This window comes from Phyllostomus hastatus, unplaced genomic scaffold (genome assembly GCF_019186645.2).
Source record: "Phyllostomus hastatus isolate PE091 unplaced genomic scaffold, TTU_PhHast_1.1 phas_contig_137, whole genome shotgun sequence".
NCBI lineage: Eukaryota > Metazoa > Chordata > Mammalia > Chiroptera > Phyllostomidae > Phyllostomus > Phyllostomus hastatus.
The window spans coordinates 1,575,726-1,821,667 of NW_025333583.1; the positions used below are offsets into that span (position 1 = coordinate 1,575,726).

General features: G+C 40.7%; 1 protein-coding gene across 1 annotated transcript; it reads left to right on the plus strand.

The window, feature by feature from the left end:
- The first annotated feature begins 107,369 nt into the window (after window positions 1-107,369).
- Window positions 107,370-226,453, plus strand: LOC123829834 (SPHK1 interactor, AKAP domain containing). Its single transcript, XM_045855783.1, is given in 14 exon segments — window positions 107,370-107,592; window positions 124,761-124,839; window positions 136,221-136,323; window positions 152,357-152,470; window positions 191,890-191,949; window positions 193,537-193,671; window positions 197,595-197,850; window positions 199,616-203,334; window positions 203,336-203,385; window positions 212,345-212,530; window positions 214,362-214,448; window positions 216,506-216,558; window positions 216,649-216,833; window positions 224,530-226,453. Coding segments are annotated over 14 exon segments (5,199 nt in total). The 5' UTR covers window positions 107,370-107,564; the 3' UTR covers window positions 224,674-226,453.
- Window positions 226,454-245,942: the final 19,489 nt, after the last annotated feature.

Sequence of the window (245,942 nt, forward strand, 5' to 3'; positions counted from 1 at the left end):
TTTTCTTTTATTTCATTCAATTTTTGTTGCGGTTTCAGGACGTGTTTTGGTTTGAACTCGCTGAAATTTTATAAAATGTGTTTGTGGTTTCGTACCCTGATAAAGTGAGAAACAGAACTGAACAGGTTGATAAAGGGTGACATTGTGTATGAGTTTAAGCCCTTAATGAAGAGTAAAATTTGTATAGACCAGTATATGTTAAACACACGTGAGGAGTAATAAAAATATGTGAAGGAAAATATGTCGACTCCAGAGCCGATGTTTGTCAGTATCCCCAGTTGTTAAGTTGTGCCTGCAAACTGACTTTAAGGTTAACTAGTATGAAATGACCAATGGCTTCCTTGAGTGCCTGCAGCTATGCTTAAAACAGAAACGCTTCAGTGACTGCTTGCTGTATCGTTAATGAGCGAATAAATAAACGAACTAATTGCACAGAAACTGGGTCTGTGTCTGGTCCCGTGTTTAGATACCAGTGCCAGAGGGTAGCTGCTGTACGTCTCACAGGCGTTCCAGCAATCCTGCTCAGCACAGTCACCGTGGAATGCAGGGCATTTTCCCAGAAAACATCGCTGAGACACATACCACTGGGGGAGTTTCTTTCTTGTATTTTCCAGGTGGAACGGAATGTTAAACAACAGTACCTCCGTTACACTCAGGCTAACATAACCAAATATCTCTGGGAACTTTCCAAGCTCTTCCCATCAGAATATCTAGGCGTCTACTTGCAGGCTTGCTTTAAACCATTCTCCTGAGGGTCCCTCTCATATCACGCAATCCTGTGTTCCATTTTGTGGGACGGTTATGTGCCACAGTAAGAATCATATAGACAAATAGGCTTATTTTTTTTTGCCAATCTACTTGGCTTGCATCTTCGCTGCTATGATAATTTCATCATCAATAACTGTGTTGATGTTCACGGCTGATCTACCGCAGCTGGTCCTGAAGAGGTTTTTCAGCGCTGGCGTGGAAAACACTGGATTGGATGATGTGAATGCAAACTGAAGAATAATGTGTTTTTTTTTGTGAACCCAGATTACTTTTACCAACTGTCCACAACTGAATTTTTCATCTATCTTGTGCTCTCTCATTAAGCCTGATTCTAGTAATTTGAGCAATAGGACATATTTCTTGATTTTATTTTAGTGAGCAATCATTAAGTCAGAAGTCAACTAGAAAGAAATTGAAAATGTATCTTCATGCATCATACTTAGCGTGTTTTCCCATTTAGGTAGTGATTACTTGAATGTAAACCAGGAAAGTTTTCACATTAATCTTTCTTTAAGGTATCTTTAATCATTTATCTATTAAATTTGGGTTTTGCTTTAAAAATAGTTTAGGAAAGGAATAATCTGCAACTGAGTTCTAATAGCATCATATTTTTCTGTTTTGCTGAATATTTTTTTGTTTTGTTGTTTACGCAACTTTATTAAAGATAAATAAATTGGTTACTAGGAGAGCTATTAGTTGAAGCAGGAGACCACTGTGTTCTTAGAAAATTGAGACAAATGTTGCCATTACTGTTCATGTTAGGAGATCGATTCTTATTGTAAATGTAAACTTAGGTGGCTTGAAGGGACAGTCCATGTGAAAACGACTTGTCAAAAAGAATGCATCGCTTTGATATTGGCTGCGACCAGGTCCCATAATTGTGTATTTCCAATGAAACATATTCCCGCCTGGACCCGCAGAACATTGTGCTGGAGGCTCATGGGCCAAACCACAGTTACTTACTAATGTCCTTCAGCGCCATGGTTAGTGCTTTGCGTCTGGCCCCTCCCTGCTCCCGTGTGTGCTCAAAGGACTGGCCAAAACTCTCGATTATCCCAGCTGCAGGGAAGGGGTGTCTCTCCTCTCCGTCTCAGACAGCTCTGCCAATCTGATGGTGTGTTTCCCACATCCAGGGCCGAGTGTCTGTGCTACCCCCTTCTCCTTCTTTTCGGAACAGCACCTTCTTACTAGACAGATTGGAGGTTGGACTAGGAGGGCAGGGGTCAGAGGCGGGTCATGGGCTCTGCTGAATGTTTCATATTGCCCCTTAAAAACATAACATTTTGAGGATAGTATTTTGAAGGGATCTGTTGCTCAGACCAGCACTGAAAGTTTTCCTGATGCTATTAGTCCTTGTAGAATTTCATCTAAAGAAAGAAATTCACAAAATCATCGGGTTTTCCCACCCTGTTTTGATCTTAGACCTTCTATCTCAAGTATCACAACCATCAGATATTTCTTCTTTGGACGGGCTCCAGGGGGTGGCGGAGGGGTCAAGCTATGCCCGGCTATGGGCTGTGTGAAAGTGGCTGGCGTTCTAGTATCTCATGAATTGGCCTATGTCCAGAATATGTCCTGCCACAGGATGTCTCTGACTTGGTCCAAAATGAAAGCTATGCCCAGACATCCCTGTGCAAGAACAGGTAATTATAAAAGATGTAAAGAACAACCATGCTTGCTCCTCAGTATACCCATTGAATTCACAAAATACATGCAAAAGCTTGTCCTTACCAGCATGCTAAAGGTAAGGCCCCAAGGTGGGCTTGATGATTTGGAAGCAAGAGGGAGGTGAAGTCTGAGCTCATTTCCTTCGGAACCTTTTACATGAATTGCATTTTTCTTACCACCCAGAATGTGTCTATAAACATAGTAATTTTTAAACTGTGCCTACAGTGTGTGATTAAGTCAGATATTATCTCAGCTCCACTTTTTCCCCTCTGTATGTTGAACTAGTTTTGTGGGGGAGATTTATCACCTTCGTGCTTGGGAATTAATGATGTGTGAAGGACTTAACAGCCAAACAGCATTCGATCCTCTGGAGGATCCTATGTTGAAATAAAAGCTGTTTTATTTTGGAAATCTGTTGCACCATGTGAGATAACTATGCCTAGGGTGGTTTTTTCTGTCACTTTAATCCATCACATAAATTAGTTTTTCAGACACCTTAAGTTAGCACAAAAATAGAGCCATCTCGTCATGAAGGAGGGTTGACCTTTAGATGACCCCGGGATGCAGGAGTGCCATGAGTCCATGAGCAGCAACTCCAGGAGAGTCACAGTTGGACTGGTATTTCACAAACTCAGTAGAAAGGACACGAGAAGGTGCAAAATAGAAATAACGATGATAAGCACGTGTGATATTTCTGCAAGAGAATGTGACACATTTTCACAAAGCAGAAATGTGTCACCAGTTGGATAACACGCTTCTCCCTTCCTTCTGGTTGAAGAAGGCATCTGTTAGGATCAGGGGCTCCGTTCTTCCTGAGTTCCCACGGAAACAAAAAATCAAGACCCCCCTCCCCCAACACTCAGAAGTAGGATTGAGAGTTAATCAGTTACCAAAGTCTGCAGGAAATTTCCAGTAGTCACAAAAACCTGTGTTCTGGCAAGTGGCAATATACTGAGGCAGGTAGTAGGTGACTCAGGTGTAATGAGCTTCCAGACAAGGTGCAGAGCTTTCGCCTAGAAAGGAGGAAGAAATCTCGTGCTCTACCCAAAGATTTAGAATATATCCCCTCTGCTATTTGGGCTTTCCTATTCGAGAAATGTGAAGCTGGCCCCACTTTTAGTTTATAACCATCATCCACAACAAAGGCTCTGACTGATGCCTCATCATCCAACTCCATTTCCCTGGATACTTATGCTCCCACTATCTCAGACAACTACTCCCCATACCCTCTTCTCAATCCCCAGTATTCCCTCCTCTCCTCACTCTCACATGTCCCTTATTTCACAGAGAAAATGGGAAGAGTGAGAAGAAAACTTCCACGTACTTCCACCACAAAATGGACTAGTCTACCTATCTAAGGTCTGTCCAGAAAAGTCCAACCATTGTTGATATAATGAGAACTTTTTATGCAACAATAATGCAACCTGGCAGCTGAGGAGAGTGGACTGGAATGTGTATGCATGGACAATGGCGACTTCACTGTACTGGTCAGTGGGGACCATAGACGCCATTGAGTGAGCATGTGTACTGTATGGCCATTGAATTCAAAATGACTGAGCGAGTAGAGCAACAAATCTGCATCAAATTTTGCAGTAAGCTTGAACATTCTTCCACAGAAACTATTTGGATGATTCAGAAGGCCACAGCTATGAGCAACTGGTGACTGGCAGCTTCAACATGACAACGTGCCCACTCCTGCATCACATCTCATACAGAGTGTTTTGGCAAAACATCAAATCACTAGGTGACTCAAGCCCCCTAAAGCCCAGATTTGGCACCCTGTGACTTTGGTCTTTTCCCAAAACTAAAATCACCTTTGAAAAGGAAGACATTTCAGATTGTAGATGAGATTCAGGAAAATATGATGGGGCAGCTGATGGTGGTTGGGAGAACTAGGTGAGGTCCCAAGGTGCCTGCTTTGAAGGGGACTGGGGCATCATTGTCCTGTGTACAACATTTCTTGTATCTTCAATAACTGTCTCTATTTTCCTAGTATATGGCTGGATACTTTCTGAAAAGACCTCATACATGTGCTCATTTTCTCTTCTTCCCCTTGTGTTACACTGGGTGAACTACTCATCTCTGTTTTCTGGGTTCCAGACTTTCCCAAGGACCTATGTTCGCAATTAGCTCTCCCCTCTCCTTCATTGTCAAGTTTCTTTCTGCCTAAAATTCTCATCTGCTTTAAAAACACACTGTAAGAACTTCTTTAAATACCCACTGCACAGAAAACCTCCCTTGATCTCACCTCTCCTTCCCAGCCATCATCGCATATCTGTGCCCCTTGTTAAAGAAAAAATCTTTGAGTAAAGAAAAAATCTTTGAGTTTATAACCTCTCTCTCTGTGCTTCCTTTCATTCTCTCTTGACTGCATTTCAATTAGCCTCTAGTTCTTACCACTTGAAAAAAACTCATTATTTTGAGGTCAGTTCTCTATTGCTGAAACCAATAATTAACTCTCACTACTTTCATGACTCCAATCTTAATTATTATGCACAAGATAAAAAAGCCACAAAATATGTTAAAATGTACAAATATATGAATATATAAAAACTGACAAAACTAAAAGGAGAAATAGAAATACTTATAATTATACTGGGAGAATTTACCACATCTATCTCAGTAATTCATAGGTTAATAAAAAGGGGAAAAATTTAAAAAAGATATTTGAAAAAGGTATTTCAACAGTTCCATTCATAAATGTGCCCAAATTAAAATTGTATAACATGGAATATAAGTTATTTCCAAATACACAAATTAACATTTACCAAAATCATCCATATGAAGCTCAATAAAGAAAACCTTAATAAATCTGAAAGAATTGCAATTCAGAGTATGTTTTCATGCCACAGAAATCACTAATAAAGAAATATTTTTAAAAATCAAATGTTTGAACACTAAGAAATACACATCTAAACAATTGTGGATTGCAAGATGCAGTTAAATGGAAGTTAGAAAATACTTAACATACATAATTATGAAAAAATGAGTATTAAATGTATAAGATGCAATTAACAATGCTAAATGGGAAATGCCTTAGGTGCATTATTAAAATAGCATAAAGCTGAAAAAAATCAGTGATCTATGTATTCATTTCAAGAATTTATAAAAAGAACAAAAAGTTAAAAAATGTAGATAGAAGAAACTAATACAGATAAGGTATGAGTATATGTACTATAAAATACACGAGTAGAATATGAATAATCATATGTCAATAAATTTTATAATTTAGATAGATGTTTAAATTCTCAAAAAATATAATGGTAATACAGACCTAAAATAATATATAAACAAACTTTTATATATAACAGCAATTAATTCTGAAATTCAAGTCATTGCACAAGAACTGAGTAAAAGGAACATAGAAATATTTAGAAAAAATAACCCATAATGACAAAGTGGAGTTTATTCATCAAATGCAGAGCTGTCTTAACATTTTAAAATTTAGTGTTATTCTTCATATTAACCCAATAGAAAAGCCTTGCAATCATCTGAAAAAGTTCAGAAAAGGTATTTACATTCACTAGCAAAGCTCCTAACACAACGAGAAAAAAGATAATTCTTAATCTCATAAAGAATATCTAGGAAATTCTATACAAAAATCATACTTAATTATGGTGAAGCATTTAAAGCCTTCTCATGGTACTGAAAATGTTACATTACCACCACTTTCATTTGACATTATGCTAAGGGTCTTTTCAATGGTATAAGGCCAGAAGAAGTAATTAAAATTTATTATTATTGTAAAGAAAGAAAAACAATTTGAAGACTGATAATTGACTAGAAAGTTCAAAGAATAATCTATTAAAACTCACATGTGATTTGAGCAAACCCACTAGATCCCAGATTAATACATAATAATGAATTGTATTCTTATATACCAGCAACAAATAACCAACCAAATACTCAAAACATTATCCTTTAAGTAGCACCAAAAAAATCCATCAAACATCTAGTAATACGTCTAACCAAAGGCAAGAGTTCCCTTTTGTCTAACATATCTGACAGCTGGAAGGTCTGTCTGTCCCAACTAAGCAAAGTCAACGAACTACAAAGTCATAACTGTCCTTGAAGCCACCAGAGAGTTGAAGACGCAGGGTGACGAGGCAGCATGAACTACGCACCAAGGCACAGGCGCACCCAAAAGCAAGGGGACATGTGGGACTGGCTCACCTGTGGCAGATGTGAGAGGAAGAGGTGCAGCCATCACAGAGGAAGCAGGGAAGAAAAACTCAGCTAACCCATTGCTACTGAGAAAAAGTTAGAGAGAAAAAGACATCCTATACATTTGGGTCAAGGACAGGAAAGGGTTGTGGGCCCAGGTGCCCTCTAATATCATCTGTGACTCCTGATGCTGGGGAAGAGACAGGAGATTCTCTCCAGCATGAGAAATTCCACAGATCGGAGTTAGAGTATGACTGATGTAAAGAGGGAGAGAGGAAGGTTTAGGCTGCCTTGCAGCAAAGCCTTGGCACACAGGACCCATCTAAGTTTGAGGGTAAACCAAGGCAACAGAGAAAGGCCCAGCTGCCCACCACCAGCCAGCCCAGCACTGAAAGGCAAGAATGTGGACACAGATCCCCTCAGACATTCGGTCATTCAGTGAGGGTACAACACACATGAAAACCTTCTGGCACCTCGGCCCGCAGCCTGGACACAGGGCAACACCAGACACGTGTGCCTGCTGAACGTCACCAGAGCAACAACAAACCCCGGACTCAGGATGGCCCTGGACTACTCAATACCACTCCCCCTCCCCCCAAATAGCCTGATAGCAGAACAGAAAAGACCCCCTTCTGGGTATAAGCACTATTTACCCCAGTTCTTACCATTGAATGCACTATATCTGGGATTCCATAAAAACTCATAAGATGTAAGGAAACACGAGGAAAAACAACCCATGGTCAAGACACATAGCCATCAATATAACCAGACATGAAGATTAGCCAGATGCTGGAATTATCGGAGAGGGAATTGCAAATAATTATGATTATTCTGCAAATGATCTAGTGGAAAACGTGGATATCATGCAGAGGTTGGTAATTTAGCAGAGTGATAAAAATGATGAGAGTACAAGGAGAAAAATGAAGAATTTCTTTCATGTCTTACCATCAGATTTGACACTGAGGAGGAAACATCAGTGAACTTTAAATATATTAGTAGAAATTACTCAAAACACAAGGCACTGAGAAATGAACATCTAAATGCCATAGAACAATTATAAATGGTCTGATATACGTGCACTGGTGTCCCAGAATCAGAAAAGAGAGAAACTAAGGCAGTAAGGATAGACAATCAGCAGTAAAGAGCAGTGGCCCCTGAGGGAAGGGAAACAAATGGGGTGAGCCCAACTATTGCCCAGTGCTCTGCCTGCTGGAGTTCAAGCTCACAGCACAGAGTGGGCACTCTGACTCGGCCGGAGGTCAGGAGGGCTGAGGTGGCTGCCTGCACAGGACAAAACCCTGGCGAGGGGGCAGCTGCACGGAGCGAAAGCCTAGGAGACCTGCGGAAGGCGCCTGAAGTCTGAGCTCTGATCCACACACCCACACGAGGATGCTCAGCAAGGCTGGAAAAAGACACAGCCCACATTTCCAAGATTTTGTCCAGACGTTCTTACTGTTCTCGAAGCCCCTGAACTCTGCTCTCAAACTCCTCAGCCCAATAAGACGGCTGCTTTACGCCTGGCTCTACTCCTCTCACTCCCTAATGGACTAAGGGGTGCCCTTAAGGGAGAAGACCTTCGAAATGTGTATTTCACCCCTTGGCTTTCCCTTCCTTCGATGTTTGCAACCCCTGAGGTTTTTGTTTACAGTTGGACACTCTGCTGTACCTTCAAATGTTGCTTTTCATATTTTTGGCCAAAGTTTACCACTTTTGCCAGAGGAAGGGTTTGTTTGACAGCAGTTCCTGTGCTATAAATGCTTAAACACCAGTTAGCTGGGTTTCCTTAGCCTGTCCCTGCCAAGTTAGCTGCTGTCACGTGATTTAACCACATGCTTGTCATTCCTTTGTTTTCAGGGGACTTTCAATAAACAGCTGTGGCTAAGTTGAGACCTGCCTCTAATGTAAATGCCTTCAACCAACAGCAGAGGCCTTGTCGAGGCTCCCAGAGTTTTCCAACTGTGTAAACACTGAAGTAAGATATGACTGCACTCATCGTTGGCAAGACCTGAACATTTTATATCCTTGGGGGAACTGTTGGAAGAATTTTCTAATAAATCAATGCTTACAGCAAATGTGCCTCCTGTGCTCTGGAAGGTTGCTATCTAAAAAATAAAAGACAGCTTTTTATCCTGTCCTCTTCCACCTGCATAAAAATTCCCTGATTCATCTCAGTACCCTTTCATGTGCACAAGAATAAGGTATACAATTTGGTGAGCAATTTGTTTACTCTGTAGGCATTAGGCACCTCATCTGCACCAGGAACCACAGTGCATTTTACACTATATTAGTATCTAGGTCCTCTTGATTAAGAATGCCATTTTAGGTATAGAGGATTTCATTATTGTTAATTCTCTGTGCAACTATTGTAAACTGTTAACTAAAAAAAAACTTTTCCATATTTACAAGATTCTTCATGACATCTACAAATACAAACTTGCTGAGAGCTGTGAAAGCCTGGATTTTCACTAAGAATAACAATGCAATAAGAAAATGCAGGCCAGCTTGTGAATACAGCAGAAGGAAAAGTTGAATTATGCACTTTTCCAAATGTCCAACTTCCTTCAATTAGCCTCCATTGTGCAAGAATTCAACTCAGCCACAAAACTGAGCAATAACGTGGACTCTTGGAATCTGCTCTACATTGCAGGCCACTGCAGAAGGCAATAATGCCAAAGTAGAGGGTCAGAAAATGAAAATGTTGAATGCGAGTAATAACCTCTGATGCATTTCCTCTCCATCACATTCTTGCAATCGCTCACTTGAAAGACTGACACTTTGTTCTCAAAATAGCTTTAATGGCTTAAAAAGGATAATTAGTATAATTCAGGAAAGGTAACCCACAGAGATAAATGAGATATGCAAATTCCTAATAAAGATTTTTTTCATTATGGAAGGTCACTAAATTATCTGAGGTTTCTATAGTAACATTTTAAATATTTATGGGTAAATTAAAACAGTAAATTATACCAAATAAAAAATGCTTAAGTAGAGATCCATTCATTATAAAATAGATGAAACAAGTAAATGAAAGAGTCTTGTCTTTACTAAACTCCTGTTAGAGAATGTCTTCTTGAGTGTTATTAGTTACTTTCTAAGACACGTGCTAGGGTACTTGAACTCCCGGTAGACAGAGCGGCCAATGAAGTAGCACCTCTCACCAAGACAGGACTTCACTAAGGCTCACCCGTGTCTCAGCACTTTTCCACAGCAGTGTGGGGCTTCAATCAATCAATGGTCAATAAAGGAACGTTAAAATGTCTTACGGTGTTGCCATGGCAGAGCACACAAAAAGCATTGTCAACATATCTGCTCTGAAACTTTAAACTATTTGTGATTTAATTATATTTAGCTCACAAGCACACATGCAAATTCAGAAAAAAAGCATATTCTATCATAATAGAGACCTCTCTAGTAGAAACACATTTATTTGTTCTTATAACACATTTGTTGAACACCGGTGCACTGACGTTTGTGTTGTGTACTCACAATAACGCTGTGAACCAAACATTGCCCAAAACCTGAGTCTGTGATTTGCATTCCAACTGTTGTATTAATCTGGATTTCAAATTTCAATATGAAGAGCATACACAACAACATGTAATTTAAAAACAAATGTGTTAGAGACAAGAACTGAGAGATGACATCAACGCTAGCACTGAAACTTATATTTAGAGACATTTTGGGTAATGTCAAGATGAACTTGTCATTTAGTCTTGGATTAATTAAACCAATATTTCATCAGCACATAACAGAATACCAAATATAAAAACGAGTTGTCACAAGCCCACCTCTGTAAGGACTCAGGCTAAAAAAGAAAGCTAATAAGCAACATGTTCACTGTGGCCATCAGACAAGGGTTGAAGAGCAAAGGAGAGAAGGAAGTTCACTTTCACAGAAGAAAACTTTGGTAAAGATTTCCCAGAGGGGAGTGGAAACTGAGTTGAGGCTTCACAGTGGAATAAAGTCCAGCCAGTGAGGGAACGGAAGAGAAAGGAGTATGATGGTAACCAGAAACAAAAGCACATGGGACGGGGCAAAGAGGAAAAATTTGCACGTTAGGCTTCCTTGTGTACAGGGTGTTAGCACGACTTTAGTTACAGACAAACCACAAGAAACAGGGACTCCACAGAGAAGTGAAATCCTAAGGTGGATCTGATGTACGAAATAAACTAACAAAATGGAGATAGACTCATGGATACAGAGAACAGACCGACAGCTGTCGGAGGGAAGGAGGGGAGGAGCTGGGTGAGAAGGGCAAAGGGATTGAACACAGAGAAAGAAGACAGACCCGGGGACCCAGACAACAATATGGTGATTAACAGAAGGAAGGGGAATACAGAGAGGTAGTAGAGGGTAAAGAGGAGATAAATGGTGATGGAAGGAGACTTGACTTGGGGTGGTGAACGTATAACACAATATACAGACGATGTATTGTAGAACTGTAAACCTATATAATTTTATTAACCTGTGTCCCCCCAGTAAATTCAATTTTTAAAAAAGAAGAAAAAATTCCATCCAGAGCTATCTGAAGCCACATAGCAGATAGGCAAAACCCCTGTAATTTTGATTAATAGAAAAAATGTGGATATATGTACAGGGCCTTAACACATTGTGGTTTCTGGAGTGTTGGTGGAATAAAAAAAAACCCAGCAAATGTGTGATTAAATACCAAAAATGTTTGATCATTCTAAGCAGTGGACAGAAAAATGGCCTCAAAGAAGACATATCCACATCTGAATTCCTAGAACTTGTAAATATCTTACCTGGCAAAAGAAACTTTTTACAAATGTGATTCAGTTAATAATTTGGGAATGAGGAACTAGCCTGCATTGTCCAGAGGAGTCCATTACGATTACAGAGATCCTTATAAATGAAAGAGGGAGGCAAGAGTGTCGGTCCCAGAGTGAAGCAGCTTAGAAGGCATTGACCAGCCACTGCTGCCTTTGAAGGTGGGAAGGGGCCGGGACCCCGGGCATTCAGAAGGACTAGACAACCTGGAAAAGCCAAGAGAACAGACTGTGCCCTGCAACCTCCAGAAGTAACTCAGTCTGACCAATATTTCCATTAGGGCCAGTGTGACTGTTTTAGACTTCTGACCTCCAGAACCATAAGATAATAAATCTGTGTGGTTGTAAACCACTACATTGGTGTTAATTTGTTACAGCAGCAATAGAAAACTAATACACTCTACTACTAAGCAAGCTGCAGAAAAAAGTCACAATGTAAATAAAGGCAGTGAGGAGTATTGATGGAGTCATCAGATTTTGATTTTTCAGTTGCATTTAAAGAGGTCAAATAGTTCAAATTTCAGGCCAGTTTGATATTGTCTTAGCTATAAATTTATTTCATTTTTTACATTTCTTTAAGATTAAGAGATTGCATTATCTAGAAAAGGGAAGCAAAAGGAACTAGACACTGAGTTTAATAAATTGGGAAGCATAAACCTGTTTGCTTGCTCAGCCAGGAAGCTATAGCTTCACACTCCAGGGGATTACAGCCTTTCTCCAAGGGGATTAACACTCCTCCCTCCCCACTCTGGGATGGGGTGGCCAGGTGGGAGCAGGGGAAGACAGGCCCTTGCACAATAGAAGTCAAAATGGCACTGGGAGAGGTGCTGGACCAAAAAAGCCTGTCAGTCCAGCCTGGGGAAAGAAGGGATTGGTTGGCAGGTGGACCCACTCAACACCTACAGAAGCTTGGGAAATTGATTGGTTCTTTGGAAAGGGTACCTGGTTCATCCTACACCTAAGCTAATATAGTCCTAAGAAGACAAAGAAACCCTCTCCCCCTTGCCTGGGTGATCCACACGCTTGCCTGATGGGTTCACTCATCCTTTCTCTGTGGCTGTGCAGTCTCAGCAGCTACATGCTCCATGTTTGTGCAACTCCACACGTAGGCTCCCGTAGGGATCCCGAGGTGGACAACAGCTGGGAACACACGCTACTCTAGCTGGAAGCTGGACCGGACTGGACTTGAACATGGAGCATAAACTCTGGGCAGTGGCCTTCATCCTGGTCCTACTGAAGACAAGATTGGATTTTTTCCATGGTAAGACAGATGGAGATGGGACATTGGGAAGCCAGGAAGTGAACCCCTTGAATTTTCCATCATCAACAAACCACATACCACAGAACCATATCCTCCCATGCAGGTAGGTCTCCGAAATTGTTTTCCTTTACGTTCTACAAGACCCCTGCTTCCACTGCTAGCAACAGGATCTTACCCTCTGAAAGATAAGATTGCTGATGGAGTGTTGACTTCAATCAAAGAAAAAGAAAAAGAACTCTGACTCTTGGTTGTTTCTGATTTTTTCCATTTTGTTTAGGTGTAGTTTAAGTTTCTCCACAAACACTGGCCCTGTGAAATCACTGTAGCAAGTTTAAATGGAGTATGAAATAACGCAGTAAGTTTGGCCAGCTGGCTCACTCGGGTAGGAAACGCTAGGAAGTGCTTTTTTTCAATGATTCCAAAAAAAAACACTAACATGAAATGCAGCTGTTGTTTCCAGTTGAAATAAGGCAAATCTGAGGTAAGTACATGTTACTAAAAAATAATGTTTGTCATATAAACTCCACCTATTCTAAAGTGGAACTAACAATAGAATATTTAAACCAAATTTTGCCCCGGCTGGCGTAGCTCAGTGGATTGAGTGCGGACTGTGAACCAAAGCATCGCAGGTTTGATTCCCAGTCAGGGCACATGCCTGGGTTGCAGGCCAGGTCCCCAGTGGGGACCACATGAGAAGCAACCACACATTGATGTTACTCTCCCTCTCTTTCTCCCTCCCTTCCCCTCTCTAAAAATAAATAAATAAAATCTTTTTAAAAAGTGACAGATTTTTAAAATAAAGAATATTTAAACCAAGTTTTGATCGACTCATGATGACAGTAGCTGGATTCAAGTAACTTCCTCACCTTTCTCAAGCATCTTAGAAAAGAAGAGGTCAGTTCATTCAGCACAGAAAGCAACATGGAGATGTTTCTCCTGGCGGACCCGCATGCGCCCCTCCCTAACTGGTGTAAATCCAATGCCCGATCTCACCCCATGCCAGTTAAATCAGCATACCAAGCATTGGTATGTTGAAATGTCCCTGAGTGATTTTGCAGCCAAGTCTGAGGATCCTTGCGCTTCACAGCCCTTCTTCACAGGGTGAGAAGTGGTTATAACTCAAAGTGGGAATCTAGCTGCGCATCGCCCTACTGTATAGAACAGTCTCGGCGACCCAAAGACCTTTTTCTTTCTTCCTCTTCGCACAGTGCCTCCCCGATTTCTCCAACATTTGATAGCAAAAGCCTAAATGCCGTGTTATATCCAGGATTGGATTGGATCCTAGTGCAAAGAAAAGGACATGAATGGAAAAAACTGGTAAAATTCAAATAAAGCCTATAGTTTATTTGATATTAATGTGTCAGTAATAGTGCTGTACCACAGTTATGTAAGGTTGGGGAGGCCTGGGTGCAAGTTCTTCATGCTATTCCTTATCACCTTCCTGTAAACCTAAGAACATTCCCAAATAAGACGCGTATTTGAACGCAAGCCTGAACTAACTGCCGCAGAGCGACCTCCAAGACCCAGCTCAGACCTTTCTGACTGCTACGGAACAAAAGCTCTCAGTGGGTCTGGACGTGTCTGCCCCCAGTTGCCCGCCATCTCATCAAAAAATTCCAACTTCTTAAAAAAATTGCTAGTTCTAGATGCTGGGTTAACGAACAACTTAAATTTGCTAATTTAACTAGGAGATGTTCAGACTGATTTAGCAAGGTCACATGATGCTGTTTCAATCAAATCATCTGCTTAGAATCTTTCACAAGAAACCATGCATGCTCACAGCACTTTGAGTTGTAAAACCTCTTCAGTTTCGTGGCAATTGTTCAAGAGCCCAGTAAGCTTACGCGTCTGGTCGATTTTCATCGTCTGCCATCCAGCTACGTTTTTTTTTTTGGTGGGTTATTCTGCTCATTCCCAAAGGAGGCCTGTGGCTGTACTTGATGCTACAGAACAAAAATGAACGAGTGAATGAATGAATAATAAACAAAGAGAAAAGCAGTCTCAACTTAGAAGCCTTGGAAGTACAGTGGGGCGGGCACTGGTCAGATTGCAACAGAAGTACTCAAGCCCTCACCACAGCACCACGTGCAGGAGTTTCCTAAAACTCTCCCTGTGTTACCCCTCCCCCTGCAGGTTTCTTATTGGCAGCATCTGTTGCTCCTCCCTCTGTCCACGTGAGACGCCCACACTCCCTGGAACAGCGTGGTCCCTCCCACTTGCTCCCAGGTGGGAGCTCTCACAGCCGTGACTGACACAGGAGACCCTCACTATTGTGGAAACGAATCCCGAACTCAGCCCCTGTCCCCAGTTTTCCAGGAGCATGAGCCCTTCTAGAATTCTAGAGAATTCTAGAGAATTCTGGCTCCCTCCTTACATTTCCATGGATACGGGTTAGAATTTGGGATCGCCCCACAGCCGCAAGTGTACCACGTGGGAGGTGCTAATCGAAACTGCTCTGATGAGATAGTCCACGGAAAATAAACTTGAATACCCTAAAGGCTCCTTTCAACAGAAACAAGGCTAAGCCCAGTGTAATTAGATTTAGAAAATAACAACATAGGGTAGTCCACCCAGTTAAATTGGAATTACGGACAAAAAAAAAAAAGAAATACTTTTTTTGTTTTTACAATCAGGCCCAAGGAGGACCTTTCTGTGTAACCAGTGCTGAAAGCATCCTTTTCGAGAAGTCAAAAATATATAAATGACCTTCACATTTGATGATGACATCTGTGCCCATGAGTAATGCTTTTTCTTTGCCCCATACTTCCCACAATGCCTTTCCATAGGTGTAATGTAGTTTTGACATATATCAAAGTACTATAGATAGAAATGTTGAAGAAGGATACAATTACTTTTCTTTTTTTTGCTCTTCCCTGCAGCCAGGAAAGACACTCCAGGGGAGAAAGAAGTCTTGAACCTATCGACAAGTGATATCAAAATAGCACAGTCTAACTTTGACTTTAAAACTTGGGCGATGTTATCCTCAAGCCGTCCTGGGTGAGGTCTGTACGCTGTAGAGAAGTGTTGCTTCTGTATGCTGGAACCAAATGAGTCCTTACAAAATGACTTGCCTAAAGTCTGCTGTGATAGAAAATGCCATTTTTGTGACTGTTGTGAAAAATGACCATTGGAAAGTAGGTCACTGAATCCGGCTGCAGCGGATGACTGTTTGCCTTCTTTTGACTTCCAAGCTTCACCGTTTGAGTTTTCTGGCTTTTGGATGAGAATCTGAAATTAGTTCTTCGTAATTGACGTATACATTTAAATTGGAAGTTTAAACAAATACCTTCATTTGACTTTAAATGATTTTTCCTGATACTTTTCTATTAGCTTATAGAGAAATGGACTGTTCTTTGAGTTGATACACTGCATTTTGAAATGTACAAAAATAAAGTCTAGAAAAATATAAATGGAAAATTACCCTAACAACAATCTTCCCTGTACCCACCACATTACCTTTCCAGCTCTATAATAGTTGAAACATTATATCTACATGTATGAATTTCCTGTCTCATTAATTTTTTGGTTGTTTTATTTTTATTTATTTTTTACTTTTTATTGCTGTTCAGTTACAGTTATCCCAATTTTTCCCCCATTGCTATCCCCTGGCCCACCAACCCCCAGCCCCCTCAGTCAGTCCCCACCCTGTTATTCATTACCATGGGTCCTTTATATATCATTTCTTAGGGCTTTGGTAAAATGTATTAAAATAGAAAATTATATTTCTCATCAGCAACCGGATTTAACCATTTTTTTCACTTTTTAAAAAAATATTTATTTATTTATAGAGAGGGGAGAAGCAGGGGAAAAAGAGAGGGAGAGAAACATCAATGTGAGAGCGATACATCAGTCGGTTGCCTCTTGAACATGTCCCAACCGAGAATTGAACTCCCAGCCTAGGTGTGTGCCCTGACCAGGAATTGAACAGGCAACCTTCATCTTTGTGGGACAAGGCCCAACCAACGGAACCACACTAGTTAGGGTCTTTTCCTTTTTTTAAAATGAAGATAGTATTCCACCCAATTTGTAAGGTGTTTAAATTCACTGGGGTAAATTGTCAATCTACCTCCTCAACTTTGACCTTGATGATCCATCTTTGTGTTTATTTTCATAAATAATATACGCATGAAATCTCCACTTAGTTCTAGCTTCCTATTTTCATATGAATCTCCAAGCAATCCCCCTCCCAATGGACTAAATCTGGGCACCCAAGTTTGAAGAATAAACGACAGCATAATGACAAAAGGGACAAATACCATTCTACCAATAATCACAATAACAAAATTCCCTTGGGCCCATAAACATTGACAGTTAGTTCAGGCATTGCCACCCATGACTTCATTAGCTACTCATAACAACCCTATAAAATAAATAGTCAGTAATCATTATTTCATTTAATACTTGAAGACACAGGCTCAGAGTGGTTAATGGCTTGTCCCTGAGGTTATAACATTACTGAGCGACACACAGAGCCAGGACTAGCGCTCATTAATCCTTGAACACCAGCCCACATCCTCTCGGCCGTTTGCAAGGGAAAAAATCTCAGGGGGGAAATCATCATGAGGCTAGGGAGAAACCTGCTGCAATCCACCTGGATAAAAGTGTGGTGAGAAAAGACTCTGTTACACAACCCTTAAAAAACGAAGCCATGATATTTTTAGTAGAGCCTGTCTAAGAATTCGCACTTGAGTCAGCAGCGGGCACTGACAGCGGTGGCCAGAGCCGCCAACATGAAGACACGCTTCATGGGGATACAGGGTGGGGTGTCTGCCTCCAACGCTGATTCCTCTAACCACCCCCGATTCAAACCCACTCTCGCTCTGCCCCAAATCCACAGAACCCAGTGCTCCTCCCAGGCCCCCCTGTTCTCTATGGTAGTGGCTCTTGGCTGGCCTAACTTTTGAACCTTGTCGTGTTCAGCTTTTGAAACAATACACATTTCTGATGTCCACAGTATATCCTCTGAATCAGATTCTCAGAAAAAAAAACACCTATGCGTGCATGTGTTAAAGGTTCTCAGCTAATCCTGAGGCCCCGTGAAGTTTAGAGCTATGCCCTGAATACATAACCTGCGAATTGCATTCAGGCAATGTTTACTGAACACCTACCATAGGTGAGGTACAGGAAAGAGGATCAGAATAAAATACAGAAACTTTCTTCAAAGGGCCCATGGTCGGTTAGGAGACAGAGGCCCGCAAGTAAATGCATCATGAAGGTGACAGTAATGCAGCTACTATAATAATTAGTAGCTATGCAATCGGTCCTGCCTATGAGAACTCCTGTGGTCACATCGGAGGGACAACTGGGCAGAGTCTGTGCCTGCTCTTCTTTATTGCACTCCGCGCTTAAGGAAATGAAATGGTCTGTCACCTTGGGAGCTGGCATGGCCAATGGCTTCAGTGTTCTTAAAATCTGATTTTTATTTTTCTTTTAAGGTTGACTCCATGTTCTTCGGAAAGACTTGTTTTGCATTTTTAAGTAAGAAGCAAAGAAAGAAACAAAGCTCTTTCCCAACTCCTCCCTAATCCTGGTTGCTATTTCTGAAAGGAAACTCGCCACTTCTTTAGAAATCTCATCTGTTGTTTACCTCCCAGTTTCCAAATACCCTGCTCTGGGGTATCTCTTGACTTTGAGATTTAGACATTATCTGTTTGTGTCTGCACACCATAGCCCTCTCCAATCATTCACACGTTCCTCTCCTATCTTTAATATAATAATTTATAATTATCTGTTAAGTCAATATACAATTAGTTGTTAAATTAAAAATTGTTTTGTTAAATCAACTATTAAAACCTAAGCCACCAATTCTAAATTTATGTGAATTTTTCATTGTTTCTTTGACTCAATTACCTTTTTTAGTTAGCTTTATATATATGTATCTTTTTATGACTATATATATTCTTGTACTCGTATGTATATATTTGTGTGTGTATGTATACACACATGTAACTTCATTAAAGTTACCAATTTTCTTTTTTTTTCCATCCCCTCTCTGGAATTTGAATCTTGTTGGTGCCAGGTGTTGCTGGACATCATTGTACTGAGCATTTCATAGAAAATGAATCATTCAAGGTGCTTAAATAGAACCACTGATGTTCATTCCCCTCCGCCCACACCCCAAGATGCTAATATAATTCTTGGAGTGAGCCCTGAGCACCATTGTATATAGTTCTCTAGATCTGTGTTTTTCAAACTTTAATCTGTATGCAAATTACCTAGGATCTGATTAACATACAGTTTGGACTCTGAAGATCTGGGGAGAGGCCTGAGAACTGGCATTTCTTTTTTTAACGATTTATTTATTTATTTTTAGAGAGGGAAGGGAGGGAGAAAGAGAGAAACATCAATGTGTGGTTGCTGGGGGTCATGGCCTGCAACACAGGCATGCGCCCTGGCTGGGAATTGAACCTGCAATACTTTGGTACGCAGCCCGCGCTCAATCCACTGAGCTATGCCAGCCAGGGCAGAACTGGCATTCCTAGCAAGGGTCCCGGTGGCACCAAAGCCAATGAGGCAGATACACTGACTGGAGACACCCTTGGAGTGAGGACTCTGTTCCCTGAGAGCTTGTTGGGAAAAAAGTACCCTGGACGACGAAACTACTTGAATAAGTATCTTTTTTATTCTGATTTCTCTGGTGACTTTTATGTGCATTAACATTTGAGATGCTCGGTTCTAGGAAAACTACCGTGGAAATAAAGAAGGAATGATTCAGAGTAAACTGACTCCTCACATAGTAATGAGGTTTAATTAAACAACAGAACTTAAATGTCACTGAGTTAGGGAGGCTGTGCACGTGGAGGCAGGGAGTATATGAGAAATCTCTGGATGTTCTAATGAATTTTTCTGTGAATTTAGAAAAATTTTTCAAGAGTCTATAAAAAATCCAATTAAGAGTATGGATATGGATTACAAGAAAAAGTACTTTAATTTTTGGATCCTGTTTTATTTTTCTGAGAGTAATGAGAACTACTTTTTCCTGAAAAAAAAAATTCTATACAAAGTTTTGCATAAAACTGGCAACTCTTGAGTCCCCTGAGGACTGTGGTACCTCCAGATTAAAAATTCCTGGATAATAAGCTTATTTGCATTTATTTCACTCCACAAAACTTATTGAGCAGATACGATGTAACAGGAGCACTGTTCTAGGCTCAGGGGATAGACCTGTGAGCAAATAAAGAACTTTATCCTCATGCAACATACATTCTAATGGATGGAGACAGACACAGGAAAAACTATGACAAACACATTAACTGCATGAGGTAGTAAGTGCCATAGAGAAGAGAAGAGACCAGCAGGGGAGGTACGAACTTCCATGGGAGGGGTAAGGGCTTTGATGGACGTGGGGCTCTTTGAAATGTGGGACTGGAACGCCTTGTCAAGAAAGGGCATTTGAGCAAAAATTTATTGGAGGTGAGAAAGTTATGGAGATGTTGGGGAGAATATTTCACTCATTGTTTCTTCTTCTTCTTCTTCTTTTTCCCCACTTCTTCTTTTTATTTTTCTTCTCCATTTCTTTCCCATCCTTTTTTTTTTCCCAAGCAGCTGTGACAATGTATGAAGGGGGAGCATGCTTGGTGAGCTGGAGGGACAGCGAGGAGACAGGAGCAGAGTTAGTGAGTAGGAAGGGAGACGAGGAGAGGTTGAAAAGGTGAGGACTTGTAAGAGGGCTTTAAAATTACTTTGGCTTTTACTCCCATTGAAACAAGGACCTATTAGAGGGGTTTGAAAAACCTGGCTCTTGGAAGAATTAATGAGACAGTTGTGTTGAACAAAAAATGTTGGCAGAAGAAGAGGGAGAGAATGAAAGATCAAGTGAGCGTTATGCTAATGGCCCGGGTACGGGGCTAGCTGTGGGGAAGGCACCCAATGCTAAGCTGTCCTAAAGGCAGAGCCAACAGATTGCTTTATTTTTTGTAAGAACAACTTTTTTGAGATATTATTGACATACCATAATGCTCATCTTTTAAAGTATACCATTCACGGGCATTTAGTATATTCACAAAGTTATTCATCCATGCCCACTGATTCCAAAACAAATTCATGAGTTTGTTCCATTTTCCAGTGCACCTGTGTTGACAGCAACTTAAGTGGAAAAGGTATAATGGCCAAACAGATGGCACAGGAATGATGACCTCAGTGTCAACTCTGCTCAGTTAGTTTATAGTTGTACCCAGAGGCCTGTGTTGGCCATAATTCAGAGGAGACATCCAAAGTGCATGTGATGTGGTCCACGGGACGAGGCAGGGGTGGCATCCTGTCACCACTGGACACTTGTCTGCAGCAGAAAAAGAGTCCCACTTGCTGCTATACATGCTACCCCAAAATAACAATATCATGGTATGTGGCTTTTAATGACATAGGGCGTAAAAAGTGCCACTGCCTCTAATACATGTTAAACTTGGGCAGTTTGCAGTGATCAGTTCATTTAAAAATGGGTCAGCTATGATCCAAGCACTGACTGTGTTATCCTAGACCCTCTATCATCTTTTCCTTATTTTCAGGTCCTCCCCGATCGAATTCCATTCCAAGTTGGATCTTAGCTGATGCCTGGCGTGAGTTTGCAGGAGTCGGGATTCAGCCTTTTGGGCAGAATACCGTGATAATTTCACCCAGCTGGTGTAAGCTTTGCTGCAAATGTAAGTAGCCCTGAGTAAAAAGAGACTGGGCAAAAATATCATTAACTTTTAGAATTCTCAGTATATTTAAGAAAAAAAATGGTGGAGTCTACCTGGACATGTTAGTATGAGAGTTTATTACAAAATCATCAGTATTTGAGGGCCATATTGAAAAAGGCAAAAGGCATATCTGTGGTTACAAGGGACAGAAATATAATAAAGTCCTAGTGAATTAAATCCAAATTTTACCCACAGAAGTATGTATCTGAGAAGAAAGCATTCTTAAAATTACTCATTTATAGAAACTTTCATCCCATCATAAATTGACTGAACATCAAAATTCAATAAATGGCAATTCAGCTCTTTTCTAAGACACGTACTAAAAATGTAACTTAAAAAGAGATCATGTTATTGGGAGAATTTCAGTTACAAAAAGCTAAGAAATGCAGCTGTAGAAGCTTATTTCATCTGAAACCAGTGAATCTTCTATAAGACCTAGATAATATTTATCAAACACTCTGGATGATGATTGAGGCCAAAATTATGTTAAATGAGACAAAGTTCTTAAGATATCCATGACCATAAACATGATTCCATCAGTTCCTAATGACTAAAAATTATAATTTTCTACTTTTGAACAAAATTGTGGTAAAAGTTCTTGTGTCTCAATCCTAGAAGATAGTGGAGAAGAAACTAATTACTTATGGCTAATTTATTAGTAGAAATACTTTATCCTATAGCTATTTTATGAATATTACTTTCAGCTATTGGCTAGAAAGACAAAAAAAAGGATGGGAAAGAAATGGAGAAGAAAAATAAAAGGAAAAAGTGGGAAAAAAAGAGTAAAAAGAAGAAGAAACAATGAGTGAAAAAGAAAATGAGAAAGTCAGAGTTAAGGAAAAGAAATGTGGAAAGCAAACAGATGTAGGGAGATCCCATAATTATCCCCAAGAGTTATTCAGGACCTTTATTGATTACATATTTTATTAAATCTACAGCCTGAAATATAGGTGGATTTCATTGAAATCATATTACATGTACAACACTATAGGATCACAAGAAAACATATCCCAGACTTGAATTAGGTAACTGTGATGAAACTGGGGACAATGGGATAGAAGGGATGACAAATATAGAAGTGACTCACACTCCAGCAATCATGGATAAGGATGTGCCCATGCAGAGAGATAAATGTCTTTGTTTTTTTAATTTTCATTTCCACATTTATTTCTTATCATGATATACCATATTTTCATTACATTGGATCAATAAAGAATAGACAGAAACAATATTAGTAAAAGGAATTCATCTCATTTCATTACTGCTTACTACTTGAGGGTAGGCTTTTGTTTGCATTTCTTTTAAAAGCGTCAGGGGCAATCTAAAATATCTTTGTTTTAATTCTGTCGAAGTAGTAGAAAGATAAGAATAAAAATGGTAACAAAAACTTATCCCTTTTATTTTACTGTGTCTGAAGAAAGATGGTTTTTAGAAAAGGATGACTATCAGCTTAGATTCCTCAAACAGGGAACCCCAAACACATCTCATACAAATTAATCCCTAGAGAGATACTATATGGATGGGTAGCTGGAGTGTTTTGTCCCATTAACACTGCATTTTTTTTGTACAAATTACTAAATTGACTGTAATTTCTGTGGCAGTCAATTATGATATTGATTAGGGAATCTAAATTAGCCTGGATACCTGATAAAATCAAGTTTCCAAAATAACTAATGTAAAGACTTGTCCCATGGCCACAGTGACCACAGCAATATACCACCATTGATGCCGTTCCCTGTAGTGGACCAACCATCCTCCCTGAGGACATAGCATGTCACTCCATTACAACCTCAATGTCTGAATTCCACGCTTCTTTCACAGAAGTTTACCCGAAGTTTCTCCTAAAACCTCCGAAAAAGGCTAGCACATCTGTGAATGATAAAACTGCACATCAATCTGAATTTCCTTACATAATATACATACTCGCAAGAAAGAAGATGTGGAATAGCTTATGATTTGCTCTTATCCAATTATGACAAACTCCGATAAACAGGCCACTGGGAAATATTTTTTCTTTCTCTCCAACCTCCTTTAGTTTATGTGGCTTCGAAGGGGCCCATAAAATCACAATCTCTTTTTCTAAAATGTTCCATCTGTTCCTGCCAGTTATTCTCCCACTTGAAGACTAAATCCTTTTGCTTCCCAATTATCCTCAGTAACCCACTGCGATGATGGCAAAGGGAGTGGAGGAGAGAGGATGCAGAGCTAGGAAATGGTGATAGAATTTGCATCAAATATGTCTACTGAGACATGGAGAGAGGTAGAGATGTCGGAATTAGGCAATATTACTAGGGTTTTATAATTATCCCGAGTTGTACTTGCATATAATGACTTCCAGATGAATTTGTTCCTGCATACAATGTTTCCCTCCCGACTGTGGACATCAACATACATCTACTATGATAAATAACGGGGAAGGGCATCTAAGTTGCTTCCTAAGATACCTACATAAATGTGTGGAGATTGAAGATAAATTATTTAGTACCTCTGGTATAGTGTCAAGTGTCTGAGAGATGCTCAATCACTAACAACAATAGTAATACCATATTGATGATAATAATAATAACAACTAACACTAACCTGATCATTTCATTAAATAACAACAATAACTTGGTCTTACAGGTGAGTTAACTGAGACATAGGACATCAATAATTTTCCCAGTGCCAGACTGCTAATAATTACGCAGTGGAGGTAAAGTTTGAACTGAGTCTCACTAGAGGTTCTATGCTTTTAATACACTATATAATTATTCTTGTCATTATTTCCATGTTTTTATTGTCATAATAATAATAATTATTAGTAATATTATTTAAAGTTTCTTAATTTACAACCCAACATCATAAAGGATAAAAATGAAATTTGATCAATCTATTTGGCTATGCTTGAAGAGTTGATTATTTTAGCATGGTTTCATAAATTGGATTAAAAATTTATAGTGGGCTTACACTAAACAAGGTTATGAATGGATTTTTTTAAAATCTAGAAGGATAATAAATTAATATGCAAATAACTGATTAATGTACTTTTCTCCAAACAGTAATTTCTACCAAATGGGAAGACTCAATATTTGAATGTAATATAATTCCAATAACATTCCTAAAGAATTCTTGTTAAATATTAAAAGTAAATAAAGCAAATTTTGGAGCATAAGCATGCAAGTGTATCCAGGAATATTCCAACAAAGGACTAAGAAGGAGACACAACCTTTCAGATCTCCAAATATATGTACAAGATACATAAAAGAAGATGTGGAGATAAAATAATAGTCTCAAAATTCAGTGAAATTATGTGAAATATCAACAAATAAAATATAGAAAAAATAGTCACTACACACATTAAGAACTAGTTCATCTGACTAGAAATCAAAACAATGGTAAAAAAAAGCTATGTCACTTTGTGCCTTCATGCAATGTGCAATTAGTTAGGCATTAAAAATAACTTTGAATTTCTATGGCCAACCATGATAGGGTAGATTGTGTCTGACAAATGCTTTTGCTGAGAACAATTAGAAAATATAGGTAAAAGATAGATAACAGTTATTTGAAGTCATCAGAGAGCTGATAAAGCAGCCAAGACTTCAGCAGCCAAAACACAGGAGAAAAGGAAACAGAAGAGGGAACTGACATTCTGTAAGCTGCTTTTTCCACCTGTTTTGAAGGTCCTTGGTGTTGGGCAAGACACTGAAAAGCAAAACAGAAGGCTGTGACGCTGGAGTGGGAATGAGAGTGAAGCCTTTGAAAATCCTGAAGGGATGAAGAGGATAACAGCAGTGTCCGGTGTTCCTAAACTCATCTGAATGAGGGACCAAATCTAGAAACAGGGAGACACAGTGAAGGGAGTGCACCATGATAGTTTTTTAGAATTATGACTCTTGCAAAGTTCTTAAGTGGAGCAGGAGGAGACATTACAAATATAAACAAAAAAGGTTAGACATAAAAACAGATTTTTCAGTAATGTGATCTGAAAAAAAACAAAAAAAAATTAAAGATCCACCAAAACGTGCCCTGAGTAAACATCCGAGGTCTCAGCGAGGTGTCCTGGAAAGTTTCCTTCCTAGGAGACAGGGTAAACCAGATGGACACTAAACTTGACTACAAAGCTGCAGCCACCCTCAGCCAGATTGATTGTGATGCATTAAGGTGAGCTGCTGACACTGAGGCTGTCTACCAGAGAATAGGGTAAATTTTCTCTTAAAAAAAAAGATTGATATCCAGAGGCCTATTCAATTTTTTATAAACAATGTCCAGCATATAAATAAAAAAGTCACAAAGCAGCCTGAGAAATTGAACACAAAAATGCTCAATTAGATCATCTCACAACTGACTTATTTGAAATGATCAAATAGTGACTTTAAAATAATGGTGTTTAATATATTCAATATATTAATTAAAGGATGAAGAATATCATTAGAAAACTGGATTTTACTTTTTAAAATAATCAGAAATTCTAAAGATAAGTAACAATTGAAATTAAAACTCTAATAGGTAGGCTTAACACCAACCCAGCTTAACAGAAATAAAGACCAGTAAATGAAAGTAAGATTAATAGAAAATATCCATTAACAGAGAGTATAAAAGAATGAAAAATAGAGAGCAATGAAAGAGTCTAGCAGAAAAGTTCTAACATAAGATTCCCAGAAGACAGAAAGGAGAGAACAGAAAAGAAACAATACTTGAAGAGTTAATGGCTAAACATATTTTTCAACTGGTTAAAACTACTGAAAACAAGATGGATAGAAAATCCTGAAAGCACCTGGAGTTGAGTGTGGGGTAGGGGACTATACTCTCTCTGAGGAGTAAAAGTCAGACTACAGTGACCTCCTCAAAGAAATTATGGAAGCCAAAAGGAAATGGAACATCTCTGAACAGTGATAGGAGGCAGTGTGACTAAGAAAAGAAAGACAGGAAACTTCCAGACTGCTGGCAATGTTCTAGATCTTAGCCTAGGTGATATATATATATGTATATAAACTTTGCAAAAATTCCTCTAGCTGCACATTTAGAAGTTGTATACTTTTCTATCTATGCATTATGTTTCAATAAATAATTCTACCAGAAAAATATGTAAATCAATATTTAGTAACATGGAATGATGCCCACACCAGATTGTCAAGGCATATTTTAAAACAGCATGTAGAGTATGATCTCACTTTTAATTTAAAAAATTATATACATTTATAGATATCATACAAATATAAATGCATGAAGAAATGCTTAAATGTATGTTCACCAAAACACTGAATATTATCTTTGGGTGGTAGATATAGTGATTTTAGTTTCTTCATAATATTTTTTCTGTATTAAATTACAATTTTAAATAAACATGATTTTTGTTTTTATAACAAGACTAGAAGGCTATTTTTACTTTGTGAAATTAAAAAAAAATCCCAAACTTGAAGTTCTCTCTATGTTAAATTTATAAATGGGTAAGTGCCAATTATAAGCAGAAAATTTTCTAGTCTGAATTGAAGCTGCAGAAAACCTAAAAAAATCAGTCTTGCCCACACCTCCACATATTTTTTTTTCTGAGTTTTTCATTACATACTAATAACTTGGGGAGTTTAATGAAGTCTGATTCTTAAGATATTATTTAGAACCAACTTCTGCTGTTTGGTTCTCTTTAAGTATCCTATGGATTATATTTCATGAGAGCTAATAATTTATTGCTGCAATTCATCTCCTGGAGTGAACACTGATGAAGCAGTGTAGTTTATTTAAAACCACATTTAAAATAATTAGCATATATTAAGATTACACATAAAAGTGTTGATTCTTAAATATATACCCCATTTGTTGAACTTTTCATATTTTATTGTAACTTTTAGCCATACATACACTGGGCTTACTAACCTATAAAGTTGTGATGGCAGAAATTATAATCAGCTAAGCTTTGTAAGCCTAATTGTTAACATGATGCCAGGCATACAGAAATGACTCAAGAAAACCTTTGCTTTATTTGAATTGTTTATCATTGTTTGCTGATTTTTGTACCAATCAATATAATATATTAATATGCTTTTACAAAATTAAAATGGAGAGTCTTATAATAAAAGGTAACAGTCCCTGTTCTGCTCCTTATCGGCTCTGCAGACACAAATACTCTCTGGTTTTATTCTTGCAATTACTTCCAAGGTTCCACATAATTTCTTTCAGTAGCTATTTTAAAATTTATCTCTTTGAGGTGTTTCCTAGTGAATGTCTGCATGGTAGATAAAAATGTGAAGCTTGCCTACACCCCTCCACATGAGTGTTCTTAGCTACCCTTTCAGTCCTCTCTGTCACTGCAGCACCCAACTAAAACCTCCATTTTTCCTGTCCATCCATAAATTATCACAGGTGATAAGTCGATTCAGTGTTCTTGCTTCCACCTCCCCTTAACATCCCTCTTACATCCCTCTACACCACCTACAAAATCTTAATACATAGTAATATTTTAATTGTATTAATACATCCATCTTAAGTTATTTTTCTCTAAGTTGATTTTAAATTTAAAAAACAATAAGTGAATGTCAATCTAAAGCTAGTAGAATGTGAGAAATACATTTCTTTGCCTTTGAACTCAAATCCAGGAACTAATATCATAATATTGCTTGAAATGAAGAAGTTGGTTTAAAAATGCCCAATAGTAAATATGCATAAGTTTACAAATTGAATGAATAGTTTGGAGGTCATAATGACAATAATAATAAAATCACTAAGTAATTTGAAAATTAAAAACTTCTCAATGATCAACTACTTACATAATATTTTATTTTTCTATAAATTCAACCCTTCTATGATAATGAAATAATAGGTAACATTGCAATGGAGAAGAAACAAATGAAAACATACACCAACAAGTGAAGGTAGACCATTTCCACTCAGACTTTCCATGAAGGACAAATTCCTTGAGCTCACATATTTTCTTGTAGCATCTAATTCTGCAAAAAACTAAAAATAAAAAAAAATCACCATTCAGGCTGCCAAGACAGAATTTGTCCTTGGGATTTTTACATCATCCTAATAAGTATATGGATATGGGTCCCTACAAATCATTGATTGCAGATTTTGAACTTTCAAAAGAGGAAGTTTAGTGGCTTACGGTTACAGTCTGGATTCGCACCTTGGTTCACACCCTAGCTGTGCCATGTGAACCTTGTCAAGAACCCTACCTTTGCTTGGGTCCGTGTGAACCTCAGCAAGTGATACATCTTGTCTACATCTTGTTTTCCTTGCCAGCAAACTACCAATACTGAATTCAGGAGACTGTGCTTATAATTAAATGACAGTGCACATAAGGAAATAAGCAAGGTGCCAAGTACAAATACCTCTCTCCATGTCAATTAATATTAATATTGTTGTTTTCATAAGACTTGGTTGGGGGAGGGAAAATCCATGCTGATGGCACCAGTGCATCATTTATTATAAGATAATCTTAAGAAGAAAAATACAAAAAAAATTGCTACCAAACTCTGCCTTTGGGAACATTTATTCTGTGTTCTATGATATAATTTAACAATCACTCTCACTTACTGCTCTGCCTGCAGTACAAGGGAAACAAAACGTGTGTCACACTGAAGTTCAGCTTCTTCCCAACACTGCGCTTTGCCAGTGGCACGCCCACAGAGCATATGGCCAATGGAACACTCTTCTGTGCTTAAATCTTCCCTTCAGGGAGGTTCTCCTGCTTCTGGGGCTCGTGCATTTAAAATGCACTGTAGTTTTTCAATTACTGTTTAATCTGGTGGAGAAGGAAGATGCACTCATATCTAGCCTTCCTTTGATTTTGCATTATAAAAGCAGAAATGCAAATCTGTTTGACATGTTTTAGCATACAGTAACTTTCAAAGAGCTGCACTGCAGTTACTGATCTATTTGAAGTCCAGTTTTTAAGTGATCCCATTTAAATAAAAATGAGTGATCAGTAAGAGAATTTTGTGAGGTGACAGCTATCTAGCATGAGAAAAAGTTCATTTATTGCGTCTATAAAACTGGCTTGCCTGATTATGCTCAGCAAACGCAGTTCGTGCATAGATACCAGTTGTACAACCATTGATTGTTTCCCTAACCAGCCTGGAAGACATAGGCAACAGCTACCTTTGCCTATGGAAGCTGGTGCAACAGTTGCAGGGGATTCCTTATTTCTGGACTCTGGACAAGAAGACATCACTAACTGGGATAAACCAGAAGCATGGTGTCTCTTAGAACAATGATTTGTTAACATTAGGGTTGGTAAGACAATGATGAAAAAAGGTTAGAAAAACATAGCTAAATAAACCAGTGAAATATTAGTGGTCAGATCATAAACCTTGTAAGGAATATAATCAACAAGTGACACTTTCATAGGGTGGATTCCTCCCACCAGCTAAAGCCACACCCTCAGCCCCACCTGAGATAGAAATTGTTTTCATTTTGGTTCAGATCTAGGCTTTTCTTATTATAGAAATCATTCTTTTTCTCTCCTTTAAATCACACAAAATCAGTGGATCCACAGAGTAGCCCTTATCTTAATTTTATTTTTAAATTCCAATTTTACATATAGGCGGTGCCACCATTCACTATTCTGCCTGAAACACGCTGCCCAGCTACTCTACAATGCACGGTAAAATTTGCACCTAATGAAAGGGAATGTTTTATGAACGGAGGCTCTCAGGATAAATATTCTGAGTAAAATATATGAACTTCAGGGCACAGAACTTGTGTCATTTATTTTACTTGTTAGAAGTTTTTGTTAAAAAATACTTCCTGGTGTGTCACTTGTGTTCTGGATACGTGAGGTTTCCTGAGGGCTGAGTTCATGGACCCAGTCCCGTGAAGCACGATATTGATGAGAGTCCAAAACCATGGCTTCGTTTCTCAGACACGTGGACTGGCTTCCACATGGGTAAAAGACTCCACCCGTAGTCCCAGATTAGCCTTAAGGTCGATTCACTGCATGTGAAATTAGCTGGTGTTCTTTGTGCAGGGCTTTTTTGTATAATGGTTTATTATGTGGTTTTCCACAACTATGTTACTGGTCTATCCCTCTTAACTGTATATAAGGTTCTTGAGATCGGTAATGATGCCCTATTTACCTCCCTATCCTCAGAAACCAGCATGACTCCTAGGACCTAAAAGATGCTAAAGGAATGTTCGTCCAATTCAACAAGGAGCAAGGTATCTATATAGCAGATGATTTGGGTAATGAGAGCAGGAATGATACAGTATAAACTTCTGGGAAACTCACAATAATATAGCCACATAAAACAGACCATAAACAATCATAAGAATACATCCCATTGCATATGTAATTTACATGTTGAAATTATCATAGATCTTCAGCTAATGGAATCAAATATTATCTTCACTTAATATACAATATTTCAAAAAATGGACAGTACCTTCTCTTTGCTGACACCTTCAAATCTAAATCAGAGTCCTTCCAGAATAACATTTGTTTTATATGCACAAGTGGAGGCAAAAGGAGATAGCATTTGTTGTAGTTTCTCTAACTTTAGAAACAGGATATTTGGCCTGTTGTGTTTCATCCTCTCAATGCTATTCACTGTCATACATATCAAAGGCCTTAATTACAGAGATGAAAGACATGATTCGCAGTTGATAAGAAAGAAAATCTTCAGAGTCTCACAAGCAACCTGCTCCCCCAAGCAATGACACGGTCTGATTGAGGAACATTCTACTGCAATTACAGGACACTTTGAGGCTTGATTGTAACTGCAAAAGATTGGTCCTCTGACCACCATCTGCTTTTCGTTCATGAGATAAATTGTCACTTGTTTATTGACTAACATATCCTGTTGTGCTTTGTCTTGGTTTGCCGTATGATCAAAAACTCAGCCGAATTAAAGCTGTTCCTATTTCACGTAGCAAATGTTGAGAAAGAGTGAATATTACTTTAAGTTATTTTGGAAACTGGTCTCTTTGAGAAGTTTTAAAGACTCTTAACTGCCATTCACGTGGCATGGAGGGAAGAAGCTATCAATTTGAAATGAAATATATTTTAATATATTTCAGTTAACCTATTAGTAATGGCAAGTCAGGGCAAATTAGACTCAAATGATCAGTTTTCCTTTTTAGGGTGATTCTTACTTGAATATCAAAATTGACAGCCAATCACTTATCACCGCACTTTAGAAGCTTTGCACAGGAATTGCCAAGTGCAGACTGTTTATTATAATAAACTTTCCAACTAATCTGCACAAGATTTTTTCCTTCTTTAATGATAAAATGGAACTCCAACTCATACCATAGGAGTTCTTCGGGGAATGGTTTTAAATGTATGACATCCAAGAAGAGTGCTTTTCTCAAAAAAATTTTCCTCCAAAATCTCAAGTCATTTCCTAAATGACACTCAGTTTTTTCATCCCTGTTAATTAATGTTGAAGGCCCTCTCTCTGCACCCACAGTTCTCATGTATAAAATGCTTCCTCAGTGTTGTCAGCAATGAATTATAAGGCAGTTGTTACAATGCAGGAAGTATTTCACTACAGAAAGTATAGGACTGGTAATAATCACCACTTTGTAGTTTTAAACACCTGTCCCACCAACCTGCACCCCACATACACACCAGTGGACACAGACATACCTAGAGACATACATGCATACACATACACAGACACAAAGACTCGCAGACATACACCCACAGACACACCTACATACATACACACTCACATACACACAGACATACACACACACTACACACACCCCTGAATCTGCAGCCCCTCGGAGGTGGAGAGATGTTGAAGTCACTCCTGTTTAGGCTAGCTCTTCTTACTATGGGGATTAGCTTCTGGTATGCTGGCAGACTCAGGTGTATTGCAGAATTTCAATTCTGTGTAACCATACAGGTTATATATGGCCTTTTCCCTACAATTTTCTATTTTCGCTTCCACATTACTTATCTAAAAATTTTCTCCTTTAGCCCTAACCAATGTAGCTCAGTTGTCTTGGCGTTGTCCTGAAAAGTGAAAGGTTCGATTCCCAGTGGGGGCACATAGGTCCAGTTCCTGGGCAGGCACGTGCGAGAGGCAACTGATCATTTCTTTCTCACGTCAATGTTTCTCTCTCTTTCTGCCTCTTTTCCTCTCTCTCTAAAAATAGATAAAACTCTTAAAAATATTAAATTTTTTCTCCTTTAAAAATGAAATGCTGCTTATTAGATATCAGTCCAAAAATTGATCAGTCTCTAATATTTTCCAATATGACTATGGAAAAATTTTATTTTTTCAAATATGAGGAAATGACTTTCTAATTTTACTTTTTTTATTGAGGTATAATTGACATATAATAGTTTCAGGTTTGCAACATAATGATTTGATATCTGTAGACATTGAGAAATTATCACAAGAATAAGTGTAGTTAACATTCATTAACACCTAGGAATTAGCATTGCAATTATTATAGAATGTCTGAAAATTAGTATTTCATATTAAGATTCAAAAAAGTTAGACCTAATATATAATAGTTTTATTTGTTTAAACAATAAATTAGAAATGGAAATTTGTTTATAAAACAGCTTAACAACATCTATGTACATCTCTTTATGAATCAACAAGTCTATTTTATTGGATTTCTTTGTTCTTAATATGAGAATATTTTCATTTTTAACACGAAAACATTTCATTTACATTGTCATTATCACTTTTGTCTTTATTGTAACTTTTTTGCACATTTTTCTCTTTTCTCTCATTTTTTTGGCTACATCTATTAATATTGCTTTGGTATTTTCTACGTTTTGCCCTGTGGGCAGATCAGAATCATTTTATTTTGACCCAGAGTATTTATTGTCATGAGGATAAACATAAAAAACTCTCAAGATTTTCATTTTATTTTCTTATAATTCAGCACAATGAAGTTAGTCTCCTGTTTAAATCTCCCCAAAGGCTTCCAGGGACAAAGAAAGGGAGGGGGGAAGGGAGGGAGGGAGGAAACTGAGTCCCTTCCCTGACCCACACAGCCCTGCAGGGTCTCCCTCACTGACCCCTCACTTCGTCTCCCATCACACTCCCCACTCTCCTGCTCTCTGGATTTTAATCTCACCAAGCAATTTCCTGATGGCCTTTGGGATAGTAACTTCAGAATCTCAGTTTGAATACCAGCCCCGTCAACCAGCACCCCTGACCACCCAACCTAAGGTGGCCTACCACGATGTGTCTCTGCCACCCTACCCTATTGTACTTCTCCATGCTGCCTTCTTTCATTGACACTTTCTGCGTCTTCCTGTCCCTTAATATAATGTAGCGTTAGTCTGTCTAGTAGTAGGTCTTGTCCATCACCATTCACCATTGTTCACCATTTTACCTACTTCTGCTGTCAGTGTAGTCATTTGGAAATGTCTAATGAATGTGTGAATGAATAACTAAGTGCTACTCATAAGGGACATTTCAAGCTGATCGTAATACTTGGTCTCAACTCTCTGAAGTTGCTTCTGGTTTCTAAATAGAACTGGAAAAATAGGCTGTCCTGAAAAGTTTAGGGTTATGGGATTTGCCCAGTTCATTGATGAATGATGAACATACCAAAATGTATTACCTATCTTTCTCTATAGTATTTTGTATTATACAGGAACAAACAAACAAATGAAACCCATAGAAAATTAGTCCTGAAATCTTATCAGGGAATAATACCTCAAGGAAACCCACAGCCCAAATACAGGTAGCAAGCGTACGTGTTTTCCCAGAATAGCTGCTTTATCTCTATTTTAAGTGCAAACATACTGTTGGTTACCCCTAAGAACTAGTGAAATACCCCTGAAACACTAGTATTTTGGATTTCAAACAATAATATGCTCAGATTTGTCAAGTCTGAAAATAGTTCAAACATGACTTGTCAGCCCATGAACCCAGATCTATCTTTTTACCAAATATATTTACCCAAGACAGATAGAAGATAATCTGGGTTTCACTCTGGTTGCAGAAGCCAGATTTAGCAAATAAAAGCAGAGGACAACCAGTTAAATTTGAATTTGAATCTCAGGTAAACAACAAGAGCATTTTAGTGTGTGTTCCGTGAAGCACCTGGGACACACTTATGCCAAATAACTGTTTACTCCTCATCTGAAGATCAGATGTAACTGGAAGTCTTCTATCTCACCTGGCAACCCTGACTAGGGTGCACTGCTGAGTAGTACCTCCTCTGTTCTAAGTGCCAGGTGCACTTAGAACACCTGGCATCCAGTTCTTGCTGCCTTAGACTTCGTGAACATATTGGGTTGGCCAAAAATTCCATTCAGATTTTTTTTTCTGTGAAATAAAAGACATGTTTTTCATTTCCACCAATAACTTTATTAATTTGGATATTTTGAATATGTCAGTTATCTCCCATATGGTATAACATTGCTTGTTCTCAATTAATGTTTCAATTTTATTGCTATCAATTTCAATAGACTATGGAGCATTGTCCAGCAAGAAATCTGTATGATGAAACTATGCAAATCACTTTTGACACGTTCCATCAGTCACAGCACCTTCCCCATACACTGCACAAATCTTTCTTTGGTTTCAGTTGCATTTTTACCTTTCTTGAAGTAATAAAGCATAATATGCCCAAAATGTTGCTTATTTTCTTCCATCTTTAGTATTAAAGTGGCAACACAAAAATTCACCAATTTGGATAAGTTTTTAAAACACACACTGATATGACAGCTGTCACAATACAATCTAACAAAATTGTTTTGAATGATGTTAAAGACAAGTAAGTGTTACTAGAGCCATCTTACGGAAAAAAATCAAATGAACTTTTTAGCCAACCCAATAAAAGAAAAGATTCTCTTGAAAAGAATCCAACTGCCTTGGACTCTGGAAATTAATAGGTACTTTGCCCCTTATTTCAGGAACGAATTGGGCCCAAGATGTGAAGTATGCATTGGTACATTGCACCTCCATGTCTGTTTCCATAAACATCACATTTTCATTTTCTCAAAATCTTCTGAGACTTCATTAACTATCACTTGGTTATGCCAGTCATCAAACAACTGCTGTTAGTCAGTTACTCTGTCAAAACTCCAAAGTGTTTTAAGGGAAAGCACTAGTGGGAAATGTTTTATGTTTCTCAAATAGTATGAAGCATCTCATAAAGTTTGATGGGTCATAAAACATGACATCAGGGAGTTACCTCCTTTATGCGCAGTGTAAGGTGGGCCTTCTCACTTAGCAGGCAGAACTTGTCACACACTGGGAATATGCTTGCTCTTGGCTGTGTTTATATTTAATGATTGCTTGCAATCCTAGTTTGCAGATTCAGTTCTCTTTCTCTGACTGGCTTGTACAGTTAGAAAAGGGGGTATAAAACGAGAACCTTTAGATTTCTGCTAATAAACATATAACTGTATCTTCATGCATACCCATCCCACCCTCATTTTTACTGTTTATTTTTTTTTGTAATTAAATTTGTTGGGTTGAGCCCTGGCTGGGTAGCTCACTCTGTTGGTTAGATCATCATCCCTTTATGCCAAGGTTGTGGGTTCAGTTGCTGGTCAGGGCACATACAAGAATCAGCCGATGAATGCATAAATAAGTGGAACAACAAACAAACGTCTCGATCTCTGTCTCTCTCTCTCAATAAAAATGAATTTATTGTGTTGGCATTGTTTAATAAAATTATATAGGTTTCAAGTGTATCATTCTATGATACAGAGACATAAATGCAGGCTTAACTTTAGCCCCCTACCTGTCCTCTCAGTGCCCTTGGGCTAATGAGTGCCACTTCTCTCCGTTGTGTAGACACCTTCCCTCGATTTGATACTGCACATCAGTTACTGGACACTTTTATGATTTCCCATAAAATAACTCTTCCTAGATCCCAAACCACCCACAGCCACACTCTACTCCTTTTTACTTACAACCAAGTTTGATGAGGTTCTTTAGAGTCACCCCATTTCTTCTCACCTCACTCTGAACCTACGGAACTAACGTTGCTTACCTCCACCTCCAGTGTGTATCAGCCTGCTCTCTCCAGGACCATCACAGCACACATCCTGCATGTAAACCATCAACTTCTGTGGGAGACCATAATGGCCCCTATAGGATATCCACGTTGTAATCCCTGGGGCCTGGGAATGTATTATGTTAGAGAGAGCCCAAGAGATGACAGGACTAACAGGACTTGGCTTGATGTGGCTGGCTTTGAAGGTTGAAGAAGCAACCTTGAGCCAAGGAATGAAAACAACTCTGGAAAATGTGCAAGGCAAGAGAATGTATCCTCTCTGGCACCTCTAGAAAGAAATGCAGCCTTACTGCTGCCTTGATCCTAGCTCAGTAAGATCTGTGGCAGACTTTTCTTACGGACAGAACTGTAGATAATACAGCCACACACCACATAATGTTTCAGTCAGTGATGGACCACATATATGATGGAGGTCCCATACATTATAATGGATCTGAAAGATTCCTATGGCCTAGTTACATTTTAGCCATTGTAATGTAGTAGAACACGTTACAGTTGCCTACGGTATTCAGTGCATTGACTTGCTGTGCAGGTGTATAGCCTAGGAGCAATAGGCTATACCATATAGTTTAGGTGTACAATAGGCTATGCCATCTGGGTTTATTTAAGTGCCCTTTGTGATGTCCACATGATGACCAAATAGCCCAATGACGCATTCCTCAGAAGGTATCCCCATCATTAAGTAATGCATGACTGTAAATTTGGGTTATTCTAAACCACCCATCTAGCTGGTGGTAATTTGCAATAGCAGCAGTAGGAAACAAATGCAAGCTCTTTAATCTAACTGTTCCTTGCATTCCTACTGCCTTTCAGACTGTTCCCACCTCGGCATGCACTTCCTCTTCCCCTTTAAACCCCCGTGCTCAGCGCTGGAGGCAGGTCCTGCTTACCCTGTCCTGTCCCTGTCCTGGGCTCTGATCACCACCTCAGCACAGACGGCTCACACGTTTATGTTTCAAGCCCCTACTTCCTGTTGAGTTCCAGGTCTATAAATACAACTGCTTGCCTGACGATTCTTCTCAGATGAATCACAGTCACTTCAAAATGAGGCCTAAAAGAGAAATCATGACCTTTCTCCCCAAAACTTGATCCTCTTCCAGCATGTCCTATCTCTGTCAATGGAACTGTCACCCACCTGGGTATGTAAGCCAACACTTAGGAGTCATCTTTGACACCTCTCCCTCTTCTCCTGCATGCAATTCCTCTCTATGTTCCACCCATTTTACTTACTAAATATTGCCAACATTCGTCTGCTTCTTTACCTCTCCATTGCCACCATTCTGGCTGTATTGCGTTTCTACTGTCGTGTAGCAAATTAGCACAAACTTAGCAGGTTAAAGCAGCAACCATTTTCTAGGTCACAGCTCTAAAGGTCAGGAGTTCACAGAGCATGGGCTAAGGTCTCTGCTTAGGCTGAAATCAAGATGTCAGCTGGCTGCATTGTCATGTGGGGACAAGGTTCCCCTTATAAGATCAGTCCTGTTACTGGTAGAATTAAGCTTTTTTGCAATTATAGCACTGGAGTCTTCAATTCTTTGATGGCTATCAGCAGGGGACTGCTCTCAGCTTCTGGAGGCCACCCACGTTGTGATCACACTGTGTCCTCCAACTCCAGATTAGCAGTGGTGCAGTGACTCTTTCTTCTACTTTGCATCTCTCTGACTTCTCCTCCTACAGCCAGCTGAAAAAAGCTCTCTCACTTAAAGACTCGTGTGATCAGATAGGGCCACCTGAATAATCTCCCTATCTTAAAATCAACTGTCCACATAACACATAATATAAGCAAGGGTGCAATATCTCACCATATTAACAGAATCTGGGGATTAAGGTAGGGGACCCAAAACACCTTCCTACAGCACTGGCCCTAATTATCATCACTGTCCACATTATGAATTGACCTCCGAATTCATTCACCCAAATCCATTCTCCCCACCATGACAGTCTGTTCACACTGCAGCCAGCGTGATCACTCCAAACACACACCTGAACATGTCACCCACATGCTTCCTAGTGCTTTTGGGCGTAACTGCAGCCTAAAGCAGCGTAGCTTGGTTTGCCATCTGCGGTCCAGTGCCCATGATTGCTCCTGCTCCTGCTCTGCGGGGCGAGCAGCCCAGAACCACAAGGGAGCATCTAGGTCCTTTCACGGCATCTCAGAGTTATCTAATGTCAGACGGAATTACAGGCAAACTTGGGGGCTTGTATTTTTATGTATGTTTCACTTTTTTAATTTTAAATTTCATGTATTTCGTAAGTCATTCTTTGTTTTATTTTATAAAAGTATTAGACCATGAACTATTGACAGAAAAATGTAAAACCTGGTCCTTTACCACTGAAAACTGGAAAAGTTCTGGACCAGCGGGTCCTACACACTCCAGCCTCCACTTCTTTAGCTTATCACAGGCCGTGCAAACTCTGTCTCTAAGCTCTCTCCACGGCGGCACTCTCATAGCTCCCTCTGCATTCCATACGCCTCGTGCCATGCTGAATGCCCTCACGAGGTTACCAGCTCTCCCTCAGATACTCTCCTTGCATCAGGAACCTCCCTATGTACCTATCAGAATCACGATATTAATAAATATGTAAATATCTTGTCAAATGTCTGCTGCCCTCCCAAAATGTTAGCCCAATGGTATCAGAGAGCCTATCTTCCAGCTAATGGGCACATATACACAGTTTGCTTCAAAATACCTGATGTATAGTAGGTGCTCAACAAATCCATATGGAATAAGAGAATAAATCAATAAATAAATCTATATTGTTCAAATTTAAATAGCACCTCAACCAATTATTGTTTGTTTGATCTTAATTTTGATACTTAAATCTCTTAAGCTTTATTTTTATTACAGGTAAATTTGAAATAATATTGCCAGTCTCACAAGATTGATAAGGGGATTAAAGCAGAAACAAATACTTTGATGAAAATTGCAAGATGCTTCTAAGATATAATTGATGAGTTAGTATAAGGTATGTTTCTTATACAACATTGTTAAAAGGGAAAAAAATTATAATTAATCTAAAAACCCTTTGGAAATAAATACCAAAGTCTTTTAGAATCTTTGCCCCTACAGTAGAGGTTCTAAAATTTTATTCTAAAATATAATTGGACAAATATACAGGTATATATGTAGAGGGCTGTTCATTCCAGCATGGTTTCTACTAAAAACATAGGACAGACCCTAAATATGTCCTCCTATATGAAAGGGTTGACAGGATAGGCCATGTGGTTGGCATGACAAATTGTGTAAATCTGTCCTCAGCACACGAAAATACTGCCTTAATGCTGATGGAGGGCTGATTCTGGTGGCCTTAGCCCAGATATATGATGCTGAGATTGGGCTTTGATGACAATGGCAAGAGCATATGACTGTAAGCTAAAGCTGAAGATTTATGATCTCAAGTTAGAGCAACCTTGATTAAACATGAAATTGAGACAGCAGGTTCAGAGCTATGTTAATGCTGGAGGCTGCCGGGGAGAAGACGTATCCCCAGTCACATAAGTTGTATGACTACTTCCATCACTTCCAAAACAACTGGAAAGATGAGACGTGGGTCCTTGCGGTCTTCCCTTTCAGTAGCTGTAATGCCCTCAGCCAGTTCTGAAGCAGGCATCTCAGAGGCCGGTGTAGGTTTGTGATTTCCATGAAAGTGTACCTCTGAGTCCTGAAACAGCTATGCAAATACAAGAGAAACAAGGGCTTCTGTTGATTTAGGAAGCACCCAGAAATCTTGATTAATTCTTGGAGGTCCCAAAATAGAAATATTGGATTGCCTGTTCACCTGGACAGGTAGTGGTTGGAGATGCTGATTTGGATATAAAAGAGATGAAAATTAGTATCTCTCCCAAGTTGGTGCATCAGGCCATTCAATCTATAGATTTATCTACCAATACATTTTCTTATTATATCTAACAGACTATCCATACTTTCTGAAATAAGAAATAAGAAAGTAAGGTATGGTGTTTTCTAATTTCTCTTCCATATCCTTGTGCTAAATTAGGAAAGAGGGACTGAAAAAATACACCGCTGAGGACGATGCATACGTCTGATTCCTGAAGACCCACGTAGAGAACAAAGCTGAAAGGAGAAAGGGGCCATCCAGAGAGCAGCTGCGTGTAACTTTCAGGGAACCCCTCTCACCTGGGAGAACCCAGTGATGGTGGATAAAAGGAGTGCTATGCAGATGTTCTACCACACAGATCTTTGTATTCTTCCATGAAAATCAAATGATTACCATTGGCATTTAGCTAATTATTAATAAAGGGAATGGGGGCAAAGAGAATTAGACATTGAGTTTAATGTCTCTCCCTCAGTTGTGAGGGAGCTACGCACTGCAGGGCATTACAGCATTTCTCTGCCAAGGGGATTAACCCTCCACCCTTTTCCCTTTTGGTACCAGATTGTTGGAGGGCACAGGGGGAGGTGCTTGACCAGAGAGGCCTGTCAGTCTCATCAGGGGATGGACCTATCAAAAACCTGCAAACGCTTGGGAAGTTCATAGGCCAGTTTGAAAAATCATCTGATTTTTCCAAGATCAAGTTAATACAATCCGAGAGGAACAAAAAAGCTCTCTCCTTTCCTCCCCAATGACCTGTACTCACACGGTACAGTAGCCTTCATGTTCTCTTCATGGCCATGTGGCCTTAGTAGCCACATGGCTCAGAATGTGCAGAACCCACTCACCGCCCCAAGAGGGATCCTGAGCACTGCAATCAGCAATGGGCTGAACTGGACGTGCTGAGCTTGCTGGATAGTGGACTTCATTATACTTTAACTTGGAGCAGAAACTCTGGGAAGTGGCCTTTACACTGTCTGTATGAAAACAAGATTGGACTTTGCCCATGGCCAATGAAGGATTTAAGGGTCCAGGGAGAAGTTGTGTGCAGAAAGAATTTGCAAATTGGCTAACAACACCCTGTCTTGCGGGGAGGGGTGTGCGTCACATGGCATAAACACCTTGTTTATGGCAATAGTGGCAGCCTTTTAAAATTTGATATTCATGCCTTCTTTCCCTGGGTTTTTATTAGCTGGAAAGAGCCTATTTATTATTTCTTATGAAGGAAATTTCCAGGGGCTAAGGGAAATAAAGCTGCAATTACCCAATGTTTGAATAATCTATTAAAAATGCCAATGAATAATCTTAACCTTGAAAAAAGCCCTCAAATTAACACTGCCTGCAGTTGATTTCAAATTTAAAAAGGACCACAGTTTTCATAGCCTTTGTACATTAATCCCTTGATGTATTGTTTTTTGTTAGTCTTAAATTGGCGACAATTTTTGCTGTGATTATTTTGTTTGACTTTTTGTGGGGTAAGGCACAATCAATAACTCCTAAAGTGACAAAAAATTGAGGTATTTTTAAATTTTTTCCTGTTCAGTGATTTTATGTGCTTTAGGACTGAAAATACCAATGACTAAATTCTATTTTAGGCCAAGAGAGGAAATGGGCAAATGTTCACTTTTTCAAAATGACAGCATTTTATAAAAGAAATAATGGCTATGAAATTTAACCCAATTGTTACTTAGTTATATTTTCCATCACAGTGAACTGTGTTGACATAAGAGGGATTGGAGAGAAGATTGAATCTATATTGCATTATTATCCTTGTTTCTAGTAAAAATGATTTATCATTTTTCAACGCTAAGGAATTTGTGAAGGCAGTTTGTCACACTTACCGCCATGTTAGTAAAAAATTGTAAACTTTAAGCTATAACACATTAAAAAATTCCAGGAAAACTAGTTTTATAAAGCAACTAATGATATGAATGTAGATAAAGCAATATGCTATGTAGCATTCTAAAATGCAGAATTTGGAACAAAATGTATGAAGTATAACTAGGAAGTGCATTCAATTATGGAATAATATACCTATAATAACTATAATATACATCCACAATCAAGCTATATGTGACAGAAATAAGGCATTTATCCTACTCGGTATGTTTAAACACACAGTTTTGAATCTGAGTTTTCCAACTATATTTAATAATAAAGACTCTATTTCTAACATTTGCAAATTCAAAGTCATACATATTTACGTGTTCAGGTAGCTTTCTCTAAAATGTAATATAAAACATTAAAATGAAATTTTTACTATCTTATAAAAGGATTTGTCTTAATATTTTCCTGTGCCCTTATTTTTAGTTCTTGATAAGCTATTGGTATTCATGTTTTGATTACCAGGATTTCAAAAACACAGGAATTGAAAACTGAATCCATAATTTGCTTAACATGATCCTCACAGGTGCAAAACCTCAATTCGGTGTCTGGACTGCCTGAATTGTCAGTTGGATGTTACACAGACACTCTAGATGAAAAGGGAATATAAAGGCACTTGCAAAAAAAAATCAGTTGGCATGTAGCAAAATGCAAAATAACTTACTGACCATATCATCTATTATATAAAATATCATAATCATGGAAAACTTCATGCTTAGAAATTTCTGTTTACATCACTATCATAGCATTTCTACTCATTTAAGCAATAATCTCTAGCTAGTCATGGATTGACATTACTCAATATTATTAAGATCTCTATCTCCCCAATATAATTTATAGATTTAACACAATCCCAATCAAAACATCAGCCAATTTTTTATATATGGCAACAAGCTGAATCTTAAATATTAAAAAAAATTACAAACTTCTGGCCAAGATGGAGGCATAGGTAGATACACTGTACCTCCTTGCACAACCAAAAGAAGGGCAACAACAAATTTAAAATAACCAGAACTGACAGAAAATCAAACTGTATGGAAGTCCGACAACCAAGGAGTTAAAGAAGAAACATTCATCCAGACCGGTAGGAGTGGCAGAGACTGGCAGCCAAGGTGGAGAGGACTTGCAGCAAGGCAGTGGCTGGCAGAGTGGGCAGTCCCACACTTGCATGTGGATGAACTGGGAGGAACAACTGGGAAGTGAGACAGACCGCACAACCTGAGGTTCCAGCGCTAGGAAATAAAGCCTCAAAACCTCTGACTGGAAACACCTGTGGGGTTGAGGCTTCAGGAGAAACTCCCAGCTTCACAGGAGAATTCGTTGGAGAGACCCGCAGGGTCCTGGAACATACACAAACCCACCCACCCAGGAACCAGCAAAAAAAGGGCCCAATTTGCTTGTGGGTAGCCGGGGAAGTGACTGAAAGCCAGCTGAGAGCTGAGCAATTGGCACTGTTCCCTATTAGACCCCTCCCCCACATACAGCAACGCAACGGAGACATGGGTTACGCTGCCCTGACAAATACCTAAGGCTCCGCCCCTTAATACAAAACAAGTGTGCCTCAACAACAACAACAAAAAAGGCCCAAACAAAAGAATAGATCAAAGCTCCAGAAAAAATACAACTAAGCGATGAAGAGATAGCCAACCTTTTAGATGCAGAATTCAAAACACTGGTAATCAGGATGCTCACAGAATTGGTTGAATTTGGTTGCAAAATTGAGGAAAAAGTGAAGAGTATGAAAAGTGAAATAAGCCCTGGCTGGTATAGCTCAGTGGATTGAGCGTGGGCTGTGAGTCAAAGTGTCTCAGGTTCGATTCCCAGTCAGGGTACATGCCTGGGTTTCAGGCCATGACTCCCAGCAACCACACATTGATGTTTCTCTCTATCTATCTAGCTAGCTAGCTATCTCTATCTCCCTCCCTTCCCTCTCTAAAAATAAATAAATAAAATTTTTTTAAAAAAAGAAAGAAAAGTGAAATAAAGGAAAATGTACTGGGAACCAACAATGATGGGAAGGAAACCAGGACTCAAATCGATGGATTGGGTCAGAAGGAATAAAGAAGCATTCGACCAGAACAGAATGAAGAAATAAGAATTGAAAAAAAAGTGAGGAGAGTCTTAGGAACCTGCAGGACATCTTTAAACATTCCAACATCCAAATTCATAGGGGATGCCAGAAAGAGAACAGAAAGAGCAAGAAACTGAAAACTTATTTGAAAGCGCAATGAAGGAAAACTCCCCCTATTTGGCAAAGGAGATAGATTTCCAGGAAGTCCAAGAGGCTCACAGAGTCCCAAAGAAGTTGGATCCACAGAAGCACACACCAAGGCTTAATTACATAATTACATTACCCAAGATTAAAGATAAGGAGACAATCTTAAAAGCAGCAAGAGAAAAGGAGACAGTTACCTACAAAGGAGTGCCCATAAGACTCAGCTGATTTCTCAAAAAGAAACCTTACAGAGAAGAAGGGGCTGGAAAGAAGTACTCAAAGTCATGAAAGGCAAGGACCTACATCCAAGATTGCTCTATCCAGCAAAGCTATCATTTAGAATGGAAGGGATAAGGTTCTTCCCAGATAATGTCAAGTTAAAGGAGTACATCATCACCAAACCCTTATTATATGAAATGTTAAAGGGACTAACATTTCTTCTAAGGAAAAGAAGATGATCAAAACTATGAGCAGTAAAATGACAACAAACTCACAACTATCAACAACTGAACCTAAAAAAAAAAAAAACAAATGAAGCAAACAAGTAGAACAGGAACAGAAACACAGAAATGGAGACCACATGGAGGGTTATCAGTGGTGAAGGGGAGGGGAGAATGGGGGGAAATGTACAGGGAATAAGTAGCATAAATCGTAGGTAGAAAATAGACAGAGGGAGGTTAAGAACAGTAGGAAATGTAAAAGCCAAAGAATTTATATGTCTGACCCATGGACATGAACTAAGGTGGGGGAATGTGGGTGGGAGGGGGTGTGTGGGGGGGAATAAAGGGAGGAAAATGGGACAACTGTAATAGCATAATCAATAAAATATATTTAAAAATAAAAACAATTACAAAAAAACTAAATTTGGAAAAGTCACACTGATTTTGAAATATTTTATAAAGCTACAATAATCAAAACAGTGTATTATTGGTGAAAAAAATGAAAGAAACATGGCTTATACAAAATAACAGGCTGCGAACCAAAGTGTCGTAGGTTCGATTCCCAGTCAGGGTACATGACTGGGTTGCAGGCCATAACCCCCAGCAACCGCACATTGATGTTTCTCTCTCTCTCTCTATCTCCCTCCCTTCCCTCTCTAAAAATAAACAAATAAAATCTTTAAAAAAAATAACAGATAGCAAAAATACACCATAAAAATAGGACATATTGTTTACTGAAAATAATACAGAGAAAAAATAGATATCATCAATTAAATTTTACAAAGGTACAAGGCAATTTTATGAAAGTAGTATAGTCTTTTCAAAAAATGATGTGGAAAAAATTGGACATGTACTTGAAAAAGATCAATGAAACTGAGTATATATTTCACACTATTCAAAACTAACTGTAACAGATCTTGACATAAATGTAAAATACAAAGGCATCAAATTTTAGAGGAAAACATAACAGAAAATCGATGTGACTTCACACTCGGCATAATGTTTTTACATATGACCCCAAAAGTATGGTGTATAAAAGAAAACGTTAATAAATTGGACTTTATTAAAATTAGCATTATTGTTTAGAGAGTGAAAAACCAAGTTAGAATAAAATGTTTGCAAATCACATATTTGAAAAGAAGTTTTATCAAAGAAGGTGTGCCCATAGAAACGTAGAATATATAAATTAGTAGACAGATAAATAAAGTCCATCATGCAAAATTAAAGGAAACTGAAATTGAGTCTACAATGAGATACTACCACCTAACTATTAAAATAGGGAGGGAAAAATACAACAATACTAGGTTTTGATGAGGATGAGAAACAACTAAAATGCAAAATTATTCAGGCACTCGGAAAACATTTTTATAACTCCTTATAAATGTAAATACGCACATATGTATATGATCAAGAAGTGCTACTCATGTTTTTACCCAAAGAAAATAAAGATTTATGCAGAAAAACCTATATGTGAATGTTTACAGTAGTTTTGTTTACAGTCAATATAAACTAAAAAAACCTTGATGTCCTTCAACTGGTAAATAAATAAATTCTGGCATATTCATACTATGGAATAGTGCTCAGCAATAAAAGGAAAAAAATTATTAACTCCCCAGCATGGATAAATCCTCAATTCATTTTGTCAGCAAGGGTCTAGATCCCAAGGCTGCATATTGTAATTTGTCATTTACATGACATTCTCAGAAGACAGTGTTCCAGAGATGGAAACCAGCTTCTAGTAGTCACAGCTAACATCGCAGGAAAAGGTCAATTGCAAAGGGACAACAAGAACACGTTTTTGAGGCAACAGAACCATAAAGGATGGATTTTCCTGTGTGCAAATTGTTAAAAGTCAGCCAAGTTGTAAAGAGAACCCGAGATGAAGTGCATTGCACTGTGTGGCCAGTGAATCTGCCTGCATTGCAAATGAGCCACGTGACTGAATTTGGAAAGAAAGCAGCTGGCCTCAGGACCTTAGAAACACACTGTTTGACTACACATTGGGATGCTAAAGATTTAGAAAGTACCCACTGGGTTCTAGTTGTTAAATTTGTTTCTAACATAGTAGGTGTAGCAATTCTGAAACGTCTTTACATTTACTCTAGGATTGAGCAGGGAAATGAAAGCTAGTTTGACAAAGAAGTTGAAATAAGCCAAAGTGGAACTTAAGAATAATCTCTCTGGTGCTGGTTTGGAGTTGGAGGTGTCGCCACGGGCTCATTTCTATAACCATACAGTACGCTGGTCTACATTGAACACCACAGAGGGAGCTTAGCATACATGCTGAGTTAAACATCAGAACACAAACACAAAAGAGGAAAATGTAATTTTTAAATGTGAAGTTTATATAGTTTTTAAAGGGTATGTAAGTAAAAATCTAACAAAAGACATACAAGGGCTTTCAAGAAAATAGCAAAGCTTTATTGAATAATAATACAAAGTGCCTATAGTATTTTCTATAGCAAATTTAAGCCATTCATCTGTAGACAATAAAATTTAAAAAGAGGAAATTTAAAGCCTGAGAATTGTGTTTCTGAATATTTCTGTACACAAAATAAGTGCTCATAATTTGTTGAATGAATTAAATTAGTAATTATGAATTGGCGTGAAATATTACACACAAAAGAAATAATATTGAATAGAGGGTTTATTTGGGTTGGTTGAAAGAATCTGATTCTTTTTACAGTTTGCATTGATTAGCTAGAGATAATCAATTACCTAGATAAGTAGAAAAACTATGAGTTAACAAAGCAATTTATATCAATAGGTGGTATACATATTGGTTAAGAGACAAAGAATTGTGCACCTAAAACCTACATACTTTTATTAACCTATGTCACCCCAATACATTTCATTTTAAGAAAAAGAGACAAGCTCTGGTGCAAGGTCATTCAGGTGTGATTTCCAGACCAACCGTGAAATCAGAAAAACAATGGTACTTGCCGTGCAGAATTATAAGGTTCTAATGCAGCATACAGTGAGTGCCCTGTAACAAGTAACAGCTTATAACACAAATATCATTAATTAACATCCAACAACGCCAGGGATATGAGCATCTAAACAGTTCCGTGAAGGGGAAAGAGACAGTATCGTAACCCACACCTGCTGGAAGAGCCCTCTAGTTTATACTGCTCTCCTAGCCAACAGGTGAGTACTTGGGAGAAAGAACTCAGAGGGCCTAAGGCACCCAGGTTGCACCGCTCCTGACTTCGTTTTCGCACAGCTCAGATTATTGCCACACCATTCCGCACCCCACATTCTGTTCAATGCATTATTCCCCGGAGGATGTTAACAGCTTCACGTTGAATTACACATGAAGAAAACTGGTAGAAAGCATATAGTCACTTTCCATCAAAACCCAGCATTTGAAAGATAACCAAAGAAATACAATACTGCTTTTGCACCATGTGCCATAATTAAAGAAACAAAAGCTCCTTTGCAGGAACTGAAAATATTCACTGTGTTCTTATAGGGGTCTCAGGTTTAAATATGCCAAAGTATCACTTGGAAATATTTTAATAATGAAAAGTTTAAATTATGGATTTTCTATTCAAGTAATATAATATTAAAAGGCAATAAAGTATAAAAAGCACTACTATTTAAACAAACTAATATTAATTTATTCATAAAACACATAGACCTTTTTTTAAGATTTTATTTATTTATTTTTAGAGAGGGAAGGGAGGGAGAAAGAGAGAGAGAGAGAAACATCAATGTGCGGTTGCTGGGGGTCGTGGCCTGCAACCCAGGCATGTACCCTGGCTGGGAATCGAACCTGGGACACTTTGGTTCCCAGCCCGTGCTCAATCCACTGAGCTACGCCAGCCAGGGCTACACATAGACTTTTGAGCAAAACTTCATATTATTTTTACATGTAGTTAAATCCAAAACTGTTACTGGGTTTTATGCAGTCCACATCCATTTTTATCAGTTTAATGAAAGAAAAATGGGCCACAAAAAGTTAAGTAAAAGGGATACTTCTCCCTGAGGTTTTCAGTCAGCTTTCTCAACTCACCCCTGCATATAGGATGTAAGTTTCAGAGTGTTTGTTGGCAATAATACATTAATATTATTAATAATAAAAATAATAAACTGATATTTTCATAAGTATATTCATATGTGTGTGTTTGTACATGTAGATATTTATAGATACAAACGTATGCTGTGTGAAGACTGACATAAGGGAGCAGAGATTAACATTGATTTTTTTCAGTCACTGTTTCTATGGAAACATGACAGCTAAGAAAAATATATAAAATCTGAGTTGCTGTGCAGTCACATGGGTGTGATTCTCCCACTCTTTCCCGACAAAAGTGGTAGCACTGCTCATGCTTAGAGTTTCACAATTATGGTCACATGACCCAAGCTAATGGCTCATTTAGAAACCATCTCCTTCCTAGTTTAAAACAGATTCAATGCTTTATTACAGTGAATTTAAGTTTCTCCTTGAAAAACCCTGTAAGTTGTTTACAATATGCTGTAATACACGTGAATTAATGGTCTGTGAATAGATGCCATGCTTGTAACTGCCTGATATGATGTCCTGCAGAGTGGGTTCACAGTTACATTTTAAACTCACAGCTTTAAATAGTGAACATGCAATATGCTTCTTAATGGTGATATAAAATGAAACTCATTGGTTCTGAAGTAATGATTGAAAAAATCATTTGTCACATTCTAAAGAAAAGTGACAAAATAAATATAAGACATTCCAGTAAACCCATAGCTATCTAGCATGGTCAAGAAGTGAGTAACTACATATTTTAATTGCCAGTTATCATAAATGGTATACTTAAAAAACCTTTTGAAAGAAGAGTAATGTAATCAGAAAGTGTGGCACTGATACGTGATTTCATCTTTATTCAGAACACATTTTGATCCAGTGTTTGAAGGCAGTCCTGACATTTCCCATTTCTCCAAAATGTTTTTGGATAATGCATGCTGATTTTTCAAGATAATAAATATTTCAAGTTGATACCCTTCAAGGGATCAACTATATATCAGATATTACTGTATTCATTTAACATATGTCATGCCATTGAATCTTCAGTACAATATTTTGAGGAGATAAATATCTTAATAGCTCTTTTAGATATTTTTTATACTAAAACTAAAACAAAGGGAGCAGTGGTTAAGGTTGTGGCTCCCTGGTGGTGTTCTCCTGGATCGCCCCAATGAAACAAAATGCGTGTGGTACACTAACCATGAGAGGGACCACGTGGCAGGGAACCAAGAGTGGACTCTGGCCAGCAGCCAGCAATGGGCCAAGACCCTCCTTAACCCAACATCTCATAAGGAAACAAATCCCACCAATAATCAAGGGAGTGAGCTTAGAAGTAAGGCCTTTCTCTAGCAAGCGTTGAAATGACTGCAGCCCTAGCTGACACCTTGACCGCAGCCTACGGGAGAAGCTGATGCAGAAGATCAAGCTCGGGTGATTGACCCACAGAAACAGGGAGGTGACTCACATTGTTGTTTCAAGCCACTACATTGTCGAGTGATTTCTTATGCACCGATAGACAACAGATTTTGGTATGAAGAGTGGGGTGATACCATTACATGTACTTAAGTAGTTGACATTGGCTCAGGAACCAGAAGGTGGGTGAAGAACAGGACAGGCAGTGGATGGAGCTTGGAAGGATTTTGAGCAGCTTATTAGAAGAAAAGCCTAAATTGTTTTTAACATGTTAGTAAAAATATGTGTGCAACCATGTGTGTGTGTGTGTGTGGGAAGTAGGTCAGGGTAGGGGAAAGGGCTTCCTGATTGATGTAATTATGAGGAGGAAGAGAAATACCAGTAACATATTGTACCTGAGGTCAAGGATGCCAAAAATCCTATAATGTCTGAGACAGGTCATTTACGTAAAAAATATTATCACAAATTATCAACATCAGTATTTCCAAGAGAATAGCTTATTCTTTATATGAAATGTCCATTCTTCCTAAAACCATTAAGCTGGTTAAATTAATTCTTCCTGGTGAATATTTGTTGTATTGCAATTAGTAAACATAAGACATGTTTTTATGTATATAATTATACTTCCCCTTTTACCTCTGCAGGTAATATCTTTGAAGTCAAAAGAAATGGGAATAGAAATCAGGATCAATCAATCAATTAACCTCTATTTATTTATTAAGTTAGTTTTTTTTTAAAAGATTTTATTTATTTATTTTTAGAGAGGGAAGGGAGGGAGGAAGGGAGGGAGAGAGAGAGAGAAACATCAATGTGCGGTTGCTGGGGGTTATGGCCTGCAACCCAGGAATGTACCCTGGCTGGGAATTGAACCTGCGACACTTTGGTTCCCAGTCCGCACTCAATCCACTGAGCTACGCCAGCCAGAGTTCTTTATGGTTGGAATACGACAGCAAATCTTAGAAAACATAAGAGAACAGTAAATTTAATTTAAGATATGGTTTTAGACTTACCGTTAAGCAGAGAGGAAGTGCTGTTGGAATATGAAGAAGAGATGGCCCTGAAGGTCAGCAGTCATGGTCACATGTGAGGGCAAGCTAGGTACTGAGCTGGACTTTGAAGAGTAGGTGGATTTTGACAGTTGCCAGGCATCATCTACTTCATCATATAGAGATAGATATGGGTGAGAGTGGAAGTTCATTAAATGAGGGGTGGTCTGAGAAAAAGTGGAGGAAGTGGGCTTCACTAGAGAGGGTTTAGGACAAAAGGGAAAGGTCACCTCATGGTAGCACAGCAGTGTAAGAAGCGAGATGCAGAATGTCACGGGGGCTGTGAGCACGTGGTCTGGACCCAGACTGCCTGGATCCCGTCCAGCTGTGACCTGGGGTAAGCTACTGGGTTCTCCGTGCCTCAGTTCATTCATCTGTAAAACAGGAGAATAAATAGCATCACTTTGTAAGATTGAAAGAGATTATATGCACTAGTGCATATGTATAAACTCTGGAATAGTGCCTGTAGCATAATAAATATCCAATGAACACTAGCCCTTATTAAGCAATGTTATGTCAAAGAAGTATACTAGGGTAAAATAGCCTTAGGTATTAATTTGCACACAAAGATATATCCATATATGTGGTTATACCTGCTAAAGTTTTTTTTTTATTTTCTTCACAAGTTGAACATGTGTCTACCCAGCTGCCTTCCTTGTAATTCAAGGATCATCACCCTCTTGCCTCTTATTTTAGACTTCTTTGAAGTCCTCTGCTTACCTCTCTGCATCCAGCTATCCAATCAGCAAAAGGCACGCAAGGAAATGACTCACACATCTGTTAAAGAGCCCTTGTGAAAGTGGCAAGCAGATGAATGAATAACTGAAATATGAGATACTCACAAAATGAAATATGACATAGAATTAACATGAATAAATTAGACATATAGGGACATATGTATGTGAATATCTTGAAAATAAAATGCAGAATGAAAAACATTAGACATATTATAATACATTTTCAATAACACCATTAAATTTTTTTAATGTAAAGAAATCAGTATTTTATGTAATAACTATTTTAAGAAAATTTTTGCAATGATTAATATCAAATGAGAATAATAGCATCTGGTGAAGAAGAAGGCAGTGAATGTTGGAGAGAAACCCAAAGAGACCTAAGATGTATCTGTAATGCTTTACTTCTTATATTCAAATCATTTTGAAAAAAAAATGTAAAGAACAAAACAAAGTGAATTTAATTAATTAAAACATACAGAGAAGTAAAGTATTCCCATACAATATTTCAATTATCATTTGTACCAATTAATTATGTTTTCTATTCAGGTTGTATGTTGTCATGTTTAAAATGATAAATAAAAAACTACCTTCTAAATATAATTTATTACTAAAAACAAATTTAAAAAATACCTGTCATACTGCTGTTTATCCAGTTTAAAGAGGGAATCGATTATATATGTGTGTACATACAAAGCTTGAAACTACCTACAAAAGGTGTTGTTTCAGTTTATCCGTCTCTCTAATCAAGTATTTACATTCCTTTAATTAGCATCTTAACCTGCATTTTTTCAGTGTTCTGTAGAAAGGAAAATACTGTGTAAATTTTACAACTCCTCAGAAGTAAACTTTCTTCTGATACGTGATCCGCATTCTGAGTCGTCAATCTAAATGATACATCAAAGGTTCCGCTTCACAGATTATGTTATTCTGAGTGTGCTGCTGAGAATGTTTGCATCCCCCCGCTGCCTTATCTAGGTGTTGCTCCTCTCCCGAGGAGTTGCCAAGTCCTAGGGACTATAAGTTTGTATCTTCCCAAAATTCACATGTTGCAACCCCTACTCCCCAATAAGACAGTATGAGGAAGTGGGGCCTTGCGGTGGGTAATCAAGTTTAGATGAGGTCATGGGGGGTGGAGCCTCCATGACTAGATACTTGTTTTCATACTGGAGAGAGAGACTAGAGCTCCCTCTGTCGGCCACCGGAGGAAACGGGGAGAAGATGGCTGTCAACCGGCCAGGAAAGCCGGCTCTCATCAGAGCCCAACAATGCAGCGGCATCCTGACCTGGCACCCCCATATTCCAGGACTGCGAGAAATCCTTGTTGTTTAAACCACCTAATCTATGGCATTTTGTTACAGCAGCCCGAGCCTACTGACACAGAGAACAGACCAGTGATTCCCAGGGACTTGGGGAGAAGGGGATAGGGTATAATTGTGAATGGGTACAGAGATTCTTTTTGGGGGTGATAAAATTTTCTGGGATTCAGTAGTGGCGATGGTCGTACAACTTTGTGCACATACTGAAAAACGCTGAATCATATGCTTCAAAAGGGTGAATTTTATAGTATGTGAATTGCATCTCAACTAGAAAAAAGGAGACGAGAGGAGTTTGAAGACAGGAGGGTAAGAGGAGGCGGCCCTGCTTGACCAGACTAGGGTCACTCCAGGTCAGCGCTGTCACAGCAGGAAACAACTCTCTCTAGTCGACAAAAAGAGTGTCTTTCTGGAGCTGTCTGGTTCCGGGAGAATTAGGCCCAAAGTAACTCCAGCTTCAGCACACCAGCGTTGACACTGAATTTCGGCCATATGGAAGCAAACTGCTGTGATGTTTAAAAACATTTGAGCAAGAGTCATCTGTAATTAAACACAAACATATTGTCGTCCAGCCAGACGAGAGTTGCAGATCCTCATAACTTAGGCAGTAAATGTGAAAATAATTGTACTTTCCTGTGTGCTAATGACCTACTAATTATAATTGCAGGCTTTATTTTTTCTTGATATTTCAATGACCAAAATTATAGTACTCAGTTTGCTAAAGTCATGAAACATATACATTTCACTTACATGTATTCATACACTAAAGTGATTCTACTAGCCAAGACCTTACATAATTCTTTTTCTGTATCTTTACACAAATGTGGTATATAGGGTTTGAATCAATTCAATCAGGATAATTCACCTCTGTGCTAAATCTGAGATTTTATATTTAAACACCTACAGGGAACAAGCATAAACTAATAAGGTTTTAAAAAAAAATGAAGCAGCCCTGACTGGTGTAGCTCAGTGGATTGAGCTCAGGCTGCAAACCAAAGCATCGCAGGTTCGATTCCCAGTCAGGGCACATGCCTGGGTTGCAGGCCATGGCCCCCAGCAACCGCACACTGATGTTTCTCTCTCTCTCTCTCTCTCTCTCTTTCTCCCTCCCTTCCCTCTCTAAAAATAAATACATAAAATCTTTTTAAAAAATGAAGCAAGGAGATGTTAAAGGCAGAAAGAGATGGGAACTCAGGTGCAGCTAAGTGAAAAAAAAAAAAAAACAGTTTCCTGGATCTTTCCATTTTTTTTTTTGAGGGACATATACAATTGTGAAGATTTTATGGGAAATCTTTTCATTTTTTTAAATATTGATATAGCTTTTGAAAACTGAGCTAAGAACAGTAAATATCAAAAATATTTATTTTATTTAAGACTCTTATTCTTTGTCAGGAAAAAAATGGAATTTTCATCTGTAGGACTCTAGATGCTAGATTTCCATGTTTCCATACTAGACTTCAGAGATTTCTGGTGACATTTTTGTGTGATTTTAAACCTGCGCCATTTAATTCTGTGCACGACTGCTCAGTGGTTTACCAGATCAATATCAGGCTTTATAGATCCCATCTGATTAAATTTAACTAAACCAAGTAATGTCAATTGGTTGTTATACTTTAAAGTTAATTACCATTCAAAACGGCACGGGTCAGTAGTATTTACTACCACTCTGAGTTTCCAACTGCTTAGTAGTCATTCCTCTCTGGAAGTCCGTGGGGCATTTCAAAATTAAAATACATAATTTTAATTTACAAATGAAAGTTAAACTGTATAAATTTTATGAAAGAAAAACAAATGCTAGGAACTTCCTGTTCCCGGTTCTTCTGACTCTGCACCATCGTCACAGCCCGCGGTCCCTTGCGCAGCTCACCGTGGGGTCAGTCAAGTCCCCACGACTGTCACTCTGAAACGTGCCTCGCATCTGTTCTCGCTTCTCCACTGTCAGCACGCTGACCAGCAGGCACTTGGCCCCACATGTGCCCAACTATTACAATAATTTTCACAATCTTTTGTCCAGCCCCCATCCAACTAAGTAGTTTAGGAAGAATAGTAATCCTGAAACACCACGCGGATTGCTTTACCTTTTTACTCCAAAAATCCAGGCACTCTCCATTGCTCGTAAAAAGGAGCCCAAATTTGATAGGGAGGGAAGAAACTTGCATTTTATGGGCATGAATAATAAAATAGCCTCTGTAGCCTGATGGAGCTGGGTTCAAATTCTGAGTCCACATTTCCCGGAATATCTCCACTGAGTTATAGTTTACAATCTCAGACTCCCTAACTACAGTGAGGCTCTTAACACTCATCTCAGAAGAGATATCACAAAGATCACATGAGATCATCTTTGTGAAGTAGCTAACACATCTCAGGTTCTTGGAATCGTATTGCCCATAACAAACTAGACCTTGAGTCTTACCTTCTTATTGGGCTCAGGAGGGTGTGAGAGCTGGTCTCCTGGTTCAATTGCGCAGAGTTCAAAATCATAAGCAGATACCTACTGAAGACAAACCAGCAAGACTGTGGATAAGGTGGAGTTCATCGGCACAAGAGCATGCAGATCACGCCCCCACATCATCTGGCAACCTTCAAACCGCAATTAGTGACCTCTTGCCTGAGAGCTTGCAATTCAGGCTCCTGAGAAGGCATCTCTGTGGTGTAACCTGACCATTCAGGAAGCAAACTTTGGAGAAGTAGAAACTGATGCGGACCCCGCCTCATGGGGTCCGCCACATTGTGGGTGGGGGAGAGACACTCACATGGACTACCAAGTGCTGTGGAGGAAAAGGGCGGGTGGCTTTGCTCTCAAGAGGACCCAACAGCCGTGGGCTCCGCCATGACAGGCCTTTATTTCTTTTTTTGCACACATACATGATGGTCCTCATTTACTATGCACAGGATGGCTTTAGGTGGTTACCTTTCACCGAAAACAAAGGAGCTGATGCCGCTAATCACATCACAGAAGAAGCATATTTGCAAATGAAAAGGGAAAAGTGGGTTGACCCAGTTACACTCCATTCTGGGGAGTTTTAGCATGGATTTTAGGAAGTTACAGTAAGCACTTGCTATCTCAATTCAGGGTGAGGGAATTTTAGCAAAAGCAAGTCTCAGAGCGGCCTAGGTACATTGCAGGCCTGATTCCCCATGGGAGAACCTATCTGTGGGCGTGGGTCTTGTGTATCTCCAAGTGGGAGCTGGGCGCACCCCAAGCAGAATGGTCTCCTACAAGAAATAACTTCATGAAGGCATAACAAGAACAACAAAAGCCACACACGTGTCTGTAAACTAGGGAGTCTTGGAAAGCCGGCCAAGGATGGTTGACTTTAGCCTCTCCCCAATTTCCCAGGCTTTTATCTCTACTACACATTCAACTTACTACTTCACAACTTCTTCCTTAGTTTGCCCAACATATGGATCGAAACCTAAAATAGCAGTTTATTTTCTGCTGCTTCTCTGTTGGAAATGCTCAGTAGGTGTCGGAAACTGCGTTTGCATGTGCTGCACCAACAATTTCTGATTACTTCTCCACATGTCTTTGCTGGCAAACAAATGCACGGCAGTAATAACTCGAAATTTCTCATGGTCAATGTCCCCCCGTGTGATGTTTTGGTACAAGAAGAAGTTATCTTCTGTTCTCCTCACCTGAGAAACATGATGGATGGCCTGCCTGACTTGGGAGGCGTTTGTCCGTGGCAGAACACGGCTTTGCCTCTCTCCCAGCTTTCTCGTGAAAAACAGCCACACTTGCACAGGTGTAATTTGTGGCCACGTAACAGAACAACGATTGCCAGCCTGTCACCTGCCCTAGCCTGGGTTCCCTGGAAACAGACTCTGTCACCTACCTGCCTTAGACTGGGTTTCCTGGAAACCAGACTGGGAGACAGAAACCAGACTGTGCGCACAGATGGATTAGTGGGGGTTGCTTTTAGATGATAAGTCTAAGGAAGTAAGGAAGGCAGGACTGGACAGAGGGCACAGCTGGCCTGCACCGCTGTTACCGTGAAGGCTTCTCCCCAGTCTATGGAGAGTGCTAGAGCTGGCATAGACCTTCGGTATTGCCCCAAATTAAGAAACTAGGGCTGGACCTCTATATTTTTGCACCAGCTAGTCATCAGCAGTGAGCCACCCCTCGAGAGAGCTCATCACCCAGACTGGGGCAGTTCTTTATGGCTGAGGCCACGTCCCAGGCCGGGATGGAGCTGTGACTAGCAGCTGATATTCCCAGAGGTTGGCTGGGAGGGAAATGGGTGTGCCATCCCTGAAGAATGACCTGGTAATCACTACAGATCCCCAGAGAAATTAAACCCCGTGCCATGGACTCATTAGCTTTTTTGTCTGCTGAGCTAACCTGTCACATGAGACTTGATGAACATGTTCGAGGGAATGAAGTTAACCAGCCTGTTTCCATGCTCACAGCATCTCTTAATCTGGCTGAATCACCTAATACAGCAGTATCAGAACAATATGAAGACAATGAAAGGGAAACTCTTAAATTATTTATGGGCATAATGTGTTAGAGAGCAACATCTATTTGACTTTAGAGAGCCTACACACGACTTGGTTAGATAAAAGCAACGCTCCATCAGAATTAACCCAGAGGGCCCAGGCCTCACTTCCGTGTTGGGGGATGGCCTCGATAATCAACTGCCCAGCGGTGCAGCACCAGCACCAACTCAGAGCAGGGAGACAGCAAGGTCAGTCCTGGTGCCACGTCACTGAGATATCGGTCAGCAGTTCTATTTTCCCCTTCTCGTTTTTTGCTCCATCTCCTCCTGCCTTTCTTGTCTCTGCCCTCTCCCAGTCTCATACACCCTCCCTACAACCTCTCCAAGGATCTCTTTATCATCTGACTCCGGTAACACTCCCACCCCTCCCATGTCACCTTGACACCCACCCTCCCTGTCCTTCACTCCTCCAAGGCTGACTTGGGCCTGCCCGGAGAACACTGTGCTGTGTGAGGAGAGGCACTGGACTGAGAGCAGACACATCTCTCCCAGGCCGACAGGACAAAAGTTCCCAACTGTTGCAGCACAGAGAACTATGTTAGTGATCCTGGCGCCTTCACCAATATCAATCGTCCTCTCCACGGCCCATTTCACGTTCTCCTGGGCCTCAGCTAGGACTTGTGCTGGCCTAGAGGGCTTACTAGGTGGGACAACTGAAACCCCAAATGACTAAGAAGAATGAGCCCCTGGTCATAATGACTACGTTACAAAATGTTACCACCAAAATTTCCAGGGAAGTAATAAGAAATATCCAATTGGAAGACCTCGGTGCCAAATGGTGGCTCCTTTCTCTGCCACCTAATGTCTTGGGCAACATACCAAATAAACCAAGTGACCTCTGCAGCTTATAATTTGATGAATTCCTTGCTATATTCCCCAAAGAAATCATCTCGGCTCTGTGAACCAGGACCATTACACCCACAGAGCCTAGAATTGTAAGGAGAGGAAACACAAATTCCTTAAATGGTTCTCTGCAGTGATGGCAATTGGAATATATTAGGTTATATCCCATGAGGGAATAAAATCACACAGTAATTTAAATGGGAATAAAAAGGGCTCTAAATAAAAGAGCTTTTTTGGGGGGTGGCCAAAGTCCGTATGGTTATTCCATGAAATAAAGATATGTTTTTCACTTTCACCAATAACTTCGTTGATTTGGATATTTTGAGTGTGTTGGCTGTCTCCTGTATAGTATAATGTTGATTGTTCTCAATCAGTGTCTCAACTTGGTTGTTATCAACTTCAACTGGTCTACCCAGCAAGGAATCTCCAGGACAAAACTTTGCAAAACACTTCTGACACACTTCATCAGTAATAGCACCTTCTCCATACACTGCACAAATCTTTATTTTTTTGCATTTCAGTTTCATTTTTACCTTTCTCAAAATAACAAAGCACAATATGCTGAACATGTTGCTTATTTTCTTCCAACTTCAATATTAAAATGGCTACACAAAAATACACCAAGTTTGATGCTTTTTTAAATGCCCACTGATACGACAACTGTAACAATACAATCTAACAAAATTGTTTCAAATGAAGGTAAAGACAACTAAGCACTATTAGAACTATCTTATGGGGGAAAAAAAGAAATGAACTTTTTGGCCAACCCAATAGGAATAACAGACATAGAGAACAGTCACTACATGTACATTTAATGCCTTCTCTCGAATTCTGGTGCGTGGGAACCCTGACAGTATCTTGAGGTCACAGTGCCTAAGAAATCTAGAGGTTACTTAAATTCTTGTATATATTTAGCACACAGCTAGTTATTATTTGCTGAAAACTCTGGTTAAGTAGTATCGCATCTATCTTTCATATCTACTAAATAAACACAGGAACTCACTATGTTGCTGCTTCAAAATTAGTCTTCTTATATAAGTAGTCTTATGCAAAGTACTTGAATGTAGAGCCATTCCAATACTCCTTGGGGCTATAGGGAGAAGAAAAAAAAAGGTTTTATAGCTATTCCTGTTACGCATTATGGCATAATAAACCATCTTAAAACTTAAACTTGGTGGATTAAAGTGACAACTTACGATTTGTCATGTTTCTGTGGGATGACTGGGCTTAGTAGGGTGGTTGTCATTGGGGTCCCTCTTTCCCACAGTTGCTGTCACATATCTGATGGAGCTGCAGTCATCTGAAATCTAGGTGAGGCTGAAGGTCCAAAAAGGCTCTCTCACGTGTCTGTCAGCTTCTGCTGGATGTGTTCTGGGAGCTGAGCTGGAGCTGATGACCGGAGTCCCTGAACACTGTCTCTCTATGTAACCTGAGCTTCTACCTGCACGGCAGCTGGGCTCCAAGGAGGAGCAAACTAAGAGGCAAGGAGCTGATGCCGCCAGTCTTCTTAAGGGTTGTATAAAAACTGCATAGTATTACTTTATTTAATTCTACTGCTCAGAGAAATTACAGAGTCTGCCCAGATATCAGGGAGGTGGAGGAGAAGGCTCCATCTCTTGACAGAAAAGGACAAAGCGGCACTACCAAAAAGAGCCTGTAGATACTGTGGAGCCGTCTCTGAAGCACAGTCAGCAACAATGATTTAATGCAACAAAATCTGTGACAAAGAGTACTTTAGCGTGAACTAATTTCACACAGGAATCACATTTCATGACCTTCGCAACCTTTTTACACAGAGAGACACTTTTCTAGTATGGATTTGGACGTATGTCATGTTCATTATCAAATTAATTGGCAGTTAAACAAAAAGCTGCTTTTGAAGAAGTCTATGCACTGTAATATCCTATACACCCAGCGTACGGGTTCTCATTTCCAGAAGAGCTCCTCGTTTAGGTCCTCTGGCTGTGCAGAGTTCTCTGAAACAGGCTCAGACAGAAACGCCTGGAAGAGGCGGGTGTCACGTGGGTGGAACAAATCACTCAGTGACTAAGGAACGGAAGACTCTCGGCCCCTTAGAGAGAGCAGATCACCTCGAAAGTGGCGCCTTGTGGTTCAGAATGCAGACTTTGCAGCCGTTCAGAACTGGGTCTGAATCCCAGGTCTGCGTACCCTGGGTCGTATTGTGGCCATCACCTGCCTCAGTGTCGCCTGGAAAGCAATAAGTGACACCATTTTCTTGTTTACAACTTTTGTTGTAACATTTTTAAAAAAACATTACCTTTCTATCATCTTTAGTGAGAAAATAGTCACATACACAGTGCACCTCTTAATCTCCCCTCTGTACAGTTTTAAAGCAATTTCTTTATGAAAACCATTTTTTGTGGTTCTATAGAGAATAGGCTCTCTTTTTTTAAAGAGTTTATTTAAAAATAGAGAGAATAACATCCATTTATTTCTCTAATATACCTGTAAAACCACATGTCAGATATTTTATTGTTTTCCAACCTCACAGTACTTCTTACAGCCGTACTTACAAGTGCTCTGTAGACATTAGACACTGAATAAAATGTATTAACTGAATTACTTTTTAACACTAATACTATACACCATCCTCCAATTGTATTCTCTAAGTGACTATTTTCTTGCTCCTAGTAAGGGTTAGATTTGTGCTGCTAGAAGTGGTATGAAATATAAATTATTCCAATATTTTATAATAATAATAATAAGTTACTTTCATCCATATCATGAAATTATTTTAATGGTTTTCAGTCACTAGTTGCCTCACCCCAGTACTGCTGTCAGTCCTTAGCATTATCAGTCAGGTGTTTGGTCTCGTACTCAGCCGGAAATAGCACTTTCTACAGTGGCGAGCAGCGTGTCCCAGGGCTAACGATGGTTTCAGAGACCTCTGGGGAGAGCCAGAGTTCAGCTCTTGTCACTCACTAATCAAATCATATGTCAGCCCGACAAACTATTCTAGTTTGAAACATGAATTAATGGTTGTATTTATCTAATTGTACCAAATTCTTTCAGTACATGGTTGACAAGGCTTTAAGAAAATCCTAACTTAGAAAAACTTGCACAAAATTAATGAGGTGAAATTTGACAGCAGTATATGTATAACCCTACATTCAGACTCAAAATGAATCATACAGGACTGGATGGGTGAGATCCTGTTTGAGCTAAACTCACGTGAAAAGCTGCTCAAAAACTTAGCAAAAACCAAAACATTAAAAATTGAAGTCTTGAGTTGCATACCATGAACTATTATTTTTATTTATTGTGGTCCAAGCCACTGCACTTGCTTGTGTGATTTTTAAAAAGGTTGAGAGAGTGAGCATATAAAATCATAACAGTTTCACGACCATAGATACACTGACTTAGGGAAATGGTGGGGTGGGAGGGAAAGAATGATAAAATAAATCCACCAATATCAAGACTTCCTTTCTGGCCATGATAGAATAGCTGATATCTGATCTACTGCATTGCTGCAAATAACTATATCCACTTGATATTTATATATATCTATACTGGATACTGGAATTCGGGTATAGCTAGGCATGGAGACCTTGGGAACATCTCAGACTCTCAATTGAAATGCTAGTGGAGTAAGTATATATACATATACTTGAATACATACATTTAAGTATATGTTATTTATATTTCTATACATATATAAAATACATTTCAAATATATACACATACACACACACATGCATACAAACATGAGGTCTGTCCAGAAGGTATCCATCCATGTAATATGAAAAATAGAGACATTTATTGAAAAGATAAAAGATAAGTGTTGCAGGTTCGATTCCCAGTCAGGGCACATGCCTGGGTTGCAGGCCACGGCCCCCAGCAACCGCACATTGATGTTTCTCTCCCTCTCTCTCTTTCTCCCTCCCTTCCCTCTCTAAAAATAAATAAATAAAAATCTTTAAAAAAAGAAAACATATAAAAAGCATTGTACATAGGACAATGATGCTTCGGTCCCCTTCAAAGTAGGCACCTTGAGACCTCACATAGTTTTCCCAATCGCCATCAGCTGCCCTGTCGTATTTTTGAATCTCATTGGAAGTCTGAAATCTCTTCTCTTTCAAAGGTGATTTTATTTTTGGGAAAAGCAGGGTGCCCAATCTGGGCTCTAGTGGGGCTGAGTCACTTGGGTGATTTGATGTTTCACCAAAAAACTCAGCACTAGACGTGATGTATGAGCGGGCACATTATCGTGATGAAACTGCCAATCACCAGTTGCCCTGAATATCTGCAAAAAGAAAAAATTACTTCTGTTCCTTAGACAAGCCCCACCTGCACATTCACAGGGAAAGACTTGGGCAGGCTTAGCAATGAACAGCAACTGGTAGCCTGGGGAGATCAGCATAAATTTCTGAGTTCTCTGCATGATGGGGAGATACTGGAATTCGGGGACAGCTTGATATGGAGACCTTGGGAACATCTCAGCCTCTCCATTGAAATGCTAGTGGAGTGAGTAATGCCCTCTGAGTAAAAACCATCATCTAGGCAGGGGTGTCCAACCTGTGGCCCTTGGGCCCCATGCATCCCAAGGTGGGCAGGAGTGTGGCCAAACCCCAAACAGAAAATTTACTTAGAATGTGATGAGATTTTTTGTGTGTGTGATTACATGTCACAATGTATTTAATGTGTGGCCCAAGACAAGTTTTCTTCCAGTGTGGCCCTGAGATGCCAAGAGTTTGGAGACCCTGATGGCGGATAGAGTCTGTTGTGGATGCATTGCGTGGAAAGCAAAAGCTTAAATCTGGTACACTGAGTAGCAAACACAACAGTAAAAGGTCGTAACCTTGGGGTTTAAGCAGGTTAGGCTCAGTGTCTTACCAGGAAGTGCCTTATCATGGCAACATGGTTAGAATACATTGTTTGGCTTGTCATAAAAGTGAATACAATTTAGTGATGTTAGGCAGTCCACAGGGAACTTAGGGTTTTGCAAGCATTTTTATAGAGTTAAGTTTTGAGGGACAAGCAGTTAAGCATTTCAGAATAGTGTTCTATAGGGTCCTCAGAGCTGGCCAGTTGGAGGTACTTTTGCACTCGACCTTCAGGTTGACAGTCAATCACAGTCATTTTCCTTCTGGTGCAGAGGCCATCTGGGGGTTTGTGGAGGGAAGAATTCCAATATCTGATAAAATTGGGGGGCGCTGTCACACTCGTCTTGGGCTAAGGTGATGACATCTGAGGCACTGGTCTGCTCCGGGGTGGCGGAGGCACCTCAGGGAAAAATGGTCTCCCCAGGTGAAGACCCATGGAGGGCAGAAGCAGTTGGTTGGTTTTCAGTTCTGAGCACGTATGCTGGGGGCCTGGCTTAGGGTGGAATTACGAGTGTGGGCTATGCTGCTCCCTGAGAACATCTCAGTGAGCTCCTTCGGATTACTCTGCAAAGGGGCACAGGATATCCCCAACTGAGCTCTGTGGGGACACCATCCACAATGCATGATAATCCCAGGCCCATTGATGAGTTCATCGTAAGGACATTTTGTGGATGGCAGCTTTAACGTCCCAAAATGACACCACTAAAATTATAGTAGGGTCATTAGCACAGAAACCTGCCAGCCAGATGGGTCTGATGGCCACAAGTGGGAAGGTCATTTTGCCTGGGCAACAATTCCAGGCGTAATATAAGGAGGGAGCCGACTTGGGTAAGCACCTCTTCCACTGGCACTGCTTAATGTTCAGGGAGGTGGGCTCTGGTTCAGAAACCATCCCGGTCGTAGTCCTGGCAGGAACTCTTCTAATAGAACTTGCCAGCCTTTGGTGCTCAGCCACACGGCAGCGAATTTGTGCACCTGGCTGAATTCCCTGTTTGTCTCCTGAGACAGAGTTAGGCCTGGGGGTTCTACTAGAATCCTGTTATCCAGGTTGTACACAGTAGCAGCAACTGCCACAAAAAGAAAAAAGGGAGAACACTGGCATTTAACTAGTTTACAGGGACCTTCTTCAGGGCAAGCAATCTGGACACTGATCAAGGGAGGCGGCTGGCTGCTTTGGAGAAAAATGTCATTACTTCCTCCTGTAAAGTGGAGTAGGGACCTGGCCCATATCCACTAATAGGATTGCTCCATTCTGGGGTTCCTCTGTGATGTGGAGAAGAAAAATAATTTTCGCTCTGCCTTTCTGGGTTCACAGCTGAGACCCATCCTACCATAACAAAAGACAGATTCATAGGAGAAAAACACAAAGAAGTTTAATAACATGGATACTCTGGAGAGACCCAGGAAAAGAGAATGCCTTCTCAAAATAGCCCGAGTCACCACCTCAAATACTGTCTTCCACTTAAGGAAAAAGAAGATATGTGTGGGGCCGCAGTTATGGGAGGTGGTCGGGAAAAGCATAGCAGACGAAGCTACGGTTCTCGTGCAGATTTGGGTCCGTGCCTTCTCCTCTGATCAGCGCGGCCAGAGATCTGGGCATCATCCACTTCCTGGCACAGGGAGGAGACACCCTTACAAATGGAGATTGCACTTGTGAATTCAAATAAATGCCTCTTATGAAAGGGTAGCTTCTCCTCAGTTTTCAGAGCTTTCCTTATGTCTGTGGGGTTTTATTTCTGTGTGTGTGTGTGTGTGTGTGTGTGTGTGTGTGTTTTATAATCAGCATACAATAATCCTTATGCCAAGTTTATCTGGGGGCGGCAAATTCTGCTCCCCTGCATGGATTTCATTCCCTGTGTGACTGGTGTCCCTGGATGGAAGCTCTGACCTGCCTTCTCCCTCAGATCCTCACCGTTCCACCGGTGCGTCCTGGGGTTAGAATTCCAGTCTCGGGAAATTGTTTGGATGAATTTGGTTTAATTAACCAGCCTTTATAACCTGAACTGTGAGACGAAGCCAGTTGCCTTAGCTTTGTAGCTGGTATTGGGCCAACATCTGAGCCAATAAAATCTGTGTAGTCATGATCTCTAGTTTGATAGGTATTTGTCACCTGAGATCTCCTTTAGAAGAGGGTCATGTGGTACAAGGCGTCTTTGTATCCTGTTAATAAATCACAACAAACTCAGTGATTTTTTTTTAAAACCACAAGTTTACTATTTTACAGTTCTGGGTCGGAAGTCCTAAAATCAAGGAGTTGTCAGGGCCATTCGTGTTCTTCTGGAGACTGTAGGGAAGATGCCATTTTCTTGCCTTTTCCAGCTTCTAGGGGCTGCCTGTGCTCCTCAGCTCATGACCCCATCTTCTCATCATCCGACTTCTGCCTTTACCTTGAAAGCCGCCACTCCGCCTCTAATTCTATAGCCTTCTTCCACCTCTAGATCTATAGTCCTGTAAGGACCTGCTGATTATAATGCAGCCCTCCAGATAATCCAGAATAAGTTGCCCTTTCTCAAAATCCTTAATTGATTCACATCTGCAAAGTCCCTTTAATTGATGCACACATTTAGAAATCGTAGAGATTAAGAGCTGGATATCTAGTGGGACGGCATTAGTCAGCCTGCGATACTTGGCAAACAGAACAGCCACGAGACGATACTGGTGCGAAATAACCATCACAGGGTATAACTGGCAGCCTGGAGCTGTGCTGCCAGGATCTCCCTTCAGAAAAGAATGTATAAGATGGGCACACACTTAGCAGACGGCCTCTAGTTGCAGCACCTTCTGCAGCCACGGCAGCCTGTGAGCAGATGTTCTCCTCTTGCTGGACAACCCGCACCTTGTGACAGAACACGGCAAGGCTTCTGGAGCGGGGCGATGTCTGCCTGTTGCAAGACTCTTCTCGTGGACCCTCCAAGTTCTCTTTCTCTCTTCCTGCTGGCCAAGACTGTCAGATCTGCATCACAGCCGAGTTTCCTTGTCCACTCCGATTTTCTCCCCTATTTCCCTTCATGATGTCAGGTCTACAGCCCAGTCGGAAGGCTTTTTCTATCACCCCCACCCCTGCTTGCTTCCTCCTCTCTCTCCCAGTAAGTCTCACATTCCTAACACCATGTCAGTGTCTTCTTGCTCGGCTGGCACAAGCTGGGAAACGGAGAGTCTCTGGCTGACTGCTGGACTTCCTGTGGTTAAGAAGGACAGTCAAAGAGAAACTTGTAGAGTAGAGCCATCTGATAGAACCTCATGGTGGGGGAAATTCAACTATGTATTCAGAGGCTGTGGAGGATTTACATAAGCAGCAGAGAGACCAGGTGATTCTAGTGAAAGGAGCACAAGATAGGGTAAGAAAAACATCGTTGTTTCAGAGGACGGGAAGTAGATCCTTCTTCCTGGGGGAGATCCATTACTGCAGATTAGAAATGGTCAGTCTTTACAATGTTACTCAAGCCCTGACGCCAAGGCATCTGTCAAGACATTCTGCTCCAAAAGCATCATTTTGGGCTTACCTTTGTCCTTGTTAGACCCTTTTATCTTTATCGTTCATTCAAAAGAGACAGCACACCTGAGTTTGTTTTCAGGCAAAAGTGAGGCTATCTGCCTTAGCGCTTACCTTGATGGAGCATGTGGTACAGTGCCCTTTGAACTCCCTTTTCTATTCTCACAGTGAGCCTTCGCTCTCGGAGACTGACGTGTTTCACCCGTGCAAGGCCCAGGCAAACCTGGTTTTGCTCATCTCTTGTAACTGAACTAAGTCCATGGCTGATCTAACCTCTAGGTTCATCAACTGGGAGGGGAAAGAAAAAGTCATTTGGCTGGAGATATACTCCTTGGGTATTCCTTTTAAAACCAGGAACAAGGTTCCCAGTCGCTTTATAGGAGTGGTGGAAACAGATATTTCAGTTTCGAGCCTGGACTTTTTTTCCTATCCATGGACTGCGATTTCCAGACTACATTTTCAAATCAACATGTTCCCTGCAGAAGGCATGATTGCTTCAATCCTCTTTTTAATTACTTTTAGTTTGTGTCAGTATAAAATTATAATATGCTATCCTCCTCTCCAAGTACACCTACACCTCTCCCCCTCCTGAAAAAAAAATTATAATTCTCTCCCTGGCCCTTACCTCTTGTGAAAAAAAGAAGGAATCGAGTGGCAAGAAGGAAAAGCCTTGGTGAGTTACAGATTTCATTTTAACCTTAAGAACAAGCCTAAAAATTATTCTCCCAATGGATACATTGGATCCCAAAATAGTAACACACTTGTGCTAACAGATGGCGGTGCAGATAGGGGAGCGTGTGTAGCAATTGCCGCCTGAAGCACTCCCATCTGTCCCCGGGTCTCTGCTGTGTCTGGATATCCAAACTGCCATGACCACTCATGGGCCACTGTACCCGCATCCCTCATTCCTTTTACTATGATGTGGACCGAACTGTTTATAAGCATCTCTCACCAAACAACAGTAATTAAAGATAGAGCCAGAGTGTTCTATCTCTGCATCATTTAAAAACCTTATCATTTAAAAATACCCCTTCTTGTGATGTTCCCCAGAAAACATATCTGGAGGGCAGGGGGAAGCGGGTGGGGGTGGGAGGCAGGGGAAGAAGAGAAAAATCTCCCATCTAAGTATCAAGACACTTTCTTTAAAGCACACACACACACACACACACACACCCTCATCTTTCTTTCTCTTCCTATCTATGCAAGAAAAAAGTAGCCACATGAATGGTAAAAATCTAACTTATTGTTCTCACTTGTCAGCAACACAGTAAACGTGAGGCCAGAGCCTGCAGCCAGACTGCCTGGGCTGATTCCAGGCAGCCCTCCACCGCCAGCATTAGAAATTTGGGGCTTTCTGGGCCTCAGTTTTCTCACCTGTGAGGTGCGGATTAATAAGCAGAACTATTCTAGTTTGATGAGAGTTGAATCAACAAATTTATACAAAGCTCTCAGAGCCGCGCCTGGCACAGGACCTGCCCTGACAAACCTGAGCCTGCCCTCTATCCTGTCCCCTCGCCTGACACCCAAGTGGCCACCTACACTGCTGACCCCAGGGAGACCAGGCAACCGCATAACCTTCACTGTGATGGGACATCATTGCAGCCAAGGATGTGGTTGCCGCAGCCCCAGGTAGGCTCCCCATGGCAACAGCAGACCGTCTCCAACCAGCTGCTGCGTACGTAGCTCACCACACGCCCAAAGGTGCCCAGTTAACCCCCATAGCCAGAGGCTCCACTCACTGTGATTTTGAACAAGGTGAAACCATTGCTGGGAAGAATATCAGTTTCCTGTACATGGAATTTTTAATCACTGTGCTGTACTTTAAGAAATTGTCAGACCCTTTCAGATGATGAACATTTGCCTTTGTTTTTCATGTACGTTGCAACTATTTTGTTAATAATTTGTTGTTTGATTTCTTAATAATATTGCACATTTTGAAGATTTTATTTTTAAGTTGCTGAATTTATAAATATTCTTTTTTTTAAAGATTTTATTTATTTATTTTTAGAGAGGGAAGGGAGGGAGATAGAGAGAGAGAGACAGAGAAACTTCAATGTGCGGTTGCTGGGGTTATGGCCTGCAACCCAGGCATGTACCCTGGCTGGGAATCGAACATGGGACACTTTGGTTCCCAGCCCGCGCTCAATCCACTGAGCTATGCCAGCCAGGGTAATAAATATTCTTTTGTGTGCCGTTTTAGTGATATACATGGTTATCCCATGATTTTAGGACACAAAAACATTTTCTTGAAAAAATCTCATATATGTTATAAACAAATAAAATTTATTTCTAAAAATAATTCTTAAAATACATTCAAAATGCATATATCAGGATAAAATACTCACTTTACAGAACTGTGCTCAAGGCTAAAGAGTGCCTTAAATGCTTCATTATTTATTATGTAAGTGCCAGGTACCAGTGTGGTTGCTAAATCTTTACTGATGAAATATATGTAACCCTGGTTTGTAATCATTAATGTAATAAGAGAATCAGATGTGAAAGTGATCATAAAGATTACCTACCCTAATCTTGGTCATGGATGAGAAAACACAGAGGTGGCCTGCTTCAAGACCACACAGCAGGGCACTGCTACACAGACTAAATTTTTAAAAATTTGTAAAATAAAACTTCACATCTTACTTAAGTGCACTTACTGTTAGAATAATTACTATGTTTCAAGTCAAGGAAATCTTTTATTTGTAGTTAACTTACATTTGATGAGTGTAATCATTGTAATAATTTCCCTGGTTTAAAAACAAAACAGCCCTGGCTGGCGTAGCTCAGTGGATTGAGTGTGGGCCGCGAACCAAAGCATTGCAGGTTCAATTCCCAGTCAGGGCACATGCCTGGGTTGTAGGCCAGGTCCCCAGTGGGGGCCACGTGAGAGGCAACCACACATTGATGTTTTTCTCTCTCTCTTTCTCCCTCCCTTCCTGTCTCTAAAAATAAATAAAATATTTTTTAAAAATAAAAATAATAAAAACAAACAAAATAAAACAAAACAAAAAACTACAAGTAGAACCCTAAGCGATGCATTTGCTCCATCTCCTTACCTATTGCGGATGTTAGGTTGAAGGTTTGTCTTTGAACTGTTACACAAAAACATAACGTACCTGCAGGCGAACTGAAAATTGTATTCACATAACACCAAATTTATGCAGATTTAAACTGTAATGTGAAACCAACCATATCTCTCTAATGCTGAGGAGGAAATACACTTAAAAAGAGTAACAATTCCTTATCCTATACCCATCTCCTGGTTATGTAATACTTACGTAACTCATTATAATACTGAAGTCTGGAAAAGAGGAAAGAAAAGTAATGTCCATTTCTTCTTAGTTTGTGGTCGAGAGCCCTGGACAGACTATGCAGGACAAGGGAGGGGATGCTGGGCCCCGAGGGACAAGCCACTGCCCACTCATCCTGACAGCTGTCTGCTGCATCTTGCTTACTCAGTGCTGCAATCTGCACCGACCAAGTACAGGCCTGCAGCGGGAAGGGCCAGCCTAGCGCTCCGACAACAGCTCGCCGCACCGGCCGGCGGCGCTGCTGCCTGCCGCGGCATCTGCCAGCCCCGCTGCATTTGCCAGGAGGAGGCGTGAGAACACTGCCCTTTAATATCAGCTCAGAAGATGATTAGATCATCAGCCCATTTACATAAAGGACAGACACACTTTTCCCAAGAAAAACAAAGGCTTCCTCCCTCTTAGTATCTGTCTTTTAAGACTTCAATGGCATCATTGCAGGGAATCCCTATTATCCCACCTCATAAATGCAGGCTTCTGAAATCTAATAGAAGCTAGTTACCCGCTACCATTTCAATAACGTTACACAAACAACCTCTGTCTCCATGTCCAGCATGGGCTGCATTCTCCGGGTGATGGGCTTGGATTCGGACAGCTACAGCACCAGAGGCCCAGAGTAAGTAGAGGCCTCCACAGGATGACCAGGGGAAGAACCTTCCAACCAACAAAAATACCACTATGTGCTATCCTAGCTTCTGGCCGTGTGGCTGCTGAATCTTTTCTTTTTTTTCCTTTTCTTTGTTTTTCATCATTCAACATGAGTATGATACAGGTGACCTTGGAGAAAAAGATCACAGTGTTAAGTAAATTTGATTAAAGAGGTAAATGGATGATACCAGATCCATCTCTTTCTCAGGCAGGGGCTTCCCTGGTGGGAGAGACAGCAGCTGCCGAGCTGCTGACGTCACCAGAAGTAAACTCCGCCCACCTCACAAGGCCTCTGAGGCCTAACACCGTTAATAATATTTCTTCCCCATACGGCACCTTCTCTTCTGTGTGGAGCTGAGGCCTGGAACTGTCTGGAAAAAAAAATAGATCACCTTAAAAAAGATAAAGGTGGCTAGCCTTTCAAAAACAGGTGGCAGTTACTAATGGCTACAATCTCTCTTTTTCGAGTCAAAGATGAATCCTCAGTCCAACAGCCAAATTTAATTTAAAAACATAGACTTCATTTCACTCTGAGCTTGGAAGATTTATTACAGAAACAGGTAATCCTCTCTGTTGTAGTGAAACCTGTATACACCCAGATGTTGGAGAATTTCAGGGCTGATATTTTTAGACTTTCAAATCGGGAGCTGATAGGGTTATTTCTTTTTGCACTTTTTGCACTGTGTGTGAATTATTCATAAGTTTAAAATACGGAGATTTATTTTTCAGTGTGAACGCACAAAAAAAGACAGAGGAAAAAGTATCAGAAGCCACTGAATTTACATATTTATATAGATTCAGATCTCCAAAGACTCTTAAGAAAAACATGGTAATTTTAACGTGATGTTTTAAAACTGAATATCCCTACAGAAACACCTGGGCAGCTCACCCAGGTAAACAGACTCGCAGAAGAAATTAGGTCTTTGGACAAACGTGAGATCAGACCAGTGTCGAAAACCACAGTGTGGCCTTTCCTGTTTGTGTGGATGAAAGAAACAGAAAGAAATGCAGCATCTGAATCCCACTGCTTATCATTAAGCCAAATTCTTCTTTCTCCAGTTATTTCCAGGAGTTTTGGTGCCCAAGGAAATACATCATAAATATCTGGGAGGTCACATTAAAAAAAAACAAAACGGAAACAAACAGCAAAAAAAACATTGTCCTTACCTGCCTACCCCTGGAAATCCCACCTCATTAGGGCTGTACCTGGCAACCTGTGTTCCCAAGGGTCTCAGATACTTTGATACACTGGATCCATGGGCCAAATTCTCAACACCTTGGAAGCGTAGTAAGAGCTTCACAGTTGAATGCCAAAGCCACAAGCAGAAAGAGGGGAGGAGAAATAACACCATTTGTTAATTTTAACAAAAGCTTCCCCAGAGGTTAGCATAGATGGCACCTCCTGGAGTAGGCAAAGAGCCAGAATCAGCTTCAACAAAAGTGGGGGCTGCTCAGCATGGAAAGTGTGTGTCTGGTGGCCCCAGGAACAGAAATGGCAATGGTGCAGCTTGAGCAAGGGGGCGGGGATGCATCCTCAATGACAGCAACTGGGAAGTGAAACTCCACGCCATCTACCTCTCAGTATCGGGTCCTTTGGCCAGCAGCTCAGGTTACCTTATGGGTTGTAATGCCCACACTGTTATAAAAACATTTTAATGGAATCTGCACAGCATCGTAAAGCTATCTGTAACACTTGGTGTTTCTGAAGTACAAAAGTCAACGGCTCAAGCCTTACGAACATCAGTATTCTGTCATGCAAAAGTCGATTGGACGTGAATTCGTTTGTGCGTACCAAACACTTGGGGAGGTCATTGTGTGACGTGGAGAGATTAAAACATCCGAAACACACCGATCAGCATGCTTTGTCACCTGACAGGCCTCTGTTCGCTGCTCAGGCGGTGACCATGCCTGCAAGGGGAGGACGCTTCGCTCGTCTCCCTTCTCTCCAGCGTCCTCGGTTATCTAAGTTCCTAGCTTGCTCACAGTGGTACTCGACTCAGCATCTGAAATGGGGGTGGACATTGAAATTAGAATTTTGCTGCCTGGGTTGTTTCTTCTTAGACAGAAACAAACAAGGACAAGAAAGAACGTGGGATGCGTGGTCACAAAAAGGGATAGCTCAGTCCATTGGCGGGTTTTCAGTCTTGCAGTTTCAGATTCGTGGTGCATGTGGGATGGTGTCTTCACAAGAAAATGTTAGGGAATAGCAGCGAAAGTCATGGCTGTTTTATTGCAGAGCGTTGGAAAAATTCAAACAGTTTCTCTGCAGCAGGGTAAAAAAAGGACAATTGAGGTGATTGTTTAGGAGTTGGGTACAGCTGTGTAGAAGGTAAAAAACAATTGATGCTGACATTGTATATCGTTGAATGGAAACTTCTCTCCTCCACCCTACAGTTTGACTTCCTTCATAAAACTGGGTGTATAAGGTACAGAAATAACAGTAATCAGAGTAATTAATGCATTGACTCAGGAGATGTGATTTGCATGCTAGTTAAACAAGTAAATGTGTATTGTGTGCCATGGTAAAGAGTGTAAACAAATAATAGTTATATTAGGGTCCTAGAAGAATTTTTAACAATACTTTTTTTGTTTTGAGGTAATCATAGATTCACATAGAGTTGTAAGCAGTGACAGAGATCCTGTGTAAGGTTCACCTAGTTGATTTCAATGGTAATGTATTGCAAAACTATAATAAAATATCACACTGGGATATTGAGATGAATATTTTCAAAATACAGAATGTTTCTGTCACCACAGGATCATATGCATTGACATGTATAGGGACCCCCACTCCTCTCCCACTCCCACCTTCTCTTCAAACCCTGGTAACAAGCCCTGGCTGGCGTAGCTCAGTGGATTGAGTGAAGGCTGCGAACCAAAGTGTCGCAGGTTTGATTCCCAGTCAGGGCACACGCCTGGGTTGCTGGCCATGACCTCCAGCAACCGCACATTGATGTTTTTCTCTCTCTCTATCTCCCTCCCTTCCCTCTCTAAAAATAAATAAATAAAATCTTAAAAAAAAACCCTGGTAACAACAAATCAGTTCTCGTTTCTGTTATCATTTCAAGAATGTTATATAAATAGACTCGTGTACATTTGACATTTTAGAATCGGCTTTTCTCATTAGATAATTCTTTAGAGATTTATCCAAGTTGTTGCTTATATCAGTAGCTCATTCTTTTTCATTCCTGCATATGATATGAATGTAAAATTTGTTTTACAAATAGAATAAATAAGTAATAAGTTTAGGACCATTTCAGGATGCTAAGTGAATGCACAAGAATTAGATGTAGTTAGATACTAACAACTAATATTGAAAAATTAATTTTAAATATTAAAATTTAACATTGAGTTAATGTTACATCTGAGGGGGGACCTAAAAGAAAACCCCAGAATTTATTTGTAAAAATGTATCTATTTATTCTTACATGTTTACATTTCAGTAACCTTCAAAGTACTCCTCATTTGATACAATATACCTATAGAGACTTTTTTTCCACTGCTCAAAACAGTTTTCAAGCTTGTCAAGTTTGATGCCTTTTAGTGCTTTTGCTGTTTTTTGTTTCACCTCTTCCACATTAGCAAAGCGTTTTCCTTTGAGAGCTTTTTCATCCGTGGAAACAAAAAAAGTTGCTTGGGGCAAGACTGGGTGAACAGAGGAGGTAGGGCATGGGAGGTTGTGCAATTTTGGGTTAAAAACTGCCGATACACTCAGCAAGGTGTAGGCAGGTGCGCTCATAAATCACTCATCATGAAATGGCAAACAGGGTGAAAGAATCTTCAAAAAAAACTGAAACTAAATGCAGCCTCTCATAACAACACCAGCTGGTACACTGATACAGATGGGTCCCTAGAACACTTACCTAGCGGGGGAAGGCTCTACTATAAGGAGTCCGCCCCCCAGAACATAATTCTGTTTTTTCTAGGGGGGGGTCCTCCCTCAAATTATACTAGGATGTCAAAAGTTATAATATTTAGCAATAAATTTAACAAAAGTGTGCAAGAACTGTACAATAAGAAATACAAAATATTACTTAAAAAGTTATATCAGATCTAAGTAAATGGGGAAATACGTTGTGTGTATAGATCACTTGATTCAATATTGTTGATATACTATTTTTACATTGATCCATATATTTAATGTAATCCTAATCAGTATCCCAGCTGAAATTTTTGAAAAAAAACATGACAGCTAATTCTAAAATGTATATGTAAACCCAAAAGAACTAGGATAGCTAAACAACTTCAAAATGCAGAGCAAAGTCTGTCTATCATAATCTAACTTTAAAATTTCTTGCAGAGCTCCAATAATCAATCAGAGTGTTACTGATGTAAAGATAGAAACATAGATCAATGGAACCTACTAGATAGTCCGTAAATAAGCCCACATGAATATGGCCTATTTATTTGTGACAAAAATGTCAACCCACTTCAATGGCACAGTATAATCACGTCATCACACGAACATCCTGGAACATTTGGATAGTTATATTCAAAACCCTTTGGCCCTTATTTCACATCATATCCAGAAAATTAGAAGACATCGATGGCAGGAGTTAAAACTATAAAACTTCTATAAGACAACATAGGAGAAAATTTTAGTTACCTTGGATTTAGCAAAGATTTTGTAGCAAGACAGAAAAAAAACAAATTATAAATACATCAAAATTTAAAAAAAAATCTTTTTTCTCCTCAGAAGACACTGTTATAAAAATTAAAAGGCACCCTGGATGGTGTGGACTGGTTGGTTGGAGTATTGTCCCATGCACCAAAAGGCTGAGGGTTCAGTTCCTAGTCAGGATGCATATGGCCAATAGATATTTCTCTCTCACTATGATCTCTCTCACACTCTGTCTCTCTCTCTTCTCTCTCAAAAGCAATGAAAAAAAAATGGCTTTGGGTGAGAATTAAAAAAAAAAAGAAGAGGCAAACCAGAGACTGGGAGAAAATCTTTATAAAACATATCCAGCAATGAATATCTAAAAATACAATAAACATAAGTTAATGATAGATGAGTATGGAAACTAATAATAAATCTTCAAAATATCTGAACAAAAACTTCACCAAAGAAGATCACTGAGTGACTAATAAACACATGAAATAATGTTCAACATCCTTAGTCATTCAGAAAATGCAAAGTTAAACCACGGGGGACATTATTTCACCTTTAGTAGGCTGGCTAAAATTTAAAAAGTTTAATTAAAACTTAAAAGGAGCTGAGGATCTGAAACTCTCATATACTGCCAATGAAAATAGAACATGACAACTACTTTGGAAAATAGTTTCTTATAAACTTAAACATATATCTACCATATGGCCCAAACATTCTGCTTCTAGGAAGTTACCAATGAGAAAGGAAAGCATATTTCCACACAGACACTGCATACAAACATTCATAGTAGCTTTATGAGAAGTAGCCAAAAGCTGGAAGCAACCTAAAGGTCCACGAGTAGGTGCATGGATAAACACAGAGTGATAAACCCACGCACTGAAATACTAGTCAACGAAATAAAAGGAATGAGCTGCTGACCCATGTACCAACGTGAATGCATTTCAAACTAATTATGCTGAGGGAAAGAAGCCAGTAGACGAAAGTATATATTGTGTGACATTATTTACATAAAATTCTATAAAATGCAAGCTAATCTCTGGCCATGGAAAGCACCCCAGTGGTTGCCTTGGGATGGCAGCCAAAACTGGGGGAGATGCAGGAATTACCAAAAGGTTCAAGAAATTTTGGAGGTGATGACTATGCTAATTAGCGTGATGGTGATCATTATTGCATGCGTATATTCATATGTTAAAATTTACCAAAGAACCCTTAATGTATGGAAACTCTGCATTTTTAATGTGTGCAATTTAGAGTATTTCAATTATGCTTCAATAAAGTTATAACATTTTTAAGAGAGTACTTTAGGAGGTGTACATCAATTTTCCCTAGTAGCCTTTCCTAGACAGGTCCTTTCTGCATAGAAAACTGGTGTGAATTTGAAGCTACCAAGTTCTTAATAAAAACAAACCTGATAAAATGCAAGTGTTTATCTCTAACAATTAACAGCCTCCCCACTTTCCCTAGGGAAACACAAAGTGTAAGCAACACCCACAAGAGACACTGATCATAATTGTTCTATCTGGTATTGTGATATTTGCTTTCTTAAAAAATACTTGGCTAATAGCAAGATACAAACAGGAGGAAGAGTCTTGAAGAAAACTTTTACTTAAGATATTTTTACAATCTGGCATCCAATTTTGACTCAAGTGTTCTCTGTCAGCAATTTTTAAAGTTGGTGACATTCTTGAAATGCAATGAGTACCCTATCAATTAGAGCTTCAAAGCATGGAGAAGCCTAGAATATTTAAATGAGAAAAATAAAAATGCAACTAAACTTGTGAAAATAGCATCATCACACCTTTACTTCAAAGGTCAGTCATAAGAACGGCTACTCTGCATGCAAGGGGATTCTATTAACTAGAACTCAAAGTTATACATACACATGTATTTACATGTATTATATACTTATTTTAATACCCCATAAAACTGCTAACCTGAGTGACTATTTTTAAAGGTTAATGGGATTCTGTCTTACATTTCTGCATGGAATAATTTCTTTAAAATGAAAGTTCAGTTGCCATTTATTAGATATGATATTGTTAACTGAAAGCATGAACACATTTTAATTTTGAGAGCATTTAAAGTATGAACAAAACTGGTTAAGTTTTGAGCATCATTATCCAAACTCAATACTATTTATTCACTTGAGGATAGAATAGAGACTAACTTCAGTGGAATCCTGCCCATTTAGGCTGCCCGCCTGACCCCATATTCTCCCACCCGGGCACTTCGCTGTCCCGTGCACTAGGGCTGCCTAACGAATGTCTTCTCTTCAGTGATCAACAACTTTATTTCTTCCTCTACTATTTTCTGTAAGTCCCTGCGTCACTTCCCTCACCGAGCGGCTCATCTCATCCCACATGTAGGTAGTCATTTTACTGGGCAGGAGGAATGCCATCCTAGCAGACTAAATAAATCTTGCTGTTTGTAGAACTGAGGCTGTGCATATGGGGACATCCGTGTGATCCCATACCTCAGAGGACTACTCGCCACGTTCAACCACGTAGTGATTGAGTGGAATTCTCAGTGCCTCTATCTCGATTTAAAAACCTCCTTTGATTTTTGATAGCTCCTTGCCCTGAGGTAATATTTCTCAAAGTACAGTCTAATCATATACACTAGACTTGACTGATCAAAAAATGCACATTTCTAGACCTACCGCATTTTTCTCCAGGATACAGGTGATTCTTGGGCTTGCTGAAGGACTAACCTCACAGTTCTGGGGAGTTGGGCTCACTTCTCCAGGTTCTCACCCCCCGGCATTCTACTGACAGCTGCAGTTATTAAGAGCATTTCAATGTTAGAGAGACCATCATTTTTCATTTCAAGTACATTAATTCAATGGAAAATAAAACACGACAGCAGGAAGGGAAACTCTTGATTCGGAACATACACACTTTTCAGTGAAGTAAAATAAGAACATGATTCTTTTCTCTCCAAGGGTTGTTGAATGGGCAAAATGAGAGTAAACCAGGGAGGGACCCTTAGTTGTCTCATGTGTGAATATCACGTGAATAACAGAGTCCAAAAGGAGAGGGAAATGTCATAGTGACTGGAGAGACAGCTCAGAAGACTTCAAGACACCCAACATGATGCATTTTCTAAGACCGGGATTGTAAAACATCCTTTATTTCTGTCTTAGTCTGAAGAGTAGTTTTTCATCTTCATATTCATGTTTTATTGAATAAAAACTCTATTTCATTCATTTAAATGCTGTGCCTCTGTCCTCAGCCAGTGTAGTGAACCAAAGCTGAAACCATCAACCAAGATAGAGGATGACTCAGTTCCAGCTCTTCGCCTTAGAATCACATGAACTTGGGCTTTTTGCTTCAACCACTCCAGTTCCACTGTTTCTCGATAATAAAATTAAGTTACACAGCATTTTCTAGAGCCGTGGTGAAGACTACAGCAGGTTGCCACATGAAAGCAATTGCCGTAGCCCATGGCATGGTGTGGGCACTCTTGGTTCCTTGCAGAGGCGCCCTCTCCTATGTAGAGCGCCCTATAAACACCGCAGGGAGCCGTTTCATGACTGTGGTTTTTACCTTTTATGACTATCTACAGTTTTGAACTAGATTTCAAAAGGTTAACTGAGGTCATAGCTTTTTTTTTTCTCCCCATAATGATGTTTTAGTATGCTGCAGATAAGTGTGAAATGATAGCAAAATCATGCTTGACTTTTAGTTGCCTCATGCATAGCCACCATGTGGGTAACGGTGTCGTTACATACAGGCAATATGTCTCCTTAACTTGCATTATACACTCCATGATCACCCTTGGAGTTTTGGCTGAATGTGTGAACTGAAGAAGTGGGAGCTCTTTTGGACTCTTTCTGAGATCCAGTGTATAAAGACACGTTCAGAAATGTCATGGATTTAGACCATGCTACCGACTCAATTTCAAATTCAGCCAGGGAGTGAGAGTTTATCATTGACAGCATGGTTTTCATACTTGATACCTAGAAGGAATAGCTTTTCCTCCCATTGAATAGGAGAAAAACATTTTTTTAAAATATCTGTGGTCCAAAAACCCTGGGCCTTGGCTAGAAATGATAGAAGGATGTACCATCTGGAAAACAGACTACACGGATTTCATTTGGGAACCACCCAGTAAAATCTAGTCTCTGCTTGTTGGGAACATTTGCTATTTCTGCAAGTTGAGCAAACCCGAGAAATATAAAAAAGAGGAGACAATAGTCCCCTCTCCAATGTAAAAGTGAGAAGGAGTTCTTACACCACCGCTTCAAGCATCCACATAACCAGTTTTGCTTTAAAAATTCCACATTTAAATGTATATTATTAGCTTCCATCATAACACCAACTCCATCATCCCTAACAATTCCCCTCAATTCCGACAGTCAGTTACATTCATCCTTCATGTGAACCCTTTAGTTTTCATCTCTTCTTAAACACAATTCCCTACCCAAATGCCATGGCCATTACCTCTTTACATGCCAGCCAAATACTGTTTAAAAAAATAGTGAGATAATCATCACTCATTGAAGTTAAATACATTATTCTAGTTTTTATGATTTGCTAGTGTTTGCTAATGATATTAAAGTTTTGTCAAGGTTTATATTTACTATACAAGTCATACTTTGGTTACTGTGAAAGTCATATGCAACATCAACCTAAAATCATTACGAAGTAAACTTGAAATATTTTGACCAACTAAATGTGTAATGTGTAAGGATAGCACTGGCCAATTTTATGATTTCAATGATTTAAATCTACCACACGGAAAAGAATTAGCATAGCAGGTCTGGGGCTGCTATCATTAGAAGAATCTGCTTTCAAGGTTGGCTCTTGGCTGGATCTTGGCGTGGCTTCTGAAATTTTCCCTAACTGATAGATAGGGTTGTTTGGTTGCGTCGAGACAGCTTGTACGCACAATGTGATTAATGGTTAACATCTGCTGGTGGTCTGCCATCTTGCTCGTTGCTAGGCAGGGAATCCCTTTGTGACCAGCTTCAGATGGGCTTCCCTGGGCAGAAACATCCTGCACAGGTTGCTGCATGGTTGCTGCTGGAGTGCAATGTGCTCTGTGCAACCCCTGACAGGCAGGAGAGTGTGCGTTGATCTAGAGTCCTGGATGCTTTCTCCTTTACAGACCCAGCTTTGATGCGTGATGTGTGGCTGTAATCCATTTTAAGTATAAGACTCTCTGCTGAGTCCCTAAGTTCCTCCAGCAAATCAATGAACATATGGGTGGCCTTGGGGACCCCTCCATAATTGCCTAATTCAATAAAATACTACTCAGTATAAAATTGGCTTTTTTCAATTTCTCAAGGCAGAACCACTAACTTTTTCCTCTCTTCTTTCATAGTGCGTTACTTCTTCGCTTAACAAACTGCCATTACTACCCATTGCACTTAAGATTCCAATTCCTCCTGATTAGCTACTAATTCCCTTCCCACCCTCATCTCCATCTTGTTATTCCCTTGACCAGTGGAATGCTGCCCTGCTCACCATCCCAGCAGAGTCACGCATTATGTCCACTCACCAGACAGGCCTGCCCCCTCCTCCATTCTCCTAATGCCAGCACGCATCTACTGTTTTTTTTCTGCGGCATCACAGCCCCCCAAATTGATTCAACCTGAAGCTCAATTAGAAAAGGTGGGCATTTGATTTTAAAGTGAATCTCCAAATCTGCGTACTTTTCACATAATTATGTGTGGACTACAGAATGACTAAAGGAAACCCAGGTTAGCTGGCAACCCCTTTAATAACTGCTGCAGTCGGTATGATGGCTGCTAAAAGTTGACATTCACAGTTTTCATTAGTTCATACGTGTTGACTGAAAATAAGGACTACCGGACTAGCCATGGCTTAGCCCATCAGAATAATATAACGTACCCACCAAGAACTCTGGGACAGGGGGTTTCCAGGCTGCTCAGGAGATCTACAATATCAGACCGAGTTGGTGTTGCTGCATTTCTCTCAGCCTCTCTTTCTAACTATAATATGGCGATTGCTATATTTCAGACATTATACAACTATATTCATGCAGAACACAGTGGGTAGGTAATGTGTTGTTGGTAAAATAGCGTTTTCCTCACAGGGCTTTCTCTCTCTTTTACAAGGGAACAGACGTCCTCACAAGAGAACAGCTGGCTTCTCTCAGACTGCATTGGCTAAAGGCACCTAGCAGGCCCTCGCCCGTGCCAGTCCTAGCAAACACTATTCACAAGACTGGCTTACACTTACCGCGATTTATCCCCCGTGATGGCAGGGAAGTCTTGATGGTGCTACTAAACAAAGTGGGGATTATGTTAGCAAGAACTGCTGTGGGGGCCACACACAAAATAGTGCATGAGAATCACCTAGAATAAGTCACCTGGAATACTGACTAAAACACACTTTAGGGGCCCAGCCCCCTGAGTTTCTGCTTCAGTAAGTTTCAGGTCGAACGTGAAAATCTGCATTTCTAGTGACTTCTTACTTGCTGCTGTTGCTACTTGGGAGGTCACACTTTGAGAACTATCAGGGGAGGCAAACATCAGCCTCAAGGACATGATTCCGTTGGTTTCAGGTGACATCCACGGTTATGGTTGGCTTATTTCAGGCGTATGTAGGACTAGTGTTGTTGTTGTTTACTGCTGCAGACAAAGGGCAGCTCTGGCCTTGCCTACAGCTGTGGGCAAGGGTTAGTGGAGGTCTCCCATTCACAGTAGGAACCTGCACTGTATCAATGCCAATCTTAATAGTTTTAAAATCAATTTTGTGGTGTGCTTCATTATGTCAAATATATAAAGAAGCCAACTATAAAGTAACAGGCACTTTATCTGTACAAAACAAATCGATTCTTTGATCCAAAATATTGGCCAGTGTTTGAAATAACAAGAATTCTTTTAAGAAATTTAAATGCAATATAAAATATTTCACTTTTCTCCAAACTCTAGAATATGTAAAATAAGGGTATGAATGTTTTACATTTTCTAAAATCATTACATTCTGGGAAATAGAATCTTGGCATGGATTTATAATCTCAAACCAATTAGAGGGCTAGAAAATCAGTCCAATGAAAACATTTTGATGGGTAGATTTTAGGAAAATTGAGAGATCATATCACATTTAAGAGACGAGAGAACACATGTCAAAAGAATGATTTAGATAAAGTATGTGAAATATGTTTTTTACAACCATAGGCAGACATGAAAATGGCAGGTAACATAGAGTTAAAGAATGTCTGTCATGGGGACCACATGCTCTTGTTATGTTCCTATTGATCATCTGTCATGCATCTGGTGTGGTGATTATGCCGTTACGTGTGTATGAACAATATGTAAGGTTTCCTCAAATGAAGTCTCTAAGCAACGAAGTTTCAATACAAGAAAATAGACATTTCAAGGGCCATTGGCCCAAGTATCACGATAAAGAGTATGCACCTGCACACTGGGAAAGAATGGGGAAAACTCCACAGAGGGAAGTTCTTCTGCCTTAGATACGATAGACTGTTTAACACATGGGAGGATGGAATTCCGAGCTAGGATAACAGACAGAGGTAAGAATATGGAAAAATGCAAGAAAGAAGAAACCACTTTCTCTGAGAGTAAGAATTAAGTCTGGCTTATTTTAAGGTGAGAATTATAGTAATTGTGAGCACACTTGCTTTTGAACTCATCGCTTTATCCTGATGAACCACAAACATCAGTAAACAAGCCGATGATGAAAATCTATGCAATTAAGCATTTTCACAGAGCTAAAAATTTTAAGATTAAGGAGCTATTGAGTGGAAAAATAAGTTTTATGTAAAATAGAGAAATGCTTTGCCATGCCATAAGGGATAATCTTATAAACACATCACATTTCATATGTGTGAGGAGCCAAAAAGACCCATCTGTGCTCTAGATATTATTGAACCATCTAGAAAGAACTCAAGCACTCCCTGAGCACTGTATTTGGATAAACACTTATGATCCTGTATAACTAATTGCTCTTTTGTCATGGATACATTTATCTTTCTCTTTATAAGTGTCATATTTTTGTTAATTTTTACTAGCACTTCCTACACATTGCCTGCGCTCTTCACTTAAGAAATCTGGGCTAATATTATAAAATTGGTTTAAGTCTTACCATTTCAAAGATAAAGGATCCTTGGAAGAATGAGAATGAGGGAAGTAAGGATTTTGCTTTTTACTTTATGCACCTCTGTATTGTTTGAAAATTTTATCAAGCACTTACAATTTTTGGATAATTTTTCAAACTAACATCCATGTGCAACCGTAATTACTATGCATCTCCAGAACCTTTTCATTACCCCAAACTGAAACTCTGTGGCTATTAAACAAGCACTCCTCATCCTCTACCCCCTTAGCCCCTAAAAACCATTATTCTGGTTTCCATCTCTACAAATCTGACCTTCTAGGTACAACAGGTAAGTAGAATCATACAATGTTTGTATTTTTGAGTCTGGCTTATTTCACTTCACATAGCATTTTCAAGATTCATCCATGCTGTAGCATGTATCAGAATTTAATTTCTTTTTAAGGCTGGATATATTCATTGGGTGCCTATGTATTTTGTTTATCCATTTATCCATCACTGGGCACTTGTATTGCTTCCACCTTTTTTTTTCTTTTTTTTTAAGATTTTATTTATTTATTTTTAGAGAGAGAGAGAGAGAGAGAGAGAGAGAGAAACATCAATGTGTGGTTGCTGGGGGTTATGGCCTGCAACCCAGGCATGTACCCTGGCTGGGAATCGAACCTGGGACACTTTGGTTCCCAGCCCGCGCTCAATCCACTGAGCTATGCCAGCCAGGGCTTGCTTCCACCTTTTTGTCTGCTGTGAGTAATGCTGCTGTGAACATGGGTATAGAAATACATGCTTGTGGCCCTGGCTGGCGTAGCTCAGTGGATTGAGCGCAGGCTGCGAACCAAAGTGTCACAGGTTTGATTCCCAGCCAGCGTACATGTCTAGGTTGCAGGCCATGACCACACATTGCAACCACACATTGATGTTTCTCTGTGTCTCTTTCTCCCTCCCTTCCCTCTCTAAAAATAAGTAAATAAAATATTAAAAAAAAAGAAATACATGTTTGTGTTCTTGCTTTCAATTCTTTTGAATACATACCCAGAAGTGGAATTTTTAGATCATATGGCAATTCTATGCTTAACTTTTTGAGGAATCACCATACCATTTTTGATAGCAACTACACCATTTTGCATGCCCACCAACAGCAACCACCAAGCATTCCAATTGTTCCATATCCTCACCAACACTCGGTGTTTGCTGTCTGTTTGCTTTTCATAGAAGCCAGTCTTGTTTGTTTTAACTAGAAGACAATATGTAACTAGAAGCCACTGTGGTTTTGATTTGTATTTTTTCTAACAATTAGTAATGTTGAACATCTTTTCATGGGCTGATTGTCCATTTGTATATTTTCTTTGAGAAAATCTAGCTAAAAGCTTTGCTTATTTTTAGTTGGATTATTTCTTTGGTTTCATTCTTTTGCAATGTAAATACCAGTGTTCAGTACACAATTTGTTGAAAAGATTGCCCTTTCCCCACTGAATAATCTTGGCAACCTTGTCAAAATCATTTGACCATATATGTGAGGGTTTATTTTCGTGCTCTCTATCCCATTCCTTGGTCTGTGTGCCTGGCTGCATTCCCACACTGTTTGAGCACTGTAACGTTGCAGAACATTTTAAAGGAAGGAAGTTCGAATCCTTCTACACTGCCTTTTTTAAATGTTGTTTTGGAAAGTAATTACTTCTGTCATTTTGCTATTTCTTTTCTATATGCATTATAGTTCCCCCTCCCCTCATTTCCTGGATTACTTTTTCTGTGTGTCTATTTGATTTTTTTAATTTCAAAAAAACTTTAACTCTTTTCCAATTTCCTTTTTTATGTGTTCTCTATTTGTTTGTGGTTACCATGGGGATTATACTTATCCTACAGTTTTAACACCCCTATTTAAATTGTTACCAGTTTAATTTCAATCACATACAAAAAACTCTGCCCCCACAGAGTGCTGTTCCCGCTCCATTTCAGTTACCGATGTCATAAAATTCTATCTCTTGCTTTATGTGTCCATAAACTTGTTTTTTTTCATGTGTTAGTCTCTTAAATCATATATAAAACCAAAAGTCAAGTTACACAAACTAAAATTATAATAATACTAGAGATGTACTTCTTGACCCTAATATTATGCTGAGATATATATACATACCCTCAGCATAAATACATATACATGCATACATATATATGTAATATGCTTATATATCTATGAAGCATATTTTATAAAACACTTTGATTTGGAAAATAAGATACAAATATTTACATTAGCAAGTATATGTGAAATGACAACTGAAGCTAATAGTTATTTATATATTTAATATTTCTTCAATAAAACTGCATGCCTAACAGAAATCAAATAAAATTTTATTTAGACTATTTCTTTAAAACATATTTCTATATAAATAATGGGTGCTCAAATCACTCTACTAATGTAAATGGATATACTTTAGTTTTAAATCTCTTCTCATAGAATGATCGATTTTGTCTTTAACCATCAACAGCAATTTTTAAGACTTATAGATTGTTTTCAATTCTATGATAAATGTCTTCAATATGCCTTGAGGTCTTAGGAACAAATTATAGGAAATATATTAAATAAAAGTCACTAGAAAAGAAAAAATATTGCAATGCATATCATATTAGAGCTAGAGTTCAGAAGGACTGCTCTGTTTCAAGTGAATATTTTTCCACCAACTGTTACATTGAGCAGTTTGTTTTTATCAAACTCCGGTTTTAATTACTTGCACCTGTTAAAAAGCTAACTCATTTTATAGTTTCTTTTTTACTTGTATTTCAAAACATAAAACAATATCAATAACTTAAGAAGCTTTTATGAGACTTCTGGTTAAAATGTGTTTGGACATTCTTTATCTCAGAAACAGCACAACTTGTGACCAAGTAAAGAACTGAGTCCTAAGTATAACTGGAAAGTAGGCTAGGAAGTAAAACCCTATTCCAGAATGAAAGAGAATTGCATCCTAAAGAGAAATGCAAACAGGGATGATTCCATCACTGAACCAAACCACAAAAGTCAAAAAGAAGCTATCAAAGTCAAACAATTTCCGTAGTGTTTAAATCACATTAACTGTTAATTCTGTAAACTCCTGCATTCCATAAAACCTGGAGCAATAGCACTATGGCACATGAAGGGGTTATTATCCAGACCCCCAAATTAAAAATAGTAATGGTGTGCCAGCTGCAAACACAGCTCTCCTCCTTCTTCAAGTTGAGTACTATGCACAGAGGGAGAAACACGTAACGCTAGTACCACTGATGCCAGGTGTACGCCTTTCTTCCTCTCCGACCTTGACCAAACGTCTTAACCTCTCTTTGCCTTCCTTCTTCTCATTTGATCAATCAGCATAACAGTCACATCTACCTGAAAGGTGGTAACAATTATTTAGTCAGTATATGTAACAGACTAAAAAGAGTGTTTAGTATATATGTGTGTTTTTAAAATGTAAATTATTATTGAGGCTGGAGAGAAATGCTTAAGAATGGATATAATGGGGGGAAATGGAGACAGTTGTAACAGAACAACAATAAAGAAAAGAATGGAAGGGCATAGGTTGTTATGGGTTGAATTGTGTTTCATAAAAATTCATTTGTTGAAGTTCTAACTCCCATAGCTCAAGATGTGACCTTCTGTAGAAATAGAACCATGGCAGATATAATTAATTGAGTTGAGGTCATACTGCAATAGAGCTGGCCCCTAACCCAGCACAACTGGTGCTCTTGTAAGAAGGAGAAATTTGTACACAGACATGCACATGGGCAGAATGAGATGTAAACATGAAAGCGGAGATACAGTGATGTTCTGGAAGCCAAATAATGCCAAAGACTGCCAGCAAACCACCGGAAACTAGGAGAAGCATGCACAGACGGTCTCCCATAGCCCTTAGAGATCACCAACCCTGCCAACATCTTGATCTTGGACTTCTGGCCTCCAAAACCGTGGGATAATAAATTTATGTTGTTTAAGATACCATCTAGTCAGTGGTATCTTGTTGTGGCAATTCTAATATAACATTTTCAAACTTGTAATAAATAATAATAATAATAAATCCATGAATATTCTTAATTTTCTAAAATTGGGAAGAAAAAAGAAAGACTTTCCCCATTGTGCACGCTGAGTTTATACTATGTAGCAAGTGGTCATGCACACCATGCTGTTTTGTGAACCTCACACAATGTCGTGAGCGGGCCTCCAGGTAAAGCCCGGGAGAGGCCAGGTCACCAGTGAACACGGAAGGCTGGTCTTTTGCACGGGCTGGAATTCTGAGGGGCTCCGGAAACTCATCCACCATTAAAGCTACCATGGGCAGAGCACTGGGAGTGGCCCTTCTGAAAAGCCTACGTGTACCACCTGGGATTTGAGGATGCACACGGGCTCTATATTGGCACCGCCTTCTCTGGGGAGTCCCACGATGTTTAAGTACTTTGACTTGTTTCTTAGAGAGGCAATGTGTCACGGTGTTTAAAGAAGGCTGGCTCTGGAATCAGATTACCCAGGTTGAGACCGTGGTTTCTAAAGTACTAGAGACGTTTCCATGTGTGATATACTTAGCCTTATTGTGTATCAGTTTCCACATTTTGTTAAAGTGGAATTAATAATAATTGTACTTCCTTTATAAGTATATTGGAGAAATGAACTATAGTGTGAAGTGTGTAGGGCTCTGTCTGGCAAATAAGAAGCATGTTTAAAAGGCTAATTGTTATTATTATTTAGTACAATTCTCTCAACAAACTTGTAGTCACTGAAAGGTGGAAAAGAAACCTTGCAGTCAAAACTTGGCCAAATAATTCTCATGTAGATTTTTTTGTGTTCAACATGATGCCTGAATAAAGATACAATCTTATGGCAAAAAAAATATATGATCTTCATAGTTTTAAAAGAAGGACATTCTTTCCAAAACCTCCTTCTCACTCCATCACACCCCATCTTTTTCCTCGTGGGGCCTGGAGTCCGTGGAGGAGCTGTAACTAAGCAGTGAGGAGTCAGGGAAGGAAGGTTATCCTGAGGCAGAGGCGAACAGGGACTCAGCTAAGGGAGAGAAAACTGAGCCAGAAAGATGGCAAGGAAAGTGAGCCTGAGACCCTCACCCCAAGTCACTGTGGAGAAGAAGGTAGAATAAGACCCACATTGGGGATGTTCCTTCTTCAGAGAACAGTTATTCCAGTTAAAGCATACAGATCTTCAAACCAAGCACTAAGTCCACAAATATCGAGCACCAGAGCAGTTAAGGAACTATATGAGAGCCAGCGGAAATATAAAATGATATTCCTATTTCTTCAAAGGTCACAGATAATGGAATTGCCAAATCCAGAATATCAAACAGTTACGTATTCAAGTATTAAAGAAATAAAAGATTCAAAAATGAACATGCAACAAGAAATCACCAAGAATAGAGTTATTTAAAAACAGATACCTAGTAAAGCAAAAATTATATTTTTGAATTAAAAACTTCAATAGCCTAAATAGTGGTTTAGAAATACTTAAATATTTAGTGAACTAGAATATATAAAACTAGAAGATGGATCAGAAATTATATAGAATGCATGGCATACAGAGTCAGAAAAATGTTTCTCAAAAGACAAAGAATAAAATGGGGCTTTATCTATTAGACATAAAGATTTACAAAACCATAGCAACTAATACAGTTAATTTTTGTGCAAGGATTCACAAACAGATCAAACATGAAGTCGACAAATAAGAATTATGGTACATCACATAAATAAAATTGAAGGTCATTAAGGAATGGGGTAGTTGCTCAATACAGGAATATTAGATAATAGGTTGAACAATAGAAAAATGCACAAAGCACATGAAAAAGAGCATTTTTTGGAGCAATAAACATATATGGCTGACATATGAAAAAATGTTCGGTCTCGTTAGTGATCTAAGAAATGCAACCTAAGACTACAGTGAGACTCTAGTTTACATTCATTAAGTTGACCTGACAAGCATCAAATGTTGGTGTGGATATGGAACAACAAGAACACATATATTCTTGTGGATTTTAGAACATCTTGTGGATGTTAAAACCTTAGTACAACCCTTTTGGAAGACAGCTTATTTTCTATTTTGAGGGCGATGTGGATGCATGTACACTCACGGCCCAGGAAATTCCTGTCCTACAGAAATGCTTGCACGTGTACAACCAGGAGAAAGGTACAAGAATGTTCCAGCCCTGGCTGGTGTAGCTCAGTGGGTTGAACATGGGCTCCAAAACCGTGGGACAATACAAAGGGTCACCGGTTTGATTCCCAGTTACAGCACATGCCTGGGTTGCAGGCCAGGTCCCCAGTGGGGGCCATATGAGAGGCAACCACACATTTATGTTTCTCTCCCTCTCTTTCTCCCTCCCTTCCACTCTCTCTAAAAATAAATAAATAAAACCTTAAAAAAAAGAATGTTCCAAATGCCTAGGAGTAAAAGTCTATCCATGGGAAAAAAGAAACAGATAGATTCTTTTATAATCTCCATAGACTATTATACTACAGTGAAAATTAATGTCCCATCTAGGAATAAGACTACTTTTAGAAATACCATATTGAGTTAAAATCTAAATCCTGGGAGACTACCTATGGATCTCACCAAAGGTAAAGGAAAACTAATCATTATATCGTTGGTCATATGTGGTAAATTATTTTTAAAAGCAATGAAGTAATACATATAAAATTAACAACAATGGTTAACCTGAGAAAGAGGCAGGGAATAAGATGGGAGATGCTTACACAGAAGAAAGTTGTTGTTCACGGCATCAGTGACACAATTGTAAGGAAAACAAACTCTCTCACTTAAGGAAGGTACATACTGGATTCCCATCTCTAAATGTGGAAAATCAAGCTGGTATCTGGTTCTCGTTAGCAACAGTGGAAAACTCAGCCAAATGTAAAAAGAAGAAACCATCCTTTAAAGTGAACGTATCTGACCAGTCTCATTATTCTCCCATGTGACACAGTAGTATAAAAATGCCAGTAAATAAAAAAAAGGCTTGCCTTCCCAGAAAACCTACATAAGGTAATGATACCATTTTCCCAGTGTTTTTGTTGGCTCTTCGATTGCAGGCAACATGATATCAATGGGCAGTCGGTCCGGTAAAAGTATGCTGGCTCAAGGCTGGAATTACAAAGGATTATTTGAGAACATGCACATCAAGATGAAAGTCAAGCACACAAAAACACGTGATGACTCACTGGGTTGGCTGGAAACATCTATCATGGAAACAATAGAATGTGTCAAGATGGAGTTCCTCCAAAGATAGAATAAACTGTTTCTATGTGTTTAAAATGCAGTTTAAGGGTCAGCCTGAGCAAATCCATTGAAGCAACCTATAAATCATTTCTCAGCTCAAGATCAGCGTTAAAAATCTTGCACTGCAGAAAGAGAAAGGAAACGAGGGCTGAAGGATTTACTTTTTAGAGATCACTGTTAATCCACCTTTATATTTCTCTCACATTGGGGGGGGGGGGTCAATTCTTTTTCTCTTGTATTGCTCCGAAAATCATAGGAAATTATCCTTTACCGACCAGCCCCAGAAAGACGGCTGTGCTTCTTTCAAAACATATTTACTTTAAATCACTTGGTGAAAATCTAGGCAGATATCTTTATTAAATATTTTATTGTTGTTCCAGTACAGTTGTCTCCATTTCCGCCCCCACCACTTTCCCCCGCCCCACCCACCCCCGTATCCCACCCTCCATCCTCCCCCCCTTTGGCTTTGTCCATGAGTCCTTTGCACATGTTCCTTGACAGTCCTTCCCCTTCTCTCCCCAACTATCTCCCTCCCCTCTCCCCTTGTGTTAATGTCAGTTTGTTCTTTATTTCAACGTCTCTGGTTGTATTTTGCTTGCTTGTTTGTTTTGTTGATTAGATTCTGCTTATAAGTGAGGTCATATGGTATTTGTCTTTCACCACCTGGCTTACTTCACTTAGCATAATGCTCTCCAGTTCCATCCTTGCTGTCCCAAAAACTAGGAGCTCCTTCTTTCTTTATGCTGCATGGTAGTCCATCATATAAATGTACTACAGTTTTTTGATCCACTCATTTACTGATGGGCATTTAGGTTGTTACCAGCATTTGGCTATTGAAAATAACACTGCTATGAACATTGGTGAACATAGGTTCTTTTGATTTGGTGTTTCAGGGTTCTTAGGGTATAATCCCAGCAGTGGAATTGCTGTGTCAAAAGGCAGTTCCCTTTTTAGTTTTTTGAGGAAATTCCATATTGGTTTTCACAGTGGCTACACCAGTCTGCATTTCCACCAGCAATGTGCTAGAGTTCCCTTTTCTCCACAACCTCACCAACAATTGCTGTTTGTTGATTTATTAATGATGGCTATTCTGACCAGTGTAAGGTGGTTTTAACTTGTATCTCCGCGATGGCTAGTGAGACTGAGCATCCTTTCATATTAGGCAGATATTTTCTTAGGCAAATAAATGAAACAATAAAATTATTATTGGTCTAAAAATATCACAAAATTGCATACAATAGTCAGAAGTAATTTTAATACAGAGCAAATGTTTCTAATATAAATTTCTAAAATTAAGATTACAGTATTGGAAGCTAGCTATGTAATATATATGTATACATATAATTAAATCTTTTATTAATTATTCATGTTGGCTTGTTGTGTTCCAGTGTGCTCAATGCTATTGAAAGACCATCTAGAATCTGTGCTGGGAATCTGTGAAAAATACATAAATTTCCTTCCAGTTCCTTTAAAAGTCAACAGATTTAAAGGCATTTATAGACTTCATAGGGCAAAGCACACCACCATGAAAAGAAGGACCACATTTGAGAAGTTATTTATAATGGGCACTCTACATAAGGGTTTTTTTTTTAATCTATAAAATAATCCTTAGACCCTTAGATGTCATCATTATTAATCCCACTTTACAGATAAGGAAACCCAAGCTCAGAAAGATAAACAACTCAGGTTTCCAGAGTTTACAAGTGTAAAAATGTGAATTCAAACCAATCAGCCTCATTTCAAGGCCCATGTCACTTGCTCCAAAATCAAGAGGATTGTCAACTGGACACATTCTTACCCAACACAAGTCTTTGAAGGATTCACCTCTAACTTGTTTCATTCTCTGTTCAATTATTTGTGCCAAATGTACACACTGAGCACTTCCTCTCTGCCAGTCACCATGTCATGGACGAAGGCTCAAGAATCAAAGATTATAGACTTTTTTGGGTTAGAGGGTATGGCCAGCTGTTGGAAAGTCTTTCCAAGAGGGAGACACCTGTGAATGTAGTTGTCCAAAAACAACTAACTGTGGCTGCCAAAAAGACCTCAGAGGACCGGCAGCAGGTATTCTCTGGGCAGTGGAATAAGCTATGAAAGACGGTTGCAGCTACAAATGAGCAATAACCAACAGGTAAGGGCAGAAGGGGGAGGGTAGACCCTGCGGTTGGAACGGCGGGCTTGGAACCTGAGCTCCTCATTCACCAGCTGTGCAAACTCCAACAGTTCACTGAAACTTCTCGTGTTTATTTCCTCAGCTATAAAACAAGGCAATAATAATACCCAGCTCCCCGTAAAAACTAGAAGAAAACATATAAAGTGCATCACACACAGGAAATAGTTAAGCACTACTATTACTACTATCATTTTCCCTGTCACTAAAATTTCTGTCACTTACCTGAAACTCTCTCTATCATAGCAGAACATTGTCATCTACTCAGTTACAGGGGGAAAAAATTACAACATGATCATGTTCTTTTCAATACAGAATGTTCACTTTTGGAAAAATAGATGTAGAATAAAATTAAATTAAAAATAAATTTTTCTTGAAAATTCATTTTTCCCTTTTACATGTTGAAATACACAATAAATATATTTGAAGTTGGTTACAGTCCTTTGAAGATGTTAAAGCTCCAGTGGGTAGATTTTGTTCTCTCATTTTGTTTGTCATTAGTCAGGCCCCATATTGGGTCACCTTCAAACTACGATGTAGAGCTGAGGCCTTCCTGTTGCCTCTCTCCAGATCCCTCAGCATTGGGTTCTTGCTGAAGGCACAGACCTTTAAAAACTGCCAGTGTCTGGATCCCCATTCCCAGAGAATCTGATTGAATTGCCTGAGAGAATGCCTTCACATCAGGATTTTTAAAGCTCCCCAGTGATTCTGTGTGCAGTCGGGGTTGAGAGCTACTGCCTTGTGCAACCCCAGAGAGCTTCAGGATACACCTGCCTTTGACTAATTAAAATTCCTTGTGTGGGTTATAGTAGGAGAGAAAATTAATGAGCTGGATAACATAGCTGAGGAAACAACCGAAATAAAGCGCAGGAAGAGAGAAGGAAAAATGCCTGCAAAGTTAAGAAACATGGATGGAATGGCCTGCCGTGTGTCTCAGGATAAGAAGGAAAAGATAATAAGGTAAAGCATCAATATGGCTGAGAATTATTCCCTTTGGAAGGAGGATTAAAACCCACAGTGTGAAGATGCCCATCACACTGGGAGGGGACAGGTGCTCTAGGGAACAAGATTTGATATTCCAGGGTATAGTTATATTCAGAAGGGGTCAAGCTCTACATGATACACGGAATATGTTTGTCATGTAGTCATCAACAGATAAAACACCATTAAACACAGTTGTAAAGATGATAACATCTGTGCCAGACACTACTCGAGGTGTTTGCATTTCCACGTCGAGTACAACCCCTGTCGTACAATCGTTATCATCCCCATTTGCAGTCGAGAACGCCGCAATCAAGTAACATTAAATGGAGGTTAGAGAGGTTGAACGTGGCTCCCACAGCAAATGAACCAAAGGATTCACTTGGCCCTGAGCTGAGGAGTAGACAGCATCCTTTGGGAGATCGCTGGTTGTACGAAACAAAGGGAAGTTGGATGTCTCATCAGTCACCAGTGCAGCTCTTGCTAAGCCAGTGAAATAGCAAACGTTTTCTCTTCTTTTTATGTATGCTAATTTCACATAAAAGCTCTTTCACGAAGGAGCACACATCAGGCAAATAATTTTAGGATAAAGTTAAAATTGCAAGCATTTCTGTGCTTATTTACTTGAAAGTTACCTAACGTCCAGGAAATGTTCGTGGGTTTTATTAAAAATTTTCAGTACTTTTTGCAGGGGAGGTGAGATGTGATACAATGGTCTCACTTTAATATACACCAAAAATAATTAAAGTAAAGCATGAAAGAATATTCTCAACAAAAATACAAAAATAATTCAAAACTTCACCAGGAGACTGGCCATTAGGTTGTAACAGTGCACGCAAGGATGGTTTTTCTTAGTTTTGAGAATCCACTGTGTCTGAATCCTTCACATTTTTGTAGTTCTGAAAACTGGATTACATGTATAAATACGGTTTTTTTTCTTGTATATGTGACAATGTTGTATCTGCGCTGGAATTTCCTGTAAGTAACCATTGCTAATTAGACATGTATCCACAGCAGACGGACAGATGGACCACAAGCAGCAATAGGTGTGGAAAATGGGCCTTCCGTCACCTTGCTGCCGGGGAGAGTTCCCTGACCACAGCGCTCTCCCTGCCTCCTTTCCTGGGGATGGCAGCGACCTGGTGCCCTTCCTTACGAAATACTCGCATCACACAAAATCCAAAAGGACCCAACCAGGTCCCAGAGCTCAAGTATTATATTTAGAGTTTTCCCCTTCAGCCGTACTTCCTTTTTATTTTTCAATTCCTCTCTGGTTTGGTTTCCCTTTGCTCGTTGGTATTATTGTTCCCAGCATCAGACAGGCTTTGTTTTTTGTCAGTCGTGACCCGCATGAGCAAGGACACGGGAGCAGTCAGCTCGGGATGCAGGCAACGATACAACCGATGAAAGGTCGGTTTGTTTTTATTATCACCAGACACGGGCAACGTAAAACAACATCTGCAGCGACATACTCCCCCCCTGAAAAACTTCTATAATCCAACCTGTAAACAAGTGCCACGGTTAGTGCTGAGTTTTAATAATATGCATGTAAGCTTAAAATGAGCACCTTTATCTTACGTTCCCTTTAGTAAATGCAGTGCTCTACATGGGGGCCAATGTGGGGGACTTTCAGAGACAGAGCTAACCTCCAACACACACAGCCTCGGCAGCACACGTATATTTCGAGAGAAAGTTCACAAAGCTCTGGGATCATCTGAGCTTGAACCGGCACAGTCCGTGTCTCCAACCCCTGCATATTCTTGGGTGTGAACAGGAGATTCAGAATCAACAGCGAGAGCTGTGTGTGGTTTTTCTTTTCTGAGTTATTGTTTTCAGATGAAGTTTTCTAGATGAGGCAAATCAGACACAATTTGAGAACAGCCCGAATGAAACTTAACAATGAAACCCTGAGCTTCAAAATTGTTTCTTGTGAAAAATGTTTTTGACTATGCAACAGGGAAGTGAAGAGAATTTATATAGAAAAATAATCAAATTTCAAAGAAGATTGCCAGGAGAAATGACAGAAGACGATGGCATTGCATTGCCAGGGATATCAGAAAGGCAATGTTTGAATGCCTTCATCGTTTTCACCAAGAAGTAGACATTTGTTCTAAATCAATGAATCTAGTAAAACCATGCAGACTCTGTGGCTTCTCAGGCAGGAATGTAGGCAGCTCCAGTTTCATTGCTTCGCTTTCTCTGTGAAACAAAAGATGAGACTGCCTAACAAGGTCGAGAGGAGATGCAACGAAATGGGCGATTAAAGAGCCGCATGGAGGAGTTTTGCAATGCTTTTTTAAATAAAATGGGTCAAGATTGGGAGAGCAGACTAATATGGGGGAACACATCTAATTATATAAATTGTGAGCACCTGCTATGTACCAACTACTACCCAAAAGGGAGGGGCGTTCAGCCTGAGGGGCGGGCAGAGGCAAACCACAGTTACCCAGTGATGTCACTGCAGATGGGCCCAGGGTTCATGGTCAGGTACAAGGAATCTCTGAGATGTTTTTCCCTCAAATTATCTCTAGACACTTACTTCTCTTTTGAAGTCAGAAGGATGGAAAAAACACAGAACAATAAAATAAAGATATAAAACAAAGTGAAATGCTTGTTTTTTAATAATGTAAGTGTTCTTTTCTTTTCATAGTAATTTGGCTTCTTAGACATCTTGACATATAAACTTCTTTAGGTTATATATGTGCATGTATATATATAGGTTATATATATACATACATGTATATAGATACACATACATGTGTGTAGATACATGCATATACATATATGTGTATACATATATATGCATACACACACATATATATATGTGCATGGTTTTCCTGTGCTGCATTTAAAAATTAAAGGTCCCAATTATGTTCTAGGGAGCCTATCACATAAATTAAAAACATACGTTTTATGGATCTGAGGTAGATAATTGGTAGGAAAAGCACTAATTTTTTAAGTACAGATGATCACTTTTTGAATAGACCTTCCCCACACCTGACAAGTTGTACACCGAGCACACCATCATCTCCTCGTAAGTGTGGCCTGGAACCTCTGCTATGTTTAGTCTCCTGGTTCTCTTCTCAGCTGCTCAGTCCACAGCCTGACCCATCTGTGGAAATGATTCCTTGCTGGGCTTAACGTACTTCATGAAGGATCAAACAAATTTCCTTTGATTTTCATGCCTGTTTTGTGAGTTTCCCCCACCCGAACTTAGAGTAAACAACAACCATTGCATGTCAGGTAGCTGAACACGATAGTCACTGTTTCCCTGGTTTGCTCTTTGTCAACAAGCAGCACTGCATGTTTTATTTTTCACACCTAAGGGAGGCCACGCAGAACTTTCACACTGCTTTCTTAAGTGACAAGTGTTACTGTGATAGCAACGCTATTTGTTTCTGGTTGACTCCCTTTGCTTTGCAGGGAGAATCTTCCTTTGCGAGTCATTTCATATGACTCGCATGTTCCTTTCAGTTGACATCTCATGAAAAAGGATGTAATTTTCATTTCCACAGAGCAATAATTTGCAGAGCAGCGTCCTAATGGGAGGTCAACAGTTACATTCTAAACCTCCTGCCTACAGATATACTTCCTTTTATGTCTGGCAGAAATCACCTCAATTACCTGTAGTTTCCCTTTCTAAAATTGTCTGTTATATCTGCCTCCAAACTGAAAAATATAAAAATGAGAAGTGTCATCTTCCTGTAAGCAAGGGGTAGCCAGAGTTAACAGATGAAAGGGATACTTTCTCTGATGGATAGTGTAGAGAAACATGGAGAAGTGAGAATACAAGAGACTGAGTAGACAATAACAGGAATCTGGTCCCAGGAAGAGTGAAAAAGACTTCTCTTGCCGGGAGCATTTAGAATAAAACTGATGCTCTGCCTTTCCACTAGATGGCCTTGTGTGGGCACCTGCCACAGTGGGCTTGGAAGCAGGGAGCCCAGTCAATGGGCAGATTGAAAGGGTGAAATTGCACCCGCCTGCCTGCACCGAGTGCATTACGGCCCCCATATCCATGGCTCCACAGGCTCCTCAGAAACCTATGCTCAAGGTCAGCATGGTTCAAGTCCAAGAGGGCATAGTGGGAAAACTGGAAGATTAAAATCTGCTTCTGATGTTTTATACCTTGATTTGAAAGGTGGTTAGGTGAGTGTGCACATTTGTCAAAACTCACCAAATTGTGCCCTTCAAAGCAGTGTTTTATGATTTGTGCCTTAGACCTCAGAAAAGATCATTATAAAAGTAAGCAACGAACTTTTAGCTATAAAAATGGCAAAGTACGTGGAATACGCTTGTGATACAATGCTAGTATGTACCATATTCCCGATATAACCTTTAATAATATAATTCTCCCTTCTGGTAATTAAAAAATTAATATTGAGACTTTAAAACACAACAACAGAAACTTGGTTCCAGTTTTGGTGCCACCATTGAAGTTAACTTCTCACTTTTTCTTTTCTCATCCACAGTGAGAACCGTATCTGTTGTATTGGGATCACAAGGTGGCTGTGAGCCTCACAAGAAAAATACGTAGGAAACAGCTTTGTAAAGTGGCTAATAAATGTTTAACTTTAAATTTCTAACCCATTTACTAATCTGAGGAGACGCAAAGCTCTTTCTTATCTTGGCCTAGATCTCATTCACTGAGCAGCCCCCGGGAGCTGTGCCCACACAGGGAACGCGTGCTAGTGCCCAGTAAATATTTGCTCATTAAATAAACTGAAGAAGTGTTGATTGAGCACCAACTGTTGCCAAGGACTACAGCTATAAAGGGGCATATGCGTCAAATCAAGATTCTACATAAAAAAGAACACGTGTGCACATACTCAATAAGGTAACTAATTCTCTAAGAGAAACGACACTTGAGCAACAACAAGGATTAACGTGGGAGGAAATGGAACCTTCTTGGCACTTGGAGAGGAATGAGATCTTCAGAGGAAATAGGTAAGAATACATACTAGTAATGAGGATTCAGCTGTCCAAAGTGAAAATGGATTGCGAAGACCAGAAAGGACCATTCATTCAGTCCTAGTTAGAGATCGCTCTCTCTCTCTCTCTCTCTGTCTGCATGTATACACACACAGAAAACTTATTTTCTTTGTATCTCTGAATTATACCAAGAAGCATGGACAGAGAAAAGCAAAGTTATTTGAAAAAGGGTTAGCAAATCATTGATTTCATAACTTTATGATTTCCTGGGTTGTCATCAAAGCTCACAAAAATATTTTCAATAGGTACTCTACAAAGAAAACCTCTAGAAAAAGTTATTCTTCAGTTGCATTACAAAATAAATGCATCTTCCCTTTTTAGGAAAAAAAAAGAAGAGGGCCTTCTGGGAACTGGTGGAACAGCTCTCTTCTGCTGTCCAAAGGTTAGGACCTCTGGCGAAGGAATTAGAGACGAGAGCCTGGGGAAGTGGCCGGGGCCACTGGCGTTCTCAAGGTTCCCGTTCAGTGAGGACACTGGGGAGAGTGGCTTCCTCAGGGCCGCCAGAGGGGTTCCAACACGGAGCTTGTATACATTGGAGTCCACGTAAGAGTGCTTCAGCTCACAGTGACAAAATTCCAGGAATCCATAACCCCCATACTTACTGATTTGACACAAAATTGTCATAGACTTGCAAAAGCCTTATAATCCCTTTAGATATGACATCCAGACCAATCAGTCACTGTGTCCCCTCCCAGGGCAGCCCATTAGTGGAGCTGGCCATTCGTGCCCTCTGGAGTTTCCAGTACTCAATGACTTTTTACAATATTTGACAAGGTTGCTGGGTTTTATCAACCTTTGAAAAATTGACCTCTTTTTCCCACTAAAGGTAATTTACCTGGACCCCAGTCTAGTAAATCAAACACAATGAAAGGAAACCCTTAGTTATATCTGCAAGTGTGTAAAACTGTCTATTAAAGTTTGTATGATACCAATCAAAATGGTTTTTTTCTGTAAATGAGTAGAAACATTTATTCTATTCGTTACTTCTAATTTCTTTCTCTTTAAATGAAGAAACATCCCTATAATCAAGGAAAGGTCTGGTGGCGCCCATGCTGGGCTGTGCTCTGAGCAAACCCTTTAATGTGGAAGACAAATCTTGCCAGCTGGCCTGCCGACAAGTGAGTGCAGGGTAAAAAGTTGTATCGTTGTTGACTACTGTCTGTGCAAAAAGCAATTTTTGTCGGGGTAGCAGTCTGGGTTCCTGAGACATCCTATTCCTGTCATCACAGGTATTAGGAATATCTCAGACAGCTCTTGAAAATCCGAGACTGAATTCAAGATGAGAGCGAGTTATTCGGTCTATGGTCCACTTGCCTTATGGAAATAAACCTTCTATGTCTCCTTCTCCTTCAGCCGTGAAGACAGTTTGATGTCCTGGCGGTTATTTCTTTGCCAGAAAAGAATCTAAGTCTGGGATTTGACAGGTTGTTCTCTAAAGCAAAACTGGGTTGTGAGTGAGGACGTGGAAGTAGTTTACAAATAGGCTGGAGTTGACAGTGGCCCTCCGGGTCCCATTTAGGGGATACCGGGCTTTATGCTCCCCCGGGGGTGCCTTTGCGCATCTTCAGTAAACATGAAAGCCTTGGCTCAAATGCTCCCCCGTCAATGCTTAGACGAACCAGAGTTTCTGTGGGAGCAAATTAGAGTGACTACTCCTGCTTTTGTAAAGGACTTTTGGCATAATTAGCCAGAGGATGTTTGAAAGTGGAGAATTGCGAGCGCTATTCACTTCAAGTCTCCTATTCATCACCTCGGCCAACAACAAAAGACATGGTGGCATAAATGAATGCTCACCGGCTCCCTGATAGTCTCCGGGGTGCACATTTGGTTTGGATAAATGTGCATGAAACTGGAAGTTTTGCAAAGTAAAATGCTTTTACAAATGAGGCTGGAAACCTTTCAAGGACAGCATTTCTGGAAAGGTTTTGCACACTTGCAGAGTTGAAGTGACCGGGAAAGTCTGCACAGGCAGATCCTAAGCTCATGCATCACATCGAAGAACAATTAACATACCCTCTCCTCCCTGGAGGAGTCCAGCTTTAGGTGCCGCTAACTATGAATCTCATAGTCAGCCACACATGTTTCTACCTTGACTGGCTGAGCATTAGGTTTTCACTCAGGGTTTACGTCTGAAGACTCAAACTGTTTAATAGATAATATCTCATTCATGTTCTCTGAAGAGGAAACCATTTATAGGAATTTGAGGCTATTGACTACTGTACTCATTTCTTTTGGGGGATGAGGAGGCTGAAGAACCAGTATTGTGCTAAGTGGTCCCTGAGACTTTTGTTGTCTCCAGCCCTCTTTCTAGTCTATTCTTCTTGCAGTGGATATTCCTTTATCTCACAGGAATGCCTGTAAACTCTTTGAGATCATCCTCATGTTACTGACCACTTCACTATACAGTTGAGCATCATGAAAATAACATTAGACTTAAAGTGAAGACTCGTTTTTTTATCCCTACCAATTAACTGGGTGCCAGATACCACATAGCTTGCCTAAAGGCTCTGATATTCCATTTTTTCTCACTCATTCATATGTTCCTTCATTTATTAACGAGCATTCTTTGCATTTTTACTCCAGGCCTAGTACAGTGCTCATTACTAACAATAAAACAATGACCCAAAACAAATTGTAATAGCTGGCCTCCAAGATGACCATCACCAATTTCTTCCCTCCCCTATGCTTAACCCTTCCCCATTGCAAGATGGAATCAATTTCGCCTCCCCCTGAATCTACGCAGGCTCTGTAATCACTTGGCCAATAGAATACAATGGACCTGATGTGGTCCATGATTCCAGGCCCAGGCTTTAAAAGACTGAAGGCTTCTACTCCCTATCTGTTGGAACTCTAGCTTGTAGAATCCTGAGCCAGCCGTGTAAGAATTCCAACTCCCCTGAGGCTGCCATCCATGAGGAAGCTCAAAGCTAACCAGGCGGAAAAGCCGTGGATAGAGACAGAAAGACAAGAACAGGGAGGCAGGATTGGTCAGCCCCCAGCTGCTCCGGCCCCATCACCATACTGTGTGCAGATGTCTTCAGGAGAATCCAGTCTTATGAGATGTTTGACTTCAATTATATGAAAGACCCAAAGCATGAATTTCCCAGTGAAGCCCACCATTTCCCGCAACTACAGGGAATAGTGATAAATTGGTCTTTAAGGCAGCTAAGCTTTAGGTTGGTATTTCTACAGCATCTGATGATGGAATTACATGCTCACTGCCTTCTTGGAAACTAGAGTTGAGCGAGGACAACAGGAGACTGAGCAATGGTCACAAAAATGGAACGTGAAGTTACACTGTGATGTGTGTCATTGAGGGAAGGGTACATGGGGCTGAGAACATAATAGTCACTTCAGCAATTTTCAAGATTCTCCAGGTCTGCATGTAAATAGCACAAATGGTGGATGCAGGCGAATTCAGTTCATGCACCGTGTCTTTATTTTGTTCACCGCAATAGAAACACTTAATTATGCCCAGTATCACACTAGGCTTAACACCCTTAGGATCTCTCTCAGCATTTTCTGATTTCCTAAGGACACATCTTGCTAAAGGATGCACAGAATCACTCGAGGTAAAGCACAGAGGCTCACAGACACAGTTCAAAGCTGGGGCAGCTTGGTGCTGAGACAATGAGTATAAGTTCCCTGGGGAGCTCTCATAAAAGCTCAGTGGCTTAACGTGAACTTTCGAAGAGCAGGAGATACCTGCATTCCTATAGGTGTTATAGTCTGGGCTTCCTCCTACTAGAATGGAAGGGGCAGGAGGACAGGCGTTTTTGCAAAGCTTCTTTACTGACACAACCCACGTCCCTACAAAAAGAGTCTGCCATGTCATAGCAGCTTTATAAATATTGTGGAACAAACAAATAATCAGAAGCTATGAAAGTGGATAAAGTTTGCTGGGAACTCTTAGGACGTAGGAAAAAAAAACTTTTAAAGATCTGTTAAAGGCACAGTTATGTTTGCCCTGCGTGGCCTGGTGCTGTCACTACTAGCACAGCCACGGCCTTTTTCAGCGGCAAGATTTAGAACACTTCTGTTCTGGGCCCACCTTCGTAGCTAATTCATCAGGAAAATCTTAAGTCGGCTTCTTTCCAGGTTTGTTTTCTGTTCTATAAAATAAGGTGTTTAGAAAAAAAGCTTCTCAAGATTGGCTGCATACTTAGTCAAGATTCCAATAGACTTTGTACATTAACAGCACCTCTATAGAAACCTCTATAAAATGCTGGCGCGTGGACACCATCTCCTAAGATTCTAATCAGCTGGTCTTCAGGGGGCTCAGGTATTGATAGATAGCCAGAAGTGAGAACCACTGACCCCAGGATCATGGCGCAACTCTGTTCAAGAGCGGCCATCCATGGGTGTGTCCAGGCACGTATTTGCTGTTAAAGTGGGATGGGGGTCACAGGAGGCTGGTAGTACTGCAGCGTGTCTTGTTGAGTTAGTAAGCATCACCAGTGCTGCTGCAGACGCTAGAGAGGCCGCGCAGACAAGAGCGGCCGTACGTCAGCTCCGCGGAGCCTTCTTCCCAGTACTCTGCTGGCTTCGGGTGCACTGGCTACTGCTTTCCAAACTCCTAAAGCTGTTTAATAAACCTCACACCCCACTTGCTCCCCTTCTATGCCTGTCCTGAAAGCTAAGCAGGTTGTTTGCTCATGCTAACGCAGGCGAATCTGGGTCATTTTCACGCGCTCTTGGGAACTGTGTAGGCTCTGGGCAGTAGCCTTTCGCGTTTTATGATTATCACTGAATCTTGAATCTGACACTTCAGAATCCTCACCTTCTAGCTCCCCAAACTTGGTCTGGAAATCAGATCCACAATAAACGATCTCTGACTGTGTTTTGAGGCCATATTCAAAGCACAGCACCTGGAGCGCTCCCGCACCTTCAGGAGATCAAACTGCGATGGCCGCCAGCCAGGACCATCTGCTTAACGACACCCCCTTCTTCCTGTTCTCGTCATTGATAGCAGCCTACGTTTTGGAGAGCAGTGCCACCACCGGAATTGAGAACCCTGGTTAAGAAATTATAAAATAAAATTTTAGTTCAAATAATGTTTTGGGGGGGTTCCATGATGCCATAATCTCCATTTTTAAAAGATAAATTGCCCAACTGTTTAACGTGATGCACAAAAAGTTACAAATATCCCCCATTAGTTTCTGTGGAACCTCATTGCTCAGTTGTTTTGATGGGTTCAGTGATCATTGCAATCGCAAAATGCAGAAATGTGCTGCTTTGTTTTGTAACCCAAGACTCTGAGTCTCAGTAATCAGGAAATTTTTTAGGATTTTGAAAGCACAGAGATATTTGCCTTATCTCTTACCAACCAACCATCATGGCCTTCCAAGACTGGGGCATAGATGGCCTGTCTCTTTCCAACTCCCTAAGAATTTGTGGTACCCTCTCTATAGATTTCCAGGATCTCACATACCCAGGCAAGTCCCTTTACTGAGCTAAGCCTCTCTTGAGGATAAAATAATCCAATCTATAAGGGAGTTAGTTCATCGACCCAGCCAAGTGCTATGCAGGTGCTGCTGGAAAAGAGGGTGTTGCTTGTTTTGTCTGCCTCCTCCCTGATCTAAGAAATGCCGTTATCCCCCACTACCTATCCCACCACACATCCCCCCATCCCATAGGCGCACTAATCCTGCCTCGATACTTTGCCTGACCTTTGGCTTGAACTTGGTAGATCTATCCATAAGCACAACAGGAATATATTCTCTCATCAAGAACATTTCCTGAAGTGGGGGCTGCCGCACTGGCTGAGGTCATTGTTGCTGTGCTTTTGCTTTTCTTTGTTTTAGAAGTTGGACAGCACAGGGATTTTTATCTCTTTTGCTGTCAATCACGAAACTGCCTCCTCTGCACTCTCATCACTTTCCCAGGCATTCCACCTCTTAGCGTCCCAACAGGCTTTGTCACAAGCAGTCAGATCTTAACTCTGCTGCAACCTACACCCATCTAGCTCTGCAAAATGGCATGCTAAGGTCACCAACTAATCATCCTGCTCTCCCACCTTGTCTGCTAGCTCCAAACTTAGTAGAGTCCTTCTAACTTCAGCTCTTCTTCCAACTTTCTGACTCAACCTTAAGCCTCTAACTGGGTGACCCATAGAACTCACTGGCCACAGTAGAGGCCAGCTCACTGCAACAGCCATTCTTTCCCCTTCTTTGCCACAGCATGCTCTGCACAGTTCCTCAAACAAGCGAATTAGACCAGCTGATGTGTTTGGGGAATGCCCTTACTCACTCAGTAGGCCTGAGCATCCACATAAGGACCGCTCGTCTCCACATAGAGGTGGGTAGATGACCAGCTCTGGATCTCCCTCCAGATGCCTGTTCACAGGGCACATTTTCTCAGTGTCCTGGCTGGCTTTCCAACTGCTGGCTGCAACTCTTGGGAGCCTCCTGGTGAAACTTGAAACCACCCTCCATACACAGAAGGCACTGAAAGACCACTTCAGATCATTAGGTGGTTGGCTTAATGAGCAAGAGAACTTACATACAAATCTTGTCTTGAGTGACCACAAGATAAGTAGATATTCACACTTGCCTGCCACAATCTTAAACTTTTATTTAGAGGCCTTGATGGGGTTCAGTCACATGTTCAATCCAGATGGGCTGAACAACAGCTTACTATCCCAAGTCTGTGTCCTTGGAGCAGCCTGCAGCATGGAGAAGGCAAACAGAATACACATTCCAAGGACAAGGGAGTGGGTGAGAAGCCTCTGATTATCCCAGAGAGATTTTTACATTTTACATTCCTACCGGTAAGAGGTGAATGATGAGAAACTCATTTTCTCTGCATCCATACCAGGTCTTATTCTTGTCACTACTTTTTATCTTACTCCTTCTGTTAGGTGTCTTGTGAAATATCATTGTGGTTTCAAGTTGCATTTTTCTAGTCGGTTAAACATCTTTTCATGTGCTTATGTGTCTTCTGTAAATCTTCTTGAGTGAGGTTTCAGTTTGCCCATGTTTTTGGTTAAATTGTTTCTTTGCCCATATTTTAGTTAAATCGTTGGGATTTTTTTTTTTACAGTTAAGTTTTGAGAGGTTTTAAAATATATTCTAGATGGTAGGCTTTTGTTGGATATCTGACTGGCAAATATTCGCTTCCAGTGTGTAGCTTGTCTATGAGTCCTCTTAACAGGGTCTCTCATAGCAAAAGTTTGCATTTAATGAATTCGACACAGTTCAGCTTACCCAACTTTTATAGATTGTGCTTTTGTCATCAAGTCCAAGAAGTCTTCCCTGGCCCTAGGTCCCAAAAACTTGTTTCTATGTTTTTCAGTAAAAGTGTTGCAGTTTTATATTTTACATTTTAGTGTGAGACTTCTGCAAGTTTTTTTAAAAACGTTTCTTAATGAAAACATCATTTTTAAGGATCAAAGTCTACAGGACACTCATCTTAACAGTCATTGCTACTATCAATGCCTTTCTTCTTTTTTTCTATGTATTTTTTTTTAAATTTTATTTTAATCATTGTTTAAGTACAGTTTTCTGTCCTTTACTCCCATTCCAGCCCACCCATCCATCCCTCCCCACCTCCCTCCCGTTTCCATCCCCTCCCCCAGTTTTTGTCCATGTGTCCTTTATATTTGTTCCTGTATACCCTTTCCCTTTCCCCCTGAAATTCCCCTGAAATGCCCCTGAAATTTCTCCCCCTCTCCCATCTGGTCACTGTCAGTCTGTTCTCTATTTCAGTGTCTTAGGTTATATTTTGCTTGTTTGTTTGTTTTGTTGTTTAGGTTCCTGTTAAAGGTGAGATCATACGGTATTTGTCTTTCACCGCCTGGCATATTTCACTTAGCATAATGCTTTCCAGTTCCATCCATGCTGTTGCAAAGGGTAGGAGCTCCTTTCTTTCTCTCTGCTGCATAGAATTCCATTGTGTAAATGTACCACAGTTTTTTGATCCACAGTGCCTTTCTTCTTAAAATAACTGTCATTTTTTGCTCAGGGAGATACTAAGGCAGGCACTGTGGAGACTTCTGTGACAGCCCTTCTTCCCGGGGCTGGGTGCTGGCCTCTAAAGAATGACCCTTGTCACTGGCTTTGAGGTTTCTATGCACACACAGGCTTCTATAATAAGTGAGTCACAATTAAGCAGAATGAGTTAGGGGAAGAATTGTGAGAATCACACAGGTAGAGTCTAAGTAAAGGGGAGGCAGTTGGGGGATCAAAGAGCATTGTCACGGTAGAAGACAGACAAACATCAAATTTAGGAGAGGTGGCCAGAGGAATGGGAGGCCTGTGGGAACAGGAGTGTTGCCAAGAGAAGAGGGGAATCTGGGAAAGCAGGGGAACGACTTTAAGGCTCAGACTGCTGTACCTCAGGGATAAAGGGAAGGGAGGGCACAGGCAGGCAGGGTGGGGAGAGAGAAATTTTGTTGGAGTCACTTGGACTGGGCACAGGGAGTGGCAGGGAAAGGTCTGACGGAGCCAGTGGCAAGTGAGAGGGGGCTGCCCCGGGGGTAAGCGGGAGCTGGCAGAAAGGTTGGAGCTTTGGCCGCACCAGATTCGTGTCAGATTATAAAGGGGCGACAGGAAGGGACCTTCCAGTGGTAGCAGCGCGCAGTGCGCCACACTCCCCGCCGGGGAGGAGCGTGTCTCTGACAGCCCGGCGGCTGTCCCAGCCTGCGCGTGTCTGTCCCCGCGCGTGTGTGTCCCTGGCTCTGGGAGCCCGGTCCTCGCGCAGCAGACTCCCGGCCCTCTGCCCTCACCTTGCGCCTCGCTCCTCTGCACGCCCATCGACAATGGATGGCAACTCCCTGCTCTCCGTGCGGAGGTAAGAGCCGCTTCCCTCTTTGCCCAGCCCAGTGCCCCGCAAACTCCGTTCTCCACCCCGGTGGCTCACATACTTGCCCTGCGCCTGCACGGCGCTCCCGCGGAGCAGACAGAGGACGCTGCACTTGCAGTTAGGATGGTCCCTGGCGGGGCGCGGAGCCTTTGGGAGACGGTGATCCCCGGCTGGGCGCGGAGCTCGGGGCTGGGTGCGGCCTGCGGGCGGGAGCTGCGGGGATGGGGGACGGCCGCCCACCCTCAGGGCCGGGATCTGGGCTCTGTTCTGCCTCGGGAAGCAGGAGCCGGAGTGTCCGCAGACACAGCCTAGAGAGGTTTCGCGCCTCGTAGAGAGGCTGGTTTCCCAGGTGTGGGTGAAAATAGGAGGGAACAGGTCTAGGGCAAACTGCCCCACTTCTCGTCCATCTGAACCAGGGCGAGTGTCAGAGGTTGCTGGGTAGGGAGAGGGTGAGGATGTAAGGAGTGGGGTCGAGTGGGGAGATTGCCCCTAACACCCGATCTAGGGTCAGAAGAGACCTTGATGCGCCCCAGTTCTACCTGCCTCAGCTGCCCGCACACTCCCTGCCAGACTGTGAGTCCTCCTGACCATCTCCCGCCACGCGCATTCCCTGACTCCATCCAGCCCTGGGGTCCCCACGCTGGGTGGGTCAGGGATGCCACCTTAGACCCCACCACGTGGGAGTAACGCGATTCCCCTGGTCTGCGTCTGACTCTGTCCTGTCTCCTTCTCTCCCTTTGCCCCTTCTCTGCGCTCCTTCCGACACAGTCCTTTGCGAATCTGAGAAACTGAGATTGTTCTATTTTTCACCCGCATACACCTCAGGGGTAAATTGAGATTGTAGCCCTGGCGGTATTATGCCTGCCGGGCAGGTGGCTTTTGCGCGGTTTCTGCTCGGAGCGGAGCGGCTGCACTGAGAACAGAGGTGCGGTTGCTGTCAGGGTGATGGTGGCTGTGTGACCCCCGCAGCCCCATCGCTCCAAGGTAAGGGGCTTAAGGTTAATCCTCTCGTCATCCTCTGCTCCCCGCTTTCCCCAAGCAAATATCTAGGCAGCTCCCAGCCAGGAGCATCAGGCACTGGAATGAACATTTTAAAGTCGCATTCTTGGAGAGCAGCACACCCCAGCACCCGCAAACTAGGGCACACATGTAGCTGATACTACACTGCGAGGAGCCGCGGCGGGGGGTGCAAGGGGAATGGGGTGGCAGAGAAGGACAGAAGACTGCTTCTCAAACTCGTTGGAGGCTGCCATCTAGAGACTTGTAGTGCTCCTGCTCTGTAACGAAATAGAGCCTTTCCCGACTGTCCAGGCGCTTCCTTCCACTTGAAGCTTCCCCGGCTGGCTGGGTAGCCAAGGGCCCTGAGCGCTGTGGTTTCTGCGCTGCACCCGGAGCAGCTCCCCATTGAAAAACCTCTAACCCTGGGGCCAGACAAGGTCACCCAACCACTGAGTCTTTGCTTTCTGCCCTGATGTATGAAAAGGACAGTAAAAACCACAAGACTCCTTTCAACTTAAAGAGGATGTATATTGCCACCGATGTTGAGGTGATTGTGGGAGTCACTTTGAAAGTCAAGGAAACTGGGGGCTCCTTTCTGCACCTCCTATCCTACTGCCTAACGTTGTTAGAACTGAGACGTTGGACGGTGCGGTTCCAGCACCCAGTGAGAGGCACTTCTGATAAGAGATTGATTGTTTTAAATCTAGTCCGGCAGATCAATAGTACCGTGCCTGGTTTAGGATTAATTTCCTATTCGAAAGTTTAGAGAGCTTTTAAAATGCTAGAAACACATTGTGCCAATGATTTCTCGATATTATCTCTACCGCGGTCTTGTAAAATGACTCTTTAAAGAGCAAACCAAATGATATTGCTCTGTACTTTTATAGTAGCCTATTAAAGTGGTAATACAGATTTAACATCAGCTGGAGCCAATTAAACCCCTTGAGTATTACTGTTTATTCACCAAGACACTTTATGTATTTCCACAAATCAGTGTAGTGATTCAGCTATTTTATTAACATCCTTATTCATATAGGAAATTCAGTTAACTCCACTAGATGAGTTAATCTGATCCTCTGTTTCATTGAATACAAAAAACAATTTCCTTTCTATAATATGTCATTGGAAGTGACAGGTATTGATTTGTAAAAAGTGATCTAGAATTTTTAAAAGTTGTGTAGAAATATTATATTAGTTATTCCACTTGTCCACACAACTATGAAATTTAAATAATTAATGACTGAATATACAAGCTTTTTCAAGAACATGGCAACAATCAGGAAAAATCAAGTTGTTATCAGCTGGGATTTGTGTTGTCTAACTCTGACCTATTTAAAGCAAGTTCAGACATTCTGTTTAACAACTGGACCAAAAAAAATAAATAAATAAATAAACAAAAGAATGATTTAGTAATATGTCAAGTTAATTGCAGAATATATTTTTTTCTTCTTGCTTTTAGATCTTCTTAAGTTTTTCAATGAATCAAAATATGAATGAAATATTTATTTATTTAAAAATAAAGTTCAGTCATTTATCAGAGTGAATTTTATTTTTCAGTGACTGAAAATTTAATCAAGCTCTATTATGCAAAGATTAATCTCAAAATTTTATGTGATTTATATACATTAGAAACTTTGAAGCATGGATTTTTTAAAAAAAATAATTGTTTATGGGTCTTTGAGTTACTATACTATATTGTTACCTTACCTCTGTGAGAGCTCCAATGAGTTTTTACTTTGAATGTTTTCATTTTTAAGTATACAGTAAGTTATGTGGTTTACACTACAGATTTCCTAAAGTAACTGCTTATCAAGCTTGACGGTGTCTCCAATAAGGAGGCTGAGCTGGGGAGAGATGAAATGTTCCCATGTAAGTTGTATTATAGACCCAGCACCCAAGTGTTTTCTGAGCAGTTGGCCAGTTCAAAAGAAAAAAACGAGGGTATCTTTTCACTTAGATCTCAAAGTGTAAAGAAGTTTACTTGATTTGCTGGGGTTACACAACTAGGAATTGTGAAAATAAACAGGAACCCGAGGCCTCTCGTCCAGTGCGTGCTATTGGTCTAGCACTTGGTAGGGCAGTGCCGTGTACCCCTCACAGGAGGGAAGTCGGTCTCACTCATGTCGGTAACTAGTGCGTGTATAGGAAGGCTTCCATTTTATCAAGTGTTATCCCCTATATTAAATCATTTGATTTTCACATCTCTGTGATGATGATGATTAATTATAATGGCTATAATCATCTCCACTTCCTAGCTAAAAAAAAAAAGTGAAGCCAAAGGAAATGAAATGAAGAAAATAATTAGATTTTGAAATCTCTACAGTGGTATGTAGCAGAGCTAGATCATCCCCAAAGTTCTTCTGGCTTCAGGTTGAGTTTTCTTTCTTGCAGTGGCTGAAAATGCAAATGTTATTTCAAACGGGGGAGAGAAGATTCTGGTGCTCAGTTTGACAAACCCCGACTTAATCAGAATGCACAGGATCAGCCTAAAAGCAAGACCATTTTTTAAAGCCAAGTGCTGAAATACCATTGTTTTGCAAACAGAAATAATTTGTTGCCTGAACCATTTCTAAGCTTGAATTAGAAGTTTAAGAAAGATGACTTCTCTTATGTCCTAAATCATTTGCATCTTTATACTGTACTATTTTGTTCCTTTTGTTTCATCCAGCTTATTGGATTTTACTCCATTAATAAGGTTTTTGTATGGAATGTTGAATTAGAAAATCATCAGAGATGAGCTTTTGAAAAAAATATTGTATTTATTTATTTAGATTTCCCGAAAGTTTATTTTACCCAAATCTTAGTTTACCTAGCAACATGTCACTAAAACCCACCAGAATCTCAAGGTTTCATCTTTAAGAGTGTTAATTCTATGGAAAACCAACTTGATTTTTTTGATGGAGCAAACAACCTAATTCTGTAAACTAGACTATGGTCTTCCAACTGAATTTTATTGAAAAATTATCTCTCTTCAAATTCATAGAAAAGGAAAAATTCGAGAACATATTTATATTCCTGTGACCCGTTTATCAAAAGCTCTCAGAAAAGATCACTCTAGCATTCCTAACAAACTGAGGATCAGAGCCAGATATCAGGCACTGTGTGAAGTGTAAACTTAAGGTCATTCTCCATCCTGCAAAGCATGCTCTCCTCAAGACCAGGACTGATGTGGCCACATCCCCCAATTTGTAAGTCTTAGTGAAATACTGCCCAACAGGTGCTATTTCCTATAGAAAAGGAAACTGGGCATTAGTAAATTCCAGTGCCTAGGACGTTGATATAACACATTACTACAGGGTAATGGGTAGCTGGATAAGAGATGGAAACTCTGAAGGCAATTCCCATAGAAACAAGACTGTTGAAAATCTTGAAGCCCACCCTTGATGCTATACTTCACCTACTGATACTTTTAGGGACCCTTGATCTCCATCTACATGGTTTCTTTAGTAAAATATGGGCCTGATACCAAGTAATCAATTTGTAAATTAAGTATTAAAAGTCATCTCATTCATTCTGAAGGGTCCACCTTTGTACTATTCATTTTAATGGAGTTCGAGCTACGAAGGCTTACAGGGAGGGGAAGAAGAAAGAGTGAGGCATTTGCTGTTGGGAGACCTGATGTCTAACCCTGTTCTGAAATTAATGTCTGTGATCGCCTAGGCAGGTTACTTGACCTGTGCTCCTCTGTCTCCTCCTGGATATAGTGATATGTACCTTGTGTAGACTGATCTTCTAGGTCCCTTTACCTCCAACTGTCTATAATGCCACAGCCTTTATTGTAGCATTGATTCTCAGCTGGGCACAAAAAGATGACCACCTCATTCTCTTGAAAGAGACAGGTGAAATCAAGGCACTTAATCAAGGCCCCCACCACTGAAAAAAAAAGCCCAAGTTAGAAAATGGTTGATTCATTGTTAATGTCCCCACACAGGTAGAGTACAACATGCTTGCAGAAGGTGTAATAAAGTCTCACTCTTTTGTAGAGAATACAACACAGTGATAAAGTCCTGGTTCGACCACTTAGTGGTTAAACAATCATTTGCTTCCCACAGTGTTCCCCCTGATATTTCAAGTACCCACCTGGCACCATACATAGTTATTATAATATTATTGACTGTATTCCCTATGCTGTACTTTAAATCCCTGTGACTATTTTGCAACTACCAAGCTATACTTTATTTTTTTTAAATTTACTGAGCTAATTGGGGTGACTTTGGTTAATAAAATTATACAGGTTTCAGGTGTACAGTTCTATAATATACCATCTGTGTATTGTACTGTGTGTCCACCACCTCATGTCCAGTCTCCTCCCATCACCATTTATCTCCTCTTTACCCTTTTCTACCTCCCCCTACTTTGCTCTCCCTCTGATAACCACCGTATGGTTGTCTATGAGGGGTTTTTCTTTGCTTAATCTTGTCACTTTTTCCACCCACCCCCTAATCCCCCCCTCTGCTACCTTCTTTCTTAAATAGAGGGGAAGAATAATAAGGTTATTTGTTCCTTCACTGCAATATGTGACTCACCCAGTGTAGCTGAGCTGAAACAACCACCTAATTCCTGAAACTTATTTGAGAACCTAAGGCTAGGTCAGAGGAGACCTGGAGACCATACAGACTTCACTTCTGGGGACGTCTGTTTGTTGCAGTGGTCATTGGAGCTAGTTAGCACGTGTTTCTAGTTGTGCTCCTAAGCACAGGTGGGATTGCACTTGCTAGCCTCTGTGGTAGAAGGTATGGCCATGGGACTTGCTCGGGCCAATGCAAAGTGTGCAGAAGGGACATGTGTCTGTTCCAAGGGGGAATTTAAAAGAGGCTGTACGTGATTCACTTCATTTCTACTGCTTTCTGCCATGGCAAATAACATAGTTTTCACCTAGTGGCTGCTTCAATGGCCTGAGTTTCAGCATGAACAGAACTTGAAGCAGAGCCTTCAGCCAATCCATGCTGGACATGTGGTGTGAGCAAGAAACAGACCTTTGTGTTTTAATCCTCTGGGATGTTGGAGTTACATATACTGTAGCATAACCTAGCTCATGGTGCCTGACCTGGCTGTCGACTTTGGAGTTGAAATGGTAGGTGATCTGAGGAGCTGTTTGTTGACTGCTTTTGTGAGGGTTTCCAAGGGACCTCACAGAATTCCCTTATAGCTCTGGAATCCCAAAGCTCCTCCGCACTGACAGTACATTCCTGGATGTAGTGAGACCAGGGCGGAGTTGGAGAAAGGGAGGAATGGCACTCACTCTGAGCAGTGGTGGAAGCAGTCAGGGAGCAGGCCTGTGGACCAGCTCCAGCTAAGAACAATAAATCCTGCAGCCTATCGGGCTCTCCTCCAAGGCACGTGGAGCATGGACTCCGAATCACACTCATCCTGACGCTGGCTCACACATTTCCCATTTCACAGCCTCATGTAGCTGCTGCCATTTGGGGACATAAAGGGGGAACACACACACATTTAACTCAGGCAAATTCAGTGCTGCATGTTCGTTTTCCTTTTTTTCTCTCTCATTATTAAAAATATAGTACTATTATATTTAATTTGTATATTCTATTACATACTGTACATTTCTATATAGTACAAACACACAAATAACTTTAGAAGAACTTTTTTTACAAAGTCCAAAATGCTATCGTTTATAAGCCTCCTAAGGGATTTTCATTTTGATTTCACACTATTTTCGAAATAGGCAATGACATTACACACAAAGAATGGCCATCATAAACAAATCAGTAAACAACAAATGCTGGCAAGGTTGTGGAGAAAAGGGAACCCTAGTGCACTGTTGGTGGGACTGCAGACTGGTGCAGCCACTGTGGAAAACAATATGGAATTTCCTCAAAACACTAAAAATGGAAGTGCCTTTTGACTCAGTGATTTCACTGCTGGGATTATTCCTTAAGAATCCTGGAACACCAATTCAAAAGAACCTATGCACCCCAATGTTCACAGCAGCATTATTTACAATAGCCAAGTGCAGGTAACAGCCTAAGTGCCCGTCAGTAAATAAGTGGATCAAAAAACTGTGGTATATTTACACAATGGAATACTACACAGCAGAAAGAAAGAAGGAGCTCCTACCCTTTGTGACAGCATGGGTGGAACTGGAGAGCATTATGCTAAGTGAGAAAAGCCAGGTGGTGAAAAACAAATACCATATGATTTCATGTATAAGTGGAACCTAATCAACAAAACAAACATGCAAGCAAAATATAACCAGAGACATTGAAATTAAGAGCAAACTGACAGTAACCAGAGGGGAGCGGGGAGGGGGACGACAGGGGGAAGAAGGCGGAGGGAGTGTCATCAAGGAACATGTATAAAGGACACATGGACAAAGCCAAAGGGGGGAAGGATGGAGGGTGGGATGTGGGGGTGGATGGGGAGAGGGAAACTGATGGCAGGAAAATGGAGATACTGTATTTAAACAACAATTAAAAAAATCAAAAAAAATTAAAAAGAATGCTAAATTTAAAAAGACCCACATTAAATGTCTCCAATACTGCACAGTGATAGAGAAAACCCTGATTTTGGTAGCATGTCAACATGGGAAGAGGAAGATTGAAGAAAAAAACCATCAAGCAACAAATAGTGAGCAGACACTCTCTCCTGACACTGTCAAGATTCTGGGACAGACTGAGACAGAGCTCCTGGCTTCCTAGCACAGTGTCATGGGGGCAGATGGGACTTTGGAAGCAAAGAGACTGGCTGGGAAGTAGATATTCAGCACACACTAACTTTAGTTTGTTTTTCATTTCCCAAATGACCACTTGGGAGAGAGCCTGAGACCTCACCAGATCAGTCTTATCTGATTCCCTGCAGCATTTAACATAAATGATAGATGGTCCCTAACTCCTTAAAACAATTTCTCCCCAATGAGAATCTTAGCTGTAAAATGTGCCTTTTGGAATATCAAGTGCTTTTCTCTCTGTGCTGGAGAAATGGGAACCCACTGAACACGGGGTATTAGAACTACAAAAGACTTCGGTAAAAGTCACCTTGCCCAGTTCCCCGCTTTTTTAAAGATAAAGAAACTGAAGTCAAGAAAATTTAAATGAACTGCTCAGTCTTACAAATATTTAGAGATAGATCCAAGAATAAGACCTTGAGTTCCTGATTCCTATACTTACCACTGCACTGGATTTCTTTAAAATAATAATAATAATGAACTCTAAAACACAGTGAGAAGCTCTTGGAATTTTCTGGAACAGCACAACTTGTATGTCATCCATGTCTTTATATTCACCTTCCTTATTTTCCTTAGGAAATACACTATCTGTATCACTGTTCATGTCTCCATTTCACGTCAGCTTCTAGAAACCCAGAAACAAATGTAAACTTCAATCCTAGCAACGATGTAGGAGCTCATCACCTGAACACCTGTGCTGTTTTTAACCAGGATGCTGATTTCTTGTTATAGTTTCTATGTTCCCCAGAACTGAGTTTTAACTGTATTTTACCGTTTTATTTTATAAATCTTTTCACTGTCACAGATTCTTAGTGGAACAAGATGGAATATCCATCATTAAGTCAATCATGCAATTATTCAATTATTTTCTTTATTAACAACACAAAAGAATACTTTTTTGCACATTAGATAAATTAAAATAATCTCTGGCAAATTAGAACTCATATAAAATAATGGTTTGTTCATATTTAATTAGACTTTTTAAATGATAGATTAATTATATCTGAAAAGTTGCAAGCAGTTCCTTTGAAATGATTAATATATTATTATTATTAAAATAAAACCAACTGCTTTAGAATAAGCACATAATAAAATATAGTGTAAAACTTTTACAGGATGTGTTTCTTGATTATTTATTAAACATGATGTTATACACATATTTTAAATATATATGTGCATATGTAGTGAAATCAGTTTGGATCAAAACTATTGATGCCTAAAGGTGCTCTTTTTAGTTTGTACATTTTATATTTTAGTGTACTTTGCTCACATATCAAAATGCATTAAATAAAATAAGAGAAATTTTAAAATCTTTAATTTTGACTCCAAAGATACAAGGAGAATTTGTAATTTTCTCTTTGAATTCTTCAAAATTAACCTAAGTTAAACAACACAATTGTTTTTGTTCTAAAAAAAATCTGTCATTCTGATCATAATAATAGTAGAATAAGAATAGCAACTTTTGATAGATTGTGCCTATGAATAGACTTATCCACTCACTTACAGTTTGAGTAGCCAGCTTAAATTAAAGACTCTACCTGGGTGATTCAAACCAAAAATAATGAACCATTTTTTTTGTGAAGTCATTTTTTTCTATATAAAATCTTGGCCCTACATAATGTGCTCATTGCTGACTCATGTACTCAGTATAACCTGAAGATTTTTAATTCTCACTTTTTTTCTGAATAAATCAACTGCTTCAAAATAGCAATTAAAAAGGTGCATACACTTCACTTGTGTAATTTCCACATGTCAGGGATCTGAGCCGGCATTCCGTTAAACTGTTGGTCCTCCTCTCACAGCAGTAGGACAATGTGGTGACTGTTGGAATCGTGTCTTGGAAAATGAGCTGCAGTTTTATTGCATGAATCACTCGCTATCAAGGCAGTGTCTAAAGAAAAGATCCAATATCCAGAGAACATGTTGTCCAGAGACGCTGTCATCCCACCTTAATCATATTTGGCCATTAGACATTCTTCATGCAGGAGAAAGAATATGGACAAAAGATTGATAATGACATTTCCCTCAGTATTCCTACTGGGTCTTAGACCTTGTCTATAGGATGGAGAAGGGCATACATAAAGAAGGAAGCTGAAAAAGTGAAGATTTAGTTCAAGGTTTAACTTTGACGTTTATATAGGACCAATATGGATATTTGGGAGTGGGGAAAAATATGGAGGAGGGCTTCCTTCTTACATAAAAGGAAAATGTGAAATATTGGATGCCATCTTCATCATGTGGGAATAATTAGAACCTGGAAAGGGGTACAGAAATTCACTACAAAGAAGACTAAATGTCATTAAGTAGTAATAAGAGAAATAGTTAATATGTCTGGGACTTTATCCTTAAAAATAATAAAATATAAAATTTATTTTATCCATATTTTAAAAATAAAGAGTGAATATGAATTAGATAATAAACAAATAATGAATTAAGTGTTGATTGCATTGGACAATTGTAATTATTCCTTCAAAATTGTATGTTAACATTACACTTTCCCGCAAGATCGTAAACATGATCAGTTCTGTAAACATATTCAATAGCCACATTAATTTTGCCAATTCTTCCTTGAACCCTTCGGTTTTCAAATACTCTTATAAACAAACTGTCAGGTCATCATCCTCATCCATTTCCTCTTCTTCCAACATGAACTGGTCATGCTCTGCTGGACTTCCCTTTAACAATAGTTTGACAGGCGATAAAGCTTTCTCCAGCATCATTTTCTTGTTCTTTCTGAATTCCTGCATCATCTGCTAGAACCATCATTTTAACTAATTAGCATTTTATTTATTTTTTAAGATTTTATTTATTTATTTTTAGAGAGGGAAGGGAGAGAGAAAGAGAGAGAGAGAGAGAAGCATCAATGTGCGGTTGCTGGGGGCCGTGGCCTACAACCCAGGCATGTGCCCTGACTGGGAATCGAACCTGTGACACTTTGGTTCACAGCCCGCGCTCAATCCACTGAGCTATGTCAGCCAGGGCAGCATTTTATTTAAATAAGAGTCACAAAACAGGTGTTGAGTAGTGGACAGAGAGAGAGACTCAGTTTAGGTGGGGAGGGATCCTCACTGGAGGCCAATTGCTAGTGATCAGTCCATTTGCTTTCTTATCCTGTCTTGAAACTGCAGGTACTGGCTAATGAATAACAAAGACACCTGATCTTTGTGGGGACGGTTTCCAATGATTCTAAGTTTACCAGACTTTCTCCAGGGAATAACACTGCTGAAAATTTTTCCATTTTCACAAACATTATCTGTAGATGAGCGAATTATCTAATGAAGCAATGCAGGTGCAATTGAATATTGCACAAACTCAAGCTTCTGGGGAATTCTCCTCTATAGTTAAGATTACAGATGTCTTTCTACTTCCAAAAGACCTCCCAGTTACCCGTCTATTCTTAATGCATAGGTATTAATTTGAATTGAATGTATGAAAAACACCAAATGCTGTTCCAGGAAGATAAGAGACCCTCCATAAATGGCAACCCCTTTCTCTTTCCTTTTTAGAAGACCACACTCAAAATCTAAAAGGCAGCAAGCAGATCGACTGGACTAAAATTGTGTCGGGGGTCATCTGACAATGTCTGCAGTGGCCAGGGCCTTGGTGAAATAGATCCAGTTCAAAGTCTGTAGTAACTGAATCACTGATCCCCATAATGGGTCCCCCCACATGCCTCTGAGGTAGGGGGGGAAGTCTGCCATGGACCATTTATGAGGAGCTGGGGTCAAATATAAGATAAATATAAACCCTTGAAAAATAAAATTTATTCTTTCATTTATTTCTTCACTACTGCTATTGACCCCTTAATGTACACCAGCTAACATCAGCTGGGTGCGCAATAATGAACAGAAATAAAGCCGATCCCATTGTCATGAAACTTCAATACCGGTGGGACAGAAAGACGCTACTCAGATAACATGAGTGGATACATAGCAAATTGGCATGGGTGCTCCAAAGGAAAAAGAACGTGGTCTTTGAGAACATGTAAGAAGAAAAAGACTTCAGGGGGAGAGGTAAGAAAGGCCCCATGGGGAGAGGAGCTTCTGGAGGGCAGAGGGCAGTTGGAAAGGTGCTGGGAGAGGAAGCAGTGGGGTGATTAGACTGTTCTGGGTGTGTGCCTGGGGGCCGGAAATGAGGAGGAGCAGAGTGACATAGGACACCTGAAAGTTAGATGGGAGACAGAATATGGTAAGCTTGGGGGTCAACTGGGTCTTCATCCTAAAAACCGTAGGGTGTCATTGTTTTTCAAACTAGGGATGGCTGGAAGTGCTGGTTGAGATAGTGCATATAAAGGAAATAGCCCAGTGCCTGGCATATTTTAAACGTGCCATAAATAGGAACTGTTACTGTTGCTCATTAACTATAATTTTAACATTACAATGCTTGAAGACAGAGGTAGATAGGACAATGGAGAGCTAAGGTCACAGGGTCACCAGAAGAGGTTTATTCAACAAGAAGACACTTTAAAAGAATGACTTGAGCTTCAAGCTACATAAAGGCATCATGAAACAGACGTCCAGCAGGTTGACTAGATGTTATGCAGACAGGGAGGGGACCCCAGAGGACCCCAAAGGGCTGCTTTGTGGTATTTGTGGAGACATTACTCTGTTCTCAATTGCACATGCAAGGAAGGGGTCATACTGCCCATACTTTACTCCATTTTCCAATCTTCCTGAATTTTTATTCTTTTGACATTTTCTTACTTCTGGTGTGGGCCCATGATCACTCTGAAAACTTGGCAATAGAATTCAGTCTCTTGGATTTTGGCCTTTCACATTCCCTACAACATACCTTAAGCTTGCTCTTGGTTCTTCCCACTCCTATTTTACCCCCCACCCCCACCCCCCAGACTGGAGCTTGGGGTAATGGGCCTCTTGGTCCTATCATAAAGGGTAAAATAATGCAAACTATGCTGAAAAAGAAAGACGTAAAGTACAGTCACAATTATCCTGTATATTTTGTTTTCACAGAGCCCTATCAGGTCTGAACAAGAGAAAAGTAGGTGACGAATGCAGTGTAGTGGACAATTTGGACAACAAACAGGAAACTGTTCAAATGGGTGATCAACACCAAACATGGGCACTGATTAAATTCACTAGGGAATTGCTCGATTCTCCCTGTCGCCTGGCTTTTCATGCACAGTCGTGGAAATGAATCTGTGAGTGTGGTATCCAACCTGCTGCATAATTCCTGACCTTTTGCAAGAGTATCGTTCATAATTAGCTTCATCAAACTGAACATGCCATTGTGCCCCTGGCATTTCCACGTTGGTCTTGTCCATTTTGAAAGTGGCTAATAACTATGGCTCAGCAAGAAGCAACACCATTTAAAACTTGGTTTCTGTTTTCTCTTGGTAACTTTCCCTTCCTTTTAAGAGCCTTGGTTATGCAATGTAGACAAAACAGCTACTGCTCCTGTGTGGCCATCTAAATAGTCTGTGAAAATATTTCATCTTAAGTGTTTATTTCCAAGGCTCTCCAATGAAGGCTCCCCTAGCAATTGGGAAAGTGTCCAAATCATCCAAATTCCAATGGTCTCTGTAGCCCAACCCTGCCCTTAGGTAAATATATTCTTCCCTAGCTTTCTTTTGCTGCCTTCTCCCAAAAATAATACCTCCTTTACCCTCATATCAATCAGCCAAGGTAATAGAAGCAGCTGCAATGACGCAAATAGACTCCGACTCCCTCTGAAAGCAGTTTGTATTAAAAACAAATAGAAAAAGAGAATGGCAGGAGAAAAACCAGAGAAAAAGAGAATCCATTGTTGATTATCCAGCTGTTTCTTTCTGTTCCCATGGCGTTCTGCTCTCTCTGAAACTGTGAGGGGTGATCCCTGAAGCATTCACACGTATATTCAATCGTTCAGATCATTGGGAAATTTTCTCCCCACAATATTCAATACACAACTCTTTGAGAACATTTAATCTCCTTTGGGTGCTCTGCAGACAGTCTTTTGTGATAAAAACAACCCCCCCAGTTATAGAATTGGAAGACTTGAGTGTAAGATCATATTCTTTGATGTACTGTGTGACTTTGGCAAATTATGGAGCTATTTGTACACCTGATCCTCGTTATTTGTGTGCAGAAGAAACCTGGGCAGCCTCTGTGAAAATTTTTACTTTACCGGAGGAACACTCAAGTGTTATTTTTCTTAATCTCTGACATGTTTTACTTTGTGTGTGCTGCTATTTTAGTCTCCTCCACAACACCATGAGCTCCACGAAGGTGTAGATTATCTGCTTTAGTCACAGCAGCATCTTGAGCACTTCACAGAATATTGGTGCTCAGTAGCTGTTTTGCTGAGAGAATGCAAAAAGAAATGCGCACACAGATTCATCCCTACCTGGTGTATGATTGCTTAGAAAGGATCATGTCCTTTCTGCTTTCTCTGCTTACCAAGTGGCCGACAAAATTGCTAACACACTGTGAGAAAGAAACCCCATTGTGACTGAGCATTTCAGGAGAGAAGAAACGCCTGTGGGTTTGTAGATCTTGCCTTCGAAGCTGAGCAGCTCAGAGGAAAATCTGAATCAGTGACCAGAAGGACTGGCTTATATAAGTATGATGATCTATTGCTGTCAGCCCTTGCACGTATAACTGTAACTGGAGAGATAAGTTTCACTTTCCCGACAGTGGAGAAGAAGTGGGACATTGGAGGAAGCATCCAGGGCGCATCAGGGATATGGACATAAATAAAGCTTCTTTGGGATTTCTCTCTGTAGTCCTCTCACAATCGGGAGGTACGATAGCTCTATTCAAGATGCCCAGGTCAGCTTCTTTGGAAAATCATAACGTAGACACTATGAAACTTTGTATAAAAGAGAGTAATCATCTCAAAGTAGGTCTTGAGGGGGGTAAAGAGTCTTGTTCTCTTAATTGGCATATTTGAACTTCAATCTGTCACAAGGGAAGACACTGCTAACTGGGATGAGCTCCTATATAGGACACCTTCAGTTCCACACTGCCCATAAACAGGCTATTAAACTGGCTCCTGCCGAGTTCCCACCCTGCGCTGCGGTGAGCGGCTCCTAAACCTCGAGACTCGGCTTCCCTCTCTTTGCCTGTTCCACACAGATGCTCCATTGCCTGTTTGCAACTACGATTTGTAATAAACGTTCAATTTACCGGATTTCTCTCAGAAATGTTTACAGCACTCTCGGACACTTCAGAAATAAGAGAATAACTGTTTGAGGCACTCAGCACCCTGGAAGTCCCTTTACATAATCTCTCCTGATGGGTTTGCTCACTTTTCTCAGCGGCCTCTAATGAGGCAGCAGCATAACCCTGCTGTGCCGATGGCTGTCCTGTCCTAACAGTGATGAAACAGGTCCATCAGCTCAGCCTCAGTGTGGTTCCCTGCTCTGCCGCCCCTGGAAAGGCTGAAGTGTGATTTCCAAGAACAAATCAAGGTCGTTTGAATCTTGGCTGTGTGTGTATAAACACACACACACACACACACAATATTTATTATAATATTTATTCACATTTATGTTAGGGTATTTTTAGTGAATAAACTGTTTCGTTATTATAATTCATATATGGTATAATACTTGCATTGTCATTAATAATAATCACATATAATTTGTATTCTGATCGCTTTTATCTTGTCATCTACCTTCAGAAAGCAAAGAATCTTTACTCTCAGTTTTTACCTCAGAAATCGTTCCTGCTGAATGAGTGAGAAGAGTATTCACTCTTCACCTTCCCACAGAAATCCGGGGCCCAGTTTGAGGCCTCGGTTTCATCTTCTAGAATCAAACAGATTGAAGCCCCAATAATTGAAATGAATTTGGGTGATAAATACAGTTGAATATTTTGACAATGCCTAATAGGACCTCGGAAGGGAACTTGTGGTTAAGAATATAACATGCACACATAGAAGAAATTCTGCTATATATCATTTTGAAAAAAGTTTTTTTTAGATGGGCTAAAAAATGACCCTTGTAAATGGATCATTGACTTAAAAATAGTTTATCTGTAAATTGTGCAAAGATATAATTTAGCCAGCAGTATCAGTTATTCCAATTTCTGAAATACTGCCCAAATTAAAACTATTAATTTTCTTAAAATTTCCCACTCAAATATAAACGCTTAGAGGAATACTACAAAATCTCTCTAATACTCTTTGTGCGATGTTTTACATATCGATTTGGCTCATGTACATTTTTTTTCAAGAAATGGAAAAATGCAGATATATTTTTCTTTTGCAAAATCAATGTCTTTAAGCATTATAATTAGGATTTAATTTGATGATCTGAATTTTATCTGTCTTTAATTCATTTAGGTACTTTTTTTTAGTTCAGTGAACTTGCGAGAAGAGGAAGTAGATGTTTGATTTTTTGCTCTGTTTTTGCATCTCATTCTAAAACCTGTCTCCTTACTTACTTTGTACAACAGATATCAATAATATTGTTTATTTTCATAGTTGTAGTGACTTTAAAGCCTTTGAAATTGATTTGAAGTAATATACTATTGCCTGGCATTGAATAAAGGGCTGGAGCATGCCAAATTGTATTGTATAGAGTGAGTATTGTATAGAAACTGAACTACGCATCATTCAAAGGAACTGGAATAAATGTCCATAAAAACTCTGTTGTCCTGATCTACTCCTAATATTAATTTTTTTTAAATTGTATTTATTTATTTTTAGAGAGAGGGAAAGGGAAGGAGAAAGAGAGCAAGAGAAACAGCAATGTGTGGTTGCCCCTCGCATGCCCCCAACCAGGGGCCTGGCCCACAACCCAGGCATGTGCCCTGACTGCGAATTGAACCAGCAACACTTTGGTTCACAGGCTGCCATTTAATCCACTGACCACACCAGCCAGGGCATAATAATTTTAATATTAAAAATATTAAACTCGGCCCTGGCTGGCGTAGCTCAGTGGATTGAGCGCGGGCTGGGAACCAAAGTGTCCCAGGTTCGATTCCCAGCCAGGGTACATTCCTGGGTTGCAGGCCATAACCCCCAGCAACCGCATGTTGATGTTTCTCTCTCTCTCTCTGTCTCCCTCCCTTCCCTCTCTAAAAAAAAATAAGTAAATAAAATCTTTAAAAAATATATTAAACTCAAGAAGCACAAAGTGTGCTTTTTATCTGCCAATACACGTAAACCAGATTGGAAGACTCTAAAATTCTTACCTATAAGACGAAAATTACCTTTTTTTGCTTCAAAGATGTGAAGCTCAATCTAAGACAAAAACCCAGCATATTACCCATGAGAGATGCTATCTGAAAACATGCATGTAATCTTTGAACCCTTCTCTGATTATTTTTTAGTTGTTACAACCTCATCATCTAGCTTCTATTTATTGTTCTTTTTCAAGACAGCCTGCTGTGAATATGTCTTCCTCCTTGCATGGTACTAAAACTTCTGCTTCTTTTTTTCCCCACCCTTCTCCTCTCCGCTCCTGCATCCTCTCCACATCTGCGGGTGTTGATAACTCCTCCGTTGTGGCTGTGGCCCTCTCCGTCAGCCATGTGGGCAACTGAACCAGACTCACCTACGTGCCACTCCGCTGCCTCGCCTGCCAGGAACCACTCCCAGGAATCCAGGTTCGTTGTGGGGTGTGGAGTCCAGGGGGTTAATACAGACAGGTTGTGACCAGGGCCTCCTTTTTTATTCCAGCATCCCGTGAGCCCCCTGGGTACCCAACCCTCAGATTTCGACCCTGATTTTGGAGGCTTCCTGGTTTACAGAATCACTTCCACCAAAATGCAAACTCTGCTGTGCACCTTACCTATTTCTGTAGCCAAATATCACCCTTTCTGTGTCCCATCCCTTCAGGGACCTGCTGCTCGCCTCCAGTTTAAATGATTCTAAACCACTAATAGGGAATTCGGTGTCAAGACTAGACAGAAAATTTTAGTTAGGCAAGGAAGAGAGACACATACATAATAAATAACAAACAGTAAATATGTGTGTTATGTACATCCTATAGAATATTAGAAAATGATCATACTGATGCTAAGACAAATAGAGCAAGGTAGGAGAGATTGGGAAGCCGAGGGTAGGGAGGCCTGGGTGGCAACTCCATAGGGTGGTCGCGAGAAGCCCTGTTGAGAAGAGGCACTTGAGAAAATTCTAGCAGAGGTGGTAAAGCAACATATGCAGGTCTTCGACCAAAGAGCATTCCAAGCAGAGGTTACAGCTAGCGAAAGTGCTAATACAACAGTGCGCCTGCCCATTTTAGGAATGGCAAGGAGGCCAGTGTGGCCAGAGTGGAGGGAGGCAGTGTGGAGGACACGAGGTCCAGAGGTGACTTGGAGTCCAAGCACGTCGGGCCTTGTAGCCCACGGCGACAAACTGTACAGTTTTCCTTCAGATGGAAGGCAGTGCTACCGTGAGGTTTTAAGCCCAGAAATGACCTGTAAAGGGATGCCACCGGTGTCGATTGTTGTGTCACTTTGTATTCAGCCACAATCACTTAGCACGAGAGCATTTTCTTATGTAAATGTTCAGGGGAGGGAACGGCAGGTTCATGTCTGCGTTCTAACTCCATCAGATGTAACTGGTAGTGAATATATTGTTTCTTTTTCTTTTTTTTTCTGTTAATAATATTGAAGTGAGCATCTCGGTACCTGTCTTTGTTTTGGCGTCTGCCCTCTGGAGTAGACTCCTACCAAGACTATTACTAGGTAACAGACGTGCACAAATAAGCAGGTTCAGATAGTTTCTCCTGAAAGTCATATACATTTCTGCTCACAGAAGCAACGTGTAAAATGTCACATATTATTTTGATAACAGAACCATACATAAGTTTTCCTAATTTAAGAGACCAACAAAATACATTCATTCATTTATCAGCAAAGAATTCTTTAAAAAAAGATGTTATTCATTCATTTTTAGAGAAAGGGGAAGCAAGTGAGAAAGAGAGAGAGAGAAATATCAATGTGTGGTTGCCTCTCATGCATCCCCCCACCCCCAGGGGACCTGGCCAGCAACACAGGCATGTGCCCGGACCAGAAATCAAACCAGCAACCCTTTGATTCATGGGACCACACTCAATCCACTGAGCTACACCAGCCAAGGCTCAACAGAGAATTCTTAATATCTTCACTCTACACAACCAACTCTCAACATCTCAGAAGGACACATACCCATATTCTTCACACACTTATTTCTTATCTTTCCTTTTACTCCCCTTCTCTTCATTATACCATTTCACATAACTGACTTTCAGTGTGAATGACCACCATCCGTGATTCAAGCAGAATCCCATTCCTCTTCTCCCTTCCTGTAGCATTTCTTTAATTCAGTTACAGGATGTGATGTCTGGGGTAATTGAATCGGCCTCCACGGAAGCCAAACTCTCCATATCCCTGGATGAAAAGGTTTACTAAGCCAATAAATTAAAGGGGCAGGCAGAAACACGGAGGAAAAAAAATACATACCATTCCTTAGAAAAATCAGTCTTGTGCATTTATTAAAGTTTTGCAATTAAGTACTGTTTCAGCAGTACAACTCCTTCCCTCCTGAAGCACCATCACTTCAGACTTTCGCACACATCAGATCTGTCTTCTGTACACTTCGGGGCTTTGCCTCAGTTATGAGTACCGTCCCACAGCGAGAGATGTGAGACTGTGTGGCTGAACAGGCCACATCTTCACACAGCCTTAGCCTGAATTAATTCTGTGATCTCCTGGATTTAAAAATGCCTTGGTTATTCTTTGTTTTATAAATTCATGAAAATAGCTGAGTCAACATAAGCATGGAACTTTTTAAAAGATTTTATTTATTTATTTTTAGAGAGGGAAGGGAGGGAGAAAGAGAGAGAGAAACATCAATATGCAGTTGCTGGGGGCTGTGGCCTGCAACCCAGGCATGTGCCCTGACTGGGAATCGAACCTGTGATGCTTTGGTTTACAGCCTGCGCTCAATCCACTGAGCTACACCAGCCAGGGCAACATGGAAATTTTTACTGTATTTATTTTAGAAACCCAGGTCTGAGAACAGATAAGAGAAATGTCACTATAACAAGCATTTATTCAAAAGGTTTGCATTACTATGTTAAAGTTAATATCAAAATATGCTGAAAGTCTAACAATAAAACTCTCAAGAGTAAATAAATATATAAGGTTTAACATGGTATCATTTCTTAACTTAATATTGAATGTTTTTCCTAAGCCAGCACTATGCAACTGCCTTATAAGCATAACCTCATTTAACCACCAGCATCCACCAGTCTAGATGGACCAGAAGGATTCCATGATGAAGCTACTAGTATAATCTGCATTTACAAATGAGGAAACTAAGGATTAGAGAAGTTGAAGTAATGTGTTCAGCTTTATCCAGCTAGTAAGCAGTAGAGTGGAAACCTGAACCTGGGTTTTGCAAATGCCAAAGCATTGGGGTTTGTCTGCATTCGGACTCGCTTAGATTCCACGGTCATAGAAGAAAAGGACTAGAAGAAATGTTAGAGGGTACAGTGGGAAATAACATGGCACAGCATTGAGAGACGCGGGTCCAATCCCAGATCTGCTGTCTGCCGGTGCTATCACCTTGGATTGTGCATTAACCTCTAACACTTGATTCCTCATCTACAAAAAAGGGGGTAGTTAAATGACTGTGTAAAGTATTTTATAGAGTGCTAGACACCTGCTATGCATTAAACATTGTTCACATTTGTTAGAAGTAGCATAAAGAAGATTGTACAAGAGAGTGAAGAACTTGCCAAAGTGTTTTGGTGAAAGATGAAAAACAGTTGGAAGCTCAGGTAGTTACTGTAACATATTCTGAACTAAAGTCTAGATGCAGCAGAATGCGGGGATATAATGAGTTTTTCACCATTCAAATCTATACTTAAAACTTAAAAAGAAATAAGTAAAGCACCCTAGAGACAAATTATTCAACACTAAGCATCTAATGGTCTTCTGGTATAAATACACATTTATGCAACACTAAATTAGGAGCAGTAATGTATATATTTTCCCTTACATTAAAGTAACATCTCTTCGCACCTACACCATTTGTGAGACATATATCTTAAATATTCCCCCGTAGCCCTCATTAGGAAAGGGGAAGAAAAGCTAAGCTGTCATGTTCTCTTATCTGATCCTCTATTCTGAACAAGGTGTTTCAGTGTCAAAATTATTTGGGGGCACCTTGGTGAAGACTGAGACTGTGAAACAATTTTAAAGGCCCAGAGACAATGAACACTATAGGGGGGATTAAAGGCATGAGAGCGTTATTTGCCATCACCTCTTTATTCAGAGATATATAGATTTGCAAAGCATAGCTTCTGATACACAGAAGGTGTTCAATAAAATTCATTTTATATTTTGTATATTTATATATTTCATATTTATTTTATATATATATATAATATACAATTACTGTTACAGAACAGACCCAGGGTTGGGGGGGTGAATAGTATACTATGACCAAAAGGACCCCCCTTTTTTCTCTGGGGTCCCCCCTGCCCCGTACTAGGTTTGCTTTGCCTGCCACCAGAGGAAAGAAGTCTCTCAATGCCAGAGGTTGGTGAAAAGGAAAGGGATTATTTATTTAAAAGTTATACAGACTTAGAGTAACGACTTAATGTCTTCATTAAAATACTGAAGTTCTTTAGAATACCCACAAATGCACAGTCCTTCCTTCCCCCCTTTGCCCAGTCTGGGGTACGGTATCTCAGGAAAAGGAGCAGAAGTCCCTGGTTCAGGCAGCCCCTCGGTTCCGGCACCATCAGCTGTGTTGCCACCACGATCTCCGAGTGGTCCCAAACTACTCTGCCACAGCAGTGTGGTCCTCTCCGACTTGGTATGGCTGCCGCACCTGGGTTTTAATCCCCACACCAGTCTTCCTCTGCAGCCCCATTTCCGACTCCTCCCACAATCAGTGACACCCGCCAGCATTCCTGTCTTCTTCCAGCTTTACTGGGCTGCCTAGTAAGTCCGGGCAGGCGTAGCCAGCCCCATGGCATGGAGCCAATCACCTCCAAGTTCTCACGCAGGCACTGTAACCTGGGGGAGTTGCTTCCCAGTTACATCCAAGTTGAAGTCACTCCCACCCCCCCACCTCAAAGCACAACCACAGCTATTTAACATATCCATGAAACCAGTTAAAGGTTATAGATATGTTAAACGACCAGGCCAGAGGTTAGCTGCAAAGCTGTTGCTATGCAAAACAGCTCTCAATGGCCCTGCTCCCTGTGTCCCATCCCCCAGCGCAGACTGGTGGGGCGAGGACATCATATATCTATCTTTCTCTAATATTTCCCAAACACCCTGAGTTCTGGGCCCCATTACAAATCCTCATTTGCCCCCGCCCTTGGCTATACCCTGTTACATTACCACTAACACTGTTTTGTAGTACAACCCTTTTTTTATATTAAAAAGGTGACTTCTTGATTGTTTTTTCTATTCTAATCTACTTATTTTAATACTGTTTCCTTATGAAGTAGTTTATTTTCACTGGACATGTCTGAGAGATTTGGCAGTTGCCTGCATGAAAAAGTCACTACTGAACAGTATTCAATATAATTTTTCATCTTAAAAGATTTAAGTGCATCTGGTACTAAAAATAGGGAAATTACCCATCATTGGTGTTTACTAATTGTGTCCCAAATTATATAATCATGTCAACTTTTTAACAATAAAGATTGAATTAAAGTACAGTTAAAATGAGGCCATTCGTTCTGCTAAGAATGAGCTAGTTTATCATTAATAATGAATGACCTCTTTATACTCTCTTTGAGTATAAAGTACATAAACTTAGATCTTCAACAACATTTTCACTGATCTGAGGACAAAAATGATAATGAAATTTATCAATAATCTTGTCTTAAAAAGAAGTATCCTTCAGTTTTAGATAATACATTTTAGTTTTTATTACATTGTTACAATGTCCATTCTTTGAAGAATTATCGTGAGAACAGAGGTAGCAAGGGATTTCTTTAAAGGTCCTTATTTGGGAAAATGAATGGTTGCCCACTTTATAATGTTACTATGGTTATTCTTGTTATTTGACTGGTATAGGATGTTAAAAGATCTGAAAATTGCCATTCTACAACTATTCGGCTACCTTTACATAGTGAAACAATGCACATGACAATGGTTTCTAAATATATTTAAGGTTTGGATAGTTGTTTCTTGTGAAAAGTTTACTAAAATCCTATAGAATGAATGAGGACTTTATAGGCCTTCCAGCCACTGATGAGCTGGTAACATATTGAATTCGCACAGATGACATGATGAGAAAATCACAGTCTGATATCTTCAATCTAGAGAAGAAAAATTAAGTATAGAAGTAAAAAACAAAAAGAAAAAAAAGAGTACAGAAATACTTCTGTTCTAGTAACTTCTTACTTTCTTCTACCTAGGAGACAAAACTAGAAAAGAAACCAAAGTGTACACAGTGTAAAAGAAAACTTTTGCACCAGGCAGTTGTTAGAAATGCAAGACAGTTTCTGAGCTACTGCAGTGGAGGAGAGAGATGTCAGTGTATGTAGAACTGAGCTCTACTCCAACACAACAGGGAGCAACGGGGTCTTGTAGCCAATGGGCAGAGGGAAGGGGTTAGTGGGTAGAAATTTCTAAGAGGAAATAGTAAGGATATGACAATTCCTGCTAAAATGGCCTAACAGGATTCTTGCAAAGGTGACTCAGGGACTTAAGATAGCAGGATTAAGGGATGAAGAAGCTGATCAGATATCAAGGGTGGGTGGAACTTGCTAAACTAATGTAGCAAGTGGAAATCCAGTTAAAAAGACGGCTCAGAGTAGCCTAACTAAAACTTGGTCAAGAAGGAAGTCATTGTCAATAGATCAGTCAGAATGTGAACGTAAAAGAAACTAACGCCTCATGGGATTTTTTTTTTAAACAAGTAATTTTTTTTGAAAGACTGACCCAAGCCCATGAGATTTATGTGACAATTTAGTCTTTTGACTGAGGGTAAAAGGAGAACATTCACCTTAGCGATCTTTTATTTTGAACCATGAGAAGCTGTGTTTTAAAATCCTCTAAATTTATTAAATTAATTTTAACCAAAACAACTCAATTTCTTGCTCAAGATTTCTTGTGATAGATGTGAGTCCTTTTGTTTTTTCCAGTGTTGAGATTAGAGGATTTAGAAGAAAGCTCAAGAATAGATATCCTTAATAAAACTGAAGCAATCACACCAATGGCAATTACTACATTTTGCTAAAAGCATTCTTTAAAGAAGGGGAGAAGATAAGAGCAAACCTTCTCTCTAAGAATCTGTTAACATTGTTAAACCTTACACTGTGTTTACTTGACATATTAGTAACAAACAATAGCAGCACGATCCTTTTCTATCAGAAATATCCAGGGATGTTCTCTAAATTGTCTCCTCAGATGTGGCTTATTCCGCCATCTGCCACCACTGCAGAAAATTTAGCTTTGAATTCACTCTTTTGTGCATAATCTTTTGAGGTCAGCCAGGACGCACAGAAAGATAAGAACAAACAACACTAATAGATACTAATTCAGCACCCATCACTACTTAGCCTACCTAGCGCTGGTCTAGGTCCTAAGGGTTCCCCCCTCCTTCATTACTTATAGCCTAATGAGACAGACAAATATTATACAATTATATGCCATTTTGACAAAAGCTACAACAGGACATGGTTCAGGGTGCTGTTGGGACATACTAGAAAAGTGTCTATCTCACTTCTTGGGTTGGAGTGAGGGTGGGAATGTGGGGATAGAGGAGAGGTGAGGGTGTGAGTGTATATGTGTATGCCTGGGACATTGGAGGAAGGTTGGAGAAGAGTGGCTTCCTTGACAGAGGGAAAGGAGGAGGGAGGTACAGGAGGTGATAAAAATGGGTAGAGTGGGGATTGCCTAGGAGGAAGGAGGGGATCAGGAAGGGTGTTCCTAAAAGAAGGAACAGCATGTGCAAACAGATGCAGCATGAGAATGCCTGATAAGTGCTTCTTAAGCTTTAATGGATATATATGTTACCTGAGTTGAATGTCAAAATGCAGATTCTGATTCAGTAGTCCCAGGGAGAGACCTGAACTGCTGGGTGGCTCACCAGCTCCCAGGCAATATTAATGCTCCTGGTTGACAGACCAGACTTTCAGTGACAACATATAGAGAACTCAATTTCCAGGCACTGGTTGCTGCTTTCTGGGGAAATAGCTGAATATTCCCTAAGCCATTGTCACTGCTGATGGTGACCTACTTATTCACCATGCATGGGTCATCAGTGATTACAGCACAGGGGCAACTCAGCAGCATACTCAGAAATGACATTTTCTGTAAAGAAGCCTACTTCTCTTCCCATAATATTTCTGAAGTCACTACTTCCAATTCGGCTTTTGTGTCTTTTTTTCTACCTGGATCTCCTTCTTCCTTGAAACCCATTTAGCAGTTGCAGCATGAAACTGATTTGAATGGATGTCCTTAATAAATATTGTCAACACTTGTCCAAATCAAAGGAAAACATCCCCAGGAAGAACTTGCAGCCTTCCCCATAAGGAACAAGTTATGATGCTTTGACAGCAGTTGCTTTAATGTCAAGTCGAACTCATTTGAAAGAATGTGCAGGTTTCATTTTGCTGCCGTCTTTGCCTCTTCCTGTAGCAGCCAACGTTCTGCTTCTCTACAGTTCAAGGACAGCGTCTTTGCCAATACTCCGAAAATTCCTCCTCCACCCCAAAGGCATGAGAACAGTTTGGGCTGTGTTGTAAAGTCACCTCCTGGAAATTCACACCCATATCCCAAGGTCTAAAAGATAAAGGCCTCTTTACATTTAGTTTTGGATATCAGGCATCATTGAATTGATTTCTCACGTGTGTCGGGAGACAAGATGATTTCACTTTGAATACTGGAGTAGAATTGAATCGCACTCGCTACCGAGCCATGCACTGACTTTAGTCCCACTCTGTGACTCCACAGCCTCATTTAATTCTCACAATAAACAAATGTATATTTTAAAAATTATTTTATGAATGCTATACAGGCTTAGCATTAGGAAAAATGGAGTAAGCCCTGAAGGCAAGCAAGACTTTGAAATTCCCTTCCTCACCTTCATTTCTAAGCAGGATCTCGCAGTCATCTTAGCAGAAGGGCTTTCATACCGAGATACGTGGGTAGACTTGCCCTGTCTTCCTAGCACCTGATTGCTCAGCAGTTCTTAAACTTTTTGTGTGTATAACACTTCCTATAGCACCTTGCCTGCTTGAAGACATATATATACAATGTGCTGTGTAGGGAAAGAAGAAATTTGCATAGGTGAGCTTTTCCTTTTCTCTATGTCCCCATTACACCCAGATTTTGGACTTACCCAACTCTGCCCTAGTTAAATGCGATTCCCCTCTAGAGTGATCAGAGATTACTGAAGCTCTGTTTTTACTCTGTCTTACACAATGTCAGGTCTGTCTCAACCTCACTTCTCATCCTGCCTAATTCCCACTCCCAGGATTGCTAACCCTGGAAAGAGACACGGGAAGTATTCTAACAATAGACATAAGTCCTGGGATGGGAGGTCTTCACTAGATCATCAGAGCTGCCTAGGGGACACAAGAGCAACAGAACACATGTTGTGTGACTCTTCAGCTTGTCTCCCTGACCTTCTGCACACAGGGACTGACTGACTCCTGGAAGAAATAACATACGATTTCCTTAACTCATGGGATAAGTTATCATGGACCAAAGTCAGCTTGGTCTATGGTCTTATCTTTTATGTGCATATGATTTCGAAACTGTTTGGTGTTTGGGTAAAAGCAAACTCTCTTGTGGCCAAAAAGCATTCAGAAGGTCACATCTGCAGTTACATTTAAGTTACAGACATAGTTAAATGGCAGCTTAAAATGTTATAGGCCCCACATGGTGGGAAACTGGTAAAAATGGGGATAAAAACTCAGGACCTCCATGACACTTTGCAAGAGACTTTTAGAGCTAGGGAGAATTTATGCCAAACATTTGATTTATCAATGAAGAGACAGGCCCAGAAAATCTAGGCATTCTTTTCTCCCTCCCTCCTTCTCTTCCTTCCCCTCCCTCCCTCCCTCCCTCCCTTCCTCCCTTCCTTCCTTCCTTCCTTCCTTCCTTCCTTCCTTCCTTCCTTCCTCCATCTTTTCTCAGTTAAGGAGAGGTAACATGGCAATATCCTTTAATTTAAATTAGTTCTTAGTGTGGCCGTTACTCAGAAAATAATACATAAAAATTTAAAACAGATTTTTCTTGAACTATTCTGTCCAATATTTACCTGAGTTGATGATCTGTAACATAGCACCATCAGCACGTTTTTAAAGAGCCATTCACAGTAACTAATAAAGGAAATACTAACAGACAGCATTCATGTACTGTTTGACTTATGGCTAATTAATTACAAAGTAATAAATTTGACTAATTTAGATCTTAAATCATGAGGGTTATATATAATAAATACATTGCTTGTTTAACCAATTTATTTGGTGCTTTTTAAAAAAGATTTTATTTATTTATTTATTTTTTTAGAGAGGGCAGGGAGGGAGAAAGAGAGAGAGAGAGAAACATCAATGTGCGGTTGCTGGGGATCATGGCCTGCAACCCAGGTATGTGCCCTGACTGAGAATTGAACCTGCGATGCTTTGGTTCACAGCCCGTGCTCAATCCACTGAGCTATGCCAGCCAGGGCTTGGTGCTTATTTTAAGAGAAAAATTCTATATGTTGGGTTGATAATTATATAAGGAATCATTAGGATCATATTTCAAACATGTATGTTAATGAATTGTGTATGTTCTATGTGGTGAACATCAAAAAATAAAATATGTAGACTTGAAATATCAGTACTCTTTTTATTCCAAATTTCATTTTCAGAGAAGAAATATTTAAAAATCTTGAAGATTCAGAGGGTCATTGTGTTTAAATTGATCTTATTTAACATCTCCAATCAAATCATGAGAAGCAGATTTGGTAACAATTTCAATTTTTATCACATCTTGAGGATGTAGCAGTGATTTTAAATGTTTTAAAGTACTGGTACAGCCCTGTGTATCGTCAAAGCCACCGAGATTGGACAGAGACAGGCACCAGAGATATAAAGTCTAGAATTTTGGAGGCAGAGGAGCTGAGATACTGCCCTGCCTCCAGCGACAAGTCCATAAAGAGGGGACCTGATTTCATAATGACCATTTCTTTTTAGTGGCCGGAGTAATTAACATGCCCTACACCTTACATTTACACATGTCACACATCAAATATATCTCAATGAAAAGAAGGAGAGATGATCTGTGTTTTTGAAAGTTCATTCTCTTTTCATGGTACCTCCCTGCCTCCTGATTAAAATTACATTTCCCCTTATTTAAAAAAAAATAAAATGAGTAGAGATGGAAAGATACTACTCGAGTTTTGAAACCTCTTGTTTAAGAAAAGATGTTAACAAAACAGAAGCAGACTCATAGATACAGAGACCAGATGGATGGTTGCCAGAGGTGGGGGCATTCTGATGGGTGAAAAAGGTAAAGGGATTAAGAAGTAAAAATAAGTAGTTACCAAATAGTCGTGGGGATGTAAAGTACAGCACAGGCAATATAGTCAATAATATTGTAATAACTACGCATGGTGTCAGATCGATGCTGGACATATCGGGGGGGAATACTTTGTGAAATATTGCATATGATTGTCTAACTACTATTCTGCACACTTGAAACGAATACAAAATAATATTGAATGTCAACTGTAATTGGAAAATACAATTTAAATATAAAACAATAAAAGAAAAGATGTCACCAGAGCCAGAAGTCAGGCAGATCATTGCGTCCACCTCGGCACTGGGCGGCGGTTTCGGATTGCCAGCAGAATAGCTCTCAGTGGTCCCCCAGTGAGAGAAGTGTGGCCAACCCAAAAACGTCAGCAGGAGGATTTGCAGCAGTCAGCCAGTCTGGACAGATGATTTTTGATAAGGCCCATCGTGTTTCTTCCCGTCTGAATACGGAGATGGCTCACTGGACTAACATGTGCTCTCTTGTGTTTTGGGCACAAACAGCAACGCGGAGTCACTACTGATGTGTGAGGCCCCGGCGGCCCAGCAGGGCGGCGCCAGCAGCTCGGGAAGCAGCCTGGGGAGCTCCGTCACCGCCTGTAAGAAGGTAACCTTGCCCAACACCACCTTCTTCTCCCCGATTGAACTTGAACACTAGTTCAATTTGGCTTTTCAAAAACTTCTCCTAAAGCTGAAATGACAACAGAATGGCCCATAATTTCTTTGTGATAGCCCCTAATGACATTAAAAAATTAATTCATGGAAATGATCAGAAAACTCAAGAAGTTCAGGAAGATGTGACTTGAAAATGATAGGCCTCCTGGGCCACAATACGTCAGCTCCAACCTCCTCCCAGCTCCTCTTCCCGCACTCAGCCGTGGGGAACAGCTTCTTGAGTCTCCATTTAGAAAAGTCCTCTGAATGGCTCACCTTATAACATCAGACTCCTAAGTCTGTACTAAGAAAAACCCATGACCATTCTCCTTTAGATATTTCCTTAAAAAGAAAGGTATGCTGAGCTTATTTACTAGGAGACACAAATTTGCACCTCCTATCCCGGTTCAGTGTGGCTCAATTAGTTGGTGCGTCATCCAAAGGATAGCAGGTTTGCTTCCAGGTCAGGGTGCATGCCTAGGTTGTGGGCATGATCCCCAATCAGTTAGGTCGTGTACGAGAGACAACCAATTGTAGTTTCTCTGTCTCACTCTCTTTATCCCTCTCTGTCCCTCCCTCAGTCCTCCCTTCCCTTCTCACTGACGTCAATGGGCATGTCCTCCAGTGAGGGTTAAAAATAATTGCACATCCTAGACAATAGATGTGCGTAACGGCGGGTAGACCTGGAGAGTATTACACTAAGTGAGATAAGCCAGTCAGAGGAAGACAAATACCATGTGATTTCACTTGCATGTGGAATCTAATGAACAAATTGAACTAACAAGCAAAATAGGAACAGTCTTTTAAATACAGAGGACAGACTGACAGCTGTCAGAGGGGAAGGAAACTCAGGGAATGGGAAGAAAGGTGAGGGGATTAAGAAAAAAACAAGGAAACTCAGAGAGACCAACAACAACCTGGTGATTACCAGAGGGAAAGGGGGTGGGGGAGGCCGAAGAGTGCAGAGGGCACGGGGCATAAGAGGTGATGGAAGGAAACTTGACTTTGAGTGAACACACAACTCGAAATACAGATGATGTGTTACAGAGTTGTGTACTTGAAACCTGTATAATTTTATTTAGCAACATCACCCCAATAAATTTAATGATTTTTTAAAAAACTAATAAATTCTGCTGTGAGGCATTTGCAGAAAGTCATCGTCTGAACAACATGAAATCATCTAATTTAATGACTTCATTTTTCCAGCCAATCAACTTAAAGCCCAGAAACTTGAAGCAAAATGCCTAATTCTGCACCCAATAATATGCTCACTAGTTTGATGTTGAATTTCAGAGGAAAGTATCTTTCTTCTCATCTAAAAATAGAGGGAACAACCCTGGATTTTAAATTATTATAACAAAAATCAAATGACAAAAAATACTTTAAATTATTATAACAAAAATCAAATGATAAAAAATTATAACAAAAATCAAATGATAAAAAAATTAATGATAAAAAATACTTGATGTGAATTAAGACAAATTTTATTACTAAACATATTATATATGTGTATATGATGCACATTGTATATGTATATAAGCCTATTTATTGATTACTGTATACAGTTAAGCAGCCTTATTTATGCTCTGCTTGTGTGACTTTGTATAGTTTTCAAGTAAAAAAATAAAGTAACAGATACTTGCATTAGAGAACATATACTGATTATTAAAAAGTAGCAAAAAACATAACTTTACAAAAGTACTTGCATATTGTATTCATAACCAAATATGAAAATGAATCTGCTAATTAATTAAGGGACCTTATTTTCAAGTGTTATATGACTTATTACTCTTCCCCTTCTACAAATTCCAGTTTTTAATGCAGGAAACTGCCATACTATAATTCAAAATGATTTTGAGTTGCTTATAAAATAACTAGAACTGCAGGTCTCCAAGCCCAAGGTATATTCTATTCAACTCTGTAACTCCAAATTACAAAGTCTTCACTGGATGCTATACATTTCACAAGGCTAACCAATTTTTAATATATTTTAATTTTTAGATAACTCTATTCCTATTGGTTAGCTTCACCAAGGTATTTGAAAGAAGGGTTGAAGTCAGACTGCCTGACTTTGACACCCAGTTCTATCATTATTAGCTATGTGATGCCAAACAAATTACTTCATCATGTCTCAATTTGCACATCTGCAAAAAGAAGATAGGAAAGGATTCAATGAGTTCATAGATGTGAAATGTTTAGAGTAATGCCTGCCATACTGTAAGCATTCAAAATAGAGATTACTAATATTCCACAGAATAATTTTATCAACAACTATACAGTGCCAGAAAATAATTTAATATAAGCATGACCACGCTGAGAGCCAGTACCTTATGATCTGTTATTTCAGATAGAGTTATTTGCCTGGAAAAGACCAATCATATTCATTTCTTTAAAAATCAGGTCTGAAAGTTACTGGAAGAACTGTCTGGGGGTAGATGTCTACCTGAAAAGCTAAAACCACAACTTAATCATCTATTTAAAAAAACTTCATCAGTACATGTATATTTTATACTTACATTCATAAATATGTTTACAAATAAGAATTTAAAGTTTAAATACAATCCCACTCTTTAATCCCTCATTGATCTCACAATGTAATCCCACAAATAATCACATAATTATTTCTAGAGCAACTATTTGTAGGTTAAGCCATGTGAAATTTTCTTTTTACAGGTCGGACTGATAAAATGTTCAGCAATTTCATATGGTTCAACCTCAACACAGTCAAAATTCTGTAGGATCTTGGACAAAGATATTAGGATAGATCATAAATGGCCCCCACGGTTGAAGAATTTACAGTGTAGTCTGGAAGATAATGCTGGTTTCTCCTGTGAAAATTCAACAGTAATTCAAAAATCAAAAGATCATTATGTAAGATAACTATAGAGTAATAAGTCAAGTTAGTATAAACTAGGTGAACAACTAGGATTATAGGCATTAAAAGCTAAGAACAGAGGCAGACTCTGTGAACCTGTAATAGGCAACAACCTTCAATAGGGAAGTGGACTTGAATTTGGACTTTGGAGTATAATTAAGATTTGAATGAATAAAAAGAATATCCAATTAAATTTGGAAAGGGCTACTGCAAAATCAACACCGTTGTGTACTGGCAATGTATTTTTTAAATTTCATAGTGCATCTCTTTCACTTTAAATATTCTCTTAAGCTCACATAGTAATTGCGTTTAAAGACAGCTTAGTAGGCATACATGCAATTCATCATACACCACGTGGGTTCTAGTAGTTTTTCTTCCCTTCGAAACCATAGCTCAACAATGTTTTCTTCTTTGTATCTTCTTTCTTCAGTAAAAAGACATTGACTATGGAATGATTTAATGCCCTTATTTTATTACTGCAAGTTGATTTAAATGATCATGTATCAATTCTTTTAAAAATCTTATTAATCACAAATAATAGGACTGGAGAAGTGAGGATTTGTGTGTTCATAAATGCACATATAAGGTGTGTTGTGTACAAAGAAGCAAAAATGAACAAGGCCAGCTGTATCTTATAAATAGCAAGGTTGTCCAGCTGAATCACCACTCTTCCCAGTCGATCACTTTCAGGAAGAGTAATATGCATAATTGAAATCCATTGGTAATTCCCCAAACTCATTTCATGTAATAGCTTCATCTTCTTCCCCACCAAATCTTCTTATCACTACTGACATTTTATTCAATTAACTGGTGGAAGAAATAAAACAGAGGTCCAGAAAATAATACATTAGTTGGATAATCAGCCTCTGAAAAAAATTGCAAATTGACTTTACTTCTTTCATGTGCTCCATAGTGAATCTCTCAGGCTCTCAGGAATCCTACCCAGATGTAATTGCTTCAGTTTTTCTTTGCTGTTGGAGAAATATGATCCCTGGAATTCAGAGCTGTGAAAAAGCTGTAGCATTGGGGAAGAGACGTTGGTGGACTTATTTGAAGGAGGAACTCCTTAGTATATATTTTTGTCAGTGAGGGACTGCCTTTCCCCAGAGCCCAGGTGACCACGCCACCCTGTCACAATTATATATTGTCTTGGAGTTTTGTTAATAGACCCCTTTTTGCTCTCAAAAGTGCTCTGATACGCACGATAACATATAATTATCCAAGCGTTAGCTTCAGAATTATCTTTCTCTCCTGTCTCTCCTATCTCTCCCTTTCTAATATTAAAAAAGTTATCAGATAAATTCACCCAGAGGTGTTAGTGATTTGCATAGCTTAGTATAGTTATAACAAGTAAAATCTGTTTTCACTTAACTACTGATACTGATGAACGAGTACTATTGCCCCCTCCCTTAAACTGACATTGATCATTGAACCTATGGAACCTACACGTGACTATGGAACTCCACCTATCACAAAGCTCCAAGCAGACATGGTCAATCCATCCAAGTGAGAATGTAAGCTAACCTCTCTGTCACTGTACTTTAGTGAGCACCAAATCTGGAGGAAGTTTTAATGTGTGCAATGTAATCCCCCAAAGTAATGCATTTAAAATGATGGGATTTCAAAATATGACGGGGAAAAATGGGGGAGAAAGAGCTGCTGGTGGAGAGTGGACACTAGAGTGTCCTGTGGTGACCCTTGAATTGCCTCTCACACAGACACTGCCCGATGTCCCTTCTCCTCACAGGACCAGTCCTTCTTTATAACACGATACAGCCACCCTTGTTAAAGTGAATCATAGGGATTTTGCGTTAAATGAGCTAAGTGATGATAAATGTTATCCTTGTATATATGTTAAACACTAAGCGAAAGGTCTTTGTTGCTCTTTAAAATAAATCAAAATCTGTTATCTCTAGAGTGGCAGTTGAATGTTGTGTAACAAACCTGAACTTGGAATTTAAAGACCTGAACTACATTTCAGATTTCTCTTCTTACCATGTGATAGTAAGCCAGTGATGTAACTTCTCTGATTCAGAAGTAACTTAGAGTCGGTGTGATGTTGAAGGTTTGTGTGTAAGCCACTGGCACACGAAATTCATGTTCAAAACTATTAGTTGACTCCAAATAAATGATCTTTGCACAGGGCGAACTTTATTTAAATAGAATTTTAAAACTAATCTGAACCCGACACCCAGTGTCCCCTCACTGTTGAATGTCTGTTAGATTTTCCTCTACTTCGGAAGCATTTTAGTAAATGTCATATCCTCACAGTAACTGGACATTTTCAATCCATGCTTTACTTCATGGTCTGAAGATTTGCTATTTGTGAACTGGTAGAGAGACAAGTCTCTGAGCAGGATTTGTGCCAGGAAAGAATTGCTGGAGGAAAACCAGCTTCCCTGATATCTTCTCTTTATGTCATGTTAATGAAACCCACCCTAATCTTGGACTTATCAAAGGCAGCGAGAATGAAAACACATTAGGTTCCCTGAAGCAGAATTCGATCTTAATACATCTTGTAAACAGCTCTTTGAAGTTTTGAGAGCATTCTTTGCTATGACAGGTCTCCTTTAAAATGACTTCGGTTTGCTTTCGACACTGGCATAGATACATCTAACAAGTGACAGAATGGGTGTCCCTCAATGTTTCCTGTTATTCTGCAAAATGCCCTCCAAGCCCAAATCTTTCTGATGACGTGTAACTAACTAAAGCAATTGAATTAATGTGCGCAGGCACAGGCATACAAATTGGGAGGCTCTTGCACAGTCTGATCCATAGCTCTATGGACATTTTTATTCGTCAGCATTGTATGGCTCTTGGCCAAATGCCTCAAGTTTCAGGAAGCAAATGATGTAAAATAGCTATAATATTCTGTATATGTAGAAGCCACTTCCTTAAAAGAAGGAAGAATTAAAAAAATAAAATTGAATAAATAAAATTAGAGACAAAATCAGCACAATTGAGCATATTTACCTTTTTATAGAAAGAAGACTCTTAGCATTTCCCCTGGGAGTATCAAACGCTCACAGCTCTGTAAGCACTCTCTTCTGACCAAGCAAACCGGCCATGGTCTCCAAGCCCAGCTGCTAATACCAGAGAATGATGCCCTATGCAAATTTTATCAAATGGCTGGGTGGCTGGTGGTATGGTCATTCTGCAGAGACAGTCAGAGGCATTGAAGAAAGAGAGAGATTGTTAAGAAAAGAAAGGGCATTGTCTTAGTAAAAGTGATAGCCGATGAACGCAAATCCAGTAGATCGAAAGATGATTCCTCCGAGCAAAGGAAGACGGGAATCTGGGACATCAAGAGAGGCCCGGTGGTGTGACGGGGGAGTGGGGAAAGGGGAGGTGAGGCCTGTAATGGGAGGAGAGAGGAAAACCGGTGAGACGCACGTGGAAGTCGAGATCGGTAGGGCTCCATGGCAGTGAGAGGCAAACAGAACGAATGCTGACGGCTTGGGCCCAGACACCCGTGAGTGGTGGTGCCGCTGAGGCCGCTGGGGCAAGAGCCTGGGAGGGGAGCTACAGAAAGGTGCCTGTGGTTCAGAGTCAGCCCAGCTGTGTCTAAAGAGCCAGCCACAAATACCATGTGATCTCACCTACAAGTGGAACCTAATCAACGAAACAAACAAGCAAGCAAAATAGAACCAGAGACATGGAAATAAAGAAGAAACCGGCAGTAACCAGAGGGGAGGGGGGAGGGGGATAAGAGGGAAGAGAAGGGGAAGGGTCAGGTCAGGGAACACGTACAAAGGACCCATGGACAAGGACAACAGGGTGAGGGGTGGGGATTGAAAATAGGACGTGGGGGTAGGTAGGGCAAGGAGAGAGTAATGAAGGAAAAATGGAGACAACAATAAAAATTAAAAAACAAAAATAAAGAGCCAGCTACAAAATTCCGTCCGGAGGCAATTCCCCTGACTGCTCACGCCCCTCCTGTAGGCCCTGACACACACTGACAACTAGGAGACCTGGCCGCACAGAGGCCACGTGCAGACAACGAGGGCCCTGGAGGGGACTGATCTCCTCCGCCTTCGGCAAAACCAGGTTGAAATGCTGCACGTTCTCTCCCGCCTTCAGAGGAGCTGCGCGTGCGAGTCCGTTCTGTGGAAAATGTGGATTCGGTAGTCCTACGTGGGAGCCTTTGTTTAAAACCATCAGTTATGGCTTGTTCAGCAGTCTGACCAGGATTCAGTTTCCCATTCCAAAAGTCGGTGTAGTCGAGGGCTTCTTTCTATTCAGGACACAGACAGCTCCACCTCCCCTTGCGGCCAGCAATCACTATACAGTGTTTAAGATTCCAATATGCTGTCTTATTCTGTTCTCTACGGCTCAGCTCCTTCAGTGTCCTTTCTGCTGTGTATAAAGAACTCCTGGAAGGTTCTTGCCATGTCTGTTCTTTTCTCCCTTTTCTTTTTAATCAAAAAGTAGGACTCGGAGCCCAAAATAGCTTAGAACATTCTGTGGAACTGAGGGTGGCGTTGTCCTGTTGGAACTGGGCAAGTAATTTTTTTTCTGAATTCTTATCATCACCCCAGACCTTTATATTATGTGTAGAATATCTTTAGCCAGAAATGGAAGGGGTCTAACTTTTTTTTTTAAATATCGACTTTGGCATTCAAAATTTTCCTTTCTATCTTCGGGTATTTAAAAAAAGACTTACCATCCTTGCTTCCTTCCATGAGCCTGTAGGCATTCTCTCTTTCCTCTCAGACCCCACCTAAGAAACCCTCTTCTCAGCTTTATATTCTGGAGTAAACACCATGGGCCCCAGTCCTAACAGCACCTGGGTCCCCCCAAGCTTGCCCTTCTGATCGAAGTGCCCAGTTTTCTGCTCTGCCAGCTTTAGAGTGGGAGGAAAGGACACAGCCCGGATACATCTGAACAGCCCTCTAACGAGGCCTCCTAGCTCATGAATCCCCGAGAAAGAGCCCCTCATTTCTGAGCCCAAATTTGCTGGGTTCATCTCAGCGTTTTGAGAATGACATCCCTGAAACACCTCTACAAGGACTCACACTCTCCAGGATGGAGAGTATCCAAGCAGCTAAGGTGTGTCCCTTAGCACGTGGTGTGTCCATTTACGTATGCACTAACAGGTAGTTGTTTCCAGTAGTTTCTTCCAGAGAAGGGAAGAGAGGCCAAGGCGTGAGAACAACCGCTTCCTTATCATTGCCAAGGGCCAGACACAACCAGTAACGCTCACGTGGTACACGGCCATTCAATCTGCTGTCCCTTTGTCCAGTGGCAAATTCTGCACTACCTACACTTTGCACACCTATACAAAATCACCCCAAATCAATGGCAAGCCTAGATGCCCATCATATATTTTCCTACATGCATAATTTTTCTTACATTTTGCTTATCATAGCCTTAAAAATCCAGTTCTCCTCATGTATCAATATTTCAGCAGTATGTTAATTCTAAATAGCAATTAATCACCTGTTTTACTTAGATGCCTAATTCGATTCTGTTTAAATGCTTGCTGACCACTCATAAATTATACTATATTTGCATTCCCTGGGTATATCTGTTTTTGTAAATCTTGCATTTTGTGCTTGAGACTCAAAATCAGTTATCACTTTCATGTGGAAAAAGCTATGATCCACTTCCAAAGCGTTCTCCAGCCAGCTGGCACCTGTGCGATAGGGCAGAAATAAACAAGTGTGGTTTGAAGCTTCTAAGTTGTCCTGGGTGCTCCTGCACCATTCTTGTGAATGCATGGTAATACAAGGCTGTTTTCAGGATACAAATAATTCTGTCGCACAAGAAAAGCAGGCAGCTGTCTGAAACTGTCAGTAAAGCTGCCTGGTTTATTTCTTGCCACACTAGGATGCATGCTGGCCCAGGTAATTATTCAGCGTCTCTAAATTACATCCACGGGGATATTAATTTCAAAGAGAGGTGAACTCTTTAGCCAACTGGTAGATTGTAGCAGAGTGTATGGGCAGGGAAATAACTGGAGATAAAGCCTGGAGAACACCTAAGCTGGACATAGCACAATATCCTAAACAGTGGGGCTTAATAAATATTCATGAGATGGTTACCAGGAGGGAGCTGTATTAAGATCTGTCTTGAGTGCTAGGCCATCGTTTCGCAATCACCCCATTAAACCGTGGGCTTGCTGACAGCAAGTATGGTCTTTTTTTCTTGTTTTCCAGGGCTGAGCCTAGTGTCTAACAGGACTAGAAGTAAAACACTCACGTTTATTGGGCCAACTAATCAATTGAGATTAAATTCTTGGGAGAAAATTATATAACATCAGTAACCATACTCATAATAATAATAATAATAACTACTATTTGTTAACACCTCAAATAATTCAGTCCTTTGTGCATGTATTATTTCTCATGCTTACTAAAAATCCCTCATTGTGGGGGGTAACACCACCCTCCTTTTGTCAATGGGGCAACTGAGTCTCAAAGAGGCTGCCTTGACGGAAGCTGCACAGTTAATTAAAGAAAAAAATATTGGAACTTGAAACAACATTTGTCTTCAGAATTTAGGTACGTGGCCCCTATCCTGGTTTCAGTGAGCCAGGTGGACCTGGGAGGTAAGGGTGAGAGAGAGAGAGAAGAGATGTTTGCAATGTGAATTGTTTGGTCCCCGTGGCTATCCAGCCTTCCCCAGCTGCTCTCTCCAAATATCACCCCCAGCCCTTTTACCCTGTCCCTGCACCGTGTGGAATGTCCTCATATTACCAACCACAATCTGCAGTCAAATGTGGGTTTCAGTGTTCCTTTATTTACCGCTTGGCTCCCCAGCAGTTTTTAAATTTTATAAACATGGTGATCAGTTCTATTGTGGTAACACAATCTGGTATGTTACCCAGAGACTGGTCTACAGTCTGCACTCCAATATTAAGTGAATTAAAGAAAATACTAAACTGTGGAGGGCAGAACATAAGACTGGAAATAGATCCAGATGGCATGACAGTAACTAGCAGAATTGTTCTGCAGTTCTCTGAAAATAGGGAAGCCAAGGAGTCAGGTTGCTTTTTAGGGACTGGAATGGGGAAATGAAGGACGATGTTTTCAGTTTAGACACAGAGTCAGAGGTGACAGCAAGAGAGCCAAGAGTCACAGTTAACAGTGAGAAGTGTGAAAAGCTGAGCTCTAGCAATAGCTCAAAGCTGAAGCTAGTGAGTCACCCCTCCAGGTGGATGAGGGTCAGTGAGCTCTCCGAGGGAAATGACCGAGGGGCGTGGAAAGAGTAACAGGGCATCAGAGGAAAAGCTAGTTAGGAAGAGGGGCGTGCCCTCCCCCCCCTTGCCCACACCCCAGACAACTGAGATGTATCTTTCAACACTCTGGTCAAGTGCACGGTCTGTTGTCACCCCTCCTGCAGGTGGAACTGACCCCTCCATCTGGGGTGATACGTGACCTGGGTTGCCACTCATCAAAGCACCTGCTTTATTTATCACACTCCTGTGAGTTCTTGTTCTCCCTGCTAGAGATTCATTTCTAAAAGGACAAAGTGGGTTTTGTTCATTTTAATATTCTCGGTGTCAAACATCAAAGAGCTCAGCAAACCTTTGTTGACAGAATATTGACTTGAGGAGATTAGAGAAGCAAGTGAAGAAACACAGGAAGAAAGCATCCCAGATAATAAATAAGGAGAATCTGTCAACTCTTGTGCCGAGATCAGGAAAAGGTTAAGATGGAAAAGGTATTATCTAAATTTTACTGCATTCTCATAATAATCATTATCACATATCAATTTCCTACACTGTTAGGAAGTTAGCCCTTTACAAATATTTTGTTACCTGAGCCTTGAACCAACTTTGTGGAGTGACTTTAATTGTCCTCCTGTAATAGACACAGAAACTAAGTCTCACTGAAGTTGAAGGACTTGGCCAAGGTCACTCAGAAGTGATAAAATGGGATAGAGTCTCAGTTCTGCCTCCAGACCTCCATGACTGTCTTCTCCAATCTAAGTTACTTTAAACAAATTTAGGCATTGCTCAGCAATATTTAGGGCTATATCCAGGTTACTAAGAGTCTATTTTACCCACCCTTTTCCATAGCAATACTAAATCCTTGCAACTTGGTTCTCTCTACAAAAAAAAAGAAAAGCGTAAGATAGAGCAGAAGAACTTTTTTTTTCTTTATCATTTAGGACACTCATGAAATTTTAAGAGAAAACGTGCCGTTATTATTTCAAACTTGTGAATGCACAGCACGTTCTAACTCTTCAATAAGTGAACCTGCAACTAAAAATAGCAGATAAATAAACGAGCCATTAGCAGCCTAGTGAGTTTTATTCTTTTCCCCTCAGAAAGTGACTGTCAGTGGGCAAGATGATAGTCATAAAGCTCCAGAATCATTACATTCTCCAGCACATATCCTTCCTTCAAGTGTTCTTCATTGTCTAATGGTTTGTCTAAACCATCAAACAGAAGCTTTTCACAGGTTACAATTGCTTTACGTGTGATGCTGTGTGGCTTGTTGGAGCTACGTTTTTATTCTCTTGGCTTACGTGGCTCTTCCTGCACCGGGGAAAGGGAGGATGGGGGAGTGAACAGAGGAGAGAGGGCTGAATTACTGGATGTCCGGTGTAGAAGGGACCTTCGGGTGACTTGATTTCATCGTTCACAGAGGGCGAACTGAGTCTGAGAGCTAGCGGGCCACTTGACTCGAATGCAGTAGGCTTGAGACCAGAACCTAGCCCTCCCGACCACCCAGACCGGGGCCCCGAGGAAGAGATGGGGAAATGCCCAGGCCAGGATTTGGTAGAAGCCAAGAATGAGAAATTCCATGATTTTACCAACTCTAGTGGAGCACTGCCTAGTGGCAGCTTCAGGACCAGAGTGGCTGGCTTAAATCGTAGTTATACACTCACTAGACAAATTATTGACCCCTCTAAGCCTGGACACAGGGAACAGTCATTTCTGTGTTAGCCTATGTGTACTGAGCCTTTGCTATGTGTTGAGCACTGTTTTTAAGCACATTAGGTATATTAGCCTTTAAATTCTACCTCATGAATCCAGAGGTTAAATTCAGATTCTCTGAATTAACCCAGAGATTTCTCAGTAAATATAGTATGACTTGGTCAATAATTAAAGAATATAAGCTCTAAATAATTAATCCCTAAATATTTATAAAGTATATGGAAAAAAACTTATTTTGTTTTAAGTATTAATATAATATGATGCAATGTTTTTCAAATTATGATGCATAAAATTTCAATTTGAAGGTTACATAGTGAATGAATACTCTCATGAAACAAAGCAACTCTCTTCAAAACATCTCTTCAGGAGCATTCGAAGATTTAGGTTCCATTCCCAATTCTGCTTCCTTACCCTGCCACTCAGTACCTGGGATTGGAACCCCAGGTGTGAAGTCTTTCTAGTATTTTCTGCGGAGTAATCACATTCGTAGGCTGTTGACTTTTCCCTCGCTCCTAGCATAGGGTGGGACAGGACTTTGTACAATTTAGTTGCTATTTATTTTAAAGATAGGAACAGAAAAAGCACCCTTAAAGGAGAAGACTCGACAGATTACTCTTCATGCACTCCTTTCCCATAGGGAATCCAACAGGTAGCCGTCAGTTCTCCCGGCCACATCATGGGACAGGCTCTTTCATAACTTCAGGAGCCTGGCAGTGCCGAATGTCCGGCCCACACTTTCTGGCACCTTCATCTCTGCTTCTCTGTGTTTCAAAAAAATATGTATACCAAACCAGCCCACCCCTTTCCTGAAAGACCCAAGTGCATTCATTGTGTTGATGCCCAAGTGCATTAACTCTGTCCTCCTCCTAAGCATGATTTAGGGCAGGAATAATTCATTTGCTCTGATAAGTGACAGTTGTGTTCTTCTGTTGACATGTTTTGCTGCAACCAAGATACTATAGTGCCTTAAATGTATTTGGATATAGAAGAAATCCAGGCTCTGGCTGGGTATCTCAGTGGGTTAGAGCCACATCCCAGTATACCGCGGCTGAAGATTGAGTACCCAGTCAGGGCATGCAGGAGCAGCAACCAATGAATGTATACATAAGCAGAACAACAAATTGATGTTCCCCCCCGCCTCTCTCTCCCAATTTCTTTCTCTCTCTCTCTCTCAAATCAATAAATATTTTTTAAAAAAGAGAATCCCAGGGTTTAATTTTGAGGAGGGAGCGAAGAAGTAATTACAGTCAGAGGACTGTTAAAGCATTGCAAAGTACTGTTATGAACTGTTATGTTCATTTGACGCACCCATTTTAAACCTCTAATGTTCTCACGACGCTGTGAGTGAAGGCTGTGTTTTATTGATGAGTGTCAAATTCTGAAGCTCATAAAAAAGGCTAAGAGTGGAAGCAAAATGACGTCGGTCTGGTTTAATGTAACTCAAGCAGATGTCAAGGTATGCCTTCCGTTGGGAATTTAAAATACTGATCATACTTGCCAGATGGATTAATGCAATTATCATTTACATCCCTTTAATTTACAAAATTAAAGTTGACATCTTGTAAACTTTACAAGAAGAAAGTTTCTTCTTCTTAAGGAAAAATAGCACCTCAGCATTTCAGTAATGAAAACTTAGAAATGGAAGTCCATAAGACCATGGAGTTATATTTACAAATATTACCTGCACATAACTTTTCAGAAATATACCCCAAATTAGACCCAATTGTGTGAGTCATGGAAGGCAACATTGTTAAAGGACTTTACTCACAGACATGGATGGTGTCTTCAAAACCAAACCCAAACTCTGAACAAGTTGGGCAGACACTCCAATATCTCTGAGCCTCAAGGTCATATTCAAAATCACAATTTCTGTGAAGAGTCTAACTTTTACAATAATCCCTACCAGATAGCATTACAATGAGGAATAAATAAATACATGAACATTTCAGCTCATTTCCCAGCACATTCTAAGCATCCAAAACATACCTGTAACTATTAACACTACAAAATGCAAAACTACAGTTACAGCTTAGATGAGAATATTGCTTAAAAAATGTACCTTCAAACATCTGAAATGCTTTCAGTCCACTAATTTCAGGTGAAGGCATCTAAATTTCTATTTTCCTTTGTAGTTTGTCCCAGATAGTAGTAATGAAAACTATGTATGAAGAGGATAACCTGCTGTCTGCATGGGTTATCCACTCACGGAATACCCAGTGATCCCACCAGGGGGGTAGTGTTATCACTATTCCCAGGTGTGGAAACTCAGACTCAGAATTCACATCAGTTGCCCAAGTTCATCCTGATGCTAATGACCACGCCAGGTCTTCCCCCTCGTTAGACCACTAACGCCCATAGTCCAGAACTCTACTGTGTTCCAGAAATCAAAGGGAATGGTGGGGGGTGGGGGGGGTGGGGGGCTGAGAGACTATTTCTTACTTTAAATAAAGTTAATCTGGGTCCATGGTTCTCAATTTTTTTGAAATCAAAATTTCTTTGCACTCCAAAAAACATTGGTGAACCTCAAAAACTTTTATTTATAGGGGGATATATTAATTGATATTTCCATAGTATATATTATAAACTAAAGATTGAAAAACACCTGTTTATATGTCATTAGTTAATTTTAAATAATAATGCCAATAAAAATACCAATTTATTATTTTATAAATTATTTTTAAAAATTGGTAAATAGGCACAGTACATGTGAACACACCTATTTTTATGTAAAGTATCTATTTTCCAGAACAAAACATGTTTGTGAGGAGAGCTAGGGAGACTGGCTTCTGCACTCCTTCTGTTGCGCTCTCACGGGCTGTGTGGAGCCTGGGGAGGTCCAGAGCGCTCGAGAGGCCATGCGAGTGAAAAGTGCAAGTAACTCCTCACAGTTATTATAAACACCGTTGGACCATTGGACCCCCTGAAAGATCTCAGGGACCCTTTGGGTACCACCTCACACTTTAAGAACCACACCCCGTTGAGGTAAAATCTGTAAGGGAACTGAGAAGTCCTATTGCCAACTTTTAAGCGGCAGAAATAACCCAAGTTCACCCCTCAAGCCCCTGCTCACCCACAAAGTGCCTCCGTATACTGATCTGGACAAGAATGATGAAAATTTGTCCTCTCTAGGTAATAATAAACATTGAGTTGGAAAAGATCTAAAAGTAATAATATCACTTGGCTAAAACAAAACAATGTTATAGAAAATGTGTCAGAAATATATTTGGTTATCTCACGCTTCAGAGACAAAAATTAATGTATTCTTACCCCTACAGAATGGCAGTCCTTCGTTGCACAAATGAAATGTAATTGAAGTGCCATTCTATTTTTCTGGCATTAACCAAGAGGATTAAATCTGTTTTATTGCCTCAGTGAAAGTACTAATCAAATATTAGCAGACATGTACCCTAAGAAAGTAAAAGGTGACAGGAGAGCATTGGAAATTTTACATAAGGTGAGAAAATTTTTAAATATTTAAGTAATGTTTAGACGTGGAAGAAATTGAATCATTTGATTATGTATGAGGTTGCACCTTCAACATGTTTTAGCTAAGAAATGTGATTTTTCTTCCTTGCTTTAATCCAAGCCCAGAAGCAAGGTATTTGTAAACCATATTTGGTTTTGTTAAATCATGTATTCAAGTGTGCCTTGCATTTCCATACTATTTCTAAATGAAAATATGGTGGTTGTAATGCACTCGACTCATTCCTAGTGGTTTTTAAACTTATAGTACCACAGGTGTTCTAGAAGAATCATGCCTGTTTTCACAGGTGAGTGTGCAAAGCCGAAGAGCTGAAGAACGATCATTTCAGTAGCAACATTGTACCACAAGGAAAAACACTTCATTTTTAAAAACTGAAAACATTTAGTCAAACCGAACTTACACTGAAATGAAGTTTGATCTCCATGGCCAATTAAAACATTCCCCAAAACAAGCATTTGACTGCAAATTATGCAAAAGTCACACAGACACGGACAGGTCCAGATGCTGGATTTGATGAGACAGGACTCCCCGGTGTTAACATCAGTGCGTCCCTCTAACACCCGTGCATCCCTCTAACACCGGTTCCTGGCTGACTATCTTACACAGTCCAGAGGTGCTATTACCCCTCAAGCGATTCCTCATACCCAGAGGCTCCAAGGAAAAGAAAGCATCTAGTTTCCTCAGAAACAGAAAACTTTGCCGAAACATCACTGAGGAGGTTTTTTTCCGGGTTTCCCCAGGTGCTTTGCAGCAATAGCCTCCTGGAGTCTACAGACTACTGGCTGCAGAACCAGAGGACGCCCTGCCAGATTGGCTTTGTGGAAGACAGGTCTGAAAACACAGCTTGCGCCTCCGTAAGTAGACGCGGCCGGGGACGTGGTCTGAGAAAGCAGGGCAGCGGGCACCTGTCCTTGGGCTTAGGACTGAAGTTGCCTGATTCAGTAAATGCAAGGTTGCAGAAGTCTCCTTTGGAAAATACGTACTGGCTAATATGGACTGTTAACAAAAACAACAAAAAAGCAAAACCACCCATAGACTTCATGTTTCTACTCCCATTACGCTCCATTTCAACAGGTTAATTAATGTGATCAATTATCTGAAAAGGAAAAACCATGATATTTTCAAAACTGACAGGCAAAAAGACTCAGAAACAGAATTATGTGATGAGAAATCAAGGACCACGGAGGGGCTCTGGGGTTCTTTTCAATATACCAGACAGCTCCTGCTAGGAGGCATTCCCCGTCATGAAAGTTGTGGGCCATTTCTCTGCCATTTTTATAATACAGTCATTGTTTGAAACCCCTTTCAGCCTAAGAAGTATACAGGCTGCATTTTCATGTACTGGAGTCCAGCTTTACACACAATACCTTCCTTTTCAAAGGAAGGGATGTCGTTATAGGTAAATATAATTCTTACGGCTTAGAATGTGAGTACCTGTGGTTGACATGCAATAGGCTCCTTCCTATATGTTCTACAAGGTTATTCGTTTCATTTGAATTGAAATCACCCAGTTCTTACTGGGTCATGATTACAGAGATTGAGGGAGAACATTTTCAGAAAGGAGAGAAATGTAACTCTCATAACTAAATTGAGAGCACTAGCTCTGAGCTATTCCTGGAGGTAAGTTGCATGCCAGCACTTCTGTTTAAAAAAAAAAAAGGAAAAAAGAAGCTGAAAGTGGATGGAGAAGCTTTTTCTGTATAATGAACAGAACCAGAAGAACCAGCAGACAGACAGAGGATGAAAAACATTTCATGCTGCAGAGTCTCACAGCACGAGGAAAGCAGAGTCCGCTCAACAGACTTAATTCCATCTCTTGGCCTAAGCAAGTGATTCTGAATCCGCTGCTTCTTGATCCCTTGTCTAGAATACTAGTTGACGGCTGTGACTCATTGGGGAAAACAAAAAGGATGAGGCGGGAAGTAATTTAATAGTGATACCTTCTCTGCAAATCGAGTTCTGAGATGCGTTGGAAAATTCAGGCATTAGCTGATACCCATGTCTAATGACACAGCTATAAATTGTAAAAGGAGAGACATGGAGGGTGAATGCTGTCAGCAGCCACACTTTGGCCAAAGCTGTCATCCACACAGCTCCTGTATGAAAAAGTCTCCCATTTGAAAAGGTACACAGTTTGGGGCACTAAACCCTGTCTAGTGAAGGACAAAGAGGTCTTCTCTCAATTTTTTATTTTTGGAATCTGGCTTGCTAATCTATAATTAGAAATACTAAATTTGTAGCCAAACTCAAGATTACCATTGAATCTTCCTAGGTGTAAGAAAACTCTCCTCCTATTCCCCACCAATCCTAATGGGCTCAAATTTGGACTTTATCTGACTTTTTCTTAATTCTTTGTTCCTTTAGAGTATCAAGTGACATCAGTGAGGTTGAGCTGATTCATCCTGCCTTTGTGGTTCTTTGTGTATTGTTCAAAAGGGAAAAAATCCAAACACAAATAAAAGGCATACGGGGTGACTTGTTTTCCCACGGTGGTTCGCCGTAATTGAAACTGACACCAACGCTGAAAAACTGTTCATGATTCTAAACCTAAATTTCAGGATCCCTTTGAAAAACTAGCTCTAGTATCTCAAAAAGTATCCTGTAGTCACTTTCTTAATTTACAAATCCTTTCTCTTGTTCTGATTCGGCACAGATGTCTAGGATGGGGAAAAGAAACAGAGTCCAGGGTTGGACATTGCTAATGGGCAGCTGTTATCTAGAGGAGAAACAGAGGTTAACCATAAAGACCTCTGACCAGGACAGGGTGCTCTTGATCAAAATAGCCACTCAGGAGAAGTCAAAACAGTCAAGGAAAAAGTCCTTAATTCTTTTTCAAAAAAATTCCCCAATACAACAAATAATATCATCACTATTAAAGTTTAATTTTTTTATATTTAATTTCATGAAACCATCCCAAATCTACACCCATTCACAAATAATCCCAACAGAATCTAAGGAACCTGTGGCAATCTTGTCCCATATTTCTGTTCGTAACTCTGAGGTACCCTATTCTACGTGAACCGTTGTTCTTTTAACTCTTTTCTTCCTGATCAGACTTAGTAATGTTTTCATATTTAATTTTGGTTGGCTTGGTCCCCATTCTACTGAACTGCAAGTACCGTTTACAAATTCGCTGTGTCATTGACCTACCTCAGTGTACCTAGTTTTCCGAAGTCAAGGTGTCCACTTAAAAATTTTATTGAAGAAAAATCTCAGGCTTGGAAAGCCTTTGGGGTGGTGTGGGGAGGGTCAATACTGCTGTTTGTTCCCAAGCTTCCAACAAGGAGTTTGAGTCATTAGTTGGACAGTGAACTGCATTCATTTTGCGGCTAAAACAAGAAGGCTGAGGGGAGGGCGGTTGGAAGCAGTCAGAAATATGACAGACACCCCTGACAGGAACTACTGGCCAGAAAGTCAGAAACCCCCTGAAAGTCACACTTCAACATTTTTCAAAAGGTATCAAATATGAAAACTGTGCTTATAATTTTCTAAATAGCCTTCTCTTGTCAAGCTATATAATTTTATTTTCCTTTCTGATTTACTATTCTGAAAAAAAAATGTATGCTAGACTTCAGAGTGTTTTTTTTAAACCTGATTATTTACTTTAAAAAAGGGGGGTGACATGGGGAAGAATCATGGACGAGGAAGCCCATCTGCAAACCCCAGAACTGAGACATTCAGCTGATGGAGTCACTCAACATGAGGGGTAGGAATTGGACTTTCCAGGACTCTTGACTCTTTTTTTATTAAAATGAATTGAGTTCCTTCGTAATCCATTATTGCTTTTTGCTGTTTACTAGAATTCGATTTTTGATTTTCCAGGAACCATGTTTTGGTTTAATGCTTTATTAAAACAACCTCAACAATTCACATTATTTTAATCCATAGGTTCTGTCAGACTGGTCAGTTCAAGTCACTTGCTTATCGCCCTGCATTAAATGATACCCTTTGGCATACCTCCCAATCGATGAATCATGACATTTGAAACGTGGTACAGCCCTGGCTTGCGTAGCTCAGTGGATTGAGTACGGGCTGCGAACCAAAGTGTCGCAGGTTCGATTCCCAGTCAGGTTACATGCCTGGGTTGCAGGCCACGGCCCCCAGCAACCACACATTGATGTTTCTCTCTCTCTCTTTCTCCCTCCTTTCCCTCTCTAAAAATAAATAAATAAGTAAAATCTTTAAAAAAATATCAAGTTGGTAGCTGGATGTAAACATTGGAGTTGTTGGTAAGGTCAGGGTGAGGGATAAGACATTTGGGGGTCTTTGGGACACCTCTGAAGCTCGGTCAGACCAGGCAGAGCTGTAAACAGAGAGGGGATTTGATCCTGAGTGCTGGGGTGTTCTGACGGGTGTCCATCAGGGGCCTCTGTGTCCCAGGCCCTCGTCCCAAAAGGAAGAGATCATCATTTAAGTGTGTAAGCCCAAGTTTCAAATACATAATGAAGTATTTATGGATCCTGAAGTATTTATGGATCCTGAGATGTTTGCCACTAAAAATGCAGCCAGCTGAATAGATCTGAGTGTACTTTTAAACCTGGGAATTCATACTACTTCTCATCTGGTTTAAAATTTATTTTGACAGAAGAATACATTATTAAAATAGCTCAGAATAGCTTTGAGTTTCAAATTTCATACACTTTCTGCTATCACTACAATTTTCCTCTGAGTAAAAAGCCTGTGAAGCAAAACCAACAAAAATCAATGTTTCTCATTAAAATAGCTTTAAGCTTTAAGGATTTTGATTACATAATTTGATTTCTTTTTAGTAGAATTATTTGTTTGCATTAACCTGCCTTGCTTCATCAGTTCTTCCAAAATCCCAGGAAAACTAGTTAAAGTAATAGATTCATTATTATTTATAACTTAGAATCTTAGGCAAATAAATAAATAAAAGACATTTTTTAAAAAGATTTTATGTATTTATTTTTAGAGAGGGAATGGAGGGAGAAAGAGAGAGAGAGAGAGAGAAACATCAATGCACGGTTGCTGGGGGCCGTGGCCTGCAACCCAGGCATGTGCCCTGACTGGGAATCAAACCTGCGACACTTTGGTTTGCAGCCCGCACTCAATTCACTGAGCTATGCCAGCCAAAAGAATAAAAGACATTTTAAAATGGACCTGGCTAATGACCACTATGGAATGTCTGTTTTTTAGTGAGGAGTATTATTTCTTTCTTTTAAAACAATGAGACATGCTCACCCTAGAGCTTTATGAGGAAATGAGAGAGTGACAAAAGCAGAATTTCTGCCCTTCCATGCTTGGACATTACACTCTCTCTAAGACCAGAGACAAAGCTCACTTAGTATTCCAGGGAGTACTCAGCACATCAGCTGGTCCACAGGGTCTGTAATGGTGGAATTAATTTCACTGCAGTGTCTGGAGACATTCAATACGCTTGCCAAGAGCTCCTGAATGGCTAAAAGAGGTTCAGAAACCTCTTGCTAAGTTATGCCTTTCGTTTGTTTTAATATAATCAGTAAGCAGACAACCTACTGTATTTTTCAGACCATAAGACACACCCAGGTTTTACAGGAGGAAAATAGGAAAAAAAAATTGAAGCAAAAAGTGTGGTAAAATATTTAATAGCATAAATAACATCATATTTCACCAATGTAAATGTAAACAGAACTCAACAGCAGCATTAACAACCATTATTCCTCCCCAAATTTGGAGAAAAAAAAAGTGTGTCTTATAGTCCAAAAAATACAGCAGTGGCTCGTGTAGTTTAATTGACGGCAAGGATGAATTCTTCTAAAGCGGGGTCTCTCGACTTCGGGCATTATGTTGCATTAGGCCAGAAGATTCTCTGTTGCAAGGGTTGTCCCATGCATTGTAGGATATTTAGCAGTATCCCTGGCCTCTGTCACCAGCGTCCACTCTCCGTTTGTCAAAACAAAAGTGTCTCCAGACATTGCCAATGTCCCCTGGCCAGGGGTGGGGCTAGGGGGCAAAATCATACTCAGGTGCACCCGCTGCTCTAACATTTCTCTAACTTTAACTGACATATTTATTTCCTACTGGTATGTGTCAACCGGAGTTGCACCTCACCCCTGCACTGACATGGAATGAAAACCCAGTCGTCACTTCTCCCAAATGGTCCCAGTCCAGCTGCGGATCTCATCCAAGGTCACGTGCACTAGGAGGAAGGGCAGAAAAGGAAAGATTCATGAGACAGTCAACCAGCTCAGGATATCTGCCTGTAAGTCAAGAACATCCCAGCTAGCCCTGGCTGGCGTAGCTCAGTGGATTGAGCTCGGGCTGCGAACCAAAGTGTTGCAGGTTTGATTCCCAGTCAGGGCACATGCCTGGGTTGCAGGCCATGACCCCCAGCAACTGCACATTGATGTTTGTCTCTCTCTTTCTCTCTCTCTCTTTCTCCCTCCCTTCCCTCTCTAAAAATATATAAATAAAATCTTTTTAAAAAAAAGAACATCCCAGCCAACCAATTTCTAGATTAAGATATATTACATACATTTATACCTTATTTTCTTTCCTCTGTCAAATATGACATAATTTCATAACAGATACTGTAAAAGTGATAAGAAGGAAAAACACCCTATTCCCACTGCCTAATGGATCTATTACTGTACCCACAGTATTTCCTTCCACACTTTCTCTGCAAGCTAGAAAGAGCAGGCATGTCAACACACTTCAGTTTTAAATGGGAACATGGACCCTGGGTTGAAGATCTTCTAATTTTCCAAAAGAAGTCAGAACTCTAGTTTCCTACATGAAGTCTGATTTCTAACTGCTGGCCAGTCATAAATGTCCTTTCAGCACTGTGCGAGCCGAGCAGAGCACACCTATGGGGGCGGGAGCAGCTGGCGGGGCCAGCTGGCGGGAGGGCTGCAGTGTCTGGCCTCTGTCATTTCAGCGTGTGCCCCTCCCCCGGCCTCATTCTCGTCGCCGTCCAGCTTCTATTTGTACTTGAATTTATCACAGTCTCTCAAGTGCTTTCCAGCCCAAACATTCTGGAAGTCTCGGACCAAGCACAGTACCAGAGCTCCCTCTCTCGCTGCATGAATTAGCGAGTCCACGTGTTCACCACTCTCCACAGACAGACAGTGCCACCCTCCGTGTCCTTCCTCTCAGGTCAATTCAGAACATAAAGTCTTACCCAATTTGGAAAGTAAGGGACAGTGGACGTGAGTTACACTGATTCATTTCCTTCATTCATATGTGTGTATATATACGCATATACCTGAAATACCTAATATATATTTTATAATATGTATTTGAGCTATATATATATTTGCTTCATGAAGACAAAAAATAAAGTATGGTCCAAAAGGTAAAAATTAACCCAATAGGCGTATTTGCAGCGAGTATCGTACTCAAGACCCTCCATCACTGCCTTGCCCGAACCTGCGTCCAGATCAGCCCTCCCTCCCCCTACTGCCCAGCCCCCGGGTGCATTAGAGTACTTGCCATTCTCCAGACACTTACGTTCCTGGTCCATGCTGCTTCCTCGCTCTGGGCTACCCCCGAACCAACCTGCGGTCTCAAAAGTCTTACAAACGCTTCCAGTCCGCTTATGTTCGTTCATGCAAAACTGTCATGTGAACTTTAAGTATTACTTATTCAGGGCAATTCAGGTAAGCTTTTCAGATTAATTCCCGGAAAATTTACTGTAATTTCCTGTATTCCTTCCCTGATTTGGCCCTGGCAGCTAGTTTGTCAACGACTTCAATATTGTATTCCTTCAAACCTGCTGTACCTTAAAAGAGATCAAATGGCCATTGTTCTTAGCAAAAGTACTGTCCCCCACTGCATTCTTGCATATTTATATATACTTCTCCTCCATCCTTATAAATGTGGATGCTTCTCCAACTGCTCTTTAGAAAACAAATAACAAAACAGAAGAAACACCTCCCCAACTCCACCTCCTTGAGAAACCACTCACCACAAGGGCCTTCTTCCCTTGACCACCATGAAAAAGCAGACCGGCTCTGCGCTCCGGCCGCCACCTGGCTATCTCACCACTCTGTGGAAATTGCTCTCAGTGTCACCCAATCCAGTGACGTGCTTTCACTGCTCTTATTGCTTAGTTTTCAACAGAACAAACTGAACTTACACCCCCTCCCCGCTTCTGAAAATGAGCTGTTTTCTCCAAGGCCTCAAAAAAGTTATGCTCTCTTTTAATTACCATCCTGCATCTGGGATCATGATTTCTTTGTCTTAGTGCCTCTCTTCTACCTGGTTCTTAAATGTGGCGTTTCCCGAAGGTCTGTGAAAAAAGGCTTGCCCTTTCTGACACTGGACCATTCAAATACACCCCAGAGCTTCAGCCACATCTGTCAACCAGGGACCACTGTCTCTGGACTATAGACTTATTTCTACATTCCTGTTAGAGACGCCCACCTGAGCATTTCAAAGACAATCCCAATTCAACATAACTGAGGTATATACCCCAAAGTATGCCTGCTTCCCAAGGTTTCAATGATATGGATGGTTTTGTAATCTACACCCATTTCCCCAGCTATCATCCTTAGAACCATGCTCATTTTTCTCTGTCTCTCCCTCCCTCTTCATCTCTAATTGCTTAGTAGAAGTTGTTTTGATTTTTCAGTCTGGCTATGCCTTTTCAGTCCTCTGTCGCTATTTCATTGCTTTAGCCCCACAGATTTCTTCTAAATATTGAATACACAAAAATCAAATCTACCACAGGGGGAAAAAAAGGCAACGAAGACCCTAGCAATCTTGAAAGGCCACTGGTATCTTCTCTTCCTAGAACCCTTTGTACCGCCAAATCCCTAGATTTATTTTAAGATTCCACTGGCATCAAGAAGCACATTGCCAGTCCCCCCACCTGCACCCTCAGCGTCACGTATTCTCCAGGGGCCGCTGAGTCAGCTCAGCGTCTAAATCCAGACCATGGCTCTAGTTTTAATTCGACTAAGTATAAATTCCAGAGGGACTGATTCACCGTTGTAACTCGGGGTTTAAAATGTTGTGCTAAATGACAAGGCAATGAGGAAACACTTTGACACTGGTACACACTGACATTGAAAACACCCTCACAATAATCACTTGCCAGATCCCACTGGCAGCACCAAAATACAGTATCACTCAGTGATGGTATGTGTGCCGTACGCAGATGCACTAGGGTTCTCTTTTCTGCCAAACTAAGTGACTAACCTTCCATTCCTGAAACTACAGAAACCAAGAACTAAAATGAACCTGAGATGATATGTTGCCCATTGATGCAGACACCGGCCCACAGCATCCACGTCATTGTGGATGAAATGAGACACTCACACGGACTACTGAGTCTGGTGGAGGAAAAGGGACAGCATGGCTTTTCTCCCAAGGGGACCAAAAGCCGTGGCCTCCACCATGACAGGCCTTTATTTCTATCTCTGGGCACCTTACATGATGGTCCTCATTTACTATGCACAGGTTCGCTTTAGGTGGGTACCTTTTACAGAAAACAAAGGAGCCAATGCCGCTAATCACGTCACAGAAGAGGGATGTTTGCAAATGAAAAGGCAAAAGTGGTTGAACCTGATTACTCTCATCCTTGGAAGGTTTAGCATGGATTTTAGGAAGTTACTTTGCAGTAAAAGTCCTCAATTCAGGGTGAGGGAGTATTTTAGCAAGAGCAAGATTCAAAGCGGCCTAGGCAAATTGTAGGCCTGATTCCCCACGGGAGAACCTATCTGTGGGTGTGGGTCCTGTGCATCTCCAAGTGGGAGCTGGGCCCACACCACACAGAACAGTCTCCTACAGCTCATTCCACTACTTTCCAGGTGAGAAAATAAAATAGCAATGAAAGGAAGGATTGCTCCAGGATACAGAATACATTAGAAGCAAGACCAGGTCTACAGCCCAAATTCATCAGCTTTTTTTTTAAATTTATTTATTTTTAGAGAGAGAAGGGAGGGAGAAAGAGAGAGAGAGAAAGAGAAAGAGAAACATCAATGTGCGGTTGCTGGGGGCCATGGCCTGCAACCCAGGCATGTGCCCTGACTGGGAATCGAACCTGCAATACTTTGGTTCGCAGCCTGCACTCAATCCACTGAACTACGCCAGCCAGGGCCAAATTCATCAGCTTTAATACAGTGAGAACCAGCACTTTTTCTACATCTTAGCAGACTTTCTCCCCAATATAAAAAGTTTACTTAAATACAATATAAGATATAATGTCTACAGTGTTGGGTTATCTTTATTTGAGGCACAAAATATTTGTATTTCCATGTGGAAGAGCCTAAAATTAGTATTATTGAAAAGTCCCAATATATTTAGGGTTTTTTTGGTTGTTTTGAGTAAATTTAAGATGGTTACATGTTTGTATTTAAACTACTGTCAGGTTATATTTTACAGATACCTAGTCATATCATCAATAGGTACAAATATTATTAAGATCTGACACGCTTGTCCCATCCAGGCAAACACGGCCCTTGGTCATCTCGAGTGGCAGTTTCTGTACTTGCTCATCCAGCCGGCATTCATTGCGTCTTACATTATGCAGACTGTTCTTCCAAAATCTCAAAGCGGTGTTAAAAAATATTCTCTACATCTTAGGAGTTCAGAAAAGTAGCCATTTTAGATAATATAGTAACTCTGAAAACTGATTCCGCCAACTTCTTCTCCTAGGTTGATTTTGTTGTTTGATTTTTTAATGTTTCTTTTTTAAATTTGGCTAGCTTGGGTTTTTTTAAATCTGTTTATTGATTTTAGAGACAGAGAGAAAGAAAGAGAGAAGCATCAATGTGAGAGAGAAACATCAGTTGGTTGCCTCCCATATGCACCCTAAACAGGGATCGAACCCACAACCTAGACACACACCCTGACTGGGAATCAAACACCCAAATTTTTGGTGTACAGGGCGAAGCTCCAACCAACTAAGGCTCATCGGCCGGGGCTGGCTAGCTTGTAAAGTCCATCTTCCCCTCACAAGGTGAAGCCTTTCTTGTCACTCCTCAGAGGTGTACAGCCTTGGGCCCCCACTCATTTGACTCCACTGGCCACCAGTTGATTGTTCTATCGCTTTTAACGAAGTTCTGGCCTACAGATTGCTCAGCAGTCTGCTCCAGGTACATTTAGGCAGGTAGAGTTTTAGAGACCCATCTTGAATCTTGCTCTGATCCATTGAGGGTTCTTCTTCGCTACATCTTCTTGCTCTCTCTGGTCCATTAGCCTGTCTGTGTTTTAGTTTATTGCTCTTAATTAGGAGGAGCCATTGTTTCTGAGAGTGCCCTTAGACTTGAGCTTCCCAGACTCTGTTTCAAAGAATCTCAGGCTTTGGGGGAGAGCTTCAGAGCTCTCTTTTCTTACAGGGGGCCTCTCCTCCTGGGCAAACCCTCTCTGCCCTACGCACTGAGGGAGGAAGCGGCCGCTGGTTCTCTTGGCCGCCCCTCCCAGTGTGGAACATCTGCACTGCGAGCAAGCTGGGCCCGGTGGTCACAGCCCTCGGGTTCTCAGCCAGCCTGCCCCATCTGGGGTGGCATCTGAGCACAGGAGAAAAGAAGCTCCAGACTCCCTGGCTTCCCTCTCCAGGCAACCAGCCTCTTGACCTGGGAGTTGGAGAGGGTGAGAGATGCTGGCTGTCTCTGACTCTCATTGAGATGGGGCAACCCTCACTGGGGAGCTGAGGGGAGAGGGGTCCCCATGGAGTCCATCTCGAGTTGAACTTGGGGGAGGGGAGTCAGGGGAAACTAGGAAGTGAGGCGTGGTTTAAATGCCACAGACTCTCTGTTGAGCTAGAGTAGATTTTCTTGAAAAGTGTTTCATCATGAGCCCTGGCTGGCGTAGCTCAGTGGATTGAGCACGGGCTGTGAACCAAAGTGTTGCAGGTTCGATTCCCAGTCAGGGTACATGCCTGGGTTGCAGGCCATGACCCCCAGCAACCACACATTGATGTTTCTCTCTCTATCTCCCTCCCTTCCCTCTCTAAAAATAAATAAATAAAATCTTTTTTTTTAAATGTTTCTTCATAGTCCATATATTTTAGGGTAACTTGTAAAGAATTTAAGTATCTGCATTCCTGGTTCCTGCCGGCGTTGCCTGTTCCACTGGAGAGTCGGTCCACAGAGCTCCTCGCTGCCTCTCCAGTCTGGAACTCCCTACATTTTCTTACTGTTAGTCCATCTCACTCTGTGACCTCCTTGACTCTTGGAGGCGCCTGACTTTGTGACCCAGGCTGGACTTGTGACAAGAGTCTGGGGGTTATGTCTTCCATTAAAGGCAGCTTGATATCCTTTAGCGTTCAGCCTTGCAGAGGGTCGAGATGACAGTCCGTCGTGAAAGCAGAAGAATCAAAGGATCCTGAGGGAGAGCACCTCATTTTTGTATTAAGTTGACAAGCGACTGTTTGTGGAGAGAGTCACTATTTTCCTTGGGGAAAACCATGGAGTTCTTTGTAAAGCACGGAGCCCAGCTTCAGGAGGCACCTCGTTAATTCCATTCTAAATCATTGAATAGGTGTCACTCAGGATTCAGAGAAGCCATGAAAAACTTGTTGAACAGCGTTAATTTTTTTTAAATTTTAAGAAATATAACTTGAAAACAATCCCACAAAATAATGTATTTGTAAAATATTTCCTCTGATTAAGAAAATTGAATTAGGCCCTGGCTGGCATAGCTCAGTGGATTGAGCGCAGGCTGCAAACCAAAGTGTCGCAGGTTCGATTCCCAGTCAGGCCACATACCTGGTTTGCAGGCCACGGCCCCCAGCAACCGCACATTGGTGTTTCTCTTTCTCTCTCTCTTTCTCCCTCCCTTCCCTCTCTCTAAAAAAATAAAATATAAAAAAAAGAAAATTGAATGACAATACAGCTGTTAAGCTACTTAGACAGTAAAGGAGGTCTGAGGAAGGATGGTACGTGGGAAATAGCTAAGACCGAGTCATCCTCTGTGGCACTGATTGCACAGCAGACCCAGCAGGCTATTTGTGTCACTCATGGATTCCCACACAATGGTGCTATCAACCTACAGGAGAGTTTAGTCACGTATCCTTGAAACTGCTATACTTTCCATGTGTTTTCAACTACAAATTCATGGATGGATTAATCGACACCAAAGAAAATTCCTGGGTCACTGTAATTTTTGTCTAATAGCATTAATAAGGAAAACAAGGAAGGTACAGACTAACATGACAGATATTAAAATGAAGGGTCATCATTTATCATGACATATTCCCAAGGGGCTTGGTCTTTGTGACCTCAGAACTTCCTCTCAACTCTAAGACTCTTTTCAAATGTTTACGTATTCTTCTTGACAGTGCGGCATTGAAAGAAAGTGATATTTTTGCCTGATTAGTGAGAGCAGCATAATTTCCCTGCCTTTATTATATTTTTACACTGACATTCAAGGTGGCGTTCTGTTAACTCAGCAGGCTGATGTTTGGTCTGTGAAAACACATTCTGTCCAAATTACCTAAAAAGTAAAAGAACTAGGGGTGCGTTTTTGGTTTACCTTAGTAACTGCAAAGGCAATTCATCAATCAATGCCACAGACTTCGAGCTATTCTTATGACAACTCAATTTTATCGACTGGTTTTCTTCCTTCAGTAATTCTGTCTGCAGCGATGCCCCTTTCCCTCTGTCTGTCATAATCCTTCTTCACTCTTCATGGAGGCAGAGAAGTTATCAAGAGAAGTCCTTTCAAAGAGTAAACGCAAACAAAAATTGGACTCAAGCCCTGTTCACATGCCTAGAAAGTGAGAGGAGAATTAACGTGCTTAGGAAAAGTGCACTCCGGTTGTTAGTGAGTGAAAGAACTTTCCATGGCAGTGAACACCTCAGAGGTTGCCTACAACCAATCTCCACAAGACGTTTAAGATGTTACAGGAATAATGGACTCCTGTGGTACATGAAAATTCTCATCACATCATTTGTTTGAAAACAAAACCCAAAAGAACTTGATTGATGTATAATAAACCCTATTCGTGTATGAACGTATGAGAATGTGAGGTGAATAGACCTACGTTTCCTTCATGTGTCAACAATCACAGGAAAAATCCTCGTAGGTGTTCAGCTCTCTTGAAGTCAGTTCTGCAGCCATTTGTTTATTTCACATTTGCAGGCCTCCTCTGTTACTAATATCATCTCTTATTTAGAATTTTTAAACTGCGATATGAATTATCAATACTAGGAAATGATTAATAAACATGCCGTCCTTGCAAGACGAAGTGGGCATGGGTTTGCCAGTCTATCCTTCGAGAGGCAGGCGAAGTGAAGTTTCTTAGCCAACGTTGCGTTCTAGAAGCTGCACCCAGTGGGTGCCGTTTATACAGATGACAAGACACTATCCATTTTGCTTTACTTGGGCTTAGACCTGTGTGGGAGGAATGAAAAGAAACAATACAGCCCAAATATAGCTCTATATTTTTCTATAAAGAAATACCCTTTCTATATTAGTGATGGAAATAATGAATTAGTTACCTATACAGAGTTCTGTGCAAAGTAATGATCTTTTTAATCAAAAGGAGGGCTCACACGGTGGTGGGGCAAGCACAGAGCCACCGTTGGCGCAGCTGATTCACACGTCGGGTCAAAGACCCCCGCAGGCTCTTCCATTCCAAACTTCTATGACTTTGCGAAATATTCAGTCAAGTGAACAAATAGTGATGGAATACTTCTGGCCTGCTAGGCATCTCTGCTGAGAACGTTAAGTGAGTTCGTTAATTTAGACAGCAGCTCTAGACACAGTCGGGAGTAGTATTTCCTCCAGATGAGACCGGCTTGGATGATGCAGCCAAGTCACACAGCTGGTAAACGGTGGAGCCAGGAATAAGGTCCAGGCAGCTTCCCCAGCAGTCCGGCCTCCCGGGCCTGCCTGCTCCGTCTCCAGACTGTCTGTAGCCCTTGGCAGGCCTCTGACTTCATGGCGGCTGAAAGGTCTGCCTGTTCCTTTTCACCCAGAGAAGGAGGACTCCTTCATTCCAAAAGTGATTGTTTTGTGACTCCATAGATTTTACTGCTGCCGTGGTAGATGCCTCTCTGATATTTGCTCAGCTGGCTTATAACCTGTTCGTGATGAGAGCTTGATACTGGTTTAATGTATAAACTGCTTCCACTAACAATGTTATTTCACAGAGGTTTTACAGAAGCCCCATCAGTAGGCAAAATAGGTATCATAAGTGAAGAGATGTGCATGGCTGTTGAAAAGCTCACGGCTTGTCCAGGATCATGAAGTGATGGAGTTGGTGTCTGAAACCGGGTCTTTCAATTGCGTTTGCCAAGCAACCTCTCCACGGCCATTGGCACTTGCCAGTTAAAAGATGGAGAAAGTAAAGTCTTAGGATTTCATACCCTTGGTTTTCTAAAGGAGCAGTTGCAAAAATAGGGTCCTTGGGCCACATCTGCTCACTGCCTGCTTTTTTAAATAAAGTCTTTTTTTTGAGATACAGCCACGCCCATTTATGCCTGGATTGTCTATGGCTGCTCCCCACCACCACCAAGAGCTGAGTGAATGAAGCAAAGACTTGAGGGCCTACACACCTAAAATATTCACTGTGTGGCCCTTTGCAGAAAATGTTTGCCAGGTTCCGTTCTAGAGCAAGTAGCTAACACCTTGAAGGATAAATACTACTTCTCTGCATTATTGGTTTAGTGTGGGTAAAAACAAGACTATCTGTGTTCTAGCTGAAGAATCTCTCAGATCATTTTTGCATCAAGCGTTTGAAGGACTTTACTCTCCACCACTAAGACTTTAATCTCTGCTTTCCATTACATAAAGTCATGTTATATTTTGAAATTTGTATCCCAATTCCCTTCCCACAACAATTTTCCACAAACTCTCTTATTCTCGTTGCAGCCATTTCCTGATTGACTTCTTAGCTTCTTCTACATGTAATAACTCCAAATGTTCTAAGAAATTGCATGTTTCATAGCAATTTCCCCTGACTTACATCTGAGAATTAGACAGATATATTGCCTTTTCTTTTCCTCCTAAAGATCTGGCATCTTTCACAATAATATTGCTTCCTGCATAAATCTAGCTTTTGTTTTTTTCTCAAAGCTGTAATTAGTAACAGCATTTTTGGATCTGTAAACCCTAATTTCCCATCCCAGTTTCTGTAGCCCGTTAATCACAACCTACCCGGAATTACAAAAGCCACGGTCATGGTGGCTGAGAAGTATTTGATGTGTGGTTTGCAATTCAGAAAGAGAATAAAAAACTTGTCAGTTCTTCAGAAAAGAAAAGCAAGTCCTGGGTAATTCAAAGAGGGGGTGATTAGAGGATACATTCCCCCTGTTTCCGGGCCTCAGATTTCAGGAAGGACGTTGACTTGGGCACGGACATACACGCCTGAGCCCCAAATTATGAATATTTTTTAAAAAAGAAATGTGTATAAACCAAAAGACCATGTGCCAGAATGCCATTACATTTGTGGCACAGAAGAAAAAATGTAGGTATATTAAAAATCCTTTCATCATTGAGATCTGATTTTGTGATGGTATTCTGTAATTTGAATTTGCTTCCATAATTATGTTCTTTTTATCTTAATAATCATTGTACTACAATGGTGACTAAGACAGACCTATTCTCTGCCCTCTTCAAGCCGAATTTTTCTTGACTTTGGAATAGAATGACCTCATTTTTCTTTTATAACATTTGTTACTCTGTGCTGAACAGAAACTCGATTGTCAGGATTATGTGTTGAGAGTGAAGAGGAGAAGGAGAAAGAGAGAGGAAGAAGGAAGAAAAAGAGAGAAGAAAGGAAAAAAGGAGGAAAAGAACATAGGCAGGCTCAAAATAAAGACAAAGTCATATTTTAGCAGGGTGGTACTTCTGAAAGACTTCAAACAATTCAAGATTAACTTTCTCAGGGGCATTAATATAGAGCACAGATAATTTTTCTGGGGTTACATCAATTAACCCACATTAGAGAATATTTTTACTTTTAAGAAAACCAAACCATATGATCATCCCATTTATTGAAAACTATAGTGTGTATATGTAAAATTTGCAAAAATATATTTAGTAAGATATATGCAGGGTCCAGCACAAACAACACCCCCCTTTTTATGACAAAATCATAAGCATGTAATTCTGTAACATAACAACATCACACACCAGCACAGCATATGACATTTTAGGTGAAGTGTTCAAATTAAAACTGTAAATTATTACACCAACATCATTACCTTATCAATCACACTCAAGGAGGCCTCACTTCTGCCAGACCTTGTAGACGTCTATGTAGAAAAGCGTGTTGTAGTTCGTGTACTAATGTGCTGTTACTGTCACACAAAGTCCTCGTATTTTTCTGTTCATACATATACATATCGATAGGTGACAGGTATAGGTGATGGAGATATAAAGATCCAAATCACCCTGGCTGGCGTAGCTCAGTGGATTGAGTGCAGGCTGCGAACCAAAGTGTTGCAGGTTCGATTCCCAGTCAGGGCACATGCCTGGGTTGCAGGCCATGACCCCCAGCAACCGCACATTGATGTTTCTCTATCTCTCTCTTTCTCCCTCCCCTCCCTCTCTAAAAATAAATTTTTAAAAAAACCCTTTAAAAAATGATCCAAATCTATAGACTTATAGATATATATTTACTTAGAGAAAGATATGGAAGCGTATACATTACAGTGTTAAAATTTATTATCACACTTGGGTGGGTGTTGGATAAGGGAGAGAGTTTATTCGTTTTGCCTTTACATATCTTTTACTATTTTTGTTTCACTTATTTTAATGACCACATCATCTGTAAAAAATAAATTAAAACATTTAAAAAAATTTTTAAATGCTAGATAAGTTGTGCCCACAGGGTGCTTCATGGAGCTGGGGAAAGATTTACACTCTCTCAGCTCCTTTCAGAGTGACGTGTTATCACCAAAGATCCCAGTAAAGGGAGGCGGGACCCTAGTGTGGGGAATGGCTACAGTCACAGGAGGAGATGGGAAAAGCTAAACATCTGAAGTAGATTCCTGAGAAGATATGATTTTCCTTTAAGTTCTAGCATGAAAAATAGCAAAGCAGTAACTGGACAAAGAAGATAAGGGAGAGAATTTTCAGCAGGTGCACAAGCACAACCAAAGGCAAACACACATAATCATCAACCAGGTTTAATATTTACATGAAAGATCCAAATGCCTCTCTGACAGAGTTTCAGGATTTTAAGGCCAGAAATCAACTACTCATAGTTCTCTGGCAATTGATTTTCATCAAAAATGAAACTCATAATAATATTAAAATCCAAAGGAGTAAAACCTAAAATGCCAGACGTGGGAGAACATGTTCAAAACTATAAATGACAACAAAGATCTTCTGAAGATAGCTAAAGAATATCTGAACATAAAATTTTAAGGGGCTCAAATGATTCATGCCAACCTACTCTGGCCTGCTTTCAGTAATACTTTAAAGTTTGTTCTGTCCCAAAGGGAAATGCAGATTTTCATCCCCTTGTATATCTAATAACTCGTGCTGACATTTCAGTGACTGAGCATGTGCATTGGTAAATAATCCACACACAGCCTCTGAGTGTGACCTGCATGAGGGTCTGGTATTTTAACTGCCAAAATCTTTTCTCAAGTGAAATTATTACCTGCTCCCTAGTATATGAACAGAGGAAAGAATACATGCTCATTTGAAGGTCCGTGGCCCCATTCGGATTCAAATTCACGCAACAGCTCTGAACCACAGGCCCTTAAAGGGAAGACTGAGCAGCAGCATCTCTCTCTGAGCGTCTGTCCGTCTGTCCGTCATCTGTCTGCTTGGCTGACAGATGGCCTGTCTGATGTCTGGCTGGCTCAGCCCCCAGGAGGGCCTCCCAGACACTAAACAAAGGTGATTTTTAATGGAGCGTATGAAATGCAATACTACTACTCTCCCAGGTTTCTAGCTCCCCATGTTACACTTTATATATAATGTTATGCTTTGTAAGCTGCATTGGCTTGGTATTGAGCTTTTATCCATTTTCTCTCACTGAGCCCCTTTAAGAGTAGATCCATTTTTACTGTGATTGGGAGCACCCATGCACATTTCCAGCAGATATCCAGGAGCCCGTGGGATGCCAGCCACGGAGCCTCAGTAGGGGGCAGAATAAAACCCAAATGCCCCCACCATCTCTCAGTTCTTTTGACATGTTTGCTGAAAGAGAGAAGCGTAATAAATTGCTTGCCCCAATGTCATTGCCCAACCAAAACAACTAAGGTGGTTGAGTCTTTCAACAATATTTTGTGGTTTGGACATTTAAAGTCACATCCATGGAGCTGAATTTTCAAGTGAGGTGAAGAGACATCCCTGTGTATGTTTTGCAATAAAGAAGAAACACCATGAAGCAGGACAGATGGATAAAGAAACACAGGGAAGCTCCCTAGACAGGACAGTGCATCAGAAACACACTTTCAGTGCGTGAATTTTAAGAGAGCATCTGCTCTGGTCACTTTGCGAATTTTTTACGGAGAATAGACGCTCCTGTGGAGCTCTTGGTTCGGATAGTTCTGCTAGCTGAGGAACGGCCCCCTTGCACACGGACTCTGACAGGAGTGCCATTGGTCACTGCCTGGGTGACATGCCACCTGGGAACCTGCGCTCCTGACAGCCCTGGGCTCTGGCTCCCCCACCCACCTACCACGGGGCTGCAGGGCAGCACCAGCTGCGTCTGGTTCTTTCTGGAAGGTGGAGGGGAACTTTGTACTTGCAGATTCAAACAGCTTGATGGGTGGCTTGAAAGGGGACAGAGGGTAATTGGATAACCTTTTAAAAAGAGGATGAACTCCCAAAAGGCCCAAATTACCATTTTGTAGAGAATGAGTTACTTTGTGTCAAGGTGAGACGCACAGGAGAAAGACAAGAATGGAAGGTGCTGGCAGGATGTGACCCGTGACTGATGATGAGGTCAGATGCGGGTGCAGGGACCACACAGGTCTTTGAAGTTTCTGAACAGAGGCATATTTCAATGGTGGAATAAGCCACAGTTCGCTGGGCAATTGTTTGGGGACAAAATACAACACAAGACATGAGACAAATGAAAAAAAAAACATTTGGAGGTTCTCTGGCTTTGATTCAATTATCTAATTATGAGAAAAAGTTAAGCAAACCTTTCCTTCCTTTTGGTACTACTACTACAGGTTTGGTTTTGTTCTCACCTTCGGAAGGCACATTGAAGTTCTGCTGTCAGTTATACTCCAACCTAAACCCCCGGGGGGCTGGCGCCCCCTGGAGTTCTACAGAGCTCACTGCACTGCCTTAAGCAGCTGCCTCAGGAATCACAAACAAAAGGTTGCAGGGTCAAACAATGAAATAACTGAAAAAACCACTGCCAGAGACAGAATTATCCTTGGAGCTCATTTCTTCTTTGTCGATTGCCCTTTGCACGTCCCTGTATAGCCAACGTTTTTGAAATAGTTCAGACTTGTCTCTTCAGCCCTCGGCACTCCATGGAAACTGTTCTTGCCAAGTGTAACAAGGAGCAATGGAACCTTCTCAATCCTTACCTTTGTTAACTTCTTGTCAATGTTGTAATCCTTCCTGGAGTGTCTGTCAAGGACTGTGAGAGAGCTGGGGATATTATCCTACTTTCAAGCTAATAAGCGAGCCTCTCACTGATTTATGAATGCTGGGGAAAGACACGAGACTGCTGTGTCAGAGAAAAAGAATTTTCTTACAGCAGAACAATAGCCAGAGAGGCGGTGTGATTGTGTTAGTCTTTCTTGCCTCCCAGGAACCACAAGGGTGACACAGGTGGGTGTCAGGAGTGCCATGCACATGGTGAGTTTGCCTCACAGCCAAGGAATGCTGAGCTTGGAGAGTTCACTGCTTTTGTAGAGAGCTGTACGTGAGCCCACACATAGTCAGCAGAGGGGAGATGTTACTTCGTCCTTGAAGACTGTGTTCTGCAAACCAAAGGCTGAGAAATGGCCATGGTCAAGAGCAGTCAGGACCTTGCGATTCTGGCACGCCCAGCAAGAACATACAAGGGGCTCGGGCTCTTGGCAGGTTGCGTCTTCCAGTGGTGCCTTCCCTCAGGTTCTTCAGCATCACACTTTTCTGGTTTTCTGGCTCTTTCTCTGGCCACTCATGTGTTTTCGGTTCTCTGACTCTGACCCTACGTCAGTCTTTTAAAGAGTTCTGCACCAGTCTCTCCTGTCTTCTTCTTCTCTGTACTCTTACCCTTCCTGATCTCATTCTTTAATTAACATCTGCATCAGGAAATACAAAATCAAGTGCCCACAGGGAGGAGGCAGGGAATATAATCATATAACCATCAGCCATTCATTGTTATTGAATGGAGATGAAAATATTTAACATACTACAAACATTACTGGGACCAAAAAAAAATTCAAACCATATACATTAAAAATAGAAACATCTCATTATTTTAAAATTCCATTATTAAAATGTTATATTTAAGTTATTACAGTTTGATCTGAAAATTTTTCTTCTACACAAGATGTCGATGGCAAGTTTTATTTTTCCATGTATAGGGAGGGACCTCGGCAAAAAAAAACACAGAATAATCTGGAGGGTGGGCCCCTTGTGCTACGAGCTTTCCCTACGGGGTGAGTGTTCTAGGAACCCATCTGTATCAGGGTACCAGCTGGTATTGTTGTGAGAGGCTGCGTTCAGCTTCAGTGAATTATTTTTTGAAGACTCAATGTGTTGGCCCATTTCATGATGGGTGATTTACAAGTGCACCTATTCATGTGATGCCGAGTGTTCAGCAGTTTTTGACCAAAAATGGCATAGTCCCTATGCCCCACCCTCCCTATTCACGCACCCCGAGTGAGTTTTTTTAAACATCAGTCTTCAGAAGACGTGGGATTTGGGTTTACTTTTATCTGGGAAAGAGCATGTAGCCTACAATCTTGCACCAGGTTGTTCCTTCCCAAATGACATCTCCAAATAAATCACTTTGGGATGACTGGACCAATAAAATCATGCATCCTGGTAACTACTCAGTGGTTAGATGAGTTGTATTGGCAACCAAAGTGGCCAAGTCTTTCCTGCAATCACAATGTCTCCCGACAGTTAAAACTCTCTTCAGCACCTTGTTGTACCAAAGCCACCAAAATTGTCATGTTTCACATCCAGTTCATTCAGCCTTCTCCCCTTGACTCAAGGTAACAGAAGCATACTGAGTTCATGGAGCTCCTTGCGAGGTTCATAACAGTGTTTAGTTTTAATTTTTTAAACAAAACAAAAACTAGATTATAATGTATCACATAATCTAAAATTCTACATCATTGAAAAATGTCACCGCTGTGCATATTAGTTTCATGTATCTTACTTTAACACCAGCCACAGCGGCAACACCTCCTCCTGCAAATTTTAACCAGTCTGCAACAAGTTATTTAACTTCTCTCAGTAAACAAGCTGTGCCATTACCTGATTTTATGCCATCAGGAGTACTACCTCCAAAAATGTGGGGTCATGTCAAAATTGTAGTCAACACTAAAGAGCAAATACTATGTGGACAGCTAGATGGTTGGTTGGTAGGTAGGTAGGTAGGTAGGTAGGTAGGTAATCAGATAGAGATCAATCTGTGCTTTTGGCTGATGCCACAAATAATTGTTTATGTAAATTAGATAGTCAAATGCCAAGGAACATTTTTTTCCAGCTAGAGTTTTGTTTGCAAAAGCTTGTTTCTGTTTAGGACACACGATTTCTGCTTCCCTCAGACTTTATTTAATCAGTCTGCCATCTGGAAAGAGCAATTGCCCAGACAAGTTATTCTCCCTAATGCACAACTAATTCCACAGAATCATCAGTTACTTTACATCCAAAACACATGCTTTTTTAAATAGATCACCAGTTGTTTCAACATGCCTCTTCCCTTGAATCCTCTATAATTTTTTAATGATGGATTGTGTCATAATATTATTTAATAATTTGGGGTTTTTTTGTTTTCCTATTTTAATATATTTTATTGATTATGCTATTACAGCTGTCCCAATTTTTCCCTTTTGCCCCACTCCACCCAGTAACCCCATCCCCTCTAGTAATGCCCCCTAGTTCATGTTCATGGGTCATACGTATAAGTTCTTTGGCTACTCCATTACCTGTACTGTTTTTAACATCCCCCCCCCCCCATCTGTTTTGGCCCTACCAGTTTGTGCTTCTTAATCCCTGCACCTTCCTCCCCATTTCCTCCCTTGCCCCTCCCTACTGATAAACCTCCAAATGACCTCCGTCTCCACATTTCTGTTTCCGTTCTGCTTGTTTGCTTAGTTTGTTATTTGGATTCAACTGTTGATAGTTGTGAATTTATTGCCATTTTGTATTTTTTTCTGTTGAACTTAATTTTTTTTAATCTTGTTAAATCCTTTTATTTTTTTTTTATTTTTCAAATTGTTGTTCAAGTACAGTTGTCTCCATTTTCACCCCCCACAGCCCCCCACCCCACCCATCTCTGCCTCCTACTCTTGAAACTACCCCCTTTGGCTTTGTCCATATGTCCTTTATACATGTTCCTTGATGGCCCTTCCCCTGTATTATCTCCTATTATTCTTCTGCCCCCTCCTCTCTAGGTACTGTCAGTTTGTTCTTTACTTCAATGCCTCTGGTTGTATTTTGCTTGCTTATTTGTTTCTAGATTTGTTTCTAGATTTGTCACTAGATTAGGTTTCACTTATAGGTGAGATCATATACTATTTGTCTTTCACCACCTGGCTTATTTCACTTAGCACAATGCTCCCCAGTTCCAACCATGAATTTATTGCCATTTTAATATTCATCATTTTGAGCTTCTTTTTCTTATATAATTCCCTTTAGCATTTCATATAATAATGGCTTGGTGATAATGAACCCCTTTAGTTTCACCTTGATTGGAAAGCACTTTATCTGCCCTTCCATTCTAAATGGTAGCTTTGCTGGATAGAGTCATCTAGGTGGCAGGTCCTTGCTTTTCATCACTTTCAATACTTCTTGCCAATCCCTTCTAGCCTGCAAAGTTTCTTTTGAGAAATTCGCTGATGGTTTTATGGGAACTCCTTTGTAGGTAACTCTGTTTTTCTCTTGCTGCTTTTAAGATTCTCTCTTTATTTTTCACCTTTGGGATTTTAATTATGATGTGTCTTGGCGTGGTCCTGTTTGGGTCAATCTTTTGGGGGATTTTCTGTGTTTCCTGAACTTGTATGTTTATTTCCTTCACCAAATTATAGAAGTGTTCTTTCATTATTTTTTCAAATAAGTTTTAAATTTCTTGCTTACCCTCTTCTTCTGGCACCCCTATGATGCAACTGTTGGTAGACTTGAAGTTGTCCCAGAGTTTCCTACCTATCCTCATTTTTTTTTAATTCTTTTTTCTTCCTGCTATTCAGTTTGAATGCTTTTTCCTTCCTTGTGTTCCAAATCATTGATTTGATTCTCAGGTTTATCCTCTTCACTGATGGGTCCCTGTAGATTTTTCTTTATTTAATGCAATCTTCATTTCTGCCTGGGTCTTTTTTATGGTGTTAAATTATCCAGTGAGTTACTGGAGCATCTTTATAACCGGTGTTTTGAACTTTGAATCGTATAGGTTGCTTATCTCCATTTCATTTAGTTCATTTTCTGGAGTTCTGTTCTGTTCTTTCATTTGCACCATATTTCTTTGTCTCATTTTGACAGCCTTCCTGTGTTTGTGTCTGTGTATTAGGTAGAGTGGTTTTGACTCCCAGTCTTAGCACACCTGTTAAGTTGTATGGGGTGGAGCCTTAGGTAATCACCTGGGCGAGGCAACCCAGGTCACTGCTCCATTGCTCTGTGTGGGGGAGGGCTTGCAGAGGGAGCAATGCCACTGCCTGATCTCTTGAGTTTTTCCCAGGGGTAAGCTGTCGCCCGACTCACACTTCACTTTCTCTCCATATGCCACTGGTGCCCTTACAGCTGTTTCCCTGGTGCTGAATCCCAGAGGAGATAGATCTGTGTGAGTCCTAAGTCCAATGCAGGTCCTTTAAGAGGACACAGTTTCTTCTGTCACCCCCCCACCCCCACCCACTAGTTTTTACAGTCAGAAGTTATGGGGACTTATCCTCCTGGCACAGGGACTCTGGGTCAGGTGGTCTGGAGTGGAGCTGGGATCCCTCACTCCTAAAGAATCCCTCCCACTTTTTATCTACCACACATACACATGGACTGCCTGTTCTGGTCTCCGTGCCTCTCTGTATCACTCCGCGTCTCTGTCCCTCCTACCCATCTGGATAAATGTGGCTTCTTTAAATCCTTGGTTGTCAGACTCCCACACAGCCATTTTCTGACAATTCTGGGTGATATTTGTTTTGTAGTGTAGCTGTATTTTTTGCTATAATTTTGTGCATGGAGATGAGGCACATTTACCTATGCCTCCATCTTGGCCTTCAGAAGTTCTGTTTCTTTGGAGCACAAACACTCTCTGTCTGATCAACGTGTAGATCCAGTACACCTTTTCACAAAGAAATGGGCTCTCTTCCATGTTTCTCAAAACTCAGCCTTGGCATTTTTATTTTCCCATTTTCTATACAGACTTCAGTATAGAGACAAAGTTCTCTACTATTAAAAAAATGCCATCCAGTCAACAATGACAAAGGACATTTGCCAGTAGACCTCAGTGCCCAGGATACAACAGGAACTGATGGGCTCACTGGGGAACGTGGAGCACATACCACACTAACAGGGTCTGAGGGATTCCTACCACATAGAAATGCTGTCTTATTGTCCCAGAGTTTTTCCTTTGTAAAAAAAAGAGCCCAGACATCCAGAGTTTTTCATAGAACATCGTTTGATTAATGCTATTTTGATTTCACTAAAAACACATCCTATTCCACACTGAACATATTTTCAAGCTGAGTATCAGCTAATTTTGGACTCAAAAATGCCAGTTTGCAAGCTCTGAAGATATCCATTATATGAGGCTTAATGAGACTGGAGTATAGATTCAGCCTCTATAGGGTCCATTAATTTTTCAAGGAAAAATGTTTTTGTTTCTCTTTTTTCTTTCCTTTTTCTTCTTTTTTTTTTGTAGTGGTCACAGCTAATGTTATTTTTCAACAAAATTCATTTGCTGGATATTCAGTCCAACTAGTACAGGTGTTGCCAAGCAAAGATCCTTGTTTGAATCACATGTTATACATTCTTATTTACTAGGTCATAGGTAAAATTGAGAGTCCAAGTAGTAATAATAGTATTTATGATAGTAATAAAATAATAGTAAAGCTAATTGACTTAAGTTCTTATTCCTGATCATGCTATCCATCTCTGCACATACCTTAGAAACAGTAGAGTCCACCATGCTTGCTATTGCTATTCCCTATCATTATGTTCTATGCAGAAAGTTTAACACCAAGGAAAAAATATCCATATATGTAATATTGAAGTACACATGTCCAAATGGAGAGTTTGATGGTGCAGTGAAGGAAGGTTTTCACTGGTTGGTCCTGGGTCCAGTGTGGTTTGTGGACACCGGCTTCAACCTGTGCTCTGCTCTTGGAGACGAGGCCACCGCTTGCCCCTCTCATGAGCTGCCCTTGGTAATGATGCCCCATCCTCCCACGGTCCTTCCACGGTCACCCACCAAACTCAGAGCCCTTTCTGAGAACCTTGCTCCCTCCTCAGGTCAACGCCACCTCTCTCCTTCTCCCTGGGGAACACCTCCCAAGCTCTGCCACCCACCTTGACTCTTATTCTGGCTCCTTATGGCTTTGTCCAAACCACCAATGGAGCCCAACATTAAATTCCTTTTGGAGAGAATCCTCAGAGAAACATTATGGACTTAACTGCAAATATATTAAAGTCCTAGAAGTAAATATCACATTCCTATCACTAATCCATGGTTTAAAAAAAAAAACTTTCGCCCTGGCTGGCGTAGGTCAGTGGATTGAGTGCGGGCTGTGAACCAGGTATCGCAGGTTTGATTCCCAGTCAGGGCACATGCCTGGGTTGCAGGCCCTGGCCCCTAGCAACCACACATTGATGTTTCTCTCTCTCTCTCTCTCTCTCTATCTCTCTCTCTCTCCCCCCTTTCCTTCTCTAAAAATTAATTAATTAATTAATTAAAAAAACCTTTCATTAACTGCTAGAATGAAACGCTGAAAATGTATCTAATTCTTAATCAAAGTAAAACCTCTGAGAATCTAACCAATCTACTATTCTTAAAAAATAGCATAGCATTATAGTTTTACATTCCTTTATTATGAAAATGATAGGAATTCTTCTTGAAATATTTAATCTATATAACAACTGAAGTCCTTTTAACAGTGTGAAGATATTCTTGAAGGAAAAAGTAGATGAACAACTTTTTAAAAAGTAACATAGGTTTTGGGTTGCTCTTGTCATTAGCTAAGAATTTTATTACAGAACTGGTAGCCAGGCTTGTGAAAATCTATAAACAGCTTACAGAAGTTTTTGTGTTTTTTTTGATAGGGAAAACCATGCTCACTGGAAAGCTTTTGGGGGGTTTAATCCTAGGTGGAAATGTTTTCTGGGGGGTATTTTTATTGTTTATTCTATTACCATTGTCTCAGTTTTTAAAGGGAAAAATAGCATAGCATTAAATATGGCATTTATGATATAGGCTGTTATGTTATACATAACATGGCATATTATACAAGGTATAACATAGCATGTAATAAATACTGTGCTAAAGAGACAGCAGAGCATAACCTAGTACAGACCTCTAGGACAGACTGCTTAGGAATGAATCCTGATTACCCCTCAGCAGCTCTGTGACTGCCCAAGTTGCTTAATCTTTCTGTGCCTCTGGTTCCTCACATGTATTTTGGAGATCATGATAGAATCTTATTAGCAGCAATGTTATGGGGCCAACTATCTGGCCCAGAGAACACATTATGAAAAGTGTCTGCTACCATCTTAGTTCTGAAGGTCTCAACTGAGCGCTTGCAAATTGCCTTATAACTCTTTCTAATGAATTTGTGTATAAATATCAAATTGTTGAAGCTCTGTAGGTATCTAATTAACCTTTCCCTGAAGACTCATTTTCTTTATTATAAAGGGAGAGAGAAAGCTTAGATGAGAACAGTTCATTTCATTGCTGCGTAGTTCACACATGGCTAGGTTCAGTATTGCAGGCATTTCATGCATGAACAGCAGGAGCAAAAAACCCACCCTCTTCTTGGAATCTGATAAGATGAAAACCCTTCAGCCATGGCATTACTAAAAATCAATTTCACAAGCGGCTATTGGTGACAAGTGGGCTGAGTGGCCAGTGTGATGACATGAAAAAGTAATTAGAGCTAGACCAGTCTTTAGAATAAAGCCCTCATGAACGGGATTCATGCCCTTGCAAGAGTCAAGGCAAAACTTGCTGCTTCTTCTCTGCTCTCCACCACGTGAGAACACAAGGAAAAGTCAGCCATCTGCAACCTGGAGGAGGGTTCTTACCAGAATCCTTCCTCCCTGACCTTGAACTTCCATCCTTCACAGGTGAGAAATAAATTTCTGTTGTTCATAAGCCACCCAGCTTATGGTTTTTGTTATGGCTGCCCACACGAAAACATATGATTATGTCAACTTCATCTGCGGGTCTTTCTCTTTCTCTTCACTGGTTTTCCATTGCATTCAGGATTCTTCAAAATCCCTTCCAAAGTCCAGCATCATATGAAACCCCATCCCTCTGGTCTCATGTTCACCATCCCTCTGCTAACTCCCTACATGCCAACAACCCTTTTTTTAATTTCTTAACTGCGCGATCCTCCCTCTTGTTATAAAACCTTGGAAATGTTACCAGGTCCCTACCTGGAGCCCTCCCCTACCTTCCTGCCTTCCGACTCTGCCTCTATCCACCCCCACATCACCTCTAAACCTTTCAGGTCTTGATTCAAAGTTCACCTCCTCGGGAAGCCTTCCTCCTCCTTTATCAGTTCAATGCCCTTTGTCACACGGTCTCCAAAGGCCGTGGGCTCTCCCGTGCAGCTGGGGTTTCTCTCAGAGTTATGACTCTCACAGGCAGTCAAATATTTCCTCAAGGAATGAAGGAATGAATGAAACCACTCACAAGTTTTGAACTTCCAATATGCACACAGGAATAGAGAACAGGAGGGGAGGACATGGTTTAAAAAATATGGCCTTGCCCTGGCTGGCGTAGCTCAGTGGATTGAGCACGGGCTGCGAACCAAAGTGTCGCAGGTTCAATTCCCAGTCAGGTCACATGCCTGGGTTGCAGGCCATGACCCCCAGCAACCTCACATTGATGTTTCTCTCTCTCTCTCTTTCTCCCTCCCTTCCCTCTCTAAAAAATAAATAAATAAAATTTTTTTAAAAAAATATGGCCTTGTTTGGGTTTCGCTTTGCATTAGAAAGTTGTATTGCTATAATCTCAATAAAATAGTGTTAGTTCAATAATATCATGTCAAGGTATTTTAAGTTTATAATAAAATGTATATGAATAAAAAGGTTTATTTACCATTCATTAATTAAAACATGATTTTTAGCATATTCTTTCAATAGTATACTCTTTTAAGAAATTTTAGAATATTTGTAGAGAACATGACATTTTCTGCACTTAATAGTGTATATAAGATCATTTTAAAGAAAGAGGTGGGACATAAAGTGAGTTTCTGTTTTCAGTTATGTCTCTCTTCTTCACTGTCCAGTGGCATTTGAAAGCACATGCTTAAGTTGTCAAATGCAGACATTTGATGAGACTTCTTTACCCCACTGAATAAGGCAGGTATGCCTGGTTGAGCTGTGATGATTCTTATTTTATTATTTCTCTAATCATGGGGACCATCCAAGCTGCTCTCAGAAATACTGTTCGAGTGGCCCACCTTAAGATGTGCCCGAACCCATATACTCAGACATTCCAAGGAAAGGAAGCTTTTTCAATGCAAGCTGCAGGGAACGTGGAGGTGATCCTGCCGACTCACACTTCAAAGCTGTCTGATAATTGGCTTAAAAGCGCATCTGTCAATGCTTCATAAGCACACTTTTATCCATGCCTTTACTTCCTGGGGAAACACGATTTCCTCTGGCTCGTGCTCTAATGTAATACTTCCTGAAGAGCAGAGGTTTTATTTTTGCCTACTTCTTTTACCTTCTTGTTCATATTCAAAGTGAAAAGGGCACATTTTAAGACATTCTCAAGTAAGAAAGAATGAGAATTGCTAGCACAATGCCTAGGGAAAGCTGGTCCCAGCAGATCATGCCAAAGTTTATTGTAACAAAGCTCCTGATCAAATCGGGCTGAAAGGGATAGTCCGAAGTAACACAGGCTTGGGCCCAAATGGGACATTTAATATGGACAATTCAAGACCTCTGTCTTCACCTGTGACCTGGTCATTCTTCACTTATTTAGCAGCTACTTAGGGAACGCTAGCTGGGCCGTGCTCTCTGGTAGATGCTGGGTGAGCACTGAGAGACGGCAGCCCCACTCTTCATGAGTCTACCTTCGCGTTGGGGAAAAAGACAGCAAATAATTAAACAAAGTTGATGCAGGCCATGATAACTGGCGTGAAGGGCAAGTGCATAGTGCTCTAAGAGACGACAGCAGGGTGGTGGGGAGAGATCCCTTCGAGGAGGTAGCGCTTAAGAGGAAGTCTGAAAGATGAGAAGAAATCAATGCACTCCCATTTTCAACCCTCATTCTCTTCTTCAAAACTGAGCGGGGAGATCAGGAGTGCAACGAATAAAAACCCATCGTGTGGGCAGTGTCAGAACTCTCTCATCAAACTTGTACTGTCTGTTTCTCACACCTCAGGTCTCTGGGCCATTGAAGACACTGGCAGCAATGTGCTCTAGGGAACTGCAGTAGCAATTTGGAATCCTGAGATCTCTAAGGAATTGAGCTTGAGCCCTTAAATGCTCTTGTTGGCATTTGCAGGAGACAGAGGTTTGCCATGAAGCAGAGGTTTCTAGAGAGCAATAGACTTGAGGTGGCAGACCAGCTCCCACTGCTGGGAGCCCCGGTGCCATCAGCTGTCATCAGTATGCGCACAGTGCTTGGGCAGGAAAGGTGTCTCAGCTCCTCTCAGCCTCTGAAGTGAACTCTCATGTGAAATTCCACTGTCACCGCTATGAACCCGCCCTACACTCACAGCAAAAGCAAGTGAGGTGGCAGCACCTCCAAGCTGCCATCAGAAGCAGCAGAAGCAATTCATGTTCTTGAATCCTCCCCCACTCCCTGCTTTGTTCCTTAGAGCTTCCTCTCCAGGGGGAGGAGAATCAATGCCATACAAATGAACCATCCCCATGGGAAAAAAAAACCCAGGAGCTGATATAGGGCATCTTTAGTAATCTGACATTTCATGCTCATACTGTCCTCTTGCTTTGTTTTCCATTTAGCTTTAATATGTTAATTTTCCAGTACTCTGCTATTTATAACCTCCCTCTCACCTTCTCCATCTCTTCCCCACCTTTGACTCTGTCACTCTAAGAAATAAATGTGCTTACATTTCTTTTGTCTTAAATCTTCTAGCCTTCCCTTTATTCCATGATCTTCACCCCACCTAGAACAGAAAAATGCAGGGTGATAAGACTTACTATACTAATTGCTACATCTAACTCTGATTTACTGTTGTAAGTTAGTAATTTAGCTCAAGGAACGGAAGACCTGGCCTGTAAATACTCTTAAATGAATAAATGGAATGAGTAGCTGAATGAATGAATGAATGAACAAATGAATGAATAAATGAATTAACTAGGGGATTTGGTATCATTTGCTTATCTAGGTTTCCATTTCCTTCCAGACAAAAGAGTTAAATCAGATAATTTTTAAGTACACTTTCTACTCCAAAATTCTATGATTCTATACTACAACAAAAAGATAAAAAACATATTTTATACATATATTTGAACTTACATTTCAGGAAGTTATTTCTTGTTTTCTTATTTATTTACTCCTACTGAAATTCAAATTTATTTGACAAGAGCTATTTGAAGCCCGAGAATATCGTTTATGTTTTCTTCTGCTTGCCTTTTGAGTGGGAAAATGCTAGCTTGCAACAAACATGGTGTGATGATGAGGTCTGAACATTACAAAGGAATAAACTTCACGGCCCAAGTTGGCCCTTCCCAGACAGTGCTGTCCATCTTTGCTCAGAAAGGGCTGTCTTTTTGAGGCTTTCCATAAGCTACAAATAGGCAATTCACAGTATCCTTCTACTGAAAGCTGGAATTTTTAAGTCTCAACCAAGAAACAACAGTGATATTTCTTTAATTTGCTCTGTAAGTGATGAGGCCAGATTAATGATGCCTTAATGATGAAAGTCAGAAACATCAAACATATGAAGCTCAAAGCAAAGCAAAACAAAAACCGAGCTCACCGCCCTCCTGCTACCCTTTTGGAGTGGTTAGGGCACATCAGGTGTTTGCAGAGTGGAGTCACCTGTCTTGAACACTCGATTCCACAATCAGAGCTTAAGTGTGGAGATGTAATGGTCATTTATCTGAAAAGCAACTTACTTCTAAGCACTTGCCAGTCTGTTAGAGCATTTTTAATTCACGAGTCTCTAAGAGACTCAGAAAACCAAGCTATAGGAACAGCAGTTCTATTGCGTGCCTTGGAGCTAATGGCTTCATAGGCAGACCTAGAGCAGGCCACGTAGAGTGGTTCTTAGAGACCCAATGCAGTGGAACGGACAACCACTTTCTGGTGCTCTTCATCCATGTACATAGTCTCCTGGATAGTTTGGTTCAAAAGAAGGTAAAGTACCTTTTCCCCATTAGTATAACTGAATGCAGATGCAGCCACCTGCCACAACAAAATCCAAACTCCTAAGGCAGGTGCTGGTTGAAGTTTTTATAAGGAAGGAGACGGAAAGCAGAACAGAGGTCAAGGGAAAGGGGTTGAAACGTCCTCTCCGTGCAGACTAGCACAATCCACTCCAATAAGGACTGAAAACTGGGCAAGCGACGGTCTCATGTGCGTCATCCTGGTTTGCATCACCTTGGTCTCGCGTCATCCTAGTTTTACGTTTGGGGGTCAGCAAATCTCTGAGAGCTGAAACACCTAAAGGTGGGAGTCTTTACATTTTGAAGTTAGTTCCTAGGATTCTTATGCAAACGTGCCATTTTTCTACAAGCTGCATATTAGTCAGAGTCAGCATTCACAGAAGCTATGTCACAAGAATGATGACATGGGATACAATTCCCCACTGTTACAGGCCCCCACTGTAATATTAGCAGATTCATGTGAGGACAAAATTCTCTAAGTCATCACTTTGCTCCCCTGTGTAGCACCAGCCAGGATGTGTATTTAGTAGTTGCTACTGCTTTTGCTTTTCACAGAATTAACCTATGCTAACGGGATTGCAGCATTGCTTAACTATGAAAGAGGCATAAAGCGTTTGCCCAGGTATACCTGAAGCATCCTGGAGAAGTCAAGGTTGGAGTTATCTCCAGTTTTGGTTGTCAAAATATGAGAACACTTGTTAGATGTCTATTTAGATTAATTATTTATGTTTTAAAATTAGACTATCATTTATTCCTAGTAATTGTGTGTTTAAGTTGCTTTTCCTCTGCTCCAAAATAATTGTGCTACCCAAACTACAGATGTGAGTTTCTACAGCTTTTTATATTTGCTTTGTGTGATGACCACAATCATTTCAAAGCAAGAGTAATTGGATACAAATGCGGTATCAGTGTGTTCCAGAATGTCTGACAGCTCCATGGCATAACAACATTGATGTATAAATTGCCATTTTAGTTGTCATCCCCCTGAAGTACTAATCAGAGAAAAATGTCACATTCTTTAAGAGATAATTTTGGTCCTGGGTCCTGAATCTCGCAGAAGTCTTTTGGTTGGGAGAAGAAAGGAGACAATTTTGCCTTCAGAAGATGTGTAGATCGGCATTTTGATACCATCGAATAAGACACCCTATCATCACCCCGTGGCCAGATGGTTGCATTGTTAGAAGCGGCAGAAGGAAGGAATTGGGTTTCTTCAAAGATAAAGCATGAGGGTGTGCTTGGTCATAGTAAACATCTGAGCGCCTAGATTCTAAAGGCCATTTGACATCATGCTTTTTGTTAACTTATGGAGACCCTACAAGCAGGGTCTCCATAAGAATGCTTTTCCTAATGGGTTTCAGCAGACTTTGGGAGACATGAAAAAACACCCCCAGGGGGAAAGAAGTCAAAAGTCCCACGTTCTGGGCTAGGATGCCCACTGTTATGTCACTTCTTGCGCAATGATTTGCCCTTGGTGGAGGCATAATGCAATGGCACTTCTCAAAGACCATGTTTGGCTATCTAACGAGTCCAAAATGTTGACTCAAGTGAATACATGAAAAAATAAAACTGTCACCCTGGTTGGTGTAGCTCAGTGGATTGAGTGTGGGCCTGCAAACCAAAAGGTTGCCGGTTCAATTCCCAGTCAGGACACATGCCTGGGTTGCAGGCCAGGTCCCCAGAGGAGGCCACCTGAGAGGTAACCACACATTGATGTTTCTGTCCCTCTGTTTCTCCTTCCCCTCCCCTCTCTCTATAAATAAAAAATATATAAATAAATAAAATCGTAAAAAAATTAAAAACGTCAAAAAAATAAAAATAAAAATAAAACTGTCCACATGCAATATGGTTTGACCCTGATAATAATCATCACTTCTGTTTCTGTGGTTTCAGTGAAAAAAGGCCAGACCTGAAATTTTTATTTAACATAATTATTGTTTTTGTCTGACTTAATTTGTATTGAAATCAAGCTATTTATTAAATACAGTGAACTCACAAAAGTTGCTATGAATTTCAATCTACTTAAAACTATTCTTTCCTATTTTCTTAGATTGTAATGTTATCCTCTTTCTCATGGAAGCCTTTAACCAATATATATAATATCACTATCTAATAAAATTTTATTATGACATTTTAAGCACAGCTACATAGTTTTCTATTTATGAAAGACATTTAGAAGTAAAATAAATAACTGATATTGTTTGAGTAAATAACCCATAATACAAAGCAGTGAAGACAACATATACATGGATAGACAACAAGGATAGTAAGCTTTTCATTATGTGTAAGTAACTTTGAAGACTTAGATTATGCAAAAGTCAAAATCACAAACTGGCATCATTTCCCAGTGATGCTTATTCCTACAACATTTCATTTTAAAACTGTAATAAGGACAGAAGAAAGGCATTTGCATGTAAAAGGCATGGGCAACCACAAAATGAGCTCTGCTAGGGGGCAGGAAAGAGGGGTTGTGTTCTCTCAGTGAAGATGTTTCCATCTGCTTCTGGCGGAGCGTGTCTGCAGATGGTCGAAACAAGGCCATGTGCAGACGCAACACAACATGTGCTTTCTGTGACCAGGAGGGAGATCCTGTCCCAAGAAAAACATTAAAAGCTTCTGTGTGTATTTACCACCAATGATGGGTCTCAACTTTTTGCCTCTTTCTATTTTTTAGCAAACCCTTATTCATGGGACAAAAAAGCCAATCTAGATACTATTTTTCCCTTTTTCAATTACAATTGACATTAAATATTATATTAGTTCCAGATGTACAGCACAGACATTTATATAATTTATAAACTTATACCCCTAGTAATTTTATTACCCACCTAGCCCCGCACAGTTATTACAGTATTATTAACCATGTTCCCTATGCCACACTTTACATCTCCATAACTATTTTGTAACTGCCAATCAATCTTAGTACTTTAAACAGTACCAATAGGTGGATAACTATTAATCTAGTTAATTCTCCTATAACTACTTACTACCTTATAGGCTTACTAGAAGAAAACTTTGTTTACTAACTATGTTGGGATTCACATCATAAATAAGGAAAATAATTGTCACGGGGCAATAATTATCACCCCCATCACCTGAGACAGTACCTTCACTTCATCCATACACATGGGTTTATCACAAGCACTCGCTGAGCACCTGAGAGAGGCTGGGCTATGCTAAGCACTACAGATACAATGGTGAATGGTGCCTGCCCTCATGAACTCAGTCTAGTGAAGGCTGAAGGAAAGTAGACTACATATAAGAAGAAAGATAACTAAATGACTTTCTAAAAAGTCTTCCTGTAGGTCATTGGGCACACAGGGATTTGCACACATGGGCAATTTACAGAGAACTCCACGGCGTCACTTCAGATTGAGGCGAGGAGTCAACAAAAACTGCTTACATCTCATTCCCAGGGGCTACTGTTGCAGACACACAGTCTCAGACCCGCAGCCCCGGCCTCCAGGCCCACGGCATTCTCACCAGACCCTAAGCATCCCCTTCAATACACAGCCCAGAGAACCATAATGCAGACTGTCCCAAGCTTTAAATCTTAGTCACATAGAACACTCACACTCATCCTGCAGAAACTTGTTTTCAAATTCTTATCACCAAAAGCTCCCTTGTAACCTCCTGTACTAACACAGGGAGCAGCCTCACTTTTAGAGATGGAAATATCTCATCTAACACTTGTGCTCTCACTGCATTGGGGACATACCATAGAACTGTGGGTTCTTATTTCATCCAACTCCTTGAAAAGTCTGTGAATTATACCCCAAGTCTTCACTGTATAAAAAGAAAGTCTCTTTGCTCACAACTCTGATCTCACTTCCAGAGTTCCTCTAGGAGGCACCTCTTGCCTTGGACTCCACAACCTCTGTCTTCTTCCTCTGCTCACCTTGTGCTGAAGCAAGAGCCTCTTATCATGACTGAGCAGGTGCTGATTAGGGAACAATCATCCATTTGTAGTTTGTGCATTTTCCCTCTTCTGCTTTTGCATGCGTCCTTCCTGCCTTCCAGGCTCACCTCACACCCAGCCTTCTCTGCAGTTGCATTTGTGATTGAGCTCATTCTCCCAACTTCCTCCTCCAGCACACATACCTGTCGCTCCTGTGAAGCTTAATAATGTTTTCATAGTTTCAGCAATGTGTCCTGGCTGCAGACATACCAGAACTCTCTGAGAGCAAGAACAATGCCTCGTACTGTTTGTCTTCTCAGCACCAGCACCAAGACCATCCACCACAGAGACAGAGAGCGCCTAGTCCCCTCACTAAACCACAGGAAGTCCCTACCCCACACCCACCACTCCCCAGCACTTCTAGGCAGAGGCTTGTCTTATGATCCACTTGGAGTTCAGCATTAGTGGCTGAGTAAATCTCAAGTAAAGAACCCAAGGTCATAGTGAGTGAACACACACACAGAGCAATTGCATTGCAAGAACCATTTCACCATCAAGTGCATGTACTGTAAAATCATCAAAGCTTAAAATTCTTGGCTCCCCGGGTGCACAGGCTCCACTCTCAGTGCCCTGGGAATAGGGTTGGCAATGTGCTCACGTGGTTATATGCTTTTGTACAATTTTCAAAAGGAAGGTATTTTAACAACAATTGTTTCTTTCCTTTCAGACTCCCACCACATCTTACCTCTTCTCATACTGAGTGAGGTCATTGGAGTGATCACAGATAAGTGTGTGGTCTCACTTAAGGGAAATAGAGTGGCATTATGTTTATGTGAGATCTGTCTAGGTGGCTTGAGGTCACTTTCATGAATAGCTAAGTGACTGCTAGCCATCCACATGTTGGATGGGCTCCCAGAAATACTCCTACCGTAGACAGTGGCAATTCAACCAGACATTGAGACATGAAAGTGTCAGCTCAGAGATGCTTTTACAATAGGAGCATGTCCTACTGCCCCCAATACCAAAAATATAGAGATAGTAGAGAGAAAACAAGGACCATATGCCAGAAGCTAGTCTGTGGAGAATTCTTCCTGTCACCAGATACGTGAAATTACAAATTCAAGATTGGGTTCTCCCCCGGAAGGAATTTATTTGATAATGCAGCATTGAAAATAATAACTACATCATGTGTTTTTTTCTTTTTTAATGGGAATCAAATTAAAAAAGAACTACCCAAATTCTTACATTTGTATAGGAGAAACCTGTAACAGTATTAGAAGTAATGAGTATGCCCGTGACAACCCATACATCAAAGAAATTTTATAGCAGTTTCCCACTAAATTTGACATCAACCTGGAAAATGTCTAAGATATCATCAGAAAAAGTTTGTGGAGCTGAAAAAAAGTTCAGTCACAATATTATAATAAGACTGAATTATCTTTTTATTCCCTCTAGAGAAAATGGTGCTACAAAGAGACAAAGATTATAGAGCCAAGATGTAAGGGGAAAGCATTGTGGAGGTGTATGCCAATACACCTGTTGTTTTGTTAAAAATATCATTTTCCTGGGAGTATCATGCTTGTGGTGCTTTTCAGCCATTTCATTGTTGAAATGTGTTGTGATTCCTTTTCTCCTTCTAAATAAGTGAATATTCACACCTAAGTTAGAATTTTCGGGTTTTTTATAGATAACATTTTTTAAAGATTTTGTTTATTTATTTATTTTTAGAGAGGGAAGGGAGGGAGAAAGAGAGAGAGAAACATCAATGTGCGGTTGCTTGGGGGCCATGGCCTGCAACTCAGGCATGTGCCCTGACTGGGAATCGAACCTGCGACACTTTGGTTCGCAGCCTGCGCTCAATCCACTGAGCTATGCCAGCCAGGGTTAGAATTTTCAATTTTGTTTTTTTTCTCTTAAAGAGGGTCTCCCAAAATTGTATGTATATAAGACCCTAAAAACCTGGATCATCCCCAAAGAAAGATGTATGTGCCGAGTACAAGCAAGGGGTTGGTTTATATCTTGCTTTATTTGGGTCCAGGCCCAGCTGGTGTGAGGGGTTTCCTCCAAGTATAGGCAGAGTTCATATTGCAGCCCAAAATGAATGAAAAGTAAGTTCATCTTCAGAGAACTATCGATAGTATCAGAGGACAGGGAAGTCAGTATTACAGATGCCTCTTTTGGCCTCCGCTTTGTCCTCTCCCGCAAAGATACAAGATAATAAGAATCCCAGTCAAGGTAGTGCACCTTTCTTCAAGGAGAATGGAAAATCATCTAATCAATTCAGTAGCTGCCATCACAGCTGCGTATTGTTAAAAGTCCTGGAGGACTGATAGATATTGAACCATTTTCCAAAGGCAAAGTTACTGCTATTATATAATAATCTTGAAACTGCTCTAGATCATGAACCCCTTCCAAGTACCCCTGCTGCCATGCTTCCATTGGTGCTCTTGGCAAAGTCCCTCCTGCCCACTCCCTCCCTATTTACCCATCTTAATAACCCAAAGGAAGGGGACCTCTGAATGAGAGTGCAGGTGACATCCCATGCCTTTCCTTCCCTAAATAGCTATCCAGTTATTCTCAACCAGCAAAGACTACCCTGGGGAGACGCTGTAAAGTTATTGTGAGCCCAGGAAACCTGAGGAAATCTCCCATTGTTGGGGAGAGTAAAATAATAATGACCTTCACATTTCAGCAGTGTATGACTATTTTAGTTTTTAAGGACTTTCCCCAAATCTTTTGATTATGTTTTTAACCTCAGAAGGAAAAGACAGAGACTCTGGGAAACCATGACCGTGAACAACTGCTAAAATCAGAGAGCGCCATAGTACAAACATCTGATTAAATAGCCACACAATTAATATTGTCAGTTTTACATGGCAAACCCACTTGCTAAGAATGAATGCCTCTGGATGATTTTTAGCAAAATATGATAAAGCCTCATTTCCATGAACACATTTAATGCAAACCTTCCAGAACCTTATTACTAACATTTCCCTTTCTGCAGGCCTGTGTGTGTCCCATTAAGCGTCTCTTCCTCCCTGATCCTCTGCAGTGTGTGGAACTTTCTATCTTCAAGTATCACTCATGCTACCCGACCTCCCAGGGACGCCCTCCTGGTCCCTGCCCACCACGATCTACAGCTCTCAAGAGTGCATCTCACCTTTTTGAAACTTTCCTTTAAGCTTTCTTCTCCCCATCTCTATCTGTAGTAGATTTATATCTATGTGATGTGTTGGAGATTTAAGATACTGTTGTTCTAAATTACTATTTAATATTGTACCTATTGTTTTTATGCTCTACTATATTCAGACATTTATGTAATATGGCTAAAGAGAGACAAACTATACAGCAATATATGAATAAATCAAAATTAACTTAAAACCAGAAACAGAGAAATCCACTTGGTACACACTCTATTAGAAGTGGGAGGGGAGAGGGAGGAGGAAACAAGAAGGGGAAAGGGACATGGGGAGACATGTTTATTGCAATCATGAACAGAAATTTAGAGGATGACAAGTCTCTGTTACTGTTTCATGAGATTCCATAACCCTTCCTAAACCTGAAGATTTTGCAGTTACATTGGCTCCAATACAAAGAGAAAGCTTTGTTTGCCGGGCCATGGAGGGAAGAGGGCACGTGGTGAGACCCGTGGGAATGGTGACTAGGGCAGAGAGGTCTGCAGAGAAGCCCCCAGGGAAAACTGCCATGTTCAATCGACTTTTCTAAATGTTTCGGACTCTCAAATCATTAGTCCCCAACTGATTCCTGCTTTCTTCAGAAAGAACTGCCCGCCAGGTTTTTCACTTAACGGTCTCTCTTTGCCCTTTCTCTTAGGTCTGCTTTGTGAACCTGGACGTGAACAAGGATGAGTGCAGCACAGAGCACCTGCAGCAGGTATACACGCTGGGTGGGGACTTGGGCTCTCCGAGAGCTCACTACAAGGGCAGGTGGCACAGGCCAGAGAACCAACATTACTTCACCGCTCAGTGATGCTCATTCCGTAGGGGGCTCATTCATTGGGTGGTTTTCCCACAGCCCATTTCCCTGACCTCTTTCCTATATGCCTCCCATGTAGTTTGCCCACCTTGTGTTTATGAAATTTGCTTCCCCACGAGACAGGGCTACTCTCAGAGCAGGCACTTGGTCCTGCCCACCAGTCCCTTAAAGTGGCTTTTTCTGCTCCCCCTTTCTCCACTTTCAAGCACTCTGTCTGAGATGACTTTTCTAAGGTTTTTCCAAAACTTGCTGGGTACCAACCAGCCCTTTCCTCTGGCTCTCAGAGTTGCTGCTTCCTGCTGATTTTCATCATCAGATGTTTCACCGCTAACCTTGCTCTCGCAGCCTTACACTTGTCTGGCACTCAAATGTTTTGCTCTGTGCAGCAGGTGAGTGTTGTAAGATCACCCAAGGTTGTGAGGGTCCAGACGTCAATCCTCAACAACACACAGGGACTTGAAGGCTCACCTGGTCCTTTGAACTAGAGCCTGTGGACACAATAGGAAGAATAATTGGTGTGATATGATTACCATTTTATGCCCAAAGCTGAAGATGGTTTGATCTCACTCTCTGGTATAATCTCACTCTTTGGTTTAATGCTTTTATTGTAGAACAGTACACCACTTGCAGCTTGAGTACCACAGAACAGTAGACCTGCAATTATTTACTTATTCTTGTAATGTCTTCCTTGGAAAGGCTTCATCGAAAGCTTTCCACCAAGCTCTGAGTACCATTTATCTGTGTAGTACGGGAAGGATTTTCAAACTAAGTTGTGCATATGATTGTATTTGATGGAATTATGGTGCAGAGTTCATCCCAGAGAGATGTCAGAGCAAGTTGGCATCTTAAGAACTGTGTTTGGAGATTTATGAGTGATTTGAGACTAAGAGAAGGCACTTTGGCCCTGACTTAGCTACATCCACTTACGTGAAGTACAAATCTTCTCTGAGCCTCACATTACTTAAGTTTAAAAAAAAAAAAGTAATAATGGTACCTAATCAATGTAGAGATGTTGTAGGGATTAAATGTGGTAAATTGTATAGCATACATGTATGTACAGACTTTAGCTAGTGCCTAGTACATTGAGCCAGATGAATGCTAGTAATTATTTTATTACTAGTATTATTATTGACTTTATTAGAATAGATGATTATTAGTCAACAAGTCTCTTACTCCAGGACTTAAGACAAAAAAAAATGTCTAAACTACTAAATATACCTTGGCATGACCATAATCATTAAATGCTTACCTTTGGAAATTTAGTACTAAAATTTTTTTAATCTTTGTGTTTAAGGACTTTTATATTCTAATCTAAACCTTTATGCTTCAGTTTCACAAGATCTCTTTTAAGTAATATTTTTAGTAGAATAAGTAATCTATAGTATGAATAGTTATATAAGTATATTACTTTTGCAGAAATAGTTTTGGGGTAGTGTTCTGAAAGTGAAAAGAAATTATCTAACTAATTAAGATTTTGCTCTACAGAAATTGGTCAATGTTTCACCAGATCTCCCAAAACTTATCAACTCCATGAATGTCCAAAAACCAAAAGAAAATGAAATTGTCCTCCTCAGTGGGTTAACATCTGGAAATCTCCAGGCAGATTTTAAAGTTTCACAGGTAAGATGAACAAGCTCTTTACAAGGTGTTTATTCACAGTTATTCATTAGTGATAAGTTTTCTATAGTTGGCTCCTGGCAAATATCAATATGAGCTCCAAATAGACACCTCACATAAACTCTTCTAGCCTAAAGATAAAAAGTCTTTAAATAGTTCATTTGCATTTCTCCCAAATATGCCACTGAGAGCTTGACAGACCTTCTTTTACATCAACTCCTGACCTTTATTATTTTCTCAAGTTCATGGTGTTAAGTGTCACTTAAACCAGAGTAGACACACTAGATATTCATTGGTTAGCTTGGTTTTCTACTACCTACTGAGTAATAAAAAACAGAATTATCTTCTGTTTCGAGAACAATACCAAAATTTGAATTCATATTATGTGGTCCCTCAATGCCACAGTTTCTTTCTTTCTGGATGTCACTTATTTCCCAGAATGCACCCAACAGCCAAGTAATACATAAAAGATAGCAACCCCCAGGATGCAAAGGGAGTTTCCTGCTCCCAAGGAATGAAATTCCCAGAAGAAAAGAATGTTACGAAAGATAAAGTAGGAATTAAATGCTATTATTCTCATTCAACACATTGATGCCCATTGTTATTAGATAAATCATTTTATACTCTTTATTTGAACAAAAATAAAAAAATTAACTTTAATCAATTTACAGAAAAAATATAAAAGATTTCTAAAGGCACACTGTATAAAAAAGTATTAGTTTTTTTCAAATAAGATATGTGGACAGTGATAGCTACAGGTTAAGATAATGAGTATTTGTTTTCCTTTAAATTGTTTTTCCTTGGATTTTAGTTTTGCCGAGAATTTTTAAATACTTTATTCTTCAGTCTTTCAAAATATCAAAAAATTCAGAGGCTTACCCACTATTTCTTGCTCTACTCCTGATGCTTTGTAAACATGTACAAACAGCCCATTTCAATTTGTTAATCAAGACTAGAAAAAAATATTCCTCAAGGTCAATCTAATAATATATTTCTTTAATGAGAAAATTAATTATCTGAAAAGAGAACACAGAAATGACTCTAAATATTCTCTCTTTATATTAGACAAAATTATGATGACCAAAAGTAACTTACAAACTTGAGTTTTAAGAGTATTTCTGGACCAGACCTATTAGTTAAAATTTCTAATTCAGCATGAGAGAAAATTGACTTAAGCAGAAAGAGAATGCATTTTCCCATGTAACTAAAGAAAGCAATAAGTAGATTAAATACAGGCACTTGAACAAAGTCATCAGACGTGGATTTTCTCTTGTGGTCTCTCTCTTGCTTTCTCTCTCTTTATCCTATTATTGGGCAAGTTCCTCCCACTAGGAGGCAATATTCCTTTGGGTTCAAGTTGAGCAAGAAAAAGTGAATGTTTTTTCCAGGTGGCTCCCAGCAAAAGTCTCATTATGTCCTATTGGCTCTCACGTGTCATGTGCCTATTTATGAACCAATCACTGTGGTCTGAGGAATGCCATATCAAATTGGCCAGGCTTGGGTCACGTGATCACCTCTGGACTTGGAGGTAAATTAACTTCATGTGAATGTGAATTGTTTGGGCTATGAGTATGCCAGAAAATGGCAACCCACAGGGTTAGAAAACGAAAAGAAGGTCGAATGATATTTGGTCACAAAAACAGCATCTATGTTCATTAGGGAAAAGAAGAGTAAAATAGTCCAGAACTCATTGAACATCATCCATCAAAAGCATATTTAAAACTCTGCATACTTTTTCTAAAAGCTGTCAAAATAGCCTGTGAGCTACAACAGAAACACTTCAGACATCTTTTTTCCCAAGGGTCCCCCGTCACTTCCTGTGGATCACTTCACCCACAGAAAGGCTAACTGGTCCTTTCAAGGTCACACACATGTAAAGTGCAAGAGCCAGCATTGCAGGCCAGGTGTGCTGGACTCCAATTCCCGTATCCTTTCCAATTCTCCCCATGGCCTCCTGGTCCAGCCAACAAAGACCCAGCATCCACGGAAGACATGTGCAGTTTGGAAGGGATGGCGGGTTGCACCTGGACCTCCTCAAACTCAGGTGTGCTTAGTAGATTATGTCTTCACCTCATAGAAAGGACAGCCACAGGAGTAGATTTGTGGTATATAATAAGCATCTTGGAAAAATGCTTTTCTGTAGGAAATTAACTGATTTTACTTGTATGTCCCACTTAGTATTTTACTTGACTGTTGGCTATTGTAATGATCATTTTTCTTAAGACTTTTTAGAGTCTTTTCCTAAGACTCTACTGAGGACAATTTGAGGAAGAAAAGCTAACTGTCGTGCCCCCTCCTCACTGGGTGTGCCCTGGTTTGTATTCATTAGTCTTCTGAGACACATGCACATGGACAGCTGTGTACGTGTTTGTAGAGATTTAATAATTTCCACAAGAAATAAGATTCAAGAGAATACCAGACTGTCAGGAAGGAGTTCCATGTGAACAAGATGTCCAACTTACTTACCACTGTATCTGAACACCTACAAAATAATTTAAGTGCTTAGCGTTTAGTAGGTGCATAATAAATATAGAATGAATCCACATGTAACTAAATGAAAAACGTTATGAATATTTTCTTTCATTTCTCCAAATATATAATTTAATTGTAAAATAGTATGCATTATTAAAAAAAAAAAGATAGAGTCACTTGCTGAGTGGCTCAGCAAAGAGAGAGTGGCTCATAGGCAACAAAACTTAGGGAGCGGAAGAGGTGCTGTCCACATTAGCTTTGCAATAACGTTGCCCAGAGGAGCCCAGACAGTTCATAAATGGATGGTCCCTCTTGGTGTTCTTTGTACTCCGCCCTTGTCCCTTATTTGAAAAAACAAAACAAACCATTTTTTTCTACTTAATATTCCTTTGGAGTTTTTTGTTTAAATAAAAGACTAACATTTAAATAGTCCTTTGTACTTCCCAAGGTACTTCCATATTATTTCATCAAATCACTATGACTAGTCTCTGAAAAATGGAGAAAGGTATTTTTTTATCTTTATGTAATAGAAAACTAAGATAAAAGAAGGGAGGTAACTTGTTAGGTGGGCTACTAAAAATTGTAAGCTGACCACCCAAATTTGTCCTTGGTACCGTCATTTCCTGGGTCCAAGGGGCTGCGCAGCTGGTGTACCGCCTTCCTCACAGGGTCTATGGGAGCATTAGCTACATGCCCTTGGGACTGATTCAAACATCCCCAGTTAACCCAGCTCGAGTGGCCTCTGCCAACGTCTCCATCCTCACTCTTCGATTAGCAGGGAGGCAGCTTCCAGTGCACAAGGCAGCCAAGCTGAGGATATCTGTAAACAAGCCAGGATTGGTAATAGTTGGCTAAGATGAGATTCAGCATCGCTGTGCTGCCTCAACACTGCTGATCTATAAAAAATACGGTTGGTGGTATCTACAGAATAATTTAGGCCTTTGGGAGATTCGCTCCAATTTGCAAAAGTGCCTCCTATCATGAAGATACAAAAAAAAGTTTACTTTTTTTTTAGTAAAGCCATTTATTGAGCACAGATGGACTGCAATTCTCCTGCACCAGCTCTTCAAAACCCAGTTGCCTTCTGTTCCAGTGGGATTGTGGTCCAGCTCAGTTCTGGCCTCTGGCCCCTATTTTAATAGCTTTGAATAAAGTCTTTCTTACCTTTTTAACTTTGCCCAGGGCAATTTTTGTTTTGACAGAAGAAGAAAAATATGTGCTCCAACTGGTCTATTTTCCCCTAAGTCCAATATCCTCCTAGGCACCCGGTGTTCCCAAACATCATTTGAATGTTTCAAACACTTCATCAATATAAGCTCAGAAGATCTTCCAAATACTGATGTTTTAAAGGTCCCCATTCCTCACAGGAGACATTGGTGGAAGAAGAAAGGTCAGAGCCAATGGTTTTCTATTTTCTCTTTTAATAAAATGGCTTTTCTCCTCTCCACATGCAGTGTCCTTGGCTGCCAGATATCTGCCTGGTCCAGTGTGCCAGAGGGAACAGACCAAACAGTACCAACTGCATCATCTTTGAAATCAACAAGTTTTTGATTGGGCTGGAACTGGTGCAGGAGCGGCAGCTCCGCCTGGAAACAAACATCTTGAAGGTGGAGGATGACACGAACTGTTCCCTGTCTTCCATCGAGGAAGACTTTCTCACGGCCTCTGAACACTTGGAGGAAGAGAGCGAGGTGGAAGAATATAGGAACGGTGAGAACTCTCCAATAAAACCAGTGTGCATTCTGAAATTAGTTACCCCATAAAAATGTCTGCATGCAATTTTAGAAAATTTGGGGGCCATGTTAGTTCAGCTGACACATCACAGTCTTCACTGACTGAGTTTAGGAAGGATGGAGGGTAAGAAAACACTGGGGAAGGTGCTGGCTGATGCACTTAGATTTAGGGGTTAGATGGCTCCATTCTCCCTGAAGACGCCTTAGAGCTGCTGAAGGAAATCTGTGTGCTTTAAAGGGAAATCCTTTTATATCCCTATTATGTGTGTTTGGCTCCTTTGTCAAAAGTTATTTGTCTGGGTGAGACACAGACAGGCAATAGTATGGGGGTTACCAGAGGGTAGGGGGTGGGGGAGTGGTAGAGGGGAAAGGGGGACAAATATATGGTGACAGAAGGTGATTTGAGTTTGGGTGGTGGGCTCACAATGCAATATACAGATCATGTGTCCTAAAAATATACAGTTGAAACCTACATGACCCTGTTAACCTCCATAAATTTATTTTTTTTAAAAAGGGAAATCCTCCCGCTGCCAAGATACAGAGACTATCACTGGGAGGAAAGTTAATTTCCCTAAGATTTCCATCAAAGGCACTGGTTTGTTGAAGCAAGTTGGACTGGCCTGAATCTTTTTGAAGCTGTGAAACCTGGGGCCAGTTACCTAGTCTTTCTGAGCCCTTATCTGTAATTTGGGAATATAAAAGTATTATATTTAAAACTGATATGATAATGTCACGTGTCTGGGAAATGCATTGTTCGGCAAGTTCATCGTTGTGCAAACACCACAGTTCACTTACTCAAACTTAGATGTGACAGCCGACTGCGCACTAAGGCTGCATGGTATAGCCTATCGGTCCTAGGCTGTAAGCCTGTACAGCATTTTATTATACAAAACAACATGAGACTCAATCAAGAACAAGAGCAAATAGTGCAATCAAGAGACTCGGTAAACACAAGATGTACTCCTATGTATGAGGGTGTTGCTGGTGTAACACAGCATACTATTTTACAGCAAACTTTTTTCAGTATAAGTAGTAAGAGTTGTGCCAGGACACTACAATAGCTACAATGCACTAGATTATAAAAAAAAAAATAATCTCCATTATAATCCTGTGGGACCACTGCTGTATATGTGGTCTGGCACTGGCCGGTCGTTATGTGACATGTGACTGTATTATATATACTATTACTAAGGTGAAGACAGAAGACAATAACCCAGGAAAGCGCTTAGCACTCATTTACTCATTCTTTCTATTGACTTATTAATGGAGTTCCGTAAACAATGGACTCCCTTCCCCACGCTGAGCCTTCCGAAGGGACACCGCAGATATTTGTTGCCACTGTCCCTGGGGCAATCTCTAGACAAACTTCAGAGCAAATTTCTGTAACAAGACCCTCTATTGAGATCGCCATACACATCCCCCTCCTTCCTGTTTACCCAGTGGGAGGCTTTGGGTTTCTCTCCCCTGAAAAATGGCAGCCAGCTCTCAGCTCCCAAAAGCCTTCTCCTCCCACTATAACAATGGTATTTCTGTTCTGAATTGAAACCTATTTATTGGGCAGAATTCCACAATGCAGCACAGGAGCCTTTCAGGTTCATTTCTCTTAAAGAAATATTCAAATGTTATTTTGGGGGTAAAATGATGCTTGATGCTTTAAAGCATTTTTAGAAAATAATTGTTGTTAGACTCATGAGAACCTGCTATTCAAAAAGTAATAGTGGTCTTAACTTTCTCTTCACTAGGTTGTGAGAATATAAATGTCTCAGCCAATGTTATGGAAAGTAAAAAGCCGAAGGAAGTCACACAGGAGGAATGGAATTACGATAAGGAAAAGTCCCTTTATACTTTGGAAAACAAATACATTAGCAAGCATCCTATGGCATGGATTAAGACAGAAGGGTCTCTGGAAAAAGAAGCAGAAGATACAACTTTGCAAAGTCTAGGTCCATCAGCTAATCTATCAGAGTGGAAAGGTGAAGGTGTGGGGAATGAGGACACAGCCACAGATTATCATTATCCAGAAAATGTCACAGATCCAGCAGAAACACTGCAGGCACTATACATTCCGGACAATGCTTGTTTCCCCAGGGTGCTTATGCCAGATGGGCCTTGTGCCTGTGGCACTGTCATGGGGCATGGCCACAACTCAGACCCAGGAGACCACGAAGGTGGAACAAACTCTCTCCTCCCCATACAGGATGGAGAAGCCACAACTGGCGAGTATGCTACAAATTTAGCAGAATCCGTGCTGCAAGATGCATTTATTAGATTATCTCAGTCCCAGCCTACACTCCCCCAGGAATCTGCAGTCAGTGTCTCTGTAGGAAGTGCTCTGCTCCCCAGTGGCTGCTCCACAAAAGATATTGTGGTCTCTCCATCATGGAATGACCTCCCCAAAATTGTCATTGTTCAGAGTCCAGATGGCAGCAATGGAGCCCCTGAGCCAGGCATCTCTTCGTGTTCCGAGATGGAAGCCTCTCTTGACACCTCAGGTGTCCCCTCTGGAGAGAACGCCAGCAGACACCCCCAGAGTGCTCTAGAAGTAGCATTAGCGTGTGCGGCCACCATGATTGGAACTATTTCCAGCCCTCAGGCCACAGAAAGACTGAAAATGGAGCAAGAATCCCTTATTGCAAACCACCCACTGGGATGCAACGAACCACTGCAGACTCCAGCACCCCAAGCACTCAAGGAAACTCCCATCAGTGAATACTCGTTTCCATCTGCGCTGTGTGGCATGACTCAGGTGGCCAGTGCCGTTGCCGTCTGCGGCCTGGGGGAAGTGGGAGAGGTGGCGTGCCCTGGGGCTTCGAGTAGAATCCTGTCTGCAGCTGAGTCTTCCGCAGCAATTCCCCCGCTTTTCAATCTAGCAGCAGGGAGGGGCGTGGAGCTGGGCAAAGAAGCCATTGCAGAGGCCTTGTTCAAGGAGGCCGCTCTGGTTTTAACAGGGCCTGACACCCACGGCGGCATTGGAGACCTCATGGCATCAATGAACCGAAGAATTATGGAAGCTGCTTCAAAGCCACAGAGCTCAAGCCCAGAAAATGTCCTCGGAAATGAACTGGCACAGGCCCTATCCAATGTTATCCTGAAGCACTCCATCGATGAGGTTCACCAGCAGAATAAAATAACTGACCCCGACAATGGTGGGCACTCGTCTGAAACTCTGGACACTCTCATGGAAAGTACAAATCAGCTGCTCTTCAACGTGATATGCTCCACGTTCAAGAAGATGAGCCATATCGCACAGCACGGCGAAGGTCCCACTGCTCTTTCCAAGGAGACCCCTGGACGGAGGGAACCTGAACTAGACACCCAGACACCTGATCAGGCTGCTAGCCAGGCATGGACAAAAGCCACTGAACACTACAGCAGCCATCCACTTATTCATCCGTGTAGCGCTAGTCTTGTCATCAGTGACCTTGCAGATGACATGCCTCCCCAGCAGGCCAGCAACGGCTCGGCAAAGCCGGGCCCCTTCCAGACCCCGATGCTGCAGCCTGAATGGACTTGTAGTGCCAGAGTGCCTCGCTCTTCGACTGCTAAAACGTCCCCCAAGGAAACGTATCTGAAAGGAACCGTGGGAAAGGATGCAAAAACCCGTCATCAGACACCGAGTCACAACGTGAATGAACGCAGGGCCTCTTCAGAAGGAGAAAGGACACCCACGGTCACCAAGTACAACAGCAGTTCCCAGGATTCTGAGGACGGCTTCAGTCCAAACATCCAAGAAAAGCACAGCTGTGCCTCACCTCTAAACAGTGAAGTTCAAGTTCACCTGTCTTTGTTAGGGAGTGACTTGCCGCTTCCTGCCCAGTCCATGCTGCACACAAAACACACAGACATATACTGCATTACGGACTTTGCCGAAGAATTAGCAGAGACCATTGTCTCCATGGCAACCGAAATCGCAGCAATTTGCCTTGACAACTCAAACGGGAAACAACCCTGGTTTTGTGCATGGAAAAGAGGGAGTGAGTTTCTGGTCACCCCAAACGTACCCTGCCGCTCCGTGAAGAGGAAGAAGGAGAGCCAGGCCGGCGGGGCCTCTGTGCGGAAGCACAAGCCGCCACGACTCAGCGAGATCAAGAGGAAAACGGATGAGCACCCGGAGCTTAAGGAGAAGCTGATGAACCGGGTCGTGGATGAGTCGATGAACCTCGAGGACATCCCAGATTCTGTCAACGTCTTTGCAAACGAAGTGGCAGCCAAGATCGTCAACCTAACGGAGTTTTCCCTGGTGGATGGCGCCTGGCAAGCCCAGAGCTTCCCCCGGAATCGCTTGCACAGCGGGGACAGGTGGATGCGGCGGAAGGCCTCCAGCTGCGAAAGCATCGCCGAGGAGGACTCCAACGCCAGGGCCTATGTCAGCAGCCTGGGCTTAATGAGCGCCCTCAGTCAGCCAGGGAGCAGGGCCAGCTCCGTCTCCAAGCAGTCGAGCTGCGAGAGCATCACCGACGAGTTTTCCAGGTTCATGGTGAACCAGATGGAAAATGAAGGACGGGGATTTGAGTTACTGCTGGATTACTACGCGGGCAAGAACGCCAGCAGCATTGTGAACTCGGCCGTGCAGCAGGCATGCCGGAGGAGCGACCACCTCAGTGTGAGGCCGAGCTGTCCCTCCAAGCAGTCCAGCACGGAGAGCATAACCGAGGAGTTCTACAGGTACATGCTGAGGGATCTTGAGAGAGAAAGCAAAGACAGCACCTCCTCCAGGCGAGGCAGCCAGGATTGGGCGGCTGGCTTGTTGTCACCTTCCCTGAGATCCCCACTGTGTTACAGGCAGTCGTCCATGCCAGACGGCAGAGCCCTGGGCCCCAGACTGACCGTGAATGCGCCACTGAAAGCCAACTCCTTAGATGGCTTTGCTCAAAACAGCCAGCGAGACTTCCTGAGCGTACAGCCAGGCAGCAGTGCTTCCTCCACCGGGCTCTGCAAATCCGACTCCTGCCTGTATCGCAGGGGTGGGACCGACCACATCACAACCATGTTAATTCATGAGACGTGGGCCAACTCCATCGAGGCCCTCATGCGGAAGAACAAAATTATAGCGGATGATGGCCAAGCCAGTGCTGAGCCCGGGTCTGGTGGCTCTCCCTTGCACGGAGACAAGTGTGCAAACAGATTGGCTTCGAGCAGAGTGCAAAGTGGGCCGATTCTTCTTGTCCAAGAGTCCATTGATTACCAGAGGAAAGACTCTATTACCGAAAGCCTATATCCCCCAGGGTCCTCTGCAAGCAAAGCTGCTCATCTTAGTTTAGATTCTGAAAAGGAAACTTCCTTGTGTCATGGTGGTGTCCCTATAAACCACCCCAGGCAATCACTTCTTTCGAGGGAGGTGCCTTTAATTCAGATTGAAATAGACCAGAGAGAAGAGTGTGTTGGCGAACCTGAACACACGCCGTCCAAAGGCTGCCCCCTAGAAGCAGCGGAGGAGCGCTCGGAGGAAGACAAAACGCCGGGATGTGGGGAGGGGTGGAGACACCGAGACAAGTGCCGGTCAGACCCGCAGGTGAGTGCATGATCTGTGAGACTGCAGGTAAATAAAACCCATCATACAATTTTGACTAAAATGGCACTGACATGGTGCTTAAAATAGGTACAGCCTGGGGACTTTCAAAAAGTCTTGGAAATACATGAGTAAGGCCTCCAGCTGATTCAGGGTTTTGTTCCATATAATGACCCAAACCCATATTCCCTCTGGTGTTCCCTCAGCTCATGATGTGGCTTTCTCGTTTTGTGTTCCAATAATAACAAGGAAAAAATGTGCAATCATCAGTCTTAGAAAGTCAAGAGATATGTCTGCTTCCAAAGCATAAGGACTCCTAAATATTAAATATATTTTGCTTTGTGGAGCAAAGTAAAGAACTGTTATAGAACATGAACTCCACTAACAAACCTTGTAACCATGTCACTTTGGGCAAGTCCCCTAATCTCTCTCCCTCAGTTTACCCACCTATAGGTCAGAATAATAATGATGATGATGATGATGTCATAAGAGCAATCTTAAGTGCTTACCACTCAATAAATGTTTGCTTTACAGTTGCTATTGTTGTTTGGGGTTAGGGTATAGGTTGCCTTAATTCCAGGAGAAAGGTTTCCCAAGAGAAACTTGTTATGAATGGTGTGAGAATTTCATTGACACAGATGACTTCCCAGGATTTGAAAGAGGAAAAAATATTCATATTTAGATCACATTTTCTAATCTCTGAGTTGTTTCCATGAAATCTGATATGTCAAAATAACTAAATATAGAACTCAATTCCCTATGAAAGAGTTCCTACCGACTTACTCACAGAGAGAGGCAGGTGACACAGGCACTCCTAATTCTGTTTAGAGGTTGGGATGTGTCATGTCCTGAAGATATTTTTAGGCTTCTCTCTGAGGGACTAAAACTTCATAAAATCTCAGCATATTGAAATAATACTTTCTTACTTTCTGATTTGATAATAGAGTAACGGCTTCAGAATATATTATGGAGGTCATGTCTAAAGCTCGTATTTTAGGTCACCCCATTTGTCCAGATACCTGAATTACCCCACTTCTTGATTTCTGAAAAACCATTATCCTATTGTCAGGCAGTGATGTGTTCTTAATTCAGTCATGCTCTCTGTATAGTTGAAAAATAATTATCAAACTTTCTGATAATTTGAGACTATAAGTATAAACACCAAACTGAGATTCTGAATATCAACAGGTTGCACTCACCAACATAATCTGATTTTTTAGAAACATATTTTATGCTGTGCATTCACTTATGTTTATTTTAAGAAAAAAAAACAGTATTCATCCAACAAATATTTGATACCCAGTCATGCACACTGTCTTTGGGGCTACAAACACAGAAGAACGTAGAGATTTGGTGCCTGTTCCCAAGGCTCTAACGCAGCAGTGGGAGAGACAAGCACTACACATGAAAAACCTCTTCAGAAAACCATTCTTGTAGAGTGTGACACGATAAAAAATAAGAAGAGTAATGTGATAGAGAATAGCTAATTGGTCAAAGAGGCTGCTTAAGATATGATGTTGGCATTTGAGATGAGACCTAAAAGGTAGATGAGGGAGTGAACCATGTGAAGAAATGAGGTTAGACTTGTATTTCTAGCATTATGGTCTTCTAGGTAGCCTGAAAAATTCTCCCACCATGAATCAACTAGAAATTCTGGATTAATAAAACCTACCTTTAATATAGGGCTGAGATTAACTTTATTATTAATCATGATCATCTCAGAGGTAGAAAATGAAAGGAACTGGAAGTAAAGGTGGTGAGTTAAAGCTGATTCTGCACCTGTTTCCAAAGCATTTGTCTGTTTCAATAATATACACGTTTATTTTCTAAAGGCTAAAAGAAACCAGGAAATGATACCGTAGGCCCCTGAATGGTTAAGACTTAGAACCGAAACCAACCTCCAGATTCTGAAGAGTTGTGTCCATAGTATAAATATGAACTTAGGAAAAAGGATCACCACTGGAAAAAGGGAGCTGATTTGAAACATCATTCAGGCCCTGGTTGGGTGGCTCAGTTGGCTGGAGTGTTGTCCTGTACACCAAAAGTTCGCAGGTTTGGTCCCAGGGCACATACCCAGGTTGCTGATTTGATTCCCAGTTGAGGCACATACAGGAGGCAACTGATCGATATTTCTCTCCCACATCAATGCCTCTCTCTCTCTCTCTCTCTCTCTCTCTCCCTCTCTCCCTTCCTCTCTCTCTAAAATCAGTAAACAGTCCTCAGGTGAGAAATTTTAAAAAATTATCTTTCAAGTTTAGACCTTTGGGTAGAGGGAAAAAATCCACTAAGAATTTATTACCACAGCTCACCCTAATGCATATTTAGAGGTCTAATTTGTACCACCCAAGGGGTCCATGGAACCCCCAAGCTGGTAAATTGCCTTAGAACAACCTCAGGTTAAAATCACCGTGAGAACTTAGCAGAGGGAAAAATTAATCTCTGTATATTGAAGCTCAAGGCTCAGAGGATTCCAACAGAAAAAGCCCCATCAAATATTAACTCAGAACCTCAAATTCCAAGATGCACAATGAATCAAGACATTGTAAACAAGACTCAGCACAAACATCAGATGGCAGGATTAGCCCTAGCAAGAACTTCAGGTGATGGAATTATTAAATACAGAATATGAAATAAATATATTTTTCACATTTGAAAAAATAAGGTATACAAAGCAGGGTCAAGGAACAAACTACCATCAAAGTAGGATGAGGTAGATTTAAAAATCAGTTCAATATGGACTTGGGGTGGCAAACACACAATATGATATACAGATGATGTATTATAGAATTGGACACCTGAAACCTATGTACTAGTATTAACCATTGTCACCCAATAAATCCAATCAATAAATGTTTTAAATCTGTTAAATACTCTAAGAGATGACAAATATAATCATTGAAAATAAAAGTCCTACCTATAAAACATATTATCTTTTTAAATTACCGAAATCAAAATTTCGATGGCATACCTGTGGAGAGAAATACAGGAAAATGTGACAGAACTGTGTTCCACCCTCAGTGGGGTAAGTGAAGCTGAACCTGCCCTGCCTCTGTGAACAAGGAGAAGAATGGACAAATTGTATGAGATGATTGCTACCAGGCTTGTGCAGCAAACGTTCCATTGAGAGAAGGAAAGCAAACCCAGAGAGCCCTACGATCAGCCCAACTTGCCGCCTGAGCAGACCTGCGCAGCTCAGCAGCTCAGCAGACGTGAGCAGAGCTCAGAGGGCACGCCCAGCTGAGTGGGCAGTTAGAGTTCGCAGGGCTCTCTGCAGAGAAACATCTCCACAAGCTTCTGGTGGGGGCCACTCAGGTCTGCCCCGAACGCTGAGCCGCACATGCGTGTGCAGGGCAAACCCCGGGAGGCTGGAGAGCTCTGAACGGAACAACTGCACAACATCACGCAGGACCGGAGAGGTTGAGTTCCAGCCAAACTCAACAATAAGAAAACAAGCCAGTTTTAAAAACTGGATAAAAAACTTGAGCAGACACATCATCAAAAAATAAGACATATAGATATCAAATATCAGTATAAAAAGCTGTTCAGCATCCTATGTTATTAGGCAATCACGTATTTAAACAACAAGGAGATACCACTACACGCCCGTGAGAAGGCCACAATCCCAAACACGGACAGCACAAAATGCTAGTTTGGAGCTAGTTTGAATGTGGAGCAACTGGAAATGCAAATATGCATTTGTTGGTGGTGGAAATGCAAATATAGTACACCCACTGTGGAAGACAGTTTGGCAGTTTCTTTAAAAAATAAACGTGTTCTTAGGAAATGATCCAGCAATAATGCTTCACGGTGTTTGCCCAAACGAGTTCAAAACTTAAGCCAACAGGAAAACACCTGCACACAAGATTTTACAGCAGCTTTATTTATAATTGCCGAAACTTGGAAACAACTCTGATTTTCTCTAGTAGGTCAATGGATAAAGAAGCTCTTGTACATCCAGGCAATGGGATGTTATGCAGCACTAAAAAGAAATGAGCTATTAAGCCATGAAAAGACATGGAGGATACTCAAATGCATATTACTAAGTGAACGAAGACAATCTGAAAAGGCTACATACTGTACAATTCCAACTATGTGACATCCTGGAGTACACACTGTGTCCATATGGACACAGTAAAAAGCTCAGTGGTTTTGAGAGGTTAGGAGGGAGGAAGAGAGGGATAAATAGGCAGAGCACAGCAGATTTTTAGAGCAGTGATACTATTCTGTATGATACTAAAATGGTAGATATGTGTCACTATACATTTGTCCACACCCATAATATATGCGCCTCCAAAGTGAGCTGTAGTGTAAACTAGGTGCTTCGAGCGATAATGATGCATTAATGTGGGTTCACTGGCTGTGATAAATGTCCCTCTCTCGGTGCAGGATGGTGGAGGGCTGTGCCTGTGTGAGGAGGGGGCCATATGGGAACTCTGCTCTTTCTGCCCAATTCACTGTGAACCTAAAACTGCTCTAAAAAATAAAAACAGCTATTGAAATAACTGAAGATAAAACCTAAATAGTAATCTCTTATAAAAATAAAATATTGGGGACTATGCCACTATATCTGCACAAGAAGAAGAGTTTGTGGAAGCATTCAGGCTGAAGGAATATAGTGTAGAGGGAAGCTTGGGTCTAGACAGAGGAAAAGGATTTCCACAAATAGTAAATATGTAGGTAAATATAAAACACTCTTTCTTACTTTTAAAATTTATTCAAAATACAAGTATTTAAAAGAAAAGTAATGTTTATGATATGTAGAGAATTAAAATACATCAATCGCAGCACAAAGAATGGGAGAAGGAAATGGAAATATACTATTGTAAGAGTCTTCCATTCTATGTGAATTTATATAATTTCATCAGAAGGCAGACAGTGATCATTAAAGACACACATTGTTATCCCTGGAATAATTACTAAAAAATAAAATGAAGAGCTATGCTAATAAGCTAATAGTGGGGTTAAAATGTAAAAATGTTTCAACTGACACAGAGAAATGTGTAAAATGAAGGAAAAAAGAAAAAACAGATGGAACTAATGGAAAATTATAAAGATGATATATTTCATTTCAATCATATGATCATTACGTTAATTAGTAATAGCCTGAACATTCTTATTAAAAGGCAGAGATTGTCAGACTGATTAGAAAAGCAAAACTCTACCATAAGCTATAAGAAATGCATTTCAAATGTAAAGATACAAATAAGTTATAAATAAAATGATGGGAAAAGAAGTATAACAAGGATGGAATAACTATATTAATTTCAGACTAGTAGAATTTAGGACAATGAATTTTATCAGTAATCAAGAAGGATATTTTATAATGAGAGAGGGGCCAATTTGTAAAAATAGACATAATAATTATACATATGTAATTCCCTAAACAAAAGAACTTCAAACTGTATGCAATAATACCTGTTAGAGCTGGAAGGAGAAATAGACAAATTCACAATTATAGTTGGAAATTTCACACTCTTCTCTCAGTTACTGATAAAATAATAGGCAGAAAGCCAATAAGGATATAGAAGACTCGAACACCATTCTCAATCAACTTGACCTAATTAATATTTATTAAATGCTCCATCAATGACAACAGAATAGACATCTTTAGTGCACTTAAAGCATTCACCAAGACTATTCTTAATAAATGCAAAAAGAATTGAAATTATATAGAGTATGTTCTTCAATCACAATGGAATTAAACCAAAAGTTAGTCACAAAGAGATGTCTGGGAAATACTCTAAAATATTTGAAAATCAATAACACACTTCTAAATTATCCACTAGTAAAAGCATAAGTCACAGGGGAAATTAGAATAAATTTTGCATTGAATGAAAATGAAAACACAACACATTAAAATTTGTGGGATCCAGCTAAAGCAGTACTTAGGAAAGAAATGAATACCTCCAAATGTTTCTTTTTTAAAGAAGAATTATTTAACATAAATGATCTAAATTTCCATCTTAGGCTAAAAATAGATGATTAAATTAAAGCCAAAGAAACATAAGGAATAAAATAATAAAAATAAGACCAGAAATTAATTATTACAAAAATAGAGAAAATTGATGAAACCAAACACTCTTATAGTCCAGAGGTTGGCAAATAGGTTCATGTTTCTGCATTTAAAGCTCAAGTAAAATATTTAAGGTGTATAATGTTTAATTGTCATGATTTCCCCTTTCAAAAAAATTTTACAGTAATAAACAACCTGACGGCGTGGTGGAAAGAACACTCTTACTGTAGTTTTGTATTTAGTATTATTATTACCCTCTACCTATCGCAAGTGATTCCTCTTTTCCACTTACAGGAACGACTCACATTTCTTTCTGAAATAAGCATATAGAGGTTACATAAAGTAAACTAATTATAACAAATTTTGTTATTCTTATAATACAGAGGGAATGCAGATATGGCAAAAATCATGACAGCAATTTGCTAATAAATGAAATTGGGGAACACTGGGCTAGATGATTGCTGAGGTCTCTGCCAGCTCAGAAACTCTATAATTTGATTTGATAGCATATCAAATGCACTTGTCAAAAGCTCTGTGCATGAACTGTAAGAGCGGAAGTGGAAAAAAGCCAAATACATACATCTGCATAACACACCTGCGCACTGTTCATAGATAAACAAGCATGGCTATAAATTATCTCCAAAGAAAATGAAGGCTAGTGCTTCCGATAATCATTATTCATCCTGAATTCCCCAGTTATGTAACAGGGAATATGCAGTTTACTGTAAAATAGAGCAAGAAATTATTAAGATAAATACACTGACAGACTCATTTTTAACCTGGATGTTCAATGTCAATCAGTGAGATGTAACTTCTGCTTTAGTAAGAAATACTTTGGAATAAATTTTTCCAATAACTCAAGGTTCTAATTCACTAAGACATATTAGTCTAGGAACTTACTTTGTAACTGACAAATAAATGGTTTTGGAGTTCTCTCCTCCATGCTCAGTACTTGGCCCATTTCCACTTTTTGTGGAATACGTATATTGTTTCTATTTGTTATCAATGAAATTTCCTTTCACTTGAATTTAACTAAATTCACCAAATGTCTCTCTGGCTGCATCAATTCTCTTTCTCTCGGCTTAATTTGGAAGTATATCAACCTTTTTTAAAAAGTCAGTGTTATTAAGGATCTTTTTTAACCAAGTGTTAGCAGCACAGCATGCTAGAAACAGCCACACCACAATACCATACCTTTCCAGAATGCTGTGAGAAAGAATCTTAGGGGTGGGGATCTAGGCACTAAGATAAATGCATTAAATAATCTTTATTCCCTAATTTATATCTTGCAAAAACCCTGGTGAGATGGGCATTATGATTTCTCTTTGAGAGGCTGAATAGGTGACAAGTGGCGGAAGGGTTAGGCTTAGGGTTAGGCTTAGGGTTAGGGCTATAGTTAGTGTTAGGGTCAGGGTTAGGGTTGGGGTTGGACTGTAGGCACAGAGCCCAAAGCACCCGTGTCGCCAGCACTTGGTCAGAAGAAGCAATGGGGCAAAGACCGAGAGGCAGGGAATCCCTGGACAGTTTAAGAAACAACAGGTATTTTGTCTGCTTAGTAATGACTAGAGTGGAGGCAGATAACACTGGGTAGGCAGGGAGAACCTTGAAGGACAGAGTTTAACTTCACAGGGTGCTTGTAGGTTTTTGGTAAGAATGGTCAAAGTGGTCAGAAGACCAGCTGAAGAGAGCCCCAGCATCAGGGAGAGGGGTCGTGGCTGGAGGTCAGCCTTGGGAGATATTTTCAGGCAGGAGAGTAGGTGAGGTTGCTTAGGGACACACTGGAAAGGAGGGCCGTGAACCATCAGACCTGGCTGGAGTGACACCTGAAGGCAAAACAGAGAACCACGTTTCAAAGACAAAGTGTTCAGACGAGGAGAACTTCAGGGGGAGCCAGAGAGGAGAAGCTTCAAGGAGTGAAGCCTGTCAGGTCAAGGGTTAACATTTCTGGAGAGCTGACTTGAATGAGAAAGCAATAACCCAGCAAAGCGGTGCTGATAGAAATGACAAGTTCTAAAGGAAGAGGGTGGTGTAAAAATATGCCTGTAAGGGAAAAATATGTTTAGAGACATTTCTAGGCAAAATGACTTTGGAAACCACCAGAACTGGCGTGGGCATTTTTTTTCCCAGCAAGGGTCCACTTACCACTTGCATTGCAACCACAGGGGCGGGCCTCTCTGCAGAAACACTGAGTTTTAAACTCTAGGGAGGATGCTCTGAGGGTCATCGTTTCAAACACCACTGCCCTTCGATAATTCTTATGTATGGAGACCAGGGTACTCCATACAGGTGTTTTTGAAAGGAATGAGGGGGTTAAAAGAAAGAGATCAGCCCTGGCTGGCGTAGCTCAGTGGATGGAGTGCGGGCTGCGAGCCAAGGCATCACAGGTTCGATTCCCAGTCAGGGCACATGCCTGGGTTGCAGGCCATGGCCCCCAGCAACTGCACACTGATGTCTTTCTCTCTCTCTCTCTCTCTCTCTCTTTCTCCCTCCCTTCCCTCTCTAAAAATAAATAAATAAAATATTAAAAAAAAAAAGAGAGATCAAACAAAGAGATGGGAGAACTGATGGGGAGTTGCCCTGAAAAAGCAAAATGGGATCTAGGGCACCAGCAAAAGTATCAGCTTAAAAGAAAAAACTGAGCCCTGGCTGGTGTGGCTCAGTGGATTGATTATTGGCCTGAGAATCAAAGTGTCGCTGGTTCAATTCCCAGTCAGGGCACATGCCTGGGTTGCAGGCCATGTGCCCATTATGGGGTGCACCAGAGGCAACCACACATTGGTGTTTCTCTCCCTCTCCCTCCCTTCCCCTGTCTCTAAAAATAAGTAAATAAAATCTTTAAAAAAAAGAGACTGCACCTGTGTCCAAGGACATCCTACTCCGTGGCAGAGTCATGCTTAAGAGAGCAGCCTTGTGCTCCCACTCTTGGTAACGATATCTTACCACCTACAGTGACAGCCTTGATGCCAGAGACGGACCAGAGGCAGAAGTCCCGACAGAAGGGAGAGCCCCCAGTGAGGTGCCCAACCCTCCCAGCAGCAGTGGGGAGAGCACCGAAAGCTGGTCCCAGCTCGCCAACGAGGAGGACAACCCAGACGACACAAGTAGCTTCCTGCAGTTCAGTGAGCGATCCATGAGGTACCTGCTCTTCGCTCGACTTCCCCAGGGAAAGAGGTCTCGACACATAGTTCAGAAATGCATTTGAAATCATTCTCTGCAGACGGTTCCTAATAGAGAGTGCAAAAAGGAAAGTTCCCACTAGGTCAAGGTGTCTGCCTGTCATGATCTGTGCTGAAAGGTATCTGAATATCCAATAATGGCTTCAATTACCTTGGTCAAGGTTGAGAGTCAGCTGTGTTCCTTTCTCTGCAAGCCCCAGCCAGTGCATTCAATGATGACAACTGTGAATTTCTTAATAAGAGCTGCTGTTACACCTGGTATGGTTGATACTTTCTTTCCGGTTCATTTGTATTTCAGATGCAACCCAGGCTGGGTTTACGTGAGGCACGTGTTTCCACACTGTGTTGCGTTGTTTGCCCTGACTGTTCCTCTGCTTTTTCTGCCCTTTTCTCCATTTTTGTTGTGGAAAAAAACTAGAGAGGAGCTAATCAGAGCTCAGATCTGATTGCACCCCAGCCAGTCAGCAGATATAAACCAAAACTTATCCCTCTATCAGGTAACAAAAGAATCTCCACGTTTCAGCCTGAAATCTTGTTTGGTACTGCAGACTTTACATAGAGGCCAGTTGAAAATGGGATTCAGATACATCTTGGGTGTCTGGTTCCTTGAAAGTTTTCATTCTGGTGGGTCAGTCTGTTTGGACATGGAAAAAAATTCACAATGCTGAACGACTTGTCTAAAATTCCAAAAAACAGTGTGGAGCCCACGAGCAATGAGAATTGGAATCCCCAGACTTTGCAGAAGTTGATAGTGTTCATTACTTTCAGCACAAGGTCTGAGTCATCAGATTTGAATCAGTGAATATATTCAGTACTCCCCTCCTCTCCGCCCCCCAAAAAAAACCCCAAGACAGGAATCTGGAATGAGGGGACTGCAGCTGCTTCCTCATGGTGTCCCCAAGGGAAGCCTGCCCCCTTACAACACACCATTACTACCAGGTCTCACCCTTTGGGAACTTTCCTTGGAAGAGACGTCCCTGGAAAATGGAGAAAGTGTAAGGAAACTCAGTGGGTTTTGGTGAAATTGAATGCCTTCCATTTTGCAAGTACAGGCAGAACCCAAAACTCAGCTCAACTCTTCCGTTCCAGTAAATACGTTTCAGGCTAGTGACTTGACCGTGTGTTGGTTGTGCAACCGCTGGCAGTGGCGCAATGTGCCATCCCTCCTTCTCCATGACGCGCGAGGTAGCAGATGCTGCTGCTTCTCAAAGATTTTAAGATAAAGGAACTATAAAACTTGGCATTCCCCAACTTTGTACTTGTGAATTCTGTCGTTAAAAAAAAAAAAAAACAACAAAAACAAAAAACGAGCCAGGTGCCCATCCTGGGGAATATCCCTCAGGAAAATCCCCTGAATGGCAAAGGGATAATGTGCACGCACTGGTTTCGGTCAAAAGCAGGCAGATGAGTATTCCAGGATCTTTCCCAGCCAGAATTCTCAGATGTATCTTAGGTTCTGTGGGCCTTTTGCTAATAGGTAAATATCTTGACTGTAACTAGAATGAGGAAGAAAAACATCATGCTGATTGTCACCTGCTAGGCGTGATCTACCCGGTGTAACAGAACACCACCGCGGAAATGAGACCACACTGATGGTGGTTGGCTTGAGCCAAAAATGTCTTTTGTTGTGCAGTCTCCTAATCTGGTCAAAAATAAATGTCAATTTAAAAGTCCTAGACACAAAGCAATATTACTCTGGGAACCAAAGGAAGGACCCCTGAGAACAGTAGATTATCAGTGCGGCCAGGTGGTGGAGACTGGCATTAATATGTAAACTTTTGCTTTGTCAGCAATGGCAACAGTAGTGCCACTAGCAGTCTTGGCATTATGGACCTGGACATTTATCAGGAAAGCATGCCATCTTCTCCCATGATTAAGTAAGTAGCCACGGAGATGCAGTGATTGTGAGACCGCCACTCCATCTGGCAATCCATTGTGATCATCCAGGTTGTGCCCAGCCACTGATTTCATGATGTCTGTACTGCTGTGGTCCCAGGCATGTGTGGTCCCGTGTCACTGGCGCAAGAACTCAGGCCTAGAATAGTCCTCGCCTATCATCACCTCCTTTCCAGATTTCAAAGCTGCCCCTTATAATGTAATCATTTCCAATAAAGCTCATGCATATAATTAGGAATATGTCATTTTACCTGATTGGGCACTGAGAAGCTAAAATCTATTTATATTGTACCATGCCAACCAACAAAGACTGTTGTTCAATATATTATAGTCTGATGGCTTTTCCTGTACTTGTAGACACCTGGGATTATTACTACCAAATGTGCCTAACACCAAAGAGTGCCCTGTTGGAGATGTGCCCTACTCAAGCAGTAACTCTGCCCCCTGCCCCATGCGGACCTCCTAAAGGAGCGAGGGGAAAATGCACTGAGAGGAGCACAAAACGTATGACATAAAATATTGGCAGAGCAATATGAGGTCAGAGCTACATCTAGAATCTGTGATGCTTCCGGAAAATTAAGCAAATTGCAATTTATTTTTTGACCATGATGACTTAGCTTATTATTTGAAGAGTTCTGAAATTTCAGAAAGAAATGAAAATAAACTATCGGGCAAAACCAGCTCTCTGACCTATTTCCTCAATTACTTTCTATAGCTAAAGCATTTTTTTTTGCTTTATTATATAATCAAGTATCTTGCCTGTGGGAGTATAAAACAAATAAAAAAACTACTCTGGGACAAATTTATTTTTCTCCTTCAGGAAACATTTATTTAGCTGCTGTTTCCATCTTTCTCCATGAAATGAGCCTACAACCCCACAGACTACATGAATCCAGGGAAAACCAAGACCACCACCACCCATAGCATCACATAGCTTTGTAAGAGCAGAAACTCTACTGACCACATGCCATTTCACTTAATGTTACCACCCACATAGAGATCTAACAGAAAATCTAGACCCTTCGGACACTGGTCACGCTTCCATGTAACTATTACATAGAAGGTGCGCATGTGAGAACTGGGCTTTCTCGATATCAGGAATACAATGGAACCTATCATCTAGCTCTTAGCATTAAGATAAAATGTAAGAGAGAATCTTCTCTCATAAAAGACATTTTTAAGAGCCTTGTACTTTAATTTTTAGACAGGACAAAAACACAGGACAACCATGGGCTTCCCAAAGTGGTCTGTTCCTTCTAACTGTTGGGCCATACTGTTCTCATTTTGGCAAATATTTGCTGAACCTTCCCACTGCATTCAAGGCTCCACAGTAAATACTCAGTATTTGAAAACACCTCAAATATTGAATTTTTTTGTATCTAAGGAAATACATCAGTTATGAATCTTTAGTTCCAAACCACATCCAGCTTACTGCATTCTCCCGATAAAAAAAGAAAACTGTCAACTAATTGAGATATTTTATGTTGTACAATTTAAGTGCTGCAGTTCATTGATTGTCTTTTCCCTTATTTCAGGTCAAAGAACCATATCCATGTAGAAAAAAATATATGTCTGGGCTAAAATGTAAATTTTGTGTTAGTAGCATAGTACAGAATAACAATCATTGTGTCAAGTTAGAAACATGATCCTTTAAATGACAGGTAAAATAAAAGAAGGATAAACCTTCCAATCAAAACTAGTTAACATGATGTCTCCTGCACTGTTCAAGCTTCTGAAGGTTAATAGAAGTTTGAGGAGGATGCCTCTCTGAGTCTCCCACACCAACTGTCCCTACTAAAACCACGTGGTTTCTCTGGCCTTTTTGTTTCTTAGGGGTGGGATATTTATTGAAGACCCATAGCCCTACATAAAACAGCCACATTGGTATTTTTCTAGTGTCACTTCAGTCTGTGAAAACAATGAACATAGAATGAAACTTCAGAAGCTTTTAGATCAATAAAACCCATCGCCTCATCTTCCATTTATAGCTTACTCTTCCTAAACATTACCAACCATATACTGTTGTTTTCTCCCAAAGTGAATTAGTAGAAGAAAAGGAGATTCTTAAAGGACAGTCAGAAAAAGGAGAGGGTAAGCCACGTTCCCATCATTTTGGCACACAATTGGCCGGCGCTCCCCCTGTGGAAAGCGTGGTAAGGCTGTGTCTTTGTCTGTGTTCAGAATGCGTCCCTGGAGCACCCGTGGGAGCAGCCAGCCACCAGGGCAGCCTGCTGGTGATCAACTTTGACCTGGAGCCCGAGTGTCCTGACGCTGAGCTTCGAGCCACTCTGCAGTGGATCGCTGCCTCTGAACTTGGGATTCCTGCCATCTACTTTAAGAAATCTCAGGAGAACAGAGTTGAAAAGGTATGGTGTTTCCTGCTGGATATCAGTGGAGCCTGTGTTTTTATCACTGCGGGAAACTCAGGAACTGCCAGGCTAACCCATTTGAATTTGAATCATTGGTTCTTGACTGTTCGCCTTAAAATTGCGCCTAGAACTGTGGAGACTTCCACTGCATAAATATAATCATGATTACTTTTTCTTCAATCCTCAGTTTGTCTCAACTTGCTGGTGAAGGTGACAACGTAAATTGAGATGGGAACTTTTTCAAAGAGTCTGGGTTTTTTACATATCCTTGTTCCAAAACAGGCCTCTTCATAACACTCTTTTAAACAAAAGGTAGCAGGGAAGGCTCAATATATACCGGAAACAAAAGTGAGGCCACATTGGTATTTAACATGGACTGTGGCATGTTTAAAATATGCCACCAAGAAGAAGGTATTTTTAATTCCCTACCACACAGGTTTGCAAGAGGGGGACTTTCTCATTAGCGTCTCCCACCTACCAGAAATATAAAACTAGGGAATACATCCTTGACCAACATCACAATTGATAGCCACTGTCATTCTAATTCCATTCCTCTAAGACCTACCAATAACTGTGGTAGAATCTCGTTTATTAAGATTAAGGCAAGAATTCTTTTTTTTAAAGATTTTATTTATTTATTTTTAGAGAGGGAAGGGAGGGAGATAAAGAAACATCAATGTGCAGTTGCTGGGGGCCATGGCCTGCAACCCAGGCATGTACCCTGACTGGAAATCGAACCTGCAACACTTTGGTTCGCAGCCCGTGCTCAATCCACTGAGCTATGCCAGCCAGGGTTGGCAAGAATTCTTCTGTCTTCAAGCTCAACTGTCCATCATTTGAAAGTGTGCTGAATGGTAATGTTGCCATATTTATTTTCTATTGCTGTGTAACAAACTGCCACCAGTTTACTGGCTTGCAGCAACAACACCGATATCTGCTAACAGAAGTTCAGGTAGACTGCGTTGTGCTCCCTGCTCAGGGACTTGTGCGGCAGAAACCAGGATGCCGGCCTGGCTGGGCCCGTATCTGGAAACCGTGGGGAGGAACGCACTGACAGTTGTTCAGGTTGTCCTAATTCGGCCCCTTGTGGGTTGTAGGGCTCCAGTCCTCGGATCCTGGCAGGCTATCAGCCTGTGGCTATCCTCAGCTTCTAAAAGCTGCCCGCATTCCTTATCATGTGGCCCCTGCACATTCTCACGCTATCAGTCTTTCTTACCTCTGCCACCAACCAGAGAAAACTCTGCTTTTAAAGGGTTCATGCAATTAGCTTAGGCTCCACAGGTGGTCTCCCATTTGTTCAGCTCAAAGACTGAACCTTTTCCATGTAGGGTAACATGATGGGAGCATAATTTTCTCATCCTGCTTGTGGTATCAAGCATTAGGGTGGAAAACCTTGGGAGCTGTTTTAGGACCCTGCCTATCACTGTCCCGTGCATTTTTAAGTGACTTACTGTCACAAAGTATCTCCACCTACTCATTGTACTTTTTTCTCACCAATCCTGTGAGAAGAGGAAAACGGACATTATTGTCCCTTTGTTATAAATGAGCAAGTCCGGACACCAAGAGGCTGGTCCACGAGAAAGTCTCAGACAGAGGTGGTGGGGCCTCATCCTGGACCCCTGCTGTCCCCACACACGCCTCTCAACTGTGTGTCTTTCTCGAGTAAAATCGCCGTGGAGTTACAATCTAGTCTTTAAATGTGTAATTGTATTCTCATTCTCACTGTCAAAATCTAGCAGCCTGAAATGAAAGACCCTTTACCAGCTTGCCATGCGTATGGTAGTTAGAATAGCTCCCCTGTCTCTGCAACACCAACCAAGGACACTGACCACTGGAAAAATCGAGAAGGGGACCAAATTTATTTCCCATGCCGTCTCCCACTTCAGCCTGTCTCCAACCAGTCGTTTATATTTCTCTTGGTGCCTGGGATTGCCTACCATTCTACACTACCTGAATCTAGATACTAGCCTGTACTTTATGTGCCAGGTGACGAGTGATTTACTATTTGATCAATTCTCCTTCCACCTTACCACCCAGCCTGCCCAATGCAAAGGGTGAAGGGAAAGATATATCCCGACACCTGATGACCTGGAACAGCTTGTCAATTTAATTCACAATGACCCTGACATCAGGTCAATTTAATCCACTTTATATGAGACAGAAGAAAGAATCATGAAAGAAAATGCTTTAAACAATTACACCAACTGGCTAATTGTCCTGCTTTTGGGATCCAAGGCATCATTGATCTCTGGCTCTTTTTTTTTATTTTAGATTTATTTATTTATTTATTTATTTATTTATTTAATTTTAGAGAGGGGAAGGGAGGGAGAAAGAGAGAGAAACATTAATGTGTGGTTGCCTCTCACGTGGCCCCCAACCCAGGCATGTGCCCTCACTGGGACTCAAACCTGTGATGCTTTGGTTTGCAGCCCAAGCTCAATCCACTGAGCCATGCCAGCCAGGGTGATCTCTGGCTCTTTTCTTCTGTTTAAACTCAGTGAGCCTGTGTGGACTGCAGTGGGCTGGTGACCAGCCTCACAGCAAACCCAGTGCCTTTCTCACTTTTCAGACTGCTTTCAGAATTATTTCCTTTTCTTGGAAGCAGTGCATAGAAGAGGAAAGAGAGGAAACAGTTACATGCTTATCTTCCCCAGAAAGTGGGGGTCAGACAAGAAATTCAGCTCACTTCTAATTTCTCGTTCCATTCCACATGCAAAGTGATGGAAGGAGAATAACAGGGAAAATGTTGATGATATTGACTATGAGCCTAATTTTTTCCAAAACAGTACCCTTAAAGTCTCAGGGTTTTTCTTTTAATTTTTAATTTATTGATTTAAGAGAGAGAGAGGAAGGGAGAGGGAGAGACTAAGAAGGAGAGAAAGAGAGAGAGATTTGTTCAATGTGTTGTTTCCATCGATTGATTCTCGTATGTGCCCTGACCAGAGATTAAACCTGCAACCTTGGCATATTGAGACGATGCTGGAACCACCTGTGCCCCTGGCCAGGGCAAAGTCACGGTTTTGAAGAAGTACACAGTTAAGGAAGGAAAAATAAGGAAGAATTAGATTCTGTCTTAGTCGGCTTGGACTACTACAACAAAACACCATAGACTGAGTGGGTTAGACAACAAACATTTAGTTTGCACAGTTTTGAAGCTGGGAAGTCCAAGAACAAGGGGCCAGCAGATTTAGTTGCTGGTGAGAACTCTCTTCCTAGCTGTGTCCTCACACAGCAGAGAGAGGAGGCTCTGCTGTCCCTTCCTCGTCTTATGAGGGTTTGAATCCTACCATAGGAGTTCCATCTTCAAGACCTTATCTAAGCCTATTAGACCTAGACCCCAGAGGTCCCACCTCCCAATACTATCACATTGATGGTTCAGGCTGCAACATACGAATTCCGGACTGGGATACATTCAGTCCATAATCTGTACCGTCTCTTCGCTTATAAACATAAGAAGTGTTCTTCCACTGAATCCTTCGGTCATGATTCTCAAACTCAGTGTGTGCTAGAACCTCCTGGGGAGATTTTAGAGCCCTCGATGCCCTAAAGGGTTAGGCCACTTAAAATCTCCTCTTGGGATGAAACCCAGGCATTAGGGTTCTCCAGAGGTCCCTGATGGTTCCAGGGTGCAGTCAAGGCTGAGAACCACAGCAGTACAAGCCACAGTCCCAGGAGCAGCGTGAAAACCAGCTCACTTGTGCTTAATGACATGGAATTCTGCCTTGGAGCAAAGGAACAAAACGTATTTGCATTCAGAAATCTACACTGAATGTTTCCAAAAAAACCCCACACAATTTGCAACAGCTCCCATAGATTCCACCCCATGATTTTGTAAGCAACCTAATTTGGCAAATGCGCCAGAGAATCCAAAAGCCACCTGTGATGTGGTAGGTGAAATGATACACCATCACAGGATGTAAAGTCTTCTAGTTTCCTAAGATAAAACATTTGCTCAGGGAAATGCCACCTATGATATATGTGAAGGGAATCTAATTATTATTGATTCTGAAATGGCAGGAAGAGGACAATTTTGACTTCTATTTTTTCAATTAATTGGAAAGAAAAACCCAGATCCCTGACATACAAAAGCTGATTATGAAATTACAAAGGCAAAAAGAAGAGACACAATGAAAAATGTAGGATCAGCTGCTACTTAGAATGTGGTTTTAAAAGGCTATGGTAGCCCTGGCTGGCATAGCTCAGTGGATTGAGCACGGGCTGCGAACCAAAGTGTCGCAGGTTCGATTCCCAGTCAGGGCACATGCCTGGGTTGCAGGCCATGACCCCCAGCAACCGCACATTGATGTTTCTCTCTATCTTTCTCCCTCCCTTCCCTCTCTAAAACAAAACAAAACAAAACAAAAAGCTATGGTAATGAGCTGGACGAGTTCTTTTCTGGCTTCTTCACACAGACGCTTTATTTTTACCTAGAAGTTTTTGTAAATGAAGGGAAGAAAGTGTATGACCTTCCCACTCATCAGCCCCACAGATGTTTGAAGGCCTCCATGTCTGAGATGAAGTCACTGCCTCAGAGCAGGGTATATGTAGCGGGACCAGATCATTTCTAAAGGCTGTATTAGTAGGATGTTGGCCTGGACTTAGAAATCACGAGGCAGATTCCAGTCTGTGACCATCGCACGGATAACTGGCACAGAGGCCTTGCTGGGGGAGCATTTGGACAACTTTGGGTCAAACACATAGGGAGCGCTTCCTTCAGCAGTTCCCATATAGGTGGGAAAAAATGACAGTGGGCTTCTAGAAAGGTCTGCTGCAGAGGGCCTTCTGGGAAAGGGTTAACAGTTGTTGGTATCTTCCCTGGAACTTCGACTTTCTTTCAGAGCAGTGACTCAGAGATGAGAGGTGGGAGCAAAGTGGTAATCCAGTGAACCAGGATCCACAGAAAGAAAAAAAAGAAAGGAACTAAGGCTTATTTTATATTTCTGTGTATGTTATGTTGAACTGCAGCTTTATAAGACATGTTAAGGGGGAGGAGATACTCTCAGGGGGTATGTCTCGACTAAGGCCACTGGTGACCCTTGTGGGAAATCTTGAAAAATCAACAATCTATGATCTTTCACAGTGAGACCTCAGAAGCTTGATGTCCACGCCTTTTGCATGGGGAGCACCTACTTTCTAGACGTCCAGTAAGAGCTGAAAAAGTCTGGTTAATCAAATCATGCAAACACATCCCGCTATCCCTGAGGCCTCATATTTTTACCACTTTGTCCAATAGAAAACATGCCTTCTAGCCCTGGCTGGCGTAGCTCAGTGGATTGAGTGTGAGCTGTGAACCAAAGTGTCGCAGGTTCGATTCCCAGCCAGGGTACATGCCTGGTTGCAGGCCATGGCCCCCAGCAACTGCACATTGATGTTTCTCTCTCTCTCTCTCTCTTTCTCTTTCCCTTCCCTGTCTAAAAATAAATAAATAAAATCTTAAAAAAAACATGCCTTGGACCATTTACATACCCAGGATATAAGTAATGGCTCAAAAAATTATTTTTATGCATCTCCATAACTTACCAATAGCTGCTGGTAATGCTCCCCTAGGTAAGGGGATTTGCATTTTAAGCAAAACCTTAACCTAAAGGATTAAACTTTCTAAAATTTCAGGAATAGGATAGGTAAGAAGGTAGGAGGTATTGTGAGGGGTCCCAGACAATTAGGAGTCTCTAAAGTTCTATGACTGAGGCCGAAGGAGCTGATGGAGCTCACCCTCCACTGCTGCTGTAATGAGCGGTGAAGAAAGGTCGTGCTTATTCGCCCCTAAACCACTCACTCTCGGTTGCTGGGCCATTGGCCGAGTGCCCCATGACCAGCTTTTATTTTGCTCCTTGCCCGCTACCATGCCCCAATCAAGCTCTGTTTAGCCTTCACCCATTAGATCCATGGGCTCCAATGACTTCTAACAAGCATCCTATCAATAGAAAACTATTGAGTACACAGTCCGAGATATACACATTTATTTCTAACTGTACCTGTGCCAATATACTACATAAAACTCAAGAATATATACTTAGACAAGGTTCATCTGTAATGATTCTGGATGTCACTCCATATACCAAATAGTCTTCCTGATCATCTTGAATTTATTTGACTGACATTTGAACATTCACTCCTGTCACTCTGCAAGTATTTAGTGAGTCCCTATTAAGTACAGGCACAAGATATTACAAGACGGCTAAGATGCTGTTCTTTCCTGGGAGATTACTATCTATAACATAGTTGCCATGGGCCTCCCATCTGTCTCCCTTTTTGTATCATCCTAAACTCTCTGAGATAAAATAGTGTTTATATGTCTATGCATTAAAAGTTAAGTATTTCATTTCCGAGCCTAGAAAACTGCTTTATTCCGATTAAGCCAACACAAAGCGAGCAAGTACAATAAAGTGCTGATTTCTCTCCCTCGGCAAACAGTTGGTGCCATCACAGCTGTGGGAGGAAACATAATTCAACAGTAGCTCTTTGGAAGATGACTTCATGGAAACTGAAATGAATTAACAAATTCAAGCTGGAGAGAAGGAAAAAAGACAGATAGAAATTAGCTTCTCAGTTTCTGACTGATCTTAAAAAGCTGGGCAAACACAAAAGGAGCAGAGCAAAAAAACAAAAATCCTAGAAGGAAACATTGAAGAAATAGTCACTAAACCACAACCCTCATCTCCTGACTAGGTCGTTCTTCTTCCTAAAGCTGGATCGTATTCCCAGCCAATCCTTCCTCCCGGTACTGCAAATAGATATCAAGGCTGTGTTCTCCTACCACCAAAATGCAGCCCTGTGCTGGGGTAGACATAGCACTGGACTGGAGTGTTAGAAAACCATACATCACACTACCAACTTTTTATCTCTCTAGCCCTCAATTTTTTCACCTGTTCGTGCCTACTTCACAGGCTGTTGGCAGAATTTTATGAGATTGCATGCCTGGAAGTACTTCCTCAGATTTGGGCTCTTAATCATTGTTACTTTTTTTAAGCATCTTACTGAAGACTTTGAGAGGTCTTCAGGCTGTGCTCCAACCCAAAGTATTCAAGATCATGAAAGAAATGATCTATGATGATTTCCCCGTCTTCCAACACTTCAGCTCACAGTTTTCCTGCAGCCAAAAACTTTCTCAGTTGTGGTCATTGGAAGCTAGTAAAAATAAGGGCACTTCCCCAAGCTTTCTTTTTCCTGTTGCAATGCAAAGCCACCCTCTCCTAGTGCTTGATGATGGGGGAAGGGCCTTTCCCTGGCAGAATGGGGAATCCACAGGGGACCCGACACAAAAGTTTAGCACTTGGTTCATTTGGTCTAAATATATATATATATAATAAGAGATTATTTGTGACACATATAGAAGGTATTGGGAGCCATACTACACCCTCCAGTTAGAGAAAGTCTATTCCACAGCAAATCAGACCAGAGGAAACTGTTTAAATATGGAAAAGACAGAGTCTTGAAAGAAACATTTCATCCGGTCCCTCTCATCCATGAAGGGCAACTGCTGTGAGAAAGAAAAGACTCCAGCTCAGTTGAAAGAACTCTCCGATGAGCTGAACTGTCTAGGAAGAAAGTAGACTGTCTTGGAGAAGAGTGTCGTGTCACCAAAGATATTAAAAAGTAGCCTGGGGAGCTGTCGGCTTTGAAAGAGTGGTTGAGTAAGATGATTTGGAGGATCCTCTGTGATATGTGACTTCTAACCAGTGCTCTACTTTAGTTTCTAGATGTGGTGCGGCTGGTCCACCGGAAGTCCTGGAAAGTGGGGGATATCTTCCACGCCGTGGTTCAGTACTGCAAACTGCACGAGGAGCAGAAAGACGGGACCCCGAGTCTCTTTGACTGGCTGCTGGGACTGGGCTAAGGCAGCTGCGCCCTGTACAGAATTCCTTTCCCTTATTCCAGCTTAGATTACACTGACTCGCTTGAAATGCTCTCACCTTTCTCAAACATTGCATCCCACTAGCAGAGCTACCGAAAAAATCTGTTCAAGGCTACTACCCATGGAATAAACCTGAGGAAGAGTAAAATATAGATCTGCACAAATCAATACAATGTAGGGGTGAATTCAAAAGAGTTTGTATTGGAGTGGCTGGGAAAATGGGAACTTCAGTGGGCCTCAAATTAAAAGCTTATAACTAGGCCTAAATTCTAAGACAGCTGCTGTTGCATATTTTTAATAATATAAAATGTTATGTGAATTATGTGAATCAACTGGAAATAAAGTTCTTGGTCACCATAATTTTCTAAACTAGGCTATAACCTTTATGTTACTTTTTTTAGCAGTCATTACAAGGCTTGTCAGCCCACGGGAACACTTAAAATATGGGTGGGAAATTTCCAGAACTTTGACATAAAAAATAATTTCACTTTCAAACTAATGTCAGTAGATAGCAACAAAATGTAAGAGTATCATCAGTGTCTTCTAATGAGGTTTTCTTCATTTATTTACTGCAACTCACTAAAAATATTCCACACCTGCCCAACGATATCTGGATTCCTAACTACCCAGAAAACTATTGGTGTTCAGCCAAGAAAGAGAAAGATCAAAGACTGTCTTGTTTCCATCCCTATATTATTAGTTGGCTAACATGGTTACAGAATTCTTACCCTAAGGGAAAGCTTTCTACCAAAAATAATAATAATAATCAAAGAAAGAAAGAGAAGTCTTTTGAGATGAAAGAGAAGTCTTTTGAGATAAAAGCTGCTTTTGTATAAAATATAAACTTTCATTTTATTATTATTATTGTAAATCATGAAGAGATTATCTTAAATAATATATTGAGTTATTTTAGAGAGTCATAAAAGATCTGAAGAGGTTGTTGTCTTAAATCCCAAACTGGTACTTGAGCTCAGCGGTGTCATTGTGGATGCGTTGGTGCGCACCTATACACAGACCTGCTGCAGTCTGATGACAATCAGACTGACAGATGGAGGGTTTGACAGAACAAGTCAGGATCATAGACTCTTCCTGATTCAGAGACATTGGTGTTTAATTGGGGGAAGAGAAAACTTTATTACAGTTAAGTATTTTAATAACAGAGATTTAGTCTTTTGGAAAATGAAAGTATCTAACTTCTCCCTAATGAGCCTCCTTTCCTTTCAACTAAATGAGCTACGCTGGCTTTTATTTCATTGACCAAAGGAAGTGTTTCTTGAAGATTTTCTGGAATACTATGCCTTTACACTATTTTTAAAGACTGAGAAATAATGTGAAATGGGAGCAGGGCCCCACGCCAGCCGTGCTGGCCTTAGGCATCATCCATATCTCGAAACGTCAGGAAAGCCGCCTCATAACCCACATTTCCCTTCCCACCACCCACCCCAGGAATCCTTCCCAGTGCTCATTAGGCATTTGCTACGTAAATAGTCCAAATTTAGGTTATTCTCGCAATCTGACACATTAATCAAATGTTCAATTTTAAAATGTATCCACCATCTCAAGCTGAAATCCTCTGTGCTATTAAATGAAAAAGGATCTATTTATTTTTTACACAATCTCAGAATACCGTGTGTACTTTTGCTGTGCTTTCATGAATGTTTACTTACCCTACAGAGCACACATATTGGATTGTAACCCTGTGGTGAAGCTGTATATGTTGTGCTCAATGTTGCAAACTAACAAATAAACTTTTGTTGCCAAATCATTGATCCTTTTTTTTTCTCCAGGAGCTTACGTGCCTCAAAGAAAAAGTCATGGTGTGGTTGGATGGAGACAGGCATATCCCCCGCCGTCCCACTGCCAGGTTTCGAATAAGCAAGGGTTCTTTGATTACATTTGTCAGGATCAGGGATGCTCCTGTCAATCAGTGTTTCTCGACCTTGGCACTATTGACATTCGGGACTGGGAAATTCTTTGCCACAGAAGGTTGCCCTGCACATTGTAGGGTGTTTAGCAGCACCCCTGGTTCCTGCCCTCTAGATGCCAGGAATCACTTCCTCCCAGTCATGACAACCAAACGTGTCTCCCAGCATTGCCACAGGTCCCCTGGGGAGCAACAGTACCACTGGGTGAGCACCACTGGGTGAGGACCACTGGTGCAAATACTGCATTGAAGGGGTGGAGCCTGAGGCTCTAGGATATGTTAGGCTAGAGGAGGAGGAGCCTGTAGCCCCTTGTCTGGGGAACCCCAGCAGGAGCCTGAAAACCAAAGTGTCCTCCTCAGCCACCCAAGACCCAGAGACTCTGACCTTTACTGCAAACCAGAGGGAGAAAAGAAAAAGCCACAAGACAAACAAGTGGTGTCTGTGCCTGGGAATAAACCAACTTAGACTCAAGTAAACTAGAGGTAAATTCATTAGACTTAGAGGTAAATGCTCTTTGAATTCACGAAATAAATTATTAGAATTTATGTGAATAAGGCATGGAGACTCCTGGGCACTTTATTCAGTAATAAAAAGGTATGAATATGCTTATATAAAGAAGAAGTCTCAAGTCAGCCAGAGTATAAAGTCAAATAAAAACAAACTCTGGACATTGACAAGGGGAGACTTTATTCGAAAGGATTATTACAAGAGGGGAAAAGGGACTCTGGCAGTGGGGGTAGGGAATGTTGCAATAGGGAGAATGCTCCAGCCGTGAGATGCTCAAGTGACTCAGAGGTTAGGCACAAAGGGGTGTATTTTCTCTGGAGGAGTAAACAAGACTAGAAAGAACCTGTGCAGAGAGTGGGGTGGGTAAGGCCAGCCAGCGGGAGGCAGCATGACAGAACAAATCGGCCCGTTCTCGGCGGGGGTCCTTCAGGAGGGGCTGGATCAGGCTGTGGATGGGGCAAAGTTTAGGTGCCTGGAGAATGAAGTTAGAAGAGTCACACTCCCTGATGTCAAACTATACTATAAAGCTATAGTCATCAAAACAGCATGGTACTGGCATAAAAACAGGCACAAAAATCAATGAAAAAGAATAGAGAACCCAGAAATAAACCAATGCCTATATACAATCAACCAATCTATCACAAAAAGAGTCAAGAATATGCAATGGGGTAAAGATAATCTATAATAAATAATGTTGCAAAAACTGGATACACACATGCAAAAAGAGTGAAACTAGACCACCTTCTTATACTATACACAAGAATAAATGCAAAATGGATTAAAGACTTCAATGTAAGACTCAAAACCATACAACTCCTAGAAAAAAAAACATCAGCAATAAACTCTCTAAAATTCCTCTTAGTAATATTTTTCTGATCTATCATTTTAAACAAGGGAAACAGAAGAAAAAAAATAAACAAATGGAACTACATCAAACTCAAAAGGTTTTCCACAGCAAAGAAAACCACCAACAAAATGAAAAGATAGCCTCCTGAGTGGGAGAAGATACTCACCAATGATCTATACAATCAGGGGTTAATATCTAAACTTTATAAAGGACTCATATATCTTAATACCAAAAAACACAAACAATCCAATTAAAAATAGGCAGAGTACCTGAACAGACACTTCTCCTAAGAGAACATACAGATGGCCAGCAGCTTATGAAAAGATGCTCAATCTCAGCAATCATTAGGGAAATGTAGACTGAAGCCACAATGATGTATCACTTCACATCTGTCAGAACGGGTGTCATCAATAAATACACACAAGTACCAATAACAAGTGTTGGCGCAGATGTGGAGAAAAGGGGACCCCCTTGTACTGTTGCTAGGAATACATATTAGTGCAGCCACTATGGAACATAGTATGGATTTTCCTCAAACAATGAAATTGAACTATCTTGTGACCCAGCAATTTTACTTTGGGTATGTAGGTAAAGTAGTCTAAAACACTAATTCAAAAAGATATATGCACCCCTATGTTTATTTCAGTGTTATTTACAATAGCCAACATATAGAAGAAGCAACCTAATTCAATAAATTGTTTGTTTAAAACTTGATGGTACATATATACAATGGAATATTGCTTGGCTATGAAAAATAATGAATCTTACCATTTGCAACAATGGGGATGGACCTCAAGAGTATTATGCTAAGTGAAATAAGTCAAACAAAGAAAGATAAAAACCATATGATTTCATTTCTACATGGAGTCTAAAGAACAAACTAAACAGGCTCATAGATCTCGAGAACAGACTGATGGCTGCCAGACTGCAGGTGGGTTGGGAGCTGGGTGAAAGAGGTGAAATGATTAAGAAATACTAATCAATAGTTACAAAATAGTCAATAGGAATGTAAAGTACAGCATAGGAAATATAGTCAATAATATTGTAATAACTATTTATAGTGCCAGGTGTACTATAAATTATCAGAATTATCAGGGGTGAAAACTTCCTAAATTATATAAATATATAACCACCATGCTAAACATTAAAACCTGAAACTAATATTGAATGTCAACTAATATTGAATGTCAACTCTAATTGGAAAATTAAAAAATGAGGTTAAGTGCAGGGATAGAATAGCAAAGGCAGGAACGTAGAGTCCCGCCTGCATGTGTCCCCCAGTACATCACTAAAGGTTTTGAATGGTTTTACCACAACGAATAAAGTATACGGTTTGGATGAAGTGGCCTCTGAGATCGCTTCCAGCCGGGATGTCCTACAAACTGCAGTTTGGCCGAGAAGGCAAAGGTGATGTGAACACGAGGAGCAAAGCAACCGTATGGAATTCGGTGTCTCAGGAGAATAAAGATAAGAGGGACCTTCTGTGAAACACTGAGCAGCAGTTTGCTCCTTTGCTCCCTCAGTGAGAGGAGCAAGAGGCAGAAAAATCAAGTTTAGAGCAATTTTGGATAAAGAGAAGAAAAATTTCAGACTTTTCAGACACACACACACACACACACACAATGTATTATAACTGTAATTGTTAATACTTGCATGGCCTAGGCTCTTTGGAAAATCTGAGGAAACTTGAGCACAGAATCCAGGGATCATCTGTACAGTTTCGAGGGGATCGTCCGAGCCATTCTCACTGCCCGGCTCCAGGTCCCGCATCTCCAGAGAGCAGAGGCCGTGTCTTCTTCACATGCTGGCAGTTTCCAGATCCTGCCTCTGGCACCTCGTCTGTCTTGGTATGTCATGGATCTTCACACGTATTTGTTTGAAAACAAACCCCACCCCCTTGGAGTTCATGTGTTTATGAGGAAAAAAATGTCAAAAGGGTCAGATACTATCCTGAAACAATGCTATTTTAAAGGAATTTTTGCATAGAACATGCTCTCATCAAAGAGAGAGTAGGGGGAGGAAAGTAGGAAGGAAAGGAGTGAGGGAGGGAGACAGAGGGAGGGAGGGAGAAAGGAGGGAGGAAGGAGGGGAGAAAGAGAAAGAGGAAGGAAGGAAGGGGGGAAGAAAAGAAAGAAAGAAAGAAAGAAAGAAAGAAAGAAAGAAAGAAAGAAAGAAAGAAAGAAAGAAAGAAAGAAAGAAAGAAAGAAAGAAAGAAAGAAAGAAAGAAAGAAAGAGAGAGAGAAAGAAAAAGATGAAGAGAGAAAAAGGAAGAGGGAGGAAGGGAGATTGAAAGAGATTGAGAGAGGAAAGGAAGAAAGGGAAAGATGGAAAGAAAAAAAATGAAGAAATCTATATGACTCTTCAAGAAATACACTACTTTTAAAGTAAGAAAATTCTAAATCCACCAGAAGTCCAGAACTGAGTTTATAAGACATACGCCATGGCTAATACATGACAAGATAAATGTCCACATTGGCTGCTTCATGCTACAGCGAAAGCCTTGAGCCCCATTCAAGGCTCCTAAGCAGGTTCCTATTCAATGGCAAGGGATTTTTCCAGTCTCCTCAAAGGGTCAGGGGTGAGGTCCTGATGGGGAGCCCCAACCCAGCCATATGGACTTCTTCCTCCACCGAGATTTGCTGAAAGCAGAGGAAACAGTTTTAACTACCTGCCACTGAAAGCAAATGAGATATTTTACTTTTAATTAAAAACTACAATGGTTTAGCCCTGGCTGGTGTAGCTCAGGGGACTGAATGAGGGCTGCGAACCAGGCATCGCAGGTTTGATTCCCAGCCAGGGCACATGCCTGGGTTGCAGGCCACAGCCCCCAGCAACCTCACACTGATATTTCTCTCTCTCTCTCTTTCTCTCTCCCTTCCCTCTCTAAAAATAAATAAATAAATAATTTTTTTTAATTACAATGGTTTGGATAGTAAATTTAATGTTATTTCTTTTTACCATCATAAAAAAAGTCATGCAAAAATGCACTGGCTACAACAGAACTCCCACATGTACCTCTAAAGAAATAATAAGAAGCCATAAAATTTTTAAACAGCCTGGTAGCATCTGGCTAACATGAAGGCATCAGCCTTTGTGAGCTTGGTATCCAACTCGCAGGAAAGAGACTCAGAAAAGGAGTCGAGTCCCTGGCATTCCGATAGGCATTCATATTTAGCCGTTCAGTCCACAAACATGTATTGGGCACCAGGCATGACAAGTACCATTCTAAATGATAGAAAAAAAACACAAAAGAGAAGGTCCTTGGCATTTTAGAATTTCCGTTCTCATGAGGATTACAAATGCTGAGCCATAATAAAAAGACATCATATAAAATAAATGTAATTGGGCATGCCGCAGGGGGAGGAGGAAAGAGTAATGAGAAACATTACTTCAGCTCATGCCTAACTCCGGCAGTTTCAAGTTGCTCTTTAGGTAAATGTGAAAGTTTCCAAAGTCAAAATTATCACTCGACATGGCCCCTGACCATGACATAAACGTGTGATTTGGGTACTAAGCAAAGAGAGAATGACAAAGTCAGCTATTATTCACACTTTAGCAACGAAGAGAGCCAAGGTGGCTTGTTGCCATGGCAACATTGACAGGCACCTCGTAGGCAACGGTGAGAACACGGCTTGAAGAATTAACTCTACTGCAAAGAACAGAAGCGAGCAAGGAGCCAATGTAAATGTACTCTTCAAGCAGTGTTATTTCTCACCCCCACCAGGCCCTATCTCCTGGGCTATGTGTTTTTCCACCCTTGGCTAAGATTCCAATACATTTCCTCACGGCCATTTCTTCACTTTTTCAGCTCTTGGTGTCCCCGCAGGTTGCGTTTCCTTGCCCTGCAGGGGCAAACAGGTTGATGACACGGGAGCTCGCTTTGGCCTGAGGCATGGAGTCTTGTCTGTTATAAAGTCAAGGTCAATCATTCCTGAAAGAAAGCAAAGATTCCTCCTGACATAGCAAGGGCCATCAGCAAGCCCTTGAGTTGGAAGATATGACCTCAGCAAACGAGTGTGTGACAGAAGTCCAAGCAAGGTCCAGTTCTTAAGATTCTGGAAATAGAGGACAGCCTTGGCACAGTGCTGCCCGGGGTTAAGTAGCCAGCATTTTACCACTGATTTCTCCCTCTGTGCTCCTTGTTCGGGCCCACGGAGTTCACTTGAGTGTGGAGCAAATTATGGTCTCAATTTTGCAGGCAAGGAGATTGAGAGTCAGAGGTGTGAAGGGACCTAATGAAGGTATCAAAGAATAATAACAACAACTAACATATACTGAGCAGTGGCTATATGTGCCAGACACTATTTTAAGTGCTTTACATATATGGACTTATTTCATCTCCACAATAGCCCTATGAAGTAGGTGTCATTATTACCACCTTATTATCAAAGAATCTGGAGCACAGGGAAAGTAAATGACTTGTTTAAGGTGACAGAACTAGAACTAGGGCAGGATTCATCTTCTCCGGCAGGATTCATCCCAGTCAGATTAACTCCAGAGCCTGTGCTCTTAATTTCTGCAGCAAGGGTTTTTTTTATTTTTTTATTTTTTGCTTTGTTTTGTTTTAAGATTTTATTTATTTATTTATAGAGAAAGAGGAGGGGAGGGGGGAAGAGTGGGAGAGAAACATCAATGTGTGGTTGCCTCTCATGTGGCCCCCACTGGGGACCTGGCCCACAACCCAGGCATGTGCCCTGACTGGGAATCGAACCGGCGACCCTTTGGTTCACAGCCTGTGCTCAATCCACTAAGCTACACCAGCCAGGGCTGCAGCCAGGCTTTAAATTGACATGAATTGGAGTCAAGAGAGATGAGAGAAGTCAAAAGATAGACAATTCCGAAGGCAAAAGAAACGAAGTCACAAACCACGAATCATCCTGTATCAGTTCCATCATATGTTTTCTCAGCTACCGTTCCTGTCCCCAAATAAGGAGAGAGGGCACTGAACAGAACTCCATGTTACTTCCTTGACACTGATAGCAATTGAGGCTGGGAAAAATGGAGCTGATGACGAGTCAGAGTCTGGTTTCACTATATGAGAGCACCTCCACGCCAGGAGATTATACTCCTAGGTCAATCACCTAAACTGCCTTCAGGCAAATACTTCCTTTTAATGCACAATGTCAAGATGTCCTCAATCTTATAACATGAATCAACATAGGGGATGCTACATGGTATACATGTTATAAATGCAATAAAACTTTCTTCTTAACTCACAAAGAAAAACATTATTTGGTCTCTCTCCTAATGCTTTTTAAATCCCTGTTAAGATGTTATATTTAACTTTTTCAAATGTCATATTATAGTAAACATTCTCAACAACAATGCTGTGCCATTTACCTGTTCCAAGTAAAAATTAAACAGCACACTAAAGACTGTTTCAGCATGGGAAGACTGAATATCACAAACATATTGGAGATGACTTTTAAATTCTGTTTTTTAGAGCTTGACTCCAGAAGGCAGCAAGGATAAAAGCAAGATTCAAAAGAGTATTTTCAAAATAACAAACGCCAAGGTTGACTCATGGCGGGAGGCAGAGGTATCTTCCCCCGAGGCAGACCAGTGAGGGGGAGGGGAGGGAGGACGGCGTGACCACAGCACGCAGGCCCGCTGGTCAGCAATCACATGCTGGAAGCGATACCCGTCTTTTTCCGGTGTGGGCCTGGGTGACTTCCCCTGGCAGTAAGTAATAAAGAAGGAAATTGATCACACGGCCAAGGGCCACATGGGTCGCTGCCGAGATGCAAAGAGAGGATTAGCACATAGGCTGACCGCCCATGCAGTGGAGAGTTTTGGTGCCCTAGTCAGTAGTACCCTCCTCGCCTTTTCCTTACCTGATTTTATGTGGGAACCCACCATCCTCCCCATAACCCATGTGCTGCAGGAGAAGCTGATTCCATCCCAGGGCCCAGGATGGATGCAGGCTGGATGGGGCTCATCAGAGCCCAGCCTTCCTGTGTTGGAACACTTACTGGTCCAGTGGCGGACATGGGACTTAAACCGGCCCAAACTGAAAGGAAAGGATGGCAAGGAAGATTCAAGAACGAACCCTCTCTCCTTCCCTCCCTTTCTCTGTATCTGGCAGCCAGTGCAAATGTAAATGGTTCATTAAACAATCTTAGTTACATGAGGCAAGCAAAAACATGATGCGTTTTTAACTTTAACGACTTGCCCAACTGTGCTTTGTCAGATTTCTTTTTACGACCCTATTATATATCTAGGACAGATCTCATAGTTTCTGGTCACTTTCATTACTTAGATCTTCAGTGAATCTAATCCAATTTATAGCCTGGCTCTTGTGTGCAATTTAAAGTTATCATTTTCTTTCCCCAAGCCCTAGCTGGGCTTTGGCCTGAGAGCTCAAACTGGGAAGAGGCAGTGCATCTGCTCTTCTTGTTCCTCCTCCTCTAGTTTCTCTGCTTCTACCTCCATCAGCGCTGGGCACTGGAGGGAGGGAAGGGAAGCAGGGCAAGTGTTTCTGTCTTTACCTAGAAGTGCAATAGCAATTGTCTGTTGAACACAATTATATTCTCGTTAATGCCACCCTTGGAGCAGGAACCCAAACATCTTCTCCCCTAAGGGGTCACTCTTAACATGTCCCTGAAGTGGGAGACGCAACTCCAACTCCACCTTTACCTCTTTCTCTTGCAGCCAATGGGCCACCCCCATTTCCTTCCCAACCTCTCTCCCTGCCCACCCCATTTAAGCTTCTTGTTCTTAGTTCCCAATACCCAATAGGCAACCCTTTGGGATGGGTACCAACACACAGCCCAAACCCAGTCACCTATCACTGTGTCCACAGTAAACTTAGATGCTCATCATGCCGAGAATCTTATCTGAACCAAAGCTGTCCCTCCTTCCCCATCATCTCAGCTCCGTCTTCTTTCTGGAATTTTCTTTCCCACTCAGATGTGCTTAAGGTAAAATCATCAAGTCTGCTGTCTAAACAGGGAACCAATCACAACCAGAAGTAAAGCAGAATCCCATTCTTATGGGGTGACATGGTGTCCTCTCCCTTGATTTCAAGGAGAGGGAAGAAAAAACACCTTCCTCCACAAGGAGGAGAAGAAAAAAATCACAGGTTCATTACTCAGTGGCCATGCAGCTGGGAGCAAAGGGTGATGGCTGACATGTTAAGGAGTACGTATCTGAAGTGGCACTCTTCCCATTTTTAGAGGTCCATTTTGGGCAGAGAAACAGTAACAATGGAGAGAACAGATTTCAAAATTGGCCAGATAAATAGGAGATGACCCTTCTTTCCCTTCCCCCTCCCTTCCACACCAACCCGTTGGAACAACTGAAACCAAGAAAGCAGGACCAGCTACATAACATGCAGGCTTTAGTACAAAGTAGAAAACAAAACCTCTTGTTAAAAAATTATTATCAGTTCCAACATGGAGACAAGGGAGCATTAAAACAAGTGCGAGGCCGGAGTGGAAGGACCTGACTGTGTGACTTCACAGTTTGCACGACCCAGGGGCCCACGGGGCAGAGCTGAGGATGGCTGGTGAGACTTCTTAAGATCTCAAGTTTGTCTTGTCAGGCTTTGGACTTCCCCAGAACCCCTTCCTGCTTTTTTATTTCTCCCTTTTAGAATGGGAGTATTCATCCCATGCCTGTCCCACCACTGTATTTTGGAAGCATGTAGCCTACTGGTTTCACAGGCTCACAGGTGGAGAGGGATTGTGCCTCCAGATGTTTCTTACTTCTAGTCTCACCCAGGTCTTATTTAGATGAGGTTTAGATAATAAGACTTTGCACTTGAGACTTTAGAGTTAATGCTGGAATGAGATAAGGTTTTGTAGCTGTCGGGATGGAATAAATGTATTTTTTATGCGAGGACATAAATTGGTGGGAGGCAGAATGTTATGAGCTGAATATGTCCTCCACAAATTCATATACTGAAGCCTAAATCCCCAAGGTGATGGCATTTGGAGGTGGGACGTCTGGGAGATACTTAGGTCATAAGGATAGATCGCTGGGGAATGGGATTAGTGTTCTTACAAAGAGAGATAACCATAATCTCTCTGATCTCTGCCACGTGAGGCTATGAAATGATGGCCATCTACAAACCAAGAAGCATGACCCACCATGATGATAGAGCTGCTGGCACCTTGATCTTGGACTCTCCCAGCCTCTAGAACTGTGGGAAACAGATGCTTGTTGTTCAATCCACACAGTCTATGGTAGCGTGGACTGCTATAGGACAGCTCCAGAGGACCTGGATGCTTTTCATCTGCATTTCTATCATCACACACATTCTGAGGGAGATGGTACTGAACAGGAATACAGTCATGATGAAATAGCTTCAGGGGTCAACTGGAAAATAGTAACTTCGAGGTTCCATGTGAACAGTACCTTAAAACCCAAGTCAGATTTGGAAAAGCAGAAATGGACGAAGTGTAAGGAATATAATTCTAAGCAAAAGGAGGATTGTAGGTGATGGTGTGCGGTCTCCAATCCAAAACAATGCAAGACAGAGAATGGGAAAATGGAAGAGCTTATTTTCCAAAATGTGGAAGACTTTGAATATATAACTGACATGCAGGGTCCATCCAAGCAATGTGGTGTTTCTTGTGCATTTGTTATGAAAGCGATTTACTTGTATTTTCTGTCATTCTAGTATTCTGAGTATAGGCAAACTATTGCTGTATTTCCAGTTATGTGGAGGAGCTTAAAATATAATGTAGGTTCTGTGTTTCAAGCCATACTTTAAACAAGTCAGAGGCATCTGCTAATGTCTGCTTTATTCATGACAGAAAATGGCAACAGCCAAAGCAGTGGCGAATTTGGGAGAGGGCAGCCCAGCCTTGAGTCTCATTTGACACTGACCATCTGTGTGTCTTTGGAAACATCATTAACCTTTCTGACCCTCAGTTTATTGCCTACAAAATGAGCATTAATATACCTTCATTACAAGGTTATAAGTATTACATTTGACAACATTCATAAACGTGTTTCGTAAACAGTCAGACACTATCCAAGGTACAGTGTCAATGTGATTCCTGAATCCTTGACTCTGTCTTGGAAAGGTCATTCCCATTGATGCCTGCTTGATAAATGACATATGAGTCTGCAGAGGCAGAGCTAAAACAGGCTGGAGTATTTATATAAATTTAGTTTTCAGCTGGGCGAAGCATACTTTTGACAGGTGATCCTCAGGGGAAGCTTTCAAGTGTCAAGTGCATGGACCAATGAACAGAATCTATAATTGGGGATAGTCAACTTTAGCTTCAAGTAGAGTTGCTAAAACCCCGGAGAACATAAAAAAAGTTTTTTAATAAAAGTTTTATGTAATACTTCTATATTCTCTATATTTTCCCAGTGTCATATCTCAGCTCCCGAAAAATATAAGTTTCTGTCTTATTTTGAAAGAGCATCAATAGTAAAGCAATTATATAATCACCTTTCAGGGCAATGTAATTATAGTCTGCTTCCCATGTTTTCAGCCGTCAGATTATGGATATTATTTACTCCAGCCATAATAGTTCCTGCTATTTCCCAAGAAAAAATGATCCATGACCTTAAAAAACCTTACACAAGCTGTTTTCTCTGTCTGACATAAACATTTTCTATTGTGAGCACTTGGGAGGCTCCTCTTACATCTGTTTGTCCCATTCCCATGACTCCCAACTTCCACCCTTGTGTCACTCACTTATAGGAAAACTAATACCTTCCCAGCCTTCAGTGCTCAGCACACAACCTAGGCTTAACCAACCAACATTTCTGTTTCATTGGCCACAGTGGTTGATTTGTGGGGTGGACATGAGACTGAGCCTAGGGAGTTATGAAAGGGTTGATTGACCATTGTGTTCTAACTAAGTATATCTGTCAGGATGAATCCTTACTTATTTACTTTTATTTCCATTTTCTACCTTGTTCATTGAGTGTCTGTGGTATTGCACATGGCCCTAGTGAGTTGGTTTCCTGAAACTAAAATGTATTTCTTCCTAAATATTGGTAAGATCATTCTGACAAGCTTTTTAAAAAGTGTAATTGATTTTGGAGCTAAGCAGTCAAGAAATTGATTAAACAGCTCTCCAAAGAATTATCTTGTTATCTTTCTGTGGAATGAAATGCACTTAAGCCTGACATCTCTCCTCAAAAAACTGATTAGCTTTTAGCATAATTTTCTCCAGTTCCATCCATGATAAATGAAACAAGCCAGTTGGTGAAAGACAAATACCATGTGATCTCACCTAGAACAGAAATTAGTGAACAAAACAAACTAGTGAACAAAATAGAACCACAGGCATGACCAGACTGAAAGTGATCAGAGGGGAGGGAGAGGGGGATAATGGTGGAGAGAAGGGGAAGGGTGTGACAAAGAACACGTGTGGATGACCCACAGACACGGACAACAATGTAGGAATTAATTGTGCGAGTGGGGGGTGGGGTGGGCAGAGGAGAGTAAAGGAGGAAAAATTGGGACAACTGTAGTAGAATAACAACAAAAAAAAGATTTAAAAAACTGATTAGCCAGCCCTGGATGGTGTAGCTCAGTGGATTGAGCATGGGCTTGTGAACCAAAGGGTTGCTGATTTGATTCCCAGTCAGGGCACATGCCTGGGTTGAGGGCCAGGTCCCCAGTTTGGGGAACATGATGGGCAACCACACACTGATGTTTCTCTCCCACTCTTTTCCTTCTCCTCTCTCTAAAAAATAAATAAATAAATCTTTAAAAAACTGATTAGCCCTACAAATCTATTATAATAGATGCCCTAATAAAGCTCCATGAAAATCATATCAAACCACCTTAAGTCACTGCAGTAATTCATGCCTCTGAGAGTTGTCCTTAGTTTATGTACAGCTTTTACAGCTTTGACAAGGTAACTTCTAAAGAATGGCCACAGGTTTTTAAACACTCATTCAATTAAACAGTGTGTATGTCCCCTGCATTTGAATCTGAGTGGAGCGTGGACATCTTCACACAAAAGCATTTGGCAGAAGTGATGCTACATGATTTCTGAGGTTAGATAATTAAATTTCATGCATCTTCTGCCTGGTGCTCTTGGGTACTCATTATGAGGGGATGCAGCTACTACATAAAAACTCAGATGAGACCGAAATGATCATGCTGGGAAAACCAAGTATAAGCATTCCACATATCATGGAGCAACGACAAGCCATCCCTGGTGCATCTTACCTAAATGCCTAACCCACAGAATTTTCTAGTGTAATAAAACTGCTCTTCACCACTCAGATGTTTAGTATATAGCCTCATAACAGGAAGCCTTTGTTCCTCTTCAAAATAGATTTTAAGGTTTTCCTTCAATGGGTTTCAGCTACAATGTGTCTACATACCTCTTTTGGCAGGGGTTACGTTTAGGATTCAGTAAGCTTCTTGAATTTCTGATTGATGTCTTCAACAGTTTTGGAAAATTCTCAGCCATCTCAGCGCTCTCTCTCTCCTTTCTTTCCCTGTCTCCAGTTGAACATGTTAGACATTTACACCGTGTCTTCTGTTTCTTACCCACTCTTCTGCCATCTCTCTATGCTCGATAGTTTCTTCTTCCCTGTCTTCAAGTTTACAAATTCTTTCTTCAGCGGAGTCTTCTGGTAAACCCATCCACTGTGCTCACATTTCTGTAGCTGTTTTTCAGTTGTAGTTCTATTTGTTTTTTTTTTAATCTGTATGCCCCTTTTTATAATTTCCCATTCCCTACAGATATTTTCAAGTTTAATTTTTTTTTAAATATTTCTTTACACATAATAAGCACAGTTGTTTTGTAGGTTTTGCCTGATAATTCCTAGGTGTGGAGTCACAGTGGGTCTATTTCTGTTGTCTGTTGTTCTGCTGGTTCTCACTCATGTCTCAGTGTGCACTTGGGCATCTGCTGTCTTTGACAGCATGCTAGGCATTCTATCTTAGAACTATGATAACAAAAACTTTTCCTAGAGAACATTTTTTGCCTGCTTCTGCCAGATCAACATCTGGGAAGTTTTTCAGACTAGACTGCCTCATTCTGTGTTTTACCCAGTTCTCTTTGTTTCATTGGAGGTTTGCTTCAAACTAGCTAGCTCACTGTTGCCTGAAGCATACATTCAGAAGATGGTGCATTAATAAGACCGAAGCTTCTCAAACTTTAAGATGCATGCAAATCACCTTGTTACATGGTGAAACTGTCAACAGGAATGCAAATTCTGATTCAGTAGGCCTAGGGTCAGGGGCAAATTTTGTATTTTTAACAGGCTCCAAGATAATAGGAATGTTAAACTTTGAATAACATATGTAAAGCTGGATAGGAATATTGAGTGGAAGTTAGGAAAATTAAAACTAATGATAGAACACATTCTAAGTGTATTTTTTAAACAATATACCACGCCAAATCAAACATGTCTGGACTTTTCCTTTATACTGTCTTAGACACACAGGCATATCTGAGAGCACCTGACACAGTGGTATGGTCTCCATAGAGATGCTTTGCAAGGAGTGAGAGGTTTATAAATTAAACTGAGAAAGATAACATAGAGAATAATATGATACCCACCTCCCACATGACTCCCCACAAATGGGTGTCTCAGCTCTGTGGAGGGTGGGTCTGCAGGTCAGAGCTGAAGGAAGTGTTTTCACAGAAAACAACGTGAGACCTAAGGACGTGAGTAGAAGACCACTTCCCATCATCAAGCCTTGCAGCTTGGAAGTGCTGGGAAGCCGACCTTTGACCCATCCCCAGTGACTGGTACCAAGCAGGTATTCAAAATTACTACATGAATGATCTGCAGAGTGGGTGGTCCCAAAACAAAATACCAGGAGTAAATTTTGAGCTGGCAAAAAAATACTTCCAGGAATTCTCAAACTCATTAAATAAAGGTCCTTCAATATACAAAGGAAGATAAAAATGTAGTGGAATTTGAGCAATTATTATTAATATATAAAAATGTAAAACACATTTCAAAAAAGTATGATTATATGTACTTTTTCATATTTGTATATATGCATGTAAATATATGTGTGTATATAATATCACACTTTTTAGCATCTAGAGGCCATGACTTGCAACACAGAGGGAATTCGCAACCAATAGGGGCAGTAAAGTATGTTAGAAAGTGTCCAGGATTTTCAAGCAGACCTGTTAAGTTTCAAATCCCTGCTCTGTCATGACTAACTGGGCCACTTTGAGTCAGTTACTTAGCTTCTTAAATTTCAGGGGTTTTGTGTAGTTTAAATGTGACAAACTTTACAAAATCACTTGCCATGGTGATTAGGGGGTCTGCCATGTCTAGATATTTCATATAAATGAAATGTCTGTAGTTTTCCCTTTCATCAGTGTCAACCACTTAAAAAACACATCTAAATCTAAAGTCACTGTTTTATGCAATTAGGATTGAGATGACAGACAATCTGGAATATTTGGACAAGAGATACTCTGGAAATCCGCATCCCATAAAAACTCAAAGCAATGAGGTAAGTCCTCTTCTCTTCATTCCATTTTCATAAACCAGATGCACCAGGCTGGGAGCAGTGATTTATCTGGTCACACTGTTTCAACGTTAATGCAGACAGACTTGCGATAATTAACTAATAGATGCTGTTCTTATTTAGTAATCAAGGGAAATGATAATCCTATCATATCCTCAGAGTAGATCATCCTTAGATTATTTTTAGTATCAGTGTGGTAAGCATAATTGATCAAGAAGTTTCATTATTTAGAGAAGACATAAATGCCAAAATATGGATACAATTTCCCCATCATCTCACCCTGACCAGCTCAGACAAACTCATTAATAATCACTTGTGAAAACATAATTCACAAAGCAGATCTTCTTGGAACAACTGTGCATTAATGTATCTCAGCCATACCATGTGCTGCTGCTGGACCAGCACCCCTGGAAACTATCCTTCAACATCCAGCATAAATTTAGAAATCAGAACCCACCTTACATACTTAAACACACACTTTCCCATTAGCTTCTCAAAGCGTCCTCAAGTGATAGAACTCTGAACTCAAAGGAGAATGCTTTTTTCATATAGTGGAAATTGTTCATGTGGGCCCAAGGAAAATATACTTTAAACACACACTCAGCTGAGCAAACATTGACAGGCCCAGAAGTTCAGAAAGTGGGGGGCAGCTTTAGTCCTCCAAGCCCATCAGCTGTCCAGTCTGCTAATACATGTTCTCTCATGGAAAACAATGGCTCTTAAAAGGCTACCTGGCCAGTAGTAGTTCCAACTCTTAATATTTTAGTAAAGGAAAAAAAACATGTCAGAGTTGAAATGTGCCACTCAAAGGTTCTTCTCTAGTAATAAAGAGAAATTGTGATTGGTTTATATGTGCTTCTGTGTCCAGATCTCAATATGAACACAGAGAGAAAACCTAACATTATTAGGTCCAGGCAAAAGGAGTATAGAAGTGTTAACTTTTATTTTTAAGTATATTTTATTAACTATGCTATTACAGTTATCCCAGTTTTTCTCCCCTTTCTCCCCTTCTGCCCTGTACCCCCTCACCAGCATTTCCCCCTCCTTAGTTCATGCCCATGGGTCATACATACAAGTTCTTTTACTTCTCCAATTCCTATACTATCCTTAACCTCCCCCTCTCTATTTTCTACCTACCATTGTGCTACTTATTCCCTGTACCTTTCCCCCCATTCTCCCCTTTGTCCCCCCCCCTCTGATAACCCTCCACATGATCTCCATTTCTGTGATTCTGTTCCTGTTCTCGTTGTTTGCTTAGTTTGTTTTTGTTTTTGTTTTTTTGCTTTTAGGTTCAGTTGTTGATAGTTGTGAATTTGTTGTCATTTTACTATTCATATTTTTTATCTTCTTTCTCTTTGATAAGTCCCTTTAACATTTCCTATAATAAGGGCTGGGTGATGATGAACTCCTTTAACTTGACATTATCAAGGACACTTTTTATCTGCCCTTCCATTCTAAATAATAGCTTTTCTGGATAGAGTAATCTTGGATGTAGGTCCTTGTCTTTCATGACTTCAAATACTTCTTTCCAGCCCCTTCTTTTAGAATCCCTTATAAAATGTTCTTTAAGGAAATGGTAAAAATAGCTTACTCCTTTGGTGACGGACCTAACTGCCTAACAGATCTAACTGAACACCACTTTCATTGTTAAACACTTAATGATCACTGTACCTAGGCATCCTGTGAACACCAAAACTAGATTTCCACTTCCCAAAAAAGCATTCTTAATGTCAATGACTATAATACACAAAGACTAGTCATGGTAAATGACTCATACGTTGAGAACTGTAGAAGTTTTATTTAGTTCTTAGAAGTAAGCTAACCAAAGTTCTCTTCTTTTCTGCTCATCTATCATGGTCCATGACATCTTTCCTTCCCTTTTATCCTGTTCAATTTTATAATTACATGAAGAGTTTGTCTGCATGTGTTTATGTGTGCACACTAGTTTGATGTGTCATATGAAGAAAGGCTAGCTTTTGATGCAAAGTGGTACGTGCAGAATTAGGACAGAAGCATAAACAAGAGTGTATGAATCCATTGCTTAAACTGGAGACATTCATCCAAAACTCCAAGCATATGAGAACGATTTTCTAGAAGGCCTCTCTCACAGCCCATTAGTCACACGAGGCTGTGTCTACAAATCTTGCCATTTATCTGCCTTCCTTATTTTAAGACTAAAGACATCAACCGAGATAAAATTATCTTTCCTGCTGGTGGATCTCTCAGTAATATACAGAAATGGCTAAAGATTTATCAAAAGAGATTGCTGAAGTAATTTAGGGCAGCTTCCTTCCAGAAATGCACTTCCACATAGTAATCCATTTGTCATTATGTTTTTAATACAGTTCATATTAAAATTATATTTAAAATCAAAACTTTATACTTGTCCATCTAGATATTGAAAAGAAAGGCACCTTGAACTATAGATTCCTTTGAAATTAAACCAAGCCCTTTTTTAGCATAGTTCCAAAGCAATCAAATCATAGAATTTTAGAGTTGGTCAAGACATGAGCTGGGCCAAAGAAACAAGGTCAGGAGACCCAAATTCAAATATTGCCTGGAATGCTTCATGGGTCTTGACTCAATTTTCTTTCAGCTGGTATCCTGTCAAAAGTGACAATGCCGAATTTCTTTTAAAAAGAGTATATCAAGTTTATGTAGCAAACTGGAAGCGTTAACGAGTACTTCAATCTTTCTTTTCTTAGGACAGATGTTAGAAACACCCACTCAAGGTAAACAAGTTAAGAATCAAATAAGCAGTAAATGAAATGAGCAACCACTGAACAAACATGTGACTGTTTGCCGCAAGAAGGACATTGAGTGACACGCGCAAGGCCCTGGACTGCAAGGAGCCTGGAAGCTCTGAGGCTCAAGCCAAACCAGTTGATATGTCCACCAACATGTACGAATTCTAAGCTAGGCAGAGGAAGAGTAAATGCTCTTAACTTCCTGACCTTGGCCACTGCCGTGATTTGACTACAGAGTAACTGCTGTAAATCCATGTGACTGCATTATTCTGAAATGACATCTTCTGTACCTGTGCTATCCAATATGGTAGCTACTAGTCACTTATGGCCACTGAGTACTTGAAATGCAGTTAGTGTGACTAAGAAAGTAGCATTTTGATCTTATTTATGAACTTGATGTTAAAACAGAGTTGACACAAGAATTAATAATTTATTTAACTTGGCCAAATGTAATTTTGAAACAGATGCTTTTACCTTAAAGTCAAATCAGTTCTTTTTTTTTTTTAAGATTGTATTTATTTTTAGAGAGAGGGGAAGGGAGGGAGAAAGAGAGGGAGAGAAACACCAATGTGTGGTTGTCTCTCACATGCCCCCACCTGGGGACTTGGCCCACAACCCAAGCATGTGTCCTGACTAGGAATCGAACCAGTGACCCTTTGGTTTGCAGGCCCATGCTCAATCCACTGAGCAACACCAGCCAGTGCTCAAAATCAATTCTTACAATTAACATGAACAAGGTCTATCAATATGGATGTGACTAGGAAAGAAAGTGATCATTTGGTACTCAATTTAGTTATTGGACAACTTTCAAATATACTGGAACAATTTAGAAATGTGACTCTAATTTTTCAGCTGGAAATTGTGTGAAGTCTAAATACAGATCAAGTACTTACAATGAAAATTTAGCATCGGAATAAAGATGTATCTGCTCTCAATGCCACTCTGCTATAAAAAGGTTCTTATTCTCACTTGTCCTGGAGAGAGGGTTCATGGAATGTCTCCTCTGTGGAAGTCTCTGTTCCTGAAGCATCTTTACAAGGTGTGAACATCTCACACACCTGGGGCTGGGAAACACAAAAGCCTGACAGATCACTGGTACCGTTCTCAAGAGGTTCTGACCTCAGGGCAGCCTGTCTCCCCTTTTCCAGTCAAGCCTTCATTCTTGAGCGCTGTGCAGATCTGGGGTGTGCTGGGGACAGAGCTGGCTAGCAGTGTGTACCTGACCGGGGGATTATTCTAGGGACTGCATTACTGACTGTGGACAGAACTTAGCCACGTTCACTGCAAATAGTCTCCTTAGCAGGGTCATCTCTAGAAGATGTCTTTGCCTTTTTATTGGGTCTGAAAAAAGGAAAGTCTGAAGAGGTGGAGGTCAGTGGGTAGTTGGGGTGTATAGTATCAAGGGAGCTTCTCTTTAGTGACACTGTCATTGTGGTTGGAAACACACGTGTCCCATGGCTGTAGATGTGGGTGTCCCTGTACGTTCTTCCACTCCCAGGAGTCACAGATCTGCAGAGCTGTAGACCTGCAGAACTAATGAGCTGAGAGGCACCTGCCTGGAGAGGAGAATTAGATCCACTACACACACACACACACACACACACACACACACACACAATCACATATAATACGTAAAAGTGAAGGAAATGTGGTGTGAATTCACCGAATGTCTAGTAAATCCTTAGTATGTGCCGATATTGGGCTTAATAAAGAAATACAAACCCTAATTAACTAGATATTACTAATGAGCCATCCATAGGGAATAGCTACCCTACAGAATTCTCATACACATAAGAGAATAA